Here is a 261,500-nt window from a genome sequence, read left to right as displayed (position 1 = left end):
TGGTAGCTACATCTTGAGTGCAGGGCATATTGCCTTGTTTTCCAATACAAGGGCTCTTCTCTGGGACAAAACATGAGTATGAACTACCCAGCAGGCACAAGGACTGAATTGCAAAGCAGAGCAAAACACCTGGATAACACTGTCTGTTGCAGATGACACTGCAGAGAGAGAAAAGCCTTTACAAGGGAAGTTCTTGTAGTCTAAAATTTAGCTTTTAAGATGCTAAGTAGCATAAAAAATCATGTAATTCCACCTGAGATGCTAGCTCCCGATTTTACTGCTGGATTTTAGTACAAATCAATGGAGTTAGATATGGAGGTGTCCTGGTTTAGGGCCAATTTGGGAGGAAACTTCCAAAGGGGTCCCCCTAGAAAGCAGATTCAAGTGGCCCCTCCTCTGATTGGTTCAGGGAAAGATTTCCTTGGAGAAAAGTGGGAAAAACCTGTGTATTTAACAAGCAAAGTATTCACAAACATTAAAAACGAAGAATATCAAATAATAAAACCTCTCACTGTTCTGCAGAGATGGCAAAATCAGGAAGTCCTTCTCGTGGTGTGTAGCTCAGCTTGCTCAGTCTCTGGTGCTGGAATGCAGTGTCCCAGCCCCGATGGGCCACAGGCGTGAGCTCCCTGTGTTTTTCTGGGCTTTCAGTCCAGAGCAGGGCCAGTCACTTCCAAAAAAAAGAAAAGCCTCAGTCTGGGGAACTTCTCTGCCTCAACTAGCTGAAAAAAATCTAACTAAAAGCAAAGGAGAGTTCTCTCCCACTGTCTGTGCTGCAGACACCAGTCTGTGAAAAGGAATGCTGAACACTCTTATCTTTATGTTTTTGAATACAACCACCTCAGACATTGCACCACTTTCCCTTCTCCCCGTTTTCACTCTCAGATCTACTTTTAAAGGTACAAAACTTACTTCTGGGCTAAACAGACCAATTCAGCATCATAAAGTCAGCCCAGGACAGGAGGAAACTGAGTGCCCAGCCAGGTTATCTCAGTTTAGCTCTGAGACCCCAGGAGCAAATGTAGCAGGTGTTCAACAGCACGGTGTTCATTCCCAGCCAGAGGGATAAAGCTGAGCAGGGATAACTGCACTCACATGTACATGGCATTTCTCCTGGAGGCTTCTGAACTCTCCCATGAGGTGGCCTCAGGGAGCTCTGGAGCTGTGCCACTGCTCCAGGGCTGGAGGAGATGTGGCAGTCCCGCTGCCCTGCAGTGCAAGTCACAGAGAACTGTGTGGTTTTGTGTTATGGGGAGGCAATGGCTGAGCTGCTCCTGTGCATCCACAGCTGTTCCAGCATTTCTGTGTGAGTTTTCCTGACTCTGGGAGAGGTTGGCAGCAGATTTGTGGTCAGGAGGGCAGCAAGCTGGCTGGGTTTCCTGCTGGGATCTTGGCAATCCCCTGATTTCAGGGTTTGCCCTGAGAAGCTCATTAAAAGCTAATCCCCTCTGGGTTTGCATGACTGTCCTTTTGACTCAGAGCCCTCGAGGTCTGCCTGCACAGTGCCACTGCAGCTCCTGCGATGGCTTCAGTCCAGGTTTATTTGGAAACTGAAAAGAGCAAAAGGACTTGGCCAGGCACCTGGTCCTCTGTACTCTCAAGGCTGCCTCTGCTCCCTCAGGAGGAGCTGGGGAGCCTGGAGGGGTCAGTTTGTAGGGTGCACACACCTGAGCTCCAGTCTGGTCCCAGCTGGCTGAAGGAAGGGCTCTCTCTTCCCAGATTTCTTGCCGAGTGAGGACCCTTGGTGATGATGCAACAGATCTCACTGTGCAGTATCCCTTAGGCAACCTGGAGTTAAAAATAACTTTGCCTTGTGTGGTGGGAAGTAGCAGAGATGGAGTAATTTCAACTACAGCTGTTACATCTTGTTCTGAGCCTTAATGTGGAAATCATGAAGTCCTACCCACTTTTTGCTCCTGGTGATGAGGTAGTGAGTACCAGCATTTAGTGACTCCTTACTGCCACCTTATCAGGACAGAGTCTCAGTTAAACAGGAGATCATTTCACAGCCAGAAATTCACACACCTTCAGGAGAGCTGCTCCCAGGCCCATGCCTCAGCTCCCACATCCTGGCAGAGTCTGACCCAGGCTCCCTCCTGGGTCTCAGCCCTGTGGGTGTGGCTGAGACTTAGCCTGGAGTGGCAGTTTGGAAACAGGACAGCTCTGGAAACAGAAAAGAGGAAAGGATCACTCATGTTCAGGCATTGCTAAACACCAGAGCACAGGATGTCTTTCCCAACTGAATTAAATATAACAATTATATAGGTCCTCAACAAAACATTAAAGTGTCTCAGTTGCTGAGCACAAAGTGAAATCCCTGTTTGTTCTGAGGTTGGACTGAAGCCAAGGGGGTCTTGCTTCAAGGTTTATGTGCAGCTGCTGGGACTTCAAGAACTGTGGCTCTGAAAAGAAAGTATCTCTTCAGAAAGCAAGAAGGGAATCATAAGCATAGCTCACACATCTGGTGTCCCTTCCCTGGGAAGGTACCACTCAGGATCACTGCACTGCTTTCTCTCCCCTCTTTCCCAACAGTGATGTAGGGCTTGCTGTGCAGCCTTGGGGTGCTGTGGAATTAAACTGGCACTTCCCTGTATGAGAGGAAGGGCTGGCCTGGTTCCACCAAAGCAGTAAGCAAGGAGCTCTTCCTCACTGAGCAGGAGTGCAAGAAACAGGAGATGCCAAGGCCAGGAGCAGCCTGTGCGCCTGTCACAGGGATGGCCACCCTTTGCTTATCACCAGCCATCACCTGAGCAGCACAACCCTCTCTGAGAGTGGGTGAAAAGGGTGCTGTGAGTATGGCCCAATGCTGGCAGTCAGAGGGGGCAGCACATCTCCTCTCTGTGAGCTGCAGGGACAGACTGCCCAGAGCAGGCTCAGACTGCCCCTGCCTGCTGGCAGGGAGGCTGGTGATGGCAAACACGGGATGCCAGCTTGGCCTGTGGGGACCTCCACCCCCACCATGCAGAGGGGGACATGCAGTGGCACAGATGCCATCCTGCAGCTCTCCTGCAACCAGTAAGGGACAGTGGAGGTGGTTGCCTATCATTTCCTACCTTCCAAAGGGTCTCAGGACCTCAGGGCTGCCTGAAAACCACCACAAATCAGGCTGTTCTGCTTCCACAGCCAGCAGGCAGCTCCCTGTGGGCTGTGGGGAGCACAGGGGTGAGGAGTCTGGATAAGGTGTAGGTTGTTATCTTAAAATAATTTTTGCTAACATAGTGTTTTGTTTGTGGTTATTTGAAGATGCCTTTTTGTCAGCATCTATCCCTGATCGCGTATGAGTGTTTCTGACTTTCTGGAGCTCTGCCACCACAACGAACTGGAAGAGGGAGTGGACCTGGCTACGGCCTCCTCCAGTCATTCTCTCCCTCCCTTCCCTAGCACAAGGTTGTGCAATTATTTGTGTGATGTGGGACACCTTCAACAGAAAAGCTTGGGAGACCTGTGTCACCACCTACACGAGTCCTGGGGAAACAGAGCTCTCCCAAAGCCTTGCAGCAAGTGGGTCAGCCTACCCACAGACCACTCTGTGGTGCTAAGGAGCTGTGTCCTGGGAATTGCAGCCTCCTGCAGCCAGCCCAGAGAGGTGCAGGCCTTGCCAGGGACTTTGGCCATCCTCCCTTTGCTGTCTGACAGGCCTCAGTGTGCTGATCCCTGCGGTGTTTGCTCCCCTCACTGCTTACCTCTCCATCAGCAAATGGGGCACTAAGACAGGGCTTGTCTTTCCCAACAATCTAGTCTATGACTTTAGTCTTTATGTCCAAGTAGGACATAGAAAACTAAAATCCCCCTCCTGATCTTGTGCAGGCATCCATCCTTGAGCTTTATTTTCCAGCCAGAGTAGCAAGTTGGGAAGCAGCCGGAGCCTGCTCGCCTCCTCTCTGAGTACCCACACACCAAAACCCCCAGAGAGCTCCTTGCTGGAGCTGGGGGTGAAAGTGTAAATGTTCCCATCCTCATTTCTTCCCTGCTGTGAATGTCAGAGCAGTAGCCTAAAAATGCAGTAATATCTAGAGCAATCACTGTGGTGGTATTTCTGACTTGCCTAGAGCAGGATGAACCATAAATCTTGTGAGATAACAAGTTAGCACAGAGACTTGCAGCCAGTTTTTCAGGCCTTAGGAGCCAGAGAATTCAAGCCAGCCCACCCAGAGCTGGGCATTACTAGCACAGAAAGCAGCAGCTTTCTGTCATATCCATGAAAGCAGGGTGAGCATTTGGTGCTTCCCCTGTCTGAGATCTTGAAGGTATTGTGGGAAACTTTACCAGGATCCAATCTACCACGCAGTGGAACTGAAGTATTTGTTGTCATGAGACTGCAAGTGTGACTGGTCTGAAGGAGAGACCAGAAAAATTATAGATTGGTTAAGCAAAACTTTGGGTTATTCTTGATGTCTCACCTCTGAATCTGCACTGACTTTAAAACCAAAGATCTTACTCCCTGATGGGTCATCGGGACCTTGCTGGTGCCAGCTGAGGGTCCCCACCCTGAGCATGGCTCAGGATCCCATTCCAGCTCTGCCTATGGCTGTGCACTCCATCTGGAGTGGGGATGGAGGATGCTGGTCAGCCACTGGGCTGGCTCATGCCTACAATGCCTGCCTGACCCCTGTCTCCAATGGACAGAGCCCCTGATCCTGCTCAGGGTGAGAGCAGCTCTCTGGGACAAGGGCTGACCTGCTCTGCTGGGGATGGCACTGCTCACCCCCAGCCTGCTGTGCCTGGCAATGCTCCTGCTGGCACCAGGAGGTCAGCACCTCCCTCTTTGTCCTGCCTCTGCCTCTTGACCCCCCTGCTGCCTCTCCCTGTGGAGAGGTCCCTGCTGTCCCCCTGCAGCCTGTGGCTGTGGTGGATGTGCTCTGGCTGGGTGCTGGCAGCCATCCAGAGGTTGCTGGATCAGCAGGAGCAGAGGGAGCTGCTTTCCTCTGGCTGGCAGTGCTTTCCCTGAAGTTCCTCTTGTTGCCACCCTGCTCCTTGCCTCTCTGAGCCTGCTCTGTGGGGATCAGCTGCACTTGGCAGAAATCTTTGTAGAGGAGAGAATCACCTTCCACCCCATGGGGACAGGGATTTGCATTCCCTTTGCTGATATTTTGGGACAGCCCTACCTCTCTGTGTTGTTATCAGGAGTGTCCTGCAGCACTGAGTCCCTCAGCAGGGAGCTCACCTGCTTGGAGCAGCCCTTCCCACAAGGAACACACTGGAAACCTGGGTTCTGCACAGGAGAGAGGGGGACAAACCCCAGCACAACCCAGCCCAGCCCTGCTTGGATTGATACTGCCTGCACAGCATTCCTAGGGATGCAACCCTTCCTCCTCATCCTTTGAGTCCTTCTGAACTCTTTCCTTGTTTCTCAGCTCCTGGGAGATCCCTTGGGCTAATTCTCAGCAAGATCAATGCACTTCCAGCTGTGTTGTAGGCACCAATGAGTGAGTGGCTGAGTGGCTGGGCAGGGTGAGTGGGGGTGGAAGGGCAGCAAGAGGGTCCCAAGCTTTCAAAAGGTTGGTAGATTTTATTTTCTGCTGTTATTTCTAAAAGCAGGTTCCCTGTGCAGACTTGGTGCTGTCAGATGTGGGTGGGTGTCCTGTGGGGCAGCAGGGGATGCTGCAGGATGAGATGGGCACACAGGGATGTGGCAGGGGTGCCAGTGGGGGACAGTGTGGCACCTTGAGGAGGTTACAGGGATCCTGCCATAGGATGGGTGTGTGTCCTGCTCTGGCTGCCACTGGAGGGCCAGGGGATTGGTGTTGGGAGGACAGGCTGTGCCCAAGATGCTGGCCCTGACCTGAACCCCCTGGAGTCCTTCCAGCCTCCTGCCATTGGTGCTGTGGCCCAGCTGGGTGTCCTGAGTGCTGAGCAGAGGGGAACAATCGTCCCCAGGCCCTGAAAATTCCCTTTCATTCCTGGCAGATGAGAACAAGGGGTGACACATCTGCAGAGAGGATTCAGAGCTGGCACAAAGCACACACAGAGCTGAGCTGTGTGCTGGTGCTGCTGCCAGGCACAGGCTGGTACCACAGCACAGGGCTGAGCCCCAGGCACACCCTGAAAGGCCCTTTGTGATCCTGGCTGCTGCACCCCAACCCTGGCCACCATCCCCATCCCAGCCTCATGGCTGCATCCTACACACAGATGCCTTTGTGACTTTGTGATTTTGTGACCCGCTGTGGTTTGCAACACAATGGAAACCCAGGCCAAAATCCATCAGAAATTCCTCTAAGTGGAGTGTGAAGCAGGAACAACATGAATTTTTAGGGGTTTCCTCAGATGTGGCCACTCCCAAGCTGTGTAAGCAGAAGGGCTCATGTGGCAGCGTCTGGGCTGTGATGCCCTCCCAGGACATGCATCCCATCTGAATGCCACATGTCCCACATGGCACTGAGGGTCACCAGCTCTGTTCCCAGCAAAGGCCCATGCCAGAGCTTCTCACATGGCCCCAAGGTCTGTGCAGGAGCTGACCTGGCTCTGGGTGCCCCCTTACACACAGCTCTGCCCTGCAGCACTGGGGCTCTGTTTGCTACCCTGTCCCTCCCTGGAATGGGGAGTTTGCTGCTGATGCTGCTCCTTGGGAGCAAATGGGGCTGTAGGTGGCCTAGGCTGGGCTCAGGGGTGTGGGCTGGCCTGGACACAGGGTCACACGAGGGAGGCAGGAGTGGACAAATGTCCTGGTGTCTGACAATAACATCAGGATTTTTTCTTTCCCATTCCAAGGAAATGTTGGGACCCTAGAGAACTCTATCTTCTGACTGCTATTTCCCCTCTTGTGTAATTCTTTAGGAAAAACATCCAGGCATGCTAGCTCCATCCCAGAAATGGAAAAAAATGCACCAGAATTCCCAGCCCAGCTGGTAGCCAGATCTCTGAGGAGGCAGGACACATGATACAGCCTGGCATCTGCAGGGGATGCCCACCAGGCTGAGCTCCTGCTCCTGGAAAGCACCAGTCTGGCACTGCCTCCCTCCCAGCCATGCAGATGGGACTGCCAGGACTGCTGAGATCTTTTAAAAGTGCTTTTTGACAGGATTCACTGTGGTTTGACACAGCAGAGAGAAAGGGAATCCACCAGGAATTACCCAGTGCCCCGTGGATGTCTGTTAGACTACAGTGAGTATGAAAGCAGATGAAATTTTTTTAGAGCTTGGCTGAAACATTCTTTAGGCTCCACTCTCAGCAGTGCTTTGAGCTGGGCTGGCAGCTTTGATCCCTGGAGCAGTCAGGAGCCCATGGGGGCTCCTGAGGCCCTGCAGTGTGAGCAGAGGGCAGGCAGGGACTGTGCTCTGGCAGTGCTGCTGTTGGCTCAGTCACAACTGCTGTGAGGATTCCTGACAGCACCCAGGCAGAGCTGGCTTTTAGCCAGCTGGTAACTGGGGGGGAGAGATGTGTCTTCTGCTGTAACTGGACCAGCACACATTGCAGCCCCACAGCAGAATTTTTAAAACATCACATTCCTTAAAAGCATCATTTTGGAGTAGTGTGAGAGCCATGAGTGGCAGCACCTACTGAAGTGTCTGCAGCAGTCCCTGGCATGCAGGGGGAAATGCAGGCGTGGCTGTTTGGGGATGCTCCCCCCAGCCTGGGGGTCTCTGCAGCTGTGGGTGCCCCAGCAGGGGCTGTGACCCCTCTGACAGGCAGATCTGTCACCCTCCCGGCCTTTCAGGATCAGCCCTTGTGCAGCCTGATCACAGGCCTGGCTGGAAATGCAGACCCATGGTTTTGGTGTGAGTCACAGAGGCTTTGGTGGCTTTTCCCTGCTCTCAGCTCCTGGGATCAGCTCCTGGCCCCAGGGAGCAGATCTGCAGCCCTTCACCTGTGGAGAGAGGTTTGTATGAGTGCTGAGCAGGCTCAGGGGAAGCCACTAAGGGTGCCAAGTATTATTCTGGAGCTCTTTCATCTTTTTTGGGAGAAGTGACACCAGAGATGGGCGATGGGGAAGTTGGGCATCCTCAGTGAAGGGGGACCTGCTCCTGTGGGCCTGGACCTGGTGCCTGCCGTGCTCCCTTTCCTATCCCTGAGTCAAGCAGAGCTTCTTGTCTTTCCTGGGAGCACAGAGACCTGCTCAACTTGCTGCTCTCTGCCCGCAGGAGTTCCTGATGTGCCTGGTTTGCCAGGAGGGGTGGGTTTTTAATTAAACTGAGTGTTACAGCCGGGGACACAGACAAGTGACAGGTAGGAGAACCTTTCCCTGTCAGATGGGAACTGCAGCAGCATTTTTGGTGTGCAGTATTGCTCCAGAGGTCACTATGATGGATCCTGGTGCTTCCAGAGGCAGCTGCTCCAGACAGGCTCTCACCTGGAGATTGCTCAGGTGTGGCTGTGTCTGGGCCCTGCAGTGTTTGCAGCACCTCCCAGCTCTGCAGCAGGCAGTGACTGTGCAGGACCCAGACATCCCTCATCCTCTGATTTGTCACCCTCCTTGTCTTTCCTCTCCCCTCACCCTGTGTGAGCCTCCTCCCTGGGCTGCAGCTCGGGCATCCTGGGCTCTCCTGAGCTCCCTGCTCAGATTCCTGCCACCTTCCCCAAGGCTTCTGCACCATCCAAGGCTGTTCCTAACCTTCAGAAATGCTGATAATGCCCCACTTAGTACTCAAAGGCTTGCAGAGCCCTGCAGCAGCTGTAAAATATGAGAGCTGTCTTTTGTGTAGAACAAATGTTATTTTGTTTGGACTAGAAATAGGTTGGAAGAACTGTCAATGAACAGCTCTGGAAACACATCCCAAAGCAGTAGGAAGGATCTCAGGGTGCATATCCACAATGGGCACCTCCAGTGTCCTGCCCGAGAACCCACTGGCTCCAGAACCATGGTTTAAAACAGCTTCAGCATCAGTTCATAGCATCAGCATAAACCTCTGGTGTAACAGCAGCCCTGTCATTTGTGCTCACTTATCAGTCTGTCTGCAGTATCTCTAATCAGTTATACCATTATTTATTGGTGTAAAATTGGCTACCCAGAGCAACTGAAGGCTGCCCAGGGTCAGGAGGAACATTAACACCATTTTCTAACTCTGACACTGAGGCTCCCCACAGTGAAGGCTGTCAGTGCTATTTGCAGACATCACTGTGCAAGGGGAAGACAATTACTGCAGGAGAACCACTTCTCCTGGCTGAGTGATTCACCAGCCTGTGTGGGTGCCATTAATCCCCATGGGAGCGGGGGCAGGCGGCCTCACAAACATGATATTCCTGATGGAGCACTGCAGTAATGCTGGCAATGCCATAGAGAGGTTCCCCTGCTCTGTGGAAACGTTTTCCCCTCAGAAAATACTCAGAGAGGGTTCAGGACTGCTCATGGCACATTAGCTGGACCATGCTGTGGGCTTTTCCAGTGGCCCCTGCCACCCTGCATGGAATCCTTTCTTGCCTGGCAGAGTCTTTGCCACTGAGATTTTCCCTGCAGCAGCAGCAGCTGTGCTGTGCAGAGTGAGGTGAGAACTCATCATATTCACTCACCTTATAGGTGTTCAGGGAGCTCCTAGACCTTCTGTGGTTCCCCACAGGAGGGATCCCAGGCAACCTTCGTGGGTGGAGCACCTTAGCCCTGCCCTCACAGCAGCACAGGCTGTGGTGCAGCCCCTGGGCTGGGGGGCACAGCTGGGCACTGGGGATGCTCCTCTGTGCCCTGGCACCCTGTGTGTCCTGGTTTTGGCAGCTGGGTCCTGCACCCCTCTGCACCAGCTGGTCTGACACACACACAGAGCACTTGGCACAGGCCATGGAATAATCAGTTTGTAATGGAAATGTTGCCTGCAGAATCCTCTCTGCCCCTCAGCAGCACCTGGAATCCCTGTGCCTTATATTACATGGTTTGTATGAAAACATGGGTGATATCTAGGCACAAAAGTCACGATTAAAGATAGAATGATACACAGAGGAACCTACACAGCGGTGCAGGCTGAAGAGATTCTCCTTCCCAGCAAATGCTTGTACATCAGATTAACTGACTGCCTTTGCAGAGGGGAGGCTTGTCGGAAAAAAATTATCTTCTTTTTCCCCAAGCTTAAAAAGCCTGATAAAATTCTGTGTTGATGTGTTATTTATTGCCTGAAAATATTTGTCTGACAATTATAAGCACTGCTACTATCTCCAGTGTGTCTTAAAGCTTAATTACCTGATCATTTTTGTTAGCAGTGTGATAATTCTCGCCTCAACTGATAATTATCCCATAGCAGCTCATAGCACCTGTGTGCAGCAGCTCTGTGTGCTCAGGAAAGGACATTTGCTGCCTGTCCTGTGAGCCGCCCCCAAGGCATGGCACGGACTGCAGAACTGCTGTGGGTGGTGATGGACATGAGGACACCTGGGGAGGAGCAGCTGTGGGACCGGGAGTCAAGCAGCAGTACAGGGGAGACACAAACATGAAGAGTTAAAGCAGCGTGAATTCCTCTGCCACAGTGATCCACTCAGAGAGGATTGAAACGCCCATGGGCTGGTGTTCAGGGGTTCCCTGGCAGGGGGAGGAGGTGCTGCTGCCCCTCAGCACAGGGCAGAGAGGGCTGAACCCTCCTCACCCTATTACAAGGATGCTTTAGCTCACCTGAACCCTGAGGGGACCAGGTGCTCACACAATCCCTGAGCATCTCCATCTCGGGGCTCCCTTGACAACGGCAAAGCCGCGGGTAGGAGGATTTGCCCCCTAACTGCCTCTTGTTCCGAAAGGCAGCGTGCTGTAAGATTCATTACCTCAGACTAGTTTTAGCCCTCCTGTAAAATGCATTTTGTGTCTAATCTTGGTAACGCGGTCCCCGCGCCAGCCCGGCAGCGCGTTCGCTGCCGATGAGTAACGAGAGAAGCCTCGCTTGGCAGGCGCGTATGGTGCCCTGTTCCTGGAGACGTTTCCAGGCTGCTTTGAGCTTTCTTCAAGTCCCCAGCGCTCGTTTCACAAAGCATCCCGCGGCAGGTGATGTGCCGGCTCTCCGGCTCCGTGCGAGGATGGATGCGCCCAGGGACGAGGGGCGAGCTGAGCCTGGGGTCCAGCCCGGGCCCCACAGCCCAGCGGGGCACACGGGGCTGGCAAACCTTCAGGTCTGTCCTCCAGAAGGGGCTGGGAGAGCTGTGCCGCACCGGGACACTGCACATTTCTCCTTGTGGGCACCTACAGCCCGTTCAAACCTGTTCGAATTGGTCTGCGGAGCGGAGCATCCCTCGGGCTCGGGCGCTCTGCTGACCCCGCGTACAGGAAACCGAACATGTCCCTCTCTCCGCCGAGGGAAGGCACAAGAAACGCTGCTGCTTAGGGAGAACCTTTGCTGAGCAAGGAAAGCCAAGCTCTCGTGCCCTGCATGGGTTTACAAGGAGGAAGCCGCCCCCGAGGGGCCGCAGAGCAGCAGAACCGCAGTGCCCGGGGCCTTGCCACAGCTCCTGCGCTCTGCCCTGAGCCCCCGCCTCCTCCCGGGCCCTCCCCGCCTGCCCCGAGATGCTCCCAGCCACAAATTCCTCTGATTCCCGGTCTGGTGTAGGGGAGGAGGTTCTGGCGTCCGCCTTTCGCTCCCGTCCCCGCTCCGGAATGAGTCACGGGATGACGGAGCCGAGCGAGCGACAGGCGAGAGGCGAACTCGCCTGTGGCGGTGATTCAGCCCTGCGGGGCGGCGGCAGCGCGAGCAGAGCCATTGTCTCTCCCACCGGCTGATGACAAAAGTGCTCTTGCCCCTCTCATTGTAGAGGAGGAGATATGAACAAAGCGATGTGTAAAATAGTGATGAGTGATGTCCCTGCTTCCGGAGCAGCCTCTGGTTGCTGTGCCAGCAGCCGTGGGGTCTCTGCCCCTCTCCTGCCGGGGTCTCTGCACCGTGGGGTCTCTGCCCCTCTCCAGCCAGGGTCGCTGTCGCCGCTGTGCCGGCCCCAGGAGCAGCTCAAGGCACACACGGGCTGGGCTGGCCCGGGCTCAGCAGGGACAGGGCTCGGTCCGTGCGAGCACACGGAGGCAGTGCCACGCCAGCCGCTCCTGCAGAGCCATCAGCAGCTGTTTGTGTCACCCAGCGCCCTGCAGACACACCCCAGTGTCCCCTTCACGCAGGGGTTTGGCCACAGCACAGCCACGCCCGGCGAATGGGAGCTGGGATTTGGGCAAATCTGCAGAATACAGAACCACTGAAGTCTGCTAAAACCCCAGTGCTGTGACCAACAGGGAGTGGTGATCCTCTGCCTCCTGTCAAACGAGGTTTGGCATCAGGTGAAACTAGCAGAAATATGTTCACAACAAATGAGGTAAAACTAAAACTTAACAAAGTTTGTATTGTTAAGTTACAAAAAGAGAGAGCGAGAGGCTACGAAAATTTTAACAAGGATTTCATAGCAGAGAAGTTACGAAAATTTTACAAGTATTCAAAAGTGATTCATTGTATTACGAGAAAATAATATGTGGTGCTCACTACTTCCAGTACAACCCTTCAATCAGGAATTCCTTGAGCCAAGTGTCAGTAGGTGTGGGGAGGAGATGCTGGGGTCATGTCTGCAAGCTCCCCTGGACATTCACCCTTCCCTTGGCATGCACTGGGGAGAGGTTCTGCCAGTCTGACTCACTGTTTCCACATACCTTTGACCAGCATATGTGTGAAATTTATAGGTTCTTGCATAAGTTATATGTGGACTTTAAACAAATGCTCCAAAATCTGGCATGGCAAAATTAATATGAAGCTGAACTGGAAAACCATACATCATCTTTTACTGACTTTAGCATTTTCTTCTCCCAGTTATTTATATTTTGCTCATTTTGTACTTGCAACTTAGATGAAGCCCAAGGAGCTGCATGTCAGATTAATGCATGACTGATAGCAGCTTCAGGATATTCAGACAGCAGCAATATGTGTATCATTGACAGTGAATATTCATGGGGATAGATCAGCTTGAAGGATTAAAAGCCACATCCTGGAGGGGTGAATATAATGAAAACAGGAGTAATCAAGTAAATGAAGCAGAAAAGGTGTAGCTTTATTGGCTTTTTATAGTCACTGTTTCAGAGTCTCCTTCAGTCCCTAATTACTGTTGCTGGAAGATAACAGCTATTACAGATCCTGGGCTCTTTGATGTCCTGAACAATAGAGCACAGGAGGTGCTGCAGGACCTCCTTCATCTTCTCCCCAGTCTACAGCACCCCTGGGTCATGCAAACTGCTGATGGCTGTCCCCACCAGCAGCGCTCCCAGTCACCTTGGATCACAGCCACCCTTGCAATAGCTTCAAGGAAAAAGCTTTATTTTGGTGCAATAAAAATTATTTGTTGCCTGATCACATCAAAACAACCCTGAGGAAGGCAGTGCCTGTATCTGCCTGGGCAGGGAGAAGATGCAAACTGTTCTGGGCAGTGCTGGGATCTCAGCAGGGACCTTTCCCCCTCCTGACCACCTGGTTCAGCCCAGTGACAGCAGCACCCCAAGTTTGCCTTGGTCATGGCTGTGTATGAGTGTGAAATAAAGCATCAGGCTCATGGTCAGATCCAGCAGGCACAGTGAGATGCAGAGTGCACAGAGGGTCAGCACTTATCTCTCAGTTAAACTTGCAATCTAAAGATTAAAATCAAAATGGCTCTTTCATTCAAGTGTGTTTTCCATAATTTCTGGGGACTTACAGATTCCTCCTGTACATAACAAGAGCCATGGATATGTTTAAATTTCTCCATAAGATAAAAGCACCTTTTAACTGTTCACATGTGGTTTTGCTCTAGTTCCCCACCATTAAGATGCTAGAACACACAGCCCTGTTTCCACACCCCACATGGGTACAAACAGATGTTTGGATGCCTTGTCCACTGCCAGCTGACTTCATCTGTTTTGTCCAGGGCTTTGCAGCATCAGTAATAAATTATTCACTCTGAGCATGGGGTTTTTATGCTTTCCATGTGCAGAAGCCATGGGAAGGATGGAGATCTCCCTTCCTGTGTACCTGGGATCTGCCAGGTGCTGCTCAGGACTTTCTGCCGCATTTTTGCACAACCCTTGTTCCAGTCTAGGAGACAGCACAAGTGACTTTGCAGATGGAGAGGCTGCTTTGGTCTCTTTACAGGTGTTCCCTCAATTATGCAATTCTGAAAGGGAAGGCAAAACCATCCTCTCTTTGGATCACAGAAAATAGGTCAGGAGGAAATTCATGGACCTTCCAATCTGATTGCTTATTATCTCAAGCAATCAGATGATCTAATCACCTTCATAAACAGTGGGACTGCACTCTTCTTATGTGGAAGCTGCTGCAGACACCCACTGTTCTGATGGATAGAAACCTTGTTTTAGGAAAAAAAGTACCCAAAATATAGCCCAAGCTTTAATTGTGGCCAGCTGATACCAATTTGTTCCTGTGGCAGCCCCAGCCCAGCTGCTCTCACTCCCAACTCATCAGGTTCCTGTTAATATGTAATCACTTCTGCTCTGCTCTGCTTCTTTATAAGTGAGGGTATGAGGTTAGTGGGGTTTTCTCTGGACTCCTGGTTTGCAGTCTGTGTGCTGGTGTGTCGGGCTGGCAGCAGCATCATGCCATGCTGTGAGTACCATGGGAGAGAGGGCTCTGTGACAGCTGGGGGTGGCTGTGGGCAATGGGGATGTGGCAAAGGCTTTCTGCCCCCAGAACCAGTGCTTTGCAGCAGCCAGGGTAAGGCTGTCCTTCAAACAGCATCAATACAGATCTCCTGCATGAGCAACTTCATTTGAGACCTTGTTATTTGATTTATCACCTCTTGTTGTGTCCTGGGCCATGGTAGAAGGCAATTAAACCCCTGTCTTGCTTTCAACTTCAGGGATTTTGGGTTGTCCTTTGACGTTGCAAGAACTCTGAAATAAACTAGGTCTCTAGCTCCCTAGGAAATATCTTACCATATTTAGGGAGGGGTTTGGCTGTTTTGTGCTGTGAGTGTTATCTGCTTCCTCAGGGTCTCCTAAACCAAGTCATGAACTGGGAGATTGTACATCTGCCTCTCTGCCTGCTCTGTGTTCGTCCTGAAGGCTTTGTGAGGCTGAAGGGCTCAGCTCCTTTCTGGGACAGGGCTGCCTCTCCCAGCAGTGCTGGTGTAGCCCAGGGAGCTCAGCACAGGGAATGCAGCCCCCATACTGTTAATGTGCTTTTGTGGAATGTGCAGGCTGAGGGCAGAGCTGTGCTCCAGTGCAGGGCTGTCCCCCTTCCCTGATCCTGTTCTGCACCTCCCTGGGCCAGCAGGGGCTCATCCTGCCCTGCCCATGCCTGTGGTGCCCCTGTGCCTCCCTGGCCTCCTCCAGTCCCTGCGCTGGGGCTGCCCCTGTGACAGCTCTGCCCCAGCCCTGCTGGGACAGCAGAGGGGTTAGGGAGGTGCAAACCAACCCAGCCATGGGAGCTACCAATGCCCAGATCTTGGGAACTTCGTGACAATGCAAGCTTTTTGTTGGAATACAGTCCTCTTCCACTATCCTGACTTTATCCTTTGTTTTAGCTAATGATGCTTTCCCAGCCCTCTGATGGGATGCATGTTCACGCTTCTGCTGGAAATCTTTGCTGTTTGACTTGTGAGTCAATGTTCTGGCTTCTAGCTGTCCAGAACAGCTGCTCTTTGGCCTTCCCTGCTCTAGCAAGCTGAACTGCAGGGCTTTCCTGCTGCCTCCTGTGAGATCATCTCCCTGCTCAACAGCCTGTGCTGTTTCCTACACATACCACTGTTGTTTTAGAGAAAAAGTAATTTAAAATGTTTCCTTCTCAGGGACTTGGAAGATTTCTACTTCTGCCCCAGTATCAGTGTGGCACAGCATCACTTTTTGCTCTCATTCACTTGCATGGCCAAAACTCCTGGTGTTAATTACTGATTAGCTGTCACTCCCCACTGCTCCACCTCTCCATCTGGCCCTGGGCTGAGCAGCTTCTCAGGGCTCCCTCCCCCAGGAGCTGGAAGAGGCTGTGTGGATTTTCTTGTGCTACCAGCAAGTCTGTTTTTCTCTGTGTGTGGTTCAGCTCTCCCTGGGCTGTGCAGCACAGAGCTGCTGCTGCAAGCTGTCCCTGTGGTCTGGAGCTGCCTGCCATTCTACTGTGCAAGAGGTTTCCTCACATCCTGAGTTTCCCCTGAATTACTCTGAATTTTCCCTGCTCCTGTTGCTGTGCCAGGAGCCTCCCTTGCCTAGGAAAGCAAGAGGCTTCCCCCTTGTCCCAGGAAACAGGACAGTGGTGGCCCAGCTGTGTCTGGCACCGGCTGTGACCTGTGAATGAGCTGGATAAGGCAGCTCCAGGGTGGAGATTTGCTGGGAGCACACGAGTGAGGGGCTCTGGGCTAGGATATGATTTATTGCTGGCCACCTCTTTAGCAGCCCACACTAGTGAGTGTTCCCTTTTTTAAGCCTTTTAATCAAATCTTTAGATCATTGTGATTTCTCTGCACTCTGTGAACTTATGTTTCAATTTCTGATGAGTTGTAGGAGGCTGGTTTTTGCTGAAGTGTTTGAAAGCTTTCAGATGTTGCAGGTGCTGCTGCCCAGGTGTGAAGCACTGCTCTGTGTTGGTGAGGGGGAGCACTGCCCCAGCTCTGGGGCTCCATCAGAAATCTGGCTCACAGGAGCAGCCAGGCTGACAGCAAGGAGGATGGGAGGACAGAACTGGGGTTCAAAATAATGGCAAATTGAAGAATTCTGTGACTCTACACTGTGTAGCAATGGACTTGTGAAAACATCAACTTTATTCAGATTTTGCTGACATAAGGTGCTGTCAAATGACTTTTCCTCTTTCTCTCTGCAGTCCTATCTTGCTGTAGGTGCTGTCCTGCAAGCAGAGAACCTGTCCCTGATGGCAGCACAAGAACTGTCTTGAGGATATATTGTAGTGGCTGGCTTGCTGTGCAACTGTCATGAGCTGTCACGGGTGTTACCTTCTGTGCAATGTTTTGTTTTGTTCATTTTCCTGCCCTCGTGAAGACCCCCGTGTGTCCTGATACTCTTGGCTTTGTTACAGCTCTCACCCTTCAGAATGCTCTATTACTTGCAGGTAAGCCATCACCTCCCAGCCCACTTAATCAGACTCATTAGCTTTGGTCCCCTGCTGCTTTTTCCCACTCTGCTGCTTTAATCCTGCTCTGATCTGACAAGCAAGGCACATGGAAACAGTGGCTAGGATATGCTCTGGAAATAGTTCTGCCCTTTAAAGCCCTTGGTCGTGTTTTTCTCTTTGGTCCAGAACTCTTTCCATGCTGCCCACTGTAAGCTGCCAGCAGAAACCTTCCTATGGAGACCACTGGTGCTGACACCCTCCATGACCTGTCCTGGGAACCCAGGGGAAATCCTGACTGGCTGCAGTCAGGATGCAGGGAATTGTTACTGCAGGGCAAACTGTGCCACGTGTGCCAGGAGCTCCTCAGCGCCCTCCTGGCAGCTCAGACCTTGGCTCCTGGCAAACACCAGCTCAGGGCCAGAGCAGGGGGTGGCAGAGCATCCCAGGTGGGGCTGGGGGCAGGAGGAGAGGGCAGCATCCCTGCAGGAGTGCTGGGTTGGAGCCCTCAAGGGAGCAGCCTGGGAAGGAGGGAGGGCTGAGTGAAGCACTGAATAGAGGCTTAAACTTTACAGGGTTTTAGGATTTTGCAGCTCTGATATTCAGTCAGAGATAAGGGTTCATTCACTTGATATCTTAGTAGCTATTGAGGAAAAGAAATATTATATGGAGTGCTGCTTTGCTTGAAGTATTGATGTAATAGTGACAAAATTGTTCTAGCATCAGCTGACATATGCTACTTAAAAATCAATGACGTGGAGAATCCAGTGCTGGTCCCTCTGTCACATGTGGCATCCTTTTCCTGCACATTCATTTTTTCCCATGCTTTTGAGTTTTCATTCTCTTCAGTATCTGATGTGTGATGTAGGAGAGAAGGGGGAGAGATGAATAAATCAGAATAATGAGCAAGAAATTTTTCTCTACTTGCAGTTCAGAGTTTTGAACAGCCTTTTTGATGAAACCCAGAATGTATGAGTGCTAGCTGTCAGCAAGGAACAGACAATTGCAAAATATTCTTTCCACAGGAAAGGGCCTTGCAGCCTGAGGCAATATTTCCACAGTTTTCCAATGTCTCTGGTCACTTATAACAGGTTTTCTGTTTTTTGCAGCTGTGGTCTGGCATGCTGTATGACAGGGAAAATTTTCAACTTATGGTTTGCAGACACTGGGTTATTAAATAAGTCCTGTGCAGACAGAATAATGGCTGCCTGTGGGGTTTTTCTGGTTTGGCGTTTTTTTTCTCCTCTTCCCTTTCCTGAGTTGGAACAATTTATTTCTCAGAACAGCTCTGAATGTCTTTGCCTTTTCTACATGCAGGATTATTCTGTCCTCTCTGGTGTGTGAAAACATGCAAAGAGTCATTCCACCTCCACTCCTAGCGTGCAGGGCAGGGTGCAAAGGCTCCTGGATTTTCAGTTCTGCAGAGATTACATAACCAAGTCCTCTAGTCCTTTTTTGGGCCTATTTATGCCTGGGACATTTACCTGCTTTGCTCATGTCCTAAAAGCAGCCCTGCAGAAGCTGGGCATCCTGTGCTGCAGGCATAAAGAGCAAAGAGCTGCTGCTTTCTTGTGCTGGTGGTGTGGGAGCAGGAGCAGTGCCTGGGCAGGATGGGGCTGCTCCAGGTGCTGTGTTCAGAGCTGATGCTGGCAATGTGCACTGTAAGGTGCAGGCTTCTGCTTCCTAACACTGAGGTTGTATTTTACATCTTGATGAGCAGAGCTAACTCTCCTTCTCTAGTGCTGTAGCCAGCAGAACACCAGGATGCAGCCTGGCCATGGGCAGGGCAGGTATGATTTGTACAACACCAGCCTGCACTGACAGTGTTCTTGTGGGGTGTATCTGCAGCCTCAGAAATGCCTCATCCTACCAAGAAAGAGCCCTAGGCAGTAATGCAGAAATAACAGGTCTGTATTGATCCATAAAAAGGGAGCTCACCTGCCAGCAGGCTGGGTTTAGCCTGTGCTTTGCTATGGCAGGAATTTACTCCTGATATTTCCCTCCCTTGTGTCTGGCTCCTGGATCCCACCTCAAAGTTGCACAGATGTAATAGTTCAAAAGACTTGTGTGAAAGAAAAATCCAAGGAATTAATAAGGTAGCAGGAACGCCACCAAATCTTTATTCTAAAATTTTTCTTGGGAGTAACTCTCATGTGTTCTTAAGCTCACAGAACAACCCTGGGTGTCACTGGGGCTGGTGTCTGTCTCTAGAGCTGTCTTGAGCCATTTCCCAGGCACTGACCCTCTCCACAGCCTTGTGTCTTTGCCAGCAGGTTTGGTTTGAATGGAGGCAGCCCCTGCCATCCCTCTCCAGTGACATATTAATGTACAGTGAATGGCAAATCTGTGCATTAATAGCACTGAAAATTCAAAGCTAAATATCCCGAAGGGTGTCCATTTTCACCTGGTGCTGGAAAGGGATTTTTTAAATCAACATCAGTGCTGCTTGTCTGGAGTGAAAAAAGAGCAAGTTAATTATTCCTTGCTTGACACAGAACTGGTTTTGCGTGATTTGCAGATTCTGATCCTTGTCTCCTTAATCAGCCTCTTTTCTCTCTCACCACCCACACAAAGCTTCTCTTTCTACCTCCTTCTGGTTCCTGCGTGATTGCACTCGTTGCTGCCCCCATTCATGTGCCAGGCTCACAGCCCTGGGGAGAGCATCCCAAAACCCAGGGGCTGGCCTGGCCTGCTGCACGGCCACAGGCACTGATGGGCAGCAAGGTCTGTCCTTCCATCTGCACAGCAATGCTGGGGGTTCTGCAGGCAGCACAGCTCTATGGACATAGACAGGCAAAAAATAAAGGTGACTGACCTGCAGTCCAGAAGGTTCTGTCCAAACCTAGCCCTGGAAAACCTGTCTGACTCCAATAGAGACAGATTTTTGTGAAAATTCTTTACAACACCTCAGTTGCTGCTCTGTGTGTTCATACCTGGAGGAATATGATGGTTTCTGCATAAATGTGCAAAGGTACAACAGCAAACAAATTTCAATATGAGTAAGAATAAGATAATATTGTATATGTGGATTTTTGCTGATTTTTTTTCAGGCAGGGGTTATGCTATTGGCTATGGCTTGGGTAACCCAGAAAAAAGCCCTTGCTGTGGATTGCAAAAACTCATTTTTTTATGAAGAAGCCATATCAGAGATAGATAATTCTACAGCTACCTTCTGTACTCAGAACAGCTGAGTAAACCTGTTTTACCCACAATATAATGCAGTTCAGCAAATGCATATCATCTGGAAAACAGTTGTAAAATGTGGGCTTATGAGGCCAAATTCCAAGAGCAGGAATGCTGATGGTCTTGTAGCAGGACATTTTGTTGGAAGAACTGTCCCCACCTCTTTGCTTCCCAAAAAAGATGTGTGATGCTTATGGATTTACAATGAAGGAAAACCTTGTTCAGATGCTCTGAGTTTTCAGAAGAAACCCTTCTAATCTGGAAGTCAGATGGGAAGGGGGCTGAGGTGGGCAGTAAGCACCCAAGTGATGCTGCTGTAGGAGTGCAGGTGAACAATCTGCTGCTGCTCTTGGCCCTGCAGAGCCAAGGCTGGATGGGGGAGATATTTTCTGTGAAAAAGATGAGGTTATGCTCACTATGGGGTGAAACAAAGTCTTGACTCAGATTTATCTGGTTGGAGACTGTGCCAGTTGGCTCCATCTCCTAGCCTGGGTCCCCAGCTGGCTTTTATACCCACTTGGTAGTCTCAAAAAGCATCCACCTTCAGAGATGATAAACCCTCAGCTCCTGCTGGCTTCAAACGTGGTTGTTTTGAGGGTTTTTTTTCCTGCTTGGTACACTGACTCATATTTCAAGTATTATTAGCATGTACTTAAAGGGTGTTTTCTAGGTTCTACTTTTAAGATCTGTCCCACTGAACCAGTATGATCCTGTTGTGTTTTTTAAAGTCAACTGGTAGAAAAGTTTTTGCATGTGCTCATGATGTCCTTGGTTTTTCTTTGTGTTTCTGGTGGGAGGTAAATCAGGAAGCTTCTGGTGATTCAACTCAAAGCTGTTTCTCTACCTGTTCCCTTCTCATGTAGATGACAGACCAGAATCAAGTTGTACTGATTATGCCAAGGAATTGCTGCTTCAGACAAAAATTAAAAAGAGAATTGGGGGTAAAACTTGAAGTTATTAATGTGAATTTACATATGAAAACTTGTTTTTAATAACTTTCCACATCACAAAATTTTTTCACTGGAGAAATAGGTCACTTGAAAAAATCACCTATTTGAATATTTTTCTGGTTCTCCAGGAGGTTTTGACACTGTGCAAATATTTCAGTGTTAATTCAGCTGGCGCTGCAGTGAGTTATAACCATTGCTGAAGTACATGCACAAGAAAGGAAATAGAAGAGCAAAAATGCTTTGAGATATGCAATTCTGTGAACACAATTACTAGAGGAGACATGAATATAAAGCTAAACTTCTCCATTAAAGCCAGTGTTTATTATTTCTCAAGATTGTTCTTTTACCAAAAAGATCAACCATGTATCATTTTGCTACCCAGATGTTTCCAGAGGTCTCTGTTGAGGTCGTTCCTGCTGAGTGCAAGGCAGGTGCTGCAGGGAATTAATGGGCAGCAGAACAGAGAAAGGCTGTGGTGCTTGCAGGGGAGGATGATGACCAGGACAAGCCCTTGCTCTGCCCCAAATGCTGCACGTGCTTTTCCCCACTGGCTCCTGAAAAGAGCAGCAAATTATCTTCTGAGAAGTGTTTATGCAATTGCTACTCTTAAGTGAAAGAAATCTCATCATGGATTTAGAACCAAAATTGTAATTTCCAGTTCCCCCCTGCTCTAGCCTTCTGTGAGAAAAGCTCAGGCCTGTTTGGGGAGCAGGGGACCAGATTGCTTTGGTTTCTGGCTGTTCTGCAGTAATGCTCCTCTTCCCCTCCTCCAGTCCTGTCCCCAGGGAGTGCAGATGGAGCAGGTGGGACCCTCCAGCCCTTGATCCATGACAGGCAACAACAAGCACACTACAGAAATGCAGAGAGGGTGTATTTTTTTCCCTGTGGAAGCCTTTTGGCATGCCTGAGCTCCCCTCTGCCTTTCCAAGGACTGCTCTGCAGGGTGGGTGCTGCTCTGCAGTAATGGCTGGGACAGGGGTGTCTCTCTGATATGTCCCTGAATGTCCAGCTGCCACTTTATCATCACAGGTTGTGGTGTCCCTGTTGGGTTCCTCTGATCCCTGCTGCGACCTTTCCAAAATTGCTGTTTGGCAGTTTCACTGGGACTGTGAAGGATGGAGACTGCTAGCCTGCAGGAACTGGGGCTTTACCAAGAGACAGGATTTGGGAGGTAGAAAAGTTGCTCCAGATTGCTGGGTTTATAGACTGTGAACAGCATTCATTTATGGATTTCACTGTGGCTTCATTCTCTTCCTGGGAGAGCTGAAGTTGAGGGGAATCACAGGCGTGGAGAGCTCTGGCAGATGTTGAGAGCTTTGGGGGACGCAGCTTGGAGCTGCTGCTTGAGCTGAAGGGCTTGAGAGCCTGGAGTAACTGAGGGTCAAGTGCCACAGGCACCTACAGGCGGTGACCAGAGCCTCCTCTGCTGCGCTGCCCCCCTGCAAGGGCAGAATGTCCTGGAGCTCAGATCCTGAGGGTAACCCCTCACCAGCCTCATGAGCTGAATGCAGCCTCTCCACTTATGTCCTGTGCCATCAAGAGCTGAGGAAACCTGGTGTGGGCAGCACCAGGGAAGGCTGGGGAAAGCTCAGCTCCCCTCCCTGGGCATGGTGGTGGTGCCAGAATTGCTGCCCAGGCTGGCTGAGCTGCAGACACTGAGAACTCATCGTTGTAGGAGCAGTGCAGGACTGCTTTGCTCAGCCAGTGTGGCTTTCATCAAGGTAGCAGTACTTGCTGTCCTTGTGGCTGTCTAATAGAGCAGAGGTGCTGATTTTTTCATTGTGTTTACTAGCAGTGGGTTGCAGTGTTCAGCCTCTGAGAGGACCAGTCTTGGTGGAGCAAAAACCCAAGGGATTGGTGCTCCTGCTCTCACTGTGGCACTGCTGGGGTGGCTGTAGGATTGTCCCTTCCATGTGGGGACAACCAGGATGGTCCTCCTCAGATCAAATCCCTTTCTGAATATCTGAGGTTTTTTTTGTAGAACTCTGCTTTTCTGCTCATTTCTGTATTTCTGAATTGCAAAGGCACAGTCATGACTGACTGCACTTCTAAATATTGTGATAGCAGAAGTCTTTTCTGCTGCTGGCCTGACACAAAGCACTGCACCACTAGCAGGCAGCAGCAGCTTAAAATGAGCTCTGCAGACTCTCAGGGACAAGGCGATGACTCCAAAGGGGATATAACTTTAGGGTGAGGGCTGGAGAGTCTCTATGGCCTCATTAGTTAAATAGTGATGGGGAAATGGCTGGTGAATATCTGCAGCAAGCTGTGAGGGAAAAGGACTGGGTGGGTAAATGTGTTGGGAAGTCTGGTGTCTGAAGGAGACACAGAGATCTGTGCACAGTTCCCACAGTTGTTTCAAACCAAGGATTTTTAATTTTCTGGCTATGCAATTAGCCTTGCTGTGAAGCCTCAGCAATAGATATTTTACCATGTCCCTTGGGAACATTAGTTCATTAGTTAATTAGTTTATAATTTTAATTAAAATTGTGCTGCTTAATTTCTTTGAACTGTACTGACTTCAGTGGCTTGGTGCCATTATCTCTCAGAACAGAGGGACACACCTGATGCTGGCTGGCTGTCACCATGGCTGTGTGCAGTCCCCAAGGAAAACCAGGAGGTCCAGGAACTTTTAGTGCTTGCAGGCACTGGTGTTTCTGGGAACAGCTCCCTTTCACCTTCTGCACCCAGCCGAGGCTCATTTGGGTCCCATTACTTTTCCCACCCTTGCTGAAGATGTCATGGGCTTCCTCAGTGCTGCAGAACTCTGGGCATGCCTCCAGTGGTGAGGAGATAGGGTAGAGATGCAAGGGGCAGAATGACAGGCTGGGTTTGTTAAATTTCACTGCCTGTTGCTGGCTGTGGAGATGGCAGAGAAAGAGAACCCATGGGTAGAGAGCCTACTCTCACCCTCAGCTGGCAGGGCCTGGCTGGTACTCGGCCACGTCAGTCTCAGCCCTTGCTGGAGATTAACAGGGCAGGGATGTATTAAGTGCTCTGCAGAGCCTGAACAATGTAATTACCCTCCAAGTGAGGCAAGAGTTTGTGCCAAGAGATTTTTATCTGCCATGAATGAGCTGGAGGGTGAAGGGCTCCTGGCTTTTATGAAAGGCAGGAAACTCCAACTCTCCAACTACTGCTTTATGAGCCAAGAGATTTGACCACCATGAAGCAATGTCTGTGTCATTAACTTGGCCAGACAGCCAGAATATGTCAGGACAAGGGTGGTGACTAATGCTGCTAGAAATGCTCCTGAGTTACTCTGAGCTGCTGCTCCTGGAGCCCCTCCTGTCACCATGGGTCTGTCCTGGCTGCACCAGGGCACCTCTGCCAGCTCAGCTCTCCCTGGCAGTGCTGCAGGTGCTGTGGCCTTACAGGCACCTTGGCACAGTCTGAAGTGGAGCTCCAGAGGAGAGAGCAGCAGGAGAAGGAGTGGGGTTTCTAGGGAGAGGGAGAGCTTTGCTGGTGTGGGTGTCTTTGACTGCACCCTTTATCCTGCCCTGTCTGCTGCTCCTCACAAGTGAATCCCTTTTCATCTGGAAAGGAGTTTGGCTTCTTGCCCTGCTGTCCCAGTGCTGGGAGGGCTGCTGTGCACCCCAGCCAGCCTGGCTGCTGCCGCTCCTGGTGGCTGAACTAACTGTTTCCTCTCTGGTGTGTCCTGCAGGGGAATGAGGTCTCTCCTGTTGTGTTTTGCAGAACTATCCAGCCATTTAGTCCTTGCTAGAGCAGGCTGGTTTCCTGCTGGTGTGCTCTTTCATGTCTGCTGAAAGAAATCCAGCTCTCCTGAATGTGGGCAGCAAGAGCAGACTTCTCTTGTGCCAGGGAGACAAACCACACATCAGACTTGACAGCAGACCCTTATGGACCCGTGACAGTGACTCCTCTGCAGGCTCATCCTGCCTCTCTCAACACTTGTTTCTGTTGCCTCCCTTGTAGCCAGTTCATTTTTGTTCTTTGTCTTTTAGCAGAAGCATCTTCAGTTTGTTAATCCTCCTTTGATGGCATGTCAGCTGCTTCTCTGAAGTCCAAAGGGATGAGCTCCAAGTCTTCATTTGACTTTCAAAGGAATAAAGAACAAAGTCTGACAAAATTCCTCCTCGCAAAGTCCACATTTATTGCTACTGTGTTCTTCATTACCTTGTACTATTTCAAAATTTGTTTTAAGATCTGGCTTTCTACTGCAGTTGAGCTACCAAGCCTCAACCTTTCCTTATCACTTCTCCATTCTTAAGATCAGAGATTGTTTTGCATTTCCCTAATCGCATCCCAATGTCCCAGATGTGCTCAAACCCTGTTATTTCTGCAGCCTCTTATGTCAGTCCACACCAGTAAGCAAAACTATGGTTCTTTACCCCTGAAAATGGGCTGAAAAATGGTGAATTAGTGTTTATCACATTATCCATCTTGCTTCTTAAGTCATATCCAACATTATTGGTTCTATATTGAAAAGTAAGGCAAAGAGTTAACTTGGCTTGGGGCCATCCTGAGATTAGCATTTACCTCATTTTCTCTGTAGAAAGACCCTCCCTCCTCCTTCCTTTGATCTACTTTTTCTCATGTAGCTGACTAAACTTGTTTTTTTGTGTATTACTTCCTGTGAGGTGTCATTTGGTCTGAGGATTGCCGGAGGTGATAGCCAGATGCTTTTGACCTGCCCTGTGTGTTGGTGCCTTTGCTTTTATTCCCTATTCCATTCCATTGGAATTTCTGCATGCTCCAACTGCTCTTCTGATGGGGTTAAGTGTGCCTTTGGCTGCTGTGCTGCTTCAGACCCTTTACCTCTATTGCATGAGTTACAAGTACCACAGCAGCTTAATAGCTTTTCTTCCACTTTTGGTCTTGAATTCCTCAGCTTAGCTGATCTCTCATTTCCTAGAGATGACCAATTTGCCTTTTGGAATTGGGGACCGTATTTCTTAGAGGTTTGTTGTAAATTAGTTTGTGCTCAATTGATGATAATTTATTGTTATCCATAGCCTTTTCACAAGCTCTGCCAGTGTATGTTGGTCTCACAACACCACGTGCATCTCTGAAGGGTTCCTTGTATCCCATGGCACTGCAATCTCCTGTCTCTGTGTCTCTCTGCTCTCCCTTCACTCTGTAATCATCCTCCCTTTGTCTCTGCTTCAGAGGCAGATAAATCTCTGCTCTCCTGCTCACAGGCTGGTGCCAGCTTAAGTCCTTGGCTCTCCTGCATCCATCAGCCCTGCCCCTGCAGCTCATGGTCCAGCAGCTGGGAGTGAAGCTTAAGGAGGAAAAGGCCCATTCATGCGGATCAGGTGATGGGGCACTCCTACAAAGCCTTGCCTGCAGAACAAAGCGTTTTTGGGGCTTGCCAAGTTGCCTCTAAGGCTGTAAAAACCACCTCCTGTGCAATTCCTTCCCTTAACAGAGGGAATTCAAGCCTCCCCACACAGCCATGTGGTGTCTGTGATTATGTGGGCACAGTGCAACCTTAGTGGTTGTTGTGCCCTTGGAGGAGCTGGCAGAGAGGATCACAACTGGTTTTAGCCTCCTTTCTGTCAGCTTTAGCCAAAAATTAATAGCACACCAGCTACCTCGAACCTGGACAGCCAAAGCCTTCCCTTGTTGCAGTTTGCAGACATTCACATTCTGGTTAATAACATAATTGAGATGTTTCCAGTGATTTAAAAGACTTCTGACTAAGCTCTTGGCATAAAGAGGAAAAAGTGAAAGCCAGAGTCAGGGGGAATCAAGAATTCAACAGAAGCCTTTGAACAGCTTTTGATTTACATATGAATAACATTGATCTGCAAAGGGAATTGTGTCCAGTCATCCCCAACAGAGGCGCCAGGCAGGAGCTGGTTCCATGCTGGGAGTCTCCCCCAGTTCCTACTGGGATTATTTTCTCCACCATGCTTTTGTGACTGTTCTCCCTACTCACCCAGGATCTCACACAGATATGAACTCCCTGATCTCAGGGACAGTGAACCACAGAGCCCAGAGTGACTGTGGTGTGTGGAGCAGGGAGAGATGAACAGTCCTGGAGGTCTGGGAGGTGTCACATGCTGATGCAGGAGCAGAGTCAGCAAGCAAGGTGTTCAAGTGCCTGTGCTGGTGGTGGGACAGCCTGGCAGGGACATCTGCTCTGCTGCCAGGCACTGGGCTGGCTGCTGCCCCTGTGACTTGCGTCAGCTCCTTGCGTGGCTTCTTGTCGGTTCTGCTCCTGCAGGTGCTGGGGATGAAGGGTTCTGTGGGTTTTTATTTAGAGGTTTCTCGTCAGTTCTGCTCCTGCAGGTGCTGGGGATGAAGGGTTCTGTGGGTTTTTACTTGGAGGAGGCACTGGAGCATAACGTGCAGCCCATAAACTGCTTAGAAGCCTCTAAGCTTTACTTACCGCTCCTTCTGGGGTAACCAGCGTCATGTGCCAATCTGACTAATGCTTTTTAAAATGCAGTAGATTAAAGGTGAATGTGTTGTTTTGGATTTAGCATTGGAATGACAGCATTTCTCACTGCTGTTCACATACAGCTCGGCAAGGATGATGAGCACTTCCTCTTCCTGAGCTCTGCCAGTCATCCCTGAACATGACAACAGCAGTTCAGTGATTTCATCCCTGCCCTTTTCACACACATCCATAAACCACACCTGCATGCTGTCACTCAGCTTCATGTGAGAATATTGTAGCAATATTGAATTTTGATATCTAGATGTTCTGGTTTTTTGTATTTCTGCTTTTTTTTCTGAATGTCAGCCTGCACAGGTTGGTGATCCATCCCTACAGGGGTTCTGCAGCTGCACACCCTCACTTTCAGCTGCAGTAATGTTAGCAATGACTGTAACTGAGGATGAAACTGTACTTTAATTCCCACTGGAGCTGTGCAAGCCTTGTTTGTATCTGGGTGTCACTCCAGATCCCTCTGTGTAGAAGGTAGCAATCAGTGCTTTCAGAATACATCAGGACCCTTCCTACTCACTTGGCTTCTTTCCTGTCTGGTTACTGTTCCCTGTGTTTTACTGCTTCAAAACTTGCCTTTTCCAATTGCTCCAAAATATTTTCAGTGCAATAGCTTTCAACTGAACAAGACTTTGATTTGGGATTTCTTGCTTTGGTTGCAGGGAAAAGAGGGGAGGTATTTTTTACTTATGAGCACTCTGCTCTCTGTGCCTGCAGTATTCTGCAGGACATCTCATTCCTGTCTTGCTGGAGCTGGTTCAGACCAACCTTACATTCACAGCAATTTATATTTAATCTGCTGTCCAGATCTGGTGCTTCTGAGCCACTTCAGTCCACACGCCTCCTTCTCCATCCTATTTTGGGCTCCTGGGTGCTTTGACGCTTCCTCTGTGTGGCTCAGCCTTCCAAGCTTCAGCTTTGTGAAATCCCCAAGACAGGCAGCTTATGTCACCATCATCCATCAGGGACAGCCACAAAGAAATCTGCAGATCAGGAGAGCTGCTCTTGCCCACATTCCTCTGGAAAGGGACTGTGTAAGTTTAGGAAGAGGGCAGGCATGCTGCAGAGCTGTGATGTAATGACATCTGAATCATAGAAAATAATGTAAAACTCATTTGCTACAAACTCCACCTTTGAGTATATGAGTGTTATATAAAGCAATCATTTATTGTGGTGTTAGAATAAAGAACTGCCAGCCATCCTGTACAGGTGTGTTGGTTCTTCTGTCAGAAATAGGAAATGTCTCTGTTCACAGGATGAGGTGAAAGAGAATTGTCAAGCTTGCCTGAGCATATGTCCAGGGTATCAAAACCCACAGACAATGTGTCTCCTGCCCTGCTTTGGTGCAGCCTGGATTTATCCCATTCCCCTTTTTTGTCCTTCTGGCAGATCTGTTGGAGGCTCTAGGTCAGGAGTTGCAGTATTTTCTCTTTCTCTCACAGCATTTTGGAAGGGTGTCACCTAAAAGGCTGTTTTGCATAGAGGCTGGAAACTTTTGTCCAGCTACAAATGAGCTGTCCCTGCCCTGGAGGAAACCTGGGGCCCTGTGTCCAGGTCTTGGTCATGCACCCAGTGCAGCCTGGCAAGTGGCTCTGCTGCTGGCCTGGCTCAAGTCACTTTTCCACTCAGGTCACCTCCTTCCTGCCAACACACAGGGACAGGGCTGCTCCTGCAGTAAGATGAGAGACAGCCCAGAGGTTCAGCTGCACCATGGGCTCCTGAGCAGGGCACAGTACAGCAGCTCTTCTGCCTGCACTGCCCAGAGCAGCTGGGACCTGGCCCTTGGGAGAGCAAGCTGCCCCTGCACAAGATCTGATGGAGTGTAACACCTCCTGCTTCTAATCAAGTAGCTGTTATCTGTCTCTCCAACCCTCCTGGCCCTTACCAGGTGTGCATCCTATTTGTTTCTTAAACAGCTCCATCCCATGCTGTTCAATAATGTGAGAGTTTTGTGCTTGAGGAGCTGATGCAGCGCTGCTCTCTTTAATGGCTGTTGTCCTGTGCCGCAAATTAACAAGATTGCACTGGGTTCATAATCAACAGCAATTAACTTGCCACAGAGGTTGCAAGAGAAATCTTTTGCCCACATTACAGGCTCCTCTGATCTTTTCCACAGCACCCAAAGCCACAGTAGCAATGTCTTGCACAGATACACCAAGCATTTTTCTGTGCAGCAGCAGGGCTGGGGTGTCTGCAGGGCTCTGTCCCCAAGCCAAAGTCACCCCTGGGAGTGCAGAAGAAGACAGCCCACAGGTCCTGGTGTGGAGGCCCCTGTGGAGGCAGGGATCCAGCTGCCCAGCCAGCTGCTTGTGCACATAATTGCAGTATCAGTGAGATGGAATTAGATTACATTTATTTCATGATCAGTTATGTTCGAGCTCTTACACAGACATCTTTACTATGTTAAATTCAAATTAATTAATTGCTTATTCTGGGAAAAGATTAACATCTAAAAGCTACACAAGACTTTCAGGGCTTGTCTATTTAGTAGTGCTTGACTTGCTTCTGCAAGGCTTGATCTTGCCAAGTCAAGAATGAAACATTAAGTGCATTCACTACAAGTGAACTGGATGTAGCACCTGAGCTTGTTCTCACTTCACACACTGCTTGTAATTGCCTGCTTTGTTTTTGCTGGTGTGCCTGAAGTGTCCTGGATATAAACTGGCCCAGATGGTGGCTGACAAGGACATCTGTGATGTGCCAGAGAAAGGCAGCCAGAAGGCAGTTCCTTTTAGGACAGGACAAGGGGTAATACATGGCATAAGTGCTTCTGCCAATGAGTATTTCCCTCATCCCTCCCTGCCCACTGCTGGGAGACAGGTCATGTCCAAACAGATCTGTGAGAAAATGTCTCCATTTTTACTGAAACTGAAATTTCAAGGTCTTAAGGTGCCATAGTTAGTTGTCCAGGTACCTGGAAGAGAGACCCCCTAATCCCTGTTCTCTATATCCACTAACTAAAGATGGAGCAGCAAAGCTCTGAAAGAGTCCTGCCAGTGCAGTACCAACAATGTATCTCAAAGTAGAGAATGCTGCTCCTGCAGAGGCCAACAGGATGTAGTGGAGAGGAATCCAAATCAGCCCCTGAACATGGGGCTCACCACTCAGTGTCTGTACTTTCTGAACAGCTTCTGGAAGTAGATTTTCATGGCTGATCACAGTTTCTGTAGCCTGTTCTCCCTCTCTGCTGTCTTCCTGCCTGTTCCCATATCAGCATAGATATTCTGACAGCCCAGAGACTGGTGTTTTATTTCTGTCATTCCAGTTTTCCCCATGTATTATTAGATCAAGATGGTTGTCTCTGTCTTTTACTTCAGTGAAGCTGCTGCAATGTAAAAGCAGCACTCGCTCCTCACTCTTCTACATGCGTTTATCAGGAAAATTCTCACCCCAGAACAGAGAATAACTTCATGGTCTCTGTGTTTCCTCCACTTTGGTGAGAAGAGGTTTTCCACTTTGAAAGCCACAGAGATGGACACGCCCTGGGTCAAATGCCACGGGCTGATTTTCTCTTTGGCACTGATCTCAAAAGGCAATTTGCATCCCTCCACAGGCTTTCCCCAAGCTTTTCATGCTGCCAGGTAGAACAGGCCCCATGTTTTGTGGGAGTTTTCTTTGGAAAGGGACTGCAGAGTTGTGGTGTGACCCCAGCTCTGCAGCAGATCAGGTTTGCTGTGAGCATCAGTAAGGATGTCCCACCTCCTGGCACTCAATGCCATTAGATCCAAAGCAGGATCCAAGCCCCTTGTCCCCAGGTGCCTTTGGGTGACAAAATAAACATGAATTCATTCTGGTTTTCTCACCTCCCTCCTGCTCATGTCAGAGGCGAGACTGAAGCTGTATGAGCAAATGCACCTTGTCCACCAGATTCTGTGTTGCATTGGTACTGACTGTTAACCAAAAATTGTCTCCTTTTGAATGTCATAACAGTAGCTGGTATTTAACCCCTCCTTTTCAGTTTCTTTTTGGGCTCCAGAATGGGGGAAGAATTTGCTGTAGGAAGAATATAGGGAAAAATATCCACTCTTTTTCTTCAATTTTCTTTTGCCTTGCTGGAAATGAATGACAGGCTGCAGCTGTCAATATGACACTCTCACACACTCTGAAACACACTCAGACACACTTTTACACAATCACACACACATTCACACTTTTGATTGCAGCAGGGTCTGCCCTGCTCATACTCCTTGTGTAAAGCCACAAAATCTCACCAAGTCTCTGTTTTACCTCCTTGTTCCTCTCCCCTGAAGGGAAACAACCTTGTAAATTCTTGTGGCTCTTGGGAGAGGTGGGAGGTGGGAACTGACCTCCCTGGTGGTGCAGCTGCTTTTCATCCTCCCCTCACCCTCAGCAGAGAGTGGGTCTGTGCTGAGCAGTGCCAGGCAGTGACAACAGCAGCATGGCCTTTCTTGGGCTGGAGGAGTTCACCTGAATATTTAATTGTAGAATTTCACAGCACATTCAGACACAGCTAAGCAGGTACAGCTCCTTTGGCTCTGTGGGGTGGGTGTCTTGCCCTGGTTCCAAGCTCAGCGGTGCATTTTTAAACATTATTAGAGTTCAGATGAAATTGCTTCCAGCTGCTTGCACAAAGCCTAAATATTGCCAGGGTCCCATATAATGCTCCTTTCCTGCCAGATTGTGGCCTCCTATAGAGAGGTCTTCAAAGACCAGTTTCCCCGAAATCAAATTATTTTGGAATATAATTACCTCTCACCCCCTTAAATTTCATTGTGTTCTAAAGGGTTTCCTGTAAGTAGATCCCACTCTTTAAAGGAGCCACGCCATCCTGCAGTGCTGGTGGGAGCCAGCCCTCCCCAGGCTCGCCTGCATGAGAAATTCTTGCACAGACAGCGCCTAAGTAGCTTGTTATGCGATAAAACATCACTTCTTTTCCCTCCCCAGCACTGCTTGTGCTGATATTCAGCTCCTGCAGGAAACCATATGGCTCCCAGAGTCCTTCCCACATACCTGGAGTGCCCACGCACTCCATGAGTCACATTCACTGTTTGGATGCCCCTTGAGTCATCTGAAAATCTGTGAAATTTCCACCTCTCTTTCCCATGCAATCTCTTGAGAACTCTGGACAGTTATGTATGAGGATTTACATATGTATCCTTTTTTTCTAGTCTGTTTTTAGTTTCATGGGTGGTAATGCACTGACACTTCTTATTTTGAAGGAAATTGAATCTTGATGAGAGCAGAGCCCTGGGTGCAGCTGTCTGGGGATGGGATTAAACTGAAAAAGTGAGAGCCTTTTGAAAGAAGGGCTTTAGGAGTAGGAAGTCCAACACACTTGGGTTTCCACCCTTTTTTCTGCTCTGGCAGGGCCATACCTGATCACTGCTGACCTTGGGGTGTTTCTGTGTCCAAGGGCAGCTGCAGTGCTGCCTTCAGTGGGATTTGAGGACTTTGACAAGTCCTGGCAAAACTTTGCAGCACTGAGGAAGCACACTTGGGTCACTCAGGGGGCTCTGGGGGCTGACCCAGAGCAGCAGGTTTTGGGATAGATGTCTGCTTTCATGCTCCTTCAGCTCCCCAGCTGCAGCGACTCCAGCCTCAGACAAGTCTATCTGCCCTTTATCAATCTCATGACAAGATAATTTTGCTGCCTCAGGACAGCACAGGTGATGTGTAAACTTTGCCTGTGGCTTTTGCTGACAAAAGTAGAGAAAAGGCAGTTCTTTCTCTTTCCTCTGTGATGGGCCAGCCCTGAAGATGCATTATAGCCCAAATGAAAAGCAGCAGCCCCCAGGCTTGCTGCAGCAGCATTGAATGATGTAACCAGCCTGCCTGGAACAGCTACTTCTGCAGCTGTAGCCCAAATGCAGGCAGTGTTGGGTGTTTAACAGAATAATCTCACAAGCAGTTGAAGAGGAAGGAATGTGTAGATTGGCTGTCCTGCCATGGAGTGTGTGAGCTGTTTGCACTAAAAGCATCTATGTCTCCTCATAAGCACTGCAACCAAATGGTGATTCTGTGGCCTTATAGAGCCAGAAAAATTGCCAGAGGTACCTATGAGTGTTTTGTACAGCTGGAAGCAGCAGTGTGAGTTTGTGGGGAACTTCTTGTTGTACTTTAGCTGAGGAAAATTGCCAATAATGTTCATTAGAGCAAACAATCAGGACACTTCACCCTCTGTGAGAGAGGGTGCTGCTTTATTCACCCACCCCAAAATGCTGCTCAGCACAGTCAGGGATGTTCCTGTTTCTGTACTGTTGAGAAGCATGTGCAACCTGGAAAGCTGTGAACAAAAGCACTGCTAATTTATACCCCTCCCACACTTCATTCTCACTGCTACTGTTTAAAAAAATTCACTCTGTAGAATAACAAAAGAACCCCATGATATTTTCAAAATAGTAAACCTGAATAACTTGCTGTATGGTGTTTAGTCAAGCAATATTGTTAAAATATGAGTTTTAATACTATTTCAGTGAGCTACAAGGTATCTATACTGGTATATAGTGCATGCAGCATGTACACATATACACATGTGTATTATGCAAAATGTAGGAGGTGTTCCATAGAAATAGATAAGGAATGTGAAGAGCAGAGCTAAAGGAGCATGAGAGGGCAGGAGAGCTTCAAGAGAAGGCTTCACTGGAAGCTGCTTGAGGGTTCTGGGGTGGTGAGCCCCTGACACAGCACTGCTGTTCTGCCTGCAGATGGGAACTCACCCCTGCATAGGCAGCTGCTGGAAAACCTGGCAGCAGTGTGCTAGCTGACAGGTGGAGGAATAAGAAGTTGAATAAGTAGAGACAAAATTCCTATCTGGATGCATGCTTTTGCACAAACAACAGAAACAACCTGAGTGGTTGTTTTTAGGAAGGTTTGTCTGCAAGGGCTGCTGGAGGGATCAGTACCACAGATCTAAGCCCATGCAATGTACCCCTTAGTGAGAAGAAGAAAGTTTAGAGGTTGTTTCTGGCAGAGTCTGTTCCTGCTTACAGCAAAAGGAATGCTCTGGTGGCTGCCTGTGTGCCAGGGAGCCCCTGGCAGTTCCCAAGGGCCCCTGATGCCTGTCAGCCCTGGGGCAGCTCTGTGTCAGCTGTGTCTGTGTCACCTCAGTACCTGAGCCTGCCCAGCTGTTCCCAGCTGTGTCTGTGTCACCTCAGTACCTGAGCCTGCCCAGCTGTTCCCAGCTGTGTCTGTCACCTCAGTACCTGAGCCTGCCCAGCTGTTCCCAGCTGTGTCTGTGTCACCTCAGTACCTGAGCCCTGCCCAGCTGTTCCCAGCTGTGCCAGCCAGCACATCTCAGTACCTGCAGCTTGCCCAGCTGTTCCTGTGCCTCAGGGGCACTCCTGAAGCTGCCCCTTGTTCAGTCCAGAGCTTGACTGATCTTGGCTATTTAGGGGAGCTTGATCTCCAGCTGAGCCTCTCAGTAGCTCCTAGGGAATGGTGGTGCCTCCTTACAGTTTTCCAGGGTGAAGAGGCCACCAGGAGCAGGAGCTTGAGATAGAAATGATAAGGCTGGGCACTGGATCCCTGCTGGCTTGTGCTACTCCATCCACAGACTAGCAGGGACTCATTTGCACTTCCCAAATGCCACCTCATCTTTCCTTCTGGCTGAGTGGTGTTCCTCAAACAGTCTGTGGATCTCTGTAGGATGGACTGCTTTTGTAAATTTTTGTATGATAAAAGTGCACTAAGAAGCCAAACCTATTGTTTAATGAGCTTAGAGACGACTTCCCAGGTCTGCACAGATATTGAAAAGATTTTAGGGGTCTATAAAATGAAAACCACGGTCCTGGTTTCAATATATATCACTGCTGAAACTGTCATGGACCAAGGCTGATGATTTCACTCTGTGAAATGTGATTTCACTCTGTGAAATGTGGTGCTGTGGAACGATGTCCCTGGAGTGATTATCTTCAGCAGAGATGCTTTTGTGAGGTATTGGACTCTGGCTGCCTGGGCCTGAAGTCTGCTTTCCCCTGCAGCCACCAGCAATGAAATGGAGTTGGTCCATGTGTGGGATAGTAAAATCTGCAGGGGAGTGTTATGTTTTCCACATTTTCAAAAGTGCTTTCCACCCATCCAAAGAGTTTACAGAAATAACCTGCTGCAAAATTTAAAAAAGCAGCAAGTGTTTGTATTGTGTGGAAAAGTTAAACTTGCTGGGAGCTAGACTACATAGTTTGCTCACCCTACTGCTTGGGGAGTGACATTTGTGCAGCACAGTGAGGGCTGAGGGCTGGATCCCCTCCTGTCCCTCCCTGGGGTGGCTGTGGCCCTGCATGGGCAGCACAGGGCTGGGGCAGTGAGGAGCAGAATTCATCCTGACTAAATACAGGAACTCCAAGGAGTTCACCTAAGGAATCAAGTGACAGCTGAGGTTGCTTTGTACTCATTCAACATTGCTTTGATGCCTCCAGCTCTCTGGGCCTGTACATAAAACAAACACAATGGGTATCTAGCAGCTAATTCCAGCCACAGATACAAAAACTAGCACACCTCAGTTGCTAATTCCTTGAAGGTATGGGCTGCTTCTGATGTTAATATGAGCATGTGGCTTTCTCTGCAGAGACTAGCCACAGAATTTTCATTTTTAGTTACATTTAGCCGAAGCAGACAAAAATAAAATCTGCAGAGGGAAAGATGCATCAGAAATTCACTGGAACTACACTGAAGTTGTACCCTGCATAAATAGCCTTAGCAAACAATAATTAACACAGCCAGCATGTTTCATAGTATTGTTAAAGAGAGTAGAAACAGAGATAATCCCTTCTGAATTGCAATGTAATGCCAAACATAATGATAAGGTTTTCTTTCTTTGGACTGCTAGTTTTGTTTTCCATGATGGAATATCTTCAGAGAGATTAAATTAATTGTTTGCAATGAAACTGGATGCTTCCTCCAGCATGTAATAATCATAACCAAATGAGATTTTATTAATAATTGAATAAATCCTTAGTGAGTTTTTGAAATAGAAGGCATGCTCTACATCTGCATGATGCCAGGAGATCTGTGAGGATACTGAGCTGTTTCTGATTAGGAAGCTGAGAAATTGCCTTGAATCCAGACCAGTGATGGTGGACTGAGTTCTTCTCTGAAGCCCACCCTTAGTGCACCCTCAGGCCTGGAATTTCCCAGCTGTCCTAAAGCAGGAATGTAAATTCAGCAGCTTTGGTGAGCAGAATACTGTTCTTTGTCAGTAGCTGATTTCTGTTCCATCCTTGATAAGACTGAATATAAAGCAGTAAAAAACCAAGCCCAAACCTATCAGAAGGTTTATCCTGTCCCATTCACCTTGGAGGAGTTTATCTAGTGTTTTGTATGTTAGAGATGTCCTCAGCAATCAGAATAATCCTTGGGACCCCTGACTTTCAACATGTTGTCTTGAAGCTGCTACAACACTGTCCAAACCATCTACCAGAGGATCCCACAAATGTCAAGAATAAAGGCCCAAGAGAAACTCTTTATGTAAAAGAATGTGCTGGAATGAAGCTAACTCAAAATCTAAATCTTTGTACACTCTTTTCCTTCAACATCGAGCAATTTCAATGTAGTTGCAGCCCAAATCTGGCTGTGAAGTTGACTTTTCTGTTTAAATACATGGCCCAGCCTGTGAGTACCTGAGGTGAAAGGCATCAGGCCTCCAGGAGATGGAAATGAAAGGACACCAAGTGCTCGGGGAGGAACATTTTACTGTGTTCACTCTATAGTGATGTGTGGCTGCATCAAGTCCCAACTTGAAACCAGATGAGTGACTTGTCTTCACTTTTCTAGTTGGAAGCAGCCCCAAACCTCACTGCTCTTGTCCCAGGAAGCTTTCTGGGGAACCTTTGCTCTTTTCTGCCCAATAGCCTTACTCACCTGATTGTACCCTGTGGAAATCCCAGATTTCCTGCTCTGCCACCTTCCAGTGCAAATTCACCTTAGCTGAACACAGATGGCCATGGTTATGTACTACAGCTCTATCTGCTGTAAATCTCACTGCTGAGGCCCCTGTCAATTATCTTCCCCTTTCATGGCCTTAGGAAGGGCTCACAGTTGTCCTTTGTTGACTGTTTTTGTTTCTTGCCTCTCTCTCCTGCCTGGTATGACTTTGATCTCTACACTATTCCAACTTCTTTTTGCTGTAGTTTTTCATGTCATCCCATGCTTCTTCTATAAGCCTGTCTCTGTGAAGTATAAAATATTTACTGGTGAAAGAAAAAGGAAAATATTTTACCTCTAAGTCTTAGTCCACATAGTCTCTGCATCCATTTAAAGAAACTTTGCTGATTTCAGCATTAAGCAAATACATAAATAGAAACCATTCCAGGACAGAGGCCTGCACACCACCAAGTTAATATTTTATTTGGCCACATTTCCAAATTATCAGGAAAATGGGACATGAATTGCAAGCATACACCTGTCTTCCAGCTATTCTTGTCCTTATGAGTCAGTTTTGGTACCAGACAGACTCGTTACCCAAAGGTCTCTGCTGTTGCAGCAGGGCAGTTCTGAGCAGGGATGGGGTACAGCCTCTGGTGGTATCACTTCTTACCTTCCAAAAATCACACTTGTGGTAAGGAGAAGATTTTTCCCCCAATAATAAAAATCTGAAAATAAGGAAGGTTGATGGATTGCTTCCAGAAATGCTGTATTTTGAGGACAAAAAGCAAATAAAAGGAATAGAAGCACTGGAATATCAATAGTAAACAGCTTTACAGTGCATGCTGTCTCTGAGTGGGCATGTTTCATTATTGCAGCCAGGTTCCCTGTAGCTTTCTGGAGCATCTAGCTGCACCCTTAGACCCATCTGGAGAAGTCAGCTGTCCATGCAGGTTTGCCAGCAGCAGCAGCAGAACACTCAGTGTATTCAGAAGTAGTTCTGATTCTGGGAATCTAGTGTAATCTCTTTGGGAACTTACAACCAGCAAATGTAAAAATTTTCATTGACCTCAATTTGCAACAGTGTTTGATCAAGAAATTGGGGCAAGATAAGTAATATAGAAGCAACAAAGCTTAAATGAGTTATCTATTGCAGAGAATCTACTGAAAGGACAAACAAGAATCTGCTTGTGAGCCGGTAACAGGACTTTGAACTCTGATGACTTCTTTTAGAGTCACTAAGAATAGGCACAGAGGCCTTTTGTGAAAAAAGGGCAGGTTTATAAAGATATTCTTCACCTAAACACATATCAAAATATATCAGAAAAGCTGTGTGGACACTGCAGGATCTCAGCACCACTGAATGCTGACTCCTGGAGTGAAGGGCAGGATCCATTAGCTGTGGGCAATCCCTGCAGCCCCTGGGTCCTCTTTATCAGCAGACCCCTGCAAGCTGGACAGTTTCCCAGGTTTCTCCACTGTTCCAGCTGTGCAGTTGTTCAGTGGGACACTGGAGGATTCACCCCTCAGCTTCAGTCACTGGTAGCCTCTCCCTTTTATTATTCATAAAATTCTAAACAAGGCTAATTTTTTCTCTTGAATTTTCCAGCTGCATTCCATTTTAACACCACTCTTTTCCTTCACATATCTGTGGTACATACTTGCTTTTATCCTCCCAAAGCTTCTACACAAACAAGGAGAAAGAATCCCATTAAAGGGAAGGTGTGCCTGATAATTCAATTACCTGCTCACCACCAGTGAGCCAGGAGGGCCAATTTATGCTGACTCCAGTAACTCCTGCTGTCAAGTTATCTCTGCAGAAAACTTCCACAACCTCAAGGAGCAGGCAGTGTGGCACGGCAGGAGATGGGAAGCTTGGGCCCTGTGCACCCATAGCCCAGCTTGTAGCCAGTGACAGGGACAGTGTCACAGATGGAGGCAAGATCTGGGAAGGGCAAGCCAGCAGCCTGCTGGTTGTGCCCCTGCTAATCATCCTCAGAAATGGATTTCTCCAGTTATTGGGTGAGCTCAAATGTAGGTGTTAGGAAGAAGGAATTTTAAACAAGTTTAGCTGTCTGTCATTCCAGGAGAGAGAGAGGGGTTACTATAAGAGCTCCACACACTCAGTGTGTTTCTGCAGTGTTCAGAAATAATCAGTGTTTGGTGTGAAGTAGAACATCTTAATACACAGCAACCAAACAGTTTATTTGGAGAGTGACTTTTAGCTTTGAAACAAGGCACTTTCTGACAAGTATGATTTTGATTCCTATAAAAATCACTGCCAAACTCCCTTTCTATTTTCCCCACCCACCTAATCTAAGTACATGTGTCTGTAATCCCAAAACACAAAGACTTTTTGTCTTTTCAGGTGCACAAATGATGGACAATGTGGTGGGAGTAAAGCACATATCTCTCACCCTTGTGCAAGAGGCACAAGGCTGGGCACAGTCCCTTTCTTCCTGCCACAAACATCCCATTGTTTGGGGTGGGAAAACAAAAGTGTCTCGATGTGATATGCTGTGATGTCATTTTGCTGGGCTGCTGGATCCCGTGGTTCAGGCACACAGTTTGTACCCCAAGGGTGGTGAAAATCAGCAGAGTGAACCAAGCCATGGATAGCAGCTCAGTTTCAAGGCGTGCTGGGGACTGTGCCACAGAAATAAAGAAAAAGCATGTTATTTACTCTGTTTCCATAGGAAGGGCTCTGCCCTTTCTGGGAGAAGGTGCCACTTTACATAGCCTGTGTCTGAATCCCACAGTGAGGTTTAATAGCCCTTTCTTGTGCTTTGCCTGGAGTGCCTTGCTATTTTGGGGGCATCTGTTACACTTTCATAGGATGTGAGTCGTTTAATTTATTTTTAGTAGCTGTTGTTTTAATTAGGTAATGCGATCATACAAAAATCCACAAATTTACTTTCTTAACACTCTCCTTAGCATTTGGTAAGGTAAACCCCACAGCAACTGCTGCCTTCCTCCCAGGAAAACACTTCTCAATGGCTCTAACATGCTCTTTGAAGGTTTATTTCTTGCATCAGGTTTTCACACGAAGTCACTTCCTACAACACACGAACCTCTCTGCTTAATTTGACTGGGAAAGTTAAAATAGGCAGGTTATATAATGATGTTTATCTTTACATCAGGAAGTCAACTAAGAAGCTGTTAAGCTGATATTATATAACACAGCCCTGATTATAGAAAGTGTGGAGGAAGATAGTCTAGGTTTATGCATGTTATATTGGCAGTAATTGTTAACAATTGTAATTAATATTGTTTTGTATGCTTTTGTTTTTGATGTTTTGCAGCCTTCCAGAAGGTGTTGGAGCATTAGCAGCCAGGCCCTTAATTTTAATTGTTTATAAAAATTGTAATTGGACTTTTCTATACATTAGGTAAATATATTTAAAGAAAACATTCTAAATAAGGAAATAGAAGTCTCATATGTCTTATAACGCTCTGGTTCCTGAGGTTGCTGGAGTACTAAAACTCACTCTTTTGTAGGATTGTGAACTGTCCCAAACCCAATAGATAAATGTTATTGCTAGAGCAAAAGAAGGAAGAGTTTGCTGTATACATGTGGCATACAATCCCTAATTGAACAAGAGCTCAAACAACATCAGCATCCACAAACTGCACAATGATAGGGGGAAAAAAAATCTTTTAGACAAAAAGAAGTCCAGTTTTCTCTTACTCTCCCTGTAAACAGAAACACGTTCATCCACTAGCCATGCCCAGCTGGACTCTCTAATGCTGAGAATAAAGATACCCTTGTGTTCTGATGGAGATCAAATTAACCTAAGACAAGTTTCAGTTATGAGGACAAACTGGATACACAGTTCACAAATGAAAATTATGAAGATTGTATTACTGGGGAAACTGACTTCTCTGTATTAAAAAAAAAAAATTAAAATTAAATAAGCAGAGATGTGTAAGAGGATCCCATAAGAATTCCATTGAGTAGGCTTAATTAAATTTGCTGAACAGTGTTTTTTCTTTAATAAAACTTTGATTTTAAAAACTGAAGATCAGATCTTTCCCCATGTAATAGGCAGCAACTTATTTTACCTTATTTTACCCATGAGAGTGAAGCTGATAGACAGAAGTGAGCTGGTATTTCAGCTGTTAGCAGTACCTATGACAGGCACACGGCTCATTGGGTTGTGGAACAGAGTACCTTCAGTCTTTAGTGGCCTCATGAAAATTTTCCATATATAATAGCTTTTGCAGGGGAAAAAAGACACTTTACCATGCCATGCTTTCATTCACGTAGAATGCTTCTACAAGAAGTTGTTTGCATCTCTTATCACCCACAAAATTACAGATGATAAGGAAAAGGTGCTCTTCTGAAAAGGCAGCTCCTGGAAGGTGAGGCTGTGGCACACGACCCAAACTTATCAGACATCAGAGAATCCAGAGGAGTGGAGGCATAATGAGCAAGCTGACTTCACTCAGGCTTCATTCCTCGTTAAGCAGGGGAAATGAGGCTTCATTAGTTTCATTGCTTCCCCAGTTGGCTGTGAAGCATTGCACTGAGTTTGCAGGGAAGAGAAAGCTTTTCTGCAGCTGCCAGAGATCCTTTCATGAGCATCAACTCCCAGTTCTGAATGAATAAGGGAAATCATCTACTTTATATGGTGGCTGCTAGTAGTATTTGGTAACTTTGGACACTAAATCTGACAATTAAGACAGCACCAATTTTATTGTTCTTGTGTTTTCTTTCATTAGTAAACTCAACATAAAAAAAGTCTTGAGTTTTACTCATTATTCTTCAACAGTCAGCATTTCTTTTTACTAAAATTAATACTATAATTATAGTATTCTAGAAATGTTCCACCTTATACACCAGTGTCCATCTTTAATTATGAACAGATGCACCTGTATTTATTTAATAATCTGTTCCACCTTGTGTTGTAATGGAATTTGTCTCAGCTTGTAACTACTGTTTTTTGGCCACACTAATATCTGTAAATTCTTGCCATGTGATGATGTCTGCAGTCCTTTTTTTCTTGGTGTTCTTGTGTTGATTGACATTGTGTGTGAATCCAGGGAATGTTTTTTGAAGTCTCCTGTTCTGAGTTCATTATCCCTCTGTAGTTACTGTTTGGGACATCATCTGCCACACATCCACTGCCATCGCCAGTTTGAGAAATCCACATTGTCAGCTGGCTCCAGAGGAATTTAGGGGCTCACCAGTCAAACCCCTCCATGTCTTGCTGCCCTGCCTGTGACTGCCCCAAAACAAGAACCCTGACAGCATTCTTGTTCCCTGTGGTGTGGTGCCAGCTGGCCAGGTGATGTTTCTAGAGCAGAAAGAGCCATTTTCAGAGTGGCAGCTGGAGTGCTTTGAGGAGTAGGAGCTGCTGTAGGATCAGGTATAAATCTGTGGCAGGGCTTACTACTGTGATCACTTGCCAGAGCAGGCAGCTGCCAGCAAGTTCTGGCATAGTTTCCCAAAGTGGGAAAACATCGTTCTTGTTTCACTACAGTTTATGAAACTGGGGTTCTGAGGCTCTGACACAAAGCTGCTTTTTCCCCCTGTACAAATGGCATGGGCTAGGATCAGGTGGCTGTTACAGAAGGTTTTCCAGGGGAAAAGCTTGTGCTGTGCTGGCCTCCCTGCTGCCAAGAGCTGCCTGCTCCTGTATCACACATCCCCCTGAGCAGTACGTGTGCTGCAACAAGCTGCCTGTCCCTGCCAGAGACCATCCCAGCAGAACACCCCAGACACGCTCCTGGCAGCAGCTGCAAAGGGGATTTTAAGGGGAAATCTGAGGGCAGTGAGCAAAGGCCCTTGGTCACATCCTCAGATGCATCTGAGGACTGAAGTGGCAATGGGCTGCTGCCTTGTGGAATTGTCCTGGAGTTCCTCTGCCAAGGGTCATTTTGGAGCAGAGCCAGGGCGTGTTAAGCACAGCATAATGCTGACTTCTACACTGACCACTGAAGCCCTAAAGCAGATAGCCTTCTAGAAGTAATGGGTTAAAACATGGAATGTGAGGCCTGTAAAGCGGGGCCTAGCACTAGAACACACGGAGAAAGCACAGCACTAGGAAAACAGAGTAACAAATTAGATAAGGGGTAGAGCATCATGACAGGGGAAGAGATAGGTATAGGAGAAACTAATGGACTAAGCAGGTTTAGAGCCAGCAATGTCGAAACGATCCTAAGGGTTTTGCCAAACCACGGGATCTAAGCCAAACACACCGGGAATTGACCAAATTAGGAAATGAGTTCAAAAGTTTAAAGAGGAAGACTCATCGGAAAGACCCCGTCTATGATGAAGGCAACAGGAACGACCACCTGAAAATTCCCCAAAAGAGATGTCTCCACCTGCGCTCCGCCCACGCTCCGCCTACACCACGCCCCATATGAATATGCATGATTATGTACCTGATCTGATGTAATCCTATACCCAAAATTGTATATAAGGCTTGCTTTTGCTATGTGAACTCAGAAATCCATTTTGTGATTTCTCCGACGCGTCGCTAATAAAAATACCTCCTGCTTAATTGACTTAAGTTGAGTCTGATTAGGCAGTCACTCTGCCTGTTTGGGGCAAAATTCGGCATCACCACACATCAGTCACAATTTAAGTACAAGCTTTCTGTATGCTGCCTGTAGTGGTTTGATTTAAATGATATTGTTCAAGTTGTGGCACAAATTATGCTCTGCTTCACACTCAGTTTTCCCTTCCTCCAAGGAAACTACACAATTTCCTGAAAGCTGGAGCCTGAAAAAGACGATGTGTAACACAGGACAGTTTTGCAACACTGGCTCTAGCTGCAATGTTGCTAGTAGAATGTAATTTGCCATTCATGGGATATTTTCTATTTGTGCTGGAATTTCAAGCACACTTTTCATACTGAAGTTTAATTCTGTGCTTTCTGGTTCAACTGCTTTCAATCAGCAAATACACTCCTAGAACAGAAACAGAAGTGGCAGGAACCAACATCGTTCTCTGAGGTACAATAAAGCTCACCTAATTGCTTCCTGACTTGCTGATCCATCACCCTGACCCCCTCTTTGATGTTTTCTTTTTTTTTTTTTTTTCCTAGAGCTTTAGTAACAAGTGAGAAATGCTGTCTCAGGGTGTTATATATGGGATTATTTCTCTATCCCCAACACAGTGACCGTATGTAATGGGATTATCTCTTATTTAAAATAAAAAAAAGACTTGGAAACATCAAATACTGTGTATGAAAAAGTAGTTTCTTTATGGTGGTTCCTTTAATAGTAAAAAAAACCAAAACAACATTTTATTTTTTGTTTTGTAATAATACATTTTTGTCAGTCAGCAAAACCAACCAAAATGCTGCAGATGTTTCTTTTCTGCTAGCTAAATTTAGATTGTTCCTCCTCTCCCTCTGTATATATATTCCTCTGACATCAAGAGGGCTATTGCCCCTTTACAGCACATTTATTGCTGTTGTAAACACTGAAAACTGATGAGGCCAGATGATGGAGGCTTCTGCCAAAGTCCCTTCTTAGCCTGCTTTCATTTCAAAATATCTGAACTGGTACCAGCTGGTGCCAAAATTCTGAGATATGAAAATACAACAAGAAAGGGGGAAAATGGGCAATATGTATGAGCACTAAATGTATGTTCTGCTTGCTTCAATGAGATGTGTAAGCACTTTCACAGTACACAGCTCTGGGAGCAGGAGAAACTCCTCGCACAAATCAAAGAACAAAACACAGGACTATGGGGAAGGGAAAAGAGAGAGGCCTTTTCTAGATCTGGGTTAGATCTGTCATGGTGTAAATTTCCTTAAGATTAGGTCTTTGCCAAAGAGAAACCTGGTTCTGATTTTTAGACTTCAAATTTGTCAGAGTTGTCAGAGACTCTTTTTAGGTTCTTTGGATAAGTTCTTAAACCTTTCCAGTTGTACTTAAATCTAAAAAGTCTAAATGGAAATGTGAGCTTGGATCAAAAAAATTAATAAATGATAATATCAGCAGTATTTGCCTTGAACTTTCAAGTCTCTTTCTCCCTCTCATACGTGTATACATACAGGGATTGAAGTGTATCAGATCAGAGGCTCTGTCCATCTGATTGAGAGATAAGTTAACTTTCTTAGAGTTACCTCTACCTCCACCAGCTTTAATATACATTTCCTTTTAATGGGTATATAGAATATGCTGCAAAGACCATTTAGCTCACACATTTCTATGCTCTGTTAGCTCTTTGCCATCTTACAAAGAAACAAGCTGTTTTGCCTTTGAAGGTAACTCCTTGCCATTTCCATGTCAGTTTTGAGAAAGCAACTATCATGATTCTGACCAGTGCCCGATGTCAGCTTGTACAGCCCATTTCTGAAACTTTCCAGGAAGCAAGGCTTTTCAAGCTTTCTCCCATGACCTTATGCTCTCTGTTAACTGAGGCAAAGCTATTTCTTTGTCTTTCTTCAAGTCCTTCCTCCTCATCCTAGGCTTCACCAGGATAACTGAGGGGAAAACCCCCAGCAACAGGTGGGTGCCAGCGCTCCGTGTGTTATTCTGGAGGAGCCGGCAGGGTCTGCGCGGTGTCTCTGTCCTCCTGTGCGTCCCTTGCCCTGCCGTAACGCGGCTCCGGCTCCCGGGCACGGCTCTGCCCGCGCTTCTGCAGGGCAGGACCGCTCCGTGCCCGGCACTCCACGGCACCGTCACTCCTTTGGTGCGAGTAGCCCAGAAACTCCCGCGGTGGAACCGGGACAAGCGGTACCGCAGGTACCGGCACACCTGGAGCCGCCCCTCCCTCCCGCAGCCCACGCTGGGCACCGCCGGCGGCGCGCCGGGGACGGCGGCGGTGGCGATCGGCCGCGGGGAGGCTCGGGGCGGGTTCCGCCGTGCCGGTTCCCATCGCGGTCCCGGTGCCCGTGTCCGGCGCTGGGCCCCGCGGCGCGGGCGCGGCGGGCGGGGCGGGGCGGCCCCTTTAAGGCGGGGAGCGCTCACCTGCCTCCTCCCCCCCCGCCAAGGTACCGGCCCCGCGCCGGGCCCTGATTGGGCGCCCGCCGGGCCCGGTCACGTGGGGGGGGCGCGCTCCCCCAGCCTCCAGGCCGCCATTTTGGCTGGAAAGTTTGGAATTTCCGAGCAGTGCGGGCGGGAGGCGGCGGGAGCGCCCCAGCCCCGTCCGGCCCGGCCTCGGCCCCGGCCCGCCGCGCCGCCTGCACCGCGCTGTCCCGCCCGCCCGCTCCGAACCGGCGCCGCCCGGCCCGGCTTGCCCCGCGTCGCGCCGAGGCGCCCCGGCGGCGCCGGCGGGAGCCCCGCGCGGAGCCGCTCGCTCGCCGGGCGGCGGGGTCGGTCCGGCGGGGCGGCCGCCGCCCCCCCGCGCCCGGCCGGCAGGGGGCGCCGCCCCCCGCGCTGCCCCGGGCCGCGCTCCCGGCCCGCGCGGCGGAGCCCCGGGGCAGCCCCGGGCGGGGGCGCGGGCGCGATGCCCGTCAGGAAGCAAGGTGAGCGCCGCACGGAGCCCGGGAGCCGCCGGCTGACAGGCTGACAGCCGCCTGCCTGCCGCGGCGGGACGGGCGGGGGGGCGGCCGGCGGGAGCCGCGGGGCTGTGGGCGCGCTGAGGGCTCCGTCCCGCCCGCGCTCTCCCGGCTGCGAACAAAGGAGCGCCGCGCCGGGGCGGTCCCGGCCCCGGGGGCTTGTTGCATCCCCGGTGCTGTGCCCGGTGCGCCCCGGTCAGCCGTGTGTCTGCTCTCCGCTTGCAGATACCCAGCGAGCCCTGCGCCTCCTGGAGGAATACCGCTCCAAGCTGAGCCAGGCGGAGGATCGGCAGCTGCGGAACTCCATCGAGCGTGTCATCAGCATCTTCCAAAGTAACCTTTTCCAGGCTTTGATAGGTAAAGCTCGGCTTCTTTCAGTTTGTGCCAGTCGGTTCTTGCCGATGCTGTCACTTGTGGTGTTAAGAGCAAAAGGTGTTTCACCCGTGAGTTAGAAGCCATGTGCTTCTTGTTGTGTTTTTGTTTTGCATAGTAACACACGTGTTGTTACAGATCAACAGTTCACTTGTTACACGTACTTTCTTTATTTGAGGCTTTTAACTGGTCCAAACTGCTTAAAACTGTGGAGTAGTTTTCAATTGTGAGATGTCCTAGATTTCTTTAGATTGTTTCTCCATGCATCTTTGTTCACCTGATAAATTTCTAAGGAGGGTGGGTTTTTTCCTGTCTGTATGTAACAGGTTAGTGAATTACTTGAAATATGTTTAGTGTAAGGAATCAGGCAATTCCTGTTGAAGAGTCTCTAAAAACGTCACAAAGTGTATAACTGAAGTGCAGATTTAACCTAAAGTAAATGAGAAGAAGCCTCTAATGCTTCAGGGAGTATTACAGTCATCTCTTCTCCTTTGTTGCATATTAAAGTATAGTGAAAGCACTATTAAATTTCAGTTTACTGTCCTTATAGTGCTTGACTTGATATGTTCCCATAAGTTCTTAGAAGCACTCACATGTAATTTTGAATTTCCTGCCGGTCTGTTTGGAAAAAAACCCTGAGCATAAATAGAACTTTCAGAATCCTGTCTTTATTTGGAAACTTCTGCAGAGCAACAGTGAGAAGTGGTTTCTTCTTGATTGATTGTCACTATCTTTATGACAGCTACTGTTAGTTTACCCTCAAGAATGAAATTTCTTCTGTATCCTCGTCTTTTAATAGTAACCAGTGTCCGAATTGGGCTAATGGCAAACATTGTAGCTATATTTGTTACTGCACTTACTACATGGTTACTGTGCCAGGGTGCACATCTTCCTTCTCCGGGCTGCAGCTTCTTTGAACCTCTGTTGTGGTGGAAGCACGGGGACTGGCAAAACATAAACATGCATTGCTGCTGAATGCTTTCTTCTGGAGTATTTATTTCATCTTGTGTAGATTTTCAGAAGACAGTAGTTGTGCTGGTTTTTTTTCCTTAACATGTAACTTCATGAAGGGTAGTTGTGAAAATAGGTCACTTAAAAGACTTTTGCTTATGGGAACTCTGCATTTCCCTTCACTACACAGCTGATGCTGATCAACTCCATGATGAAAAGCTAAACATAATCCTTATGGGGCATATGTGAATGGATTCACTCCTTGGCAGATCAGAATGTTGAAATCTTGTGTCAAATATTTAATGTACAGCAGCAGCACTTTTTATTTTCACCCAGAAAACTTCAGTGTTGACTACCATTTTTCTTGTTCTGAGTGTGAGTATGTGTGAGTTTTTTATTTTAAAACTCTTCAAGGTCCATGCAGTAACTCTGTTTTCTCCCCTTCACTGAAAAAATACCCATCTGTTTGCCTTTGATATTCAAACTGCAAGGTGTAGCTTCTCCTCATATCCACGTGTGAATCTTCATTGTTGATAACTCTACACCTGGTAGTAGTGGTGGACTTGCAGGAGCAAGCAGCCTCCTGAGTGCTGGCTTTGTTCTGCAGGAGCAGAAAGGAGGAGTGGGTTGTTGCCTGGCTGGCCTGTGGGACCTGTTTTCTGGGCTTGTGAGAAGCTGCACATTGCAGCCACAGGACCCTTGTTCTTGTTGAGTTCAGTTCATCTGTGCACGCACAGCAGGTGCTTCTTGGGCATGTTGCATTAACTTTGCATTTCCTGGGTCCCTGTGTGATGGTTTATTAGTTCCATACCTATGCTCCCAAACCATCTGGTAGAAGGCTGGTATTTGCCAAGCCATTTATGCTGTTAACTTGGGTGTTTCTCCTTTAACCTGCTACTTTCTGTGCAAATGTCAGGGGAGTTCTTGTTCCTGGCAGGCTGCTCCTGGCTGCTGTTTTCCTGGAAGCACCTTCTTTTGTGGTGTGATTGCTGCATGGTGGGGGTAAGGATGGGGACACTCCCTGCAAAGATGTGATCTGGAGCATGGCTGCAGTTACTGGGAAGGCCTGGAGCTGGCTCCTGCTTGTCTTGTGTCCATGAAGATCTGGGAGCAGGCTGGATGAAGTGTTCAGTTGTGCTGGGGGTTAGACTTATCTGGAATTCTCTCTTGGTCATTGCTTTATGGCTGAATTTGAAGTGTGCATTTTATAGAAGTTGTGATGTGCTCCCAACTGAAATAGCCAGTGCTGTTCTGGCAGCAAGTTTCAAGCTCAACTATACAAAATTATTGCTCTTATAGATGCATCTTCTAGTAAGTGTGCTACTTTTACTTTCTGGTTTAGGTCCTTTTTTTTTTTTTTTTAAATTGAACAACACTAAAAAAATCCTCACCAAACTTCATCCATTTATTTTCTGCTTTTTCTGCCAAGTTACTGCACTATATCCAAGACTTGTTTGCCCATAGTAGGTAGGTTTGTGAAGGTTGTAGTCAGGATCTGCTGTCAACTTCATGTATCTTTTTTAGTATAATTTTTGATTTGGCAGTCAAATGCTGTTCTTTCAAGCAATAAATAGCATTATGCTCAGAAACACATCTTTGAGTTTATAATGAAGGAAACTAAATATTCCTGAAAACTACAGATTTTAATAGTGTTTCATGTTTTTAGATATTAAAAGGTTTTAGAAACTAAATAAGTTTTAGAAATTGAAAGGGTGTTTTTTTATGATGTCTATTTGGATACTGAAGAATAAGTAATATTAATTTTTCATTTGAAACTTTGTTATCCACTCCTTTTAGTCCTCTCAATAAAGTTTTAGTTTAGTAATCTAAAGCTTGACCTTGTTCTTGATTTATGGCTTTAAATGGTTTGAATTAGATCAGTAACGAGGCAGTGTGAACAGCCAGTAACATTGCAAGTGTTACATTTTAAATGATGTAACTGCAAGAACTTTGAATCTGTAACAAAAGTTGTAACCACATGTGACCTCCTTAAAACAGTCCCTGAAAAAGCCCATTTTTATATTTTTTATCTTCCATAATGTGGCATTTTTCATTGTTTCAACCAGCTATGTGTAATAATGTCTAGAACCTTAATTAAATGAATACCAAGGGCCTGCAGTTGACATCAACTTGAGAATTGTGTCAGTTTCAAGTCAATTTCCTTTAGTACAGGCTCAAAAATGTGTGGTATCTTTTCTAGTTGTTGATTTCTTGTTTTCAGTTAAAACAGCTTGTTCCCAATATTCTCATCATTGGTGAGCCAAATTATGAAGACACCAAAGAAAAATATCCATTTCTAGAACCATGGGGCAGACTTATTTCACTTTGATAAGACATTTGATATTTATCTTCCAATAGAGAGGTAATTATTCTGCAGGTGAGTTCTTCTCTCAGCTTAGGAACTCTTTTACCTTTTCAGAAGCTACAGGTTCTTGAAAAGGTACAGATATATTTATCTTTTTGAAAATACAGGAAGAAAAACCCTTGCATCCAAAAGTAACACTTCTGACAGAAAAACATATGAGGCAGACTTCTGTTTATACACATAATATTTTTGCTTAATTAAGATCTGCTTTTAATGGGTGTCATGTTGAGGCTTACCATATTAAAATAGACTTCTAAAATTAAAAATATTACAGCTATAGCTAGAGACATAAGGTTGTTTGCAACTTCAGAAGCATTCATTTTCTTGACAAGAACTAACTCCATGTGCACTGGTGCCAGAAAAAGGGAATTCTAGCAGTCTCTACATTTGCTGGTAATGTAGTTGGCTGTGCTACCCTTCTTGCCTAAAGTAGGGTGGTTCTCTATCTATCTATCTATCTATCTATCTATCTATCTATCTATCTATCTATCTATCTATCTATCTATCTATCTATCTATCTATCTAATTTTGTAGCTGTGCATATACACAGGCTTTTTGGAATAAGATGGTAAATCTGACCAGGGAAGGTTCAATGTGTTGAATTTTATTGTGTAAGCAGTGTCATTTGTTTCACTTAGAGTCCTTTTGCATGAAGACCTGCCTTGAAAATTGTTTATGTGCTGGCTCTTCCTAGCACTAAACACCCAGTGTAGGAAATTTTAAATTTAAAACAATAAAACCCTTCTTAAAGGAGTAATGCTTCCTAAACCAAAGAAGAGCTTCTCCCAGTAAACATGAGGGTGCTTTTAACCATAGTTTGCATGAGCCTTATTAATTGAACAAAACATATTACAAATGCTGTTAATACATTTTTACACCTCAGAAAAGTAAGTCCTGTCTCTGAAAATTTTGAAAAAAGTTCATGATTCCATTAAATAAGCTCTTTGTTCAGGTTTCTAAGCAGTGTGATTCAGAATGAAAATTCCAGGAATATAAAACTCAGTCTGCAGATTTCTCATCTCTGTCCACATTGGCTTTCTGAACCAAATTAGGAAAACAACCCTAGATTTTAGGCTGAAGTAGATTGGATTGGGTCAGCACTCCTCAAAGTTGCTCCACTTTGGAGTGGACTGACCACATTCCTGCTGCCTGGAGTGGGGTCTCAGCTCAGCTGTGTATGACAGCCCTGGAGCCCTTCTTGCTCCTTCTCACTCCTCTCTAAGCCACCTTGGCAGTATTTCCTCTACTTGCTGGCTAACTGGAAATCAAACACAATTAAACACAAGCTCCTCTTCTGAACTGAAACCAAAAGTCCTTGCTTTTGGGGAAGCCAGAACTTCTATTCAGCAGTATGTTAACAGAGCACGTGCCATGATGGCTCGGGTAACTTTCCCAATCAGCTCAGGCCTTCCCATTTTCAGAGGTAACTGAAGCCTCAGAGCCTTTCAGACTCTGCTGAGTAAGATTGCCTCAAGAATGCAGAAATTCTGGGCAGCAAGTTGAGGGTCTTGTTATAGTCAGTGAATATTGCTGGGGTTTATTATTATGTTTTTATTAGAGGAAGGTTTAGGGAAAATTGGCTCTTTTGTAACATTGGATAGTACTGAAATTGTTGCAGGTGCTAAATAGGTTATTTTCATATCAAAATTCTTATACTTGCTGCATTTTTGTGACTTTTTCCCCAGATTGTATCTTCTGTGATACAGTATCTTTACTCATGTTTGAGGCTGAGGCATCCATGCGGTATAATCCCTGCAACTTTGAGATGTTCATCAACTCCTGGACAAGTTTCCCGAGGCTTATACTGTGGTTATGCTTGCTTTGGTCTCCTTTGAATACACAGAAGTTGGTCAGTTTTGCAGAAATTTGACTAAGGCTTATGTTTACAAAGGTTGTTAAGTTCTTGATTACTTTCATCCAGCTGGAGGGAGGATAAATATTTTAGCTGGTGTCCAGATGACTGGAATGTTAGTTCAGTCATTGTTAGTATGTTTCAGTGCAGTTTATCTGAATGTCCCAGTCTTTGGAAGAACTTCATGTCTTACTCTTCAAGGAGCATAATAATAAGTAAAATAGTCTCATTGCTCCTCTTTTTTTTTATTTTAAGAATTACTTACTATTTTGTATGTAGTGCAGTTTGATAGCTAGCTTGCTTTTTAAAGTTTTTTCCACTCTGTATTGCATGTGTGTGTGACAGGGCAATGCATTGAATTTTTGGGATTAGGTGCTGCTTTTGGTAGCCTAAAATAGCAAGTAAATAGTAAGTTGAGTAGCTACTGGTATGCAGATAAATAGTATTGTGGCAAAAGTTTATCCTTGTGGTATTTCACTGACTGTGTGTTCAGTGGTGAGTAGCTGCACCGTAGAATATATCAATTGCAGTTTTCTCTTCCCAGGGTTATCATTGAAAGGGTCTGCTAACAAAAAAACCACTTGTCAATAAATCTGCTGTTCATCCAGGGACTGGAAAGACAGTAGAAATTTTGAATAATTGGTGTTATTTTCCAGGTTCTGGGAAAGTTTGCCCTCTGGCCTGTCCTTGCTTTATTTCCCATGTGCTTTCACCTCTTTTTCCCTAGGTGTGCTCCTCCCCTGCTTCTGTCTGTGTTCTGGATTTGCTCCTAATTTCCCTCATCATTTCCTTCAGTGCTGGGTACAGTGTAGGGGAAGAGGGGAAGCATGAGAGAGGATATTTGTCCTGATCTTAGTCCTGCTTCCATGGTGGTCCTAGCAGCAAGGGCAGGACACCTTGTTCAGCTCTGCAGCTGGAATGCCATGTGCCCCCTGTGCATTGCTTTGCCTGTGTTTTGAGAGATGGAGCTTGTTTTGGTGCAGGGGGAAGGAATCTTCAGAGAAACTGAACTGCAGCAGCTGACTAGGAGTCTCCTGGCACAGATGGTTTCCTGAATTATAACTAGGCCAAATTTGCAAGATTGTTAAGAGACTGCAGAAGGTGTAGGGCTGACACTAGAATAACCTCCTTAGCTTTGTGTTCTTTCCCCAAGTTAGGGGAGGCTCTAGAGTTCTCTGGTACAGCTTTTATAGGAATCTTGTCACATGTGAGTATCTTCCCAGCCATGCCCTCAAAACAGCTGACTTATTTTGGCTTGAAATAAAAAAGTCAGCCTAAAACAGAGGAGCAGCAAGGACAGGGTGTGAGCAAATTGTGAAAGCGCTGCAGCTTTAGGTGGTTTTCAGAAACTTGGGTTAAAATTTCACTGCAGGAGACACACAAGTGTTAATGCTGGAGGAGATGCTGCTCTGTGGCACACCCAGCCTTGTGTTGCCACCACTGCCACAGAATTACCTTGGAGCCTGAGCTTGCTGCAGGTAGAAGAAACCAGTGCTTGTGCTGTCTCATCTGAGCAAAGCTATGCACCTGTATGGAAACTCAGCTTGGAGGCTTGAGTGAACTCATCCCAAAAGAAGTTTGATATTTTTGAATACATTTGTCTGGTGAGAAACATCATCAGTCCTATATACTGCCATTACCTAGGGGACATACTGCAAATAAGGCTTATGAGTGAGGTCGATATGTCAATTTTTAACTGTGTGTCAGTTTTTCCTACCTTAATTCTGGACACAGAAGATGCTGTGGGTTTCTGAAAGAAAATTGGGTAGAGACAATGTGAAGCACTTCTTAAGGAAAGACTGGGTGTGGCGTGATATAGTTGACATGGTGGTGATAGATCATACATTGGACTCAATCTCAGAGTTCCTTTTACCAATTGATTCTGTGAAGATATGGTGAAAGATGTGTTAGTAACCAAAGAGGAAAACATGAATGAATAGTTTGGGAAGTGTAAGCGGTCAGGCTGGTAAAGAGTTGAATTTGTCTGAGTGTAAAAAGCAGCTAGAGGAATAAAAGCAAACAATTTGATTAAGCACTAATTAATGAGAACTGGAAGTGAGAAATGGAAAATAACATCTGGAATTTGAGGTAAGCAAAGAAGTGTGTGCAGAAAGGATGTTCAAAGGGTAGGACACACTTACTGAGGCTGGTAAAAGAGCTGGGGTTCAGTAGCTGGATGCTGCAGCTGGTGGCAAAGGATTTTGTGGAACAGAATGTGTAGTGAGAAAGCTGCACCATGAGTTGCTCCTTAAATTTTTAAGCAGTCTTGATTGTGTGCAGCAGTTTTAAAGAAGAAACAGATCTCCAAACAGCCAACCCTGAAAGGGACTTTACAGGGCTTGTGATGAGGCTGTTTTTCACTTCTCATAGTACAAATGCAAACATTTATTTTTGATCGGAGACACACCATGACAACACAACCATTAAGTACACAAAGAGAATGCTTTCTTAACTGTGGTCATTGGCTTGGTAAATGGACATGAAGCTTTTTTTGGTCTTTGCATTTTTTTGTTGATCACTAATTATGCAGTTTTCAGGCTGTGCTTTACTTGTATTAAATGGATATTCTTAGCTTGACATAGCAGATGAAGTAAGCATGCATGATTGAGCCTTCCTTGGAGTTAGTAGGAGTTGCTTTATGACTGAGGAATGAAAGTCTGTAGTGTTGGCAGACTCCTTTGCCTGTTCTGACAGTGATCTTGACTCTGTTTTGTCTATATATTCGTTATGTTGGGCTGTTAAGAATTTGGCAGATGCCATTTATCTCAGATTGCTCTGAACTGAAATAGCAGGTTGACCTTTGTTTTCGTTCTAGTAGTTTTAGGACTTAAGTTTTGAAGTGCTTTGGGTGCTTTGGCAGGAAGCCCTAAGAAATAAAGCTGTCTTTCCCTCCCATCCTTGATTTAGAGAAGTACTTAATTTCTAATGGGATTGCACCTTTTCCTGGACAACACACAGGTAGTCAAGTTCTTAACAAACCTGTTTTTTCAAATATGGGTAACACCATAAACAAAACCAGGCATTTGCATGTGCTCCATTTAGATGAACAAATGTCTGAGAAGAGGCAGACCAATGAGATGACAAAGGAATTGCTTGCATGGAGTAAACAGAAATAGGTAATTTCTAATGGAATTCATAAGCTCCTTCATTGCTTGCAAGTCTGAGGGAGGGCAGTGGCTTTGAGAGATTCTCCTGAACAATGCTGGTATTGAAAATCTTTGTATGGTAAAGGCTGTATGGTGAGGTAAAGTTATCTAGTGTTTTGCTGCCTTGCTGGCTTTGGCTGAAATTGGTTTGTTCTGCTGTTGAAGATCAGAAAAGGAGCAGATCCTGCTGAGGGCAGGATTTACCAAGTAGCTGAAGCATGTAAATCTTGGCCATGCTGCCATGCAGAAGGACCTTGGCAAACTGAGGAAATGGGAACCTCATGGAGTTCAACAAGTAGAAATGCAGAGTCCAGCCCCTGGGTAGGAGCAATCCTACTTTCCAATATATACTGTGCCATCCAGGTGGAAAGCAGTGCTGCAAGAAGGGATGTGGCAGGCCTGGTGACAAAAAGTTGACCATGAACTATAAATGTGCCTTGAGGCAAAGGTGGTGAATAGTCTCCTGGGCTGCATTAGGCAGCCAGCATTAGAACTATCAGCAGGTAAACCCTCCCCCTTTGCATCTTAGAATGCAAAACATGAATTTAGATTTTATAAGAAAAATGAACAAACAGAAAAGAACCATAACTTCTTAAATGAATTCTTGCTCATATGCAAAGCTGAGAACCTTCAGATAAGAATACAATTAATACAGCATACACAAATGGGATTGTTAAATCACATATATTTTGGTGGCAGTTTATACCTTTGTGTAGTGCATGATGTAAGGACAACAGTTCACTGGTTTACATGGACAGTGTCCAAAGCAGTTCTGTTATAGTAAATGTGTTACTGTTTAAGTTCATGAAATGCTAAGCTTGTGTGGAATTTCCTGGCATTTATTTAACAAAAACCATCTATAACCCACAAATGGTCAAAATGCTTAAACTGTAAAAATGCAAGTCCCCAAACCAGTTGGTTACTGTGATCATTAGAGGAATGCTTTCAATTTAAAAAAGAATAAACCACAGAATCATTTAAGGTGCAAAGGACCTTTATGATCATTGAGTCCAACCTTTAACACAGCACCACCATTAAACCATATCCCTAAGCACTGCACCTACAAGTCTTTTAAAGTCTTGTCAACACCTCTTGGGACTCTAACATTCTCCTCTTCCAATACTTGACAACACTTTCAGAGAAGAAATTTTTCATCATTTCCAAACCTCCCCTGGCACCACTTGGTCATTTCCTCTTGTCTTTAGCTTGTTACTTTGAGATAGACACTCATCTCAACTAGAACCCTTTTCAGGTAAATAGCAAATGCCAATGAAATGTAATTGGTTCCCGCTATACCATAATGCAAAGGTTCAGTATCAGAAGTCTGAAACTAATATCATATAAAAAAATTACATAGAGTTGCTTGATGCTTGTTTGAAAACCAGAACATATTAAAAGTTGGTCAGAAAAGTTCAGGGAGTGGGAGACTGAGTCAAGGGAATCTTTCCCATGGAGGTGTGCAGTGCTGACTGTTTCTTTCTCTCCTCACTGTTATGTTTTGTTGAGGTTATTGTTGTTTGCTGACATTCTATGCTTCACTCTTTCTTCTCTACTTTGCAGTTGATTTTCTTGTATATACTGTGTATTTTATATATGCTGGGTGCTCTTTTTTCTGTTACACTGAACTTTTTTTGCCCAGTTCTCAGGTTGCCTTCCTTTAACCAGTAATTAGCAGTTGCTGAGTTGTTTGTAGACTTAAGGCCTCTGATACCATCCTGTGTCTTTGTTTTCAAGGCCTCTCTTGTCATGCTATGCCTTTGCTCTTGTGTGCAGCTTTTTGTTCTGAGGTCATAGGTAATCCATTCCCTACAGAATAACCCATTTTCATTGGTATGTATTAGCTGTTGCACACACAAATGTGAATTTGTACATTCAGTCTGTGTGTGTGGGTGTACTTGTATGCATGTACAGCTTTTAGTTAGCTTTGGACAATTGTGTGATGTAACACTGAATGATTTCACATATATTTATATATACTATTTATGGAACATATGTAGCAGGTATTTATTGTGTGTTATATATAAAAATATTTTTAGAAATAGGTGTTAGCTCACTCAGTTGTCTGAAGCTAGGTAAAAGCCATGCAAGTTAGATGAGTCACCAATCATCTGGTCTTTAGATAGTTGGTGGTAGAGTTGGACAAGCTAAAACAAAGCCCTGGGCAGGCCAGGACAAGTGCAGAGACCTGGTTATTCAGTGAACACAAGGCCCATGGCCTGTTAGCAGCAATGCCTTGTATGTAGGGTTACACCATTCCCTTAAGAAATTGCTGTTATAGGTATCCCATCTTTCACTTGCAAAGTTGCAGTTACCAAAAGGTTCATGCATAAGTGAACACAATGAAATTTTACTGATCTTAAGTTATCCTGATTACAAGTGCTCCCCCCTGAATCTATAGCAAAAAGTAGCAGACACTGCACACAGCTGTACAAATGATAAGCAGAGGCCTTATGTTTGATTTCTAAGGAGCAGGGAAGAAATTGATCTTAGAGTGGTGTCATGTTGCTGGTTGGAATCCTTGTCCTTGGAGGAAATTCTTTAGACAGAATTGATGTAGTCTCTTGAAATGCCCTCAAATATACTTTAGAAAAGAAAAGGATTTGGTTTTGCAGTTATGCTGTTCTTTTAATTACTGTGTTGTGGTTTTTTTGTGAAGCTGGATCTCCCTTGTAAAGTGGATTTGGGTTTCAGTTTGTATTTGGCAGATACCTCTTGTTTGCTTTAAAAGTGAGCAGTTTTAGCTTCTGGTGTATCATGTTACTGGTGAACAAGCCTGTTCAAAGAACAAAACTAAGATGAGTGGAGAATATGAGAAGGGGTGAAAATACAGCAGCACATTTCTTTTAGAATGAAAAACCCCAGTTTGTCACCATTCCTTCGCTTTTCACACTACTAATAGGCTAAGAAATATAATTTTCCTTTGTGTAGGAGTTCTCCATTGCAGAACTGGTGGTCTGTCACTTGCTTTGTACAGGCTTTTATTCTTTTTGCTGCCAAACATATTTCTGATTTGGCTATTAAATGTGATTTTACTTGTAGGCAGACCAAATTCCAGGATGGTTTTCTCTGTTGCCTACCATTCATCACTTTTTGTCATTTTTGGCTTCCTAAAACTCTGTGCTCCTCTTTTTCAATGCTCCTTTTAATGTTCCCCTCTAGTGTCTAAATGTTCCCCATCTGTGTTTCCTTTTAGTGTTGTGTGATACCTGGTTTGAATCAGTTCTCTGTAACTTAGTTTGAGATATAATCTCTGGTGGAATTAATATGTAAGAAAAATGCTGTAATATAAAAATAGCACAGCCAACTTGAAGAGGGAATCTGACCATAAATACAATTAAAACTTAGTGTTTTACTACCTGCTATTTGTAATAATCAGAAAAATGTTAGAACTTGTCATGTGCTAATGCATTCTCACATCATTAACGTGTGTTCAGTACATATTCAAGTGTGTTGAAATATTTTGGTGAGCTGATATATAGCTGTAGACAATAGGAAGGGATTTTAAGGTTTAATTTTGTACAGACTAGGCTTTATAGACTGTAACTGTCAGGTTTTATTCTTGTGGACATAATCTGTTCAGGGTTCATAGGTGGCTTGCCTATACTTGTACATACTTAATGTTTGCATTCTGAGTAGTAAAAATAGAAACTTTTTTTTAGAAGGTAGATATTATCATAATGACACCAAGTTTCTAGAAACTTTGTGGATTTGGAGCAACTCCAGGATAAACATAAACTAATCCCCTCATTAAGTGGTGCATATTATGTCTTGCCATCATTCAATAGCAAATCTATTGTGGTGTCCTCCGTGGAGAAGTGGAGGTGAGGTATGGGAAATGCTGTGCTTTTTGAAATGAGAGTTGTGCAGGAGGAATAAATGGCTACCTCCTCTGGCAGGGACTTAAAAGAGTAGTAGCAGAATTGAAAATCAGTGTCCTAGATTTCTGTTGCAAAACAGTTGCACAAATAACCCCTTCCCATAAATAATGTAGTGATCTTCCTGGCTTGGTTGCTGTGGATTGCAGCTGTAGAATCAACTTAAACCACTGCCTATTTTAATACACAAAGTACTCTCTGTCGGGGGGGGGAAATCTTTACTGGGTGTGCTTGATTGATGTATTGATGTTAATGCAGCTACAAGACAAATTTGCAACTGAGGGAGCTAATGTGAAAGATAGATTTAAAGGCAATTTGTATCTCTTAGGCTGTTTTGCTCCTGTATATCTAGGTCACTTAATGTCTTCTGCAGCCCTCGCTGCTTGCTCTTCCAATCAGCAGCTCTAAGAGCAAGTATAACTTTAAAAATTAATGTAAGCTGTTGGGAGGAATTTGACTCTTGCTCAGAGGAAAGATACAAATGGAATTTGAGAATTTCAGTTTTCTGAACTGGTAGAGAGCAGAAGTGCAGTGTCTATAAGAAGACATAAGACTGGAATCTTATGTGCCAGTTACAACTCTTAGTTGTGTAGTCTTTCTTTTGTGGGGTGGCTCCATAAAGGAATTGGTTATGGTGCCTCTGTTACTGACTCTGGGCTGTTGCTGGAAAGCTACAAAACTGCAGCTTAGACTCCTTACTCGTGGCTGGGTCTTATTTCCTTTGGCTTACTGTGCTTGTGTGTTTATCTTCTATGAAATTGGTGTGATTAAAAATCAGGAATTTGCAAATCTGTTTAGCAGACTTTTACTTTGAATAAGAGACTAAAAGCTTTACAGGACAACTTCTTGCCCTTCCCTTAGCCAATACCTTTTCTGATTTTGTTTTTTTTTTTTTTTTTTAATGCATGTGTTTATGGATGTGATTGCAGTTGTGGTAGCAACTTTGATACACCTATACTTCATAGGAACACCTTTGGTGCTTCTTTATAGTGTGTTATTTTTATTGATGCCTCATGGAGTGAGTAGGATGTCAATAAACAATATAATACAGCCAAATTTTTGTTTCCCAGAAGTTTCCAGCTGAGTCTTCAGGGTTATAGAGGAAGCTGTTAAGTAGTTCATACTGTGACTGGTAATTCATACTGTTAAGTTTCATCCTATTTCTGGTACTTAGACTGAAAAAGCAGATGATGACCTATCCTAATCAATTTTCCCTTTCCTAACTTCTTGCAGCCTCTCTCTCTCTTGCTGATTTCATCAGTATACTTCTATTTCTGTGGCCATTTAATTGAAACAAAATAGACCTTCTAATATTGCCCTTGAACCGTAGATTTCAGCTAACCAAAGGCTATATTAGTTGAAATTATGTATACCAGAACTTGAAACATAGACATCCCTTCCACTATTCCACTGCAGTTACTTCGTGTGCTTCTGTTATTTCCTGAGCTCCTGGGGTCTGTGGCAGAAGCCCAGAGTGAGTGGGGACAGAGTGAGTTGTGTGTGCAGTGGGGGAGGTTCATGTGATGATCCCTATGAATTTACTCATGACAGATGAAGCCATTTCTCATTTGTTTTGCAAGAGGAAGATGTAGTTAAAATCAGAATGTTAGAGTAACTATCATGCCTAACCACAATTTTTTTACATGTTTAGATATTCAAGAATTTTATGAAGTGACCTTATTGGACAATCCAAAATGCATTGATCACTCTCAGCCATCTGAACCAATACAGCCTGTGAATACCTGGGACTTCTCCAGCCTTCCAAGCACAACAGTGACATCAGAAACATTGCCGAGCAGCCTTAGCCCCAGTGTAGAGGTATGAGATAGAAATCTGCTTTTCTTGTCGAGACTATTAGTTCAACATTGTTCTCTAAGTTTCCTTCATTTTATAAAATATTAATCTTCTAAGAAAATGTACATTAAGATCAATAGTCAAAAGGGATTTAATTATTGAAATGTTTAATAACATGTATGCATTTTGCTTAGTCAAAAATTTATAAACTCGTTTGTCAAATGTACCATTAAGTGACCATTAAATTGGATTTATGCTTTGATTTTGGAACCTTGCTGACAGGTTTAGTATGCTTCTACTTATCCATACTTGTGACTCTTGAGTCATTACTTCATTAATTATTTGGGAAATCTGAGGCTGTGTCTTCCTGATTTGTAACCTTTTCAGTCTGGTCATAAGAAGTTCTCTGTTGCTTCTTTATCTATGTTCTGGAAGGACTTTTTTTTTTTAAGTATATGCAACCAGTTGTCAGTAGTGAGTGGTGAGAAAACTGATCAGGAGAATGCACATTGATGTACATTTTTGACTAAAACAAAATCTCCCTGCTCAGTTTAAACTTAAAATATTCCTTGAATATTTTTGCATCAGAGCTATTATTTGTCCCCAGAGAGGTGAGCCTAGTTTGAAGTGTGCCCTGGAAAAAGTGCAGATTTCTCAGGAACTGAAGGCAGTGTGCTTTGTTGTTCCATTTTCATGAAATGATTGTAGAGCTCAGGAGGAGCACTGGGGGAGTTCAGCTGAAGGACTGGAGCCTGTAGGGAAGCTCAGGAACTTGCACTGCTCAGCAAGATAAAGGGGCTGAGGTGCCTTAATGAGTGAACCTTTATCAGGGGCTGTTGGGACTGTGGAAGAAGGTTCACTTAGCTGCAGATCATAAGTGTGTGATGTGCTAATGACTTTGTACAGCTAAAAGAAAATACTTGTGCTCATTCTAGCTTTTTTCAAATCTTGTTATTTTGAAGCTGGTATGAAATGCATCAGAAATGCTTTAAGGGAAACTGTAGATGAAATCCAAAACTCGTATTCTTTTGGAAAGTCAAAAATGGCCAGTGGATAAAAGGTCAGCCAAGCCAGGATCATGAGTTATATATTGCAAAGAAAGCCATTGAAATATCTTTACATGAAAAAACTGAGTAGCCTAGGTATACTGTATTTTTCAGGTTTGAAAGTAATTGAACACTGAGGAATTAAAATTCTAGTTGAACTTGCAATGTGGGAATAGATTATTTTCTTTGATTTTTTTGTGAATCTTATTATTAGATTCTTATAACAAGATTGTTATTAAAATTTAAATTGTATGTCTCTGTGGAATCTATTATTTGAAATGGCATAGAGAAGGCCACTGTCATCACAGTCACCTTAATGAATTGTCATGTTTGGAGAAAATGGGGTAATGCTAGGGTATATGAGAAATAGCATGGAAAAGGCAATTGAGATATTTGCCTGTATGCCATCATCTAAATCTAAGGCTTAGAGCTCTGGAATGTTCCTGCAGGTATGGTGGGAATGGCATCTCTTAGAAGCAGGAGGAAAAAGGAGCTGAAGACAGGAGGGCGGGCAAGGAGAGGCAAGGCTTATTTTGTCTACTGAGCTGTTTTAAAATAAGCTGGTTCTAATGTATTTCATGTCTGCATGTGCAGAGAACTTAATGAGGCAAATTGAGAGTCATTGCAGTTGCCCTTAGTCATGGTGGATGGATGAAGTTCCTGAAAATAGCAGATGGACAAATGCTCTATTTTAAAAACAGAATATATAAGAGTAAGCCGTGAGATGGGGATTTAGGTTTAACTGGTACAGAGAATGATTCTACAGTTTTTTGGTAGATCCTTGAAAGTCATGAATGAGCCAAATAATAGCTTGTCATCAAGAGTTATTGATGAAAGTTTTGTCAAACATTTTCTCTCTACTGTGGTAATAATTCTTGTGGTGGGAAAAAACCATAAATGTGATAAATTCTGACTTGAGTAGAATTTTTGACATGGTTTAAGAGGCTTTCTTTTGAGGTAATGTATCAGTTAATTTTTTTTCAAGAATGCATAGTAGTTTGGGTTATTAGTGAAAACATTCTGTTAAATTAGAAATTGAACCATGGGAAGAGAACAGTATGTTGCTACTTCACCAGCTAAGAGTTGAATGAAGCCTTGGGCAGTTGAAATAATTCATGAAGTAATTAATGTCCTACATTTTGGCTAAGCTAATGGAGCTTGAATAGTTAACAGCTGATTTCTCAGGAAAAGGTCTGGGTAATTTTAGAATCTTAAGGTGAGTCAGCCATGGCATGTTAATAGATGAAAAGAACACATTATTGACATAAGTATGGTATAAAACTTTTCTCTTCTACTTGGTCTGCATAAGGCTTTGCTGGAGATATTGTCAAATTTGAGGTACCATGGTGTGAGAAAGATGTTTAATTTCAGTGTTTAGAAGAGATTGACATGGAGGATCTGAAGACTGGAAAGAAGTGAAGATTGGGAAGGTTTAGTGCTCCTTGAAAGGATTGAACACTTAATTGGGAAAGAAGAGGTTTTCCTGTATTTATAGAATGTGAAAAATATTTTGCTTTTGTACAAGATGTGCTAGACTTAAACTATAGAAACAGACATACAAAAGCATTTCAAATATTTTCTTGAGCACCAGAATAGCATAGTACATGGCCAGTCTCCCTTATTGAGGGTCTTTTGAGGCAGCACAGTGGTCTTAAAGGGCTTAAATGTTTTGGGGGTTTTTTTTCATCCCTGTAATGCACCTAGAAACAGTGTAATGGAATTGAGGATTCATGTCCCTACCAAAATATTTTGTTATTAGTAAATATAGTCCAAATTCTAGCAGACTGGGCTTGAAGCACATATTTGTTGCTATGAGATTTGTCTTATGATGTTGCCACTGTATGGTGTTTTGTGCTCCCCTGTAGGAGAAACAGATTTCTGAAGTGGGGAATAGTGTGTGGTGTTAAATCCAGGCTTTGTGATTATTCACTCCCAGCCCCCTGCAGAAACTGTTTCAAGCCCTTTACAAATGTAGTGTTGTCCTTGGATCTTTCTCTGTTGTAGATGAAGGTGTAACTTAATTACAAAGTTGCATTTTTAGTGTTTTTCTCGTGATTAGTTGAACTGCCAGGAGCACAAGGCCTTGTCCTTGACACTGCACCAATGACAACAGCACATTATCATGGCACAGTCACTGATGCATTGAAAGGAGGAATTGCCTGATTTGGGAAAGCTCACCAGAGGTGTGAGTGTCTGTTCTCAGCTGCACTGTGTGCTTCTCCAGTCCAGTCTGGTGGCCATGCTGGTGTTAACTAACAGAACCTGATATGGTGTGGATTACTTTATTTTTCAAGTGGTCTGGACTTGAACATTAATGACAAAGTTGCCTGTCTTCCTTCATATTTTTTGTCTTGAGTATAATGTGAAAATCAGAGTTGTTTGACCTTCAGTATATGAAGGTCAGGTTTTAGATTTACTTCCAGTATTTAAAAACATAGCTGCGTGTATTGGTGTTGATCCCAGTTCATGTGGAACTGAAAGCAAGCTTTTCTCCCAGTCTCTGTCACTTACAGTAAATGTTACCTTGTATTTCATTAGTTAGAATACTGTCTCCATGTTAAGTTGGAAGGTGAACAAATTTGAAAAATGTTAGTTTGGTGTTGGTTTCATTTTCGTTTTTCTAGTATATCTGAATGTCTTCGTTTAGCTTTCGAATAAATATGAAAATTGTTACATAAGCATACGTATGTTTTTATCGACCTTAATTCTTTCTTCTTCAGCGACTGTTTTGTTTTTTTCTTTGTATGCCTCCTAGGCAATACTTTTTCCTCAATATTTCAAAATTTATTTAAAATTACAAGGAGAAATTCTTATGTATTCACAGTTTATATTCCACATACTTGCTATGTATATTATGTGAAAATTTATGCTTAATGCATTTCAGTTTCAGTTTTAATGCTTAATGCATTTCAGTTTCAGTAATGTTTTTTTAAGCTACTTAGGATATTAAAAAAAATTTATTTTATATTTGGTTTTAATAAACCCAAGGGCATAATAATTCCAGTACAGCATGTGTTTAATCGAGTGATTTGTTTTGCTTGCTGAAATTTACTAGAGACTGGGGGGACTTGGGCTTAGTATATTGGATTTTGTTCACAGCTAGCTTTTTTAAAATAAATTCTCACTTTTCAGACTTTCAAGGCTGCAGCCCAGTTCAGTGTTAGTTCATTAACCAGACACAAGCAGATTGTATGCACTTTGAGATTATTTTAAATCTATTCTGTGTTTTGCCAGGCTGGTGAGTCCACAAGTGATATGAATGGAATGGCTTTTTTCTTGCTCTGACATTGCTAGCCTTTGAAGTAATGTATTTCAACCCCATTTTCTTTTACCTTGCTGATATTGTTTTGCTGTAGTTACTGTGGGCCAAATGAATATTCTTCCAGCTGACCCTTCGATGGTGCATGTGAGAGTGGCTTGAGAGTGGGAATATAATGCCCCCCTAAAGAGATTAAGGATTGAATTACAAGAACTTTCTACACAGCTGACTTTGGGAATGACTTTTTAGCAATGTGTGCTTGTGTATATACATAGAATAGTGGTATACAAGCTTAGGTTGCCTCAGGACTTCACATGGCACGTAGCCTACTTCTGTTTTTCCCTTCCTGCTCCTGAATCCAAGACTGGAGTTTAAAATCCCCATAGGCTGAGTATTAGAGAAAGTTGGAACTACAGATTAGAAGTTTTCCTGCTCACAGCAATCTGTTTTCTTTTCCATGCTCTATATTTCTTGGAACATTATTTAACAGTTTTATTTGTTTCAGTCTCCGGTACAAAATGATGGGGGGAAAAAAAAACCACTAAAAAAAAAGAGAGAGAGTGATTCAAGACAGTGATAAAGCAGGAAAGGAATGTTAATCCTTTCAGTACTGGGAACTAGTTTAAAAAACCAAATGTATGCAATCTGAAAGCGACGAATAGTTCATCCTTTTCCTTGTGTACATTAAAGACCGAGCTCAAGTGTGCCTGGCAGGAGTGAACAAATGTGAAACACGATCTGGGCGCTGTGTGCGAGCCGAGCCGCGCCGGGAGCCGCTTGCTGTGATCTGTGGTGCCATCTGTAGGTGCGACACTGGTGTTCGACAAATACACGGCGAAACTCCAATCACTGGCAGAAATCTCTCACCTAATTGAGTAGTGTATTGCTAAGGAAATAGCCTTCTGGCGTTCTTTTTAAACTTTAAATCTGTAGGATCTGTTTTAGTATTTTAATTGTTTTAAACCAGAGAAGTTGTTTGCTGTTTAGCTTGGATTTAACAGTAGCCACAATAATTTGATTTTAGATGTTGGAAAAAAACCCACTGAACAATGTCTCCAAGGAGATTTTTTGCTTTAGGACATGGAACTCAATCTGGAGTCTCTTACGGTTGGATGAGGACACCTTTGTATTTAGTGAGTAATGGCTTCTGAAGGACTTTGGTCTGACCTGTGGTTTTCCCATCTATCTGCACATGCCTGTGTGTTTAGGGTCTGGCATGTAGAGACTGGCTAGCTCGCTCTCTTCTAGGGCCTTTTGCCAAATTTTTTCTCCATACAAAGAAAGCAAAAGAGGAAGTAAGGAAACAGCTGATATGTCTGCAATTTCAGCTAAAATTTGATGTCAAGGCAGAGTGGAAAGGAAACTCACTCAATGTCTTGCAATTACAAAATAGCTCAGTATCATCTATGAGGTGTGAAGGATTTTGACTAGCTAAGTCTTGAAAATCTTAAAAACTGGAAATGCAAAACTTTTCTGGTCAATCTGTTCCAATGCTTGACTATCCTTATGGTGAAAAAACTTCACCCTGTTTTTGATTGGAATTTCTCTTTCAATTCATTTGTAATTTCTAGGGGGTTTCCATCATGCAACATGTACCTGGCTTTGTCTTCTGACTAACCCCAGTGTAGGTACTGGAGGGCTGCTTTAGGTTCTGAACTCTTTATCCAAGCTGAAAAAAGCCCTGTACCCTCATCCTCTCTTTAAGGGTCAAGGCTTCCAAAAACCCTCTCACCATCTTAATGGCCTCCTGCAAAACTTGCTCCAGGTTATCAAAATCCTTGTATTGATGGAATGCAGTGTTCCATATGCCCTAATTAAAGTGTCAAGCAAAGGGAAATCATAGTTATATGTTACTACTGGCTGTGTTTCTTATTGCAGCTCCTGTTCACCTCCTTTGCTGTTAAGGCCTGCTGCAGGCTTGTGTTCGCTTTGCTCAGTATCTGTCAACATGAATATTTTGAAAATGGGTAAAATTAAACTAATCTAATTTTCACGTACAATATGGGAATTGTCTTTGTTTACAAAGCAACCACTAATGTCTTCATAACCTTTTAAAAATTGTGATAATTTTGTATAATTTCTTATAAGCTGATGTAGTCTGGAGGAAAGAATTTTGGATGTCTGGTTCCTAGTGCAGTGAAAAAAAATCTATCTTGAATCAGTAGCAGTTTGTATTCAGAATGCAATGGTACCTCAGGCAGTTTATCAGGATCTTAGTGGGAGTCTTGTAAGGACATACCTGCATATGTATAGTTCATTATTAAAGTGCAAGATGCTCTGGTTCTGTTTTTCTGTTTCTGAATTTTGACTCCAGTATCTTGCCTTCACTTTACAAAGTCATTCTTACCAGCTGTATTAACAAGCTGTTCCAGTGAAAATCCCTGATCTATTGGACTATGTTCAAATACCTTCTTTGCCTTAATATTTATAAAGACTCAATGCTGGTTAGCTTGCTGATATGCTATGTCTGCTCCTTGTTATTGCACTGGTCCTTTATGCCTGTATCTGTATGTGTCTATTTCCCCGTATTTATACCAATTCCTTCTCTGCACATGATGTGCATGTTTTATTTCAGCAGCTAGCATAGTCCTGGGTTACTCAGGAGCTTCATGGCTTTCTCTGTGTTAACTTTACAGTGAGGAAATGGTATTTGGCTTGCTATGTATTTTGCCTTCAATACTTGAAATCCAGACTCTTTGTACAAGGAAAAGAATGTAAGTCTTGAACCAAAGCTGAAAAAGTCTTCCAGGGGCAGGCTCCTGGTCAAAGTGAATTCAAAAGCAAATAAACGAAATCCAGATGCTCAGTTCAGGATGTATACACAAGCAATAAAACCCTGCTGTTTCCAAATGTCTCAATTTAGAAGTAGACAACTTAGAAATAGACAACTTAGAAATTTACTTTAAAAAATTCTGATTTTTTTAAATTCACTTTAAAAAAATCTAATTGTTTTTTATAAACTTGTAATAATTACATCTTGCAGCCAGATACAAAGACAGCTATATAAATCATGACATCTTATGCTTCTAGTGCTTTCTTTACTAAAGTAGCTGAGAAAATGCTTGCAGATATGATAGTGCTTGATCTTTACTGAATCTTTGATATGTCTCCTCAAATATGCTGAGGTTGAGCATTTGACATTCCCTTGTGAGGCTGAGCTGAGCCTGCTTCTCTGGTTACACCTGTGACAGCTCTGCTTTGTGTGGCTTCTCTCATAGAATCCAAGAGCAAATTAGCATTTAAATAACCACATGTACTTTTAGATTTGTGCATAGATGAAGAAATTATTTATCTGCAAAATCAGTATTTTCTGAAGCATTGTTCTCATTTGCATGATTTATTCCTATGCATAGTTTATCTGTGCATTAATTTTCCTTTATTTAGTTATCTGGTGGTTTTGTGATAGAATCTGCCACACTGGAAAAAGAATAAGCCCGTGAAGGCACAAAAACATGACTGCCAAACATAACCTTCATAAGTTAGAATAATAAGTAAGAATTCATAAGTAATTCAAGGAAAGAAAAACCCATCTCTTACCTTTGTGTGAGAAAGAGAATCATCCTTGGTTGTTTTTAATATTAATGCCATGAATAGTGGTGAATGGAAATGCATTTTTGCCTTCTGGCCAAGCTGTATAGAACAGTTGTTACTGGTTGTTACTGAGATCACTTGGAGCTGACAGGACAGAAAGATTTAATTTAATGAGAATGAATGACATTGAAGAAATCACAATGTTTCTCACAAATTCAGTAGAATAATAGTTAATTTAATGACTAACAGCACTATGTGAAAATGTCTTACTCTTCGGTGCATGAAAGGATGACTTCATGTATTTCATGACTGTGATTCAGGTTTTGGTGTGTTCTTTAATATCTTTCTGTTCCTTCTCACAATACAATTTAAAGGAAAGAAGGTTCTAAATTATTTTATGAAATTGTTTAATTGCAGTAATTTTGCTTCTGGATTTTTTACCTATATCTCATTTTGAAAATTGTTCTTCTTGTATCCAAAATTTACACATACTTGCTTATTCAAGGTGTTTTATTATGTTTTCAAGAAGCTGTATTATTTTTTTATATGAAAATGCCAAACCACCTGAATGCTTGAGTATTGGTCAATATTTTTTCAACGTTTTTTTTCTTCCATATATATAGTTTTTCCAGTGAAAAGACTGCAGAAACTGCTTTTGGGCTAGGAAATACTTGTTTATGCATAGCACTTTTATCTTTGTATGCTTATCTCTCTGTACACTGTATTTATGAAAACGTGTTTGCCACAAAATCTTTTGGTCTGCTGAAATGGATTTTTTTTCCCCCTGTGTGTGGCCATTGTTAGCTGAAGATGTTTTGGGTGTCTGTTCATGATGAGCAGCTTGATTACAGATCCTGAGCAAAGAAATGCCTTTTCCTCACCTCTCTGGTGAGGTCTCTTCTACATCTCAGTCTGCTTTGGAGCTGGAAGGAAATTACTTGCTTGCTATGACAGGACTAATGGGTCCTGGGTCTTGTTGGAAGGGGGGTGACAAGTGGGAGAGGAGAAAAATGGTATGATAATGTCCCTTAGTTCTAAAAGTGTCCCAAAGAAAGCAAGAGAACAAAAAATTGAGACTAAAAGTGATTGATTCTTGACATAAGCTAATTGTAGCCAGGAATAATCTGCAAAAGCGTAATCTTGTGCCAAGGTGGCTGAGAGAAATTTCAGTGGTGAGCAGGATTGTTAATCTTTGACCTTCATGGACAGAGCATGAGGGACAAGCCAAGTTTCCATGTGCTATTGGTGTTCCTAAAGCTGTTTGTGCAAGAAATGTGCATTTGGACTGACTGCATGTCTTGTATTAGTCATTGGAGATGTTTCTGGCCTACACACTGGACATGTGCCAAGTTACCTAAAAATGCCTTTCCTTAACTTTTTGGATACTTGCACTTTGTTAATTTCTCTGAACCTTATAGTCTTCCTAAAAGAGTACTTGGGAAATGCAAGAATTTCTTTGTGAGAGAGCTCATGTGCATTCAGCTATGAAGGTAATCCCTCCCTCCCTCCCTTTTCTGACACAGGAATGTTTCATCAGCCTAATTTGTTCTTTTTTGTTTTTTGAAGTTAGAACTTTTAGCCTTCTGTCTGGGTTCAGCCAGTTTCAGCAGTCTCTGATGCTTTGTAGCAGTGAGAATTTCACCTAGGTGGTCATAGCAGAAAATCTGCACATATTTTATAGACAGTATAAAAATGAGAAATATCTCTGGCTTGACGTGGACATACAAGGTAAAAATCATCATCTTAGTCTTTGAATGGTGTAAGATCTGTCCTAAAATTCCATTCAAGTTTGTCCTATAAAGATATCATCCACAAAAAAACCAAAATGTGTGATTTTGGCAAGATTAGTTTCGTTATATACCCCATTCATCCCCTCTAACAGCCCCCCCACACCACTTCTCCCAGTATGTACAGAAGAGCTGGGAGCCAAGTTGCAGAAAGTTTAAAGGGAGTGCTCTAGATACACAGTACATTCTAGAATTGTTTTGGTGCAAAATGCAGTCAGTTGTACATCTTGGGGTAAAAGCAGAACGATACAGATGAGATTTAATAGCTTGAAATTAGTCATTGAGTTTTTTCAATATACTTCATTGTGTTTGCAGCAAAGGTGTTAGTGGGGGACCTAATAGGACAAGACAGTGGGAGCTGAGTTTACAAGCTGCTTTCAATGCCTCTTGTGGGAAATTAATGTAATAAGGTCCTTACCAATGGATGGAACTGTCAGGTTAGTGTTTCAGAGTGCACAGGAGGTTGTTTTGTGCCCAAGAGTTAGACTTTTCCCAGCTGTGCTAATTAGGCACAGAAGACAATGCCTGCGCATTCAAACTTTGCTTTGTCACAGCATTACAGCCTTACAAAAGGAAATGAAATTCTAGGTTAATTCAAGGCTCAAAATAGCATTTCTCTTGCAATATGCATTACTCTTTCCTTGCCACTTTCTCCTCTCCCTGATCTACATGGAATATTCCATTCATTACTGCTTAGGAAATCAGTTATTTTGCAGTCTGCAAATGCTGAAATGACGTTAGGGGAGAAATACTTGTTTGCAACCAAAACTATTTTTGAACAAACGCTTCATTTTAGAAATCCCAGCCAGCTAAGAAAAACTGAATTGAGATTTTTTGCTGTAAAATAATTTTGTATTGCATTTCATCAAATGATTCCCTGTGATGCTCATGTGTTAGGTAATCCTGACAGAGGAGTATTTGAAATAGAATACGAAGAGGTACTTAACTGGTATGGAACAGGATTTGACATCTTTTGTGGAATATTTGCAAGGATACATTTAACTTTTTCAGACATAGATAACCAAAATAGGTTAAGAATTTTTCATGAAAGTTAAAGCATTTGTATTTTAGCCTGCTGCTTTTTCTCCACGGTGTTTCTACCTCTGAATGAATCCAAAGGGAAAGCTGGCACTCACTCAGCTGTTTTGACTATTAAATAAGTGTGCTTTTCCTCATTCTGTTGAGATGGTGTTTAGCTGTGACTGAATATAAACCTTTTAAATGTTTGGAAATATACCTGCTATGCTGAAAGGATGGATTGCTTATGCATTGTAACAACAAAGGTAAGACGATAAAGCTTTTGATTAATGCCTGCAATCTCGGAAGTTCTTATTGCATCTTTCTTCCAGTTTTTACTACCTGTAATGAAAATGCCTTGATGGTTTTCTACTGTTGATCTTTTTTAAACTTTAAACTGTACAGATCGTCAAAATAAATTCCATAGTTGTTGCTAAGAACAATCATAGATGTTAATGCTTTGAAGAACTAATTATGCACATATTGAAAAGTGTAGTAGAATGGGGTTTTTTTTTCCCTCATTCTGCAGTAAGGCACTCTTTTGTAAAAATCACTCTCTTTAAATGTGCTAAAATAGTAGTTTGCTTTTTACTCCAGAATAAGAAATTCCAAATGATGTTTTACATAACCTTTATCAGGACATGTTTAAAATAATCATCAAAGAGAAGAAGATGAATCTGGCAAGTCATGTTAGGGATGGATATATTTCAAGATGCTTTATTATTTTGACATCTTGCTACTTGGAGATGAAGACACCCAGATAACTTAGAGTCATTACTTCTGTGCTAGGATAAAGTTTTATGTAAGTTTGTTTTTAATGCAGTCCACTTGTAACTGCTAAAGATAAAATCTGATGCATAAATGTAATATATTAGTACTGTGCTTGTGAAATATGGGCTTGGTGAGTTTGGTGTTTTGGAGGCTTTTATTTTCCTTCAAGTAGTAAAATTGTTCTGTATTGCTCCCCTTTCCCTGGGTGTTGAGATAGCTGCTAGTTTATTTATTTATTTATTTTTTTTTTGACAAACTGATTTAACTTCTAGCATTCTTCCAGATAATTTGAAACCATAAAACTTGCTTATACAAACTTCTTCTCGAGAAGTAGAATAAAATTGAACATCTTTAAGAATATTAGGTGAATTTAATGATAGCTTTTACCAAAGAAAAGATGCCTTCCGGGTTTTTTGACACAAGGAAGCAAAGGCTGACTGGAATGAATGAAATTATCTTGTCTCTCACTAGCAAAGGAGTCTTTCTGGTGTCTGAACTGTCACAGTTCTTTTGGAAGTTAAATATACCCTTTAAAATCATGTTTGAATGATAGTAATTTCTGGCATTTTGATTTTATTTATTTTAGAATATTCTCTTTTGTACAGTGAGATTGGGATTGGATATTGATTGCTTCATTTCAGTTATATTGATATGTATCTTAATTTTACTGTACTTATTTTAAAAAAGGCAGAGCTACCATTTTTTAAAACTTTAGTTTTATTTTGTGCGTTTGCTCACCTTCACATATCTACTTGTCTAAGAGCAGAAAGACAATTTATATGGAAAGTTAAGCCAACAGAAAACATTCTGTGAAAAAGAGTTGTTTTTTAGTATGACTAGCTTAGCTCTGTGCTGCTAAGAAAGTATGACTGCTTACAGAAATGCTCACAGAAATGTTGCACAGGAGAGGGAGAGATCAGCTCTGCACAGCCCAGGCTTGCAGGGGTTAGACTCATGGTGCATTTCCACCTGGAGTTATCAGCACTTCATCCTTCCTGCCTGCTTCTTGTGAAGTTTTGACCTCATTTAACTAAATGCTGCTGTAGTACCTTGTAGCTTCAACTAAAGCAGTTTATTTAAAGTGGGGCTTAGAAAAGAGCTGTGTGCTTCCCTGTGTACCTGTGTGTATCTAATAGTTGCAGCCTAATAAAAACTACATTCCTTGGTTTTGTACATAAACTATATTTCAAATCTCAAGAAAAATCAATGCATGTAAGTAAGGCAATTTTGAAATCAGCATTAATGTAATGTATGATAGGATTAGTAAAAATGTTAAATGCTTCCCCTTTCTCTACCTTGAGTGGAGGCATATTTGAAACAATTCATTGTTACTCTTTTCTGACTAGGGCAGAGAAGAATTTGGCCAGTGAAATTTTATAGTGGATTTCAGAAGTCTTTTGTAATTTGGTCTTTGATATTTCTTTTCTGCTTAGTTCAAAATTCAGATCTAGTCATAATAGGTGAACAGGTCATTAAACTAATTTCTGTCCTGTCTTCAAAGGTTCTAACTGGTTTACTTGGCCCAAATCTAGTGCAAAGAATACTGATTAATACAGTATTTTTTCCTCCTTATGTGGGCACATTGGCTTGATGTAGGTAGGCAAATTTGCATCACTGCAACCATGGATACTATTAAGAGCAGGCACGTGGGCTGAGCTTACAGTAATGATTTTTATTTAAGTCACAGTTTTAAATGAGTTCATGGCACTTAAAAATACAGAATATGAAAAGTCGTTGATTCTTCCAGAAAAAACAATTTTTAGCAGTCATTCTTAACTTTGTTCCATAGTATACTTCCAGCAAAGGAGTTGAATTTAAAATGACAATGATCTAGAATAGCTTTAAATAATATATCTAGCCTGACAAGTGTGAAAAAACAATTGTTTTGTACCATTTTTATTTCAAAATCCTAAGAAGCATCCTGCTTCAGAGGATATATCAGAGCAGTATCAGTGTGGTGCAGTCCTTGTTTCTGACAGTAACCAAACTCCAGTATTTCAGGAGGGGAGAAATGTATAATGCATCAAACTGTTACTAGAGGAGAAAGGTGAAGGGTTTTTTCCTAAGCTGTAAAACTTAAGCTGGGAGACCTCATAAAGTGGGAGTCAGAGCTCCTGATGTGGCTGCAAGGAGCCTGACCACAGGAGCACAGCTACAGCTGGCATGGGTCAGGTGGGGAAGGTGACACTCAGTTTGTGTGATTCCTGCAGCTTTCCTCCTTGGCTGTGCCTTTCACTGTAGCTGAGTCCCATTGATGTTATAGTCAGGTTTTGGAATTTGCCTCAGCTTAAATGATTTTGTGCATAATGGAATTTGTACTGAAAGTGATCTTCTCCAGCCATCTGCTTAAAGAAGGGGCAGCATCAACTTAGACCAGGTCACTCAGGGTTTTGATTTGGTTTTGTTTTCCTGCTGGGCACAACAAGGGCCCAGTTTTTTTTCTTACTGTCTCCTCTTAGATGTGAGAAGGCTGCTAGCAGCTCCTGCCCAGGGCCTTTCTCTGGGTGAACAAGCCCAGTTCCCTGAACCTTTCTTCACTGTGCTTCAGCCAAGTGACCCTCTTGGTGATTTTCCACTGTACTTGATCCTGTATTCCAGGTCTAACAAATGTTTGAGGAAACATAGGTTGCAATGCAAGTTTCAGCCTTCTGTGTTATGTACTGTGTGCATAAAACCTGAAAATGTTGGTAGGAAATAAAATGTGAGAGGCAATGGTGTGAAAACAGAAATAGTGAAAAGCTAAGCTCTTATGTATAAACTTGATGGAGAAATTACTTGGTGGGCCCAAAGGAATTTGTTTTCTTAAGTGGAGGAGCAAAATACAGAATTTTGAGTTTAAAATTGTTGATGAGATGTAAATTAGTTATATGGGCAATTTTTACACCGAAAGCTTAAGAAATACTTTCAGTACTTAATAGTACACAACAGCTCTGCCAAGTTGGCACATATGAATGATGTGTCAGAATGGGTTTTGGCCAAGGACTTAATTTTGCCAACATTCCATGTCCTCACTAAAAAGCAAATTGCTTTCCAAACTTATTTGATTGGACAAATCATAGTTACCTGGTGAGCCAGTTGAATAATACTAATAATAAATCATTTGCCTTTGCTATGTCATCTGGTTACAGTGTTGAAAAAAAGGGTGCAGAATCAGTCATAAAAGCTTTGGGAAGTGGAAAACTGGTGCAGCTCTAATGTTGGCAGCATCTGCAGATGCTATGATACTGCTCTTGCATGTAAGCTTGATGTATAATGCAATGCTAAAGAAGCAGCTGCCTACTAGATAGTTGGGAAGTGTCAAATTCAAGGATTGGCCAGCTTTCATGTGGAATAGGAGACCAAGTGTGAGAAATGTTTGCCATGTTGGGTTTAAATGGTATTTGCTAAAATTAGTGGGGAATACATGCTGAGAACACTGAGCTGATGGTCATGGCAGGAGAAATGATGTCCCAGCTGCCTGTATTTGTGAACAGCCCTTTGAAAAGTTTGAAGTTTTAATATACAGAATGAACTTAGGCAGAGGGTTATGCTTCTGATCTCTGCAGGGCAAATAAAGAAACCCAGTGCAACATCAGATAGCTGGTGGTTGTAGCTAAAGAAATTAAGAAATATTATGTTTTGAATCCTATGGATGGAACTGAAAGTGGTTTCTTAGAGTTTTGATGATGAATATGTTTCAAGGTGATTATTGATGACACCAAGAGTGATGCAGGTGGCAGAGAGTGATGATGGAGGAAATGATGAAGGGACCTGATATGCAGAATCTGAAAAGCTGTATAGGGATGTAGGAGAAAACTTTGACTAACTTAAAGCAAATCATTATTAGAAATTTACATTCTTACTATATATGGATTACAAGGGTATAATAAACTGTCTGCATTTAACTTCTTTCTAAGGAAGTTATCGGGATTTCAGAGTTCTCTTTCTGTTAACATGGTATTTGGTATTCTCCCTACTGACAGTTGGGAGTTTAAGCAGTTTAAGACTCAAGAACATCCTGAGCCAGAGGCACTTGCTCTGTGGTGTTCTTTGGCTTTTCCTTAGGTGGATTATCTAGTCTGATCAAAATGTACATAGAGTACAGACTAAAGGTATAAATCCTTGTTGCTTGCTTTTTATACAGAGCATCTTCTAAGTTAATGCTTGTTTACTTGTGTTTGCTTGCTCTCTCTAAATGGCTGCAAGCATGCAGGGCTGTTTAACCCAGAATTTAATAGGATTGTGTAGTTATTCATGCTGGCATCAGTGATGTTGATATTTATTAGAATTTGTGTGCTACAAGAAACTGAATATCAGGCTCCTGAGATGTTTATATGAAACTGATGAATTTAACATGAAGCTCTTGTGTTATTGTGTGTGTTTGTACTTATTTCTCCTTCTGCTTGAAATGAAAAAGCTGCTAATTAATACTAGAAATAAATGACAAATGGGTTATATTTGGTTATTGCACCAGGGAGTTGGACTGACTCTGAGAACATGGTGTGGAACATGTTGAGAATGGAGATGCTGAAAACTGTAGTAAAAAAGGAGAATAACTTTTTGAAATCAATCCTACAAATAAGACCCCTTCAAAGCATCTGTGTAACTCAATTTTCCTGCCTGGAGCTGTGTGGATTTATTTCAGAGGAGCTGATAATCATAGCCTGAGTAATTTTCCAGGTATTAATGGCATCAGAGTGGTGAAGCATTCATTCCTGATCACTTTTGCTTTGCTGACCTTGTTTACTTTGGGAAAATAATTCAATCTCTGGCTGCATGAGTGACTGTGAAACTCAGTTGCTGGTGCTGCTGAGAATGCTTCTACCCCTTTTTGTTCACTGCCCACCTGCTAGGAACCTGCTAGAACTCTGCTTTTCAGCTGGCTACTGAGTGAAAACAGCTCATGGAAAAGTCAAACAAGCACTAAACCATTGGAAGATAGCTGCTGGGATGGAGAGTTGTTAATTGTTGGGCAGTTGAAGTGATTCAGATGCCCCTGGAAAGGCAGGTAAAATGGTAAAACTTAACAGCTCAACACTTGAGGAAGGAGAAGGTGAGAAGAGCAGTGATTCTCTCTGCAGCAGAATCTAACTGTTTGCTCAGTTTGGCTGCTGCTCATGGAACTGGACCCTCTGAGTGAACAACTTTGGCATAGTTTCCTGTTGTAATGAAAACAGTGGGAGAAAACAGTGGGTGAATAAATGTAGGGTTGTTCGTAGTTGGGCATATGGTCTCTAACACGATTCCTTCAGGAGACAGAGCTATTTGGATTTCTTGATGGCAAAAACCCCAAAAGGCTTCCTCTCTTATTTGAAGTGAGATTTCAGGATGGCTGAGCTCACTGGCTGATTAACTGGTATGCTGCTAGTCAGATTTGTTTTACTAGCCAACCAGCCCTGTGCTTGATCACTTCTTTTGTCAATGCAGTGCATTGCACCAGGGCTTTGTTAACATGAGGGGTGTTTTTACATTTATTTGAGGCTTAATCATAGTCTGATGTTTTGTCAGGGGGTATTACTCATACTTTCATAAGTGGGAATAACATTACTTGAATCTCATTCCTAGGACTGGTATTTACCAGACCAGAAAAAGTAAAACTTTGAAAACATATTCAGGTGCAGAACAGCAGTATTTAAGAGATATTCAACATTGTTAGGTTACTGTGTTTGTAGGATATGTTTCTTTGAAGACCATATACTGCCATATCTTGGTTTGGAGGAGGGAAGGATATTCTTTAATGAAATTCTAATGCATACTTAAAATATAACTGAGAGCTGCTGTCTTAAAGGTCAGTGTGGGCAGGAATCATCAGCATTTTCTGAATTCATCTAAATGCCCAACAAAGAATGAACAGGCCTTAGGGGGTTTTAGTGACAAGCCCGTATTGCCTGGAAGAGTGGTGCCCTACCCTTCATGCAGTGAAAACATTAGAACAATAATTACTTCCTTCTTTCAGTCTTTGTGCTCTAACAGTGAGTTTACTTGTGCTACAAATAAGATTTGTTGAGGACATTTTTGCTCTTGTCTTGGTGGGTCTGCCTGTGCCAGCCTTCATTCACAGTTCTCTCAAATGTTCCTTTAAGATGGAGAACCACTGCAGAGAATTCTCTCTTCTCTGGCTGTTCTTTTTTGCCTTTTGGAAAAATTGTGTGATAGTTGCATTTAGCCACCTGCATTTGGGGTGCCTTGATTACCTGGTGAGGATACCACTGCTGAGGAGTGCTTTGCACATTGTGTAGGTGACACACCACTTGCACATCTTGTATCTCCAGAGCTTTTCTCTTAAGCAAACTCCAAAGGCTCTTCTGGCTTTGCAGCTGCTGGCGTGATCTGTTATGAATAAATGCATCTTGAAAGCTGTTTGTAGAAAATTTCCTGGGAAGAAATATCACTTGTATGGTGAAAAATGAATAAATTTCTTTATTTACTAACTTCCTAATAGTTTTTTCACTGGATCTGATGTACACAGCTGGTTTTAGGCCAGGAGCTGTAATTCAAGTGACTGGAAAGAAGTCTGTAGTTGGGCTGGAAGCTGCATGGTCTCTCTAAATCTGTTCCTGATCTTATTTTGCTTGATTGAAATAGTCTTTGGAGGGCATCAGAGTATTCTGAGGGGATGGAAAAGTTCTGTTTTACAGTGTGTTATATAAGGATCACTGCAAATTGCACATACACAACTGGAAGTACTGGTGAGGGAAGTGCTGTCTGGAAAGGAGGGGCAGGAAAAAAAAAGTTGGAAGAGTTTGTCTTGATGGCTTAGGGAATATGTTTTCAAACTCAAAAGATGGTAGTGACTTTTCAAATGAGATGATGCTGAAATGGGAACAATAAGAATTAAGCCAAAATAAATTAAAGCTGGAAATCAAAAGGATCCTTGCTGCTAAAGTAATTAGTTAATTAAAGACTTTTATAACAATAATGTAGATAACACAAGCTCATTATGATGTAGCTAGATGATTTTAAAGATCATATTAAGTTGTTTATTATGTGTTTAGGCTGTGTGAGAGACCTAGCAGAAAAATGTCTCCCTTTGCATTTTGAACAAAAAGCATCAGATTGGGTTGGATCCAAAAAGAAGGATTTTTAGTCATCTCAAATCCTTTAAGCACCATTTGTAGCGTGTTCTAATGTATCTCTGCTGTCACAGGGATTGTAAAAGTACATATCTGGTAACTCTAAATAGGAAAGTTAATTTTAAAATAGGATTGTTTCAACTCAGTGATTGCTAACTGGCAATCTGAAAACCTTTACTTTTTCTACCACTAATTAAAATGTTTCTTCATCTGTTCGTTCAGGAACTCAAAATTTAGGTTCTGTGCATTGGCTCACCAGCGTTCTGCAATGTATCAACAGCACATTGAAGCAACTTGGGCAGCAGATTGTGACTGCAATGAAGGAAATGAAACCTTTCTGATACAGTCAACTTGTTTCTTCTCTGGTTTTGTTTTTAGCTCAGATCTGATGCTTGCATATCAGAGTGATTTTTCTTTTGTCTTTGTAGAGAGTGAAGTGTGCTTCTGTAAAAGGAGGGCTTCAAAGGCAGGAATACACTCTCCTTTTAGTGGTTTGCATTCTTACCTCCCAAGGCTGCTGCCAGCAGGGAGATGCAGCCTTGGCGGTGGAGAGCTGCTGCCCTCTGCTGTGCTCAGAGTGCTGTGCTCAGGGTGACAGCCAGGGACAGGGTGGGATCTGCTGTGCTCAGGGTGACAGCCAGGGACAGGATGGGATCTGCTGTGCTCAGAGTGCTCTGCTCAGGGTGACAGCCAGGGACAGGATGGGGATCTGCTGTGCTCAGAGTGCTCTGCTCAGGGTGACAGCCAGGGACAGGATGGGATCTGCTGTGCTCAGAGTGACAGCCAGGGACAGGATGGGGATCTGCTGTGCTCAGGGTGACAGCCAGGGACAGGATGGGATCTGCTGTGCTCAGGGTGACAGCCAGGGACAGGATGGGATCTGCTGTGCTCAGGGTGACAGCCAGGGACAGGGTGGGATCTGCTGTGCTCAGAGTGACAGCCAGGGACAGGATGGGATCTGCTGTGCTCAGAGTGACAGCCAGGGACAGGATGGGATCTGCTGTGCTCAGGGTGACAGCCAGGGACAGGGTGGGATCTGCTGTGCTCAGGGTGACAGCCAGGGACAGGGTGGGATCTGCTGTGCTCAGAGTGACAGCCAGGGACAGGATGGGATCTGCTGTGCTCAGGGTGACAGCCAGGGACAGGATGGGGATCTGCTGTGCTCAGAGTGCTGTGCTCAGGGTGACAGCCAGGGACAGGATGGGGATCTGCTGTGCTCAGAGTGCTGTGCTCAGGGTGACAGCCAGGGACAGGATGGGGATCTGCTGTGCTCAGAGTGCTGTGCTCAGGGTGACAGCCAGGGACAGGGTGGGATCTGCTGCCCAGGGTCTGCAGAGCTTCCCTGCCCCTCTGACTTCAGAAGTATGTGAGGATGTTCTTTTGAACGCTAGAAAGAAATGAAGGGTTAACTGCAGGTTACAGAGCTGATGGTAATTTGTTGACCTGCTGATCGTGAAGCTGTCAAATCTTGTTGGTATTACATATTTTTTCTGTAGTCCTGTATTATTTTGGAAATTCCTTTATATAGTTAATATTCAAACACATCCCTCATACAAATATATACATGTGGTAATTTTCATTAAAATTGGATTATCCCAGCCTTCATTAGCTTATTTAATGATTTTCTGTAATATGAGAATGAGCAACACTAAACCATTTTTATTTTGGTGATCTCTGCTTTTTTTCATGAAATGTCTTAAAGGGCTTTTGAGAACTCTGGCAAGTATTGGTTGTATGTCTTCCTTTCTTAATTTAAACTTGTGTGTCCTCAGCAATCCAAGTGCTATGAAGTGACTTCAGCTCTCTGTGATGACTTCTCTTAAAGCATGAAATAAACATAGAAGGAATGTGAAAACTTTCTTGCCTGCATTCTGTGTTGTATGGCTTTGTTGGATGTTGTCCAGCACTGCAGTACACAATGCATTAAGTTTTTTGTAGTTTCCTTCCCTTTGCCTTTCCCCTTTCTGTTTGTTGTTATATCAGCCTTTCTTTAACCAGAAGTTAAGATGCCCAGGGGCAGCCTTGAGTTGATCTGAATCTCCGATGCTCTGGCAGTAGGTGATGCAAATTGAATTCTTCAGAGTATAGGTACTCATTAAAAATGGAGTTGGACTTGTGGGTAAGCTTTGTGGATCCTTTCCAACTATGACTGGTAATTCATCTTAAGATGAGGCTTAGGTTAGACATTAGGAAATCATTCTTCACTGAAAGGACAGTTGGGCATTGGAATAGAGAGCCTGGGGAAGTGGTGAAATCCCCATCCCTCCAAGTGATCAAAAGGCACGTGGATGTTGCACTTGGATGTGGTTTAGTGCTGAATATGGCAGGGCCTGGCTCATGGTTGGACCTGATGAACCTTGAGGTCTTTTGCAGCCCTAGTGATTCTATTTGATGATTGTAAATGAAGGACAAGTGCCCACCTCACTGGCTGTCCCACTCCTGAGATAGTGATTACACATTTTTATTAGACCCTAGCTTGTTGATTTGCTCTGTTCCTTTTTGATTTTATATTTTTGGCAATGAGTTCTGCAGTACTTTCTTTTCTTTGCTTTCAAACATCTGCTGGGTAATTTAATTGTCTGCTAATGCCTGTGTTGTCTTAAGTAGTAGTTGCTTTTATGTGCCTTTTCTATGCCATTCATCTTTTCAAAGATTGAATGTCACATTCCCAACTCAGCTGCTTGCTTTTTATAAGATGAAGAGCTTTGTCAGTTAAGCTTCTCAAATAGAAGCCACTGAGTATCTTTATCCTTGATGTTATTCCCTATAATTTTTTTATTTTTGTGTCTTTTATCAGATGAGATGATCAGAAATGTTTCCACTAGGCAAGATTTATGATTCTCTCAAAATTATACAGAAAAGTAATACTTTCTGCTTTTCTTTATTTTTTTTCTAAGCTAGTAGTTTTGTTCCACTTGGTGGTTTAAAACCTCTCTATAATTTTAGTTGAGGTTCTGTTTTCTAGGTGTTTTAAAGGCAACAGAGGGGAGGAGAAGTGGAGAATGACCTACATTAGCTATAACATGCTGTCACATTCACTCAGGTATTTGGGTCCTAACTGAAGTAATTTCAAAGCTGAAGTAGGGTGTTATTTTCTGTAGCATCTTGCTGAAACATACTAAGGAGAAATATTCTGTTTTGAACAGTTGTGCAATTAGTTTGCCAACAGCTGCTGGTGTTTTTTAGGACTGATGCCTGTCAGGACTGTTGCCCTAGATTCCTGCTGAAATGCTGTGATTTAGAAACCTGTGTTAATATGCAGAAGCTCTGGGGTTGATAAGTAGCACTGAGTCCAGGATCAATATTTTGAAACTTTGCTTGTGGCCAGGGAAATGGCACTTGGGAATAATATAGTATTTAATGCATCATTGCTTGAATTCTTAGCAAATTTGGCTCTAATTTGACAGTAATTTTCACTGTAGTTATCTAAATGCTCATTATGAGCATTTAGGTAATTCAACCTGCTCTAAGAAAATGTGATTTGAGATTCCTTTGTGGAGCTCAAGTTCAGATCAAGTAACAGTCCCCACATTTCTTGCTTAAGCTGTTCTGTCATGGTGATTCAGTTGTAATTTGTGGTTTCAATTTTTTTAAAGTAATAACCTTCACTCCCCAACTCTATTTTTCAGTTTGTTAATTAAGGTATTTCGTCCTTATTTGCAAGTTCTGAAACTGTTACTGTACTGGTGACCATATTAGTGAGCACTCCATAGGAGAACTTGTGCTAAAAGTAGCAGAAATACTTTGAAAAATACTTTTGAAGAACGGAGAGAAGTGATACTGACTTATTAGCAGTGTCAGTGCTACACTGAACTGCTTATGGCTTCTCCTCAGCTCTCCCCTTTACCTTTTAGTTTCCCAGGAAGGGGCAGTAGAGTCAGTGACCTGCAGGCAATAACAGCCCTCCTTACCTGTTCTCAGTTAAAGACAAAGTGTAAATCACCAGCACCCTTAGCACCTGGATTGGATAGAGATAGCAATTGTAGTCCTTGCCCATAAGAGGATTTGCATTTTAAGATGGGGAAAGTGATGAAGTTGCAATGAATTAAAACTGTAAGCCAGCAAATGCTTTTATCCATTGGAGTCAAAAAGCAGCATTATGAACTGTTTCCTATTCAGAGGAAGGTGTCATCTCTGGTTTTGAAATGTTTAGATTCATTAGAGTGATGTAAGAAATAAACCATTGGCATTTCTGCTTTAAGCATTGTACCAACTTTGTTGTATGAAAAATCTTTTTGAAAGCAATTGTTATAGAACCTAATGACAGTCCTCTGTGTATTCAGAAATGTATAGCAAGTATTTAAACATTGACAGACCAGCACTGCTGTTGAGATTCCATCCTGATCTCAGCAGATTATTTTATAATTGAGATGTGATCAGCTTTCACTGTTTTTAACACAGCAGGGCTGAAGGACTGAGTTGCATTTGTCTCTGGGAAGAACCTTCTCACTGTCTGCAGGGGGGAAACCCCCACTGTTAGGAGTATTGTGCAAGCACTGCATCTCCTGGCTATGAGAGGTTGTTAGACTCATCTCTTTTCTGCTCTGCTGCTTTGATGTAGCACCAAATATGTCAAATTACAGTCTCTTCTTGATGTGGTGTTAAGAAGCATGAACAGCAATTGAGATGAATCTGGAGTAGTTTGAGGCTTCACCAGATAAAAGACATGTATTATTAATATATTTTCTCTCACTCATTTTCACTTGTTTTTTTACCAGTCTGCCCTTATTTTTTCAGGGGATGCACAGATGCTTTATTAATTCTTTGTGAATTATTCAGCAGCAGATCTACTTTTTGTGGCTATTTTGCACGGACCATTTAGAATGTATTCCACTACTGAAAACTGCTTTTCCTGAAGGAACTTGTTCAAACAGATAGGATGGGATGAATCAGATTCTGAGCAATTCTACAATAACTGAAGGATCTTTACATGTTATCCATACTGGAATAAATCTCAAAGGTGTTGTCCCTCTTTCCTCCCATCACACTCCTCCTCTAAGAGTTCTGCAGGCTTCAAATTAGCCTTCTGTAAAGCCCAATAGGTGCAGAAGGAAAACCATGTTTTGGAGGCTGTGCTTAGCCTAGTCAGCCTGGGTCCTACAGGGAACAATCCAGAGCGAAATCACATCCTTGCTCCAGCCTGGTCTTGACACTGTGGAGAGCAGTTCCAGCTAATCACATCCTGCTGGATTTAATCTTTCCCACTGAGTATAGCCTTGGGAATATAACCTTGCTTGGCTGATAATTGCCACTCGAGATTAGAGTCCATGCACATCACATAGTGACTGGGTGAAATCTTCATTGAAGGTGTGGGGGAGGGATGAGACAAGGCTGCAAAGCTTTTGGGTCTTTCAGGAGGGCTTTTATAGTTTAGCAGTTTGATCTTTGTGATTCAGTGTCTGTTGCTCACTAGAAATCTTTTTGAGAGTCCCATGGAACCATTTAGGGCTATATATCAATACTTTTTCTCCTGTATGGACAGATGGAACCAACACATCAAAGGCAGCTTTAGATTAATCACATACTTTTACTCAGAATGATTTCACTAGTGTTTTTTGAATGCAAAGATCTCATAGTTTTTAATACTAAAGGACTTTTCAGGTCAGACTGGTAGCAGGTTTGGCTGGGATGGAGTTAATTTTCCTCTCAGCAGCCATATGGTGCTGTGTTTTGGATTGTGACAAACTGTTGATGAAGACGCCAGTGTTTTAGCTAGTGCTGAGTAGCACTCACACCGTGTCAGGGCCTCTCACTTTCTCACTCTGCTGCCCTGGCAAGTAGGCTGGGGGTGTGCAGGAGGTTGTGAGGGGATACAGCTGGAGCCTCTGACCCAAACTGACTGAAAAGATGCTTCATATATTAAAATCTCTTGCTCAGCAATAATTTAGGAGGAAGTGGCTGTGGCTGAGGTTGGCCATTGATCTGCTGGTGGTTAAGTGATTTGGCTTGCCTTACTTGTATGTGTGGTTGGTTGTTTTTTTTTTTTTTTTTAATTGTTTCCCCTTTCACTTATTTATCTTGACCTATGAGGTTTCTCCTCTTCATTTTTGCCTTTCTGATTCTCTCCCTCATCACTCTGGGAGAGAGTGGCTGGTTAGATCCTTACCTGTCATCAACCTACCACAGACTGTTTCTGGACATGTTAAATATATTTTAAGCAATGTAGTACATTCTGATTTTAGGAATTTTCTAGTTGAGTTCTATTCTAATCACAGTACAGTTTATTCAAAATAGAGTAATGTTTTTGTTTTTCTCCCTCATTGAGATGTTGCTAATGAAATAATTGTCTACTGTGAATTTAACAGAAGGTCAGATAGGTGTCTATCTGCTGCATGTACAGTGTATTTATTGGATCAAACTTCAAGTATTGCAAAAGGAACCATTTCTTTTCAGTCATTTCCTAGTCTGTATTGAAGATGTTCTCCTGACTGTGGTGGTTTCCATCTAGGAAAAAATAACATTGACTTTTGGCTTTCATAAAAGTCATACTAACCAATTCTGTGACCTCTCTCATTCTCAGGAACTTCTTGTGTGAAAACTAAAGACGTAAAGCATGCTCCAGTAGTTCTAAAATACTTTGAAAACATCAGAGGAAAAGGAAGATGTTTCACTCAGGGCATTTTTAATTCCAAAACATGCAATGGCTTCATGCCTGCCTTAGAAAACAGTACTACCTAGAACTTTCTGTCAAGCTATGCTTCTATTTTAATATAAACATAAAGCATTTTGCTAGACTCTCTCCCCTTTGACATTCTTAATCCTTTCTTTTTCTCATTATACAAATTCTGCTTGTTGTTGCTTAGGTAGCCTTACCCTCTCACTTGTTTCCTATTCCTGTGGTGGGGATTTCTTGGTGTTTATTCTATGCTTGCAACCTACTTCTGAGAAACTTGCACATGATTGATATCCTCAGAGACCTCTATTCCTCCAGTCAGTTTGGCTGAAGTTAAACTGTAATGTTAGAATTACTAAGAGGCAGGAACTGACAGATGAATGATATGACTAAATAGCTTTGAAATCACACTTGGAATATGTAGGACCTTTATTCAGTGGTAATTGTCAGGAAAGTCTGTTTTTCATGAAGTTTTGCTTCTGAACACTCCTCTGTCTGTCACCACATATTTTGAAGTCTGATTATTTTTGCATATAGAGGACATGATGATGCAGACACCTCTGGGTTCTTTCTCCAATATTGCATTATATTTTCCTCCTCTGTTTTGGACTGAAAACTCCTAAAGCAAGCTTATACAAATGCCCATGGTGATGGTCACTCAGCTGGGAAGGGAGACAGTCTTGTCTGTTTTTTGGCTTGACTTCTCAAGCATTATGAAGGACCTCATTGGAGTGATGTCCCAGATCTGTCTCATATGTAACAATTTAAGACTTGGAATAAACTGGGAGAAAAATCACAAACACCCACTGAAAAGTTTCTATTCATAGGACCTATTCTGGGCTTAAATGCCATTGCAGGGCAAGTTTAAAAACAAAAAAGGCAACTATTATTCAGCTTCCTCTTGCCAGAGTAATGTTTCACATTCCTTCTGAAGTTAATGAGGCTGTGGTATTCTTCAGGGTTTTGGAAACTTAATACACAGACAGGTGTATTCTGCAAATTTTAATATAAGTGTTAAGCTTGAAAAGGACATATACACATCAGCATTGTGAACTGGATGTGCAGTGCCTGCTGGTTTAACTCCTGCAAACATGTTTACCTGCTGAGCTGACAAAAACATGTATCTAATGGAGACTTGTTAAAGATGCCCTTTAGATGGAGAATTTCAGCTCACAGTGTTTTGAGTTTATAAACCCCTTTGCCTGAAAGAATGGTGCAAATGATTTTTTGGCAGTTCAGGAGCATGCAGGAACAAGCAGTGCATTTTTTGGCTACTCTCTCAAAATTGTCTTGGATGGTCATCTGATACTTCAGGGAGCAAGAAGCCAAAATCAGGGAGCAGAGCCAAAGAGCTTCCTGGGTGCTGATGGATGCAGTTTGTACCACACATCAGTTGTTCTCAAATTAGTGTTCAAATTTCATTTGCCTTATAGAAATTGTTGATAAAATTACTACTCCTTGAGTAAGAAATAATTGCAGACATTACATTAGAGCTCTGTGCTAGTATGGGGTAATCTTAAACCAGCATCCAAGCTGTTCTGCAGAGCTCTTTATCATTTTGGAATTCTGTGTATTCTTTGAAGACCTTACACACTACTATCATGCAGAAAACAGGATAAAATAAGTTTCTTAGATTTAAGTAATTCCAATGATAAAAAGTGCATTTTTCAAACAATTGGATGGTATTGCATATCCCAGAAGTGTACCAGCCCAGGCTTCTGGGGAAGGGACACCGAAGCTTGAGTCCCACCAGCCCTACAGGTGCCTGCAGTGGTACTTGAGGGACATGCTCTGTCTGAAGAATTATGAAGCCTTTTCCCCTTTGGTTTGGCAGTCTGAACAGTTGGTACATTTGTCAAGTTAGACCTTCACTACTCATTTCAATAAGAGTTCCAGGTCTTGTTGCTTATGAGATTGCTGTTTCCCAGCCCGTGTTGTGTTGAGGATACAGGTGGAACACATGGATCAATGAAATTGGTACTACTTGTGTTCCCTCAAGAATAGCTGGCAAGTGCTGATGAACTGAAGCATTAAGTTTCTATGAAAGTCTCATACTGTGGTTTTTTTGATGCTATATAGCTCTTGTTTCTCTCTATCCAATATTCTTAGTGCTCAGGGAACTTTCTTATATTAAGACAACAAAATTAGTCTTGCTCACTAATTGAAGATCATAACAATGTGGGGATTTTTATTATGCATGTGGGAGCCATACATAACGATAGGTTATTGTCAAGTAAACATTCAAACAAAGCCTGAAATAAAGAAAATTCATTTTAGGTAGTGTTTTTGTAAGGATGAAACCAGTTATTTTCACTCAGAACACTTTTGAGGAAATGTGGAAATGGTGAACTCTGACTGTAGGAGCTTTTATGTGATAATACAAAATACAGACTAATGAATTGGCAATGAGAAGTGATAGGTAGTTAAGGCCATATTCTTCTAATTAAGGGCTTAGTCATTGTGTTAATACATTATTTTTTGTGTTTTGAAATGTTAATTCAACCTTCAATTTGAGTCAGAGCAATAATTAAGTGTGGATATGTTTCTGTAGAGCTCAAAAGTAGACTTGGAAATCTTCTGTTTCATATGTTTCTCCATATGAGAACATACTGTATGTTCATATTTCAGAAAGATTTATGCTAACAACTTTTTTTAAAGCTTCTGGGCACAAATAATTGTTTTGAACAAGTGAAACCATTACAGTTAAATCTCAGGATTTAGTCAGCAAAATATGTAAGAATATATTTTAATTTTATAGGTCTAAACATTGTATTTTTAAGCCTGTGGGCAGGCAAATGTGTAAAAAGTTTCATCTTTGTATGAAGGCCAAAATGATTTTCTAGTGTAACCAATTATTTATGTACAGCTGCAAATATATGGCTGAAAGATTCAGATGCTTTATTTGGTCTTCATCAACAATGTAGATGTAATTGCCTGAAGTTACTTAAGCTTTCTCTTCCTTATTGTATCTTCCTGGTGGAATCCTTTGTGGATGTGTAGCCTGTATCTTCCTCTTATTGATTCTTCTGTGCCCACGGCACATTAGAGCTTATATTTTCTGCATCCCAAAAAGCTATTTCTGCAACATTCAAGAACTGCTTTTGGCTCTTTGACTATTTGTTGTCATGAAATTGCCATGCATTTGGCTGTGTGTTATTTCAGTGAGAAATTATGTTATTACAATGTGATTAGAGGTATGGAAGTAAGGTGGATTGTTGATCCCAAGCGCACAGAAAAGGTTGTTTTGTGGGATAGGAATACTGTTGTGTTTGGCAAGAGCCAGCACTCTCTGCCTGTGTTCCTTTCCCTTGCAAGTGTTCCATGTGTGGTGTTTGAGTGTGTGCTCAGTTGTGCTCTGCCCTGTTTCTTCAGTCAGGAGTCCATTTACTGGGACCCCCAGCCAGCAGAAGGAACATAAAAGGGATTTTAGGTTCCTCTGTCAGCCTTTCTACTTAGGGTTACCTTTGGATATTCTTGCAACAAAAACATAATCTAACTTAGACTATTCTAACAAAGAAGGTGCAGTTTTGGGTTCTTTACACTCTCTGTCTTTTTTTGTGACAATTAAATTCAGAGTTGAATTTTTTCCTTTGGCCCTGCCCGTATTGCTACACGCACACACACAAGATGATCTGCAGTGGGAAATCATGTCTAAGGCTATTTGGTGAAAAATTGTAGGTCACAGCACACAATGGAAAGAAACTATGCTTATTAATGTGGAAATACTGTCATTGGTAATCCTTCGAGAGTCTACCAACAACGAGGTCCTCATGCAAATGAAGTTTATTTTGAGGTTTACTGTGGGCTGAGTTACACATTTTTTCTCCAGACATCTTGCCTTAGTTTTGGTTTCATCAATCTGCACATTTATATAAAGAACAGTGTCTCAGTATAATTCATGAAGTTACTAGTTTCTGAGCTGGAAGTGTGGATGCAATTTTACACTACACTAAACTTGCTACCTCAGGGGTGCTTATCAGGTAAACCAAAGGAAGTAAAAGGAAGATGACAAAAGGCTGCTACAGATGAAAACTTAAGTGAATAGTTATGTCCTAAAGAGAGTTCTTTACAATACTGCTTAATGCAATAAAAAATAGAAATGATGGCTATTGTTATTTTATTGAAGTTTTTTGCAAAGGCAAGTTAGCTTATGCTACAAGAGCAGTGTAAGTGCAGAGGGCATGTTTTGGATCAATTTCATCAGTTTCTGTAATGCAATTTATTAAAAATACATGAATAGATTGAAATCTTGAAGAGACCCCTGGACGTGTTAAAAGGGAAATAAAGTTTGAATCTTATAGGGCTTTATTAAAAAACAAACCCAAACACCCCATTAAAAATTTTTGCATCTTTTATTTGTTAGCACACAACAAAGAACAACAAATTCTAAGGAGACTATGACTGTGTTTACCTCAGTTGTAAGGAAAAAGCTTTTTTCTTGAACTCTTAAGTGTTCCCGTGTACAGTTGTTTGAAATGCTTTACCAAGAGCTCTTCATAATCAAGTGGATACATAGTCCAGATTGTTCGTGATTTCATAGTGCTGATGGGGAAAAATAGCAGTTTCTGATTTTATTGTGTTGAAGTTGGAGAGTATTCATGTATTTCTGTACTGTTTCTTTATTACACTTGGTAGACCATTAGGAATTTTACTCAGCAGGTTAAAGACCATTTTTCTGATGTGTCAAATAACCTTGAATTTTTAATGTTCGAAAATGAGGATTAAATATCCCAGAGCCATTCATTTTGCGGTCTGCTGACACTTCCTTGAGAAAGCTAGTGTAAATTGCAGATCAGCAAATTCCCTGCTGTTAGTCTTACAACGTCCCTGGTTTTATAATTGCACCCAGCTGATTTCAAAAAGGGCTTTCACATGCTCATTGGTGCAGTGCGAAAGCACCTTGCAGGAAGCGTTGGCTTTCTCTCCGCCGGGCCGTGTAACGAGTCCCTTGCTGCACCATCTCGCCCCTCCCCTAAGCAAGCAGCACACAGCGAGCAGGGGCTCTGCTGGAGTTGCTCTGTTTTCATGGAGGAGATTGCAATCCTTGCACTGCAGCAGGTGGAGCTGCCTTGGATCGAACCCGGGCTTCTGGCTGAGAGCATCTGAGTGTTACTTTGGGCCGGGAGACAGTTGTCGCTTCAAGCTGGCGCTAACGTAATTAAATTTAAAGCTGACTCAAAAATTTTAAAAATGGACACGGGATTTTTGCTTTGCTTTTTTTATAAGGTTTGGTTTCTAACGTGAAGCAACATTTTTCCTGAAGGATTCAACCTATTTATATAAAGGCTTATTTTTGAACACTATGGACCTAGATTAAATGTCAAAGACAGGCAGCAAGCAGCGCTTACAGAGGCATTTTTCTGGAATTTCAGTCACGGATCGATTGAAGTGCACAGGGTCTGAAAAAATGTCTCCTAGCATAAAAAACTTGGATTGTTTTTCTCCGATGCTATGCCACTGTAAAGTAGCATGTACCAACAACACAATATCTTTAATGTTTGGATGTAAGGTGGGTCTATAAAAGGACTTTCCTGGAAATGTAAGCTGCATTTAATGAATGATTGCCTTTGTGTCTAATGTAACTGTACCTTAAATTTCTGGTTAAATAAGTGTGTGTTTTGCTCCATGCCTTACTCAATTATCTGAGCTGTTAGTGATGGAGACATAAGTAATGAATTATCATGCCTACTGTTTAAAGATCCCTTTGAACAACATTTTGAATTTGCTGAATGCCGCATGTAAAATGTCGTCATTCTTCATTAATCAGCATTAATCATCATGTAATCAGTTTATTGCACTTGGCTTTCATTTTCTTCAGCTGTAGAGAATTAAATACACAGGAGACTTGCACTGAGATACAGGGCTGGAAATGCCTCCTGACATCATTTTGATGGAAGCAATTGTTAGTGGCAGGTTTGGGTTTAACAGTGCCCTCAGGCATTTAGTCATTTTAGGACGACATCAACTGTTTAGGTTTCAGAGGAATAAAACATACATAATTTGGTAATCATCAGAATGGTAAACAGCATATATTCGGTGTTGTGTCAAGAGTCTTTTTTAAAAATTTCAGTACAATTAATATGCAATGTCAAGGATATGAGGAGACTGTTAAGTACTGGAAAGCCACTTGAAAATTAAAGGGATATGTGTATGAAGTTACTTTTGAGGCAGAAATTAGGAAATCTCTCTCTAAAACTTTCTTTATATATTCAGTGTTTCCAAGTCATGTTTTTTATTTTTAACAAAAAATATTTCAACTAGATTTTATTTTATAAAGTGGGATCAGTTGTGTGTGTACATATATACTCACATATATGCATTGTGATGCATTTATATACACATGTGTATATACATATATGTATAGCAAAATCTTGATGGTGAATAAATGTCAGGAGGGAGGAATCTAAATTTTTATGGCTCTTTTGATAGGATACATATTAGAGAACTTGAAGTTGAATGCTATATTTCCAGGAGGAAGACTTTGCCTTGTTGTGAGTTTGCTTTTCCTTCCTGTGTCCCAAGCATTTTTCAGTTGGAAATATGTACCTATTTATTGATGCCATTCGGGAACTACTTGATGTAACACTAAGATTTCTTCTTCCTTTCTGGAACTGCACACTCCTTATTTATACAATATGCTCATGCTTAAACAGTGAACTTAGAAAGAAAGCCATGGAATGAAAATACTCCGGGGCTGGATTTTGCCCGTTGAGCTGCAGAGCAGGGACGCTGTTCACTTTAAGAGCAAACTAAAAATATCCAGCGAGCACGCAGGCAGCACTTGGGGCATGGAGCGGCGGGGCCGAGCGATGGCGGCGTCCGCCCCCCCCGCCTTGCGCGGCCCCGCTGCCCGGGCTGGGGGCGGCCGCCGGGGGGCGCTGCAGGGGCCGCCTTCGCCTTCACGGCGTCCTTGGGCGGCGCATCGGGCACGGGACGGGGGCCGGGGCAGGGCGGCCGCGGCCTCCCGAGCGGGGAGCGCTGCCCAGGGGCCTCTCGGAGTGCGCTGGGCCCGTGGTGCCCGGGCCGAGTTACCTGCGGATAAACACGGCCCGCTGCCCGACCCCAGTGCTGCCCGCGCTGTACCCCTCCATTGCCCGCATCCCGGAGAACGAAGGGTTTCTGCTTGAGCAGCGACTCTGGAGTGCAGAGAGGTTTTGCACCAGGCACTTGTCAATTTTTGAATAAAAGTTGTAGGGCTGGATAGTACTAAAAATAAAATGTTCTTGACCTCTGAGAAGATACAGCCTTTGTCATCTAAATATTTACTTAGTGTTCAATGTGAAATAGTAATGCAGGGTACCTGTACCAGTCCTTCACCTAATTAAACAATTAATTTCACACAAGTAATCACACAAAATAGTGTTTTCAGTTATCCCTTTTGGCCACATGAAAAGAACATTCACAATCTGAGCATTCCTTCTTTATTCTCTTTTCCTCAGCCTTCTGGAATGGTGAACTTTATTACAAATATTACTTTATTACAAATATTAGAAATATCCTTATCTTCAGCTGTTTTATTGTTTGTGGATGTCCATGACATGAAGCATTACATAAATAAGTTTAACAGTAGCTGTGCATTTTGACATATGATGGAACACTGTGACCTAAATAACCATGTTATGAGCACTTATATTCAAGATACAATGTCAAACTGAAACTGTTCAAGAAGAGTGAAATGCCTTATGTCTTTGTCATAGCTCTAGTTATTAGAGAAAACTTAGTGCTTTTATTTGAGAATGAAGCAGTTAGTTACTCAAAATACTTGAGCTTATGTTTGAAAAAGCAAACCCAAAGATCTAAAAACCTTCTTCCAATATTGCAGATAATTCAGTTTATCATATGTTGATGCCTAAGTTGAAAATTATACTGAATGTCCTGTTCCATGATCAGTGACACGAACACATGATCTAAAAAGACATGAATACTATAATCTTTTCTTGTACTAAGTTCCTTTTGTTTTTCACAGCCTTTTAACTTATCAGTGTGAATTGCTGTTTACCTACAAAGAGATTTTATTTGGCTTTCATAGTCTTCTTTTTTTTTACAAATAAGTTTCAAGTTGGCTTCAGTTCTGCAATTGTGGAGCATCCCTTTAGTTTTGTTTCCTTTTTTTCCTTTAGGTGGAAGGCACTATTATTTTTCTAAGCAGTAGTTTCTAGTTTAGCACTAGACTACAGGAAAGACTTGTACAAATTCATTACATCTTTAATGTATTATGAATTTTTGATTAGTTTTGTTTTAGCAAGATATGCACAATATTCTGTATTGTTGCTTTTGTTATTAGAGTTGTTGAAAGTTATTTTCTGCTGAATGGTGACAGAGTTATGAAAGCTGGGGAGATGTAGCTATTCAGACTTCTCTACCCTTTTCTTTTCGACATTGCATCCAGGTAATTTTTTGCAGGAGTGGGAGTGTTGCATGTCAAACAGTGCTTCACAAGAACTTCAGTTGCTGGAATGATCTTTGGAAGGGTCCTCTCAGATTTAGTTTAACTGGTACAATGGAGAAATGATGAGAAAAGAACAAGTATTTAAACTTGGGGAATTGTGTGCAAATGATCTAAAACTACTTGGTTGCATCATGCTGCCTATTCATACTGCTTCAGAAAGGGTCTGGCCCTGTGAGGTCCTGTATATTTATCAAACTCAAGTTGTTAGATTTACTTTTTCCAGTCTTCTTCTGTTCTTAACTCTTTGTAACTATGGTTGGACCTGTACAGTGAAAATGAAAACTTCAGCAGGGGCAGACTGTAAGTCAGCCTGGGTGTTCCTGGGATTTGTTGTTGGAAGTGAGCAGTGACTTGGGAATTGTATGGCTGGTGGGTGGGGAGGACTAAATTCTGCAGAAGGGAGGGAGTTTGAAATATCTCCTTTTAAAAATACAGACAAGAGACTAGGAAGACTAAAGTGAATCTCTTAGAAAGGTTTCCTAAAACTTTTCTGTGCTTTTCCTGTGAACGAGTGTTCTCTGTTTTGATAAATGGTGCTATAAAATGTCCAGAAAATCCTTGTTTTTCCTGCATATTGTTGCAGATAACTTTGTACTTTTTTTTTTTGTCTAACTTTAGTAGGCCTGAGCATTGAAGCAAGGATGTTGTGGGCCTGAAAAATTATTTCACTGTGGTGAATTGGGTTCATTTCTGAGTTTCATCTCACCAAAACTAGCACTGATTTATTAAAGTAAATGGATTTTTCAGTAGTTTACACCAGTGTCCATAGAGTTTGGTGACATTTCAAAACTTATTTCAAAACTCATCTTCAGTTTATCCTGAAGATACCCTTTTAACTATGTTGCATCAGAAAAGAAATGTTTTAAATTAATTTTGACACACCTGTATTATGCAACAGAATCTTTTGGGGCAGTGTCTCTGTCAGAAGTATGTGTTAAATGTTTTTACCACAACATTTTTTTCATTTTTAATTAAAATAATGAAATACTGATCTATTAAAACTTTACATGCACTATTATATTATAAGCATTGATACACTCTATAATGTAAACATAGCATCTGTTAGTGAAATCTAGAGCCTGTTTACATTCAGTCATGTTCAAGTATCTGTTTCAAATAGTACCTGTTTCTAATAAATATGTCTGGCTTCAGGAAAAAAGCAAGATAATTCTGTGCTTTGTCTAAAGATATTAACTGTTCTCTAAAGGAAATGAGTTTTGATTAACTTGTGACTATTTGACTAATTAGTGTGTTCAGGGTTTTTGTGTGAATGTTGTGGGTGCCCTGGCCCCCACAGTAAAACTGGAATGATCCACATCTAGTTTCTATAGGATCTTGTCTGAGATGAAAGTGGATTTAGTTTCCAGATCAAATAATTTTCCTGTATTTCAAAGAAATCAAAGCTCAAGGTCTGCTAGGGATATTTTGAATCACAAGCACAGCCTTCATTAGTGGAGCAGGCTGCTTTAAGCTCACTGAAGTCCTACATTCTCTGATGCTTCAAGACATTTTCTCTGCTTCTTGGAGCTCTAATGTTTATTTTCTCTAATTGCCAGTGTGGTCTAATTTATACTCTGGTAACGTACCCTTGCATTTTTGGCCAACACTTTGTTTAAATTATAATTCTTCCCTGTTTCCAGTGTTTAATATGGCTGCTCTGGAGAGCTAATGTCAATTGCTTTCACGGTTTTATTTTGATAAGTGAAAAACAAGTCAGTCTCAGAAAAAAAGATGAATGGCAGCAGTCTGAGGCTGAGCAATCCAGCATCTCACTGCTGCAGGGAAAGGAAAGAAAAAGAACTTTTATCTTCCAGTAGTAGTGAGCTATTAAGTTAATAATAATCATAAAGTTAATAATCTCATAAATCCTCTCTGGTAAAAATTTGAAAAACAAGGGCTTTTTGAGTAACCATTGCAATTTTTCTCATCTGTCAGACTTCACTCTCTCTCCTTTGGTACATCCAGCTGAGGAGGAGGTCTGAAAGTTTTTGGAGTTGGTTCTTGTGGTAACAGAAGTTGTAATGCTCTTGCTTTCTTCTTAGGAGTTATTTCTCATGGAAGAAGTGGGTCTTGTGCTTCTCTGCTAATTAGTATTTTTAGAGAAAATACACTTGAATTGCTTCTACTTTACAGTTGGCTTAAGAATTTGTTAAGGAGCTGATAACTGATAGATCATTTCAAGCACTTTCTTTGTACTTTATCCCGTATATCTTAACTTTGTAATGTTGTAGGTGTTTCTGATGGTGGGAATGGATCTTTGTGGTAACCTGAAATAGAAATTGCATGTAACTCTCAAGAGGGTTAGAAGTTATGCACTGTCAGATACTGCCTTGCTGTAGTGTTCCTGTGCTTACAGACAAATTGGTTACTTGCAGTTATCTACTGGGTTATGATATATAAAAGAATTACCAGGAGAATGTCTATTTTGACTTAGGCTGTAGTATGTAGATCTTGGAATTTTGTTTAGAAGAAACCCTAAGGAAATATCTTCTATCCTAAATATGCTTCAATAACAGGAATAACTTTTTCCAAGATTAAAATGAGTATGTGTTTAGAAAGTTTTTCTGTACCTTTAATAATATGACATGCTTTCCCTATAAACTATTAATAACTATTTATGTACTTGGGAATATAGTAATGTGTGAAAGTGAATGTGCTTAGAAAATGTTGGGATGTTTCTTATGGACACAGTAAACCCTGCTGGGGTTTAGGTAGCTTTATAATAATCCCAGGTGGGACTAAAAGGGCTGGAACATTTTTGGATAGGACCAGTTTTAAAATAAAAATGCTAATTAAAATTTTTATTTATAGATTTTATTGCTTTGAAGTCAGCAAGGTCAGAAAAACAACTATTTCTGTCTGACTTAGGTTTTCTGGATTCTTTTCTCATTTCTATGGTGGCCTAATCTTTTCCTATATTTTTTTTTTCAGAAATACCGCTATCAGGATGAAGACACACCCCCACAGGAGCACAGCTCTCCCCACATTGCCAATGAGGTGACAGGTCCAGAGCTGGTTCATGTATCAGAGAAGAATCTGTCCCAGATTGAGAATGTCCATGGATTTGTTTCCCATTCTCATATTTCACCAGTAAAGGTAGGCATTTTTAAATAGTCAACTGTTTTGGAATACTCCTCAGGTATTTAATTTTGTGGGACAAAAAAATGCACATAAAAAACCTCTTTCTATTTTTTATGGAGCTGGTCAATTAAATGCATGGTAGTAAAATGCCCAGAAATCAACTAAAGGTAACTTAAGATTTTGGATGTAGCTTTGAGGGGCACTGAAGTTTGGGCTGTCAGTTTCATTTTGGATTTTCAGTCAGAAACCTGTGGAGTCAATTCTGACTTTGTTTCTAGTAAATATTTTAATTGAGGATCTGTGTGCAATATGTCATAAGCCAGGTGCCTTATATGTCTCTGGAGTTTTTCAGCATGCAGCACCATTATTTTGCAAGATTGCTTCAGTAGCGTGAAGACAGATTTCAAGATTTAGACAACAAACTGAGTGTGAGGTTTGGGAGTGGGTAACAACAGGCAGTTTAATTTACTGTGTTAGTACATAGACATAGCTCAATCATGTTCTGAATAGCACAGGTTTTTTTGTGTGTCAGACTAAATGCTGTTTTCTATAATATCTCTGAGTCTTTGTGGCTGGTTTTGAGGGAAAGTGGAGAAATTATTTGATATTGGGTAACGTTTGTGCTTTAGAGTGATGAGATGGGCTTATGTTGTGGTAGGCTTACAGCTTGGTACTTTTAGCATGAATTGTCTCTGTGCTGTAGTGTCCTTTGCAGCTGCAAAGAACAAACACTCTTACATGAGAGCAGCCCTGGGGAGAAGGACTTGGGGGTGCTGCTGGATGAGAGGCTGGACATCACCCAACAATGTGCACTCATAGCCTGGAAAGCCAAACATGCTCTGGGCTGCATCCAAAACAGAGTGGGCAACAGGGGAGGGAGGGACAGAGGGGATTCTGCAGCTCTGCTCTGCTCTGCTGAGACCCCACCCTCAGTGCTGCATCCAGCTCTGGGATGGGTCCCTGACAAAAGAAGGACATGAACCTGTTGGAGCAGGCCCAGAGGAGGGCACAAAAATGATCACAATGCTGGAGCACCTCTCCAGTGAAGACAGGCTGAGAGAGTTGGGGCTGCTCATCCTGGAGAGCAGAAGGTCTCCTATGGAGACTTTAGAGCCCCATAAAGCAGCTGCAGAAAAGCTGGAGAGGGAGTTTTGGCAAGTAGTAGCAGGACAAGATGGGGAATGGCTTCAAACTGAAAGAGGGTGGATTTAGATTAGGTATTATAAGAAATTCTTTCCTATGAGTGATGAGGCCCTGGCACAGGCTGCCCAGAGAAGGGGTGGCTGCCCCATCCCTGGAAGTGTTCAAGGCCAGGTTGGATGGGGCTTTGAGCAACCTGGTCTAGTGCCGGGTCTCTGAGCCTGTGGCAGGGAGTTTGATCTAGATGATCTTTAGGGACCCTTCAACCCAACCATTCTATGATATTTTAAGAAAAAATGTTTTAACCTTATATTTCCATTTTTTCAATTATGAAGAAAAACTTAGTTGAATCTTTATCATTGACTTGTAAGGATTCTGTAGAAGAGCCAACTGTAGTGTGTGAGTGCATTTAGTAATTGTTTTCCAGCTTTTCTAACAGTTTTAAATGTACATGATGGTATTGAGCCAGTGATTTTTACTTATATCTCCACAATGAACTCTCAGTATTTTTCCATAGTCTTCAGCTAGGCAAGCTGAATTCTTGAAGCCCTAATGAATAACCTTTTAGAAGTGGGCTATATTGCCCTCTGAAGAGCCTTCTGAGAATACTCATGTGACAAAGCTTTCATTTTTAGGAAAGGCTAGAACTTCAAATATTTCTTGCTTATGGAGTTAGATACACAGTAACACACTTTCACGTGTCTAATTCCCTGAATTTATTGATGTTCAGAAAGCAATGAAACACCTTTTAAGTGCAACCATTAGAAATAAATAAAAGTCCTCTTTCTCTGGGGACTTAAGGTCAACTCTGTTTATTCAGAAGCTTTCCTAATTCCTAGAGTAGTTAGTCTTGCCTTTTAGAAAGCATAAGGGGACCAAAAAGGCAAAGAGGGGAGCTCTAAAACTGGAAGAAAGAAAACTATTTTTGAAATAGAGTTAGGCAGAGTTAAGTTACAAGGTATGGTTAGACCTTTCCAAAATACTGTGTCTTAGGTCTCTGAGGATGATTACTATTATGTGTCTCACATTGGTAAATGCTGGGAAATCATCACTCAGTAGGGAAGAATGTTCATAAGGGAACTATTACCACTCAGTTTGTATTACCGTTTTTAGGATGTATCTGATTGTTTTCAGGTAACTCTTCTCTGTTAATTTCAAAGCAATGTATGGTAAATTGAAATTTTTCAAAGCTTTGTTCATCCTGAAAACTGATGGGGTGGGTGTTCCAGGTTTCAGTTTTTTTACCATCATTTTGTATAATTTTGAATGCTGATGCTAATTGACTGCTGACTTGCTTCTCTCCTGAAGAAAAAACCCAAGGTTGCTGTTGTATTATTAGCATAGCTGGTCTGCTCTCCTTTTGGTCTGATGATCTGCCAGGTTTTCATAGTTTTAGCACAGCTTGTGCTGAAGATCAATTTAGCAACAACAGCTCTGATTTAAGAGTGCTTTGTGTGATTTATTTGGTAGGTTGGCTTGGTGCACTGTGCAAGGACCAGGTCTTGGCTGATGTACAAGGGCTCAATCAGCTTTCTTGAATAGTTCATTGATTAAGGAAACTGAACATAATAGAGAATGTTGTGTTTATGACATGAATAAAATAATAAGAGGAGTTTGTTTTCTGTTTTAAATATAAATGTTAAATGCACTTAAAATTTCAAATACAGGTAGTAGTTTGAAGAAATCAGTGGTTTGATGATTATGATTTATTTATTATGTTGCTTTATAAAGAATGTTGCAGAGGCCAGTAGAATTGGATTTTGAGGAATACCTTCTGTTATAGCAAGCTCTCTTGAGTATGGAGCAAGTATATAAAAGAACAGAAGAACAGAATTTTGTTCTTGAGAGAAGCTTTCAAATACCCTAGGACTTCAAATAGCTTTTATAACTTGCTTGAACAGGTGGATGCTATTTCAAAGAGTAGTTTTGAATGACCAAAAATACAACTATGTATCCCAAATTTTTAGATGAGTATGTGATTGCTATTTATCAGATATTAAATATTTTGGTCAATGAAGGTGATTTATCTTCTTGACAGGGGAATGGGCTACCTCAGATTCAGACTGGATTAAAATATTGTATGTTTGCAACAAGCATAAAATAAGAGAGACAAGCTGTACTGATTTAAAGTTTAAGTGAGGCTTACAGGTTTTGTTTTTTTAGAGTGGAGCTTTGTCAGTTTCAGAAGAAACGTTTACTTCCTGTGTGTCAAGTAACAAAAAAGTGAACTTGGCCCGGGAGATTGTGTGTCCTGTGTTCTCTAGTACTGTGTGAAATGGAACGCTGATGCTGTAAAAAAGCTTTGAAAAAAGTATTTAATGGTAGAGAATCATGAATGAAATCCTTCACAAATATTCTGTCGCAAAGCTTTTGAAGGATCCGTTCAGGTGGGTCGGCAGCTGGTACCGGCACTTGCTCGGTGAGGGGTTCCCAGATTGCCGTGGGCGGTGCCGGTTCCGGTTGCCGCGCTCTGCACAGCGGCCGCGAGGGGGCGCTGCTGCCCCGGCTCTGCCGCGCCGGCAGCCCGCGTTCCGCGCGGTACCGCGAGGAGCGACCGGCTTGGAGTTCAAACACAACGATGTGAACAGCTCCCAGCCACTGAGAGCTGTCACAGACCGGGTATGGGACCGGCGGGGAGGGACCGGCCCCGCGGAGCGACCGGCTTGGAGTTCAAACACAACGATGTGAACAGCTCCCAGCCACTGAGAGCTGTCACAGACCGGGTATGGGACCGGCGGGGAGGGACCGGCTTGGAGTTCAAACACAACGATGTGAACAGCTCCCAGCCACTGAGAGCTGTCACAGACCGGGTATGGGACCAAGCAAGCCTTTAAACTGTGGAGTGGAAGCTGAGGTTTTCTATCAAGGAAAACGCTTTGAATAACAGGTTATTACAGGGCTACAAAGTAGTGGGTCATGGTGCAATAAGACAAAAAAAATCAGTAATCTTTATTTAGAGCAATCTGGACACGACAGATTATTTATCTCCTATATATGATTGTAGTATGGTAATTCAGTATTTAAGTGTAGAGCCTGATTGGGGCTTCCATATACTTCTGTAATATGTTTGTGTTTTGTGTGTTGGTATTTTGGGCTAATCTATCACTGTTAATGCAGAAGCTCTAAAAGAAACATGTAATAATTTGTAAGCTACTAAATACATCTTGTACTGGAAAAAATACCATGACTAGCATGATAAATCTTTATCTTGCTCTGAAATAAATTCTTAATATTGCAATATTTGATGCATTTCCATTTTATCTATAATTCCCATTTGCAATTTGTGCAAGTTCTTAAAAACTTTACAAAGTAGTTGATAAGTTTATAAATGATATTATCATGTGGCTGCATATGGTAACAGGAAGCTAGACTTTCTGGTTGAGAAACATTTCTGCTGTTCTTGTTCCTTTAATCAAATCTTTTTCAATGATCTATCTCTGGAGATTTTTGCCATAGCACCAATCTTCCAAGGGTATGGGGAAAATGCCTGCACCTGGTTTGTTCCTTTCATGTGTCACAGATAGGGACAGCTGATCAGAAATGTTTTAGTTGGAACATTGTACTGGCTTTAGTCTAGTGAGAGGCCTAAAATTACTTATTCATGCTACACACGAATATTTTAATTACTGACTGAATTGTGCATCTGTAAGGAGCTAAAGACATTCTACTGGTTGAATATTTGGTATCTCTATAACAGCTTTGTGCAATCATCAGTGGAGTAGCAGAACACTCTAGGAATTGTGAGAAGTAGGTTTGGGTTGGTGGGGGAACTCTTTAACTTGTAGTTCCATAATCGTAGACTCCTGTCTGTATTTCATGCAGCTCAGTTGGCCACTTCCCTGTCCTCACATGTTCCCAGGATTGGTCATCCCTGTGCAGGGATTGCTGGGGATGGGCAGTGCAGGGATTGCCCTTCCCATTGCTGGCTGCCTGTTCTCCTCCTGCACAGACCTGTCAGTCTGGCTGGGGCTGTTGTGTTCTGCTACAGCACTTGTGCTTCAGGTGATGCAGTAAAAATCCCACTTCCCTTTACCAAAGGGAACATGTGTATTAATGTTGTTTATCCATTTAAAGCACTTGGAGGACTCTTTTGTGGTTACATAAACTTATGTCAGTGAATAAAACTATGACTTCATAAAATTATGACATTAAATGCAAATGAGTTACTGTTTTTCTGTCTCTGAACAATGAAATGCTTCAAACTGAGGTGAAATGCTGTTTCCCATTGAATAAAAGATTGAAGTTTTACCCCCAAATTCTAACCAAAGGAGTCTTTTTGCCCAGGGAATACCCTTGAGGCAGTAGCTGTGCCCAGTGCCAGTGCCCCTGTGCTTTATCTCTGCTTACCCCTTGCAGTGTCAGATCTGGGAGAAAATACTCAGGCTCAGTTTGCATTAGAGTGCAAGTAGTCTTTTGTTAGAATAAAAGCAGTAAGACAGATTTTACCTTCTTTGGCTCTGTGAACCTCTGTTGGAGCCTGTGGTGGTGTATTGAGCAGGGAAGGATCACTCTACACCTTCACAGTTCACTGCTGAGAGAGGCAGGAGGTTAGTTGGGTGTTTTGTCTGACCTAGTCTGAGTGCCTGTAGGGTGACAAGTATGTCCTTCAGCCTTTCCTCTGCTCCTGCTTAGAAGCAGCAGCTTGTGGTTTTGTGCCCCATATCCTGAGCTTTGTCAAGTGGACACACAGTTTGAAAAAAAAGTCTTAGCAGTGTGTCAGCAGTACCCAAACCTTTGCCAAGACAGGTTTGGTAATCCTAGCACAGCAGTTCTGCTGACTGCATGCACTGTCTGTGAAATAAATATCCTGTGCCCACTCGGTGTATGCCTGCTTTTTTCACATGTTTAGTCATCTTTGGAAAAGTATTTCCAGGACCTAATGGTATTTAAGCTTAATGGTTTTAAATTAACCCTGATTTGAAACTGCTTATCTATTAGTGCTGCAGTGCTGTGTAATAGCCCACTTACCCTGACTGTGGTATCACAGCAATGAGATATGGCAAGGTGGTGCTTGTTCTTAAAATAGCTTCCAGGAGGGAGAGGAGAAATTGGAACTTGCTCTCATTTCTGTACTGCCACAACATGGTGAAACTGTTCTGAAGAGCAGAATCAATGAGCATGTGGTGAAATGAGAGATGAGAAAGCAATGAATACATTGCAAAGACAATTTCTGCTGCACAAATCCCTTAAAGCATGGGCTTAAAGATCATCTTATTGATGTAGGTTTCTAGGTTTCCTTAGATGTACACAATGGATGCACTCAAAAAAAGATTGTGGAGAAACTTAAGCTGTCATGAAATAAGAAAAAATTATTCTGGGATTTAGTTGTTAAAAAAACTAAAGCAAACAAAAATTCTCCACCAAAACCAAACCAACAACAGAATGAAAGTAAAGGGAAAGGAGAAAGATTGCTAATCATGGATGGAGGTTACCAGAAGGATCTTGAAAGGACCTGTGTTCTCATTGCATCATCTAAGAGGAATAAGAGCTCAGAGTTATAACAGATTAATGGAATAATCATCTCAGTACTCAATTTACAGTCAAAAAGGCAAATGGAATACAAGGAATAATCAGTGAAGCAAATGGGAATAAAACTGCATTATCTTATCACTCCAGAAATCTTCACCATTCATTATCTTGATTAAGAAGGCAAATTTAGGTACTCAAAGAAGAACAACAAGAATGGTCAGAGATAGAGGGCAGCTGCTGTGGAATGAAGAATGAACTAGTTTGACCCCTCCATTTGGTAAAGAGTTGACTCAGGAGATACCAACGAAACTACAGTCAGTAATGCTGAGTCTCTAAAATGATGAACATGACTAGGGAATGGTTATTTCAGAAATGAAAATTTGTATTCAGAACTATAAATTAGCAGGTGATAGTTGTTTTATAGCCTGTAAACACAGTGATCTACAGTCAGCCTCTGACTTTGAAATAATCTTTCAACTGCTGGTAGTCTTTTGGTTCCTAGCTATACCGTCCAAGGCATCACAGCGTACATTGCTTGTTTCTTCAATTGCAAACAAGCACCTTTATTTAACTCCTTCCCATGAAGCTGTATGGAAATAGCTCTTATATAAATATGCATATTTACACATCCTTCCTTCAATGATAACAATCTCCTTTCCACATGCACCCAAATCTTGTGCTGATAATATTGATAGGTTCCCTTCTCTTTATCTCCTAGTGTATCTTCTCTCCACTCACTTCTGTTTTCTCAAGTGCTTCCCCAGAAGTCTTTTAGAGCATGTGGAGCTGCTGTTAAAGCAGCCTTCTCTGCTAATTGGGAATTTTTCTGCTCTCAGGAAGGCCGATGGTCTTTATGATTTGAACCATGTGGGTTCAGGGTTAGCCAACAGTCAAAGTAATTTTAACTTCATCTTTACCCCAATAGATTTTCTTGTCCTGCTCCAGTCTGAGCAGGTAGGGGAGGTTAACCTGATGATGAAGACACTGTTTCCATTTAGAAATCAAAGATCAGTTGACATGTAATTTGCAAGTTGGGCTATGATTGTGAAAAGGTTGCAATCTGTTACTTTTTTCTAAATTGAGAACTTTGTAAAGCTTTGCCATCTTCAGCAGAAAGTCAGTGCTTCTGGTGTTAGGAACATACATAGAATGCTGGGAATCATAAAGAAAAACTTGAAGATACTCTCAGGCATACTTATTTTTAGACGAGTATCATACTCCGGTGGTCACACTTGAGAGGAGCTATTGCGCAGTCTTTAATTAAAATGCATTACTCAAGTTCTTGATAGGTTACTGATTTTAAACTCCTGTAATTGAAGAATGTGGAAATACATGCAAAGGTGTCAGTTGGTGTTTTATAGGAAGAAGCAGTGGACCAAATCTGCCTGGTTCTCTGTAAGGATTTGCTCAATAAATTCTTGTCAACAGAGACAAGAAAGAAAAACTGTAACAGATGGACTGTGGATTAATCTAAACATTAGAACAACCTCCAATACAGTAATCAACATCAAGTCGTCCTAGAAAGAGGTTGCACTGTTTTCACCCGAGATTTTCCTGGGCTCTCGGTGCAGTTGGGTTCATTTTGATGACTGAAGCAAACCTAAGGAGACTTGCATTAAACACAAGATGTTTTTGTCAGTCTGGCGTGCCAAAAAGATGGGCAGGAGGTTCATGAGCAGGGTGCGGAAGACCAGGCAGTTTAATCTGCCCAGATTGGTAGGTTGTCTGAGGTGTATTGTGAGTAATAAGGTAATGATCTTTTATATTAAATATTTATACTAAAATAGCTCATTATAGAATAATTGTGCTGGGATATTTACTTATAAGTTGGTTTCAGCAATAAGATATGTACTTTTTATTGATTATGTAAATGCCATTTGGTCAAGAACTATCCTTCAGTCCTATCTGAACTAAAAATTAAGATAGACTTTATGGCATCTCTTAGCAAAAGGGGTTAACATTTTTTTTTCTCCACAGTATTTGTGTCCTGAACTCCTGGGCTTTGGTTTAGAATATTGCATTTACTTTTTTACGAGACTTAGATTCATGCCAGTAAAAGTTTGTTAAATCTAGAATTCTGACAACTGTAAGAAAGAAACATTAGTTTGTTTCTAAATTTTCAATATTGGTTTTGCTCCCATGCCTGAAGAGCTTAAGTTGCGTAGCCTTATGTTTGAATATCCAAGTTCTGAACATTTCCTTTGCCTCTGTTTTTGGTCAAAACCTAACTGATATTGGAAATAAGTCCCTGCCATTGTTTTAGGTGACCCTTGAATTTTCTCTGTTAAGACAATCAGGTTTTTTTGCTTTAGGGTCTGTGCTTATTTTAGCCAATGCTCTGTTTAACCATATGGTAGTAAAACTAATATAAGACACTTTTCAAATGCTTCAGGGGGACTGTTGGCTTTTGTTTAGAAAGGGTAATTGAGATACAACTGCTCTTTCTGTTCACAAACAATTTTTGTTGCTGTGCCTTTTTAATTTTAGGTATGCATTCTGCTTGTACAGTTATGCTCAGGGAACCTTTATCTGAGAGATTAAAATACAGCATTATGTCATGTTTTGACTTGTCTCAGAAAGCTCATAATACCAATTTGCTTGGATATAAAGTCAGAGGAATTCTAGTCCAAGTATTTGATGTCGAATTTTACATTTAGTAACCACTGTGATTACTGTATCTTGCAACAACACAAATAACATTACTCTGCAGCCTCTACAAATGCAGACGAATTTTGCAGTAAATTTCTTAACCTGTAGAGATATGAGTACCGATGTAGAAATCTTTAATTATGTGCTATTTTGTTTTGGGGCAGGAACCTTTTCAAATCTGCAAATTCTCAATTCTTGCCTAACAGTAAATAGTATTTTTTGTTTTGTTTTAGTGTGTGGTGTTTTTTATTTTAGTCCCATCAGTTCAATATCCAGAATATGAAAAAGGGGTCCTTTTGGAAGTCCTTTTAGGAAGTCCTTTAGGATGGAAGTCCTTTTAGGACTTCCTGCAGTTTCCTGATGAGCCTCCCTATTCTGCCTTTTGACTCTGGAGGCAATCATTCACAGATGCAATTCCAGCTGTGACATCTGTGTTGATGATTTTCCTTTCTCTGGATATTGCCTCTTCTGTGCAAATAGAACTTTTCCCAGTTTCTACTTGTAGGTTTGACCCTCTGTTGAAATGCTCTTCGACTGGAATGAACCTTTGTTTTTACAACCTCCCACTGTTTTTTCAACTCTACAAGTGACCATTCTTCTAATCTGGACTCCTTTGTGCTATCCTGGTTTTGTGCCATCTGTAGAGCTGTGCTTTGCCTTTATCTTCAGGTTGCTTTGTAGCACATAAAAATCAGGGTTTTTCTCATCACCACAGTACCAGCTCCTTCTGCAAATAACTGCAACTGTATCTGCTTAGGCGTCAGCAGATCTTGCTCGATATCATTGCATCCATATGGAGTGTAGGTGACACAGATTGCTGCCTTGCATCACCAGCAAGATTGCATAACCTCTTCCTTAAGAACTTTTCTGGATTTCTCTCTCAATTGAAATTAAATCATCATTGCTTCACTTTCAGGAAGCTTTTTGTCCATGTGATGCGTTCCTGAAGTGCTGATTTCTAAAATCACTTTGTAATTGATGCCGTATTGGATTGTTGGCTGTGTGGGAATCAGCCTTGAAATAAACTGCCTTAAAACATAGCAGACCTCTTTTATCTTCAGACAGATTGATATAACAGTAAAAAAAAATAGCTGCTTGTTACATTTCTTGTCCATATATTGTGGTGTTTACTTCCAGAATTTTGCACAATATTGTTCTATGTGACTTCGTTTGGAGCCTATGGGGACAAACAGAGAGAAAAATTAATTCTTGAAGAAGTTCTTTTGAATGTTGGACACATTCTTGTTCTCTAGGCTATCTAATAAACTGTATAGCAGTGTTGACATTCAAGGCCATATGTAGAAAAAGATAGAAAATATTTTCACCTTACTCTTTGTAAAAGGACTTGATACTCAGAGCATATAATTTGTACCTTATTCCAAACACCTTCAGTCATAGCCAGGGATTAATCAATTTCTCTGCTAATAAATTCATAGCATTTTCCAGGCTAGGTATGTTTTTTGTGTCTGGAAAAAGGTAGAGCTCAGGAAGTGCTGCAGTCTTCCTGTGAAAAAATTCCCATTATGAGAAGCTTGTCCATTTGAAAAGTCCTATCTACTGTAGCTCAGGCATTTCTCAACCTCCATTATCTACCTTGTGCTCATAGCTTTAAGGACACTGCACAAGTCAGATCCAGTTTTATATGACTTACAGTGATAAGCCATTGTATTTTATAAATATTAATAAAGTCTGTCTGAAAGGTGTGCTCAGAATATTGGCCTGTGCTGTGTTATTGAGCTGTACTAGTGACTAGAAGTAAATGGTGCATTGATCTTGCTACGACACATTTCAATTAATGTACTTCTTATTTCTGCTTGCAATGGAGGCCTGCAGGAAAAAAAACTGTAACTCAGAATAGGATAGCTGTCAGTAAGAATTTGTTAAACAGCAGATTATGTTGCATCCCAAGAAGTATGTGAAGGAATTTAGTAATTCCACTAAAATGCACATCATGGAGCAGTGAATTTTTAGAATTATGTGGCTGTAAGTTGTGGCTGTGTTGTAAGGAATTTTTCTGCCTTTGTTTGTCATATGAAGACTTCTCTTCCTGTTAAAAATGTTTGCCCTGGTGCTGTGATCATGACTGTAGAAATATACCACAAATTGTTTGGATAACTTTCCAGAGATGAGCTGCTACTGAAAGCTTCACATTTAACTGATTTCCAAAATAATCTCTCTGATGTGAGCTGGAGGATTTTTTTAAAATAGTTTGCTACAAAAATTTGAATGGTGAGTTCTGTAAGATAACTTGAGTTCCATATAATCTTTTAGCTAATTATTCTGAATACTTTGTTTTTTGCTACAATGAAAGCAGAGAAAACCTTTAACAGTAATACTTGTCATGTACATGGGAGATCAAAATAATCTTACTGAAAAGTCATTAGTGAATAATAAGAATTTTTTGGGTTTGAATTATTCTTGTGCTTTTGAGAAGGAATGTTGAGTCAGAAATATATATATTTATTGTTTTCATAATATGCTTACAGCAGGCACAGAAATTTGGGCTAAGGTGTTATGAATGTTACACATTATTCACAGAATAAGAACAGTGTGGACTCTGTTTAATCTTAGTCTCTGATTTTCTTGAGGATTAAACAAACCCGAAACCACAGTAGAACAACTTCACCAGGAATCCTCTGATCTACAACACAAAATGATTGTTTTCTGGCACTATGATTCACTCCCTCTATAGTTTTATGCACAAAAGAACAGGGGAAAACAAGAAGAAATTGGCAAATAGTTGTTTCTTAAATATTTGTTTTGAACATGGGGTTAAAGTAATTTTGCTCTGTGGAATGTTTTCATAAAGACAGAATCAGTAAAAAGTGCAGCTCTGCTCTATATTCCCTGTTTTGTTTGCTTCAGGTTCATAATTTATGCAGGCAAGGAAGTGAAAAGATGCTATTGGATATTTCTACAGGCAGTGATTGAAACTTGGTTATTTTTGATCTGTGCTTTCTCCACCCAGTAGCTGTTATCATCCACCACCATCCTCATAGCTGTGAATTTGTAACGTTGTACTGTACCTGCTACCCAGTTTCCCTTGAATATCTGTTGGCAGCTAGGAAGAGAAAGCAAGGCTTTCATCCTGTGCGTTCCGAAAAGGAAAAATAAGGAAAACCTTTGCTTGCTGCCTTTTTTTTTTTTTTTTTAAATCGCTCGAGATTATACTCATCATCGTAATCACAGGTAGAGAGGAATGTAAGAGGTAGAAATCCTTGGAGGAAAAGCAAGCAAGCAATCAGCTAGCAAGAATTTTGTTTTCCTGCTTTGTAAACGATGCTGCTGTAATTCTATCTGCATTTTTTTTTTTTTCTTGCTCATTCACCACTCAGCAGCTGGTAGGGAATTAAGACTGCCTGGCAACCACCTGCAGAGCTGCAGAGATGAATTACATTTTCGGAAATAACACGCTGCTCTATTCTCGCGCCAGTCGAGGCAGCGCTGGCTCCAGCCACAGCTCGGTAGGCCCCAAGCAGAAGCAGTGGGCAAAGAAAGGCTCCTCAGAGGAGCTGCGGGCTGAGCCTTCCCGCTGGCAGCAGATTGTGGCATTTTTCACTCGCAGACATGGCTTCATTGACTGCATTTCTGTCGCTGCCAGCTCCTCCCAGGTAATGTGCCACATGTTCGAGTGATTGTGTCTGCATGTTTTCTGCTTGCTTGCTAGTCAGAAAGAGCAATTATTTATATATGCATGATTTCATATAATCTCTTATTTATGGATGGCGTTTTCTGTCTGCTTTCATTTTCATATTTTAAAGAGCTCTGTAATTTCTAGCATTAAAGCATGAAAATGAAAACACTAAATGAGGTCTGGTTTTTATTTATTTTCCAAGTGATGAGCCTCCAGCAATTTTAAATATGAGATATCCTAATGAAACAGTGAAATATTGAAAACGTAGTTTGCATTCTGCTGCTTGGCTCTGGAGGGCAATAACGTAGTTAAGAAATATCAATTCCATAGCTCTAGTAAGATGTCAAATCAAACAGACTATGTATTTAACGGTTAAGAAATTTTAAAATAATTTAAAACCTTAACTCTAGGTAACACAACAAATTCAATTCTGTAGCAGCTTTCTAGGTTTTTTTTGGCTGCTAATAATACACAGATGAAGGAACGTCTCCCTTACATACAGGGTGTACATTCAATAGTGCAGTCTGTAAGAGAAACACGACATTTTTCAACTTCGCTGTCCATCTGCTCTATGTGATGTTTGTGTTAATCATCCTTCAAAGTCAGGTAGAAGCAAGCAAGCTAAATTTTAATTGTGTAGCTTTTGAATAACTTCTTAAGATTGACACTGAGAAAAGTTTAAACTTATTGGCACTAGAAAATTAGTATCTCTTGGGAAAATATGACTAAGACTTATGGAACAATGCTGAAATGTCAGAATTATTTAAACATGGGAGATTAGGTTTGTTTTGCTGCTGTCAAGTGAAATTCATCATTAGTCAAGATGTCTTGAATGATTTAACCTGAAATACTACAAAAACTTAGAAAAGAAGGAAAAATTTGCTATCTTCAGACACTGCAATTTTATTAGGATAATTTCTGTTAGTAGTTCAAAGATGGCACTTCCTCTGAAGTCTGCTTATTATTACCTGGTTTTTTTGCCTATGAATTTGGAGTAAACAATGAAGAGGAGAGCTTAGAGGAGAATTTTGACTTTCTTGTTGACTTCCACATCTTTTACATGATGTGGAAGTTGGATCCTGTAGTTTCTCTAATGGGTCATTATACAACTCCAAGTGATGCAATAGGTAGACATAATAGCTTTTAAATACTGGGTTTTTTAAAAGTAAAAATATATAGTATTAACCTTCTGAATAAAAATTATAGTTGCTCTCATTTGTTTAAAGCTTGAAGAAATAATATTGGAATGTGTGAAGCTTGCAATTGGACTGACTAGTCAGGCCTCAAAGCTGCTCCTAAATAAAATACGGAATACCCTCTGCTTTGAGTGAGGGTTGGACCAGGTAAAGTTCCTGAGATCCCTTCAATCCAAAGCCATGATTCTGTGAATATCACAGTGTTTGTTCTGTTTTTCTGCTATGGAAAAGATTCCTTACCTCTGGGAAAGCCTGTCAGATATTTTCATAGCTTTGACAGTTCTTCATTAAAAATAACGGCTTATACATGTTCATAGCCAGAAGGAGGGGAAAAAGCATAAAATATTTTGAAGTGGTTGTTAAAAAAACCTTAATGAGCATATTCAGAAGTCATGCACTAAAAACATAAGATCTTGTTGAAGCCACTTCCTCTGGAAGGATGCTGTACTGTGCTTGCACCTTATCCACCCATTGCAGCTGTTCTAGCCTCAGGAGAGAAAAAGGCACTTGGAGATTGTTCACTGTGGTGCAGTTTTGTTTTTCAGTTCTCTTCAGTTTGTGTTCTGTGTTGTAGCATTCTGAACATTTTGTTACCTTTTATTCATTCATTTGAGATATATCCCAATCATTTGAATGTAGTCACATTTGCAGAGTCCAAATAAGAATTAGATGTGAAGTGCTTCTCTAGCCTGGCCTTTAGAAATTCTTTGTGTGATCATGGGCTTTATCAAGTCTTATTGTTGTGACATCATGATTTTCAACAGGTACAAAATCATTTGGTGGTTTTTAAAGTAGCTGTCTCCTGCTTCCCCTGTGCATCTGCTACCAAGCCCCCAGTTTCAGCTGTCCCTTCATTTCCTTGGCTTTCTTGGATGGCATTAATTGGTCATACTAGCTTAGTTCCCTCCATCTCCAGTGAAAGGGAAATGACTCCAGAGATGGGACACACCTGTCCTCCTCTGGGACCTGCTTGGGTCACCCTGCCCCAGCAAGGTGGTAAGAGGACTTTGGATTTTTGTATCCTAAAGAAGCAAGGCTGAAGGTGATGGATATGATGGCACTGCTTTTTGCTGTAGTTATCCCTTGGTTTATGCCCAAAAGAGTGCACACATGCCCAAGTGCATGGTGCCCAGCTAACCTCACCAGACTTCTTTACGAGTCCTGGAAGCAGATTTAACATGCTCAGGAATTCAAGGCCTTTATTGTTTCTTCCTGCTCATTCCCTGTGATGTTGTGTTAGTAACTGAAATAGAAGAAGTAAGGAATTTCATTAGGAGCTGATATATCAATTTTTGTCAGCAAATTTTTAAATGTCTTAAATAAAAGCCAAAACTGTGGTGTAAAATGGAAGGTAACAGTAAAACCAAGCATTGTACTGTCACAAGGGTGAATAACTGCGCCATGAGCTTAGTAAATACACCATTATGCAAATGACAAATACTGAGTAATTTAAAGTGCTGTCCTAACAAGAGATATGCCCAGGGCATCAAGGATGATACGGGTATCAAGATCACTGCTTTTCTCTGAAGTTCTTCCAGAGCTCTGAAAAGCCCCTATTCTTGTCAGTCAATCCAGCTCTCATGTCTCAGAAAGCATTTTAACTGTTGGTATTTGGCTCATGGTGTGCTGCAAATGCAGAATGATTTGTCTGAATTCCACATGTCATTAAACTGGTTCTAACAGCAATCACTGATGCTTTTCTTAGCATGTAACTGAGCATACACTTGCAGCATGTGATACTGAAAAATTCTTTAGCTCCTTGAATATCCTGTGCTCATTTTTACTTCTATTTTCTAGGACATATTTTAGGAAATATGAAAAGGATCAGGACAAAAAAATTGTCCTAAATCCACTTAGCCATTTCAAAAACTTAATTTTAAATTTCAGAGCTTATCAACTGCTTTTGTGAGTTGCTTGAACCCAGTAATTTCTTGATTTAGTTTATCTTCCTTTTAAGTTCTTGATAAGAGTTTTACTGTGTGATTAGTCCTAGACTATTGCTCTCAGAGTTGGAGTATTATGGACATAGTTCTAGCATGTACAAAATGCTATGTTTAATCACAAACAACATAGAGGTGTTGTAAGGCAGTTAAGAAGATAATGATTTTAAAAAAAGTCAGGTCTCTACCCTAATCCCTCTTTTACTATATGTCTTGAAAAACTGATTTCTTAGGGCAATATTTATTATCCTTCCTGTATTTTGTTATATATTGAAGTATTTATATATTGTTGCTGCTAAGATTGTGATGAATGCAGGAGAAAGCAGCTTTAAATAGTTTGTGGTTTGGGTGATTTTCTCTATAACAATACACCTTCTGAAACTGAAGCGTGAGTTTAATTTTACCAAGTTTCCTTCCTATTCTTGATTTTAAGCTATGTAAAATCACACGACTGTAAAACATGAGTTTATTTTGCAAATTAGTTCTGCCACTGGTTGCATTTTCTGTAAGATGGCATTGTAGCAGTGATAAAAGCAGTATGAATTTATTCTGCAAGAGGAATGCATTAATTGTTCCAGTCAATAGGCCAAAAAGCAGGAAGTTCTTGGTGGTTTAACCAAAGCATCAAAGGACTTTCTCTGGAACCTTTGGTTCATTTTGTAAACATTTTCCGTGTACAGTAGAGATGAAAACTTCTCAAGACTGAAATTTTCTTGACATTTGAGAGATAGGCAATTTTAAAATCAAAATAGTATCAATAAATGTTAGGAATATCTGGCATGACCCATGTAAAGCCATGTAGCCTTTGTCAGCATCCTGCTGTTCCCTGCAGTGGGCAGTGGTCCCCTGTGCTGAGGTCAGGCCTGTGCAGTGCTGGGGCTCTGTGTGTCCCCCCAAGCCCTGTGTGTGCCTGCAGTGCTGGCATGTGCACGTTTACCTCAGCTAATCACCTGCAGCAGGCAGTGCTGATAAGAGCTGAGGGAGTGGTGATAAGAACCGAGCTGTGCTCCAGCTACCTGCAGGCGCTGCTTCCTGCCAGAGGGGTTCACCTTCCCCTTCTCTTTCCTGGTCTCTCACGGCTCTGTCTCACTCAGAGTTGGTAACATAACTTATTAATATTTCTGTTGCGTTGTATCTCAAGAAAGTTACTTTTTCCAGAATGAGTCAGAAATCTGGTAAACAAAGAAAGAGACACCAATTTTTTTGCCTTTGGAATTCTGGTGCTGCTACTACTGGGGCTTTCTGCCTGCACTGTGCTCGAGAGTCTGAATCTTCAGGCAAGGCAGACACTGGGTCCCCTCTTAATCCATTGTCTTCAGCTAATAACTCAGGTGGACTTACAAGGTCTTGCTGTATGAAGCCCAGTGCATGGAAGCCTGTGAAAAAGGTAGGACTCTTTAAGGCTGTTATATAACTTTCCTAATTTATTTTATATTGTGATAGTTGTCCTCACAGTTGAGGCTTGTATTGATTGACAAAGTGTTTTGAAAGTCAAATACAGGCCAGTCTGTCTTTCACCAGCTGTCAGCTTACTGAACAGCTCTAGCATGGCTCCTGTAGTATAACATTTCTGTTTTGCTCCCAAAGCTGCTGTACATGTTTCAGTTAATACAATTATTAGCTAAATTACTGTCTGACAGAACCACTGAATCTAAAGTGAAAATCATCTTCTTCCTGTTCTTCTATTTTGGTCCACAACATCAAGAGCACTTTCAATTATGATTAAGATGGGCAGGATATTTCCTTTACTTTGAAGACTATACAACAGAAGCTTCTTAGATGTTTTTAGAGACCATGACCTTGTCTTTTAGAATGCTCTCTGCATCCATGTTTGGGAGCTGACATGGTATCCTGTTGTGCAATTTAAGACTTCTAGTTTAGACCCAGCTCAGAGTCCTGGTCAAATGTTGTGTCCACAGCATTTCTGAGATTTATAGTAACTCAAGGAGAGAAATTGTTTTGTTAAAAAAGAGAAATTGAAATCAGTATGTGCACACCAGTTATGCAGTATCTTTTGAGAAAGATTTGGTTCTTTTTCCCAGAACCTCTGCTGGGGCCACTGCTTTTATCTGTTTTCCAAAGCAAAGAAAGAATTTAAATTTCTCCTGATAATTAACAATTACTTTAAAAAATTTTCAGTGAAACATTTAGGCTCCTGAAGTCCCTTATTTTTTTCCTTTTTTAACATGGGCATGATAGCCTGAATGAAGAATGTATCCATCACTCCTCTCCCTGGGAGAGAATTCAAACTAATTTCAACATGCTGCTGATTATTAAACTTCAAGCATAATCCTACCGTGAAGCATTTCCAGACAGTTCAATTTTGAATTACTCTGACAGATCCACAAAAGATGACAATGCAAGGAAAGCATCAATCTCCTGATGTACAATTGAAATGAAGTGCCTCATTCTTGTTTATTGGTATAACCACATAATTCACATTTTGCTTATCATGTAATGGCTCTGTAGCAGAGGGGTCCCAGTGGATGCTTCCTTTAAAGCTGTTACTGAAACGTCATTCCAAATTTATTTGAAATGAAGATTGCACAGTTCTATAGATGATTTCAAGAACACTACAGGTTTCTCCAGTTGGAATTTAGGAGAAATCCTTCTGATCAGTTGGCACTGTTTCTCCATTTCATTCCTTACAGAATGGATAGGAGCACTCCTGTTCCACAGCAAAGCCTGATAACCTTGTGCCATCTGTCATGGAAGCTCAGAAAATGTTATACAGAGGCCAAATTTAGTACTGAGACTTGACAACTTGTTAATACCACACCACCTAGCGAGGCGTCCCTGAATCCTTTTGAGGATCTGCTTTTTCTCGTCTTTCCCAAAATAGCTTTAGCAGCAGTCAATTCTGTACAGGTCAAAATTAATTACATCAATGTTCTCTCTAAAAGTAGTTTGTAATGAAAAAAATAGAAAAATATTGCCTAATCTTTGATATACTCAGCTGCAATATCTTTTAAACTATACTTTTGTTTACTTGGGGTCATGAACAGACCTCTTAAGTGGCCACCTCTTGTGAGTTTTCCAGGAACTGCTTGGACTCCAAGACAAACCAATAATGCTTCCTGACTCTCCTGAGCCACAGCAGTTTTCTTGTACCTCATTAAGGTTTGCCAACATTACCTGCTGGAAACTGCTGCTCCTCAAGTTGTTAAAGTTCTAATCCCCATTTGACCAGCCTGGCCATCTGACCACATGATGGTTCATTCCCTAAGAAACTCAAAGAAGCCCAAACTGGTGCAATTCTGACACTTGCCTTTTGAAAGACCTAAGGCCCCTTCCATGTACTAGGTTTTTGTGGCTGCACACACAAGGTTCAATATCAAAAGAGCACATTTAGAAGGACTAAAAGAATCCTCTGAAAGTAGTGCAAGGATTCCCTTCTGTCTGTCTTGTATGATTAAAAAAAAATCCCCTGCCACCAACCAAAGCACTTCTGGACATGTTTTTGTTTGGTATTCCTCAGGGTGTCTCTGTGGCATTTATTGCTGTTCCATGTGACTTGTTGTCAGTATTGAATTTCATCTCATTGCCTATAACTCACTTGTCTAATACATCAGCCTTGCTCTACGCCTTGTTTCTGTTGTGCATTTGCTGCCCTTCTCTTTTTGTTGGTGTTTAACTGCACATTAGGATGTAGTTGAGCTGACGTGTTCTCCAGACACATAACAGACACTTATGACTCATTTTGTCTCTTGTAAGCTGATCTTGGCATTTATGAATTTTCAGTCTGTTGCTCTATTAAAGTGTTTCCTTTGTATATTCTTGTCCTTTGCAACAGTCTTTTTGGAAATGATACATTTAAGCAATTATTTCCTTAAAATCAGATCTCCTTTTGCATACTTTTCATAAGAAAAAAAAAAAAAAGACAAAGTCAGGACAAAATAGTTTAAGGTATACCAGAACACTGGTAAAATAGAATTGCTTATTAATTTTTTTCATGCCCTTGTAATCAGCTTAAGTTTTGGGTTGGTTTGTAAGTTGCCAACATTTTTTTAGCTGTATGGAAGTTAGTATATTATTGTTGTTATTGGAGACTAGTATCTATGCAGCTCTGTCTTCTAAATAGGACTTCAGACATTTTATGGGATGCAGGTATAATGCAGGGTTTTCATTGATGATGGAATCTTCACTTTCTTCCCACTGCTTTGTGTGGTACTTCCTGGAAACTGCTGTACCATGGGAATGTGTTGGATGGGTCTGCTGACTTCTGGTCTTCTATTCTCTTTATCAGGGCTGCCTCACAGTGTGTGTATTTGCTTATTTAAAATTGTTTCTCTAAGACTGATGCCTTCAGAAGTCAGTTGAGGAGCCTGTGCTCCATTGCTCCCAGGTAGTGATGTTTGCCTTTCATAACAAAGTAGGGAGGGGAGTAAAGATTGCTTGTGCTGCTGGGGTACAGTTCTACTTCAAAGCAAATTTATTTTACTAAGTAAATAGTACTTGTTTTCCTTAGGTAACTAACTGTATCTGAATACCCAGTGTGATGTAGCAGGTGAGAAGGGAGTCAGCTTTCCCATTGGAGAGAGAAGGAACTCTGGATTCTCTCTGTAGTGTGTAAGGGTAATCAGTCTGAAATCATGATAAGTGATTGGAGTGTTCAGAAAAGTGTTCTATAACTGTAGATGATATTCAGGAGCACCTGCTTTATAATGAAAACTCAAGAACCTCTGCTTAGTTCATCTGAAGGAAAGTCAGGAGATGATATGGTCACAGACTATAAATATGTGGGGATTGATTTCAGAAACTAGAAGCTTGTTTATTTAGTAGAAAAAGGCATCTGTATTCCAAGTCAGAGAGGAAACTTAATTTTAAAGATTTTAAAGATTGGCACTAATATAATAAGCATTTTGGAAGCTTAGTAGGACATGATGTAGTTGAAAAATCAGGGTAATAAATTAGAATTTCCTATGTAAAAAGTATAATGACAAATTTTCTACTTGAGATTGTCAAAATACATCACAATCTCTGATCCATCATCTAATATAATATCTTTAAAGTGCTCCTTGAAAGCTGTAAACTGCTTGAAAGCAATTTATATATTTTTTTAAATCCCCCTTTTATTGCACTTCTTTGCTACTGCTTTTAATTTCCCATTTAAATCTGTAATTTAAAAAGATGAATGCAGGGAAAATTCTCTGTACAGAATTCTGTGTACAGAAAAGCTTTTTAGACATGCAGCACATTAAGCCTCGTTACAGAGCAGCGCTTGTAATTAGATGCTAAATTAAGTGCTATGCAAAGTGACCATGGAATACTGCTGATGAAGGTGGTGATAGTACAGACCTAAAATCATGTTCCCAGATAGTGTGGAATGCCAAAGTTGATGCCTGTCTCCAAGTAGCAAACTAGCTAGGCCAGTCCCAGCTTTGAACTCAGAATATTTCCTATTACTCATTTTACTGTACGAAAAATTAAATTCAGGTGCCAATAGAACTTAGATTAATGTGTTAAGAGGGAGAAATTAGATTAATGTGTTAAGAGGGACACATAATCAATAGGAGATGACATTTATGCAGGATTTCTGATGAATCTTGTATTTAATTTGTCTGAATTGTCTGTTATGTTCTGTGTGCCCCTTTTGTTTAAACAGTCTTAGTTACTAGAACAAAAATTTTGAAGAGGCACATACAATTCTCTTTTAAAAAGGAGCAAAGCTGTACTTTGTTAGGCTGCACCCAAGCAGTCTGATTTCCTTATTGTATGAACTTTGGGAAATTCTCTATTATTACAAAATAATTAACAGGTAGAGAGATAAACAGGTATTCTTAAGTCAGTTTCTTTTTGTAATGAAAAAATAAGGACTTGCAGATCTTCCAAACATATTTGAAAACAGAGACCATATAGATCAAAATCTACATGGGAACATGTGGTCATCAGAATGTTTTTATAATTACAGAAGTCTTCGAAAACTATGGTTCTTGCATCAAAGTCTGTTAAAATTAATGGTGCCATGAGATAAAAGGGATATGATAGGCTACAAATGAAGTATTTCAATTCCAGAAAGAGACTTTGGAGTTATCACTGATGATTATATGAGAATGTCACCTTGGTACCATGCAGTAATGAAAAGGGTAAATAAAGTGTTGGGTATTATTAAAGAAGTACTAGCAAATAACATAGAGCATGATTTGAGTATATTCATAATTCTAATTTTGGGGGGATTCTGTTTTCCTTGTCTTAGAAAGGATATAGCATAAGTAAAAAGGAAAAGAATAACAAAGCATCCAGAGGAATAATCTAGTTATCTATAAGGATAGATAACTTAAACCAGAAGAAAAAGCATGAGGGGAAATATGTTAAAGACATAAAATGAAAATGAAGTTAAGAGGATTGCCAGCTAGAAATTCTGCAACTGATATCTAATTTTAAATCTGTCCAGTAACATTTCTTTGGAAGTTGTGAAAGGCACTGACACAAAACACTGTGGACAAAATGCTATTTTTGAAGGCTCAAAAAGAAAATTACTTAAAAGCAGAGTTAAATGGATTTGCAAAGAGCAGGTGGCACAGAGCTGTTACAGAGAGTGGCTCTGGAAGCTCTTGACTGTCAGGTTCTGAGATGGTTTTCTGGGAAAATTACTGGGCATATGTCTAATTCCTCCTTGCCCATCTGTCAGTTTTTTCTGCTGGTAAGACTCTTGACCAGTTGGGCCTTTGCTCTCATCCAGGGTAGCAACTTTTACTGGTTGTGTGGAGCTATCAGAATAATTTATCTCTCTACTGCACTGTACTATTTGATGTTTTTGAATAAATTACACTAGGAAATAAAAAAGAATGAGAATAAATGTCTAGAGGATGTTTGGAAGCCTGGCAAGAGTGCAAGTTAAATGCAGGGAATGGAATCTCAGTTTCTGTCTTTTAGGTGTCACTCAGCAATCATGATCACCTGAGCTGGAAATCTCCAAGTCTCATAAGGAAATGCAACCTGATAGATTCATCCCCTGAGTTATGTGTCAGTCATGAGATGATCAGAGTGTCGAAATTAATCCTGAAATGTATCTGGAAAGGACTAATGGTTAAATTAATAGTTTCAGAGAATGTGATTAATGCTACAAGTAACAGGTGAATTCCCAGCTGCTGCCCTAAGGCATTTCTGAATTAGAAATAATCTTGGTGTTTTTTTGCTATACAGTTTTTTTTCCTATGTACAACACAAGATACAATGCTGCCCATCTTGGAACCACAGATGGTTCATCTTGTGCTCTGGTGCAGTTGGGAAATGGCAGGAGTGCTGGCAGGTTGGGTTTTGTCTGGTGTTAATTTTTATACTATACATTACTGCTGTCACTTAAATTCAAGTAATGAAGGACTTGAAAAATTTAATTGACAATTGCTAATTTGGCTTTGAGCCTCAGAAACCAGAACAAAAAGATACATTTTGGTTTCTGGTTCTTGAAATTCAAAGCAAGTAAGTAGTTATATATTTATAGCATGACCACTTAATTTGTTTTTGCCTATCTGTTAGTTCACTTTCTTCTTTCATAGTTTTCAGTGTTAATTTTTCTCTTGTTTCGGCCTATTTCTTCACTTACTCATTTTTACCTTTGTTGCAGTGTTCAATTTTTATCAATTTTTGTCCTTTTACTTCAGAAACCATAACCAGATGAAGTAGAATGTACTGTAAAATACAATTTTCTACTTGCTTTTTTGCTTATTGGGAAAGAAAAACTGCAGAAGAAAACTACTGGCATGTCTGTCAAGCTGGTGCCCTGGTTCCAGCAGCAGCCAGAGCAGAGGGCTGGGGAGGATATAAACCCAGGCCAAGAGCTGTGATATTTCCTCTGAGAGCTTTTAGAGATTGCTGCCTATTCCAGTACAGGGATTCCAGGAGCTGTAAGTGAATTGTGTGTTTCATAATGCTGAATCCATGAGTTTTCATGAACTTGGACAGCATTCTTTTAGTGGCAAGGATTCAACAGTCAAAGAGCAGTTTCTGCTTGTTTGTAGCCTAATGGAGGGGAGCAGAGTTGGGATTATGGGAGCTGTTCTTCTGCATCTTGTTCAAAGTTCTTTTAAATGCAAGACAGTGTTGGAAAGAGAATTCAGTGTATTTTTTTAGGAAATAGCCTTCCCTTGGATTGAAGAGTCAGATTTGTCTTTTCTGTTCTGTTGCAGACAGGGACTAGGGCAGGTTAGAGCATCTTGGCAAGGAGCAGCTTGGACAGTGGCCTGGGAGTGGAAACTTTGGAGCATCACTTGTCAAAGTCAGCCTGAACCTCAGAACTCATCTCATGGCCTCACCAATGTTATAACAGTGTGGCTAAGGGTTGGTGTCTTCTGGTTCTGAGGATTCAGGAAACTAAGTGCTTTTTCAGTAATTGAAACATTAGTAGAAATATGTTGTGTAGTGTTGTTGGTGTTAGAGATTATAAAAAAGGAAACTGCAGAATTTTCTTGCAATCGATGGGACTCTTGAGGGTCTGATTAATCCTGTTTTGCTTTTTCTGAATCATAAATTCAGAAGTCAAACCCCTTGTCTTAGTGCTTTCTACAGACTTTTTTTGTAATGAAGAGTTTGAAATTTCAACTGTGTTATAGATTAGGTTCTTTAATTACCTTAACTAAATGATATAGGCAGAAATGATTGTGTAAGCTAGGATGCTATCACAATTAGTCCAAAACTTAATGGAAGTGAAGTCATAAGAAACGCTTGCATTGTTTCATGTATTTTATGATAGTCTGAGAAACTTAAGCTTCTACTTGCAATATTTATTGTTCCCCACTTTTTTCAGGTCAGTATAGTTAATATTCCTTTTATCCAGGGTAAATAAGTGAAAGAAGTGCCATGCAAAATGGATGTTTTGGCCAGTTTGATATGAGCACAAAAGGCTGAGTTTGCCATCCCAGCTTGCAGGGTCTCCATGGTGTAGGAATGGGTGAAACCAGCTGAGGAGCAGAGCTGGCAGCTGTGGGTAGCAATAAGAAGCCATCAGGGCTGGAGTGAACATTGCAGTGCATGTTTGTGAAACATTCAGCATGTGTCAAGATACAATTCTGCCACTGATATGTGCAAAGCCTTTTGTAAATGATGGTATGGCTTTAGTGTAAAGCCAGTTTGAATGTAAATCAAGTAATTAGTTTCCCTTTTTTTAAATTGATATTTATGTCCTAAAAGCTAATGAATTTCAATTAATGGGTTGTTATAGATGACTTTCCTGGTGTGGTTTTCTGTTTGCTGTTCATTAATGTGAGGTAAATTCTGTTCTGCTCATGCTTAGTGTTCTAGGGCAAATACACCTATTCTAAAAATATTTTTAGATAATAGATTGTTCAAAGATTAATACAGTTTTCAAAAAAAAAATACTTATCTTAAAATGGGAAACTAGCTCTGATTCACTGACTTGCTTCAAATCACTACTCCTTTTCAGACTGTCCTTCAAGTACTTTGAGGGCAGTGGGGTGCTGTAAGTAAGTGAACCTGAATGTTTCTTATCCTGATTGTACTTTACTTAAGATGACATTCACATGCAAAGTTTTCATATGTTATGAATAATGGTTCTTGAAGATTTACTCAATTTTAAAAAATCCAATTAATTAAGTTTTGTTAACTTTTGGAGAAGAGTAGTGAGATAGTTTGACAGGTAATTGACATGTTTCTAATATTTAGTGAGATCACTCTTCAGTATCAGACCTAGATAGGTATAGGACTTCTTTGATACTTAACTAGAAATAAGAGAATGGGCATTCTGTCTAGGTTTACTTATTTCCTGAATAATTGAAAAATGATTGCAAATTATGTGTTCTGAGAAACATGTAAACAGTACCCAGCCTTTGACATTGTATTTTGATTTAATAATGTTCCTAGGAGTGAACAGTTTACCACCTCTCAGTTTCTTAGCACAGCATACCCTTTCTACTGTGAATATCAAAAACTAAAATATTGACACCTGAGAGCTGCTATTATCTTTCTATAATAAAGTCTTAGAATATGTTTTTTCTTTGTCTTGGCTCTTTTTGATGCTAAAACCCTGTTTGGGCTTCTTTGTGGATGCATTAGCATTATAATGAAAGCTATTATTCTTAAGGCTGATGTTATTTAAAAGGAGCTTTCTAGGCCTTGCTTTAAGTTGCAAATTAAATGCATTAAATTCATTCTCAATAGCACTTATGAATTTAATGAGGAGCCTAGCAATTCTGCTTTGAGCTGAGAGTATTGAGATGCTTCATGAATACAGATGACTGACCTGCTGCAAAGGGTTCAGTATTGGACTTTTGCTGAGTATTTGATAAACAAAAGGCAGAAGTTAGTTTTACTAAAGCTAATATTGACTTTGTGTACATTTTTAATGTTATGGATCTGGAATATGACTGAGATTAAACTCAATCTCTGAGAGATGTGACAGGACAAATTAATTTGAGCAAGGTCTTTCTGAATACTTCACATAAAAAGGCAAGGCTTCAAGAATCCAGTTTTTGATCTTAACAGAGAGAGAAAGAGAACAGGTTGGTTACTGAAACTTTTGTTCTATTGAGACTGTTTGTATTTGCATGAGATTCTTAGCACCTGAAAGTTTTACTCATTGAACATCCATAAGATACTGTGTGGTAGCATTGGTGATAGTTTTGTAGGTCCAGGTTGCCAATTTCTGCCTTGTGGTTGTTCATTTGTCTCATACACAAAACTATAGTTTAGCTACAGTCTGCCTCAGCAGGTAAGAGTCTGTCTGTCCCTGCTGCTTTATTTTGGCTTGGGTAACCGTGGTGCACATTGCTCCTCACTAGGCTGTTTTTGTAGATAAAGATTGCAGTGAAGAATTGAAAGAGTAAATACACACTGTGTTTGTCTTCAAATCAGTTCAGGTCATCCTCACCATCTGCGATTTTACTGATATTCTGCTGTCTTTGTTTTCCCCCTTCAAAGCTATTTATTTATATTTTTAGTTCAGAGTTTTAAGTTCATTTGAGTTCATTGCAAAATGCTGTGGGGTTTGAGGAGGAAACTAGGTTAGAGAATCAATTTGTTGACTGAGTTAAAAAAAACCCAACAACACAAAATCAAGCAACCAGATAACCCCTACAGTTTAGAATATCTAGCATGCTAATGGTGAGTCTTTAAAATAGTCTGCTGACAGAGATAAGATTTTTAAGAGCGGTGGTTCACTCTGAAAAAGGTGAGAGCCAAGGTAACATCACAGGCATTCAGACTAGACCTTTTAATCCACCAGGTCTGGGTGGGTATGTCTTTCCCTTTTGGGGATCCAAAAACTTTTCATATTTTCATTATAGTACTTGAACTGAATTTACAGCTCCAAGGTGAGCTTACCTGTCCTCAAAATCTTATTGTTAAACCATTGTGTACTAACTTACCCCTCCTCATGTGGGCAGACCCTGACAGGCTTCAGACTCAGCTACTTTGTTGCTGCGCTTTCTGTCCAAACTCTCTTTGGAGAGACCTGGATATCATCCAGGTGGAGGTCTAGGGTTTTATTCCTTCATCCTTGGGACACTGTGGTAATCAGTCTTTGCTCTGTCATGGCAAGGCACAACAAGAGCCCCTGAAAGGGGCAGGAGTCAGTAACACAAATCAGAAACCCAAAGTTATGATTGCATCAGTGCAAAATGTTGGGAAGGCTTAATCCTAACCACCCATGGGTTGGTGCCATCCTGATTAAACTTATAATTTCCCTGGTCAGGTAACAGTGAATTCTTCTTCTGTTAATGGTATTGTCCTGTTTGGCAGTTCTGCTTCCCATTCTGTGTATTCAGCACATTTTGCTCTCTAGACTGGCTTATCAACAATGACAGGACTCCTGCCTGGCCTGAGTTAGGCCTGTGTAGTTCTCAAAATTCAGCTACATTCTTCAATACCTGACTTGAAACATAACTGCTCATGTTCAGATAGTTCTACATGATTTTAGTTCTTGTGAAACTTGGTAATTTTGATTTGATTTCTTTGGAACTCCAAAGCTGGGGCTGTAGGAAAGTACTTGTGTTGTGTTTCATTTTCAAATGCTCTTGAAGCTACATTTTGTTCAAAGTAGTGCAGAAATACACTCAGGAAAAATATGCATGTCCTCAAATTTATAGCTTAACAGCACAAGTCACTGACATCATGGCAGTAAGGACCTGCCAAAGCCACAGGCTGGCACTGATTTAGGGAGGAATAGAGCAGAGGTGGTGCATGAATTTAGTGCTAATTGTGTGTTCAGTTAGATCCTCTGGGCAGCACACTTGGATAGCATGGATTGGGAATGAGGATGAGTGGCAGTTGTGCTCTGTTCTTGTCACTGTCAGACTCCATGAAACAGTCTATAAATCCCTGAAGGTATTTTGAGATGAGTATTGACTTTTGTGATTTTGAGGAAGATGGATGCAAAGTTCTGAAAATAGCACACTTCACTAGTGACATGTCCTGTGGCATTCTAGGTTGTAGTTCAGAGAAAAGATACAAAACTGCACTGGCAGACCTTAACCTATATATCTCTAGAAAGAATCTATGCTTTTTAAAGTCAGCTTTGTCACTGGGTATTGGATCAAAATTGTTTCTTACCACTTTTAAGTTTTTGTGCGCTTTGGAAGATATTTTATTTCCTACTTTCAAGAAGAGATGATGAATATGGAATTGTTTTCATCAGTCAAGTCACATTAACAGAAGTTACTGATTTTGGAGTATCTGCTTGAAGGCAGTGGGAAGGGTGAAGTACAAAATTATTTTTAGAGTATTCTTCTGGCTATTAGAATTGCTTTTTGCAGTCATGAAAGTTGGTCATTAAAGCTTTAAAAAAGACCTTTGCAGAAGACATTGCTGGTGAAATATTAGTACTGTTTTCCCTTTCTATGAGTATTGTTGTTACTCAGCTGTTGAGTGGGTGGTAGAGAACATGGAAAGAAAATGATTCTTGAAGAAAAGCTACTTAGAGAAGATTGCTGGTACTTTAACAGATTGCTGCAAAGTGTGCACTGTATATTTGATGCGGTAATTTAAAGAATAAAATATTGATGATTCAGCTTTGTGTTAGCAACAAATTGTTCAGAGTTGGTATTTAATATGAAAGCACAACCTGATCCTGAACCCTCTCTGGTTATGAAAAATCACTTAGCACTTGATATTAGAGTAGTGCAGCTCATGCTAGTAATTAAAGCAGTCAGTGGAGAACATTTGCTTTCTGCAGTCAGAGGTGATCTGCCAAACCTGTGCAGCTTCAGTTACACAACTGCATTTTCTGGCTTTGGCTTGTGATGTGTCCCCACTGCTTTGCAGTGATGTCTAAGTTGTAGCTTTCATATTTTTCAGACTTGTACTGCATTAGTGTATAACTCTGAACTTCATATAAAGTATTAGCAAGTTCTCTTCACAGTTTAGTCAGACAAAACAATCCTTTCCCAGCCTGAGAACAAAGGACACTGTTACAGCTTCAGGCCAAAAACGTACAAACAGAGAGATGAGGAGAGGAGTCTGGGAGGATGGGACTGCATAACCTAAAGCTGTAATGGGACAATCAACCCCAATATGGAAATGGACCAAAACTTATAAAAGTGTGAAAACTCATGACCCTCGTCCATCTTCGGTGTGGCCTCAGCCAGGCTCTGGTATTGCCCAAGGTGTAGCCTTTGAAGGCCTTTTAATAAATATCTGCTTTATTCCTTTAACACTATCTAGCCTCTGTCCCAGGTAGCCTTCCAAGGCATCAGCAAGAGTTTTTATATTCTACCAGTGTGACTCCAAGGCAGGCTCTGCCTTTACCTCACATGTGAATATAATTGGGCAGACTGATCCCCATGTCTCTCAAATATCTGATTAATCTCTTATAATAACATTCTTCTTGTCTTCTCTTCCTTTTTTTGTGTTTTTTTTTCATTATGTTTTCATTTTGTTTATACCATGGTTGTTCTATATAAGCATTACTACACTTTGATTATGCTGTAGTCACTTTGTATACTGGCATTTTTACCACCGAAATTTCAATGCAGCCTGGGCTTTTTCACTGAAGAGTCTCAAGGCACACTATGCAGCATGGATGAGGTATTTTGCCTCTTGTTCCTTGACTGTGTTTTAGTGCTTAGGCTGTTGCTTTCGGAACTACAATTGCCTTCAAGGTTTTGTTTTCTTTTAATTGTTGATATCTTACTGATATCACCTCAGGGACCAAAGGCATGATGACTGCCAGAAAAAAAATTATGCTCTTAGCAGTTTTCTGCTGCATAATGTTCCTTCTCTTGCCACTGAAATCAAAAGGACTGAAAGCATACAGCAGATATGTGAATTCCTTTGCCTCATCTTTTGTATTGTCTTCCCCTTTTCTGCTTGGAGGAGAATGTAGGAAGCCAGACAGCTGAGTTTACAAGAATGTGATATTCAGCATCTCTTCCCCTTGCTCTCAATTTTCTTAGCACTCTTAAAAGCTAATTTATTTTTGTTTTAGTCAACACACTACTTGGTCTATGTGTTTTCAACAAAGTTGATGTCTCCAGGAATAAAACATTCCTTTTGAATGTGGAACATCGCATATTTTGGGATTTATTATGTATGCAAGACAAAAGCCTTATACCCCAAGCCTCTCTAATCCTTCTTTAATGCATTTTAATGTAATAGACATGAATATTGTCTAATAGTAATTAGGCAATGTCATGCTGGGTACTGATATGGAAGTAAAATGGATGGTAGAAATGCATCCTGCTAAACCTCAAGCATTCTTGAATGTCTCTGGAAAATAAATGTTTGTGGTCTCCAAAATCTGCCATTTAGCAGGCTCTTGCCAAAGAGGATTCTGATACGGGGCCTTCAACACAGGACAGCTCCATCCCGGTAATCCCTGCAGGCTGACGAGTGTGCCTCAGAGCTGCTCAGTATTAATGCATCTGTGGACATTTCTCAAAGGAGAAAAACTTATTATGTGCTGGTTTTGAACTATTTACCCTCATGCACATTCACAACATGCTTATCTTCATCTCTGCCTTTGCCCTTCAGTATCAAACCCCACAGGCTCCCAGGCTTTGTGGAACAGAACAACCTGTGTGTGCCTGAGCTCACATGTATTAGGGGGACCCAGTCCTCCAGCTCCTGAATGCTTCACAGGCCAAGGACATTCCTGCTGTGTGCCTGCACAAGTCTGCGAATGTTGGTATGGCCAAGGCATTTCTGGTTTCCTGTCACTGGCCAGGAACATTTCTGTCTCTGCGTTATGAATATTGCAGTAATGAAACGTTCGGCAGCTCTTGATTGCATCCCTTCTGGATAGAAGATGAGACATGGCAACTCTTGGTGATTAGAGGAGCATCTGTCAGTACCTATTTATCTCTTAATATTCATGCTATAAATAACTGGAAATGTTTTTACTTAGGTCTGTATGTCTCTTCCTTTATTCTGCATGTAAAAATTCTGCTGTCTCATAATTTAAATAGTCACAATTGCTGTAGGAAGGTGTAATGTGAGATGGAGATTAACCATGTTCTAATGCTGTGAACTGATGAAACCTCTCCAGGTTAGCTAAATACAGTACAGCTGACCTAATCAAGTTGTTTCCTATGGGCTGGTATCCTTCATTCTCATCATACCCAGCACCAGAAATTCAGATCCACAGCATGTTCCTAGAACAGACCCACTGGGCAAGAGCAGGTGCTGCACGCTGTGCCAGTGCTGGCTGTGGGTACCTGCTGAGAACACTGTGGCCATTGATTTGACCCCACGTCTTTCCTGTGTAAGGCTGGGAATATAGGTGTATTTAGCTGCCAATTTTCATATAGATGCTGGGGAATGACCTTTGACCCTTCCCCTTTTACAAAATTTAAAATAGGCTGGTAAAGTTAAATATTCAACAATGTGATTAAATCAAGCTGTTTTCTCTTTTTGGGGGGAATGGGGGAAGGATTAATTTTGGAGCTTTTTTTATTTTGAATATTGGAATAAAAATGTAGTATAGAGATCATGCATCCTTAGCATTAAAAATTGAATGAATAATAAAAGCCTCATTTAAATATTCATTTAAATATCTTAAATTAAAAAAAAAATTAAACAGTGTGTGCCTGAAAGTTGTAGTTTCGTGGTGCTGCTGCATTTCAAGGAAATACAACTCTTGAAGTTGTTAACACAAAGTAATTCTTGTTATTATGATGATTTTAAAAATTTATTTTCTTTGACATTTTAATGTTGAAATCTTGTACAATGTATCTGCCCACTCACAATTCATATACTTTCCATCATCAACTGCTTGTAAATTCATTAATTTTCTGCCCCAAGAAGCATTCAGAACAGCAGAAGGATTAAAAAATTTGTGGATGTAAGCCTTGGAAAAGTTTTGAGGTGGTAAAATGGAGAAAAAGTTAAGGGATTGTAGAAGGTTTTGGGAGAAATAACCTTTGGAGCTTCTTTATAATAGTCAGATGACTTTTGCCTTCTATTCAATATTTTGTGCATTGCATTGATTATTTGTGGCCAGCAAATTGACTGGTGTGTGGTGGTTCAATGGTGCTCTTTAAATAGAGTGAGAGAGCACACAACATGCAGACCTAGCTAATGCAGAGCATGTAGGGCTTCTTCCTACGACCATAATCCAGCAAACATATTTTTAACTTCCTCAGGCAGAAATATTTTCATCTATTTTCCCTCCATAGTTTGGCTGGGTGTTTTTGGTTGGGTATTTGGCGGTTTGTTTTTTTTCCATTTGGGTTGGTTTTTTGGGGTTTTTTTGGTTGGTTTTTTTTTTTATCAAGAAGGACTCTCAGTGTTGTGACTTTGATGAGTGCTCATGGTGTTGAGATGGGAACGCTCAAGCGCTCTGATGCAGTGAGGAGCCCGAGACTGGAGATACACGAAGCTGCTCCTCTGCAGCCACGGCAGCTGCTGCGGCACCCGCCGCGGGCACCGGCCGCTCGCGCGCCTTTCAGCTCCTGCACGCTGCCAGCGGCTGCCAAACACAGGGGGAAATTCACAAACCTGCGGGACAGTGTAAAAAAGAGCCCTACAAAAAGCACAGCAAAAGTAAAAGCTGCTAGTGGATGGGTGTCTGATGGCTCCTGCTCCAATTGCTCTGTAGGGAAGGTAGGTGTTGCAATGTGTGTTTGGAGATGTGCGTTTTTGTGCAAACTGTCGGAAGTATGTTGCATTCTTTTCTTTCTGTAGTTTTAGCCCTGCTGTGTCTAATGACTTTCTTACCAATTTTTCTTTTATATTTTATTGCTAGAAATCAAAGTAGTAATTATTGAAATCAGATTGGCAAAGGAATACTTGTTCTCGTGTTTTCTAGTGAAGGTTGCTGTACTTTATACAATAAGGGGGTTTACAGTAATTTCTTGAAAGTTTAGTTGACTTGATTTTTGCTCTCCAAAGTGTATCTTTTTGTTGTTTCCTAAGAACAGAATTTGCTGAATTTTACAGAATTTGAATTTGTTGGCTTAGTTGGTCTCCTTGAGGATGTGTATGGTGCTGTGATATACCTACATATTAGTTGGTATTTCCTCACTGAAGGACTTGCTGTGGGTTAAACACAAAAAACTACTTACTTTGGAACAAGGCAGACTTAAAGGGGTGTCTCATATTTTGTATGGGTAGGGCCAAATTGGTGCTTGAGCTGTTTGATTTGATTTGTCATCTGAAGCCTGGGTTGTTCTTTCAGGAGACACAGGTTTATTGCACTGAGCATTTCCTGCATCCTTTGCAAAAGGCATATTAATATTTTTCCAGATCAATTTAGATTCTCCCCTACCTTCCTCTTTTTAAGCACTTGAAATATTGTCCTTTAGTCTTTAGATGTAAGAATGCTTTAATGACATTAGGATTAACTCTCAAGATACCAAACATAATTTGTTCTTGCATCTTTCAGTAATTGCAATGTTTTTCAGCAGCTTTCATTTTGGAAGGATTGACTTTGAGCTGAAAAAACCCTGTAGAAATACCATATGTACATTTAATATGTGTTGCTGTTCTTGGTCTCTTAATGCAATTAGCATTATTTGCCATTACTGTTTAATTTGCTGGCTGCTGTTGATGTATGCTGCTTTGTATTTTAAGGTATCTCAAACTTTTAAAATGTTTAATACTCTTATGTTCTGGGGTTTTTGTTCACTTTTGGGATTTAGTATTTTCTTTTGTCATTATGCTTCATTATTTTTAATGATCACAAGAATGTCTTGGAACATCTAAAATGCAAGAGCTTTGATCTGCTGTTCAGCTTGTAATGTTGATGATAGTTGCCAGCAGTTTGTGTTGCTGACAGCTTGTTGACAACCAGTATGTGAACATCTCAAAGACATTTGAGTCAATGTTTTGCTCAAAATGCTGTTTGGAATCTTACTCCTTTGCAGCTTAATTGTCACTAGGTTCCCTGGTTATTATTTTAATGAAGATTCTTAAGACCAAAATTGTCCTAGTCTGCAGATGTTTGGTAAACCTCTGTGAAGATCTGTGAGAGAGAAATTGAAGCTGTTTTAGCACCTTCCACCCTTTTGGCTAAAAGGTTTTCTTTGATTTTTGCTAAGTTTAGAAACCATAAAGTACTTCTGATTTTTCCTCTTTATCAAAGAGGAATATTAGCTTTGTTGAGTGCTATTAATTTCAGCCCATTTCCCTGCTTTTGCACTCTGTTATATATTGGTGAGGAGATTCTTTTGTGAAACCAGCCCACAGAAAGCCTGAGTCTGTTCATTGACCTGAGCAGGTTTTGTGTTGGACCCCAAAGTTTCAGTGCTGCAGGGAGAGTGCCTTGGTGTGTGATGTGACCCACCTGGGCATGCCCAGCTACTGTGGTTCCTCACCATCAGTGCAGTGCTGGGAATGTGTGCCATGAGCTGTGTGGTTCATAGGGGCTGTTCTGCATTCCAGTTAGGCTCCAAATCCATGTATGTGCTAGCTCATAGTTGTTTATGCTGTTACATTTGAGTCTTGTTTGTTTGAAACTGTTTTTCTAGTTTTCCTTATTTTTGACATTTTGTTGGTGATTTTTAGCCCACAGAAGCTGTTCCTTCCTCTTCTCCCATTGTCCCTGTGATCCCTGTCCCACCAGTCCCTGCTGAGACCATCCCATCCACCATACCACAGGTTTTTATTCTGTTTTGTTTTGTTTTATTAAACGTGTTCAACTTTTATTCTTTAATTTGTTTTGTTGCTTTGCTGAAATACGCCTTTTGCTATTCCGCACTGTTTTGAGGTGAACTGTGAAATACCTATAATTTCGCCCTAACTTTTGTTCATTTTATGACAGCTTTTAGTACATTAAAATATTTATATTTTCATATAGAAGTGACTAGTTAGTTGTGATAAAACTAAAGAAAAAATAACCACAAGAATGGAAAGGACCAGTGGGATATTTTGCGTTCATATAGTAACTTCATGGCCATTGCATCTGTACTAAAGCATTATTGCTTGATTTGTTTCTAAAGAAAATGTTTTCTCATCTCCTCTGAATACTTCATACATGTCTTTCTTTGGTTGCACTTGCATGGTGTTTCTCATGTTCTGCACCCATTTATTGGTATTACTGTTTTGGGGGACATTTAGAATATAAAAGAGATATTTTACCTCGCCATTCCTAACATATTTGACTTGAAAAATGTTTCCCTTCTGAGCCTTCGTCTTTTAGGTCCCATAATGTTCAAACAGCCCGCAAAACAGAAACCAAACCCAAGAAAAGTGAGGGCAGTAACATGAGTTAATGTTGGTATTTCCCATGTAATTTGGAATATGTGACCACAGCGTGGCAAGCCATGCAACAACCCAGATAGCCAGCAGTTACATTTCTGCAAATAGATTGTCATTCTGTTTTTTTGTAACTTTACTGTAACTTTCAGTGCAGAAATCTGAAATGATGAGTCCACCCCATCTGAAAAGATGGATTAATTTTTGGGATTGTTTGATGACAGATGTTTATTAACTTTAAAAGGAAATTAAGCTATCCAGAATATTACTTGAAAATTTTTGTAGTATGGAAGTCAGTATTTTTTTTCTTAATTTTTACTTTCGGGCTACTTGACTAACCTTGCAACAGGTGGTAATCTTTGTCTTTGCTGAGTTTTTATTTTTAGCATAATCTATAATTAGCAAAACTTTTTGCAGTTTCCTGTTTTATAGTGCAATTTCCAGTAGATGTGTGTTTATTTGAATCTCTCACCTGTACTTCTTCCACCAGGAAGACCAGAAATTTGATTAGTTTTAGAAATACTCCCTTCTAATAGGGGGATTCTGTCCACATCAAGATTTGACAGGCCAGTGCAACCATGTCCAGATAGTACCTTTGGAAAGCCTGGCAAAGCTTTTTTCATTCATCATTGAAAAAGATGGTAAATTTGGTAAATGGCTGCTGCTTGATAAATATAGGAGTGTTAGGAACAATCACTTAACTTACAGAAGGGGTTTTACATTGGTTAGCTGATTTGTATATCAAACATACTGTTTACCAAAGCTCACCTACTAACAGCAACTTTGCTTTTAGTTGTCTTTTTTTTTTGAATATGAAAATAAGAACACTTGTCTGCCTCAAGAATAAAAATCATGGGGAACCAGCTTTCACTGGCGCTGTATATGTTGAATATAATTGGATGTTACAGAATCCTAATATTAAATAAAAATGCATTCCAAAATGGAGTGAAAAGAACATGACTGAGCAGTTCAACCTTGCTTTCTTCTGAGTAAAACCATAAAAACATATGTTTTTATTAAAACATATGGTTATATTTATTGTAACCTTAACAATAAATTATAGTGATGAATAATAGGTTGGGATTTTTAGTACAGGATCTTAATTTTAATTTACTCCTATTTTAATGGAACCTGCACTTGAATAAGAAGCAGAAAAGGAAATTTAACTTAGTGGCAAAAAATGGTTGTGAAGGATAGTGTTGTTTTGACAGAGATTTTTATTGTGACATTAATAACTAGTGCTTAATGTCTTTACTGCATGAAATGTGCCAATGCTTCTATTGAGAGAACTTCTGGGTGAGAAAGGCTTTTGATTGCATATTGACAGTCATATGTGTCATCCTTTTTGTTTCCTCTTACTTTTAATTGTCTGCTTTGTTAACGTGTGTAAGTCCCACCTGATTTTAGTACTTATTAAATCACACAGGCTTAATTTGTGACACTTGATAGCAGATTGATGGCTCCTGTCTAATGATGGGAGATTATTCATCTCAGCCTTTTCAAAGGCACTTCTGAGTCATCACTTCCTAGGTTTAGGAGCTTTTAAAAATCATAAATTCTTCAGAAGTATGTTGCTGTCATAGTAATGAAACAAAAATGCAGAATACGAATAGGTTAATGCAATTGTCATGTTTTTGCAGGTCTTAACTTTACCTTTGCATGAGTTTAATGCTGGCTTCTTTTGCAGCCTATTAAACTATCCCTAAATTTATTTACATGCACACACACACCCCTAGGAGATTAAAAAAACGAATGTCATAATTTTAAAGATAATATATTTTTATACATAATAAAAACCCCCTCAGATTCATTGAAGCAGTAAGGAGATTAACTTTGTTTAGTGCCACTGAACTTAATAATTAACAGTATTTGGAGTCTGGAATATATCTGGACACTGTTTGTTTGGCTGATGTTCCTAGAGCAGGCTAGATGCTGCCTATTTTAAAGGCAGATAGTTGATGGATAATTGGGAAATCTGTTTATTTGGAAAATTTCAGAAAAATACCATCAAATCCTACGGATTTTCTTTTTGTTGAAACCACATTTTTCACAGAAAAATTCTCAGTGTATGAGACCAAAACTGTAAACTTACTCTGCTGGTTCCTGGCTTGTAAAAATGCTAATATTATTTCAGCTTTCTGTGGCAATAATCTCTGGCTGCTTATGCTTGTTAATCCTTAACAATTTTCTGATGGAAGCCCCTGGTGCTGTGGGGTAAATGAATGCCTGCTGTGGGTTTGCTTTTGCAAGTCAGTTCTGTAGGTCCTTTCTTGCTTAAGTTGCATTTCTGCAGGTTTCCATTTAGCAGTTTTTGAAGGGGGTGGTTCACTGCTCCTGATGGGAAGAAAGGGAAATCGAATCCACTGAAAATTGGTTTTGAGATACTGAGTGGTAAAACAACCTCTGCATATCATACCTCAAGTACTGGGGCAACTGGCATCATGTCAAATGGTAGCATGACTCAGGTTTTCTTTTGAAAAACAAGGTAATAAATGTCAGAACTTAGATATTAACTATGATCTCAGACTTCCCTAATGGTGTGGGTTTATGTCAGGGAAGCAATTTGTCCAGGATAGTAACAAGTGTTTTAGAAGGTCAGTTTTGAGATTCTCAAGGTCAGGCTGCCTTTTAACAGAACTTTGAGAAAGCCAGCAAGTTAAATGCTGTAAAATTATCAATTTTACATTTTCTTATGCTGTTCATTTTTTTTATGTTTCATTTTTAAAGGCAAATCCCCCTCCAGTGCTGGTGAATACAGATTCTTTGGAGACTTCAACATATGTAAGTCTACACTTGCTTTCAATTCTAACTTTAAATCATGTTTTATGAATGTAGTTGGGTACACTTGTTGTTGCTGTTTAAAAAGACCTATTTTATCTCTCTGATCGTGCTTGATTTTGTCAGCTCTCATGATGGTTATTTAAACTCCTTAAATAGCTGTTTCATGAAAAAAAAATGTTGCAGATTTCAGGTGGGAATTTTTCTGTGTTTCAGTGTATGGCAGTGCAAAACACAACTGAGATCCCAGAGGTTCAGTGTTCAGAGAACAATCTGTTTCTTCAACTGTGCAGGCAGATACTTTAATATTTAATGTGCCATTTCTGTTGCACTTCTCATAAAAACATTTCTTCATGCAGCGGCTATACTTAAGGTTTTAGTGCTATAAATATTCACAAAAATGAGTTGGTTCTGTTTGAAATATTAAGGTAATAAGTGTAGTTATGTGGAGGCTGAACTGTTCATTTGTCAGGCATAATTACAACATTTACTTATGAAGTCTTCTATCTAGGGGAAGGCCCTGGAAATAAAGCTTAGCTTAGTGGGTGTGAAATCCCTTTAAAACTTGGAAAAGATAGGCTGGGTCAGTGATTTTTATCATGTGATATATTCTTGCTCCTGTCTCTGCTAATGTTTGGTTTGTTAGATGAATAAATTCAAAGGTAATTTTTCAAAAAAAAGAGAGAGTATAGAACTAAGCTAAAGGAGAAGATAAAATGATGGAGGCTTTTGTTTACTCCTGTTTATGTAGAAGATATTTTAAATTGGATTAAAGACCTTTGTATGGAAATAAGAGACTGCTTAAATATATTAGGATCAGCTTTGTTTTGTGTAATGGCAATGAATAGGGAAATGATTAATCATCCTTGTTATTTATTTAATAAAAAAGAAAAGAAAAGAGCACTGCACACTGATCAATCATTATGACCCTTTTGCAGGTAGTGTAATGCTGGATGACTGCTTCAGTTAGCACATGTTGTCATTCCTGTAGATAATAGCTCAAGGACTAAGCTACCATCAAAACTTCTTGATCACAGTGGCTTCTTTTGTGTTGGTGTAGCAATAGATCCAGTTTCATGGATTCAGAAGGTCAGGACCTCATCCCTTTTTAATAGAGAAATATCATGTGTTAAAACCACTGTATCTTTTCCACTGAACAAACTGCTAAGGACATAATCATTTTTGAGGTACTTTGCAAAGATGATAATCTGTTATGTGTGGAATGGATATGGTTTCTGTTGTCAGGGGAATATAATTAGGGAGTGAGAGATAAAAGAGCTTGATATTAAACAGCCTGTGGAAGTCATGGCATTGCCAGCTTTTGGAGCATTTAAATATGTTCAATAAACATAGGAGGAAGGAAGTAGCTTGATCTTAATTTTATTTTGGGTGAATTAAATTCCCTTTTTAAAGTCTCTACTAGGAAATGGTCAGATTATAAAATGCTTTCTTCTATATATGTTTTTTATCTTTAGTGTGTTATGACTAGAGAAGTCTTTCCAGATATTCTATATCTTAAGGGTAGGCAAGGTCCTTTGTAAAGTAATAGTATAAATGCTATATTGTACCTTGTTTAATATTTCATCCTAAAAGGCTAGGAATATGGAGTTGTCTGTAGCTGCTGTAGGTAACTGTGGAGAAAAGAATTTGAATTCCAAGATATCTTGGAAAAAAACTTACTCTTGAATATATAAATATGATTGAGAATTTGTTATTTAATTGATTTTGGTTAGTTTTGATATTTTTTTGCTTCTGGTATTTGGTTCTTTCCTTATTCTGTAGGTAGCAAAGAATGTGGGTATCCTTTCTAACTGGAGGATGACAAGGCTTCTTTCTAGGACTTCAGTTTTTCATCAAGCTTTATAAAGTATTCTTCTAAACTCTTTTACTCTTTTTGTCCCTATTTTAAATTGCTGAACTTTAATATGTATGTGACATGATAAATAGTAGCATAAACAGTTGTTAAATATTGCTTTAAAAGGATCTTGCCTATTTCTCATGAGAAGATGATATAAAGCATCCATCTTTGATTTTTCTCTGCTCAGTGTGGAACAATAAGAGGAAAATGCTGCTCTGTTCTTCCTTACAATTCTTCTCTATCCCACATTCTCTTTCTTTATTCTCAGTTTCAAGTTGCTTTATAGCCTGAGGAACATCTGAGGATCTCCAGAGCATTTTTTCTTTCTGGCAGTCAGAAGCAGAGGGCCTGTGCCCTACAGTAGTTGTGTGGAACAGTCTGCTCTCTGAACTGGCACCTTTTAAACTTGTACAAAAAGATTGTCTGATTCATAAATACAGAGTGGTGTGAAAATCACATGTCCCCTCTGAGCCCAGTGGTCACTGCGAATCAGCTGAGATTTGATGGGAGTGAAGTTCCAACAAAGCAAAATGGGTTGTGTAAAGTGTAGGATTCTCTTTGAGTCTCATTTCTCTTTTTTTTAATAGGTCAATGGCACTGATGCAGATTACGAGTATGAAGAAATTACTCTTGAAAGGGTAACATGCTAAATGTCCTCTGTACTCTGTTTGAAATGGAATTTATGATACTTTAATATGAAAAATGGCAATCCAAACTAATTCTTACTCTTTTTATTTTAGGTAGATTATTTACCCTTATTTAAAAAAAAAGTATATTCAGTTGCTAAGCAGGAATTGAAAGTTTTATTAATATCCATGTCGATTGAGAGTAAAATGGGGGAATGATCTCTTCTAAGTCATCCTGCATTTAATGTTGCTACCTAGGCTTGTAGAGACTAACAACACAGATTCTGATTTAATCTCCTGTATTGCTATTTTTCTCATAGGCTTTTATTTACATACTATTAAGTTTATATTGAGATTACAAGTGACATCTTGTCACATGCATTTCTTTGTTAGGTTTTCTACGTTGAGATCTAGCTCAGTTCACTTGAGGTGCACTGTTAACAAAAAGACAGAAAAAGACAGAAAGAAATTGTTTTAGACCTGTGCAGTTCTGGTGGTTACTGAGAGGGTGAAGAGGTCTTGCAGTTGATGGTAAGGGCAAGTAATCCTCGAAGAGAAAAATGTCAGTCTGAATCTCTGCATCTGTGGGACTATATTAGAGGTGGGGCACAAGCTATTTAAAGGCTTTTTTCTGGGAAAAATGTGTCACTAATAATTTAATGAGGAGCAAATATTTGTATGAGTAATCTGAAATATCTAGCACTTTAGAGATAGAAAATTTTATGTAATTTATCAAGTTCAGTGAGAAAGCTGTGGGGTTGGAACTGTCACAGTTATACAGTGACTTATGTTCTCCTTACATGTATGTAAGTTGTAATTATACTTATTTTCATATAAATAAGTTATATATGTAGCATACTGCTTAATTTGTCCTTAAATATTTTTCTTTTCAATGAAAATGATGTAGATTTGGTTCTATAGTGTATCAAATACACCAGAATACCTTTTCCCCAATAAATATTTTTCCTTTTCTATCTTTAGGGAAATTCAGGACTTGGCTTTAGCATTGCAGGTGGTACAGATAACCCACATATTGGGGATGATGCCAGTATTTTCATTACAAAAATTATAGCTGGAGGTGCAGCTGCACAGGATGGAAGATTACGGTAGGATGGATTTCTGTCTTGGGTTACTAAGTGCTGTTACTGTATTTTAAAAAGTGAATAGAAAATTTTCTGTTACTTTTAATAGTTTTATCCTCCTGCATTAAATGTTAAATAGGTTTTCTTTACAGAAATGTTTTGTAAATAATGACAAATGTTTGAGTGGATCAATTTGTGTCTCCCAAACTACTAATATATGCAGTTTAGGAAAATTAAATGAAATTTTTCTATTCTGTGGTATAAATTTATTATGCCATATGTTTCATAGTCCTTAATTCAAGAAAAAGGTAGCTCTTGGTTTTCCATATGTGGATTTTCTGATCCACAAGGTAGTTGAGTTTATTAACAACCCTTTTTTATGCTTGGTAATAATTCAGTGTCCTAATTTTTCAAAGATAGCCATCCACATTGTTTGTAGGACGATTTTTTTTCCTCTTGTGTTGCCAAGAACTTGGCCCATCATTTCATGTGCAAATACCTGCTGTATTATGGGTTTTAGTCCTAATGAGCTTAGTTCAAGGCTTCATTTTAGCTTGTTGGCCATTGTCAGAGGTACATCTGGCAGGACACGGTGACAGGTGGGCCTGGCATTGCACTTAGTGTAATGAGGGCTCAGAGTTACTGCAGCAGCATGTTAAATGGACTGGAAGGCCAGCACTTAAACTGCTTGTGAAAAACAAGATTGACTTGTTCATATCATGGCTTCAAACTAGTATGTTTGCATTGTGTGCCTTCTAGGTTTTGGTTTTTAGATTCTGTTTTATAGCTGTAAACAAAAGGTAATTTTTGCAGACATCTGTTAGAAACACTGTCAAAATAAGGTACATATAATAAGGTGCCCTCTTCAGCCATGAATTAAATATTCCTCTTAAATATTTCCTAGTGATCCTTGGTTTATTTTTAAGCACTAATAATTAATTTCAGAGCGTTGTCTTGAATGAGTAGAACTTTGGAGATAAATGTCTGTGTTTCAATGCCTTAACATGTATGTTAGTGTATTATAGATACAATATTAGGCTCCTGATGTGTGCACTGTGTTGTAACACAACAGCTGAGCATGACTGTTGCTGTCTCCAGGGTCAATGATTGTATCCTGAGAGTAAACGAGGTGGATGTTCGGGATGTGACACACAGCAAAGCCGTGGAGGCACTGAAAGAAGCAGGATCCATTGTACGATTGTATGTCAAAAGGAGAAAACCAGTCACAGAAAAAATAGTGGAAATCAAACTTGTGAAAGGCCCCAAAGGTACGTTGGAAATCTAAAGTATCTGTTTCATAAGGATAGAATTGAAATTGTTCTTGTAGAATGCCAAGTTTTCTTTTAAATGATGAAAAATGTTTCTGGTTGTATCTAGTAATTTTTAAGTACATTGAAATTGGAGTAAAATACTTAATTGGATTACCTAGTAAGGATGTTTGAGAGGTTAAAAATAATTTAGGGAAATTAATTACTGGGCAATATGACTATAAATATATAGATGCTATAGCATGATGATGCTTACAGCTCTGCTGTGCCCATACTTCACAAAGCATGAAGTAAATTATCTAGATTTTGGTTTTCAGAATTGTGTATGTGTTATATCTTTTCTAGAGCTTTATTTTCAAGAAAATCATGGAGTTCACTTGAAAAGGCATCAGAATTACTTCAGCCAGACCCTGATTGTATATATTCATGTTACATAAGGAGTGTTATTATTTATGTAGGAATTTAAATCCAATGATTGCAAAAAAGGTTTCTTGAGTAATGCCTTTATCTTCAAGCAGGTCTTGGTTTCAGTATTGCTGGTGGTGTAGGAAATCAGCATATACCTGGGGACAACAGCATTTATGTAACCAAAATCATCGAAGGTGGGGCAGCACATAAAGATGGCAAGCTTCAGATTGGAGACAAACTTTTAGCTGTAAGTAAGAGCTGCATTTTTTTAATAGTCATTCACTTTTAGGCTCAATAGGGGCATGATTCAATTTGTGGTTAAGCTGCCTGGAAATCAGTGATAAAATTAAATCTGCATCATTCAACACCATCCCATCAGGAAATCTGAAATCTATTCCTCAGCCCAATGTTCCATGCAAAACCTGTATAAATCAGCATATTTATTTCTGATGCCTGCTATTATTTTTCTGGGATCTGAGTGACAGAATTGTAGACAAACATACAATGGAATTGTTTCTTTTCTGAAAATAGAAGAATGGAATGGAACTCCTTGTACTGGTGGCTGGCCAGCCTTTAGCCAGCCTGTAGTCAAGCTGCTGCTTATGTTGCATTTCAGTGTTTGTCATGCTTTTGAATGGGGTTGTTATTTTTTAAAAAAAGCTTAAAATAGCTTCAAAGTTGAATTTTTCTATACACAAAGTAAAAAAATCTCTTCAACTTCCTGAAATTCAATCCACAGTTTTTTTGTCCAGATAGAAAAATGAGAGCCATAGCCATACATTGCAGAATGTAACTTTGTCTCTGTGTTCAAGTTGTACTGCAATTACCAAATAATGCAAAATGACTTTTCAGTCTTCAAGAGTGGTAGGAATGAAAATCTATTAAAAAGATATCAACAAAAGGCTTTTAGAAAACTTGTAGGAAATTTATATAATTTCATGGTACCAGATATGTCTGGGGCATGTGTCTCAATGCCTGTTCCAACAGCCTTCAGTGAGTGTCCAATGGAAACTGTACATTTTTCTGGGTTCAGAATGTTTGTTTTTCTCTTCAGGTCAACAGTGTTTGCTTAGAAGAAGTTACTCATGAAGAAGCAGTGACTGCCTTAAAAAACACATCTGACTTTGTTTATCTGAAGGTTGCAAAACCCACCAGCATGTTCATGAATGACAGTTATGCCCCTCCTGACATCACAAACTGTAAGTTCATCTTATCTTTCTGATTTAATTAATTTTCCCTTTAAGGCATTAACATATTTCATTTTTAGTATTTTAACTTTTGCAAGCTTAAAAAATTATATGTGGCGAAAATCTGATATAAGTTGATTAATGAGGAAAATTATATACTATACAGAAAAACATCCTATAGCTTGTAAACTGAAAAGACAACAGCAGCAGGGCTCTAGGTGGGTTTTTGTGGCTGTCATGGCCCAGTCCTAGAGACTCAGTGTTACTCATCACTTGCTGGTGAGTAAAAGAGGAGAGAACAAGTATCTTATGCTCTTGGGGTGTGAAGAGTAAAAAGCAGTGCACTCTGAGGGTGTTCAGTGTCCTGTAAACTAAGAGGTTTGTGATGCTCTGATGTTTTTCCCATTTTCCTGGTTTTGCTTGAACTTGCATACACTTGAATAAACTGAACTGGGAGGAGTTCTCGCTCTGGTGCCTTCCTGTGAATGTGTTAAAAAATTCTATGTTAACTTATTTGAAGTATGGCTTCAGTTTTGACGTAATAATTGATAATTTGAATGGAAAAACAGTGAATGCTGTATTGAAAAGTAGGCACAAGAATTTCTTTTTGACATAAGGGTACTGCTGACAAGAGTATTTTCAAAGTCAAACATACAAATCCAGAAAGTTCAGGGTTGAACTACAATGTAAAGAAATATTTGAGTTGAGTATACTTAAGAGGGTTATTACCATTTAGTGGCTGGAAAATGGAAGATAATGATATAACTGCATATTTCCAGACTGAATAGACTGACATTTCTGGATTACCAGTTTTACTCATGTTGTCACATAAAATGGTTCTAGGGGAGACTTATTTTAGGTACTGCTTTGTTTCCTGCCATTAGATACATGCAATTGATATGTAGCACTGATCTGTTTAGGTACTACTTCATATGAAAGAAAGGAACACTTTGGGACTGACAGATGTAATTGACAACAGTATGTAAAGAACAACACACTAAAGTGCAGCACAACAAAGACTGAAGTACCTTATAAGCCCATCATTTATTGGCAATAGCTACAGTATCTTAAAATCTATTTGTAAGCTTATTGAATTACAATTTGGAGCTAATTAGGTTTAATCTCCACTGTGTTATTAGAGGTATGCTCTGGAAGGCTCCATTCTTTGACATATCTAATTTTCAGCCTCCACTGATTCTTCCCCTGTTTTCTACTCATATATTTTATGGTTAGAGAGCAGCCATTTTCCCTTACTGTATCTAGTTTGTTCAATAACCTTTCCCACTGTTTTCTTGGAAAGTAGACTTCCCGTTCTCTCTCCATATGGTCTTTTCATATATTTCACCTGGAATTCATATTTTTTTTTTACCTAATGTTCCTGGTAATGCTGCAGTAATGCAGTTGCACTGCTGTGGATGGGGATGTGACAAACCTTGAAGTATCTCATCTCTTACTGGTGCACCTTGACTCAATCATTGGAATATTTACTTTGTTAATCTTTTGTGGGGTCAAACACAAAAACTGTAGAAAGTTTGAGGGAGGGGAAGGTAGAGAAGGAGCTGATTCCTAGTAACTTGCCCAGTGTTAATAAATCGATGACAGTGGCAGAGGTGGCTGTTGGTTGTTGGACCTCTTGTCATGCAGAGATATTCATTTCTCTCAAATGGTGGATGAGCTGGAGGCTCAGTTTATTGAAGGCAAGTGCATGATAACACAGATCCATAAGAGAGTGCCTTCTTCAAGAATTCCTTCTCAGCATGTCCAGTGGCTGGACAGATCAGGGAGGTTCTGTCAAGGGTAATCCCTCATGACTGCCATGAGGATGTCCTCTGCCATCTTGCCATGAGTCCCTAATTTCTCAGGAAGTGTGACTTGGTGTCACATCCATTACCAGAGATAAATGGCCTGGTCACACATGTAGGCTCCTTTTGTCCCATTACCATCCTCCCTCCAGAGTTTCTCTCTGTTTGCTCTCTCTCTAAGGGTGATTTGAGAGATGCTGGCATTCTGTGCAGCCCAGTATCCCATCCTTTGTGGGAAGTGTATTTCTATCCTTATACTGAGAAAAGCCAGTTTCCTGACCCTGTCATGTACCTCAAGCTCCAGCAGCTGCTTCTGGGAACCTTTCTCTTCCAACTCAAGTATTCTGAAAAAAAGTCATGGAAGTTTTTCTCAGATGCCAGACATCTCTCTGTCTTTTAAAGACCCTTGACAAGGTTTGTGGGCTGTCTGTACTTTTGAGTAGATTTTCTGAGTTGTGTTTCATTTAGCTACAGTTCCCTTGAGTTCTCTATCTGAAGATACTGTTTTTCACTGTTTCTGGTAGACCAAAGAACATTCCTCTGCAAAGTGCTGGGTTCTTTGATGAGACTTCAGTCTGTTTCTTTTCCTTACAACAGAAGAGCCTTTTCTACTCAAGGGTCCATGAGCTTCTGTCTCTGTTGATCTAAGTGCTGCTGGCTGTTATTGCAGCTGGTGAGGAGACTGAACCTACTGCTGGAATTTTGAACCCAAAGCAGACCTGAAGGTCTTGCTGAGGTGTTTAATGACTTAATTCCAGGAAATCAGCTTAGTCTTTTCCTCAGTCTTTCACTTATGAAGCACAACTGTGTGTTTCTGAGCTGCTAAATGTTATTTTTCTAATACAGGGCAGAACAAAAGCTTTTCCAGTACCTCTCAGCATTTGCACATTTACACTGGAAATCTCAAAGGGAGACATCAATCTCCTCAAAGACTGATTCTGCTTTTGCAACCAGAAAGCCTCTGCTTTCTGCAAGAGGCTGATCAGTTAGATAGAACTCCTACCAAAAAATGGTGGCACCTGTATGTAGTATTTTATACTGCATTTAGCAGAGCAGTACAGGGCTCAAGAGCTTTAGATTGGGGATTCTGAAGTGCTTTTGCCAGATGGCAGATATTAAAGAGGTATTTTCTAGGATCACCTGGATTGTGAGGTAATGTTGAAACAGTTACCAGGCTTCTTTCTTCACCTACTCATCTGCAGCTCTTTTGAGACATGTATTTGCAATCCTCCTTCCTATTTCTGTCCATGACAATCCTTTTAGCCAGGTTCTTAGGAGTTCAGTCCTACCACAAAGGAGAAGTAAGATAGGCACAGAGGCTCCCTGTGAACATGTCTACTACAAGTGGTGTTAAGGTAGAAACTCTATAATATGTGAACTGCTCACTTACAGAACCCTTGGGAGGTTTTTTTGTTTGCTTATTTTATTTCTGGGATGTTTTTTGCTTGGTTGGTTGGTTTTTTGCTTGTTTTGGTTTTTATTAAAATTCTCATTTTATCAGAAATATCAAGAAGCACAGTGCACAGTGCTTGGTACTGTGCAGAACATGCCATAGATTGCTCACTGTGCTAACTTCTGTGCACTTGGTAGTTAATTCAAAAGTCCAAATTCAGAATTTGAAAGTGGCGTAATGTTTTCTTGACAGAGATGACTGCTTTGATACAGGCCTCCTTTGAAGACATTATCAGTGATGCATTTTTGACTCCTAATTAATATCAAAGTATTTTTGTGCTTTTTTGTGTTGGTATAGTATTTCCACCCTGCACTGAGAAATAAAGTATTGGAAGGGAGGGAATAATCAGTTTCTTCACTAGACATGGATGCCTTATCATTTCTTAAATGGCCTAAGTATGGGAAGAGAAGAATATGTAATAACAGTAAAAGACACTAAAGTTTTAATTTTATTGCCCGTTTTAGAAATTATACTTGTGGTTGGTGTCCTCAGTTTACAGGTAATAGGAAAATAATAGGAAATCTTCCATTTTTTTCTTTTTGTCTATAACTGTCTTATGTAAAGGAGAGGGTGGATTTGGAAATGGAATTACTTCATAAGAGTCTGACTTTTCCTGTCAAAGCAAGTTGATTTTATGCATGCGGTTTTCTGTTCATCCAAAATACAGTTCCTTTATCAGTTCCATCAGTAATAATATTTACCTGGAAATAGAAGTTTAGACCTTATTTAGGATTCAAAAAGTGATGACTTGCCTTTTATTTCTGTCACGTTCCTCATGAATATGCTTCAGCTATAATTTCCATCTGAAGCAGTTTCAGGGGAGGTGCAGGCATGGTTTAGTGCAGGAGCTCCACAGAGAGCAGCCTCTTTGTGCCTTTATAGCTTTGCTTTCATAGCACTGAGAGCACCACTGAGAAAGGACCAGACTGTTCCAAGTAAGTAGCACATGTGAAACGTCAGGAAGGATGCAGCCAGTGCTCTTGTGGAACTGTGCACAGGTCTGAAATAATAAACTGTTATATTGATCAATAGCTGACTTTTAGTCACAGGGTGAAAGGATAAAAAATAAAAAAAATAAGGGAATGTAATAGGTGGTGTGTATGTTTCTGAACACAGTGCAGTTAAAAGCTGCAAGAACCTGAAAAACAATCAAATGAGAAGTACTGTAAGCCAATGAAAATAGAATTTGTATCTAATCTTTTCCTATAAAATATGCATCATTATGGCTACCATTGGCTTGTTAAAAGCAATTTCAAATTCATGTTGTGGAATGAGATAATTTAGTACAGGAACAGAATGTACAGAGCTGCTATACTGTGCAACAGTTGTTCAGGTTTTTTAATCAGCACCCATTTTCCTCTAGTTGGAAAAGAGCTCATAATGTCTTGCATTTCATTTTTAGTGCTTTAGCTTTAAAATTTTCTGAGAAAAAACAAAATAGCTGTATTTGTGTGGTTTTGTTTTAAGCAAAATGTGTGTGCTTTTGAACTGCTGAAGCTGTTAATAGTGGATTTTAATGCTTGCTGACATGTTGACAGTTTTGTCCTGATGCATATGATGCCATGTGAAGAATTTACTACACACAGGTTTACTAGAAATCTAGAACAATACAGGCACAATCCAGCCCAGACCGGGTGGTTTGGAATGTATATGTATATATATATAAATAGCAAATATATAATGTGTATGTATATTTATCAAGATTACTCTTGATGTGTTTGTATATGATCCAAACTTTTAAAAAATTGCTTAAAAAGGAAAAAACAAAAGGAGAATGTGCCAATTGCTTCATTAATCTGTCTCATGTATGTTTAGTTAAAGAGCTTTGGGTTTATATAAATCCTCAGAGGTCAACTACCCCATCAGATACAGCAAGTAAGGGCAAAGAGTCTGGCAGCTTTAATAATACTGAATCTGTGAAGAGTCCCCACCCTTCATGTTTAAGCCTCAAAGTTTGAAGCATGTATGCCGGGAAAAAGCCATTTCCAATTGTAGAACATTCTTTGTAATAGCAAATAGTGGGTATGACTGTGCCTTAATGAGCACTTCAAATTGATATGCCTAACTTGGAAATATCATGCACCTTCTTAATTATTTATTGGAACAATTCTCCTGGTGTTGTAGATTTTCCATCAATTGTAATCATTAAGATGCTAAATTTCTTTTGGTATGTGTGTTGTGGTTCAGTTAAAACTTTCCTTCAGTCAAGTTAAAAACAGCTTTTAAACAGATACATCTCCAGACTGTTCCCATGGGCTTCAACTATCCACAGTAACTGTTTTTTAAAAAGTTTTATTTGAGACACAATGAAACTGAAAAATTTGCTCACTGACTTAGTGAGGAGACTGGGGAATGTACAGATTTAACATGCTATTTTAGAACTATGACATTTATAATATATCATTTCAACTGATATGGTTTGTTTTTGAAAGAGGTCACTTCTTTGTTTCATTTCCTCCAACTCTTTTTTTGGTATTATCCTAATGTCTTTTCTTGTTTTCCTTCCCCTCCTGTGAAGCTTATTCTCAGCCAGTGGATAACCATATCAGCCCATCTGCCTACCTGGGACAGTCCCTGCCCCCAGCATCCCCAGGGAGATACTCACCAGTTCCCAAGGGAATGCTTGGAGATGATGAGATCACCAGGTAATGAACAACCCAAGTGTCAGATTGATTAGCCAGGGCAGCTCCAAAATGTGGTAGTGGGCAAAATACTAGGGAATGCTATATTTTATTTCAAGAAATAGATGCTAGTTTTTAACTCATGTAAATATTGTTGTAAGGATAAAACTATGTATATTTATATGTATATATATACACACATGCTTTATTTATCAATCCAAGAATAGCATTAAAAGCAGAAAGCCCTAGAAATGCTGCATGCATTGACAGGGCTTTTTAGGATGGTAATATGAGCAGACCAGAGATTTTCTTATTTTAAAGAGTGTTTGGGTCCTCCCTGCCCCCACAGACAAGGGTTTGTTTTGATGGACTCTAAATCCAGAAGGGCTGGAGAGCTCTTAATCCTTTCCCATTAAGAGACCTTTCATTCCTTCACTGATTCAGTAGATTGCATTAATCTTTTGTTCATCATTGATGATAAAGGGAAGCTCTTGTAATTTTGTTGCCCTTTTGTTCTGCAAGTATAGGGATGTTACCCTGCACTTTCAGTATGCTGTTGCTGAGTTCTGTGTCACGCCATCATCTGATATGGCTAATGTCACTCAGATTCCGAGGCAGGGTCCACCCAGGATTGAAACCTAAGTGGCATAATAAGCTGGAGAATTGATTTTAGTGTAGTGAAAGGTAGGATATGTCTTTATACTGATTTTTAACTTAGGATTAGGTAGATATATAAACCAAAATTATTCTGTCCTGTTGATATTCTTATGGTTTTATTGCTTTCCTTTAAAATTACAGTAAAAGACAGTTTTTAGATTTCTTCTAAAATGCAAGGCATATTCAGAAAATGTTTAGATTTTCTTCAACTTACTTTCTCATATTACACTCTCCATCCTAAAAAGAGATTTATAAATTTTGTGTTATTTTAAAAAGATACTGCATCTTTTTGTTTTCTCTTCTGTTCTGTTTTTGTTAATGTATTGGTGTGATCCAGAGCAATATTTATAGAGATTTTCACAATGTAATTTATTTGTAATAGAACAGTACTCTGAAAAAATGAATATAATAGTTAATGGAGGTGAAATTTAAGAAATTGACCTTAAGATGATTTAATTGTTAGTGCAAAAATTGAGTGACTTTTAAAGATTAGACTAGATAATACTTTGTTTTGGAAAAGAAAGCAGCTTCTTACTTTATCTTGTAAATTAATAATTAATACCTCCAAATACCTAATGTCCATTAATTGTTCTTTAGTGCTCTCTAGTGATTTTTGAAATGCAGTGCAGAGTTTTACTGCTTTATTAGAAATGTCTTTTTCTGAGATCATTTATGCTTTGCTTGTATTAAATCGAGTAGCAGATAATAGATTTTTGGAAGGAGTCTTTCTGCATTAGAATGTAACTGGCTTTGTCAATATTTTTTCTTTCCTCCTCTCATTCAAATTAGGAGGGGATCCTGTGAACAAAAGTGCAACAACTTGGTTTAGTTTAAATTCTTCAATTGCAGTTGCTTTACTAAATTTGAAAATTGTATCTGAAATGTCACAACCTGCACTGATCTTCTTGAACAATATGGAAAATATTAAGTAATGACATTTAGTGCTGAATAGGATTGTAGCACAATAGGAATTTATTTATATATTTATTTATACATTTGTACATACTTACAGGTTTGTTCAGTTTACCTAATAACAAAGAAGGGATTTTGTTTTGCATCTAGGGGCTTTTCTAATTGTTTATTTTACTTTTCTTCATATCTAGTGACCAAGATTTCATATTCTTTTCTTTTCTTTTCCTTCAGGGAGCCTAGAAAGGTTGTCCTACATCGAGGATCAACAGGTCTTGGTTTCAACATTGTTGGAGGAGAAGATGGAGAAGGAATTTTCATCTCTTTCATCCTTGCAGGAGGGCCAGCTGACCTGAGTGGAGAGCTTAGGAAAGGAGATCGTATAATTTCTGTAGGATTCTTTGTTTCTTTTATTCAAACAGCAAAAAAAGTTTCCCCCTCCCTGCATATTAATACAAAGTAATGATATACAAAAAATGTTATTAACAGAGCTAAATTTGAGATAATGGAACAGATATACTTCCAAACTATCTTTGAGAACTTTAGTCTGCCTCAGTTTCTCATCTATTACCTGATTAAAATAGCACTTCCCTCTCTGAGACATTCAGTGAAGACAGTAACTTTTATACCTGAGGGCTGTGTCTCAATTGAAAGAATACAGGTTTCAGAAATAACCCTTCTAATGAGGTGGAGATACTTGGCTGCTGTGTCTAAAACTGGGTCTTTACTTCCTGGAGTAACTGCTGAACCTCCTATTAGTCTAAAAAATATGCATCTCATACCTCTCTAAGGGCTTCTTCTATATTAGTATTGAAGGTGATAAATATTTTGTGTTTCTTTGTGAAATTACTTAATTTATGGAGAATCATTTATTTGGGCAATTACATTGTATTTTGGGAGTTATCTAAGAGGAATTATGTCCTTTTAAAAGCTGTTACTAAAACTGGTGTTAAAGCACATCTTTATTTAGTTTGAACTATGAAAACTGCTCTTGGTCTAAAATGTGGAACACACATTTCTGCTTCATTTTTTGGTGATGCTATTTTTAAATCTGCTGCATTGAAAACAATGCCAGATTCACAGAGGGTGTTGCCTGTCACTGGGTGTGGTGACAGCATGGTCTGTGGGCATTATTTGGGTAAGAATGTCCCTGTACCATCACAAAAAGTAACATTCTCTCTTTCTCCTTAAAAAGAAAAAAAAGCGCTCTTAAACAAGAAGAAAATTGACCATTAACTCAGTAATATACTGTGGTAGTCTCAGTAGTTCTTAAGAGGGGTATATGTGAGAGAGGATTTTATTGACTTGATTTCAGGAGCAATGTTAGGAACAGTGGAAATACGTACACATGGCATGGAAACTAGTTTGTATCCAGTTAATTTTTTTTCCACAGGTGTGTGTTCTGTGGTGATAAACACAAGCATTAATTTTGATGAAGGGCTTTTTTGTGTTACTTGTAGGTAAATGGAGTGGATCTAAAATCAGCAACCCATGAACAGGCAGCAGCAGCTCTGAAGAACGCAGGCCAAGCAGTGACTATTGTAGCTCAGTACCGTCCAGAAGGTAAGGGCTGCTTTACACATTCAACTTCTCTTGTACAAATTGAAACTCAGAGAAAGATAATCCACAGTGTCCTTCCAGCAAACACCTCTTCTGAAAGAAATAATGTTATAGGTGTTGTCATATATATGTTAGCATAATGGCGTGTGATCGGATTGGGATATCTGCAAGTGTTGCTGCCATGGCTTGCTACATTTCTTGCTTTCACCATTGCAGAATCTCTGTTTTTCAGTAAATATTGCCACTGTCATAACATGAAAATTAATCCAGTAAATCCAGAATTTAATAGAAGTACTCTATTGTTATTTTGTTTTTCCAATTGTCTTCATGCTTTAATATGGTGGTTTTATATGCTTTAATAGTAGGAAGTTAGAAGACTAATTCCTTCTTTATGGTGTTGATTCAGATGACCTGAGACCATCAGGTTTTCATTCCTTGATTTCACACTGAGATGTTATTTCTATTTATCCAGCAGTTTCCTCTGGTCCAGATTAGACTGCAGCTGATGCTGATTAACCATCCTTGTGTGTTCTGCAGAACACTACATCATCAATACACATATTTGTCCTCTTGTATTTGTCCAGCACATTTCAAATGCCTCTATTTGAAACTTTAACAATTTAATAGTCCAAAATTAAATGCTTGAGTCTGTAAACTCATCTATTATTGCTGTTACATATACCAAGACATTTTTGTTGTTTTATGAACTGTGATGATCAGCAGCTTTCTCCAATTTTGCTAAATTGGTTGGCTTAGCACTGAATCTTCCTTGCAGAGACTTGTGTGTGTGAAACTTTCTTTTGGCAGTACTGTCAAGGGCTAAGTGTCAGTGTCCATCAGGAGTGGACATGGAGCAGGACTGCTGCCTTCATCTGTTAGGTGGCTGATAGCAGCACACTTCAGTTGTTCTTTATTTCTTCTATCCTGACCTACTCAAATGTTTGAAGCATTAGCTTTCACATTCCCCAGTCCCACCACCTGCATCACATCACATCTCTGCCCAGACCCAGGAATTCTGTTCATAGTAAGGCCAAATGATTGGTTTTTCTGCTTCCTGGTCAAATCCCTGCAGCCAGCCCGTGTTGCCAATGCCTGTATTGTCTCAGGGGCTGTATCTTGGTCACATATTCCTTTGCTGTGGTCCAGGATTCATTTTCTAACAGTGCTCACTCTGAGGCTGCCTTTTAAAGAGAACAGTAAGGTCAGCATTGGCTCTGAATTATTTGCTTTGGCTGTGTGTTAGAATTGTCAAATATTCAAATATTTCTGTTGATACACATTTGGTCTCTCCTCTGCATGGCTCTTCAGTGTTGTCAACTTTTTATGAATAAATGTGTATGTGTGTGTGTTTTTATAATTTTCCTCATTTTTTGTTTCTGCCATTTGGAAACAGGTTAACAAGTATTAAAATATTCATAAAGTTGTTGTTCATTATTGGTATTTCTCAAATATCTTCATGAAGATGGAGAGCATCAGTTATAACTGCTTGTATTGCTTATGTATTTTATTTATATTTATGAATCCAGCAGGATTTTGTAAAATATGCTGACAGCTAGGACAGATCAAGGAGATTCTAGACATCCATCAGAGTTCATTATAACTGAGTAAAGAGATTCAGTATGATAGGAGCATTTGGAAGACACTTGGGACTGGCTCACTTCACTCCCTGTTATTGTATATGACAGTTTGTGTGTTCATAGATGTGGTGGGGAATGCTAATTTATGGTTTTACATCCTATCACATTTCCTATTTTCCCATCATAAATTCCCATTTGTCTTTCTCCTCCTATTTTTGGGAAAAGAGGATTTTTGCAAGCAGTTTTGTCATAGGAAAGCCTGAGTTAGGCTGTAGAAAAATGAATCACTGGAAAACTCTTCTCATGCAAAGGCTTCAATTTTCCATGTCTCTCTCTTCAAATCCATGGTAACAAAACTCCTAATTTCTGGGTTTGGGGTAGGCTATTATGACTGAATGAAACTGATTTTATTGAATTTGGCTTTAGATTATGTAACCACTGACTTTTCTTTCCCTTAAATCTCCACAATGTTCCTTGGTTATAGAACATTTTTACATTCTTTAATATGTCTTTCTGGGCATTCCTGTAGTTTCCAGGAGTGTTCAGTAAATTTGAGGGATGCCTTCATAAGTTTTTCTATTCCATTGAATTAAATTTCAGCAACTTGCCAGCACTCTTTGGAACAGGTAAAAGCCAAACATGGAATGTGAGTGTGTTGTGCTGTTTACAGAGGTGGCTCAGGCATCAGGCACCCCCACAACTGTGCTCAGCTGACCTCAGACTTTCTCCTTGTAGAGTCCAGGTTTTATCTTGCAGCTTGCCAGGAGCTCATGTTGGAAACTGGTCACCTGTTGGGTTGTGCTGGTGCATCCTTCTGTGGTGCATGGATGCCATGGTGTCATACAGAATCTCCCTGGTTGGACACATCAGTGGGTTTGGACCTGTGGGGGCTGGATGCTGGAGAGGGATCTATAGCAGGAGATGAGCAAGAGTTTATGAAACACGAATTATCCTGTAGAAATGGGAATTCAGGATGTTGTTCTCATTTTCATCTTTATTTGGAAGCTTTTACTTATTCCTTTGCTGGTACTACAAATTCCTACCTCCTTTCAAGACATCACTTATGAATAAAAAGGGATTTTGCTTTACTGTGAATTCAACTGGAAAAGAAATACTGTGACCTGGAGCAGTTTCAAAGCAAGAAATGTTGTTTCAGTACACAAAATTGTTTTTTTAAGCCGCTTTGATTCAGTGGCTTCTGATCCATTTAATTTTCCTGCTGCTCCCTGGCTCTGCAGACACCTCAGTGCCACACTGCTGTGACTCTGGGTTCCTGCAGAGCCAGGATGGCAAGGGAGAATTGTAATGTTGGTGCAGAGGAATGAGAGGAAGCAGTTTGGATATATGTGAATCTCCTGGCAGGGGGGATTCAGGATGGTCAGCAGTGTGATGCTGCTGCATAGCAGGGACACAGGAACCTGAGTGCCTGAAGGGAATGTAGTGAGGGGAGGAGCAGCAAGGGGGAAGTATAGGACTGCACAGGATTACAGCTCTGGGAGGGCTCTGTGTTTCACATTGATACCCATTGTTACATTCATTCAAATGAAAAGGTCGTCTGAAATATGATAATAATGTTGCCTCACAGTTCAGAATTTCTGCAAAGTTAGATTTTGCCATTCCAGAAAGGTATGAGGTGCAGTGGCCTGCCATACCTGTATTATTGTTTGAGTGCATTTAAGTGTTTAAAAATAATAGAATAGCCAAACAAATATATTAAAAATGTGAAAATATATTTGATTGAAATTGGATAGAAAATAATTTAGTGGGTTAAGCTTTCTATTGTAGTTATGCTCTGCTAGATCAGAACTGAGCTGTACTAAGGATGTGGACAACATTAACTGCAGTTATGTAAACTGTGAGTCCTGCTCTCGGAGGGCCTTGAAGAAGGCATCAGGCCAAGTCTGTTGGCATCAGCAGTCACTCACTGGTCACCTCATCTTTCTCCAAAGCAGGGCAAAATTCAGATAAGGCTGTCATGACAGAAAAGGGTACCAGCCCTTTCTGTTTCCCAAGGATTCACCTGGCATACCAAAAATAAAATTATAATTTATTTTCTGAAAGTGGTAAGATGTTTAAGTGATCAGATTAGCTTCATGTTCTTAGGTGATCTGGTGGATCAGTGTAAGATTAGGGGAAGGTGGAACCAAAACATCAAGAGAAGATTTCAAAGGATTTTTGTAAAGCATCTTCTGAACCTGCATTATTCATGTAGGTAGTTAACACATATTCTTTCAGTTTTATTAATGGAAACTGTTTTCTTCATTCTCTCTTGTCTTTAAAACAAATGACTCAAAAGAAAAAAAAAAGGAGGAAACACAAAAGTTTTATTAGTGTTCTCTGCACAGTGGCCAGTGTGTGGCTGATTTTTCTGTTTACAATGCTGCATTTATGTAATTCAAAAGAGAATAACTAAACTCTGGGAAATGGTGCCAGTTTTATATGTATAAGCTAAGACTGTTTTCTGAGCATTAATTTTGAAATACATTGTGCATCTTCTGTCTGCAAAAGCCTAGCTGGGGTAGCATGAAGCCAATAATGCTTGTGCAAAACTTAATTTTCAGTAATTGTTTTTTATTGAGGCTGAGCTTCCCCTGCTGTATAGATGAGGACATGAATTTTCTTAAAAAAAGGTGGTTCAAAAGATCAGTGCATCCTGATTTCATAAAATGAAAAATTCTTTAAAGAAATACCTCAAAAAAGACTTGCCTTGTTTTTGGGTATGTGGTCCCTGGTTTTCCAGGTTTCTGTTCTTGCTTGTTTTGTACCTAGTTCTACTCATTTGCAAGTAATCTAGATTAGTCAATTAGAGTATTTTCAAAACTGGACCCTTGAAGATTAGGGAAAGGATTTTGCTATATATAGCCCTGATAGACACTATAAGGCGGCTTACACATGTTTTAATCCTTAAAATCCTCACTCCTACTCTTTAATATACTAAATAAAATTGCTTGTGAATGCTTGCTAAGCCTTCAGCAACATTTTTAGTGGATTCACCTCAGCAGTGAGTGGACCTAGTCTCTTTCTGAGTTTTCTAGGGTGTGTAGGAGGTGTTCTTAACGAAATACAAATGCAGTTTTTCTAATCTTTTGAAATTCCTTGGCACAGGCTTTCAAGTGATTAATGAGATACAAGCTCATTAAACATTAGAGTATATGAAAGTCACCTACAGCATGTGGAATTCATTCTGGTCTGTCTCCAGCAATGTTCATATCAAATGACAAGCATTGCAGCAAAATGTCTCCTCAAAAATGATTTATGACATTTTTATTGTGGTCCATGCATTTTAAAAGAAAAATGGCAGGTCAATACAGAATCAGTATGATGGTGGCCATCCTAACTACCAGACTCCATTTCTCTCTTTGGAGGCACCGTGAAAAGGAAAATTGAATATTCTGCAAGTTGAGAAAAGACTAAAAATCAGTAGTTATATAAAACTGTCAGCACAAGAGTCCTGCTTAGACAGATCCAATAGGCCCTGCTAAAGAGGGCTTTCCATAGACAGATGGGAAGAGGGAAGCAAGGGGCATACTTTTTTAATGAAAGTGAACTTTTTCAGCTCTACGTGGGTTCGCTGCATGTAAGAGTCTCTGCCATCTGTTCCCTGTGCGCACATCCCGGCTTCCTTCAGTCGCTGCTCCTCCTGTGCTGTGTGCTGAATTCCATCCCTTGTGCAGCCTTCTGCTCTCCTGCCCAATTGCTGCAATGTGTGTTCCAGACCAGATGCATTTCCATTGCAGCCGTGTTTTCCTCTCCCACTGCCTGCACAGACAGTTTTTCTGTGGATCTGTGTTTTGTTGCCCATCAGATGGGCAGTCCAGGAGAGTTCCATTGATCAGATCCTTTCTGGACTTCTGATTTTCTGTTCAAGTAAATAGTGACGTTAAAAATATTACAGATTTCTAGGTAAAATCACTTTAGCAGCTTGGATTCAGAGTATCTTCTAGGATTTGCTAATCTTCCCTCCTTTTTGTTTCTTGCTGTGGAATACATGCAGACATACAGCAGATTTAGTCTAGTTTTGCACCATCTGCTTATCCAGTGTAATTTTAAAGTTTAAACTTGAGCCCAGATGTATTCATCCTCTGTTCTTAACAACTGATTATGTGTCAACCTGAGTAGGCTTTGGGTTTTTTGCTTTGGTGATGGTGGGGTTCTCCTGGATAAATGCCATGAATTGAAGCAGGAGGTGCATGTGTTTCTTTGATCTCGCTGTTATGTCAGTAGATACTGTTCACTCCCTGCCTCTAAACTTCATGGGAACTTTGAGAAAATTCTAGTCAAGAAAAGATGCCCTTATTCCAATGCTCTTATTTGATTGTGTTCTGTGGTGGTTTTGCTGCCTGCTATCCTTTATTTGATGTATATCAGTGGCAGTTTTCCTAAAATTGAGACCTTAAAAGTTGATTCTGAGTGAGGTTTCATTCACTGCTGTTGCATATACATCTGGCTTTGGAGCCTGACCAAATTCTTACTGAAAGTATTGAGAGGTCAGATTGTGTGGTTTTCTTTTGGCTTTGAATTTCTTTTTGTGTGGGTGTCTGTGTTTCTATGTACCACCATAGTTCTTATTAAAACAGTATTTCAGAATTTCAGTGTTTTGATGGGTGTGGAAATTGGAAGCATATTTGTAGATGGAGTTCCAGTGGCCAGCCTGCTTCATTTGGGTTAAAATCACTTTTATCTTTTCATTTAAACAGCTTATGCCCTTTCTGTTACCCTGATAACACTACACCAGAAATCAAATGCATTCCTTCCCTGCCAAGCTCTTCATTTCCTGTTGACCAAGAAAGCAGAGTGTCCTTTTCATCTTGTTCACTATGCCTGTTCCAGCTCTAAATTTCTGGAATGTTGACATGACAAAACTTTCTTTAAAAGTTAAATATTTATATGTGCATTGTATGATTTTGTCACAGCCAGGTGGGGTTTCTTGTGTTGTTCACTGTGATTTAGAGGAACAAATATCAAATTTGTCATACACTATATATGGCTATTATGCATAGCATAAGAAAGAAAGGCATTGTAAAGAAAATAATTCTCTAGCATATATGAGAATCTAGGCATGATAAGCTGAAGGAAAGAGATTGAAGATGCAAAAGACACTTGATATCCAACTCTTCTTAATCACAGAGATAGAAATATAACCTGTCCTAGACAAATTATAACCTCTTATAGATAAATCAGCAGAGCTCACACTTTGCTTCCTAAAGCTGATGTTGAACCAACCCTACTTTGTCAACAGGGCACAGGTGCTGATCCTTTGCATATCAGACTAACACTGCTTTTCTGGTGCTATCAAGAGTCCTGCTGCTGTGTTATTTTCTGCCCCCAGCATTAGTTTCAGTAGCACTATACCTAATACCAAGGTTTCTTTTTTAAAAGCCTGTGTACTTTTTAGCTCTAAACCAAATGATGGTGAGAATTCTATTCATCCTGTTCCTCCCAAAACCTTCTGTTAAGAGGAAAGTAACTCAAATTTTAGCTAGCTCTACATCAGTAGAGCTTACCAGATTCTGACTGCACAGTGCTTAAGCTTCTCCTAAATATGAAATTTCTTGGCACTCCTTTTTGAACATAAAGCCTTCTCAGTCCCAGCCCATTAGTTTCCTTTTTTTGCTTTATTCATATGGCAGGAGCCTCTCTGGTGAAATTATTCTCCTCCTTACTCCTACAGATGTCCCTGTCACTCATTCAGCACTTACTTCCCAGGAGTTCTGATGAGAAAAATTAAATTAGTTCAGGAAGCTGCAAGACCAGCAACCTGCAGATGAAATATAGGATAGAGTCAAGCAATACTGGCAAATGGCCTCTGTGGTAGCTCTCTTATATCGATGTGCTGCATAGGAGGAAGTCTGATTCTTCGATAAAATGATACGATACAGAAATTTGTATTTTTTCCAGTAGCTATTGCAAAGAGCTGCAGATTTTTTTAGTATTGAACAGGCTGTAGCACAAGAAAACACTGGGATTATCTGATCTTTTTCATGCTTACTTTCCTTTCACACAGGGGCATACAAAAATCTTTTAGGTTTATAGTTTCTTGGTTACTAATGAGTAAATTGAGGTGACTTACCCAAGGCCCTGCAGGGCAGCAGTAGCACAGCAGGAGTGGGCTGTTCTCTCACTGCATCTGAGCCCTTCCCCTAAAGAATGCTGCTTTCTAAAAAATGTTGATATCTCACATTCCTCTTTGGTTACTGTCCTGTTATCTTACATTCTTTTGTTATTAGTGATAGCATCAGTAGTGGTGGAAATAATGGTTTTGATTCTCTTGTCAAACAACCTCAGCAGTTTGGTTTAGTGCTGGTAAAGTGTTTGATCTGAACTTCACTTGTAAACAGACACTTGGTGCTATTTTAAAACCTAGGGTATCTTAAAAGCTACTGGCTTTTGCTTATAAAGGACAAAAGTTAGGGTTATTGAAGAGACTCTTCATGTTGTCATAATCTGGATAGGGTTAGTTATAGATGCTGTCCGTGCTCACTGTATGAGTATGTGGGGAGAAAGGGCTGCAGAACATAATATGATAAAACATTCACAGTTTTTAGATGGCTGTTGAAGGAACCTTTGTTTAGACATTTTCTCAAGACCTTTATTTTAGAGTCCTTTCTCAGTCATGCACTTCCTGAATAACCTGGTGCCCACGGGGAGTGAGGGTGCAGCTCGGGAGAGAGCTCAGTGCCCGCTGCAGCAGCTGCTCGCGGCACACACGCCCTGGCTCTGCCAGTGTTGACTTATTATAATCTGGCATCACGTGGTCTCCTGGGGAAGGTGGTGGCTGCACAACATTTCCTTTGACTAGGAAGGGTTTACAAGTGGATCTCTTGATCCTGAAGTCCAAACTATTCAGCTGAAGGAAAAACTTATTTGCTCTGAGTTCGTATTTTATGCTGACGGCATGTAAGTACCTCACTTCAGGAGATGTTTGTCCTGAAGAAGCAATTACTGTTTTCCTGGCTGCCTTTGTAGCTAAAATCAAATGCATTTAGCATAGTTTTATTAGTACACAGTGCTGCTTAAGAACACAATCCGTTTTTCCAGGATTAACATTGGACATAATTCTGTGGGGGCAATTTGAATCTCAAATGCCGTTTACAAGTGGATTGAAATTCATGCCAGAATTCTGGATATTTTTTTTACTTTCCTGAGCTTTCAGAGGAATATGGTCTTATTTCAGAAGATGTTTTGCATATTTCCCACCTTGTAGTGTTAAATTCTTTATCTCAATCAAATCCAGTCATTTTGAAGTACAGACATTTTTCATTTCTATTTCTTAACATTTAAAATTTAAAAAATGTAGTTCGTGGTTATAAACATATATTTCACATATATGTTCTGAAGTTTCCTTTCTGTCATGGGTTAAAATTATTCTGTAACTGCCTTTTTATTACTATGAAGTTGATAATTATTAGTAGAAATATTTGTCTTCATTTGAAAAAAATAGTTACTGTGAACTATAGATTATAATCACAGAATTTTGAAGTATAATATTCTTGTATATTTTCTTTGTCTAATCAAAATTATTTCAGATTTTCTTTCCATTTAATTGCTGAAATTTGGCAGGAAATTAATTGCCATGCCTGTCTTTGTTACAGAATACAGTCGTTTTGAAGCTAAAATCCATGATTTACGGGAGCAGATGATGAACAGTAGCATTAGCTCAGGATCAGGCTCTTTGCGAACCAGCCAGAAGAGATCCCTCTATGTCAGGTAATTATCTTTTTCATAGCATTGCTACTGGGTTTTCCTGCTTTCTCTAGACTTACTATTTTGGTGTTTGGTTTTTGTACAATTATTTACCAAGTATTAATAAAGGGATACTTATAGGCAAATATAATAAAAATAAAGCTGTATTTAGACTGATTAATGTAATATAGCTGAAAAAGTAGTAATATCCCTGAGAACTCTATATGAACTTTGAAGAATGGTGCTATTGTTTCCTTTTTGTCCTTTGATTTGAGAGAGATGATAATCCTTCAGCAAGAACATATATTTCTTCTTTAAGTCAGTGTATGTGAAGTCTTAAAAACTTAGTTCAGTTTGTGGTTTTGTGACAGCAGTCTTCATATTCTCCCTCGTTCAGTACTTGAGTTCAAATTTATAGTCTTCTCTTTCTTAATGTTTGACAGATTTCCATCTTATTTCCTTCAGATTACTTTAGTTGTTTTCTTGGCTTCATTGAGGAACCTTATTTCTCTGTCCGATTGAATTTTGTTATGGAATATTTTTCCATGGTAACCAAGAGAGAAAATGCAAAGCAAATGAACTGAGTATAACTCATTAATTTATTCATATCAAATTAAACATAAAGGAGGCTGAAAGGAAGTGGAAACATAAGAGCGTGAAGCAGATGAGAAAATAGGTGGTTTCACAAGGAAATTATGGCAGTGTGCAGCTTATTCATGTGTCACTCAACTCCTACATCAGTTACCGTGTACTGATAAAGCATAATGTTTCAAGTATGGAACGTGGGTAAAAGGATTGCATTTTTAAAAATAAATTGGGTTTTGAGTTCTTCAAATCAGCTCATCTCTGGATTGAGTCAGTAGCCTCTTGGTAGGAGCCAGAATGTTTCAATAGAGCAGGTAAGCCTTCAAGTAGTTCTGGTGTTTGGGTTAAACGTGATTTAAAATGTTGTAGGACCTCACCGGTTTACCTCCAAAAAGTAAGCAGGTTCAGGTGCTGTTGACTTTTCCCATCCAAAGCAGATGGTGCTTTGTTCATGGTGTATTCTGTCTGCTGAGCTGTGGGAAGGGAAGCAAGTCATACACCAAGCAGTTCCCTGAGTAATTCCATTGATACTGAGGAAAATCATGGTCCTTTGTTAACTATTTCTGAATGCTTGACACAAATGTAGCTAAATACTCACAGGGCTTCTGTTTAGCTTGACTCTAACAGGTAGTTTCTGTGTTTTGACCTGTTGTTTCAGTAGCTGGATTCTGTTTTCTCAGATCTGAGCCTACATTTTTTTTCTTCTTCTGTTTGCCCTAAATATTTTGGGGGGTCAAAATTTAAATCTCTAAAAATAAATGGCTTAAATAGTAAAGGTCAGTGCTTAATACCACAGTTATCCATATCTTTGAATTTCCACAGGTAGGTAAGTGTACATATGGATATTGTGCCAAGATCTTAGTTTCCATAATCCCAAGATCTATTGCTTTAGCTCTCATCATATACCTAAGCCCAAACTATTCCACATGCTTTTATTTTGCTTGGTCAGCTATAGCCTGATTAGGTTCTAAACCCCTTATGCTCATGTTCACATATCTGATATTTTGAGCCACTGACAAGCAGTTTCTCTTTATGTAGCTTTTATTCTGCTGATGGAAGTTGTTGAGCTTTTGACTTTGCCAGCTGCTGCAGAACTTGCAGCCTTCTCCAGGCTGCTGGCAGGAGCCTTGTGGGAACTGGTTTCACTGAAAGTTTTTGAGGCTCAATATTCAGTGTTGGTATAAGTCTGTGCAAATATCTAAAATGCAAAAATTTCTCAACAAAAGTGCTTTTCTACCCACATCTCTTTACCGAGGGTGCTGCTAGGGCTTTTGGGATCTGCTTGTGTCATCACACCAAAAGCTGCCAAATACTGGGAGGCAGCTTAGTATGCACAGAAAGGGTTCTCATCTGTTCTGTCTTGTTTCTGATGTAATTTTGACCCCATTGAAATAACTTTTATGAATATTTTCACATATTGCTAGATACTGACAGAACATGTTACTTACCCACTTTATTTCTTATTATAAGTCACTCTGGTATAGTCATACTGTACTTTTAATTAAATTCAAAGCCAACTTTAATAACTTCAGATATATTTTTTCAATAGTGCTGGGTTTTGGATATGCCTTAAAGGATGCCAGTTATGTAACAAAATGCTGAATTGAATGGTAAATCCACCAGTAAAATGTTTATAGGCATTCAATCACAATTTCAGAAAAGCTATTAAATAAAAATACCATGAAAATCATCTCTGCTGCTTTCTCAAAATCAAATTAATAAAATAAAATCAGATAGATCATTGTATCCCTGTAAACATATCTTTAAAACTAGTCTGCCTGTAAACAGCATTTTTGGTATTATGTAATATTAAGGAAAAGGCAATTGTATTTGCCCAAAAATACAATTTGGAGTAAAATGGCAGATTTTTCTTTGTAATTGTATCTATATCAAAAAATGATGCACAGCAATTTGGAAAACAGCCCTTGGAGAGCAATCCAAATAGAGCAATTCAGCAGCAGCTGACTCCATTTGCATGTCCTACTGTCCCCCCCCACACCACTCCCCCTGTCCCCAGCTAATTCAGATGTACTGATGTGTCTTCTCTTATTTTGCTTTATATTTCTTCTGGTCTTTGTTCTGCAACAAATTTTCTTATAATGTTTCTGGGTTTGCATCTGATCTATGTCTATATAGATATATATGCTCACCTGGAGATTCAAAAAGCACATGTGAGATACCTTCATGGTATCAAGTTTCTGTGATAACACATGGAGTGAGAGTAAATCTGTTCCATATTTAATCTCATCTTCTGTGGCAAGTCTCAGTCTGCAATGTGTGCAGCATTCAAAATCAAAAATTACATTTACCTTTGTGCATTTTTCTGATCAGCACAATACGTTCCAAATTCAAACAATGACACTGATTTGTGCTTGAATCTCAGCAAAAAATGATTATGTCTCCAAGTTGAAGAAATGTAACAGTTTTACAATGACTAAGAAATTTGACCTAAGTCCTTTGGAAAAATAAGATCTGCTATTAGCAGCAGGCTAAGTGTACTTGTCTGCTGCCGCCTTTATGGTATTCTCAGAGTTCAAACAGTAAGTTTCAAACAACTTTCCCAAAAACTCAGAAAAAGAGAACCTCCTTTACAAGCTGACCTTCATTTATTGTGAAGTGGTAAAATTAATTATTTTTTTATGAAATGGAACATAGAGCTGCTTTTGCTGAAGGAATTCCTGGTTGCTTTGTTTATTGAAGAAATGCTTTGGTGGAATTTGGTCAGCAGCCTATGACACTGAAATTAATGAGTGTGGCAGGTAAAAAGATACTCTGGAAAATTTGGCTTTGTTACACAGCCATTACATTTTTGGCTTTGAAGCATAAACACTCATGAAATATGCAGCCTAATTTCAATTTCTCTAGACTTGGGGATGAAGGAGCTGAGTTACCTTTTCAGTGCTCCTGGGTTCCTGAGTAATGCAAAGTGAAATAAAAGAGAGGACTTCGTGCTTTCTCTAGAAAATATTTTTAAGACTTCCCATTTAAACTTAAATAGAACTTCACAGTAAATATCATGGATCTGCATTCAAAACAATAGTTGATGAGGATTACTAAATTTATTTTTAAGTTAATTTGTGTTTATAACTTACAATAAGTAAATGTATACATGGCATTTTTAATCTGTAATGAAAGTCCCCATGCAGGAAGTTAATAGAACCGTATTTTTTATATTCCAGCTTGTAGATAAATGCATCATCTGGGCTATGAGGTGCCTTCTTGGTTGATGATGTGCCAGGCATAGAGGAAAAGCCATGTTAGTCACTTGGAATCAAAAGACATTCTTGTTAATGCTCTTTGCTTTTGAGGTCATTTATAGGATCATTAGCAGTTTGTGGTACTCCTATAAATGTTAGCTGCATAGTTTTGTCACTATTATGTGACACCCTAAATGATCTTTTTATACAACTATTTTCATCAGCTTTGACTTTTTTGCCCAATAAAATTATTTTTCTTGAAGTGACTTTACCAGAGAAAATGTGTTTGATGAAACTGCATTTAATTGTGCAAAACCTGCTCTGTGTAACCATTTAGCTTGTGGGAAAAGCACATGTTGGCAATAATGGCTTTATCCATTTCTGCTTCCATTTCATTCCTGAGCATCTTTTCTCATGCAGTCAACATATATGTTAATGCTGTTAGGCCAAGCTCAGAGCTTTTATAAATTTATATGCAAACTCAAAAATAGAAGTAAAAAGTGGAGCTGGTGAAAATCATTGCTTGAATGCTAACAAGAAATCTCAGGAAATAAATGTCACGATGCATGTAATTAATTCAGTGAAAATGTATACAACTTGAATCTGCACTGAAAGTACATACTGGATTATGTGCAGTTTATTTTGAGATATGAAATTACATTTGTCCAGAGAGTTTCTTGAACAAACGTGTAGAATAAATATGGAGGAATAGCTACTTCCCATCTGTATCATTTTCTTACCTGCAATATTTTGGCTATGTAAAAAAAAAAAAGAAAAAAATTTCTGATTTTCAAAAAAATAATCAGGATATCTCTCTTAAGTATGCTGTGGAATTAACCCAAAATATCTTATTATGAAGGTTGCACTGCTAAGGAAGGTGGTATTTCAACCTCCAAGGTATTTCAAATTTGAAGGTCTGAATTTGCTTATAAACTTAAACTAAAGGTACTGCAGATTCAAGTATAAGGTTCTTAATCTCTATTTAAGTATGAGGCTCTTCAATATTTTGAAGCCCCTTAAAATTTTGTATTTTTTTAGACTTTCTAAAAATCTTCATTAAAACCTTTAATCCTTTAGGATTTTTTAAAAAAATATTTTATAGCCTAAGAAAGGTATGTTGTCTTAAGCAACTCTGGTTTTGCAATAGATGCTGAAAATGAATTGGTATGACAGAATATTTTGAGTTTTTTTCCCTGTAAACAACTAGTTATTGGTTATGAACACATACAGATCACTCAGTGCTTGAGGAAGCAAAATTCACAGAGCTGAAGAACATTTTGGAGCAAACAGGTTTTGACTTTCTGTGATATTAAAAATCTAGCAGAAAAAGGTATGTACGACCAGTGTTCAGAATGAAGAAACAAGCTGAATTTGGACACCCTTTTAAGGAAAATGACACCCTTTTAAATCATCACAGTGTGATCTCTTGGTACTGTTTTGGCTTGGTATCGAGTAAGTTGAATTCAGGTATTGTTCAGAAAGTGCAGCACTGACAGCACCTGAGCTGGCAGATTAAATAATGTTGAGGATTTTTTGAACTGTGTCATGCAAGCATTTATTTCACATAGGTGAGGTTCATGAACTATTTTCAAATGTGAAAGAAGTCCTTTAGAAGGCAGAACCTGAGCAGTATCTCTTGCTGTTTGCTAAGAGACTCCTGTCATCTTTCATTTCCATGTCCTCATTAAACCCTCAGCTGCGCCAGGGAGAAACAGACTGCAGATATCTTCATTTCCTCAGGGAACTTGTCCAGGTAGAAAATGATCCAAAAGGCAGAAAAGATATGACTTGTAAACTAGATCAGTTCCATATCATGGTGGACCATGTGCCTTTCCAGACAATTGTGCTTTCTTAAGCAAAAAGGGGAACAGGATTCAGTTGCATAAACCAGTGTTGCTGCCAGAGGCAATGTTAATAAAACTGTAGTCATGCAGCTGCTGCTCAGGTATTGTGAGTGCCTTTTATTTGAAAACTGGCTTACCTTAGGAAAAAGGGTGACATTCTCTCAAAAGGGTCAGGAAATTCCTAAAAGAATGTGCTTAAGGTTCTCTGCCTTTGGGTACTATGGTACAAAGTGGTGAGCAGATCATATTTCTAAGTTATTTTTCCTGTGAGCAGTATACTGATGATACTGACTTTTATTTTAAAGACAGTACTAAAATGTACTAAATAACTAAATAGTTTAAATTTATAACTTGATATGGAAGTGTACTTTACAGAATTTTGACCGTGCTCTATGCTTTAAATACTTGCTTATCATTTTTTATCCTAGGCTGACATATAACTTGCTCTGTGCAAAGTACTTATTGAATTGCAGTAGGTGTCTCCTGTAGAGCTTTTGTAAAGCACTAGAAGTTTGCTCTGGATCAAGTTTTTTCACATTCATTAAAGCTTAGAAGTGTGTGGGGGTACTGTACTACACATTCTGTGTGTGTATGAGAGTGTGTTCAGCCTTCTTGTAAGTACCTGTCAGAATGATGCAATCATTTATGAATAGAACAGGCAGCTTGCTTCTTATTTTGTGCTATTCATAGTCTCCTGGTTTTTCTTGCTTTTTTTCCTATGTTTAATTCTTTCTTTTCAATGTAGAGCTCTTTTTGATTATGACAAGACTAAAGACAGTGGCCTCCCAAGTCAAGGACTGAACTTCAAATTTGGCGATATTCTCCACGTCATTAATGCTTCTGATGATGAATGGTGGCAAGCACGGCAGGTAACTCCAGATGGAGAAAGTGATGAAATTGGAGTTATCCCAAGCAAACGCAGGTATGGCTCACTTCATTGACTTGGAGATGTCTGCTATTAAACACCTGATCTGATTAATACATATATTGTATATGCGTTTCTCTTTCATGTTAATTCTGTACCACATCAGCCACTTGTTTGATTCTTTTGTTTTTAAGTAATCTGTAGTAGAATTCTCATTGACTCAATGAAAAGTTCATTAAAATCCCATTTAGCCCTAGGAGCTTTGTGCTGGCATTAATAAAGGTGGTCCACATCCACCTCTGTTCTCACTGTAAGCTGTGGGTTTAATATCAGATAATTAACCATTTATGTATGAAAAGGTGCAAAGTGTGAATGAATTTTATTCAAGTCATGACACTATCATGAATTCTTTCTACCCAGAACATGGAAAACTGGAAAAACATTCTTTGGTAGCCAATGGAGACGAGGTTTTTGTTGGCATACTGGAGACTCAAATAAGAGTTTAGGTGCTCTGAATCTTAGTATCTGCTATTGATTGATAATTGAGGCTGTTCACTTACTATATTGTGTTTCCTCTTTGCACTCTCTGGATTTATTGAACGTGTATAGCCACAAAATACTTCCTCATAATTCCAAATAATACACTTCCAAATAATTCCACAGAGCATCTCTTGAGAAATAACAGTTTTCCATTAGCAGGCTTCCATTTTCTGAATGTGTCATAAGCAATAAAATAGTACAAAAGGTACGCCAATATGCTTCTGCTATAACAAGTGCTAACTTGAAGTTCTGCAGTTTTGCTGATTTCTGACATTTTTGTGTGTGTTTTTGTGGTAGAGTTGAGAAAAAAGAACGAGCCCGTTTGAAGACAGTGAAATTCAATTCCAAAACAAGAGATAAAGGGGTGAGTTAATTTAGTGTTATTACACCTGGCATTGTGATAGTAACATTTTTCTGTGATTTTGTGTGTGGAGAATCACTTTCAGATTTGAGTGAAAAGAGTAAATTCTGTCAAATAGAAATGAAATAATTCTGAGCACCAAAGCAGACTTTAATTGCCAAAACACTGCAAATTATTTAAAGGATTAGCATAGAAATATATATGCTTCCTAATACTGCAATGTAGCAGGAGCTCTATATCCTGACCAAGTATTGAATCGTGCCATTTCTAACAGCTCTGCACCAGATGTGATTTCTGTCACAGTACATGTGATGGGAATGAGTAGTGAGAAAGAAGTGAGGCTACTTAGGTAGTAAGAGGAATGTTTGCAGCCAAAATTATAGCCATTTCATAATGGCACAGCAGCCAAATTTTTTTATTGTTTTGAGGGTGAGGCTTTTTTGCAATGTTTTGGCTGTGCTGAAATTTGAGAAACAATTCTACAACCTTACCATTTCTACCAGTACTATGTGACTAGTAAATTCAAGACTTAGGCCTGTGCATTTTAGATGTAAGAATTAATACATCTAAAATTAAATTAATAATATATTGACATTTCAAAAAATCTGAAGTGTGCTTTAAGCTCCTGAGAAAGCTATTTCTTAAATAGTGATTATATTTTAATTGCACTAATGCTGTAGCATTGGTTAGTCATTATTGTAATGCTCAAGTGCATTTTAGTAATTTATTTCAGTTACAATGTTTTCATAACTTCAGAAAGCACATCAAATATTAAAGCCTCTGTATTATATCCTGATAGTAGGACTGCAAAGTATAAAAACTCTAAAATTCATATATACGTCCCTCTGCTACATGGCAAACGTTTGTTATTAATGAAATGTCATGTTTTTGCCCTATAAGTGTTTACTTAAAAGAAAATTAGTATCTCTAACTACTTCCTGACTCACAATTATGGTACTGCCCTGGAGATTTACTGGATTATTGGCAGTATTCTTCTGTTTTGGTGCTTTTGTAGCTTGGTATTGGAATAAAATATTATCAAGTGACATGGTAATTTGAGTTTGCTTTTTAGAAGTCATATAAAGAGAGGCTTAAATACTTCAGATTCTTTTCAGTACACTAAGGAATTCTTCAAATGTTACCATGTTCTTTGAAAGATAATTGCATGGTTTTAGAGGGTGTCTACCAATTAACTGCAAACAGTTAATTACTGATGTGTTTGAAGTAGCTTTGTGACAAAAGCAGAGTTGGTGCACAGTCCCTGTGTACTAAATGAGCGCCAAAGAAATGCATGGAATACTGAGTGGAAAAGCAACTACGCTTGCCATTGATGTAGAACTGCAGTTCCTTTTCTGTAGTAACATTTCATTTTGCAAACACTTACACTGTTCACAGTCTCTTGCTTCAGCTGTAAATGTTTTAACATCAGTTTCTCCTTGAAGTATTCCTTCTGTATTTTCCCAGTAAGTTGACTGCACCATACATGTCCTCATGGACCATGTGCCTTCCTGTGTCTGTGTGTGCTAATTCTCCATAAACAAGATGAAATACCAATTTTATACAGTTTTTGAAAATTTCTACATTAAGACCTTGAAGAATCTTAGTGATGGCTAACATTAAAATCCATGTTCCTTTCATTGTAAGGAAACCTAAAAAATCTGGAGCAAAAATGGTTACATTTTATTCTTGTTTGTTCCATTCATATACACATTTATCTTATTTCTGTGCTGCTTCTGATTTAATATATTCTTGCTTGTAATGACTGTCAATGATTGCCAGTGGGCTTATGAAAAATTTGATGCAATTACTATGCATTTTCAACTAATAAGCAAATCCTTCTACCTTTTTCTAATCATGATATCTTTCAAAAGTAGTCTTTTGGCTAATCTTTTATGTGAAATCAGTATAGTATTACTTTTATTTTCTCTTTTGTTTTGGCAATGGAACTGACTCTGACCATTATACATGCAGTATATAAAGTTTCATATTAGCTCAGGAAGACTTACTGTACAGAAAGTTAAAATAATTGTTATGAAATATTTTCAAAACTATTATGAAGAACTTGATTATATTTTATGAAGCACAGTAAATCAGCTAGTCCTTTTATTTTAACTGTACAGATTCCCCATTCTCACCACCTCACCTAAACTGAACCATTTTAGCTTTATCACATTTGTCTCCTTTTACCAAACTGATGGACTTGCCCAAATGAAACAATTAGAGATGTGAGTTTTTATTTTTTGGATTTACATTACAGTATTTTTCAGTATACTCAGGAAGGATCTCCTTTGGGCATATTTCTTTGTTGTCCTTATTCTCTAGATTACATTACCCTTTCTGGTTGTGAGAAATTATTTGCACTGAATTTGACTTCTGTTAGAGAAGGTGAAGAGGACCATAAGATAAAAATTTGCCTGTGCCAAGTATGGTTCCTGCAGGCATATGATTGGCTTGAAACTTCATCTTTTGTCCATGTGTCAGATTGATAATCTACCAGTTTTTACAGTGGAACAACAGTTTTAGTCGAATCCAGATGCAAGGCAATTAAAGGTTTTATGGATTTTCTCCTTAGTACAGTATTGTTATTTCCAGCGCTCAATGTCACTGATTGTGCTCCCATGGTACCATGTGCCCCTTTAACACCTTGTAATTTTAAGTAAGGTTTTAAAAACATTGGTAATGGAAATATCACTGGAAGTTTAAGTATCTGCTATTGCCAAGCACGTCTGGCCAGAAGGATTGTCAGTCCTGTAGCAGGATGCAGCTTTTGTGTTGCACTGTAGGAAAGGAGCACAAATACAGGCATTCTCTTTCAATTGTACCAAAAAATGTGGCCCATCATTTGAAAAAGCTTTGTCCTGTTTGATCCCTACTTGTTACTGTCATTCATTCCATACTTAATGCTGGTAGAAAGGATAACATGCCTTTTTGCAACTCCATTGCATATAACAGAGGAATGTGAGCTCACATTGGCTGAAGAAAGACAAACAATTACTTGAAAGCTAACATGCTACAAGTTTTAGAAACACTTGTTAATAGAGTCTAGAATGCATGACTTTTTTACCATACCTTTTAAAAGATGTTTCTGTGGCGCTTTTCTTACTTCCTGCTGCACATAGGCTCTGCTTAGCTTAGAAATAAATAGTCCCCTACGGCAGAGGGTCTCAAGACCAAGTTGGGTGTTTTCCTATTTTACCATCCTTTCTACTGTAGTTTTTTTCTGCTAACCAAATGACAAAAATATGGCAAATTTTATGTCTTTGCAAAACTGGTAAGATGAGTCACTCATGCCTAAAGATGGAAAGGAATTTCTGCTGATTTTAAGTTAGCTGTATTAGCTCTAGTTAATTACAATTAAAACATTACTGATTTATTTATACTTAAAAGTTTTTGTATTGACTTGGAACATCAATGACTTGGAACATAAAGGTGCTGTAGTCACATGATGTCTTCAGCAGAAGATATGACAGATATTAGTAAAATCTGTGCTAATTACATATAGACATACATATATAGGAATGAAAATGCATTGATGCTCTCCATCACTTGGACAAGCAGCACAAAAATAGTTTATATTCATATGGATGTAAATATCTATGTAAGTAACTCTAGAAATGTTTGTAGCAACTGAGATGCAGAAATTCTTCAGCAACACAAGCAGTTAATGTCACAAGTTGCTGAACATGATCCTTGATATATACAGGGTTTTTCATGTGGTAATTATAAGTACACTCTTGAAAAACATAATTGCCTCAATAAACCAAAGAAATTAGCTTGTCTTTTCAAGTTAATCTTCGTATTAGGATGCAAAATTGCATAGAACAGAGTAAATCCTTTCAGTGAATTTGCAATGAATTGCAATAGTAAAACACTGATACAAGTTTTGGACTTTTTTTAGTTGGATGGTAACACTGCCCAATACTTTTGATGTTTTGTTATAATATCACTTGTTAGCAGAAGCTTCAGCTTGGTTTTTTGGTTTTTTTGTTTTTTTTTTTTAATACTGTAACCCCTAAATGAGATAATATAAGTGGTTTAATTGACTTTGAGTCATTATGGTTTGGCCACCTTACAGCAGCCTAGTTTTCCACTTCTTTTAACACTCATAGCACGCCTGCATTTGTGAAATACAGGTCAGGCTCTATAGCGTGAACCAGTTTTCTCACTACTAAGCATGTGAAACATGGAGGATCTGAGCAAAGCCATGATCCCAGTCTCTGTTTCTAGTGAGCTGAGCAGATGAGTGTTAAGCTGAGATGTGCGCTGCATAATGTGGTTGTAGGAGTCAGCTTCCGCAAAGCTGCTGCTCTGGGCCTTTGTTCACACAGACATTAGACATCCTTTGTTTTGCCCCTCCTTCTCTTCTTCAGCAGTCATTCAATGACAAGCGTAAAAAGAACCTCTTTTCCCGAAAATTTCCCTTCTACAAGAACAAGGACCAGAGTGAGCAGGAAACCAGTGATATTGACCGTAAGTATGTGGCATTCCATGGAGAGCGAAGCACAGTAGAAGGGCCTGCTAGACTGCACTAGGGTGTTACCATGGAGACAGTTTCATGAGCTGCAACAGGCTGAGGAGCTCCTGGTGCCGCTGGCAAACCAGGCTACAAAACCAGGGCAAACCTTTGTTTGCTGTGAAAATCAAACTTAACACAAGAGTATCCCAGTTTGGAGTAAACTGGGCAATACTGTTGGCTAGCTGGAGGAGATAACTGCCTTCCAGTGCTGTCAGTGATGCTTCCCTGTTTGTGACTTGGAGGAGAAAGCACAGTATTCATGAAAGTATAATGGAGCTTACCAGCTTCTCAAATCAGTCCCTTTAGACTGGTTTATCAAAGTCATTCATTCTAATTGGATTTTCCTAATGAAGAGAGGTTACTCTGATTTTCATTGTTCTTGCCAGCAGTTAAAAAAAGTGTATTCTCAAAACGGAGTTGCATACATTTGCTAATTCAGAGCAGGTTCAAAACAAACTGTGTTCTCTGCCATTTGCATTACTGATTGCACTTCATGTGCCAGTCAAGTCAAATTCTATAGACTCATTTTTCCCTGTGATGCTCTAGGAACTGTCTCCTGTCGTAGCGCCAATTTTATATATTACTGACAATTATTTTCTTTGTGATTGTCTTTTTATTGCTTGCCCTCTGGGGACTACTCTGCAGGAGGTCCCTGACGACATGGGATCAAAAGGCCTGAGTAAGTGATCAAAATACTCCCAAGTTATTTTAACCTCCATCTGAAAAATTACCACTTTTTTTTTTTTTGGACAGATCTCTTTGAGATTGGTGCTCCACTGGCATAAGGAGGTTAACTAAAACTGGTTCATAAGCTTTTCCTAGTTTGTAATCTTTTGGATATTTTGCTTTCAGGAACATGTAAAGTTTATGTGACTGTCACATTAGATTTTTTTTTGTTTTCAGAAGCTTACCACTGCTTTTTTGTTTGCCCTTAACAGTACTGTGTTTTTAATTTGGTGATTATTTTTTAATGTTACTTATCTCTTGTCCTCGTATTTTTATTTATTTAAAAATAACCTTATGGCTCTTTCCAGTAATAGTACCGCCATTGCCGTGCTACTTTAACTAGTAACAGTTTTCACTCCTCTCTCTAGGGTTCTGATGTTTACAGCTACTTAAAGCAAACAGAACTTTTCCTTAACAAGTGCCAGGAGAGTTTTTCTGTTTTGAACACTCATGATGCTTTTAGACCAGGTGAAGGGCTAATAGGGGTGGCTTGAAGAACTTCTTGTATTTCTATTTGAATCAGGTCAGATTCAAAAGTAGCTGCCTGCTCTTAGCAGAAATGTTTGTGTGTATATACCCCACCACTAAATGTATTAAAATGACAAATAAAAAAAGCCAAGACCTTGCTTTCATCACAGATATTAAATACATACACTGTTAGGCACTTATGCAAAAGGAGTTTCTAAAGGGATGTGGCTAAGGGTCATTAGGAATAGCATTTCTTCCCAAGGCATGACTGTAAGGTACAGTGTTTGTGAAATTACTTGTAAGGGCCAGTGCACTTCTGTACCTGTCCTCAATCATGAAGTTGGAATTCTAGTAGCTGTAACATTCATTTCTCAATTCTGAAATGGCTACTTTCAAAGGAATTCCTGGTCTAGACCAGAAAACTTTAGCATTTATGGCCCTATGGTTTAGAACATAAAATCATAAGCAGCCTTTATGGCCTTATGATCATACCTAGTTTGAACTAGGTAATATGGTCCAGAAATATCTCTAGATGATTCTGTTCTATAAACAGAACATGTTTCTTGTCTGTTTTTCAGCACAGACTTTTAAAAACTGCCTTATCATACCTAATGCAAGTTGTATTACATGCTGCACTATATTTCCTCTAATTTAATCCAGCTTTTTCTCTACAAGAGACTAAATGCAATCAATAAATTGCTTGCATAAAAGTTGAAATGCATAATCCCAAGGTTTTTACACAACATAATTCATCCTGAAGTGAAAACTTAAAAATTGCAGGGTTACATGTGAATTATGAATTAGTGTACTTTTTGTAATCTTATTTTATGTGCTATTTAATGTTTTTCTTTTTATTAACATCAATTCCTTTCATATGAAATTAAGCTTGATCCTGAGAGCTATGAGAAGTACGTTAAAACTTTTATATGCAGTATGTATTGATTTCAGCACTTTGATATGAGTATTGTCTTTCATCTGGATTACTTTTTGTCGATTTTCTTTTTGTTTGACTCATGCCATTGGTGTATGTTCCTTATTTTTTCCCATTGTGTTGCAATTTCAGAGCATGTAACCTCTAATGCCAGCGATAGTGAAAGTAGTTACCGTAAGTGTTTTAAGTTCTTTGTTTATTGAGCCCTTGTTTTGCAGCTCTTTCTTTGGTTTTGTTTGTCTGTCTTTTCTGGGTATTTACATGTTAAATAGAACTTCCCAGTCAGCTTCAGGTGAAATCTGTATTTCTGTGTTTGGTGGAGTACTGCAAATTGTTCCATGTCTTTGTTTTTATAAAACTCCCTAGAATCACTGCAAACTTCCTTTCTGGACATTTTTTATTGTTGTCTGTGATTTTCTTAGTTCAGCTTAATTTGAATCTACTAATTTTTTTTAAAATTACACAAGCTAGCTAAACATGTTAAATTTAAAGGTAAATTTAATGCTGACAAATATAATTTTATGTAGCTGAGCCTTAATACTGGAACTGTAGCCAAACTGTGTAATCCATTAAATAATGCCATAAGTATCTAAAGTTTTTCACAACTGATACTCAGATTTAATATGTATATACTTCAATGAAAGCACAGATAAGCAAACATGTATTTACCCTTGCTTTCAGCTCATTTATTTTGTTAAGTGTGGGTGCTTAGTATGAACTGTCTTCAAAGCATATGACACACATTCAGTGCTGGAGTCAGTTTTGATAAATCAGCATGCTAGTTCTCTCTCTTCCTGGAGACATGGTGTCTCTAAAATAGCACACTCAGTTTGCTTTTACTGCTAGCATCAGCTCCAGTAGTGGTTGCTATTCCCCAGCTGCAGTGGCACTCCATGCTCATGGTGGGTAATAGGCTGCATGGTGCTGCTCTGCTGTGCTTGACATGGGATTGGAATCCCACTTTGCCAGGACTGGAATCCCACTATTCACTTCCAGTGAGCAGCTCCCCAGCAAGGCTGCAGGCTAGAGCTGGAAGCCATGGTAGAGCAGAGCAGGACAATAGGGAACATGAAGACAAACATGAAAAGAAGGAGCAGTGAAAGTCATGCAATGGTTCAGTGCTCAGCTCCTGGCTGCCTGCTGTGTAATAGGCACTGCAGAAATACCTAATTTATGTCAGGATAATGAGGAAGGTGGTTCATTAACAGATATATTTGTTTGGCTGTCGATCTTTTCAGAGGTAATGAGCCACATATTTTCTTCCAGATGATGACACTGAAGGAGAGAATGTGTATACATGTATGCAAAATGCTGGTGTTGTTGCAGACTGTAATTGAAAAGAAACTAATTGAGGGAGGCATCTGTGTTCCCTGAGAATAACACAGAATTGAGCACATATGGAAGTTGCCTTTGATAAACAGATATTTTTATAGTTTTTAATGACACACCATCAAAACTATCTAACCATGTCTGTTTCTTCATAAATTTTCTGCTTCCCTCTCTTCCCTCACTTCCAAGGTTTTTCTGAGAGCTAGCTTTATTTACATTTAAAGCTGGTTATTGGTACTACTAGTTAGAATTTTACTTTATTGTTACTTGCGAAGCCATGATTTTATTATGGATGTCATGGATTTGTTTATCTCAATGTGTAATTCTGAGCACTTTTTATTAAAATATTCTTTTAATCTCTTCTTACTGCTGTCTAATATGAAAGTTATCTTGATTACAGATGAGTACGGTTGTTCAAAAGGTTCATTCTATTAATACTAATTTTTCCAAAGAATTGAAAAGCAGTGACATTATATACTTTTTGCCCTCAATCAGGGGATGCTTTTTACTTGCTCTTATCTCTTTAGTAGTTTGCATAACTCTTCTTTGACCTTATAGCAATGTGACTTCTCCAAAGAAGTATCTAATTCTATGTGAGCTGGATCTTTCCTAGATGAGTTGATAGTTGGTGATTCCCTGTTCCTCTCCCTAGCCTAAAAAGGGTTCTGAAAGTATATACTGTCCTTCTAAAATCCATTTGCATGAGTAACTTTTTGATATATTAAAATGTACAGGTTGCATGGTTTTGTGTCTGTCTTAAGGTATTCCTCATTTGCAACAATTCAGGAAATTAAAGTCTTCCTTCATGTATTGCTATAGGACAGTTTGAGTGCAAATTTATTGCAAAATAAGAGAAATATTTCTGTTAATGAAATGGTAATATTTAGATTTTAAATATCTTTTTGCATTTGCTTTGAAATAGAGAATAGATATATAGAAGCTCTATATGCATTTATAAAAGCATTCTTCTGCCTTCTGTTTCTACATAAACTGTGGTGTAGCCTTGTATGTTCCTTTGCCTGTTTTAAGTATGGCTTATAAACATCAAAGAATGTTCCAAAATTAGACAAGTGAAATATTGGAGAACTGTATTTTCTTCAGTTCAAAGCAATGTCATGTAATTCGAGCTTGTGTCTTCAGAATTATAAATTCTCTGCTGTCAAAGTTAATTTTTAGTTATTTCATTAAAAGAAATTTTACTCAAGAGATATAATGTTAGACTAGAAGCAATCTTTTAGAGAGATGGCAACTGAGGTATATTTCAAATGCTTTCACTAACATTTAAAAAGCCTACAGATGTCAAAATTCAAGATTCTGTTATTTTAGTTTCATTCACTGCTAATGTGCTTCCTGGAGCTGAGAACAATCCAAAGCATTATTTGCTTTCAACTTTGTCTTTAAAATTAATTTATAAAACAGTAGTTGTTTAGTATATACATTGATAGCTTTCTTGGTAGAATTACAGTGGCTGAAGATGTTTATGGAAATGTCAATTCATGATAAAGGTAACGGAAGATCTGTTCACCTTGACATACATGGTTGCCAGCCATGTATAAATATGGAAAAATGTTCTTGTAAATGCTGGCTGCAGAGTGTGGAGAGCGTTCCCAATGCAGGAGGCATTGCTCTAGCAGTGAATGACAGCATGCATGCCTTGCATCCAGGACTCGTGGGGAGCACCACATCAGCAATGCTTGACAATTCTCTTGTGCTCGATGCCAGCTTGACATGCCAGCCACACCAGGAACTTCTTTCTACTCTCTGTGTCTTATGCTTTAAAGCTCAGTGTTTGGCTTAGCTTTGTGAGGTGTAGAATTCATGGCTCTTGAAAGGTGTCCCTCATCAGCATCATTGTAATGCATATTGCTGGGCAGTGTCTGTATCATCAGTCCATGGAATGACTCCCTACGTTCCTTTAGGAAAAAAATACATTGATGTGTCTTTGCCTTTACATTTTAGGTGGCCAGGAGGAATATGTGTTGTCATATGAACCAGTCAATCAACAAGAAGGTTTGTAGCTCTCAGTATGAAATAGTCTTAATTGTTAGATTGCTTTGCATGCCCTTATGTATTAAGCACCAGGATAAACTTCTTCACCCTTTTAAAGTTGAAACTTACTGTTATTCAAATGAATAAATTATAAAGGCATAAATTATTAAATAAAATCTCTGAATTATTTAGTGCAGAATCCAAAGGTCTGCTACTTCAATAATTTTTGTGTGGTTTATATTGTGGAAGGAAAGTACAGTATGCTTAACAGTTTTGTCAGTGAGAACCTCATAAATTATAGTTTTATTCTGTTTCACATTGCTTTAGCATTCTCATTGTTTCTGGCACAGCAAAAAGCATGTGAATAGATCATTTGTCTACTTACCAACATCAATTGAAATGTCTTTAATCAGTCTCCCATTTCTGAATGGTTTTCTTATATGGCTAATTTAGTTAATAATTGCCAATGGATTTTTTCCAGAAAAAAGTAAAAAATTTAATGAAATGGAAATCACTAGGAGAAAATATTTTCTCACGCTTGCATTTAAAAAATTGCTTTTTACTCATTTCCAGTGGAATGGTTTCCTCTCACCAGAGAGGCTCACAAAGGGAGAAACAGCAGAGATGTTTGTTATTTAATTAATAAGTTAATAGATACTAGATTCAAGACATTCCTCTTACAAATATAGTAATGGAATAGAAAAGAAATAGCTCTGAGTCAAATTAAAATATATTTAATAGGACAGACTTTAATTAATTGGTACTTATTTGTGCAGAAAGATTGAACCTAAAATTAAAATTTGTACTGCTGAAATTGATCGTGGCAACATACTTAGACATTATTGTCTTAATGGTTCTTACAGTGTGATTAGACATAATCTGCTTAAACTTAATTTTCAACCAAAATCCCTTTATTATAAATAATTAAACTACTTTCAAAAGGTACTACACTTAATTTTGTAAGGGTGTTAATAGTTACAGAAACTGTTTATATTTGAGTCATTTTGTATGCGAGTGCTTCATTGTGGCCTTAGGAGAAAAGAAGCTTCTCCCAACACAGACACAGAGTTTTATGAACTGCGCTGCTGCTCTAGGTGCCTCTTTGAATTGAAAAGATTTTCAAACCTCCCCTCTTTCATTTTTCCATTAGAATTTAGGATGTTAGTTTGTGAGAAGGCTTTTTTTTTCTCAAAGGCTTCATAATCTGAGGCTCATTTTCAATCACTGAGAATGAAGATTTGAGAGTGAAAGTCTAACATCTTACTGTGACTGTGGTATTGACTGATTGATGTTCTTCAGTGTGTTTCTATTCTCTTTAGAAGTACCTATTCTTCTAAGTATTAAAATCATTGCTGTGTGAGAGATCTTATTTGGATGAACTCTTAAAATTTAACAGTCATATAAAATACAACTGACATTATTCCTTTATGTTTGATAGTCAGTTACACTCGACCTGTGATTGTTTTGGGACCCATGAAAGACAGAATAAATGATGACCTGATCTCAGAATTTCCAGACAAATTTGGCTCATGTGTTCCACGTAAGTCTCAGCAAATACTAAAGCAATTTTAGGTTATATTTTTCTCTTAATTTTTTATAGACATCCTCTGTTTGTTGGATTTTAAAAAAAGTTAATATATTGTTTAAACTATCCTAATCTCTTTGTGACAATTTTGCAACATAAATGGGAGGCTTTTTGGATATTGTAAAAAAAAAGTCACTGTTTTTTTGTTTTGCTTTAAAAACTACTGGTTTATATTTAAAGATACTACTAGACCAAAACGAGATTATGAGGTGGATGGACGTGATTACCATTTTGTCACTTCTCGAGAGCAAATGGAGAAGGATATTCAGGATCACAAATTCATTGAAGCTGGCCAGTACAATAATCACCTTTATGGAACAAGTGTCCAATCAGTGCGAGAAGTAGCAGAAAAGGTAAATCAGTGCCACTTGCTTTCATTTGCTGAGCCGATTATATGCCTGTGCTGACAGGGAGAAAGAGAAGAATGGCAAGAAGCCATTAGGAACATTCTGACTTTTAAAGGAATTTGTATAAGGCTAGAAACAAAGTGTATTGTCACAGATGCATTTAGGGAAATAATGAAGCTTTGGAATAATGAAAGCGTCATGATTAAATTGTGGAAAAAAAGCAACAATAATGTTGTAAACCCTCTCATTTAAAGAGAATGCAGAAGAAATAACTACAATTATAGGCTAATTAGCCTAGCTTACATACACAGATCATTAACTAATGAAGAGTAGTGCTGGTGCAGTTAATTAATATGAGGATCCTCTTGACATAGACCTGCACAAAAAACTTAAAAAAATGTTATTCTTTGTGCTCCTCATGGTTTTAGCTAACAAAGAGAAGACAGTAAATGTAAAGAATTCAATTTTATAAGTATTTTTTCTATAACTACCCATATATTTTGAGTATTACCTTACAGTTTCTATCCCAAAGTGATTTGAATTAACTATTTATTGCAAATTCTAATTATTTCTAAAGTCGTTCTGAAGTTAACTTGATCTGTCTGAAAAAAAAGTTCAAAAAGGGAAATGTATTCCTGAGAATAAGGTGCTTGTCTTAAAGAAAATCATGTGGTGAAATTTTTTTTTGCAAATGTTCCATGTTGAGTTGATGAGAGTTTTTCTGCTGCTGACTCTGTAGTCCATTTTGATCAAATAGGTGAGTATTGCTATTTCTGGCAACTGAATTTACTGGAAGCAAAACCAGGGCAAACACAGTGAGATTCTGTGGGGCAAATGATGTTTTCTTCTCTTGTCCTTGTCACCATATGGAATGGAACCTGGCCCCGTGGGATAGAGTGAGAAAAGGAAAGAAAATAATATTAATTACAGAATTGTTCAAGTAAATGAACAGTATTTTGTATTGGAGGCTGAACAAAGCTGTGAAACAATCATTTGTGGTTAAATGATGAAATTATTGAATAGCTTAGACATTATAAATCTGTTGGCATTTGCTTTACTTGGTAGCACAAATACAATCCTTCAGTTCCATCCTGGACCTGAAATTGACTCTCTTCTTTTGTCCATCTGTGGGGATTAGTAAGGTACAAAATTGCTATGAATCTTTCATAAATGGACATGAAGAACAAAGTATTTGCAGATGTCTCCATGCAGTCAAATCTCTTGCATAGGCACCATGGGACTTTGGGTAGATGCAGCAATTTCTTAGTTGCAGCTGACATTATTTTCTGGAAAACAATGGCCTATCCTTCAGAACTGTACTTCAAAATCACGACAGGGCTGCAGACTGGTTGATCTGAAGTTGTTCCCATCCTTGTATTCTTTTCCATCTTGCTGAAAAGATGAGTCTTTTCAGTGGGTTTTATTGCTGGGATACAAAAGATCATTTCCAAGTTATCTGCAATCAGTTTAGGAGAAGACAGAGCAGAAGTGACTGCTATTACCCCAAAAGAACCAGAAACAGTATTCCTAAAATAGCCTTCAGTTGTGTTCACTTGCCCATGCTTCCAGCTGATCCCCGTCTCTCTCATTTCCTTACCCACAATGGACACAGCTAAAGATGCTTTCTGATGTTTCTTTTTGTTCAGTTTTAGAAGGCATTGGCTGCTGTGCAGTGCTTCTCAATCAGATGCAGCGCAACTAAGGAACTAAAATATATAAAATATTATTCTAAATGCATTGTGCAGAGAGCAGAGTGGCTTACCTGCATGAAGACATGTTTGTAACATGATGTACTTGTATTTCTTTTCCTTGTCTTTCACATCTTCACTGGAAAAGACTTTTCATATCTTCTTTCCTTTGGAATCATCAGCACCTTGCAAATCTGTGTCTCGAGGCCACAGTTAATGCATATTCATTGCTGATTTGGAATAAACTGTCATGGTTATACCCATAAGGTGCAGTACAGGTACTGTGCTGGCTCTCTAGCCCTCCACCCTTTGGCTCCTGGCTTAAGTTGTTGGGCCAAACACAGCAAATAGTGTTTTACTTGGTCCTTTTTTCTTTTTCAAATAATGCTCTTAATTCGGAGCATGTGCCACATTTAAAGATGTGGACAGATCAGCACATGTAAAATACTCTGCTAGGACCTACAGACACCTTTTTTAAATGTTACCAGTTGGCATGCAGACCCATGGACTGGATCTGGGAAACAGCTACCATCAGCTGAAAGCAAACAGACATACATATTGTTCATGTGGAAGAACACTTCTCTTTAAAAATTCCTGAAGTAAAATTCTGATTTTGTTGGGAAAGAGACCAAATGTAAATGATCCCAGTTATTTCTTCTGCCAGGAGGCAGAAGCATGTCAGTAATTTCAGACATTTTTCCAGGAATGATCTCCCAGGAGTTCAGGAATGGTGTTGTATGACATGAGTAACCTTTGGTTTATATGGTACTTGTGGGTTTGTATCCTGGCTCACGGATTTCTGCAATGCACATTGGTGTCCTGATAAAGAAAAAGTTTTTCTTTAATGTAGTCACCCAGGAGTGGTTTTCTGTTCCTCTTCCCCTGTAGCTTTCTAAAATGACAGTCTGCAAAATTAATCCTATGCTACTCAGAAAGGAAAGAAATAAAAATGTGTGAGGTGGAAATGAGCATATATTAGATGAAAGGAACTGAGAACAGGAGGAGCCTTTGAGATGAAGCTGGAAAATTCTTTTTAGTGGGAGAAAAGAGAGTGGGAGGAAAGCAGCATTACCACACTGTCATCCGGCTGCCCAAGGAATGGTCAAGTTATATTTGTTTCTCAAGAGATGGGTAATAAATAAACACAAATAAATTCCTTTCACCATGTCCAATGTGGTATTTTTACTGGCTGGTACCTGGGAGAGGAAAGGGCTTTTCTGCAGTTCCACCTGAATATGGTGGCATATTTCCCTGCCAGCCGGGGTGGGCACTCCCTCAGGTATGCCAGTTAAGTCATCTGGCTCTTCTCTAAATCACATCTGTGACATGGCCACCTCCCTAAAGCATCCTCAAATTAGTACGAAAACAAAGCAAAATAAAAAATGTTGGTGGTGTGGTTGAAGTCCAGCTGTTCCACTGTACAGTTCTGCATTGCTGATTGGGCTGCAAGCTGTGATGAAGAAAGGAATGAAGAAAGAAGGGTCAGGAACATCTCAAATTATGTGGGATTGAGCAGAGGAGATGGGGGACCTTGTGCCAAAGTGGTGAAATCACAGTATCATTGATGCAAATACTCTCATTTTCTTGGTTTCAGTAGAGGCATGTTTTCTCTTCTAAATTATTATGCTATGCTACTTGTGACTTAAAGTTTGCTTAGTGCCATATTCCTTTCTCTCTCACTTTTTAGGGTAAACATTGCATTCTTGATGTTTCTGGTAATGCGATCAAGAGGTTGCAGATTGCCCAGCTGTACCCAATCTCCATTTTTATTAAACCCAAAACAGTGGAAAATATCATGTGAGTAAAAGTAAAGTACCTCAGGCTAAATTGTTTGAGACTGTTGTATTTGAAAAGCCAACTGCAAGTTATATGCAGACAGTTGTAATGTTTGTGTTTTAAATAATATTTAATTCCCTGACTTTAATTTTTAGGGACTTTAAGATGGGGCTTCTTATCCAAATTAAAGGGCTTGAAAACAAATGTCATTGTGTTAAATTCCATGCAACATAACGCCAGAACAGCTCATTTCCACTACAGTCTTTGCTTGGAGTCTTTGGGGTTTAATCCATTTATTAGTATTAATATTCAAACAACAGTTTAAAACCTTAAAGACTCCAAGTATGTTGTATTGGTTTAAAAGAGCTATAATGTTTGCACTTTCAGGGAAATGAATAAACGCTTAACAGAAGAGCAAGCCAAGAAGACATTTGAGAGAGCCACGAAACTGGAGCAAGAATTTACTGAACACTTCACAGGTGTGTTCTCCTTGTCACTGCTCACTTGCCAGAGTTGAAATTTTATGGCTTGCTGTACAAATAATACTTGGCTAACCACTGAGATAGTGAGCTTTGTTTTTCAGGTGATCTGTGATTACTTTGAGGCATAGAGCCATCTTAGTATCTCTACATTGATTTCGCTTTGATCAGCTAATTTAATATAAAAAATAAACAAAAATTTACTAGGAGCTTAATTTAGGTTTTGAAAACTCTTAGGACTTTCTGCCATTTTCCAACTTCATCAGCAGGTTCTGTTTCCACAGACTTTAACTTTACACTGAAGTACATGAAAAGCACATCCTACTTCAGCTTTGAGGTTACTGAGGTTTGGAAGAGGTGTGGTTGAACTTAGCTGGAGAGAAGATTCTGAAGCTTATGGCCTATTTGCCTTGCAAAGACATTTCTAATTCTTTCTCATGCACTCTTGTGCTGTGAACGTTATACTGGGCCTATAACAATGGAGCAGCCTCCTCCCACAGGCAGTACAGCACTGAGCTGCAGATGGGGAAAAGGTTTTTAAGAGACAAGAATGGAATGGTAGGAATAAAAGGAAGCTAATTTACATGAAAGCAAAGCTCAGATGCAGTACTACTCTATTAATGCACAGAAGAGTGAGTCTGACCTGCCTCCAAAGCTGTCTTCCATGCTGAACTTTACTTCTTGGATTACTGACACTGAGATTGTGACACTAATTAAAAATAAGTTGCTCTCTCACAATGATTGCTCTTCCAGGCTGAAGTATTGGTAAGCTCAAACTTTATCTTAATTTTAACCAGACCATATTTGATTCTGATATGTCAGAACACATCCATATTGGCTCATTTCTAGTTAATTTCTAGCCTTGGCAAAAATACATCAACCAACATGATAGGAATGAGTATAGATTGCACTTATAACTGTGTAAGGAAGCCTTTTGTCTATAAAACTAGAATCTCTTGTCTGGACAACAAACTCCATGAGTTCCTCCCTATTTTAGCCAAAAGCAAAGGTAGAGCTGGGTAGGCATCTCGAGGTCAGCCTGCCTTGCTGTGCAGCTTCAGGACAGAGCTGACCAGTTCACCAGCCTGGGAGGACACAGCCCTGCACTGTCTTGCTTTGTGTTAGACACACAAATGAAAGTTGGGCCAAAAAGAATACTGGAGGATGTGAATTGACTCAGGCAAATTGGAACATGTAGCTAGGAAAAGGTTAAAAAACCCCTCAGTTGTATGTGTATACTTGGTAGGACAGTGGAAGGTCCCTGTCCCCAAGGAAGTGGTTAGTGTGTCCTGCAGTAGCACTTTGTGCTTCAGTCCAGCACTGAACCCAGGAGTGTCCAAGGGTGTCTGTTCCTTCAGCAGTCAGAAATCCTCCTGCCACTCTGAGGGCAAGGAGCAGCCTGGCCTCTGCACCGATCGAGGAGGGACGATTGCTGATTGCCACATTATGTTTTGCAGCTATTGTCCAGGGAGACACTCTGGAAGAAATCTACAACCAAGTGAAACAGATCATAGAGGAACAGTCTGGTCCTTACATCTGGGTTCCAGCAAAGGAAAAATTATGAAAACAGATTTTTATTTTTCATTTTCTAACTGACGTCACCTACTACATCTGACGACTCTTGAGCCCTTCCAGTGGAGCCTGCCTCTAGTTCTTTCCAGCGTGGTTCATACCCTAACCATCACATTCTGCAGTTCCCATAATGCTTTACATTTGGTGTCTCTCTTAGTTTAAATAATTTGTATTATTGTGTGTTGTTGGTTTGCCATTTTTCGAACATGACAGTGGAATGGCCTGACCAGCTATTAGTTTAGGGTGGGGGTGGGCGGGAATTGCTGGGTAAAATTCCTTAATGTTTAAGGGAAAGTAACTTTCAAAGATTTTTCAAAAAAGCTTTATAGACATTCTTTTAAAATTTCATAACAATTGAAAGAAAAGTTGTATTCAAGGAAGTTGTAAATTATGAGTAACTTTGCACGCTTAACTTTAATAGCATGGTTTGGTCAGGGCAATCAATTTCAGGTTTTATTTTCTGAGTTCAATCCTATTGTCACAGTATCTTTTTTTCTTTCCAGGCAGTTAGAAAGAAACTTTTAAATTTTGAGTTAGCATTTTCATTAAGTCCCATTACTACTCCTAAAGGGATATTCATTTTCATAATTTCATACGGATATTCTTATAATCTATTTTTTCATTTTTTGCCAATAAAATTGCTAGGGACAAAGATGTGTAATGTTTTTAATCTTCCTCATGAAACACTATTTATAGTGTGTTGCAGAAATTCTTTATAGATAATGGTCATCACACTTTTTGAGCCTAAAAATATGTTTAGGTGCTAGGAAACCTTGTATTTTTCAGAGGAATGCCAAATTTGCATTGGCAGTAATTCAGAAAACAGCTGCAGAGATGGTCATTAGGGCAATGAGAGAATGATTCATAGCCTAAAAATGTGTGTGTTCTTAGGGGTCAGATTTTAATGAATATTTTACCCACAATAACTGCCTATTTTGTTATAATAAATATATATATATTAAACTTTCTTTAACTAAACTCTGTAACTATGGGAATTATTTTCTTTACATAGTTGCGCACACGTATAAATATATATATATAAAATATATATTTTTCTTTTACCACCTACTCCTAGCTTTTTGTTTTGAATAAAAATAAAAAACCAAATTAGAATTTACCTTCCTTAATCACGGAAAAATCAAATGGGCTGTGATGGCTGGGCATGAAGTCCAGGGAATATTAGTACAAGAAAAAAATACATGCAAGTTCTCCTCTTTTCTACGCAATTCCGGGTGTTTGTCTTCCCCTGTCCCCTTTGTAATATGCATGTCTTAACCAAAGGGAGAATTCAGAGCCAACAATATATTTTTTTTCTGTACATGTTCGTCTCGGATTGCACAGGCACAAGATCTTCCATTTGCAATGCACAAACTTCTGTGCTGAATGTTATGAATACCTTGTACCAAAACCTTCAATAATGAAATTCTCAAATTCCCATATTATTTAGTACCTGCCATTGCTTGTTTGCAACCGATTGTTTTTTAGAGGGATGTACTTATGACAGTCATGGGGCAGTCACACAACCAAATCAGCTTTGGTTTGTAAAGAATTATCAACACTATCCATTCCATTTGTTAGAAAGAGGAGAACAGCTAATAAACTTTATTGTACAATATATTTGTCAAGTGTGTTTTTAATTATGATAAATACAAGTGTTGTAGCACTTTAGAATAATTGACCAAGACTGTAAATGAAAATCAGGTGTTAGAGAAACACTGGTGGCCACACTGGGGCAACTGAAGTTACTTTATTAAAATCAGGTTTAAACTTGTGACACAATTATTGCTGGTGTTACCTGGGATGCTAGTGCAGCTTAAGGAAGTTAAAGCTGCTGGTGCATGCCCCAGCAGAGTTTCTGGTTTTCAAGATCTGGGAAATCAGGTGTGTTGCCTTTCTGAGAATTCCTAGCCACGAAAGTGCATGGTGTACTGGATTGATGATGCAGCTTTTGATAAATAATATCATAAATTTTTAAGGCAACTAGAAGTGTACTGTTGTCTCCCTCTTTCAAAGTGACTGATTGTTTGCGGTGTCTTGTGAGACATCTTAAAAGAGTAAATCTAAAAAAACCCCAGAAGTGTATGAATCTCTGTCAAGTCTGCAAACACATCTGAGATCTCTGTATTGTATGCACTTCTTTTTACCTCTTTTTTGAACCCATCAGAAAGAGCCTGTTCAGCTGAGTAGGTCTGTGAGGAATTGCTCTTTCATATGTTGGAGTGTCTGAGTAGCTGTCACCAAACTTTGCCCCCAGGCACTTGTCCTGTAGTACCCAGGTGTCACCAAACACTCCACTCTGACTGAAGTCCACAGCAGTTACCTTGCACAGTTGTCATGAGGGAGTGAAAACAAGTCTTGGATCAAGATCCCACAGGACTCTGGAGTATTTGCTTTGCATTTTTAGTTTTGTGTGTTTCCAATGTTACCTTTGAACACTGACAGAAAAGGTGATTCTGAGAGCCCTGATGCACCTTGTTGTCTTATCTTGTGTAATTGTCAGGGTTTTGTACTATTTAGATTTTCTCTGGGTCTTATCTTTCCAGCATCAGGTGCTGATATATCTTTTGATTCTTGGGTGCACTTTTCTGTGTTTTAAAGTTATGTTTTACAATGCATGTATTTTGCTAAAGGCTTCTAATTTAACAACTAGAGTAATTAGGAAATCCAAATGGCATCACACTGATGTATTACCACTCTTTTGCTGGCCCAGTGAAGGCATCATGGGTTTTCTTCTTGCTTGATAACCCAACTATTTTTAATTGCAATACAGACACATGCTCAATTAAGTATTTGTTACCCTCTATTGTTATTGTAAGTTGTGTTATTTCATTGTTGGCATTTTTTGCTGAATTGTTTTGAAAACTAGGTTAAGAAATTTAATATCTCCTTAAAGCAGAGTTAAGAATGAAATAGGAAAATGATCTGTGAAGTGTGCTCGTGTGGTTGAGGGGACTGTGTTTAGAACAGACCTCCTGTACAAAAAGGCTGCTGCTCTGCCCTCTGAACCATTCCCACAGAGGATCCACAGGGGAGCCCTGGGACCAGATTCATGTTTTACTAATCCTGCCCTTGCAGTCTTAAGCAACTGGTACTAGGACTGTCGTTCTTGTCGTCTGTATATGAATGTAAGCCCTAGTGCAAACATCTGGGAGAGAGGGCTTCAGATGTTAATCTGGCCAGTAGGAAGGGCACAGGAAGGATCTGAGCAATGGGTCCTTGAGAACATTTGGAAATACTCCAGTGACACCAGGTTATTCTTTAACACTTAAGACAACTAAGGGACGATTAATTCCAGATTGTCTGAGGAACCAAGAATCAGAGTTCAGCCATAAGGTTTTGGTTGGGAAGAAAGTCAGGAGGGATCATTCTGTACTCTTTAAATTCTAAACTTGAAATAGCAATTAATTGACTCAGCTGTTGTCGTACAGGTGCTAGTCAGAGTTAGAGCTACGTCCTGCCCACCTGCAGTCAGGTAGCTGATGAGTGCTGCAGGATCCTGCCACTCCTGGCCATACAGGCTGGTGAGGGATGCACAGAGCTGTGTGGCTCATGCCTTTCCTGGATGTGAGGACTCACACCACACAGCCCTTCTGTTTCTGAGCAGCTTTTATCTAAACAAAGTTACAGGCAGCTGCAGTTCATTGAATAATAAAAAATTAATAAAAGGGCAGCACAAATGAGGGTTGCTCTGTGAAGGTTGCACTAAAATTCTCAGCAGCTTTTAACACAGTCACTGTCAGCAGTTTTGATTTTCTAGGACAGAATCCTTCCTGGGCCTTTTCTTAAACCTTAAAATAAGTCAGAATGATTTAGCTGTTTTATAGCAATTGCTATTAAATTTCAGGAAATGTGCACTTAGCATGTGCTGTACCACCTGTAGAGTGTACAGGCTTTGCTGTTGTAAGAGCCTGGGCTTCTGATGATGGCTTTAAGCAATTTGTGACAATGTTGAGAATGTGACTGTCTACTCTGCTAGATAAACTGCTTTGCTTGAATCTCCTCCTGCTCTCTGAGCCCCAGCTATAAGGAATGCAGAAATCTCACTGAGGATGTGGTTCCACAACCCTGCCCCAGCCCCGTGTGCTGGTGTGTAGCCGTTTATTGAATGAACTCTGTGGGTGGTGCCAAGGCAGTAGCCACCTCATTGGTGCCTCAGATATGTTGCAATTTCCAGGTCTGATGGTTTTTTTCCAAGTGTACAGGCAGTGTGAGGAGAGGAATGCTTTCTTTTCCTGTGCTCATTACGAGGTGACGCCTGCCAAGGTGAGCAGGCCTTGTTGAACAGAGTGCATCAGCGAGTGCATGCAGCTGATTTTCACCAAGACCAGGCTGGAGAGAGCACTCTTGCAGGAGCCTTGATCTCTGGGAGTTCTGAAGGCTGAAAAAATCGCAGATCACAAAATTTTCACCATGAAGAGCTCCAGAAGTGTTTTCTATCTCCTCTTCTTTCACACTGGTAAGTGTCATCCAAAAGCTTTTGCTGTGCCATGGGAACTCTGTGTGATGTGAGAGAGCAGAAGGAACCACTCTGAACCACTTCAGAGCCAATCTCACATGGCTAGGAAAATAGAAGGAAGTAATAAGAAAAGCAGTAGAAAAGGCTGTATTGAACACCATGCATATATCTTGACTCATTGGTGTCAAATGTTGTATTTCCTCAGCACTGAATCAATTTCTGGTTCAGTGGTGTCTGTTTTTTACAACAATGAGCAGTTCTATGACACTTTTTAAAAACAGAAATAAGTGCTTAATTTCACTTCTCATGCTCTGTGCAACATGTTGGCTTTTTCCTGTCACTCCCAAATTGTATTGGTGAGTGCTTTCAATTTCACCAGAGGTGTAGGCACTGTTTCTGAAGCACTCTCCAGTTCTTCAGAAAACAAATGATCCTAGTTAATTATTTTTCCCCCCATTTTTTTCTGTTGAAAGCCCTTGACACTGTAGTAGTAGCTGTATAAATAGCCATTTGATGTTACACATTGTAGTGCCATTACTTTGAGGAGTTATTGGGATGTTGGTCAGTGATAGTTCTGGCTGTGTTAGGATTCTGAGCATATTTCAAATGGAAGTTGCCAGCTTTTGCCATTTTAAGCTTTATGTATATCTACTGATATACAGAAGGGCCAAAATTGAGGATAAACTTGGGTTCAGACACTGACCTGATGTTTTAAGCTGATTTTCCTTGGCAGTAGGAAGAGAGGCTAACTGCAGGCCTTGTCTGTGCTCAAGCCCATTTCAGATGGGCTAACTTGTAAGGAAGGAGCTAGGATATTGCCCAGATCTGACTTTCCTCTAACAACAAAATTCAGCAATTTGGAAAGGGACCAATGAAGCCTTGGTTTTGATGAGTGAGAAAAAACCAGTGGATTCATGCTGTTTCACTATTTTGGCTGAAATACAGAGCTAAAGGACTTTATGTTTCAGGTGTATGGCTGATGATTTTTTTATATTTTGTGCTTTACCCCCCTGTGTGTCTGTATGTAAAATCAGAAAGCTGAGGCTGAAAAATGGCACTTAGCATACATACACACTGAGAGGCTGAGTCCCCAGTTTAATTTCTCTTTGCTTATATTTATAAAAAGAAAACCCCAAAATGAAAAACAGGATTTTTCTTCCACTCTCAAGGAATTAATTATGAAAATTTCACCCCGACAGATGAGGTAGTACAAACATTAAGTTTTTGTGAGGTGTATTTTTGCCATGACCTGTTGTAGCTTTCTCCCAACCCTCCTGGTTCTCAGAATTCCTGCAGCTTAGAGGTGGGCAGTTGTTTTTCCTTTTGCTGGCATATGCTGCCATGAAAACTTCCTGTAAGCTTTCCAAGTCTGACTTAGTATTTGTTGACAGCAGTAGTGTTGGCTCTGTGTCACAGAGGAGCAGCAAGCCAAACCCAGTGTTTCACTATTGGATCTTTTGGATCAACAATCTTGTTTAGTCTGCAGCCAGGAAGTCAGAAGATGTGCAGGGAGCACTGTCAGACACTGTTTTTAGCTTGCACAGTCAGATGTGGCATCTCAGCTCCATGGCACTGGGGGGGAAGTAGAGGGCCACTTGGAGGTATTAGAAAACCACATGATAAATGGTTTACAGCAGACTCCAGCTTAAAAATGGAAATTGTAGACAAGCAGTGGAATATTGTGTCCCTGCTGACGAAAATGACCGTGCCTGTTTGTCCCACGCCTGCGTTTCCATTTCACCGCACTGTCTGCGCACGGTGACCTCTCCACACAAAAGAAACCAAGTGTTTGTAGCTTTGGCACTCAGGAGAGTGAGGTTTGGGGCTGCTGAAAGGCACCTTTCTTTGCTAATTAATGGAAATCTCCACTACTCAACTTCAGTCTTTTCATTCATGGCTCTGCCCTCCCCTTTTCCTGACTGTGGTTACGATCTGTTATGAAAGACTGTTTTGAAGGGCCAAGTTTACTTTTCTAGTTTTCATAATAGGCCTAGTGGCAAGGCTTTTGAGCACCTAAGGTTGCTTTTTTAATTCAGACCAATAAGGGCTGGTGCAGGACTCCAGATACTAACTAGCAATACTCAAGACATGAGTTGTCTTTGGACAGTCCCTTTGGTTTTGTAGCATGTCATTTTAAGTAATAGTTTCACATGGTTTTAACTTGATTATGATGGTGTATTCTGCAAGGTGTTTAAAATAGTCTGGATGTCCTGACCAATTCCATGGTACCTGTATTTCTTATGTCAGAAACAAATGTCATTGGATTTCAGTATCTGAGTCTAATCTTCTGGTCAGTCCATAAAAACTTCAGTATTCGTGTTAATTGGAATGAAAGTGGGAATCAACTCTAAGGACTCACAGTGAAGTGAGCCCTGATTTTTTTCTGTTTGAGGGGAGAAGCAGAAGGAAAGTTTGTCTCTGCATGGTAAGCTCTGTTCCAAAAGCTCAGATGGGTTTTGTAATGCTTTCTTTTGGTGCTGTGTTTGCAGCTCTCGGCCTGGAGCGAGTCCGGTGGTGCACGGTGTCTGAACCAGAACTTTCCAAGTGTAATGACATGAGCAAGGCCTTCAGTGAGGCTGGCATCCTTCCCCCTCTGGAGTGTACAGCAGGGGGGTCAGCTGCTAACTGTACCCAGATGATCAAGGTGAGCTGTGAGTGACACCAGGGTCATTAGTTTAATTTCTCCATGTGCCTAATGATAATCCCCTGGCAAGGTGCACTGTTCTATGGTCAGTGTGTGGCCCTCCAGGCAGCTGAGCCTCTGCTTCCTGGCATTCATGGCTCTGACAAATCAAGGCAAATCTTTTTTTTTTTTAAAGCACAGAAGTATACATATGAACTAGAATGTCAGAGTGACCCCATGTCATCTGTTTGGCTGCTCACATGTGGCCAGTCATTAGGAACACAGCTAAGGTCTTAAATATTTCCTCCCAAATAGTAATCTTTGATTTGGGACTTGTGTCAGATTTATTTAGCAGATATTTAAGAAGGGATGGAACTACAAGATGCAGACAGTTGTTAAAGCTGTGCTGCTTAGCCTCTAAGTAGATTGTATTTTGATAAACTCTGGATCAAACTCCCATTTCAGGGTCCTGTTATGGAAATTGCTGTATAAACAGATGAGCTGAGTGTAATCAAATCAAATCTCCCAATACTGAGTACAAGAGAAAGGCAAAGCAGCAAGTGGGGTGAGCAAAGGGCAGACCTCTGTATTAAGCTGTATTAATTCAGCTGCCCAGAGTGTGCTCAGCTTTCAAAAAGAGTCTGCCTCTGGGGAAGGCTTTAAAGACTGTGAACATGTGAATTTGCAAAATGATGTATGCAGAACAATTCCCTCCTTTGGAGGGGGTAGGGAGGTAAAAAGTGGATGCTGGAAGAAGTGTGGAGGCAGGTAATCATGGTTGTCATCACTGGCAGGGTGTGGGGGAAGGGAAGGCTGGCTGTGCTAATAAAGAATGTTCTTTGTAGATATGCCCAGGAACCAGGTTTCTGTGGAGATGCAGCCTCTCAAGGACAAGAGGTTCAGAGGAAGAAAAGGAGATCTGAAAGAACAGTCTGAAGGGAGATGAGGCTGATGATTATGTGGCTAGAAAAAAAGGAGCAGATTTCAAGAACTGATATCTTGTAATTTTTGTCAGTGAAGCAGAATGGTTGTCTGACTCCTAAGACTACCTCATTGCCTCTTGATAAATACTGTTCCTGAGCAGGGGTGTCAGACTGTATTGAAGAATGCTGAGAGCAGATACTGATACAGATGTGGATCTCACCTTGGGAATAGACAGGGCATCGTAATGTCAGATCTTCCCCAAACCACTTGCCTGATCGCTGCCTTGCACAGAGGGAGCTGTTAGATTCTGCAAAGCAGATTATATAAAGGGCTGATGAGTGCCTGATTCTGAAATACAGAACTCACAGAATTGCATTTCCAAACCATTGGAAATAGCAGGCAGGCAGACAGCATGAGTAAGTTGCTTTCTGATAAAATGAATTTTCACTGTAAGGCTTCAGACAAGACTTTGTCCTTTAGATCTCCTTTTTTGCTTTTTCCCCCTTGTACTGATAATCTACTAAATATTCAAGCTGGCCTACTCTGTGTAGGACTGTGTGGAATCCCTGAGTTGGCATCTGCACTGAACTCTGATCCTTGAGGCCAAGAAGGGAGCAAGACACAGGGCCTGAAGGGGCAGATGCTGTTTTGTAACACTGCATAACTTGGACTTAGACCTGTGTATGTGTTAGCACATGGATAAAGGAAAAGACCTTTTTGATTGAAGGTGTGTAAAAATTAAGAAATACTTAAATATTTAACTAGAGAACCTGACAATATTTAATGTGAGCTGATTTTCAGCAGGTCTTTAAAACACTTATGTAGGTAATTCTCAAATGTTGTGACACACATAAATAAACTTCCTCTGGAAATAATTAAGAGAGGATTACCATCACAGGTACACTTACTAAAAAATTGTAGGTGAGTCTCATGCTTTTGCTAAATTTATTGGTAAATGCTTGCTGAAAAAAAAAAATGCCCATGCTGCTGTTGATATGTCACCTCAGCAGTAATTGTGTGTTATTGAAAGGAGAGATCTGTAGCCTGAAAACTACTTCATGTTAAAAACAACAACAGACCTGTCTTGTTGTGCTATTTTTACAAAAGCTATTTATCAGAGGCTCTGTGTCTAAACTGAGCTCAAAATTTCTGCTTTGCAGTCAGGAAAAAAAGTGCTATTTCCTATGAAAATATGGTCATACAACATACCTCATGGTTTATGAGGCCAGCCCTTTCCGTTTTATCTGCTCTACTTTTGCTCCACCGCCAATTCTAGAAGCTCATTTTGTTCTCCCTGAGGGTAAGAGCCTTCTGACTCCCACCTCCTCCCCTGTCATGTTCCTCCTAAACCACAGATTGTATTTGATTCCTGCACTGTCCTGTGCTCTGACCCTCACCAGTGGAACATCACATCTAGTTATTCAGAAGGATTGTGTCTGTTCTTTAAGATGCAAATATCTCCCAACACCAAGCCCACTTTAGGTTCCCTTGGATTTGTTCAGCTCTCATTCATGAGAACATCTATTGTTTCAGCTGATTAATGAATATCATTTTTTTTTCTTTTTCAAGCCAAACAAGTAAAAGATTTCAAATTACATGGCAACCTTAAGTCTGGTTTAGATGTCAACATTGATGTATTACCTGTGCTCTCACACAATGCCTTAAAAAATGTTCAAGTTTTTTATGTGGTTCAGCCTGTGGGAAGCTGCTGTGGTGTGCTAGGCAGTGCTAGCCCTGCCCTGCCCATGCTTTGCAAGCTCCCAAGGCATGGAGAAACTAAATGACCCCCTCCAGGGCCAAACCAGAGGTTAAGCAAACTGATAAGAAACTTGGAATTAGCTTAGAAATGCAAAATGTCACCCTGCTGATCATTTTCTCAGCAGTATCTTGTCTGGGTGTGAAATGCCCTCTCCTGGTCCCATGGGCTCAGTACCCAGAGGGAGCTGATTCTGCTGCCAGGGGTGTGTGCCCAGTTCTGGCCCTGCTGTTGGGTACCCCATCCTGTGCTCTCCAGAGCATCCTGCAGCTGTAGCAGCATCCCAGCAAGACTGGTGTTACAGTCACCAGAAAATACCTGCTGAACTGGGCACCTTCCCAAAAGTGGGTGCCTCAGATTTGTATCCTCCCATTTTGAAGTCTTTTTACTTTCCTCCTTCTCAGGAAGCCACCTGCTCCCCCACTCACAAATTACATGTCTGCCTTATGCTGAGCTGCAGGCCAGCAGGCTCTAAGGGTGCTTTGGAGTGCACTTTGGCATTCAGGTTTTGTAGCCCCAAAAAATACTATTTTGAACTATCTGTGTGTGTATGATCTAAAAATGTATCTACTTTATTTAAATCTTCAAGCTTTGAGGCACTAGCTGTAGAATGAAATTTAAAATTGCTGGGCTTTAAGATCCAGCAGAGAGCTACAGCATCCATTTCTAAGTTTCCTTTGCATTATTAAGACTGGTGAAGCCATCATTGTGCAGGGCTGGTTTCTGCATTACTTCTGCAGGAAGGCAATTTTGAAGGTCTAAAATCCCTCTTGGTAAGAGTTGTTCAGAAATTTGTATGCCCTTTAAATATTTGGGAAAAGAAAACACAAATGCATATTAACTAAGGGCCTCTTCTAAATGCATGAGCACTCTGGTTGTTGATAACTACTTATAATTAAGCTTTAACATTTATTCTGCCCTTGTTTCTGCACAGGATGACTTGGCAGATGCAGTGACCCTGGATGGCCGTTGGATTTTCCAGGCTGGAAGGGAGCATGATCTGAAACCTGTGGTTGGGGAAGTGTATGATCAAGGTATATTCTGACTAAGTACCTTTTAGTTTACTTAAAATGCATAAGAAAGGGCTTGTATCCTTCTTGCATTTTATTTGGAGTCTTCTTGAAGACTCTAAGCAGTGGGTAGTGGTCAGGCTCCCTCTTGGTTGCTCCTGCCTCTAACAGACTGTTTGGGGAAACAGGACAGAGGGGACACAGGGCTGTGGCTGAGTCTGTCCTGAAACATTTAGGTCACAGTAGCTGTTCCTGTAATAAATTTGTTGGGTTGGTTTTTGTTTGTTGTTTACTGTCTCTGCTTTCTATGTTCTCTGTTCCATACTTTATAGATTAATGAATTGCTAAGCATAAATCACTGGGTTTATCTCTCAGTCCTATACATTGGAATAATTAGATTTTGTTTTCGCTAATGTATGATAACCTGCTGGAATAAAGGAAGTACCAGATTCTGCTTCTTGTCTGGGTGACCTTAAGCTTTGATTTCCTTTCAAGGCAGAGACAATAACTCAGTGGTGACTTGTCATCCTGACCAAGAGCTCAGTATCAACAGATTTGTGTAGTTCAGAGCTGGATGATCCCCCCCCTAGCTTTAAGATGCAAGGGAGGGGAGAGCTCTGAAGCAGTTTGCTGTCAGTGCTGTCCCATCATTCTATTGTGAGATGGAGCTGGATTTGTTTTGTCGCTGGGTCTTGGTGTTAACTGGCCTAAGGCATCTTCAGAAGTGGCTGTTGGGGTCAGTCCATAGGATCTTGGATCATCTGCAGCAGCCTCCACCCTGTTAAACACCTCATGACTCTGGTGAGGGACCTGTACTTTGGCTTCTCAAAACCAAATGGGCCTCAGGATCCAGAGGCTGACTATCTCCATTAGTCAGGCTATGAGCTCAAATCAGACAAAAGTGGAAGAAATTTAGTGATTTCTGATCTAAATAAAGTCAGATTGAATGACCTTATGATCGCTTCAAACCCTCAGCTCTTGACTCTGAGTTATATTAAACTGTAAAACAAAGATAATGAAATCAGCTGGGATGCTCCAGAGGCATCAGTTGACTCTGCTGTAACAAAATTAGGATCCACTGTGGAATAAATTGTATTGGTATCAATTTAATCCAAATATATTTAGAGTAATAGAAAATTTCTTTCTGAAAGGAACCCCACTTTTAAAGCTGAGTGACCTCCAAAGTTAGAGCAGATTGCCTGTGAACTAAGACAATTCACGCAGAAAAAGTTACGGGGTTCATTGATTCACAGTCAGCAGGGTCTCAGCAAGGGTGTGAACATAGTGGGTAGGGCAGGCACAGGAGTCCAAAAATCAGTGTATGTCACTCTGATGCTGCTGTGGGGCTACTCAGGTTGCTTCTTTCTTCCCATGCTGCAGAGATTGGAACTTCCTATTATGCTGTGGCTGTGGTAAAGAAGAGCTCCAACATCAGCATGGGGAGCCTGAAGGGAGCGCGCTCGTGTCACACCGGCATCAACAGGACTGCGGGCTGGGACGTGCCCGTGGGGCACCTCACTGCCACCGGGCACCTGGCACCAATGGGCTGTGACCTTCCTCAAGGCAAGGCTTGCAGGGCAAACATCCTTCAGCTGTGCTCTCCCAATGGCCTTGGCACCCTCTGTGTGTGTACAGAAATGTGACTCAGCTGCTGCTTTGTTCTTTGACTTGGATGCTCCTGGTAGGATTCTAATGTAGGTCTGATGAAGACTGCAGGGTTTTTGGTTGTTTTAAACTTGGAAACTATCTTTTAAGAAGAAAATAACTTGTGCCTTCTGGATCTTTTTAGAGATGTACTGTGTGGATGTGTTAAAATGAAATTGATCTTGTTTATTCATTGCTAAAAATGCCTCATTCTAATTTTGTGTTTAGCTGTAAGTGACTATTTCAATGCAAGCTGTGTTCCTGGAGCAAATGGTGTGAACTATCCCAAATCCCTCTGTCAGCTCTGCAAAGGGGACTCAGAAGGACAGAACAAATGTGAACTAAATTCCCAAGAGCAATACTATGACTACAGTGGGGCTTTCAGGTAAAAATCATGTCTGTCAATTTTTTTATTGCTGTACCCTCTCCACAGTCATCATGTTCAGGCCTCACTGACAAGAAATTGAACCTACAGAGCTTCCAGTTGATCTTGTTAGAAAATCTATAGTTTTGTTAGGATAGCCATGCTTTTAACCTGACTGATCAAAAGTAATTTTTAACCCACTATTTCAGGTATTAATACCTGAATGTTAAAACCAAATGGATATTTAGCACATATACTGGGCAGGAAAAGCCCACTGCTGTTTGCTTTGTCCAGCAGCTGTTTGGCACAATCTGAGTGTTTCAGCAAGCTTTGCTGGCTTACCTTTCCCAGTGAAACCTGATGATCCTTGGAGCCTGAGAGCTGAGCTGCTGCCCTCCTTGGCTGTTTCAGTTATCCTGCCTCGCTGCTCTGAATTATTGAGTTGCTCTGCCCTCCATTTTTGCACACCAATCTTGATTTTCGTCCTTCCTATCTGTGTGCTGTGTTACAGCTCTCAGGCCCCAAGTCATAGCATTAACAAGGGCAGAATTTGCTTATGAGAAGCACTTGCTGCTCCCTGTGTATTCCCCAAAGGACTGTGTGACTGCCTCAGACACAGAGCTGTCCTGGACAAAGAAGGTCATGGTGTTTGTCCCAGGCAGCACTGAACATGTTGTTCATATTCACCAGATGACAATGATAGTTTTCTTCATGCTCCAACAGCCTCTAGTCTCTGCCTTGAGCAAAACTCTGAGCACAAGGAACTAGGTCAGTCTCTGTGGCTGATGGAACGGAGCACAGAGCCCTCGGGCTGTCAGCTGGCAGTGGCCAGAGCACAGGGGTTTTGTAATGCCTCTTTGTGGTTGCATTTATATTTATTAGGTGTTTGGCTGAAAATGCTGGAGAGGTTGCTTTTGTGAAGCACAGCACAGTGCCTGAATATACAGATGGTGAGTAATCCTGAAGCTTGTTGAATAACAGCTGCAAGGTCTGAAATACAGTGTTTGTAATGACATTGTAATATCAAATCTTTGATGTATTTTGAATTGAGGAATCAGCAAAAAAATGCTATAATACAGATGAAATCTGAAAACAGATGTAGCTTCTGAAGTGTGCACCAGGAGATAGAGAATTTTTTAAAAATGCTTCATAGTTTCAGCATAAGGTGATACGTGGAATCTTAAACTGCTTCTGGAAAGAGACCTTCAAGAGCAGAAACCTCTTTTTATATAGACCTGGACTGTTACATTGCTCCAGCCTTAAAGGGATTCAGTGGAGACTAGGAGAGCATTAACCTGCCTTATCTGGCACTATGTGAAAACTACCTTGAGCATAACATTGCTTTAATATGTCTGACCTAGGGGCGAAAAAACCCCAAAAAATGTTGTACATGATCCTAAACTAGGGATGCTCTTGATACTGCTGCAGACCCCAGCACAGCTCAGTGCAGTCTCACAAATGTTATGGGACTACAGGACCACAAGGATGCACAGGATAGGCTGTGCAGTCAGGAATAGTTCAGAGATGCTCAGGAGATGTGTGTTCTGCTGTACTTGTGCAAGTGAGGTTAGAGCCCCAGCTGATGTGTGTCCCCTTCCTGTGGTTTCAGGGAGAAGCCTTTCCTCCTGGGCCCGGCGGCTGCGCTCTCGGGACTTCCAGCTGCTGTGTAGGGATGGCAGCAGGGCTGATGTGACAGAGTGGAGGAGCTGCCACCTGGCCAGAGTCCCTGCTCGGGCCGTGGTTGTGCGCCCTGACACAGACGGGACAGTTCTCTTCCAGCTCCTCAATCAGGGACAAGTAGGAGACCATTTCTTCATTGCTCCTTTGTGTTCTAGAAGGGCTCTCCCAGCCGTCTAAGCAGACTGAAAATGGGATATCTGAGCTCCTTTGGCTCTGTGGGGTTTGGAGGTGTATGGGATGTCACACATCCCACACAGAGCAATGTGTGACAGGTTCTTTCTTGTTTAACTTTGCAGCAAAGATTTAATGGGGTGGGTGCCAAGTTTCAGATGTTCGACTCTGCCGTCTACGGTGCCCAGAATCTTCTGTTCCGAGATGCCACCACAGAGCTCGTGGCAATCACAGCTCAGAATTACCAGGCATGGCTGGGTGATGAGTACCTTCACGCTATGCAAGCTCTGAACTGCAACCCCAATAGTAAGTTGTCTGTAGATTCCTCTTTATAACCAAGCAAAAAGATAGCTGATAACACAGATCATCTTTATTCTGGTTTATTTTCTTCTCAGTCTTGGAGCGTTATGGAAAGATGCCAGTCTGATCTTTGAGCGTGGGCAAAGGTCATTTTTTGACCTAGAAACAATACTGTATTAACATTTTCCTGTCCAAATTGTCCAACTTTGTCATAAGATGCAGGCATTTTCTACCCTTTCTTGGTGTATGAGAGACATTAATCTGGTAAGCTGCTACTGCTGCCTGGTACTTAATTTCTTAGCTGCTGACAAGGGGAAATAATAATGTGCTGCTGCACAAATCCCCAGGTAGTCTATAAAAATGGATGAATGGATTCCTAGCAGAGGGTTTCCTCCCTAAGCTGAAGGAACCCCTCAGTTGCTCTTTATTGAAGCATTATGGTCTTTCCTGCTATCAGAAGAAAGTAGAAATTACTTGATAGACGTTCTGGGAAAGTCAGAAACACAAGTTGCAAGAATCTTTGCCTTAAGAATCTTAAAAATCCTGGCCACTCAGCAACCCAGATGTGATCTGTGCTGTGGCAAAGCCCCTCACCTTTCTGATTTGTCTCTTCTGGGCATTACTCTGTGACTGTCAGATGTGAGGAAGCTTGTATATTCAGGGTGGCTTTTTGCTGCACTCCACCAATATATTACAGCTGGGTTTAATGGTCAGTAATTGTATTTTGCTGTGAAGTGGTTCCTTTGCTGTGAAGAGGTTTGCAGTGTGGACATGACTGTCATCAGGGAGTGCCCTGGTTCCTGGTCAGGTGTAAGTCTGAGCTGGAGGGATGGGGAGCAGCACAGAAGCAAATATTTTCAGTAACGCGTATGGGACACATGTGACAGTGGGCAGTGTGAATCCTTGTGTATTGCAGAGAAAGTGAATGTAGCATTTGCTTTTCAATTTTGTGCAGCAATGCCAGAAAGCCTGAACTGGTGTGTTGTGTCCACTGAGGAGATTTGGAAATGTGGTGAAATGGCTGTTGCCTTTAGAAAAAAGAATTTGAAGCCAGCAATTCAGTGTATTTCAGCCAAGACAAAGGAAGAGTGCATGGAGCTGATCCAGGTAGGCTGCTACAATCCTTGTGCCATAAACCAAATGAGCAGAAGCTGCTCTCTGCTGGGTAGGTGAGGTTAGATATGTGCACTCACTTTGGTGACAGGCAGGAACACTGGATTTGAAGGGGAGATTCTGTAGCTCAGATGCTCTGGATGAGCCTGAACCCTGATGAACAGTGCTGTGATGAGGGCACTGTTCCCCAGCTAACTCAAGCCTGTGTGTGTGAAATCTCCTGTCCCTGTTTCACTGATGTTTTATCCACATTTGGGACATTTTCTTTAGCAATGTGATGCTCTTCTGCTGTAAGCCTTGCCCTTCAGTGTGCCACAGGTGTGACCATAAAGGTGTCATCATTGTAGCTGGGAAAGTATATGCTGTGTTTTTTCACAGAAATCCTATGTTTTATTTTTCAGAAAAAGGAAAGTGATGCTGTAGTTCTGGGTGGAGCTGATATTTACACAGCTGGGAAGACATATGGCCTTGTACCAGCTGCTGGAGAAAGTTACTCTGGTAAGAAGATCCAGAAATATAAATATTGTTTCATAAATATTTTCCAGGTTGTTTGAAAACAGCACTAAAAACACAGTCTTTTGTTCCCAGCCCTGCTGGGAAAGCTGTTTTCAAAGGAAATAAGAATTATTACCCTCATATTATAGATAGAGGAGTATATGAGATGAGCTTCTACAGTGAGGCTACTTTCATCTGTACTGCTGCAGGACCACGTTGAGTCTAGCAATTTTGAGTCTTGTACCTCTTCATTTGTTTTTTGAATTCTGAAAAAAAAATATTTTCAGTGGAAAAAATTAGTATTCACAAAGTCAAAATATTTTTAAGAGAAGCACAAATACAGAAATTCCATAGTAGATTCTAGTTAGAAGCAAATTCTTCCTGTCAGTGTGGCTGCTTCAGTCACTGATTGAAAGAGGGCTTGTGTCCACAGTGTCACTAAGGCAGAATTCAAATTTGCTGCAAAATTCATAGAACTTTTAATGTAGGTTTGAAGTTTTCACATAAAAATAACTTCTTGAAGCAGATTTGCTGAGTTACTTATGCCCTGAATGTTATTTTTCAGTGATGTGTTTATAAGGGCTGGTGGGAACAAGAACAATTTCATCATCTTGTCTGTAGATTATTCAGCTCGGGTGTAAGCAGCAGCAGCTTACAGACCAGAGGTGAATGCAGCAGTGTGAGGCAGTAGAAGTGAAGAGTAATTCCATGTACATCCCTGCTGCCTGACTAGCAGATTGTTGGTGCAATTGAAGTTGCCACCATATAAGTGTAATGGATGCACAGATGATCACTAACCTGTGGGAATGCATAAGGGAAGCTGTAATGTGTTCTCTGGTTTTTTCTGTTTATTTTACAAGCTGATGACAGCAGCAATGCATACTATGCTGTGGTGTTAGTGAAACGAAATCTGTCCAATGCATTCACCATCAGTGACCTGAGAGGGAAGAAGTCCTGCCACACAGGCCTGGGGAGAAATGCTGGATGGAATATTCCCATTGGTGTACTAATTAAGAGGGGGATTATTAAGAACAGAGACTGTAATATTCCTCAAGGTAAGACAACATTAATACATTTCAAAAATATAGTAATAGTCTAATGATAAACTTGAATTAGGGAAGTGGTTTTGATATTTCATAGATCTATATTAATCATATCTGTTTGTGAAGGGGTATTGTGTTTTTAATATAATGATTTGAAATTTTAATTTTGCCACCAGTGTGGACTAGTGGAGGGGTCTGAGAATGTTACATGTAACACGAAAGTATTCCTTTCCTTTATCACAAAATAATTGGCTAATTTAGGTTGGAAGGGACATTTTAAGGTCATCTATTCCAAGCAACTGCATAAAAGGTCTGGTAGTTCATATTGCTCAGGGCTGTGTCCAGGCAGGTTCTGAGTAACTCCTAGGACAGAGATTATGCACAACCTCTCTGGACCCTGTCCTACTTGACCATCCTTGGTACAAAGAATTTCTTTTCTTATATCTAATCAGAATTTTCCTTCTCATCTTTTTGCTCTGCACCCCTGAGAAGGATTTGGCTCTGTCTTCCTGAAAAACCCACCATGTAGATTAAGATAACAATACACTGCCAGTTGTCTTATCTCCAGGCTGACCAAGTCCAGCTCTCAGCCTGGTAAATGCAAGTTGTGTTTCAGCCCTCTGAGCATCCTACTGTCCTTCCACTGTGTCAGCTCTAGACTATCCATGTCCTTTTAATATTGGGAGCTCAGAGTTTGTCACAGATGTCAGAGGAGAGCCTTCACTTCCCTGACTGCTCCCCCAGCACACCCTGTTATCCTGAGCATGGTGATGCATCCTGGTGCCTCTGTCCAGGATTTTATTGCATTTATTTTCAAGCTGCATTAGGTAATGAAACATGTAGCACAATCAGAAAAAGATCTGTAAACATGGACCTCCACCTTCTAATTTTGCTTGCCTTCTTATCTATCACCTAGGAAGCTCTTTGGTTTCATTATGTAGTCAGCTAAATAGTGCTCTAAAAATATTTTAGAAGTTCTAGTTCATGAATTCCAGTAAGGCAGCTATAACTTGAATTTCTAGTGTTCTACTGAAACCTGCATTGGTTATAACTTCTTGATGTCTGCCTTTTTTTGTGAAGAGCCCACACTTTTCATTCCTTATGTTGGCTTTGTCTTTCCCCAGCTGTGAGTGAGTTTTTCTCTGCCAGCTGTGTCCCTTCAGCTGAGCAGGACAATTACCCAGCAAAGCTCTGTCAGCTGTGTATTGGAGATGAGAGTGGAAACAACAAATGCAGTGCAAGTAGCCAAGAACGTTACTACAGCTACAGTGGAGCCTTCAGGTAACTGATAGCCACAGCTGTGACTCAGTGTGTCAGCCTGCCAAAATGCAGGCAGTGCCTGCTTTCCATCCCAGGCAGCAGGCAGAGGTTACTGCTGCTGCAGCAGGTGCCATCAATGAGGTGGGATGTGTGTCCCCAGATGTCCTCACCAGTGCAGGTATGGTGTAAGGCATTGCACTGGCTCGGGTCACAGCCTTTGCCAGCTGCCTTGCACACAGCCAGGTGGGAAAGCAGGGAAGCAGGCACACAGTAGCCAGGATCTGGCTGCTGTAAGTCCCTGCAGAGAGTGACAGGCTCGTGACAGGGAGCCTGGAGTGTGTCTTCACTACTCTGATTCATTGGTGGCTGTTGATGAAGGTAGATTTCTGTACAGCACAAACAGCTGTGGCCAGTGTTGAATTACCAAATCCTCTTCAAAACAAAGTATGTTAAAAATAGAGGGGAGAAAATAATATAAAATGGAACAAATACTTAGTGCAGTAGTGTACATGTACAGATGGGGCTGTACCCAAAGACTGTGAAACTCTTGGATGTGGAAGGAGCACTTCCTTTTCCTGACCTTCACCTCAGAGGTGGTGGTGCATGGAACAGCTGGCAGAAAGCCACCTTTTCCCTGCAGGGAGGAGACTTCAACAGCAGCTGCCTGGTAAATAATGAAGTGTTAGATTTGGATAACTACTTTTTGCAAATCTATTTAGTTGAGTCCAGCTGCTCTGCTGGGTACAAGCCTTGCAGGCAAACTCCAGATCCTCTGCTGTACTTCATGGATGGAGCCAGCTCCCAGTCAGGAGATGGATGAGCAATAAATGCTGTTACAGGCTGCATGAGCCTTCCTCATAATTCTAAGATTCTGCTGTTGATAAAAGTACCCATACAGTCAAACTTTATATGGAGATCACTTTTTATTTTTAGGGGAGAAGGTGCTTAATTCATTGAGGGATGTAGGAAGTTGTAAGTATTTAAAAGGGTAGAATTTGGGTGAAAAAATGGAGGACTGCAGTCTAATACAAGGTAGGGGTAGATCTATCTGTGACACTTAGGTGATCCCCTCTAAAATAAGAATGAATTGTGGAAGGTGATTGAGATGGACTTGAAATTCAGATTTCCAGATTCCTTCAACTCTGGCTGTCTTCAGACTAATTTGATAGAGGTGTGAGAGGCCATTCAGTTTGTGTGTATCCCACTGTCTGGGGCAAAGCAAACTGCATAGGGTACTGAAAAATCTGTTAGGAAAGTTTTTTCTGATGGGGAAATGCACTGAAGAGCCCCACTGAGTCCTTGTTCTCTGTGTGACAGTGTCAGCCACATTGTCCTTTATCACCTTGGATTAGAACTGTTGATGTTAAACTAGGTGCAATTGAAATGCATGTATTTTGGGTAACTGTTATCAGTTATGACTTTCCCTTGTATTTTGTACAGCATAAGGCATGCTTTACATCCATTTCATTGGTTTCATTACTTTGTTTTAGGAAATGCTTCTTGAAAACACTTACAGAATAAGCTACATAGGAAAGGAGGTGGTTTAGGGCCTCTTAGCATGTTGGACTACTTCTGCTTCAGAAAATTGGAAGAAACTTTACTTTGTTCTGGAGCAATACCCTTGGAAATTGAAGTTAGATTAACTGGAGATCTCCAGAATCCAGGGCTGCAAATGCTGCGCTGAATATCACATAATAGATCTCCTGTTTCTTTACTCATTTAATATTGGTCTTTCTTGTTGTTTTTCACATTGCTTTTAATAAATTTTTTCTACTCTATTTCACTCTTGAAATTTGTAATTCAGAATATTTTTTTAATATTTTTTTGCTTTTCTCTCCATCCAAGATTTCTCTGCTTTTTCTTACTAACTTTGGGTCCAGTACATTTGCTTGCAGGAATGCCTGTAAAAAAATTCATTCTAAACCTATGAGTTATTAAAAAAATGTGGTTCACCTAAAGATGCTTTGAATTTAAAGCATTTATATCTTTGACTTCCTTTAGGTGCCTGGTAGAGGATGCTGGGGATGTGGCCTTTGTGAAGCACTCTACAGTGTTTGAGAACACAGATGGTACTTAGTTTTACATGTCTCTTTATTATAATTCAATTATTTTTTCTTGCTTTAAAGCAATCATTGCTTGACAACGATCTGTTTCTTTTTTTCAGGTAAAAACACTGCTAGTTGGGCCCAAAAGTTGAAGTCCAGTGATTTCCAGTTACTGTGTCCAAATGGTGCCCGTGCTGAAGTCACCCAGTTTGCCAGTTGTCACCTGGCTCAGGTGCCAGCTCAGGCTGTTATGGTTCACCCAGATGTCAATGTTTTTGCTCTATATGGACTACTGGACAGAGCCCAGGTACTAATAATCCATGTATTTTTGGGGGCATTTATAAATGGACTAACACAGTCCAAGGATAAAGACAACAGGACCACACTGCCATATCCTGCCTCATGCACTGGCAGCATGTGCACAGTGCACAGCCCTGTTGGGAGTGTGACAGAGAAGGTGAAATACAACCCATGGGACTCACCCAGTAAAACCACCCTGGTGCTCAAGGGATTTCAACCTTTTGCCCAGCCACTGGGTGCAGTAATAAATTCCCTGGAGTTTAAGGAGTTTTTCCATGGCTGCCCCCCATTTCTGCGTTGTGTTAACGCTTTTCCATTCTGGAATTTTCCTTGGAACACAGTAGGACTTTGCTGGGTTTGTTTATGCTGCAGCCATGTCCATGATAAACCATGCAGGCAGAGTGTGCCTGGGTGCCACAGTGAGGTTCCTTCTTCTCCATCCTGAAGTTAATTAATTCAAAATCAAGACTGAGCAATATCTCTGCTAGGCTTCAGTCATGTCTGTAACTCCTGGGCAGCCAAACCCTATATTGCATAACAATATTGAGGCAAGAGAATTTTAAAAAAACTACAGCTCTTTTCCAGATAGTAACTAAAAACACAAAATCACAAATGCTGTTCATGTAATTGCCAGTGGCAGAATTCTGTATCTGATCTACTGGAGCATCTAAAAGCAGACGTGTAAGAGAGATTCTGCAATTGTGTATGAATTTTTCATCTACAAAACGGTTCCTGTCATCTTTCATGTTGGATGACAGGAACATGGCACTTCATCTTGCAAAATGCTGAGAATTTTTCATTATTTTCAGGTTTACTTTGGAAATAGCAGCAATGGAAATGGATTCAAAATGTTTGATTCTTCAGCTTTTCAAGGAAAAGACTTGATTTTTAAGGATTCTGCTGTTGAGATTGTGCCAGTGAAAGAGAGGAGAACATACACAGAATGGCTGGGGAGTGAATATATTGAGTCCCTTGAAGGGATGCAAACACCCCAGTGCTCTGGGGCAGGTAATAAGATAACACAATACTCACTCATGGCTACTGTCATTCCCCTGCTTGCCCTGTGTCAGATACAGGGCTTGGACTAGCACAGTCCAAGTGGGAACTTCCAGGCCACCTCTGCCCTGCCACCTTCTCTTCAGAAAAGCTGCTGTCTGGATAACATGCTGTGCTACCATGTGAATGCCTCTTCCTGCCTCTTTGCAGGGCAAGTGCCAACAGCATCTGCTCCTCAGGGAGTGGGGTAGGGCTGGAAGCTGCCCCTGTCTGTGTGGATGGGGTGGAATTTGGGGCAGAAACCAGCAATACAGTATCAACATGGTTTACAACATCAGTCTAAAAGTGGAGCATCTCTGCCATTGTTGCTGACATTGAACCACCCAGGATTCCCAAGAACTGTTAGATGGATTCTGGGTTTCTGACCTGTAGAAGAATTTCTTGGAAGGCAATATCAAAACTCTTGTCTAGTGAATTCTCTCTCTAGTGGCCTCCTGGCTGGCTATGCTCAGACTCCACATCCCTGCTTTACCCATCCCCCACTCTGTTTCTCCTGAGCTCTGCTGCCACAGAGGTGAGTGACAGAGAATGGACAGGCTGTGAACAGAAACCAGTCCAGATTCTGCCATGGACAGTCTTCTCTACCTTCCAGCAGAAGAAAGTACAGGAAATGTCAAAAATCACTGGATGAAAAAGAAGCCCAGAGAGACTGGAAGGGGGACTACCCTTTGACAGATAAAAGAACAAAGCCAAACGTGAGCATCCACTGAGCTTACTGACTTTCCACACCCAGTGCTCTCATGGCTGGCCAGAGATGTCCTGTGATCTTTGTTTGATGCAGCCTCCATCAAGAACCTCATGACTGTCCTCCTTCCACAGGGGCCATTCCTGAGTGCCTTGTGCATGAAATTTGTATTTGCTGTAGCTGAAACTAAGTACTTCACTTCTGAGTAGCCATTTCTACTGGCTGTAGTATTCAGGTTTTATTTTTATCCATAGCTGCACTATTCACAGATGTTGGTGTGCTGCTGGCAGGCACTGCCCTCCTGATTGTAGAGACCACCTCATGATCCTGGGATGAACAGACATGTAGTATAATAAAAACCTGGTAAAGCCAGATAGCAATCACATAAATAAGTGAAAATAGCAAATAAACATGAAAACTTTAATCACACTTTAACCAGCCTGGTAGCTAAACTTCTGCTTTTTTGGGATATGAACTTTTGCCTTTCCCTGCCCACTGTTCTGTTGCTCCCAGGTCCTGGGGCTGGAGTGGGACACAGACTGATCCCAGCCCCGGCTGTGCGCTGTGGGGTGAGTGTGTGTGCAGGGAGCTGTGATGCTGTGCCCAGCACTGAAACCCATGGCTGTGGGCAAGCTGTGCCCAGCTGCAACCCCACTGTGTTTCTTCTCCTTGTGCTTTTGGTCAGTTATGAAACAGCAGCTGAAAGGGAGCCGCCGTGTGCCCAGGTGGCCAGTGACATTCTGTCTGGCCTGCATCAGGAATAGTGTGGCCAGCAGGATCAGGGCAGTGATTGTCCCCTGCACTTGGCACTGGTGAGGCCACACCTTGAGTGCTGTGTGCCATTCTGGGTCCCTCGGTTCAGGAAGGACATTGAAGTGCCGGGATGTACCCGAGAAGGGTCTGGAGCACAAGTCCTGTGAGGAGCTGAGGGGCTGCGGGTGTTTAGCCTGGAGGAGGCTCCAGGGTGACCTTATCCCATCTGCAGCTCCCTCACAGGAGGGTGCAGCCTGGCGGGGCTCGGGCTGTTCTCCCAGGCCGTGACAGGACGAGAAAGCACACTCATAGAACTCATACTGTCAAACTGTCAGGATGGACAGCAGGAGGAATTCACAGAAAGGGTGTTTAGACACTGGAATGGATTGCCCGGGAGGTGGTGGAGTGACCGTCCCTGGAGGTATTGAAGGGAGGACCAGCCGTGCCGCTCTGTGCGGCGGTCCGTGCGGCTCTCACGGTGAGCTAGGCCGTGGCCCGGGCTCGGTGCTCCCGGGGCGCTTTCCAGCCCCATTGATCCCGGGGCCTTTTCCAGCCCCATTGATCCCGGGAGCCCGGCAATTGCAGCGGGCGGGGGGGGGGGGGGGGGGGGGGGGGGGGGGGGGCTGCGCATGCGCGCCGGGCTCCCGCTGCGGCGCCTCGCCCGTGCGCCGCGCGCCCCCTGGCGGTGCGGCGTGAGGGGCCGGGGCCGCCATGGTGGCGCGGGCGCTGTGGGCGCTGCTGGCGGCGCTGCGGGCGGGCTGGTGCCTCCTGCCGCAGAGCGGGTACCTGCACCCAGATGAGTTCTTCCAGGCGCCCGAGGTCATGGCAGGTAAGGGATGCGCCCGGGACCGAGTGGCCCTTTGCGGGCTGGCGGGGACGTGAAGCGTCCGGCATCGCCGGCCAGGAGGGTGTTGCCGAGGGATCCCGCTCTGTCGCTCAGCGAGTCCCGCAAGCCGGGCAGGAGAGGATCCGCAGCGCTGGCCCCATGGGTGGGTTCCTGCTCTGTGCTGCCCACAGCGAGTGGCTCCTCGAACCACATTGCTGGGACTGTGATGTTTTGTAAAAATGAATGGTACACTCCGAAAAATGTCAAGGTTGACACCAGTTTCAAAAGTTTGGGAGCTGCTCTGTATTGTGCTACCTCTTATACCAAGTAGTATCCCTAATGCTGAATTACTGAATAAAATATATTATCTATATGTATTTTTTTATTATCTATATGTATTTTTCTCTTCCTTTGTAGGAGATATTTTAAATCTACAGGTCTATTATCCATGGGAGTTCCTTTCCAACTCTCCCTGCAGAACAGTTGTTTTCCCATTAATGACATCAGGAGTTACATTCTGGGTGATCAAGTCTTTGCAGCAGTTGGACATATGTTCAAGTTGCATCAACAGCTACACTCTCCTTGTATCTCCTCGCCTGCTCTTTACAATCTTTTCTTTCATTCTCGACTATAGCGTTTATCGCTTGGCCCCTCTCTGGGGAGCAGATCCGTGGAAAGCGCTGGTGCTTCTTGCTGGATCCTATGTCACGCTGGTGTTTTATACAAGGACGTTTACCAACACACTCGAAGGACTTCTCTTTGCTCTTCTCATGGTACTGGTTTCTTCAAGGAAGTCCAGTGGCCGCTCAGCAGAGCCTACAAGCAGCTCTCTCTTAGGTGTCATAACAACTGCTGGGTTTTTCAACAGGCCAACCTTTCTGGCATTTGCTCTAATGCCTCTGCTATACTGGGCCAGTTTAATTGTTGACTCTCAAAAGAACATTAAAACTCTTATAAATGACTTTTTGAAGTTTATCCTATGTGCATGTTTTACCGCTTTTGTTTTCATAACTGCTGATACCTTCTATTTTACCTCCGTGAGCTTAGACAACCTCTACAGCACTAACAAGAGCAGCCTAATTGATGTAATTGTTCAATTACATGACAAAATGGTAGTAACCCCCTTCAATTTTCTCAGCTATAATCTTAATCCTCATAATCTTGCACTGCATGGAAGTCACCCACGAGTTACACATTTTACAGTCAATGGAGTGATGCTATTTGGTATCTTACACATTCTGGCCATCGGCGCAGGCTTTAAAATGCTAAAGAAATATGTCCATCAGTTAATGCTGGTCAGATGGTGTTGCCGTGGGCTGCCTGGGCTCTTGGTGCATTCTGAGGGCAGTCCAATTTTGCTGCTGTTTTATTTTGTTCCTTTGGCATTTCTCTCCCTGTTCAGTCACCAGGAGCCCCGGTTTCTCATCCCTCTCATCCTGCCATTGGTCCTGTTCAGCGCGTCACCAAGCAGAGCTGAGAGATGGAAGCTCCTCATTGTTCTGTTCAACCTTCTGGGGGCACTTCTGTTTGGGTGCTTACACCAGGGAGGGCTCATTCCCTGTTTGTTTCACTTGGAGCAGCTCATCCATTCTCCAGCATCCTCAAGCCACCCGCAGCACTACACTCTGCTCTTTGCACACACCTACATGCCTCCGAGGTCTCTGCTCAATATCAAGAAGACAGATGTGCATGTGGAAGTCATTGACATGGCTGGGGCTGGAGAAGAAACCCTCTGCCAGACAGTAGAGCAGCGAGCAAGCAATTTTACCTGCAGCAACTGTCACATCTTTATTATAATCCCTGGGACTGTCAGAGCCACAATTACAAAATGTGGTGTCTCATTCAAGAACGAGACTTTGATATTTCCTCACTTATCAATGGAAGACCCACCACAAATACCTGTCCTATCCAGTGGAAATTGGAGGAGTCAGTTAGGACTTTACATCCTTGAGCTAAACAGAGATCATCAGAGCCTTTAGATTTTAGGAGAACAAAGTTTTAGTCTTTTACTTCATTTGGGTGCTGTTTGATGGTGGTGTGAGACCTTTCCTTTTTATACACCCCCCTTTCAGCATCAGCAATGGCACTGGGAGCTCTCCCACATCTCTTTATTCCCATTCCTCACACTCTTAGGGTAGCCAGTTCTGGATAGAACCTGCTTAAAATTTGACTTACTCAGCCCTGTGGTATTTCATGTGAACTTTTGTACTTCTCCTGATGAGAGAGGATGAAATCAGAGCCCACCAAAACTGTGATTGAAGCTTAGCTGTTTCCCTGCGAGATTTATTTTTGAAAGCTCTAATAATCTGACAGGGTTTGGGGACTGTGGGGTGTTTACTGATAATAGGCATTAATTCAGCTGCTGGAGAGAGGTTACAGGCTTAGATAAAAGCTGGTCTGACTCAGTAATCTTTTCTTTTATGTTCTTAAAAATTCATTAGACCAGACTGCAGTCACCACTGCCTTGGGTGGGTCCGTCTTGAAAAATCCCCAGCACTGATCTGGCAGAATCTGATTTAGAACAGGAGGATGCTTCAGGCTAAGTGCTTGTGCTAAATCCTAAAATCCAAGCTTTGCCTGTTTAGCCTTCCTTGCCACAGTTCCATCCTCGTGCACCGCCCCGGGCAGCTCGGGAGGGCAGCCCCGCCATGGCACCCAGCGTGCGGCTGCTCCGCGGCTGCAGCTCGGGCTCTCCTTCCCTGGCGCGCTCCCGCCGCTCCTCTCGCGGCTGTCGCTGCTCTGTCACCACTGTCACCCCGGCAGGTCCTGCGGGGGTGGATCAGGGAGCTGCGCGGGCAGAAGGCGGTAACTGGGAGGGATTTGGTTCACCAGATGCGTCTCTGAACGCGGTCAGAGATCCCCGGTTCTGCCGCCGCGGAGGGAGCGCAGCCTCGAGGGAGGAGCCGCATCCCCTGCGCCCCCTCCCCGTGCACCAAATCAGCTCAGTGGGAAGGACAGCTCCTATCCTGGCTTGCCACTGGAGAGCTGCCTCTTTTTCAACTGGACACCAACAACTGGGCTGACAATGATTTATGTGCTCAATAACACAGCATGACCTACAATATTTGGTTTTGCCTACATGAACTTCACAAACATCCTGACTTGGCACATGCATTGTAGATCAAGCCTCTCTCTCTGAAACAAATCTGACACTTGAATTATTTCCACTCCCAAAGGTGGTAATGCTTTTGGCAGTTCTTCACCCACACAACCTTACATAAGGTCTTAAAAGCCAGGCTTTCAACAGAGACAAGAATAATACACGTTGATGCCAGGCTCTCAGGAGAATCTAGGAAAAATGAATGTTTGAGTGATTTGCCTGTATTTTCCAAGCTATAGGTATGACCTAGATGTTTAGGGAACATAGCTCTTGCTCTCTTGTAAAGCATTTTGTCTCGTGTTGCCTGTGTGTTCATCCCACATCCTTCACTCTTCACTGCTGGCCTGCCTGTAAATTAAAGGGGTGTGTCTGGGGGGAGGCAGGGGAGAGAAGGTGCCTGTCTTTGTACTGGTGACTCACAAAGTCGTAAGTAGTTGTGAAAGCATTGTGTCAGCAAATGTATTTTCCAAGTTAATTTTCTTTTTGCTCTTACACTGGGATGACATAACCATGTGCCACAGCTGTTACTCCATGTCCTGCTTTCCATTTTCAGCTTTCTTAAACAACTTAGATCTTGAAAATTATTTTCATAAAACTTAGGAATTCTGGCAGTCTGAGTGGGGTATATCTTGAAACTCTTGGGGGATGCAACGGAGCACCATTCCCACGAGATGATGACTCCACTACCACTGCACAGGTAACCTGCAGAGAGCAAGCAACAGAACCTGGACTGCAAATACAGCTCAGAATAACAATATATTGTTTTTGTCTTGCCAGCCAGACCTTTGAATTTACGCTGTAGATGCAGGTTCTCCATCCGTGCTGGAGGTTTAACTTTACTAGCAAGGCAGAAAACTGTATCTTGGACAAAGTACAAGGTTCTTCTCACCTGTGATAATACAAGGAGTGGAAATGGCCCTCCCCAGTTAACTGAGCCTCTACTCAGCTGAATCAAACAGTGAGACATGCTCTGAAGGAAGGTTAACTGCTGTAGTGTCAGAGACATCACCAGATACAGTATCTTAAGCAAACCTGCCCTAGGCATTGTACGTGATGGATGTATCATTGTCCATATATAGCTGTATTGCCATTTATATGCAGGGTGCCTCTATTGGTCATTTTTCCCTTTGCAAACCCTTCCTGCTGCAATAGACCTGAGGTGTGCTTTTAGGATAGCTACTGAATCTTTTACTTTCCTGTAAGATGTCTGTTATCCTGTCTGTCATTATCACTGAAAACCCTTTTGTAACAAAACTGTATCAAATATAGAGTATTGCTCCTGTATACACAGACATTGTTACAGGTACTCCCGTGAGAATTGTTATTTTATTTCAAGTTTCTCATCAAGCGCTTAAAGTGACAATCTTCACAGCATTGTGGTTGATTAGAAAGTGAGTCTGCTTGTTCCTGAGAACCGTGGGACGCGTATACTGTCTTTGAAATGGAAATCCATGAAACCGATGCGGAGCAGCTTCCCGTGTTTATGCTCTCCCGAGGAGTCGCTCCAGGCCGCGCGATGAGGAACGCACCGTCCAGTCCGCAGCTCGCCATCCACAGCCCGGCCACCGCCGGGCTCCGCAGCGGCCGCGGGGCCCCGCTGTCACCTGCTCCCGGGGCCCTTCACCCGCCGGTTGCAGCGCGCTCCGTGCGCTCGGCGCAGGGAAGCGGCGGCGGTTCCCGTCTCCTCCCGGCGCTGTCCGCAGCTGCCTCCCGCTCCCAGCGGCGATCACGGCGCTGACCCGGGGCGGCCGCCGCGGCCCGGCCCGCGCGGCCACGGCCACCCCCGCGCGCGGGCGCCGTCCTTGAGCTCGGCGAGGAAGGCGTCGCGCAGGCGAAGCAGGCGCGGGGCCAGGTCGCGCTGGCCGCGGGTGAGGGCGCTGGCGGTGACCCGGGCGGCGGCGCGGATGGGCCGCGACTCCGAGAGCCGCTCCACGAACCGCGGGCTGGAGAGCAGCAGCAGCAGCGCCCGCAGCAGCGCCATGGCCGCCGCTCTCGCGAGATCCCGCGCCCGAGCGCTCCCGCCCGCTGGGCGCTCCGCGGCTCTCGCGAGAGGTGGCGCACGCCCCGCCCCGCCGCGCTCGCGAGAGCCGCGCACCGCCTCGCCATTGGCTGCGTGCCCGGCGGCCGCGCGCGCGCGGTAAGGCGGCGGGGAGCGGCCAAGGCGGGTCGGGTGGGCCTGTGCTGGACACGGCAGGGCTGAGCCGTGCGGGGTTGGGCTGGCCTGGCCTGGCCTGGCCTCGCCTCGAGCGGTGCCGCCATGAGCTCCGGCGGCACCCTGAGCATCCTACGCAGCGACTCCTACGCCGAACTCAGCCAGTACCGGGACCAGCATTTCCGGGTGAGCCGCGGCCGGGGGCGGGCGCCGCGCGGTCCCGTCCGGCCGGGCCGGGAGGTAACGCTGTGTCCTTGCGGCCCAGGGGACGCGGTACGACCAGGAGCGGCTGCTGAGGAAGAGCTGCACACTGTACGTGGGGAACCTCTCCTTCTACACCACGGAGGAGCAGATCCACGAGCTCTTCGGCAAAAGCGGCGACATTAAGAAGGTCATCATGGGGCTGGACAAAGTGAAGAAAACCGCCTGCGGCTTCTGCTTCGTGGAGTATCCTTGTATAGCGCGGCAGGAGCCGTCAGGGTGTGGGTGAACTGCTCTGCACTGCAGGCCATGAGTTACGGGGGAGTTCTCGGAGGATAAAATTAATCATTTGCTAAAGCGGCTGTGGGAGACCCTGGTGAGAGAGAGCAATGCTGGGCTCACGATTGGACGTGATGGTCTTACAGGCCTTTTCTAACCGTGATTCTGTATTCGAGCATACACTGCGTGTCGAGTGGGGTTAGCAGATTGCTTTCACTTTGATACTTTAACCCAGACACCTCTTGGGTAGTTGACCTCTGTAGGAAATTCATATTCTCAGTGCCGAGGTAAAAAGGAATTTCTTTTCATACAAACACATGTGTAAAGTTTCCGTTTGTATCTTTCATCCCTGTTGTATGACTTCATTATGTGCACGTTTCTGAAGATCATTTTGCTACTGCTTCCAGTGAACTCACCAGGCTGGTGAAAGTTTGCAATATGAACAGAGCATGTCTGGGGCTTCCCACTCTTTACCAATAGAGCTTGGTTCTGTTAAATGTCGGCATGATTGACAAACTTTTTAATGCTTGAATTGTTGCATGTTTCAACCTTTCACTACAGTTTTCTTAGATGGTGTAGCTTCATAAAAGTGGTTCAAGCAAAGACTTGGTTTTGTAGCCCATTTGATAGTGTTCGTTTTCCCCCGTGGTGAAAATAGAAGTTTATCTCTTTCATTAACATATTCCCAAGATATTATGCCAGAGGAGATGCTGAAAACGCGATGCGCTACATCAACGGGACCAGGCTGGATGACAGGATCATCAGGACAGACTGGGATGCAGGGTTTAAGGAGGGCAGGCAGTATGGCCGTGGACGATCAGGGGGGCAGGTAGGTTGCTGTACAGCCTGGGCTCTTAAGGGAATGGTTACTTTGCCAAACTTCTTGATTTTGAATGAACACAGAAAAATTTCAGAAATAGCAGCTTAGGAGTCATTGTTAGAGATAACACTGGAAGATATCTGATCAATGGCAGTATAATCCACTAGGAAGAAATAACTCCTTCCTAAATTTCACTAGAAGTACTTGCAGAAACAGCTCTTGGATGCCTAGAGAGATAATGCTTTTAAGTAAGCTCAGGAAATGTAAGAGGCTGTTAGGAACACACAGGACAGCAGTTGGCTTGCCCCAAGTGGAGCAGATGGCAGTGGCTTGTACTGCCAAAGGACAAGGCTGCCCATCCTTGCTTGGGCTGTGGTGATTAGACAGTCCCCAGACATGAGGAAAGAGGAAGTTGGTTTATGTGTTCTGATCTTCTGCACGGTGCACTTCACCGTCTGTTTAGTCAGACAGCTCCATGTAGCCAATTACATGTTGTGATGTCAGTGTGACTGTATTCTAATGCTGCAACAGTTTTTGAGAAATTGTTTTTACTTGTCTTTTCTGGACTTCCCTTTCCCCTCCTCCGTTAGGTCCGAGATGAGTATCGGCAAGACTATGATGCTGGAAGAGGTGGCTATGGCAAAACTCTTCAGTGCCAGTGACTCCTCAGCCTCACCAGAGAACCAAATCTGCATAGTAAATGTCCCCAGGCACAGAGCAGGTCTGTTACACACAGTTCACAGAAACTCCTATCCACGTTCCTGTGGGCACATCCTATGTTCAATACCTCTTTGTTTTAATACCAGGATCCAAAGCGTTGCAGAGGACCTGGAAGCAAGGCTTTAAGCATTAGAATGCTGAGGCTTTGGTCTCAAATGCTGCTATAACTTACTGAAAGGAGCAAAGATGTAATGTTATGGTGCTTTTTTAGTTCTCTGGCAAAACTTGATTTTTCTACTGGGTTTTGTTTACGTTGGGATCACAGAGTGGAGAGCAGTGATAAAGGATGATTGGCGGGTGTTTCACAGAGGAAAGCAAAAGGCAAAGAGCCTGAAAAAGAAGTGGAATTTATTAGGATTTTTTTCAATTTCTAGAGAAGACTTTTAAGTTGCAGATTTTCTGGCATTACTGGATTAGCATCCTTTTCCATTGATGTTGTTCCTAGAAGGTTTACATGAGCAGCCGTAATAAAACAGATTAGATTGAGTTCAGGAATCCAGAAGTGAGAAGCAGCTGAGCAGAGAGAGGAAACAGACCTCTGCTGTCTTCTACAAATTACAGTTGTGATTGCATGACAGAGAAGAGCAAATACAAGACATGCAGTACTATTGCTTCACAGTTTGAGTATTAGATCTCCACAGCTTTAATATTTGAGGGCAGTATTGTCCCTGTGCCTGTAAGGGTTGCATGAAGCCAAGTTACCCCCAAAATAGGATGTTTGAGGAACTGGGTTTATAATGAGAAAGTTTCTTCCCAATACAGGTTTTCTGTTTGAGAAACTTGATTTCAGACAACTTAAAAATAGAAATAAAAGAGTTTTGGGAGGAGTTTTGCTTTCTCCTGAGCATGTGCTAAGAATGGTAAAAGGATTTCAGGATTGTGTAACATGTTATGTTTTGGTTTTTCTCTTTTCCTGCTGGCTCCTATTCATACTGCTTGTTCATATGTTGGAATTTTGATGTACTGCAGATGAAGGTTTAAAAAATGTGATCCCAAGATCAAGGAAATTGACCTGCTGAAATGAAATAGTTTAAAAAGAACTGTTACAGGGCTTTGAAATTTCTTAATGGACTTCTGAGTTCCATGTAAATGGCAATCACTAAAGTTTTGTGCAAATACCTTATTGTCCATGACTCCTTATAAACTTTCAAAGGTGTGCAAATGTTGAACTTTACTCACTGAAGGTATTGTAGGAAATTTCAATGTGTTTCTTGCATACAGTTAATCACAACCGTTACTGTAAATTGGAAGACAAGTGAGATTGAGCAACTCCTTACTTAGCAAGTGTGAGTTTGAAGGTTTCTTGGCATGTTGAGTAAAACTTTTGGGATCACTTGGTGCTGGTCTGCAAATAAGCTTTGAACAAAATTACTTTTTCCAATATAGTACATTTGACTATGAGTTTACAGCCTGTGATCTGCTCTAGAACACTGTTGAAGTTTATTTTTCATTGTATCAATTTTGTATAAAAAAATATGTTACCAGAAATTCTAAAGTCACTTTCTTTTAAATAAAGCTGCAGCATTAAAACAGTTTGTTACTTTTTTTTTTTAAACAGAATCAGTGAACTAAAGTAGCTGGGTTCAGACTCTTGGTCCTTTGTTTTGGTCTCTTTTAAGATGGAAAGAATGAATATTCTTTCCTTTTGGCTGGATTTTTAGGCTTGTTCTGTTCTTACCTGGATTCTGAAAGGTGTTTGGTTAATGCTCTTCATTCTGGTTTAAATTTCTTTGGATTACAGGACAGAAATTGTTTCTTGATAGTGAAGTAAATCTGAAAGTCTTTGCTGTGTAAGAAGTAATTTTCAAGGTGATCTTCCTTATAAAGATGAGGTCTAAAATTGTTTTTTATTGTAAGTACTGCCAGTACTTCTCAAAGAGTCATTCTCAAATGGGATGGAGATGGTAATAACATTGTCTGTCACAACAATCACTGTTCTTTGCTGTTTATGTGCAATGGGTCTGGAAAGAGTATTTTTTAATTTTGAAGTAAGATTTTCTGTTTTGAGAGATACCAATCACAATGGGATTTAAAACCACATGGTAATGTGAACTCTTAGAGTCTCAAAAGCTCCGTACAGAGGAAATTGAACATGGTTTGACTGTTACCTTCTCTAATTGAAATTGCATCTGGTCTGCTGAACATAGTGCTTAATGAAAGGAACCAAATCAAATCTTCGGAAGTTCTCTGGGGACTTGTTCAGCTTTCTGGCACGCTGGTGCATTGTGATTAGGTTATCTTGGAAGGACAGAATCTCCCATGCTTCTTGGACAAGCTACTTCATCACAATTACAAACACTTTCATGGAAGTTTGAGTTCTGTGTTAGCGTTTCTAAGTACTTGTTCATCATAATTAGCTACTTTTATGGAATTGTATCCATTAAAAACCCAGCAGCTAAGAATATGAGTGGAAACTTAGATATGCCTTGATGGAAGGGAGGCTGTTAGAAATTAGAGCAGTGACAGCTTCAGTCACTCCCTCACACTGGTGCAGGCTCATGGGGTGATTTACATACCTCTCTTAGGCAGCAATGGCTGCAAATAAGATTATATTTATAACATTTGAATCTGGGAATTGCAGGGTAAAATCAGTGGAGTGTAAAAGCATTAGAGACATTTGTTTTCAATGATTGACACAATAATCCTGTTAGCAGTGTCTAGGGCAGGCTCATTCCAAGGTGGTCTATGTGTTACTACATTGCCCTGTGCCACAGACAAGTTCCTGCTCAGGTTGGTGTTAACAGTCCTTTCTACACAGAGAATTAAAAAAAAATACTGGAACTATTTAAGCTAATATCCAGCACCTCATATTCCACGTCTTGTCAGATTAGGCTTCTTGTGAAGAAAAAAATTATGAAAACTACTAAAATTGGCATGGTTTATACATGGTTTCATCTGTATAGGAAAGACAATCTTAGTTAAAGGAATGCAGGCCACAGGGACTGACCTGCTCATAAACTCTTGTGTGTTTGAGTTTCTAAAGCACAGCTTGTACCTTATGCCAGAGCATATAAATGAAGACAAATTAGGGTGTGCATTTTTCTTTGCACTCTCTCCTAACTTAGTGTATTTGGCACTTTCAGGTAAGTCTAGGGCCTTACCACTGTAGGTGGTGTATCAAAAAATTGGTGGAGATGGTGGAGAGAAGGGTCCTGGGCTTCAAAACATTGTGGTTTTGAATCCATGAAATAATAGTATTTGTATTTAAGACTGCGTAACTGCACAAAGATACAAAGTATATTTCACCCCTGCCAGTAGAGGATGCTTACATGAGAAGAAAGTTTGCTGATCTTGAGAAACTCCTTTCTGAAGGCAGGAGAGATCACTTCTTGTGTCAGGGTTCCACAATTTATGAGGATGACCTTCCTGCCACTCTGCCTCCAAACCTGCTTTCTGAGACAAAGATGTGCTTTACTTCACTGAGGTAATATCATTCTCCAGAGTTATTCTAGTTTTCACCTAAAGGCCACTTGAGTGTCTATTTGGGTTCTTAAAAAAAAAAAAAAAAAAAAAAAAAGAAGCCTAATTCTTTTTTGCAGCTCAGAGTAGCAGGTGAGGTGAGATGTGGTGAATGTTTCCTGCAGCAGGAGGATGAAGTTCAGCGTGGAGCCCCAGAGGCAGCGCAGGTGAGGTGTCCACGGCCCCTCGTGGTGACTCTGCCACCGGTGGGGGCTGCGGTTGTGCTGTGGAGACTTTGCCTCAATTGGTTGGAGAAATTACCAAAAACCTGATTTTCATCCAAGAGAAGTCTATAGAGCATTTCTCAGAGTGGAAGCAAATGGAGGTCAGGATTTGCAGGTTTGTAGCCCATGGCTGTTTCTCTATTTAGCTTGGTCACCTTTTCCACTGGATATTGCCATTTGCAGTGTCTGTGGTACCTTCTCTCCCTGCTCCCAGCAGCCTCTTTGGGTCTTGCCAAAGCACACCCATAATACTGGAGGAGAGTTTGACTCCATTCATGCTTCAGCTGGCCAATCCACACTTCACAACTTCACATAAATTGTAGTTTGTGTTAACTGTGCCAGCAAATCTTGGGCCAAAATTCTGGTTTTTGGTCTCTAGCAGGTTATAAATTAAAGTTCTGTATTGCAAACAAAGTAAATGTCTGCAGCTTGACAAGAGGTTAGGCAGGGCTTAAAATCTGGTTTGTTTCTCTGGAGGCACAGTAATCCTTCAGGAACTTTGCAGACTTAAACTGTGTTGCTTCTGAGTATCCCTTTGGGAAAATGCCAAATGCCTTTTTTTAATGTTAGGAATTTTTTGTCTGATTCATAGGGTGCTGATGCTGTGTGTGATCCTGTGGTGGAGAGGTGCTTGGTGTCCTCAGTCCTGCTGCAGGCAGGGCTGTCTTTGCTAACTCTAGTGTGTTTCCCAACACAGTAACAGGTGAGAGTAAGGCAGACACACAAGTAGGTGCAGTAATCTCAGTGTAGATTACATGAGCAAAATATAGATTATTATTTTTTACATCTGAAGAACAAATATGAGTTATTCCTGGTGTAGGGTTTTATTGCTTTGAAGATGCTACAGCCAATGCTTTTGAAAACCCTTTTTGAAAAACTGTTCAGTAGGAGTTACAGGTCTGCTTAAATATTCCTCCAAGAAGCTTTCTTTTTGTCCTCCAGTGCTCATCTCTGACTACATAAAATCTGTTTGTATTTTATTCTGTTAACCTCCAACCAAGTCAAGGCAAAGCCAGTTGTTTCTGCCCTGACAGGAAAAACTGCCACTCTTCCAGAAGCTGTGTGACGGGCTGAGTAGAGATTTCAGGCACCAAGTTGCATAGAGAGAAAGTGAAATACCTTCTGTCAAAAACCAGTGTGTTTACTCAGTTAATGACTCAGAAAACATCCTTCTTGTGTGCCTTGATGAGGGTGTTTGGGAAAATAAGACTATATTTACGTAATTTTTTTGGATTTAATTTATTTTATTAGAGCTATCTCTGATTTCCTTTTCAAGGTGGGCCATCTATTAATTCTTCTGGGACTGATGTGTTTGCAGTAGAACAGTATTGAACCACAATTTTTGTTTTTTCAGGTATAGTTAAAAGGCATTTTCTCAAAACAATTTGAAAACAAATGGGAAGTAAGATTGACTATTTTGCTGTTTATCCAGTTGCATGCAACATAAATATCAGAATAAATTAGCCTAATTGAGTCAGTTTGTCCTTATGTTTCTGGACAATGAAGCTTTTCCCTTCTCTTCCTGAAGCATTTACTGGAAGTGTGAAGAAAATTCTAATTTTCCAGTTAGAAAGAGGTAAGAAATAGTTATAATATGTAATAATATGTTAAGTGTTAATAGTTCATAATTGCATTATTTTTATAGTTGTACATCTATCACTCACATGCACTTCAAATTGCATTAGATTGTTTCAGTTTTCTGACTTTATTACTTTAAAATAATGCTTCTATTATTTTATGCTTTGTGTCTTTATGGGCAATATTCCTGTTTGGAAAATTGTTGCTATTCTTCAGATTAAGTGATTATAAGCTGGTGCTTTTTGGTCTTTTTGGTTTGTGTTTGATTTTCTGCAATATCATTGTTTCACATCTTAAGTAACTTTTTTGAAGACCAAAGCCCTGTCAGCTGGTGCTGCTGCCACAAGGTGTCGTGAGAAGCCGTGTCTGGCTCCAGGATGGGTGGGGGCTGCCGAGATTCTCAGTTAGCTGAGGAGCTGTTGTGGAAGGAATGATGTGTTCTGAAAATGTCTCATTTCACTGTGCAGCTAAGGCAGTGTCTGCCTTTCTTGAAGAACCTCCTGCATCTTAGAATTCTGCTTGAAACAAAAGTGTCTGGTGACTGATGAAATGGTCTTCTACCTGACCTGAAGCAGTAGAGTTAAGAGAGCCTTAAGGTTGTTGATGTGTAGGATGCCTCACAACACCAAGCACTGTAGAACTGAGAGATTGTGCAGACTGGCAAGAGACTGGCTTGTGGTTTGAGGTTTGTAGGGCTTTTTTCCCCTCTCTGAATTTACTCCTGTAAGAGGAGGAGTACATTTCCATGAACTGGAAAGAGCTTCTTCCCATTAAATCCGCACTTTTGCTTCCACTTTAAATTCCCAGCTGAATTTACTGTTTGGAATCTACATATTAATGTGAAAAAGCCTTCAAGTAGCAATCTTACAAAGTCCATCCTGCACAGATGCCAGGAGCAGGTAGATGTGTGCTGGTGTCTGAGCTTGCCAGTGGGAGATTCAGCAGAGATTTTTTAAAGTTACTCAGGTCTGTCACACTCACTCTGCAAGTCATGGTGGATGTTTTGTTCAATTGTTTTATAGGGTGCAGTCTTATCAGGAACCTAGTTTTATCCTCCAAGGAGTTCATTGAGTTCTGTGTGCATAGTGTTAAAGTACTCAATGTGTTTTAATGAACTTTATGTACTTATTTCTCCATAAACTAAACATGTAACATGGTGGCATGCCAGGAGAATTCTTGAAATGTCAGCACTGAATCTTGAGTTGCACCTCAAAGTGAGTTAGGGAAGCTGAGCAAAACAGCGTCACAAAATAGTGAGAGTATTTTGAAAGGGATTCCAAATGTTCCTCAAGATAATTGTCCATAGTCATGTGCAGGACAGAATTTTTCTCAAAATCCAAGGCCATGATGGCCAGCAAATATTACTTGGCTTACAGAGTTTCACAGGAAAGACATTGTTTCAGAAGAGTGCAGAAACCTGGAAGGATATGAAAAGTGAGGGAAGATTCTAACTAATTTGTGAGTAATTCAGGTTCTAGATACATAATGGTCATTAAAGCAAAATTAAATATTAAAAGAGGTTCAGGAGCCTGGATAAATATGTGGTATCCATCAACAGTGTTGATTCTGTGTTTAATCATAAATTTTCCCCTAAAGATGTTTAATTGAACTTTAACAGGCATGAGAGTGACTCATTCCCTGTTAGAAAACAACTCACTCTGATGTCTGTGGAGGAGTGGTGCTGCTCCTCTGCTCTGAGAATTGTCCTCCTGCCTGGGCCAAGTGCTGGGCAGGCTGGAGCTCTCCCTAAGCAGTGGCACAACTCCCTCCTTGGTGACACTGTGGAACTGAGAATGAGAGAATGAGCCAGGGCTTCAGACAAATTGAGGGTAATGATGATCCCCAGACTCAGAGTTGTCCCGAGAGAAGAAAAAACCTTTGCAAAGCTGAGGGCTGCCAGTACCAAAGCTTTCAGGTGCTCAGGGCTGTGATGGGCCCTGACAGTGGAGTTTTTGGGCAGCCCTGCAGAGAGCTGGTTTGCACTGGAGCTTTACAGATAGGTCCACATGAAGTTTAGTCTGGATTGAACTTCATGTGAGAGTACTGGAGTCTGTATTTCAGATTTTTAATATTTTACATTTTAATAGATTTTAAGTGGATATGTTAGTGCACATAAAATGCAGAATTGCCTCTCAAGAATGGTTTTTTCAGTATTAGCCAGGAGTTTATACTGGGCTATGCAATTAACAAGGAACTTCTCCTCTCTTAACTGCATATCATTGCAATCCTAGGAAATGAGCTTTGTGATTTCCAAATACATAATACCTGAACAAAGTCAAGTGCAAGTATAGTGTAATAAGGCTTTTTAAAAAGCAAGTTTTAATTTTTTTTTTAAATTCTAAGATGTAATTGATTTTCTAGTTTAGAAAGCATATAATAAAAATGCATTTTTTCTTAAAATTTTAAAATCATTATTTTTAAACAATTTTTTATTGCTGAACATGTTGTTGCCAGAACTTCTATCAGTGACAGTACAACTTACAGTAGAGATGTGAGAGACTGAAACTGCAAAGGAATAGTGGTGACAAAAGCTAGAGGTAAAGCATAAATTTCTATTCATCCTTCCTTTTAAATGGAGGAAAGGTGTTCTGCATTTGTAAGGATTACATTGTTGCTTTTCAGAAATGATTCAAAGATGGATATTGAAAGAGGGAAAGTATAAAATGTCGTTATGTTATTAGGAATTCTAGTTCCATTCAAATAGGAAATGTTCTATTTATGATCCTTAAAGAAAGCCCTCAGGTCATGAACAGTATTTCCATTTGTTGAGAAAAATGTCAGAATAGTTTCCTGAAAGTCTGTACAAAATGAATGATCCTTTTGAACCCTTTATTAATTCAGTTTCTAGGCACATTTAAAAAAATCATTGAAGAATTAATAAAAGCTATGTGTAAAATTACATAAAACACCCTCTGTGAAATTCCAGTGTTTTTTAGAATATTCACAGCTTAGTTTTTGAATGAAATAGCTGTTTTCAGTGAGCTTGAAAATATAGCACAGGGAGGACCCACTTTTCCTTTGATTTTTGTTTTTTTAGGGAGTCTGAAGAATTAATTCAGAGACCTTCATGGCATTACTGTGTATAGGCCAGGGAAGAGAACAGGAGACAGAATTTTTGCTGTCATATGTGGGTACAGCTTTTTAAGAGACAAGGATCTTGGTTTCTAGATGTGAGTGACATTAGAATATTTTCTCTAAGTGAGCTGAGAACTTGAACTTTGGAAACTTCACATATGCGAGGTTGTTTTCTTTATAAAAAAACCACATCCAATGAACTGGGACATAAACCTAGAAGTGAAAAGCTTTTTGCATCTACTGCTGTATTTGCATTTGCATAATCTGAGTATGTTGCACCTTTGCAATGGGGAAAAAGGCCCCATATTGATGAGTGCTCATGCAACATACGTGTCAGCAATGACATCACTGCTGTGCTGCATAACAACACATCTGTCTTTTGAGTTCTGTTTGCCATTTATAGCATTCACTAGCATCTCTTGATTTGTGTGGAAGGCTGATTAGGTTCTGGGCTAACTCTGGTAGGAACAGAGATGCTCTGAGCCATGTCACTTCTGGACATGAGCTGGTGGGTCACTGTGTTATGGAGCTGTACTCAGTGGCTTCACTCTCTCAAGTCAGCAGCTACAACACAGGGATCTGTGGGAATGACAGCTGTTATTCCTGAACTGTTATCTTTTTCTTTCCCCATTATGCCCTAACATATCAAATGTATTAAAAAGAAACCTGCATTTTATTTTTCCCCATGAAGCCAGGAAATTGCAAGTTGATTTTTTTTATTAAAGCAGTGTGATTCATACTTTCCTTGAAGCATTCCAGTTAAGCATCTTAGGTCTTCTGCTAAATGCAGAAAGAAAAGATTTTAGTGCTTGCCAACTGTTGAATTCCCTATTTCCCTGTTTCTTGGCTAAGCTGTAGATATTCACTTACTGATAGCAAATTTTCTATTTTCTGTGGTTGCAAAGTTTACCACAAGTAGCCTGGCATCCTTCCTGTAAAAGACAGGGACCCAGTCCCATTATCAAAAGCATTTGGCTGTTTCCTCTCCTCCTGCAGTAAATGCTGTATGCAGCTGTAATGCAGCTGTTCTGAGTGCAGCAGGGAACACAGAGACAACCTGCTTCAATGCACAGCCCACATCTGTCCTTGGAAGAATTCAAAGTGACAGGAAGCATGCTGAGGCCATATGTCAGCAAAGCAGAGTTCAGAGCAGGCTGCACTGTAAGCACAGGTTTAATTTCTAGCACAATTTTGAGGCAGTTGTGTCTGGATCATTAAGAGCAAAAGTTGCCTTCTCTGAATTACCATTATGTGTCAGCAGTTGTTTGACGACTTTGAGCCAACTTGGAAATACCTTCCCCAGAAGCTCATGTTTAACTCACACAACTGTTGGGACTTAACTGCATTTCATTCATTTTTGTGTGTGAGCTACCGTTTTATGTGTTAAAGAATCAATAATTTCTAAGTGTTGCCTTTGTTAAGGGCCTTTGCAGCTGTGATCTGTACTGAGGGACATTTCCTCTGTGAGTTGTCTGGTGTCTCCAATGTCACTCCTGGGAGACCTGGCAGAGGGGCAGTACATTGTCTTTAAAGCACTTCATCAGGTCTTTTGAGTTTGGGAATACTGAAATGAATTGGCTGTTTGAATGCATTTGACTAAACAATAGCTTCATATGAAAAAGATGGCAACTTTTTGAAGTGATTCTTAATTAAGAAAACAGAATGTTCCATTTCTATTTGATTAAAGCAGCAGTATAAATCAAAGAGGAAAAGCTGAAATTATTTATCTCAGTCCTTGGTTGACCTGTATCAGGCAGACATTAACAAGATAGCACAAAGCAGGTTGCCCAGGGCCTTGTCCAGCCAAGTTTTGAACAGCATCTCCAAGGAGGGAGACTCCACAAAAGTTCTGGGCAATATGTTCTGGTTTTTGGGCATGTGTGATAAGAAGGCATTTTCTTGGGTACACATGGAGTTTCATGTTCTTTAATTTGAGAATAGGTTACCAATCAGTTTTTGCATGTGAAATTTCCATGTTTTTTGAAAGTGATGCTAGAGTTTGAAGCAATGTGACTTCTTGATGAACTTTTGCATCCTCTCCATGTTTTCTTTCAGTGTCTCTGGACTAGAAGCTTACCTGCTAGCACAATGTCCTTTCCTGCTTAAAATTCTTCCATATATTCTTTGGTTTATATTCCAAGCTGCATGGATGATACTACCACATTTGATTGCTCTTCTCTACATCTGTGTAATTTGATCAGCAGTGCTAGTGAGTGCCTTCTGGTGAGAATTTAATTGATAAAACCAGATTTGTCTGCTGAAAATGAGCAAAGCATAAGGTGACCTAATGGGAAGCTAAGGCCAAAATATGAACTTCTGGGGAGAAGGCACAGAAAATCTTGCTGTGACTTGCCTTGCTGTGACTTGATTTGTGAATGTCAGAGCCACCAAATGTGTGCTGTATTCTGCCTCAGAGTCACACATTTAAGTTAACTGGGGTAACTTTAATGTTGGAACTGCTGGGTGCTGTGACCTGGCTCTCAACTGCATTTGAAGCTGTGCATTTGCTGCCTGCAGTCTTACACAGTGCCTGCCTGGTACTGGATCACAGAATCACAGAATGGAATCATAGAAGCATTAAGGTTGCAAAAGATCTCCAAGTTCATCAAGCTGATGGAACTTGTGAACTGCACCATAGTACTACCAAGTGCTGAGTATCAAGAGTTCACATTGCAGTTGGTGTAAAACCTGTGACATCATCCCAAATAACATAGTTACAGTCAGAATAGTCCCTGGACAGTTGTTAACACTTAGTTAAAATTAGCAAAATATTTCATATTCCGATAAATTTATTTTCCTGCCCTTTGTGGCATGTTTGGTTCTGGCCAGTATGTTCTGTTCACATCCTGTGCTGTTTTTAGTAACATTGATATTTCTTCCCCCCACTTCTTCTGCAAAACAGAATGAGACGTCTTTTTATTGGTACGTGTTACTTTCACACGTGGCTTCAGTTTCACCAGTGATCAGAACCAGATGGATCAGTCATGTGTGAGGAATAGTTTAATCTGAGTGCTGCTGGGCTAATTGGAGTGGGCTAGTGGATGTGTGGCCTTTCTTTCTCTTATACATGCAAATGAAAGTGTAATTTTAAATTGGACCCTGTCTTCCTGTTTCCTTCCACTGAAAAGGGACAAAAAGGTAGAACATGTAGTTTTTGACAGTCTTGAATTTGATGTTTTTTTTGGAGAAGCATTTTCTGTAAAATGCATTTCTGGGGCTGTGTTGAGTGGATTGGCTAAGGACCTACCAGAAATGGGGTTATTCCAGGACCATCAGTGGGCAGTGGAAGTCTCTGTTCAGAGCTTCTGGCAGTGGCAGTGAGATCAGCCAGATTCTGTGTTGACATAAGGTTTTTCCCTATGATTGTGCAGAGTGTGTCCTATATTAGCCAAGCTCCAAACAGTATTAATAGATGCCAAACACATTTTCTGCAGCTCTGTGGGAAAGATTTCGAGTGGCAATTTATCACTTTCACTCACTGACCCAATCAGATCTACATTACCTGTACAGAAAATTGATTGGGAGGGGATAATTCTCTACAGCTTTCCATGAAAGAAACAGTTACTCATTTATCACCAGACTTAGTCTTCAGGGCTCTTTATGATTCTTCTGCCCATGACAGTAGGAACATGAGGGGCCCCAGGAAGTACCAGGCCTCTGAGAACACTTTGGGAGATGCTACTGTAGTGAGAATGAGAGCCTTAAATGCAGGGTAGCATGATTTATATCAAGTTTTTGCCATTAATAGTAATTATAATTTTCATAACTGAATCCAGATGGGACTAGCAGTGACTGAAAATCCAAATTATTTTTCAATGATGGGCCAGATCCAAGGTGGATTTTGAGAAGATTCACAAGAGCACATCACAGATAAATAATTTTAAAAGTATGTGATGTGAGCTTCTCCTTGCTATTGTTGCCATTGAGGCAATGAATGTTTGGGTGAAAGTTCATATATGTAAATCACTTGGTTCTTTTCATTCTGATTAACAGTTAGGCTGTATAAGCTCTAATGCTCAGCCCATCTCCTTTGTGTAAAGATAATTTTAATCAATAAGATGACCTTAACCTTAGGTTGATTAATCTTGTGCTCATTCTTGTTCAACCCCCCCAACTATGCCATTTGCCTCAATAAAAATATTTTATTTCTCTTGAATTTCTAAAATTTCTCTTGAAAAACATGTAGTTCTAGTGACCTGTAATGGACTAAGAATATGACTTAAGAGCATTAAGTATAGAGAAATAAAGAAGTCATTTTTAGGGAAGAAAAAAGGGAAGGCATCTTTGCATAAAGCCTACTTTAATAATTTTTAGAACTCCATTCTAATACAAGTGCTCAAGGACATAGTTGGCAATATATTTGACAGCAAGGAAAGTCTCTTCACAGGTTGGCTTTATCTGAGATTCAGGGAGAAGGAAACCGTATCTCCCGGTGTCCCGGAGCTCGAAAGTGAAAGAGTACTTGATGCCTTGGTCATAAGCCCAGTCATCAGAGCCCCCTGCAGCAGGGTCTGTGGGTAAAGAAATTAAACAAAGCTTAACTGGGAAAGTGGCTACACATTAAATGGGAAATACTTTGGAGTCAAGTCACATAGCCAGGGATGCAGAAAGGACAGATAAAAAGAAATATTCAGTGATTTGATAGATTTATCCTGCTCATGGGGAAGCTGCTGTGATTTTAGGCCTTTTATGAGCTTTGTTCCAGCTATTTGTGCAAGCAAATGTAAACAAGCTAAACTGCTCCCTCCTTGTCATTATTGTGGGGAAACCATGGGAGAAATGACTAAGGAACAGAAGAATGGCATAGTTGCATGTGGTGTTTAGAAACACTTGGTATAGGAAGCAAATGCCCTCTCACTGAGTGGCTTTTTGAGGTTCACGGAGATGAGAAACAATTGTATATCTGGGATTTTGGCTCCATCATTTTCTGCTGGACAAATAGTACCCTCCCTTTTCAGTAGCTGGTACGATAAAAACAGTCTATCTTGCTAAGGAAGAAGCCTCCAAAATTGCCATTTCTAAAGAGTCTCCAAAAATATTGTAAAAATTGGAAGAAACTGGTTTTTAAAATGTTTGGGAGAGGGTGGTTAACTATTTGAGGAAGGAGAAACAGGCAAGAGAAATTAGCTTCCATATTTAAGTAATTAAGAGATCTTAAATATGGGAGATATTGAGATAACCTCAACTTGGCTTTTGGCACTGCAGAGGCCATATCCACAGCTGAGTTCCCAAGAAGGGTAGAATAATTAGTCTTTACAAATTACAAATAGGATTGTAATTAGGATGTGTCTCAGAATGTAATGCAAAGTAAAAGAAATTGGTGTCACTACAGTGGTTGAAGGATTCACATCATCCTTGACTTGGAGATACTGGAAATGCAGAAAATCTCGGGTCAAAGTTTTTATGTTTAAATCTAAGTTGTATATGATTTAGGAACTCATGCTATGCATGTGGATTCATAAACATTTTGCTACATCACTTGACTTTCTAGGGGGTCACACACTTCCTGGGATCCCTGGGGAATAAATTATCCCATAATTTAGAAATGACAGGTCCCATATATTCCTCTTCATATGTGAAGGAAGAAGAGGACTACTTAGAAAGAGGAACAAGAATCACTAGAAAACTGTGTAGTAGTACTTAATATAGATTGTCAGTATATTTAGGTCAGTACTTACAGATTGTTGTTGCTCCTGGACCATATGTATAGTCGGTGTTGTACAAACTGGCCAGCTCTTTGGAAGCAGCTTTAGCTATGGAATTCTGTAAGAAAAGAAGAATGATAAATGCAGATTTTCAGAAGCTTTCTGAGTGAATCTAAGCAATTACACTGTTGCATAAACTCAAAAGCCATGCTGGAGAGGCTTTATTAGAAAACTGTTGTTGACCTCTCAGTGTGACTAGCTGTCAGTAGCTAAGGCCCAGCTTGTCCTGGTGCTTTGAAAAGAGTTTGTCAGCAAAGAACTTATTCTCAAAGGTTTAATGTAGTGTGATCCAGTCTGTGTATGGTCTGTTGCAGCCTGGTGTACATTCCAGGGAGGTTTGGACAGATAAGGGGACAAGAGGTAACAGCACTTTCTAGATTAGGAAGAAACTTGTCCAAGGTTAAAACTAAATAAGGAACCTTACTTAGAGATAAAATAATCTTAGAGAAAAGTAATGACATGGTACAGTAAATTGCAAACATACAATACCCTTTCTTTTCCTTCTCTTCATGCAGCTATACATTCAGAGTAGAGTTGGCTCAGTCAGGGGAGTTGAACATTGATACAAGTGGAAGCAGATTAAGGTCTTATAAATATTAACAGCCAAAAAAGGCATAAATTACCCTGAAACCATATGTAGTCTCATTAATTTCAATTCATTTCCTGTGCACAGAGGGACTCATTCAACTCCCACTGATTCAGTGAGGGTTGGATCAGGCCCATCAATAGTACTATGAAGTTTTGTATGTTTGCATTAAGGAAAATTACAGACTTTTCTTTGGAACGTGTGGCTTTTCCAATTCTTCATTATACAACATGTTGGTAATAAAACATGAAAACTATTACTAACAGATGATAAATATGAGTGATTTTTGAAAGCATATGTTCAGTATAAGCGATGGATTGCTATATATTTCTTTATAGCTTGCAGCTGAATGGTATACTATTCCAGGAATTTCCTCAAGCTCTTTCCTTCTCTGTAGGTTACACTCCGGCTTACATCCCAGTGGAAGATATATTGTAAAATATTCTCTGTTCATCCTTATGCTTAAGTGTTCTCCTGATTTACTCAAAAAGACATATTGGACCAAGTATTTAGAAAATTTTAGTTAACTGAGAGAACTTTCTCAGCTGCTAAAAAACATCACAACATGTTTGCATTTTCACTGGCAGCCTACTGTCAAGCAGAATTGCATGTGTTTCCCCATTCCCAAATATTTGGTTATGAGCATTTTAGAATAATGAGAGTTTGCTCTAGAGATCTGTGGTCCTTTAGCATATAAAGGATATTTAAACAGAACAAACTAAACCATACTTGAAGCTTGTCTTTCCACCTATAACATTGACTGCCTGAATGTGGGGTTTGGTTTCTGGCCTCTCTATCACAGAAAGACAAGCAATTGCAAGGAAGTATGTTGTTGCTCTGCATTTCACAATCTTGGATCCAGGGCAATTGGAGTAGCTGAGCTCTGTCCTGTGATATTCTTTTTGGTTTGGTTTGGGTTTTTTCCTCTCTTTTTTAATCCCTCAATAAATTGATTTTTATAAAATCCATAATAATTTTTAACACATGCTGAGGGAATTGTAGAAGTTGGAGTCTGCTATCTGCTAGCGATGCCATGTTTTCTTCAGCCATCTGTTGTTTATAATGTACACATTTAATCAGCAGCTGAGATTGAGTCAAATCTCTCAATAGCAAATGAATTTTTAAATGTAAACTGATTCTTCCTCTCTTCAAATATATGCAAAGTGGAAGTAAAATTTGGAAGGGTTGTCTGGTTCAATATGCAGACCTGTTGGTAACTGGTATTTGCTCTCTTTAGTTAACTAAATCAGGGACAATAGAGCAGCAGAGCTGCTCTGTGGGGCTGTTTGACCCAGGGCATTTGTTCCACCCAGCAGACAAATGATGGCTTTAAATCATACCAGAACACATACCGGAAAAAGTATGTCAGGAAATCTTTTTACCTGAGGGATTTTTTATTGTTGGCCTGGAAGTTGTAAAAACCAGAAATTTGTAGAAAGAGCAGTTGAGATTTCCAGCTGTTTAGAGCCTAGAATCCAAATAAACAGCTTCCTTAAGCTCTCCAGGTTGGAGATAAAGGTGGTATTTTAAATGACTTTGTCTAAGTAAAAAATGTGCCTAAGCATTTATGACTTCATCATGCATATCAGAATTTTTGATATCTTTTTGTTTTCCTTTAAGTGACTCTAACATTTACTTTCTTAATAGATTTGCAGTCCAAAACCTAAAGGTAGAAAAATAAATTTCAACTTTATAAGAACTAAAGCCATTTGTTAATAATATAATATAAATCAGCAGGAGTAATATGTATTAAGTAAATACTTGTGAGTATAAATACCAAATATGAGGAAAATGTGTTTGGTTGTTTTTTCAAAATAGCTCAATTACTCAAAGCAATGCATAAGAAGGAAATAATAGGGAAGTCAATGCAGAGGTGTATAAATAGTACCCAAAGTTTTCCAAAAGGGTGAAAAAGTAGTTTGGATTTTCAAGCCTGTAAATTATTTGGACCACCAGCAAGGTGAAATATTGTTTTCCTTTTGACCTTTGAGGATACTCTTTGTTTTTCAGTAATTTTCTACATCTCTTGACGTAATGGGCTTAACTAAATTGTTGTGGTTTGTTTGGAGTTTGTTTGTTTGGGGTTTTGTACTGTTAAGAATCCCTCTTTTGCGAGGAAAATGTTGCTGAGATTTATAGTAGCAGAGAAACAAGTGGTGCCCTGCAGTCGAAGAAATAACTCCAGGGTAATACCTTGTAACTGGGTGCAGAAATGGCTTTTCAGCTTCTGACTCCCAGCTGAGCTCTCAGAGCTGGTCATTTCAGCAGAAGGCAGCAGTTCCTGTGCTCATCACCCATCTGTGTTTACACTGCAATTACCAATATTTCGCTTATCTGTGTACAGAGTGCGTGAGCCAGGGAGACAGCAGAGCTGTGTTCTCAGTTGTCATTATCTGACATAATTAACAACTTTCAAACCTAGTTTTTTTCAGTTATTAGCTTTTAATGAAAGATGTGGTACTGGTGTCTCTTTCTCACCACGTTGGAAGTTTGAACTAACAAGATAAATTATCATGCTAAGCATATTTTTTTGTGTTAATAGGTAATTTTTATGGGAGCGTCTCATCTCCTTCATTTTACTCTTGTATAATCAGGGAGGATTTGCCAGCAAACTGTGACCATTTAGAAACACTCCACAGATGTTGATATGCAGCTGCTGTTTGTGGACAACTCCCTTTGCCTTCTCAATCTGAAAGTGGTCTGGAGAAGCCTTTTCACTGCTTGACTGGACCTCTTGCTCTCTTCCCTCACTGGACTGCCAACTGATTTGCCCAAGGCTGATCTGCCCAAGGTATTTTCCCTTCACATCGATCTTTCATGCTTTACTTTTTAACTAAAGGGACCCTCAACTTCCTTTGTAATGAAAGGCTGAAAATGTGGGTTTGCTGTTAGCTTTAGCCAAGTGAATTGAAACTTCTGAGTTTTTTTGTTTTGCCAGTAAAAACAGACTCCCCCCTCAAAGGTCCATGATGATGTGTCATTTAGTTGACTGTTCCATTGTGTCTCATATGCTCCAAAAGCCAAGGAAATCCAGCCAGTGAGGACTTCAGTGGAATGATTCTTTTCCTTTACAAGCCTGTTTTTCTGTGATAGTTTCTACGGTGTTTAAGAAATTAGTCCCTGGTGAGAGGGTTTCCAGTGCTAATCATTTGGGCCCTACACCTGTTGGAGGCTCTTGTCTATTAGCCAGATTCACACATCAGCTTCATCTGGAAGATGCTGCTACTAAACACATCCTTTTCACAATTTTAAGACTGCCAGTACAGAACAGTTCTGTTGTGGTAAACTCTTGTGGAAGAGCTGTGAGGCAAATTTCAAATACTGCTTTGCTGCCCACATTCCTGTTTGTTGTGCTTCCCAGTTGACTTTAACAATATTTAATGTAACAAGTAGTACAATCATAGTAATACAATCTGTGCAATAACACAGATACATCAGCAGCAGATTGCAACTCCTCGTGGGCTTGTCTGAGTCTCTTAGATGTAGGATTTTTGCTCTCCAACAGTTCTTACTCACAGGTCTTCATATGTCTAAAGCATGTCCAGGACCTCACAACTAAGCACTATGTTAAATAGTCAGACTGATACAGTCATGCCATATATTCACTCTTGCAGGCTGCACAGACTCTGGGCATATCTCTTTAATACTTTCTAATATGTCCTATTTTAAGCACTCAAGAAGAAGTAAAATGCTAGACCAAACCAATATGGAAGGTTAATTTTGGTGAGTTGAAACAACAACCCATGCAGCCAGTGTGCATTCCAGTAATACAGACTGGAATTATCTTGGGTTGTAAATTAATGTAATATTCTGCAGCCTGTGAAACTGTAATAACACACCTACATTATTCTGGATATGAGCTGGCTGCACACATGTATTTGGTGCTGAGTTTAACTGAGAGATGGGATTGAACTGGAAAGGAAGGAAGGGCACGATACACATTCCTCTCCTCTCTCAACCTACAGTTCAGAGCCAATTCAAATACAAACAAGAACTGATAAAGCTAGATTTGTCTGCTGAAAATGAGGAAAGCCTAATGGAAGGCTAAGGCAAATATATGAAGTGATTAAAAAATATGGGCTGAACTGTTTATGAAAAGTCTGATTAAATACATAGTTCTTTATTGCAAGAGGACAAAATGTGAATAGTAAAATAAAGATGAAAGAAGTCTTTTTGGGGTGTGGAGAGATAGTGGTCTTGCCAAGCATATTTTGTTATTGTGAAAAGCTAATGCTTCTGTTCCCTGTAGGAGAGGGATTCAAGTTGTATTCTGTGTTCAGGGCAATACGTCAGGGTATGGTAAAGAATGAGCCAAGAGGATTGCGAAGCAGACAAAATGTGGTTCTCCAAAAGGAGGACATATTTCTTTAAGGGTGTCATCACAAGAATATTGTGTAACTTCTGAGAAATTCCTGACCTAGATTTTCCTGTCTTGGGTGTTTTTATTTTGTTGTTTGGATAACAGTGGAAACTTTGTGCAACTCCTAGGTTAGGGGCACAAAACAACAACCCGGAATAAAGGGAGACAAATTTGGGGAAAATCCTTGAGAGCTGTGGGATTTATAACCTCTTGCATCTCAGGGGAAAAGTGGGAGGTTGTGGGAAGGAATGGATATACATGACTTTCATCACATTTTACACCAGGCATGGTTGAAGGATAGTTCTAATCCCTGGCTTTAAGTCAGTTACAATAACTTTGTGTTGTTCTGATTTGCTGAGCAATGCAGTGGAACATGAAGAGGTTCTCTGAGTGCCCTGTTCTATCTGACAAACCAAAGCATTTTTAGACCTTCTGCTGATTTCTTGGGGCTGTAAACAGAAAAAGTCTTTTGAGCCCCAAGGACACAATGTTCACTACATATTCAGGGAAGGAAGGTCCAGGCATTCTCTGGGCCTTTCTCTTCTGCAGATTTAGTGTCCTTAATCTCAAATTACTCAATTTTTGTACCTTTCTGTATCTCGGACACTGGAATGCAACGTAAGCCCCATGGTATTATGTTACCTTTAATTAAATATAATGGAACAAAATGTTATTAATGAACAGCAGACATGCGAGGTTTTGTTTAAACACATGTCCAGTTGCTCACCAAAAGAGATAAGAAATTGCAGCTATATTTCCTTTAATTTATTAGATCTGTCAGGGTAAAAATAACATCTAAGATAATGGCACTATAAATTTTGCTTCTTCATTTAAGAAAAGATTTATGATTACTTTATTTGCCCAAACAATAGCTATTAAAAGTTCAGATTTTCATTCTTCAGCATTTCTCCAAATTCTAAATTTAGACAGAACTTTTAGACATGTATTAGAATAGAACAATATAAAATTTTAATTTAAGAATTTTAAAACCTAGCAAAGCAGATAGGTTCTTTCTTTCTGCTAGACATTACTTTAGTAATGAGTTGTCAGTGTACTTTCTCTGTTTAATACTGTGAGAAACACACTACTTTTAGTTACATTTCATCACATGTGCTCTTCATTCAAAAAATGGGGCAGAACTTCATGCAAATTTTTCACAAATAAGAACTTTGTGATCTTGACAACAAAGCAGATTGAAGTGTTTTGTGCTGTTTATTACTTTAGACTGAGCAGTAATATGTGAATTATGAAGCTTTTGTAAAATATGAAGGCAAGATATTACTACCACTCCCTGAAATAATTTCAATTACAAAATTCCTGGGATATAAATTAAGAAAACAAAATCTTCATTTTAATTTAGTCTTCTCTTTTAGGCTTTCAAAAAAGCCTATCAAGAAACTTCACTCTTGGCCCCAGTTTGTATTTCTGTTCAGAACCAAGACATGTATTTGGGAGTATTCATAAATCTGTCAAACCTGCACAGCAACACACATTGTTGTTGCCTTGGACTTTTGGCAGCATCGAGGAAGGAGGGGGAATCAAAATGTGTTTGTTTTGTCTTGCTGTGTTGTTTTCCCTGCCAACAGATTCTAATTGCTAATATGCCAGAGAACTGAAGTAATTTTATTATTCATGATTGTTGATTCTTGGCCTATGAAGTGTTTACGGCTTTTATACACATTTAATAGTTTTAAACTCTCTATCTGGTTTTAAGGATCAAAAAAAAATCTCTCTTAAATGACATTAGAGTGGCTTTTTTCTGGAATTGATAAAAGAGGAATTGTCCTTTAAAATACCACATTCATCCTCTCCTCTTCTAAATAAAATGTCTGTGTTTAAATCCAGGCCCCTTGGAAAAGGCCTCCAAACTGAAAAGGCCTCTTATGTCTTTTTTTGTATCTGTTTTCAATTATACTTTAGTCAAGAACTGCCTCATTGACTTTATGTCAGTGAGAGCTTAGGTTCAGTAGAAAGTGGTAGAGTGAGATTCTCGCTTGCTGTTGATACCAGTTGAGTTATTTCATAGTTATTACAATCTGCCAAGCTGCTACCTTGGTTTACAGACCGTAGTGTTTTTATGTAAAGTATTAGAGGTACACACACAGCAGCCTCTGGAGGCAGTGCTGCACAGCAGAGTGGATTTCTGGATGGCATGACTGGGTGACAGAACTGCTTTTGTGTCAAATTCATTGTGCACATGGAAATTAAATAAGGTTATGAAGTTCATCTGATGCTTCAGCTATCTTGAAACCATATTAGTTTCCCTTGTTCTTGCTAAGACTAAAATATTTTCAAAAACTGGCAATATGGATTCTTTCCAGATGTTAAAGAAACTGCTTGGAGTTGAAGGTACCTAAATAGCAAGTGATGATTTTTGCTTATTCTTTTCATGAAGTCAAAATGACGAAGTGACTTACCAGTTCCTGGTAATTTGATGGCAACTTGTAAGTGTATGAATAAGGAAACAGTAGCAGCTGGGAATAGGAGTGAATTGTCAAGTATGCCTTGATTGTAGAAAGATGTTCGCGAATAAAATCAGCCAAAGCCTTGGTCTCCTTTTCAGATTCAGGTGCAGAGCCACAGTATGTGGAAGAACAGGCGTAATCTGAGGCCCCAAGAGCTGAGAAGAAAGGTGAATATAATGAGTACTTAATGAAGAAGTAGATTGTTAGGAGAGTTGTGTTACACCACGTTTGTAGGTAAGCCTTGGAAATCCTGCTAATACACATGCCATATCAGAGGAAGGAATATTTTATGGCATAGTTCAATGCTGGGAAACATCCTGTAGGAATGAATAAATATGGCCTTTACAGTGTACATAGTTGGAAGAACATGAATATGGATGTAAAGACCTATATTATGGGAATTTTTTTGGATATTGATTTGCTTCAATAGTTAACAGTCCTCTCCTTGCATATACTCTCCATTTCTAAGGCACTTCTGTGGAACAAAGTGGAAACCACTCAAAAGACACTGCTTTTAATGAAAGCAAGCTCCTTTGGTTTCTGTTCTGAACTCATAGCTGTGTGTCTGTCTATATGTGTATATGCATATACATGCACATGTGTGTGCAGATATGTTCATAGAAGTGACTATGCTGATGATGCTAGTAGCCAAAGTTTGGCTTTTTTTCCCCAAAACTGCTTTAAAAATTAAACAAGCTACATCACACACAATGCTTCACTCAAGCTGAAGCTGGAGCATCAGGTAGGGGAAATCCAATAGTTAAGTGTATTGGCTATTGCACTCATGTGTAATTACTTGCAGCTCTTGTTAGAAGATACTTACTGCACCAGCCAGCATCAAAATTCCTGTTGGGATCTGTCCCAATGCAAGAGGTCCCGGAATTTTTAGAGCGCGTCTTTCTCCACATGCGGTCCTGTAACAGAATCCCAGGTGAAAACTTGGAGTCAGTTCTGACAGTCGACTTTTCCAACAATAAGAAAGAAAAATGTACTTACATTTGTCCAAGTGTAAACGTAACCATCGATGTTAACAACAGGGAGAACGTAGAAGTCCAGATTGTCCAGGAGTGTGGTCATGACAGAGTCTTTTCCGTAGGTCTCCACAGTCTACTTGGAGAAAAGTAGGAAAAGCTGATGATGTCTTCATAGATGTGCATCTCCTGTGTGCATGTGAAGGCCTGGGTCTGGGTCAGGAGTTAATGAATGTGGTAGAAAAACTCATCCAGGCCACTCCAACACAGGAGATGGCACCCCTATGTTCTGACATGTGCTTAGATTTGCACTGACTTAAACCACACTGCTGTTAGAAAACTACCTTATACTGCTAGATAAATTATAAGATGAAGGAATGTTGATTTTGAACAGAATAATAAATCACTGGAAAGAGATTTCCATCTACAAGCTTCTTGGTTACAGGCAGAACAATACTGCTGTCCACATATATTCCTGTGTCCTGACACCTTAAAGGTTTGAGTTTAATTTATGTGAGAATGAGAAATCATTATTTCCATTTTTTGTATCTGTTGTGCGGAAATTTTTTTAATGACCAGAATTATAGAGAATATTTCTAAGTAACACTCTAACACATTTCCAATCATAAATTTGTGGATGCATTTATTCATAGGGAGACAGATTTTTTCCTGCACTTTTCCAGACACAGATATTGAATAACAAACAGGAACTCCTGCAAAATCCTCTATATCTGGATTGTTCATGGTCTGGCACTTGCAATGCTTGTTCACAGATTCATATGAGTGTTGAGAGACCATACAATGATCATGGAAATTTGCTTTAAGTGTGTTGTACCCATGTTTTGTTTACACAGCTATAAAGGGCAACACAGGGCAATGCAATGGAAAAAGGCATTTTTTGTCCTGTAACTGACAAGTGGGAGGGTGGGATATAAAATCTATAAAAGCAGTTTCAGATCACTTGAAATAATTTTTCCTGGGTTTTATTTTATGCTTGTTTTGTTTTTTTGTTGTTGATGTCTGGGTGGGTTTCTCTTTTGAGATACCTATAACAATCCACCATGCTCACATTTTTCTCTATTTTTTTAAAATTGTATTTCTAGATGCAATCCCAAGTGAAATTCTGATGATACTCAGAGGTCTGCTCTTTTAAAGCACTTCTGCCTGTGGACACATTGAGCAGAGGCACTGCTGGTGTCAGGTACATCCATGAATTAAGTGACCAGACAGTGAAAATGACAGCTGCAGTGACGTGAATTGCTGAGAGAAAAATGGTACCACATACTGTCTGCAGCCTTATTAGGCACTAATGAAATCATATTCCCATTGACTCCACCAAAATGTCACTTCCAATTTCCACTGCTCCCTACACAGAACTGCATGCCTGCCTGATAACACTGAGATTATACTTGCCACCAAGGCTTCTGCCAGCATGGCTGGCTTATGTAGACTGGCTTTCCTTTTCTTGGGTTTTAGATTCCAGCTGCTGCTTCTGGTGTGGTTTTATTTATTGGTTGGTTGGTTTTGTTGGTTTTTTTTTCTTAAACTTCCAACAGAAGTTATTACAAAATTTGAGATTCAGTCAGTAAATTGCTCTGCTAAATTGATTTATCTCCTCCATCTGAGGGGTAATATACCTGTCTCTGTGTAGATGTCTGTGCAGCATTTAATAATCCCCACCTGCTTTATACTGGTAGTGAGAAAGAAAATATAAAGGACATAAAATTGTTTAATTCAAGACCTAAAGTATCCTAGACTGAAGTAAAGCTAATTTCACCTATGCAGCTCTCCCTTGAATATGGTTTCATATTTTAGTGCCTTTCTGTACAGCCTGAGGTGGTAGCTCAAAAGGATGTATATGCATTTCCCTCTTCCTGAGTGGAGCTTAGGGAGCTTCCTTTATAGTCTTCCTCCTTCCTTGGGTACCTTTCCTCATTGCTGAGCCCAGGGTAGGTTTCAATCCTCCCTGTTGCCTTACTGAATTAAGCTGGTTGCAAGGAACCCTCCACCTGGCAAGTCAGCTGTTCTGGAGTACATTCAGGTGCCTTCTGGTGTGCCCTTGAATTTTCTTATTCCTTATATCTGTGTGCAGAACATGGCTATGTTTATAGTGTTACTAGAGCTATTTGCTTTTCTCTCACCTTTCTCTGATTACAGGTGCAAAAAGAATTCACAAACTAAGCAATCATTGTAGTTGTCAGTATCTCTTAGACATTTTTCAGATTGTCTTAAGCTGCTGAAAGATTGCAGGTCTGTCCAAGCACGAAGATCTGGTTTAAGTAGTTACACCTTAACCCTCTGAGGTGAGAAGAAGGCATAAGCAGACATGTATTTAGAGGGAGAAAGGCAGTGGCCTGAGTTCTTGCTGCTCATTTAAGGTTTTCTTAAACATAGGTTTTGCAAAATATTTTTTCATCATTACACTTACTGACCTCTTTCACAAACCACTGGCAGAAAGCAGGGCTGATCCACTCTCTTGCATGGAAACCACAGTCCATAAAGATGGCCTTCTTATTTGCACCGCTTTTTCCCAGCTAAGAAAAAAAACAAAAAACAAAACAATACCCCAGGGCTTGAACAAAATAAATTGTATGCAGAACAAGTCAGTCAGCTTGCTGACCTATTTATACAAATATGGCATTCCTTGTTTAAATGGAAATCTGTGGAGTGCTCCCAACTGTACCTGAGCATGATAATCAAGTTACAAAAATATTCTAATAATTTCATTTGTATTAATGTTGATAAGCTTCCCCCAATTATTTGATTACTCTGTATGGTTGAATTATTTCCTGTAGTGTCTCTAAAAGTTTATCTTGTATGTTTGAATGATACATTACTGTCAATAGAGGAAGAGAAGAAATCGAGGCACTTACTTTGAGAAGGTACATTGGCCGGCCTTCATATGTGTTCCCTATTACACTACGAGAGACAAGGTCTGGGTTCTGAGCAGCAATATCAGCAGTCCAATCAGCTATCTGTTTAATAAAGAGGTTAAGTCTAAATCTCTGTTCCTTAGGTCCAGACTGATTAAATTGCAGATTTCAAGCCAGAACAGTCTTTCTGAGCATCTAATGTGGTCTAATAGTTAATACAATTTGTAGATTTCCACAGAGCCGCTGCAAAGATGTGAAGGGTAACATGACCATGATTACATGTCAGGAAAAATGAGCATGGCTGTGAAAAAAAGGGGTCTTATGAAGAGCTAGAACTGAAACAGGGAATGGAATAGAGTTGTTTAGCAGAGGAGATGGGAGAAGTAGTGAAAAGGAAAGGAAATAAATAGTGAAGCATCTCAGCCTGGTCATTGGATTTCTGCCAGAGTTTCTTTGCAGCGTTTGGAGCAAAGTAGAGGAAGTAAAAGTAGGTTACACAAACTAGCTCAGTAATGAAGAGGAAGGAGAGTTTGGAGGCATTATCATGTCAATGGATGGAGCAGAAGAGGAAAAGGGAGGAAGGCTGGAAGCACTTTAACTACAGAAGCTAAGGTACCAAGCTGATAATGTGGTAAATTCTAGACTTTACCGTGTCCCAGTCGTTGTACTTCACATAGCTGTGGCTGGAAGTACGAGCTTGGCTGTCAAACTGGGCATCCAGTGCAGCCTGCAGGTTGTCAATCAGAACCCTGCAAGAAGGCACCATGAAAAGTGTGAAGAGAAACATACACCAATCCAGCAGGAAAGTAAGACATTTCAGGGTCTGCCCAGCATTTGGGCTGCCCAGATTGTGAAAGGAAAGGGGGGCAGGTTGGAAATAAGATATATTAGTATCAAGTTTCTGCCTCCTGCCTCAACCTTGCCTCAAAAGGACCAGGGAGCAACAGGCTCTTGCCAATTAGCAGCTGCCTCATCCCCACACTAACAAACCTCCAGGGTGGCAACAGTTTGGTTTCAGAAAAATGGCAATGCTGAGACAGAGCGTGTTTCAAAATGAGCTCTAGGCTGATCTTATGTTGCCAGCAACCCAGACATGTTTGCCAGATGGAATTCCAAGCAAACCAGGCAGCAACCCAGAGATGTTTGCCTGATGAAATTCTCTGTAAAACCAAGCTTCCAAATGTTAGATGTGGTTTGACAGCTCTATTCAAGTGGCGTTATCTATCCTCCAAACTACTTCATTGCATGTGAGGTGAGCTATTAAATACAACACAGAATTGTGAAAAAACCTCAACATCCAGTCTGGATTGGTTGGATCTCTCCAGTCCATTTTTTCCTGGGGCTGATACAGAGGTACAGCTTATCACTTATACTCTTGAGCGCCTTTTGCTTATATTTCAGCCTTGGATACCAAAAATTGAAGTCCTCATGTTTTTCCAGCACCTGTCTTAAAACTCTTACAAATCTTATTCATCCAGAATATGTCCTTGATCATTTGTGATTTGGATAGAGGAACAGGAGGCCAGTTTGTGAGGCACCAGCAGCCTTCAGAACAAACATTGCAAGTGACATCATGTCATGGCACTGCAGCTGCACTTCAAAAGGATTATAACAGCTTGGTTTGTCACAAGGACAATCCACTGGTTTGTCAGGGACAGCTTCCAGACATTCTGGCCTTTGATTGCAATCAAAAGATTTGTGCACAGACCTGGAGCAGTTAATGAATATTACAGGAAAATTAACACATGTAGAGTAAGTCCTTTGCTAAAGATGAAATTCCACTGAAGTGGGATTCCTGTGCTGTATGTGCACTGTGGGATTATTGGAAACCATTTATTCTAGAGTGTTTTTAGATTCAACAGTGGGGCTGAGAGACAAAAACTCTACTCTCAGCCAAATGAAATAATGAAAACTTGATCAAATACTACTGACTTTCAGTGTCTGAGTACATGATGTTGACAGACTATACTTTACACATCAAAGAAGCCTGATAATGAAGTTGGGCAGATCCATTCTGCAGTGCTTAAGTGGAGTGAAAGGAGAAATGAAGACAGACAACCGTACTCCACTCCAGCTCAAAGTCAATTTCTCATCCTCAGTTCATGCTTGCACAGTGATTGGAAGATATGAAGTGAAGAATGGGGTCAGGCAACTCCTCATTCTCCTTATTCTTCCATTAGTGCTCCTCACTACAGAGCTTTTGTTCCCAGTGGTGTTTAATGTGGTAGTGTGCTCTGTTCTCTCCACTTGTGCTGCAGTCATAGTCAGTCAGCTCTCTCTTTGGAGACACCCTTGCCATGGATCTGCTATGTGACTTCTGTCAGCCCAAAGCTATCCTGGGAATCTGTTTTCCATGCTTCCTTGGCCTTTTACCTGGCAGCTGTCTTCTGTCTGTCACCTGTTGGGGTTTTTTGTCCCTCTAGCTATTGTTCTGCAACTCACTGGGGACCTGCTCATGGTAGCCTTGGGGCTCATCATTTTATTTTCTGGCTTCAGTTCCCTGTCCATTTCCCTCATCTGGTGTATTTTCTGGCTCTTTCTAGACCTTTGCTGCATTTTGTCTGTAGTAGGAAATATTTCTATCCCCATCCATACTCCAGCCTTGTTTATTGCAGTGAGCTTTCACCTCAGGGAAATTTCTGTTGCTGCATCTCTGTTTCCTATCTCTTGCCTCTATCAACATTTCATCTCACCCCATCAGTGCAGAGTAGTTACAGTCCATTTGAATTGTCATAGGAAAGCTGAAGCCAGTAGAGGTGTCCATAGAAGGGATGAAGTTTGTAACAGGAAAATCAGTTGACCATTATGAAAAGCTCAAACACATCCTTCATGGTATTTAGTCCCCTTCTATTCAAAGTACAGTAGTTAGAACAAACTTACTGATATTCCATTCCACTTTCTTTCAGAAGATCTTCAACCTTATAAGTCTTCTCAGCCTCAACTCGGAAATCAACTTGCATTTTTGGCCTTACCAGTGTGACAGAGTCTGGCTGCCAAAAGTCAACCTGAAAGAAGAGCAAATGAAGACATAAACAAATAAATACATACATGTGGTTGTGATTTTTTAGATTGGTATATGTGTGCTGGTGAGGTTATGATTAATATACTGAATTTCATGCCTATCCCATTACACTGATTCAGCATTGCTTCCCACAAGTAGCAACCTAAATTTTAACTGGAAATTGATTAAGATTTTCTAAAGGCCTTGCATTTTATATGGCAGAATTCTGGAAATGACAGCAACAATTCCATAAATTGTCTACAGCCTCTGCATTCATACAGAATTGTGAATATTATAACTATATTTAAATTTTCATATATGTTTAATATATAGTTATTTTACACAACTATATCCACATTTATTATAATAAATATATATAATTTATAAATGTATAACTATATTATTTATTACTATATAAATTTATATAATAACTATATTATATTAATAGCTATATTTATATTTTCTTTCATTTTTACCACTTCTTTCATTTTTTTTCTCAGTTTTTTGCCTACGAATGTTAGAGAGAAATTAACTCAACATCAGGTGTGAACTGTATGAATATTTTACATAAATCATCTGAAAAAGACTGTTGTCTGTAAGAGGGCTTTTAAAAGAGATCACTGAAGTTGATATGAGGAACCTGTGCCTTTGAAGATGTTCCATTCCAAGTAGACAAACAATAGTGTTATTACTACTTCAGTTATTTTTGCTGAAGTAAGCATCCAGGCCTCTGGATTTAGTGCTCTGTTGAAGGCCAATGGAAACAGAGATGATTTGCCTGCCTGATGCCTTTTCACCCTTTCATCTCACAAAGGTAAAAGAAATTTGGGTTGGTTATTCATGAATTATGTGTCATCAAATTAGGTGATTGTTCCAGAATATACAATTACATCAGTCCTGACTGACTGCTTTGTATAACAATGGTAGTTCAGGGATCTTTTCTTAAAAGAAAAAGAAAACAAACAATCCTTTGATACTTCACACTTAAAAGAAAGCATGGTATATATTAATTTCCTTAATATTGGCAGCACCATTTCAATAGTATGTTGTTCTACAGAAAACTGTTCCAGCATGCTGTAGTAGCCTGCTGATGATAGGTCTCCACATCTGTACTTCATTAAAAATACCATCCTTTCATCCTACAGCTAATGGTGTCTTTTTCACCAACAGCTATTTTACAACATCAAAGCTGAAGAGAAATATTGAAAACACATTTGCTGTCTTTGTAGTTTTCCATCGTGTCATTGTGTCATCATATATCTACATCAAGGTCACTGAGAAACTTGCAGCTTAGAGAGAAAGGAAGCTTTAAAGGAAAGTCAACAGAAGAAAAGATAACATGAGAGACTAGAGGCAAAAGGAAAATTCATTTTGCTGGCAGTATAAATTTTTAGATTATTTACATGAGGAAAATGTTTCGCTTGTAATAGTACAAGTTCTGGTATTTGGAATTTTTATGATTTATCTAACACATTCTTGAAAGCACCTCACACTGAATACAGCATTTAAGAATTATTTTTTCTATTAAAAAATTCTGGTGGGTGCTTTGACATTCAGATTGGGTAAGCCAGACTTTCTTGGAAGGTAGTTGAATGTTTTGTAGAGCTCTAGTTTTATCACCTTGTCCTATTCCTTCCAAAGAAACAATACAGCTGACTTGAATGAAATCAAGATTGAGTCTTTAATTCAGTAGCATAATTTAAAAAAATCTGTTATTTGAGCAAATGGAGATATATTTATTTCAACTACAATATAACCACTTCCCCAAGTCCTTTACCTCCATGATTCTGGCAAGGAAATTGAGGATTTCCACCTGCTCATCATTCTGTGGAATCACACGGAACACCTTCTGCCTGTAAGGGGAGAAAAAGATTCAGTTTGAAACAGTTGAAAGCCTTTTGATCATGCAGAAGAAATCACAGATATGAAACTTGATGTCTGTTCTTACCCATCAAAGGAAAGATCCTGCAGGTGAGCAGAAACAGATGCAACACCTATGAGAACCAAGAGTGTCCACATTTTCTCAAACCAGCCTTCTGTTCTTTTTGTGCTGCTTTTATAACTTGTTTTGTCCTTCTTTTTATCAGTTATACACAGAACAACCCACTGATCAATGGATAGTTTACTTTTTTGGCCTTGCTTTATTTGCATACTATTTATAGTGTGTGTTTTCCTCTACACCTGTGAAAATAGCTGAAAGTCTCACAGAGGCTTGGCTAAAGAATCTTGCTATTTGAGCTGGAAAAGCTCTTGATATGAGAAAGTGAATTTAATTTACTATTTTATTTTCTGTTTTATGTGAATTTAGATATTTTTAATAAGGTGGTTGCTGAATTATAAACTTGATAATATTTTATTGTTGCTTTGTGTAATGGTAGATGTCCATCAGATGTTGTTGCAGTGTGCCTGGTCTTAATCACAATGTTCCTCTTCATTAATAATATACATTTGACTTTGACACATTATTGTCAAAGAGGCATCTACCAATTGGGAAATACCAATAAGCTTTTTTTTCCCCCCCAACAGAGAAGGAAAGCACTGAACTGGTTCTGTGCTCACTTCACTGAAATTTGTCAGGCATCTGCAGAACTGAAAGAGCAGAAGTTTCTAGTAGCAGTAGGGTTGTACCTGTACTGCATGTGATACAGCTGTTGATTCTTGTGCATTCTCTAATCTCATCATGTGTGGATTAGAGGTAAATATCTTACAGGTTAAGCAATACTCTGGAATTTACTAAGAAGATCAAATGGAATGTATTCATACTAAAGCATTTTTAACTTTCATGTTGTGCCTACTCTGAAGAACAGTGATGTGTTTGCAGCAGTGCACTTGCATCTGTTTAGTTTTCATTAATGAGTACTTGGCATTGAATGCAACATTAATTGTCTATTGCTGCTGTGTCCTGATGTGACTGATGTTTTTGACAGGGAGCCTCTAAATGAATCAGTGAACAAATAAATAAAAAATGGAATTTACAAACTCAGTTCTGTCTCCTGTTATGCCTAAGTAACCAGGCAAATTAAAGGAGATCAGACACAAATAAATTCTACTGTGTATTACACATATGTGAAAATTTATTAAGAAAAATATTATCATTCATCTCAGATTAAAAGATGTAGTTACAGTTTCAAGGTACAGAAAATTTAATTGTCATTGAGCATTTTAAGAATGAATGTGGCATCAGACTTGACACCTAATTTTTTATAAGGTTCTCTGGAGTCAGTTCACTAAAGCATAGATACAGAATAGGTAGAAATATAATTTTAAATCAATGTTCATGCATATAAATATGACCCATTATTAATGCTTGCCTAAAAGGAGAGTCAAAAAGTCTACTGGGCCTACTTATTGAAAACTGTCTTTGCCAAACCATAGGATTTAACTTAGATTGCAATTAATGGCCTTATCTGTAGCACTGCAAGCTCTTGCCCAGTAATAATCTTACTGAGAGACAAGCCTCTGAAGACAGATGGCACCAGGAGCTGTTCTGACAGTGTCAAAACAATATTGCACAGTCTCCAGAAGTTTTAATTTTATGATGATGAGATCATCACTACAGATATCAAATAATAGGGTCTGATCCCATAAAGACAATTGCAAACTCAATAATGTGGAGATGATCAAGCACAGAACTTGCAATGAATAAATGATCATGAAAAATAATCAAGCAATTTGCAGATGTCACCATTCCCTGTTGAGAAGCATTTTGGAAATAGAAATTGCCAGATTTCAAAGTCTGAGTTTACTTTTAATAAATTGCTTCCTTATTCATGCAGTTGGAGATGATGGGGAGTGTTTTGGTTTTATGTTTGGGGTTTTTATCTCCAAACAATTAGTGATGCAGCATTGCCTACTGAGTTGGCAAGCATCACTGAAAACCAGAATTTGTAGTAGCAGTTTTTGCAGTTTCCATCCCAGACTACATCAGAAACAAACACTGACCTGGAATCCTACTTAAGTGATTTATTTTGCATCTCAGGATGGATATTTGTCAAGTTAGTTCATAAATTAGCTCTAAACATTGTCATGTTCTTCTAACTGTATAGTATAAATGTTTAATACTTGTATATATACTGGATAAAGGGGCAGCTTAAGGATAAATAAAAGAGCAAATCAGATTTGGTTAAGCCATCTGTTGTTTTCAGCCTCTGATTACAAGCCAACATCATCAGTTGGCCATGGTTGAGTGAGCCTTGGCCTATCACAGAGAGCAGAGCATTACCTATATCTCTGAATAGATTCAGAAGGAAAAATTAATTTTTTGTAATCAAGGAAATAAAATCCAAAAGGAGAATGTGTGGTAATTTCCTTCAGGACAGGCATTTTGTCTTATACTTACCATAACTGAGGCTAAAAACAGAGTCAGCAATTGCAATTTTGTTGTAGTTGTTTGTTTTTTGGATGATTAAAAATACAGCCTCCTGTGATGCTTTCACTCACAAAGAATATTCCCTCTAAATAACTGGCTACATTCCAGTGAAATTCATCTTTGTAGTAATTTCTTATTTCAGTTTTTGGAATAGAATTACTCTGGTAGTCCACTTTGAAAAGCATATGAAGGCTAACCACAGACTGATAAAAGGAAAAAATACATATCAATGTTAGTATTTCAGAAGCATCCTTTATCCTACAAAGCCTTTCATCCCATTTTTATCAAACTGAGTCCAAAAGTCTGAGGATAAATAAGGTCTGTTTTCATAGGATTTTCTGTAGATAAGAGATTTCCTGAATCCAGTAGTTTGTTGGTCTACATTTTTTAAAAGTCTACCATTTTTTAGTCACAAAATATAGTCAGTTCTTACAATCCCTGATTGACAAATTTATCTTCTTAATATTCTTTAATATTTAATATGTTCCAAAAGATAAGCAGTGTGCAAATCTTAACACTGCTTATGTGTGTTATGTAGCAAAGTCCTAGCATGTGCCCCAGACCAGGCACATGTATTTGATGTATGGCACCCTCTTATGATCATTTATTTGTTAGGGTAATATATTCTAACCTTAGTTTTGAAGAGTAAAACTATTGAATATATTCTGAAGACCTTTGAGAGTACTTTGAAGAGGCTAGGATCAGCAGAAGCTGCTACCCAGCATATGATCCAAGCTTTCTTGGTACTTTATTTATATATTATTAATATTCTTTTAATTCATCAAAGGCTTTTTCAACTTTAGGGCCCTGGGACATGCTCATATCCTACTGTTGTGGTAGCTATGTGTAGGTATCTTCTCTTTAATTTTTTTTTTTCACATTTGCAGATGCTACTTAATAGGCGAGCAGATACTGGATAAGAAGATAAAAGAATGGAAGTGATGAGATCAAGGGTATGGAGCAAAAAAAGAGGGAGCACTCATGACTTTGGGATGTGTTTGTACTTTTGTTATTGACTTGTCAGGGGAGAAATATATGAGCTTGTAACTTGTTCTTTTGTAGAGTCAGTGAATTCTTGCCAATGTATCTCCTGAGAAATAAGTATCATATTTTTACTATTGGCTTCTAGGAATCAGGATAGACTGTAGTATTGCAGCTTCATTGTATGATCCGTGCACAGCTTGCTTAGGGTTTAGAAAGTGTTTTATTACCCTAACTAGAAGTTGAATATATAATATGTATTCAAATTGAAAAAAATGTGTGAAATATACTAAAATAGAAGCAGTGAATAAAGGTATTTGCAGTACCAGAATTCCCAGAAACCAAGCCCTGAGAATCTATTTAGTGCCAAACAGAGAGAAGATGTTTAATAAAGCAATGAGAAGGACTGACCTCACAGCCATTGGTTATGGACATGTGCTCTATCAGCTGGTCCTTGGGCTGAGCTTTCTGTCGTGTACAAGACTGTGACCAGTTCTCATTCTTGAGATCATTCCTATGCCCTGATCTCTGGGAGGCTGGCAGGGCCATGGCAGGACTCAGTGACAGTTCAAAGGCACTCAGAAGGATAAGGCTCTCCTCCTTACAAATTCAAGGCACTGGGATCGACATGTGGTGTGAAGTGAGACCATAACTGCAGCAAAAAGCTCCTGCTCCAGGAAAGTACAGGAGTGAGTAGACACTCAGTGCTCTTACTATTAGAAGCCAGTTTCATATCCCATCTTTGTGCAGGTTCTGTCTGATGGGTTTAGGAGTTTCTCTTCTGGGGTAGATCAGCACATCATTCTCACCTACAAATATCTCCAACAATGCCAGAACCAGATGCTGCTGAGGTGGTGCTAGAATTATTCTGTAACAAGACCCAGGAGTGTCTGCCCACTGCTGAGTCCTCTCCAGGGTGTGTAATTCAGACTATTAGCATGTTGTCTTCCTCAGCATTCCCCTGATTCCCATCCTGGGCTCTGCAGGGGCTGAAGGTAAATCAGACTGTCAGTGTGCACTCATCCACCTCCAGTTTTAACAGAAGGATTTAGACAGGCAGATGGATCTCCATTTCATCCCACTAAATGTGATCCAGATAGTGATGCTCTGGTGGTGTTAACCAAGCACAGCAGGATCACCACAAGTGGGAGCAAAGGCAGATGAGAGTTATCAGGAGAGTCCAGGATGCATCAAAAACATCAACAGGAAATGTTCAAGGAAGAGAGTGGACTGAGCAGCTTGATTCCACCCTTGGGCCTAACTGAAATTTCTTTTTACAGATTGGTGGGTAATTTACTGTTCTGTTTTGCTTTTTGTATGTGGTGGCCCTCATGGGTGATATAAATTATGAACATTTTTCTCCTGCATAGCTTGTATTTCATCTGCATGCTTGATAAATCTGAAGCCTAGTGCTTAAACAGATCCCTTCAGCTCTGGATGATTTTGAAATCCAGTGCCCTTTGCTGAGAGACAAGTTATATCAACTGGTGTTATACCTGAGCAAAGGTCAGGGAGTCCTACCATTTCAGAAAAACAAGACTATTTGGAAACTAATAAAGTTTTCTGTTCACATCTACTGAAATAACCCAAATTCACCAGCTACAGATGGAAGTAGAACTCTACTATAATCAAACAAAACTTTGGCTAATTCTCTGCCTTCCTTCCCAACAAAACATACATGAAAAGATCAATGCAATCATTTCCCTTCTTACTTTCTAGAGGAGTTAGGAGTTAGACTTCAGAAAACATACTAAAAAAGAAAACAAACAGAAAAAAAGCCACACCAAAAGAAGCATCTTAAAATACCAAACAAAAAAGTTCAAATAAATTCTGCACATCAATTTGTTCATGTAAAAATATATTCTTTCTTAAACAGACTTAAACAGTTATTAAACTGTTATTAATTGACCAAGAGTATTCATAAAACTCTTCTCAAAGCAATTAATTGGACTAATAATCTCTACTTGGACAGCCTTATTAAAACATACTAATTGCAAAAACTAGTGAGAGCTCACTCATTACAAGAGTATGGGGTAGCAGATTAAGTTGAATGAATTAATCTTGGCACTCTTTGTTCCTCTGTGAACATGTAAGTAAACAAAACTCAAACTGAGCAGAGAACCTGTCTCACTTAAGCAAGTGTATTAATTATTTGTGAGATATCACTGGGAAAAAATTAACAACAAATCAAATCCACGCTACTGAGGGGTGTGGAACCAAATCTGACTGAGGATTTTTTCCTATTTTCCTTTTATTCAAAGAAGGAGTTCAACTACAAAAGGTAACAGTGGACTTTTTAAAAAGTCAATAATTTGCTATTTTTAGTAAACAGTAGGTTTCATGGAACAAAGGAAAACAGAGTGCAAACAATTTAATCCTGTCACCATAGACAAATTTTATTTCCATGAATTCATCTGAAAATAAATTCAGTAAGACAAATGTCTGTTAAACTTGTATGAAAAGAGCCTCAATGAAGCAAAGAGAAGCAAGCTTCAGAGCATAAAGTGCACCATTCTTGGAAAGTACTTTTGCCTGCACACACAGAAATATTAGGCATCACAGATAAGATAACTGTTTTAAATTCAGTATCCATATTCTTCTGTATTACACCCAGGCAATTCCAGATGTTTAAATGATTTCCTTTTTTTTCTTGTTAAAGCACAATAGAAAGAAAATATTCCTTATACCAACTTGATTTGAAACAATTTGTAAAACTAGTTTGTAATACACAAATACTGGGACTGAGCAGGTCCAGTTTTGGACACAGGCTTTTTGCTACTAATTTTTCTCTGCCTCTTGGTTATATTTTAGTGTACTTTTCATTTTCTAACCCAGAAATCAGATCTGCTAGGAAGGGGTGAAGGAGGAGTAAAGGAGAGACCATGCTTTGATCCACTTCCTTCTGAAACATCACAGCTACCTGAATTCCTTACATTTTCTGTGAATTATTTAAAACATTTTCTGGGAAAAAAAAAAGAAAAGTATTTTGATGTGGAAATGTTGCTGTAGTAGTGCTTCATAGAAAGGTAGAAAAGCCATCCCAAGGCCAGTGCTGTATTCTGCAGCCTGTATGTCACACCCATGATGTGCTGTGACTAAGGACTCCAGCCATGGAGCAGCTCAGTTGCTGCTTGTGTGCAAATGTCATCAGGAAATCTGGTCCAAGAGCCTGGCCAGATAAAATAATAATTAAAATATGGAATATAGAGTCTTTAAATATAGGTATAAAATTACTATTTTCTCCCCTTTAAAGCTCCATAGTACTCCTACCTCACCCTGAGAAGTTTCATAGTGAAAGGTGATGTTCCTTCCCTGTTGTGGTTAGCTGACTTTTACTACTATGCAGCTTCTAGAAGGGTTGGGGAATATTTTCCTCTTGGTTTGCTGCCAAAGGTTTTCCTACCTTAGCAAAGCTGCCTCTTGGTTTGTTCAGTATGTTGCTCACATTTGACTTTGTTTTCTCACTGGAAGGCTTAGAACAGAATATGTGAAGTTTGGGATTTTGCTTGGTTTTGATTCATACAGTTTTTAATTAATGCTGTTTTTGTCCCAGTGTACTTTCTGAATTAGGTAAATTGCTGAAACTTCTCTCATGTTTGAAGAAACTGGTATTTGTTATCAATGAGGAAAATGAGAACAGGTCATGATGTTCAATATCTCCCTGTCACTGAAAAACAAGCTTCTGAAACTTGGACTAAGAGATTTTTGTCATGAAACAAAAATTACTACTTTGGCTTACTGGAAATAATTCTGGATCAAGACAAGGATTTATGCAGAATAAAAGATGAGAGGATACTCTCTTCATCAACTTTCTCTTCATTATGCTCTAAGATGTGACCCTAACATCCACAATAGTTAGATATGTGGTCTAACTTACATTTCACTAAATTCTAATGGCTTGAATGGTGGGTGGGTGGAAGTGGATTACTTTGTTCAAGGCAGATTTTGCATGGGAATTTCTTGGAAGAAAAATCATTAATTTTAAACCCTTTTGTGTCACTTCTCCTTTGACACATATTCTTGTCTCTTGATAGCCACAAAAGAAAGGAAGAACCTGCTTGTATCTTCTCCTCACACACCTGCTAGGAAAGCAAATCCTGCTTTAGTCATTGGTGCCACTTTGGGCATTTTGCCGTAGTTACACAGGAGTGTCTAGTGGAGCCTTCCACTTAAATGACTGTTCTACTTTTCCTTTGGAACCAAAGAACCACAGAAATTAATGGGAACACACATTGGAAGCAAGAGGTATTCCAGACCTACTAACAAAAGCAGCATAATGAAAACTGAAGACCTTGAATAACAATAAAATAACCGAGTTGGTAAAAACCCAACTGATGGAGCTCTCATGTGGAACATATTGTGTCTACGATGTTACAGGTCATTTCCTTTCTCTTTCTCTATAAACATGTTTTTCAAATGAGTTTCAAGTTGGTGCAGCTGCTTCAAGCCCAGCATGTTGAAAGCATATCCATATGACAGATGACCAGCAGCTGCTGTTGGAAAATGGACAAAGCCAAGGGTAGATGTTGCTTGGGAGGATGAACTTTGCTTCCAGGCAAAACATCTTCTTCAATATTTTGCTTCTCTATGAGTTTTTCATTACAAAGGCTGGCCCAGTGACACTAAGAGGCATTTTTCTTTCCAGATACAGCTCTAGGAAATGTAGCAAAGAAAGAAGAAACAGAGATCCTGGTGGACTCTTTGGTCAAGGTACTGAATGACAGAGGAAACCTGTTGTTAATCTCTCTGGAATTGTTCTCTCTGTTAAAGAAGATACTGTCATTTTTTAATACTGCCTCTGATTTATTCCTAACCATAGAAGTCTTTGTATTGAAGATCTGGCAATGATGTATGTGGCAATACACATACCTCTGTTCCTGAGGCAATCTAATCCATTTAACTGTGTCCTATCGCCTGTTTGATTCAGACTTCTGTTTTCCTAACCTTTTATCCCCCCTTCAAACACAGTTTAGTTAAAATACAGGAAAGCTATGCTTTTAATGACTAAAAGAAATATAATTTTCCTTTCTTTTGATTCTTGTCTAAAACATTCCATGCTTGTCCTGAGAAGGAGAGAAAAACACCACCATCCACTTAACTGGCAACATTACATGCATATTTTGTATTTAAATCTGTCAAGATACATACTGCTTTAAGTTTATTGCCATTTTGATCCTACAAGTTCCACAAAAACATTTCTTGTAGCTGTCAAATACCGTGCATCTTCCTTAGTAAGAGAGAATAAACATACACATACTTTGATCTGCTTCATTGCTTCAAAGTTTGAAATGCACTCAGAGCTTTTCATGGAATTTTGAAAAACAATTCTTGAAAAGAGTAATTATGAAAGTAGTAATTTTCTCACTGATGTTATTTTTCTATAATTGAGAGTTAGGCAGTAAGAGCATTGTGTTTCTGTCTTTTTTTTTCCCTGCGGTGTAATCCAGAAAAAAATTTTGATTTATAAAATTTTTCTTTGCCCGGAGGAACTGTAGTCAGGCAGAAGACTAAGAGACTGCAAGAATTGAAGCTTATATATGGAAACAAATATAAACAACCTCACAAGCACAAAGTATTAAAAAACTCCAATAAAAATCTGCATTTCAAATAGGCTGGCACCATGAGTCCTTAAGCTTGTGGCTAAGGCCACATGGTTAGAGGAGGACTGCCTCTTGTAGTCCATATCCATCCACTCAGAATTTGTGCCGACCTTCATTCCCTTCATAATTTTCTAGCATTACAGAAATGGTAATTTTCCAATTACTTACATGGAAAAAGGGTTTAAATGTAGGTTATGCTTCTTTTACTGCCAGGAAAGTGTCTGCTTCCTGAAGACCCCTTTTTGAGAAGTGCTCAAAGTGAGGCCACACTCCAATACGGCCACAGGGATACAAATATATGGAGCTCTTTGCAGATCATTACTGGGAACTGTGCAATGTTACAAGTTTGGGGTTTTTTTAGGTTGCATTGATATTATTTCAGGTACTTATTAATTTTTTTTTCCGTTTGTAAAAAATTGCATATTCATCAAAAAGCTGTTTAAGGATTATGATCTTTTAGAAAAAAAGTAATAATTTGTTATGAAGTAGCCCAGTGCTGACAAAAGGGGAAAGTGATGAACTTTGTAAAACAATACATTCACAGGACAAATGGTTCATCATAAATATAAGGCACTCATGGATCTTTCAGAATTTACAAATAACAGCATTTACAAATAAACCAGATCCTCCTGCCATCTTTGAACTGCATATCCTGACATCAGTGTTGGAAGCCGGTTTGGTGGGAGAGACTGCAAGTTCTGCAAGACTCAAAAGTAATTAAAGAGCATAGATTTTGAATGATTTCCTGTGAAACACCACCTGTGGTAGAGGAATACCATCTCAAGGGACAAAAAGCCAAAGAACATTGTGCTGGGATTGTGCTGAAGCTCTGCCAAGGCCTTTTCTAGTTCTTCCAAGCTTATTACAGGCTGTATTTGTCTGCTATAAATTCAAGTCAGTATCATGAACTGTAGCCTTAGCACAAGGCCAGCACTGTTTGTAGTGAAAAGCAGGGGTTTTGCCTGCTGGTTTGAACTGCAGCAAGAACTGAAGAAGCTGATGTCTAACAACTAAATTATTTCATCAGTTCCTCCTCTGCCTCAGAAATGTCTCTGAGAAGTGTCAGAACCCATAGAAAGTTCTGACCAATTAGTTAGTCCATGGCTTTGTCACAAAGCTGGATAATGTGTCATTCCTGATAGGCATCCAAACTATCTGTTCTTAAAAGTTTCCAGTGCTGAGGTGCCAAAATTTCTCCTTTTCTGTGTTGCAAAATGAAGTGGTTGTATTTGGAAAAAGCTGTTTATGAATGGATTAAACAGGTTGAACTTTGAAATGTGGAACCCATGTCTGGTTTCTCATCCAATGAGCCAAGAAGAAAATAGTGAAGGGGTGTAACTGCAAGTTCAGGCTGCCAATACCATACCTCATTTGACATTCCTCCTCTAAGGGGTTTTATCACTAGGCCAGACCTGTCTGCAGTGCGCATTTTTTCCCTACCTGGTTTTTAATGCTTGTCAGGTGGACTGCCTAGGTTTGGTAAAAACCTTTACATCACCTTAAATATCCAACAAAACTCAAACTTGTCCCCAGGTGAGACTGAGTCTTAAAAAACAGATAGAAGCTAAGATGAGACTGAATTTTTTTTGACAATCCTAACCAGTCATTATGAATTCTGATGAGGGATTTGTGGAGTATGCCATTGAGTAAGCTTGAATGGAAAACTTCTACATCCTGATCTCTGCTACAGCCCCCTCTTGGCCCCAGACACCACTGCCAGAGTAACCTCCAACCTCTCAGTGCTCTTCTTTTGGGCTTGGTGAGGGGCACAGCATGGATGGGAGGGCCAGGCAGGGCCATGGAAATAGAGCTGGGCTGGGACAGAGCTTGTGTCCATCAGCATCACTGGGGCTGGGACACAGCCCAGGCTGGGCTGCTGGGCCAGGGCAGGCTGGGAAGCCCCCAGGTGCTGCTGGTCAGGCTCATTGAGGCACAGAAGTGTCCTCAGAGGCTGATTATGGGTCTGGAGGAGTGTGGCAGCAGAATGTGTGTGCCCTGCCAGGCGCCAGGTGGAAAGGGCAGCACCCAGGAACCCTCTCTTGAGTGACAGAGCCCCCCAATTTGGGCTGGGGTCTCTGTAAGTCCTGTACTGGATGGGGAACAAAGTCTTTGTGCTGAGAGAGACCGATGAAAATGCTGCCCCTTCAGCAGGACCAAGGCACAGCCTCAGCAGCCACTGGGCACCCCACAGTGAGAGGATGGCACTGCTCTCTGGGGCAAGCTGGTGCTTGAGTGGGCTTTGACATGAATCACAACAGTCTCCCTGTGCTTGGGCAGCTGATAGATGAAGTGAGCAGGCTCTTACTTGGTGTTCTGCTGGGCAGTGTCCTGGTGAAAGGCAAACGTGAGCTCTGTGAGCTGCCTGCCAGCAGGGAGGTTATTGTCTGTGCATCTGTAAGAATTTACATAGCAAGGATTGTGCTTGTTGGGCCAGGAAAGCACAGATGTGGCCAAATCCTGATTTCAGTTGCACGTGCACAGCTCCCAAGGCAGCAAGGCTTCATTGTGGCTCAGCACTTGGCCTAATGAGGACTTGCATGATTGCCAATAATGTGCGTGGCACACTGGAGAGCAAGCAAACAACAGTTCCCCGTGTCGCTGTGCTCTGCTCTGCAGCATCTGTTTTGCTTCATCATTTTTTAGAAGAAGACCACAAATATTTTTCACTAGGGAGCTGATAAATAACAGTGCTTACATGTAGAAAAAAAATTTAGTGGAGATAAAAGTAAATCTTCTAGTATATAAAGTCCTTATGCTTTGATTTGAGTATTAATTCACAGATTGTTTCTTATTATGTTTTTCCTAACTCAGTAAATCTTACGGGGCTTTCTCCCTCAGGAAATCACATGGGGTGATGTCTTAGTGTGATTTATTTTTATTTGTATGTCTAAGTTTGCACAGAATTGTCTTTCACAGCAGCATTTTTACATGAAGATTTGTATTCCTTGGAAAATTTGGCAAACTGCGGAGTATTTAATAATTTGACAATGAAACTTTAAATGAAATTTGTTGCAACTTTGTGGATACATATAACGAGTGTGATGTGGTAAACCAAGTAGATATTTTAAAGGGACATGTTCAAAAGATTATATTACATATTTTTCATTCCTAAATGGCTTTCTGAGAGGAAATGTGTTCTAGCAAATGGCAGACTACATGTATGAACAGAAGCAGGGCTAGCCTAAAATCTAGTTTTACTATTTCTCTAATGCTTTTTTGTCTTTCTTGTCTGTATAATTTTAATTTTAAGGTTCAATATAATGAGGAGGTCAACAACAAAGCAGGGGAAACAGCATACACGTGAAATGGAAGTGGGAAGTCTGAGCTCTCTGCTATGGAGGGGCTCCCTCTCTGTCAGCCCTGTGCTCTCACTTGGAAAAGCAGAACAGGAAAACCCCACTTCTTCTAAAAGCTGGTGGCATAAGCACAGGAAGGTGTTCACCTCTTCTGGAGAGAGGAATTGGTCTGTAACAATTATGTGTTTGACAGACACATCTGCTTGCTTGGTTGGGATGGGGACTGCTGTATTTTTACCTTCCTTTATGGTTCCAAGCTGATGGTGAGCTCTGCAGTGCTGTTTGGAGTGACCTGTTGTGTGTCTCAAGTTTTGAGCCTCTTTTGGGGTTATAGGGTTAGGATTGGACCTTTCCAAGTTTATTGAAATAATGTGATTAGGTGAAAGACAAGATTCAAATAACATTAGAGAATACCAAGACAGAGAACCTTGTTTGGGAAACAAAAGAAAACAAAATAAAAAGGGCGATACCTATATACAGAGAAGAGTATGTGAAACAAAGAAAAACAAGCCCTGAGATATGTCCTTTTTCTAAATGAGTAAATTTTAGTAAATGCACCCTCACATGCATAACCCCTGCCCCCAAACCAAACAGATGTGGAAAAATCAACAGGACACACAGGCATACACATTCCCCTGCTACCATTTCACTGACAATTTCTCAGTATTGCTGTTCTGCATCAATCAGCTAAGGCGATATTGTAATACACTTGCTGCAGGGATATTTTCTGATTTTTGAATAAGTGACCAGAAAAGAATGTGATGATGGGTCTGAATGTGGTCCCTGCAATGAAGAATTGTAGAAGTTCTCCGTTCCATCCAAGCCTTGTTGTGTGAACTTGATAAAGAAAAACATTTTACATTTCATAACATCATAGAAGTAATTTTTTAGCTACTAAGACAAAGGTGTATCATGATACAAATATTGTTGAAGTGCCTGGATGTCTTTGTGTAGGTAGGCACACAGTTTGTGGGGATTGGGCTGGGCTGAGCCTCATCCCCAGTTGGTTTCAGCTGTGAGCAGCAGGTGAGCAGCATTGACGGTAACGAGCCATGGAGTGCCCAGGGGCACTGACCAACCACCCAAGGGAGCAGAGGGCACACAGGTGCAGGGCATCAACAGGAGGGGATAAAAGGCTGGGCTAAAGCACAAGAAGGGCAGTTGCTTGCAGCCTTCTGAGATGATCTGGTGTTACTCTGTGTGGGCAGACACCTGAAGCCTTCTGATGAGGTAAGGTGTTACTGTGTATGGGTTGGAGCTTTCTGATATTGTGTGGTGGCACTCTCTGTGTCACGGCCCTCTTGACTGTGACATATGCTGTGGCCTATGCTGTGATGTGTGTAGATGTGACTTTATTGCAATACTGATTTTTCTTTTTATAGCATACATCTCACTGACAATAATTCAGATTGAATTTGTTAAAATTATTTAACAGTAATTTATCTCCACTTATTTCCAATAATTCCTTCACCGTATTTGATTGTATATTTTCTATTGTTGCACAGCATGATCTAAATATCGAGTACTGAAGTGTGTATTGCTACCTTAAAAACCCTGATTGGGTGGCAAGAATTAATTGCAATTATAAATTAGTGTATAA

General features: G+C 40.6%; 5 protein-coding genes and 2 long non-coding RNA genes across 24 annotated transcripts; 6 read left to right on the top strand and 1 right to left on the bottom strand.

The window, feature by feature from the left end:
• The first annotated feature begins 46,649 nt into the window (after nucleotides 1-46,649).
• On the top strand, nucleotides 46,650-187,196 carry DLG1 (discs large MAGUK scaffold protein 1). Of its 17 annotated transcripts, none has more exons than XM_063166966.1 (25): nucleotides 46,650-46,708; nucleotides 46,967-47,098; nucleotides 60,954-61,120; nucleotides 97,553-97,717; nucleotides 136,042-136,095; nucleotides 138,538-138,588; nucleotides 139,558-139,682; nucleotides 140,757-140,926; nucleotides 141,445-141,581; nucleotides 142,389-142,533; nucleotides 148,295-148,421; nucleotides 150,198-150,354; nucleotides 151,424-151,526; nucleotides 160,693-160,807; nucleotides 167,155-167,331; nucleotides 168,112-168,178; nucleotides 173,337-173,370; nucleotides 174,949-174,990; nucleotides 176,531-176,566; nucleotides 178,105-178,155; nucleotides 179,573-179,674; nucleotides 179,900-180,072; nucleotides 183,442-183,551; nucleotides 183,918-184,009; nucleotides 185,467-187,196. In XM_063166966.1, exons 1-25 carry the CDS (start codon nucleotides 46,690-46,692, stop codon nucleotides 185,571-185,573), a joined length of 2,658 nt encoding a protein of 885 aa, XP_063023036.1. In that variant the 5' UTR covers nucleotides 46,650-46,689; the 3' UTR covers nucleotides 185,574-187,196. The 17 variants fall into 17 exon arrangements, with proteins under 17 accessions (XP_063023036.1, XP_063023025.1, XP_063023024.1 ...); XM_063166955.1 differs by lacking the exon at nucleotides 174,949-174,990 and adding an exon at nucleotides 132,625-132,717; XM_063166954.1 differs by lacking the exon at nucleotides 176,531-176,566 and adding an exon at nucleotides 132,625-132,717.
• Nucleotides 187,197-187,307: 111 nt separating this feature from the next.
• On the top strand, nucleotides 187,308-208,941 carry MELTF (melanotransferrin). The gene is made up of 15 exons (XM_063166971.1): nucleotides 187,308-190,037; nucleotides 192,527-192,681; nucleotides 196,275-196,374; nucleotides 197,731-197,913; nucleotides 198,223-198,379; nucleotides 199,241-199,308; nucleotides 199,968-200,155; nucleotides 200,335-200,515; nucleotides 201,465-201,616; nucleotides 202,024-202,120; nucleotides 202,978-203,172; nucleotides 204,285-204,441; nucleotides 206,422-206,489; nucleotides 206,585-206,772; nucleotides 207,575-208,941. The coding sequence occupies exons 1-15, from the start codon at nucleotides 189,992-189,994 to the stop codon at nucleotides 207,851-207,853; spliced, it is 2,214 nt and encodes a 737-aa protein (XP_063023041.1). The 5' UTR covers nucleotides 187,308-189,991; the 3' UTR covers nucleotides 207,854-208,941.
• Nucleotides 208,942-209,970: 1,029 nt separating this feature from the next.
• On the top strand, nucleotides 209,971-214,559 carry PIGZ (phosphatidylinositol glycan anchor biosynthesis class Z). Its single transcript, XM_063166951.1, has 2 exons — nucleotides 209,971-210,088; nucleotides 210,503-214,559. The coding sequence occupies exons 1-2, from the start codon at nucleotides 209,971-209,973 to the stop codon at nucleotides 212,062-212,064; spliced, it is 1,680 nt and encodes a 559-aa protein (XP_063023021.1). The 3' UTR covers nucleotides 212,065-214,559.
• An 822-nt stretch (nucleotides 214,560-215,381) lies between these two features.
• On the top strand, nucleotides 215,382-218,887 carry NCBP2 (nuclear cap binding protein subunit 2). Its single transcript, XM_063166949.1, has 4 exons — nucleotides 215,382-215,523; nucleotides 215,603-215,784; nucleotides 216,508-216,646; nucleotides 217,228-218,887. Exons 1-4 carry the CDS (start codon nucleotides 215,443-215,445, stop codon nucleotides 217,297-217,299), a joined length of 474 nt encoding a protein of 157 aa, XP_063023019.1. The 5' UTR covers nucleotides 215,382-215,442; the 3' UTR covers nucleotides 217,300-218,887.
• A 208-nt stretch (nucleotides 218,888-219,095) lies between these two features.
• Nucleotides 219,096-245,924, top strand: LOC134423689 (uncharacterized). Of its 2 annotated transcripts, none has more exons than XR_010029179.1 (5): nucleotides 219,096-222,616; nucleotides 234,579-234,775; nucleotides 238,908-238,976; nucleotides 240,884-240,981; nucleotides 245,563-245,924. It is a non-coding gene; the product is annotated as an uncharacterized LOC134423689 (long non-coding RNA). The 2 variants fall into 2 exon arrangements; XR_010029180.1 differs by having other exon boundaries at nucleotides 238,908-239,043; nucleotides 245,560-245,924.
• Nucleotides 229,977-247,679, bottom strand: CPB1 (carboxypeptidase B1). The gene is made up of 11 exons (XM_063166948.1): nucleotides 247,603-247,679; nucleotides 247,432-247,507; nucleotides 245,534-245,658; nucleotides 243,303-243,402; nucleotides 242,654-242,755; nucleotides 242,213-242,314; nucleotides 239,806-239,916; nucleotides 239,633-239,723; nucleotides 238,762-238,964; nucleotides 231,372-231,456; nucleotides 229,977-230,204 (listed from the first exon to the last, which is right to left on the bottom strand). The coding sequence occupies exons 1-11, from the start codon at nucleotides 247,671-247,673 to the stop codon at nucleotides 230,017-230,019; spliced, it is 1,254 nt and encodes a 417-aa protein (XP_063023018.1). The 5' UTR covers nucleotides 247,674-247,679; the 3' UTR covers nucleotides 229,977-230,016.
• LOC134423690 (uncharacterized) lies at nucleotides 246,164-255,585 on the top strand. The gene is made up of 3 exons (XR_010029181.1): nucleotides 246,164-246,468; nucleotides 250,911-250,976; nucleotides 255,039-255,585. It is a non-coding gene; the product is annotated as an uncharacterized LOC134423690 (long non-coding RNA).
• The last annotated feature ends 5,915 nt before the right edge of the window (nucleotides 255,586-261,500 follow it).

This window comes from Melospiza melodia, chromosome 12, assembly GCF_035770615.1.
Source record: "Melospiza melodia melodia isolate bMelMel2 chromosome 12, bMelMel2.pri, whole genome shotgun sequence".
Taxonomy (NCBI): domain Eukaryota; kingdom Metazoa; phylum Chordata; class Aves; order Passeriformes; family Passerellidae; genus Melospiza; species Melospiza melodia.
Note: the sequence above shows the minus strand (reverse complement) of the source record. Positions and strands in the feature narration are given on the sequence as shown.

Coding starts and splice junctions, on each gene's coding strand:
- CPB1 (XM_063166948.1), bottom strand. CDS start 247,673: ATGTGGACACTCTTGGTTCTCATAGGTGTTGCATCTGTTTCTGCTCAC. Junction 242,756..243,302: donor AGTACAACGACTGGGACACG/GTAAAGTCTAGA, acceptor TTTATTAAACAG/ATAGCTGATTGGACTGCTGA. Junction 239,724..239,805: donor ACGTTTACACTTGGACAAAT/GTAAGTACATTT, acceptor ATTCTGTTACAG/GACCGCATGTGGAGAAAGAC.
- NCBP2 (XM_063166949.1), top strand. CDS start 215,443: ATGAGCTCCGGCGGCACCCTGAGCATCCTACGCAGCGACTCCTACGCC. Junction 215,785..216,507: donor TGCGGCTTCTGCTTCGTGGA/GTATCCTTGTAT, acceptor CATATTCCCAAG/ATATTATGCCAGAGGAGATG. Junction 216,647..217,227: donor GTGGACGATCAGGGGGGCAG/GTAGGTTGCTGT, acceptor CTCCTCCGTTAG/GTCCGAGATGAGTATCGGCA.
- PIGZ (XM_063166951.1), top strand. CDS start 209,971: ATGGTGGCGCGGGCGCTGTGGGCGCTGCTGGCGGCGCTGCGGGCGGGC. Junction 210,089..210,502: donor GGCGCCCGAGGTCATGGCAG/GTAAGGGATGCG, acceptor CTTCCTTTGTAG/GAGATATTTTAAATCTACAG.
- DLG1 (XM_063166952.1), top strand. Junction 179,675..179,899: donor ATTTGGCTCATGTGTTCCAC/GTAAGTCTCAGC, acceptor TTATATTTAAAG/ATACTACTAGACCAAAACGA. Junction 184,010..185,466: donor ATTTACTGAACACTTCACAG/GTGTGTTCTCCT, acceptor TATGTTTTGCAG/CTATTGTCCAGGGAGACACT.
- MELTF (XM_063166971.1), top strand. CDS start 189,992: ATGAAGAGCTCCAGAAGTGTTTTCTATCTCCTCTTCTTTCACACTG. Junction 192,682..196,274: donor ACTGTACCCAGATGATCAAG/GTGAGCTGTGAG, acceptor GTTTCTGCACAG/GATGACTTGGCAGATGCAGT. Junction 204,442..206,421: donor AGCTACAGTGGAGCCTTCAG/GTAACTGATAGC, acceptor GACTTCCTTTAG/GTGCCTGGTAGAGGATGCTG.